General features: G+C 36.0%; 9 protein-coding genes and 1 long non-coding RNA gene across 14 annotated transcripts; 5 read left to right on the plus strand and 5 right to left on the minus strand.

The window, feature by feature from the left end:
* Window positions 1-14,901: 14,901 nt before the first annotated feature.
* On the plus strand, window positions 14,902-68,091 carry LOC116182961 (beta-1,4-glucuronyltransferase 1-like). 3 transcript variants are annotated; one of them, XM_031503534.1, is made up of 4 exons: window positions 14,902-14,969; window positions 36,293-37,171; window positions 65,741-66,316; window positions 67,141-68,091. In XM_031503534.1, the coding sequence occupies exons 2-4, from the start codon at window positions 36,518-36,520 to the stop codon at window positions 67,336-67,338; spliced, it is 1,428 nt and encodes a 475-aa protein (XP_031359394.1). In that variant the 5' UTR covers window positions 14,902-14,969; window positions 36,293-36,517; the 3' UTR covers window positions 67,339-68,091. The 3 variants fall into 3 exon arrangements, with proteins under 3 accessions (XP_031359394.1, XP_031359395.1, XP_031359397.1); XM_031503535.1 differs by lacking the exon at window positions 14,902-14,969 and adding an exon at window positions 18,659-18,759; XM_031503537.1 differs by lacking the exon at window positions 14,902-14,969 and adding an exon at window positions 19,104-19,202.
* LOC116182963 lies at window positions 42,943-43,963 on the minus strand. Its single transcript, XM_031503539.1, has 3 exons — window positions 43,903-43,963; window positions 43,618-43,839; window positions 42,943-43,563 (listed from the first exon to the last, which is right to left on the minus strand). The coding sequence occupies exons 1-3, from the start codon at window positions 43,954-43,956 to the stop codon at window positions 43,108-43,110; spliced, it is 732 nt and encodes a 243-aa protein (XP_031359399.1). The 5' UTR covers window positions 43,957-43,963; the 3' UTR covers window positions 42,943-43,107.
* LOC116182962 (argininosuccinate synthase) lies at window positions 48,011-49,785 on the minus strand. The gene is made up of 5 exons (XM_031503538.1): window positions 49,346-49,785; window positions 49,048-49,293; window positions 48,588-48,995; window positions 48,300-48,540; window positions 48,011-48,251 (listed from the first exon to the last, which is right to left on the minus strand). Exons 1-5 carry the CDS (start codon window positions 49,514-49,516, stop codon window positions 48,052-48,054), a joined length of 1,266 nt encoding a protein of 421 aa, XP_031359398.1. The 5' UTR covers window positions 49,517-49,785; the 3' UTR covers window positions 48,011-48,051.
* A 9,050-nt stretch (window positions 68,092-77,141) lies between the features above and the next one.
* LOC116182970 lies at window positions 77,142-77,800 on the plus strand. 2 transcript variants are annotated; one of them, XR_004147662.1, is made up of 3 exons: window positions 77,142-77,295; window positions 77,348-77,436; window positions 77,533-77,800. It is a non-coding gene; the product is annotated as an uncharacterized LOC116182970 (long non-coding RNA). The 2 variants fall into 2 exon arrangements; XR_004147661.1 differs by having other exon boundaries at window positions 77,142-77,287.
* A 4,085-nt stretch (window positions 77,801-81,885) lies between these two features.
* LOC116182969 (zinc finger protein 271-like) lies at window positions 81,886-101,161 on the plus strand. Its single transcript, XM_031503546.1, has 2 exons — window positions 81,886-82,257; window positions 99,464-101,161. The coding sequence occupies exons 1-2, from the start codon at window positions 82,111-82,113 to the stop codon at window positions 101,051-101,053; spliced, it is 1,737 nt and encodes a 578-aa protein (XP_031359406.1). The 5' UTR covers window positions 81,886-82,110; the 3' UTR covers window positions 101,054-101,161.
* A 7,730-nt stretch (window positions 101,162-108,891) lies between these two features.
* Window positions 108,892-110,335, plus strand: LOC116182951. The gene is made up of 2 exons (XM_031503518.1): window positions 108,892-109,314; window positions 109,866-110,335. The coding sequence occupies exons 1-2, from the start codon at window positions 108,963-108,965 to the stop codon at window positions 110,201-110,203; spliced, it is 690 nt and encodes a 229-aa protein (XP_031359378.1). The 5' UTR covers window positions 108,892-108,962; the 3' UTR covers window positions 110,204-110,335.
* Window positions 110,336-129,492: 19,157 nt separating this feature from the next.
* On the minus strand, window positions 129,493-131,985 carry LOC116182965. Its single transcript, XM_031503541.1, has 3 exons — window positions 131,572-131,985; window positions 131,269-131,421; window positions 129,493-130,233 (listed from the first exon to the last, which is right to left on the minus strand). Exons 1-3 carry the CDS (start codon window positions 131,752-131,754, stop codon window positions 129,493-129,495), a joined length of 1,077 nt encoding a protein of 358 aa, XP_031359401.1. The 5' UTR covers window positions 131,755-131,985.
* Window positions 131,986-165,206: 33,221 nt separating this feature from the next.
* On the plus strand, window positions 165,207-166,408 carry LOC116182949 (protein ALP1-like). Of its 2 annotated transcripts, XM_031503516.1 has the most exons (4): window positions 165,207-165,325; window positions 165,387-165,592; window positions 165,643-166,133; window positions 166,186-166,408. In XM_031503516.1, the coding sequence occupies exons 1-4, from the start codon at window positions 165,216-165,218 to the stop codon at window positions 166,201-166,203; spliced, it is 825 nt and encodes a 274-aa protein (XP_031359376.1). In that variant the 5' UTR covers window positions 165,207-165,215; the 3' UTR covers window positions 166,204-166,408. The 2 variants fall into 2 exon arrangements, with proteins under 2 accessions (XP_031359376.1, XP_031359375.1); XM_031503515.1 differs by having other exon boundaries at window positions 165,643-166,377.
* LOC116182950 (transcription factor Adf-1-like) lies at window positions 166,367-168,302 on the minus strand. Its single transcript, XM_031503517.1, has 3 exons — window positions 167,126-168,302; window positions 166,910-167,069; window positions 166,367-166,857 (listed from the first exon to the last, which is right to left on the minus strand). Exons 1-3 carry the CDS (start codon window positions 167,265-167,267, stop codon window positions 166,731-166,733), a joined length of 429 nt encoding a protein of 142 aa, XP_031359377.1. The 5' UTR covers window positions 167,268-168,302; the 3' UTR covers window positions 166,367-166,730.
* A 19,630-nt stretch (window positions 168,303-187,932) lies between these two features.
* Window positions 187,933-190,198, minus strand: LOC116182974 (AT-rich interactive domain-containing protein 5B-like). The gene is made up of 3 exons (XM_031503552.1): window positions 190,087-190,198; window positions 189,261-189,526; window positions 187,933-187,966 (listed from the first exon to the last, which is right to left on the minus strand). Exons 1-3 carry the CDS (start codon window positions 190,105-190,107, stop codon window positions 187,933-187,935), a joined length of 321 nt encoding a protein of 106 aa, XP_031359412.1. The 5' UTR covers window positions 190,108-190,198.
* Window positions 190,199-202,949: the final 12,751 nt, after the last annotated feature.

The following is a 202,949-nucleotide window of genomic DNA, read 5'->3' on the forward strand; positions in this document are numbered from 1 at the left end:
TGTATCTAATGACAAAAGTAACGTAAATACCATCGTAGGTATCGATGTCGGAGTAAGTCTCGTAGGGTGTATCGCAGGAACGCACAATAGCATGTCCTCCAAAAGATAATCGATAGGTAATACCTACTTACAGTTACAATTAATGGAACAATATTCAGGTCTTCAGTAAATTTCGATGTAGGCCGCTGGAGCACATATCACGTGATAGCTTGTAACTCGAACCACGAAAGAGCGCACGCTTCGGCGTACCCCGTACGGCGTACTTGGGGGTGGGAAAAAAATTCTGATTTCGACGAAATTTGGTATCTGGGAATTTTTGAACATAACAATGACGAATCTGGAATTAGTTTTTGAAAATTCGAAAAAAAATGTTTCACTGCAATTCTTGGCCGGACAACGAAAATGGAGAGAATTCCACGAAATTTGTTGTGTGCATACTTGATGAGTTAAGGAACAAAATTGTCGAACAGTTTTTTAATAGTATATTAAGATACAAGTGTAGAATCAAGTCTTTAAAGCACGCGCAACGAGTTTAAGGGCACGACGCAAAGCGGAGTGCCTTTAACGTTGCAAGTGCTTTAAAGACCAATTATACACTGTATCTTATAGTATTTTTTATTATACCTGCAGTATAATTTAAAAATAGGAAATACAATGAAGTCATATTGACGTTATACTCGAATACATGTCTAATTAAGTGGGCTGGGTGTTCGTATTTCACGATTGCCATGGAAATGTCACTTGACGTTTGCTTATAAAAATCATCGTCTTTGTGAATTAAACGATTTCCGTTGAAAAAGATTATACATCGATTGTTGTAAAATCTAAACAAACGTTGGTAGGTGTAAAATCCAACTCCAGTAAAGCCTATTATAAAAATATGAAAAGTTGTTTCCATGGATGAATAGGAAGTTACTTACGAATACAGTCTTAAATGCGTCCATAATGCTGGCATATATGAAGGAAATGTCAAAGGTATTTAAATCTTCTATCTTTTGGTACATTCATTCAAAACTTTAAAGCAATGCTGCGATTAAAAAGTGGAACAGATTTGGAAGCATACCCTAAATTACGCGCGTTTGTGAAAGCTTCAACCAAAGGATAGGTACAAAAACCAAAGAAATGTTCTGCATTTACAGAAAGCGACCTAAGAGGATTTTTTATTTCATCCAGATGACAGTTTCAAAAGTCATACTTGAAGTATCGTTGCTTAGCAACTTTAAAGCACGTGTGTTTTAAAGGCCCTTTTTCGCACGCATTTGAGTGTTTAAAACGGAGATTGTGATTCAGGTATAATAAAAAATAACTTTTCAAACAAAAGTTATACTCATTTGAAGATTGGGCCTTCGGGTTACAAAGCGTCCGCCGCCTACTAGTGAGTGATCTAATTTCGTAGTGTAGTTAACTGAAAATGTCGCAAATAACAAAAAACGTCGATTGAAGTCGATATTTTTTCGAATTTTCAAAAACTAATTCCAGATGCATCATTTTCATGTTCAAAAATCCCCAGATACCAAATTTCGTCGAATCAGATTTTTTTTCAAGAAGGGGGGTGCGCCCTTTGGTGGTAGGAATTTTGGAAAATCTTTTTCAAAATCGGATAGGGCATATCCGAAAACCTAAGACGTGTCATCCATCTTTGTAACACTTATGGTTGCTAAGAAAAAAATTAAAGAAGAAATCAAAATTTTACCACTTCTTTGGGGATGGCTACCAAACGAAACACGTTGGAACCTCTGTTTATTTGGAAAAAGTGCTTGTCTTGATCCCCTCTATCACCCAATTTTTTTTGCATGCGGTCATGTAACACCCTGTATTGAAAAAAAACGTTGGCCAAGTAGAATAAAACAATTGATTTTGTTTTTTTAATTTGTCGTTTGTATCGTGACTTGTTTCTGTTTATTATTTCATCTTTATTTAACTTTGTATTCATTAAAATAAATAGGATTATTTTCATATTTAGTGATAGAAACTATCATGAACAGGGAATGATAACAATTATAACCATGTCTGACAGATCTGTTAACGTGTTTATTTCAAGACCTCCTAAGAAGATAATGCATATCTGCCATAATTTAAAAAAATCTTAAATAAAACGAAAAGCATAACAGATAGGTATAGGGAATATAATAATGGATCGATGTAGAATTCTGTCGACAAAAATACAGCAGGTTTCATTTGAAAAAATCAACTTTTGAAGGTTTGATGTTATCAAAATTGACCATTAGTTTTAAAACACCCTGTAGAAGGACGATCAAAAGGTACTTACATCATTTTCATGTAACATCAAGTCAGTATTGTTGATTTTGGAAGATTTTTTATAATTCAAGTGAACGGAGTCATAGATACAGGGCCCTAAAGAAAAGCGGACAAACGTCAAATATTTTGAAAAATCTTGAATAACTCGAAAACCTTTGATGCTGGCTATAGGGAAATGTGATACCAAACGACGTAGATTTTCATTTAAATTTCGAAAATGCAATAAAATATAGTGTATTCTATTTAAAATAAGAAAAACAGGTGAAACACTCCCTAACATTAAAGTTATTAGAATCTGGTAACATCCGCCATTTTTGCGCAAAAATCATGCGTTCTCTTGCTAACACACAGGCCGAATGGATTGCGGTACTTCCTATATCTATAGTGACTTTAACATGAAGGTACATTCGAGTGACCTCTAGCGGTAGAATAAGAAAATAAGAAGTGAACATTTTGCGAACAAACCTAACACAGAACTTGCACGAGAAATATGCGATGGTGTAAGTGCATACTTGCATATTGTTTTAACATTTTTCAATATAGGTAGTTTCATAGAAAGTTTGAGGTAGAGTTGTAAGCCAGCTAGCCATACACGAGCGTTCATTCCTGCGGGAAAGGATAATACCGACGGAAAGAATGCGAGTTAGTGGGAAATGAGATTATAATAATCCTTGCATTTATTCCTTTCGGATAAATCTCAGCGTTACAAATCAGCAAATCAGCGCGTTCGTTAGTGGGCTCGACTATTTCCCGTAATTTTCAACGTCTCGTCGTTCTTTCCGCTGATGGGATTTATTCATTTCGTGTTCGAAGTCATACGGCGCAAGGGTGGAAGTGCGTGAGAAGCGAGTTGACATGGTTTGAAGTATGAGGCTGAGGTATGGCAGACGAAAACGAAACACAGGAAACTGAATTTCATGAAGACAGAAATTAAACAAGTAAAAACGCCCAAAGGCGAGTAACTCAGCGCATTTTCCATGCTTTGATCAGTACTTTCCAAAAGACAATAGTTATGTGCGCTATGTTTTTCTGTACTAGATGCATCTATGGTTAACATTTCAAAGAAATATCTCCATAAATAAGAAAGTTGGCATTGCGCCGTCTGCGCATACGCACATCTGATTTTTACTATATGCGGACGGGCAGACGGACAGAGAAAGTGCCTGCAATAGCGAACCAAACTTCGTTGGAGAATGCGCTAACAAAAATCGCTCAAAAAGGCATTTTAAAACAGTTCAATGAAGTGTACAGGTCCCATCCAACTTTATGGGGGATGAAAGATAAAGAGGTCTAGATAATTCTTAGTCATGTGCTTCACGTGTTCCCTACTGTTCTTTCGAGGTCTCGGCCCCCGGGCCACCTAGAGACTTCGGGTTTTCGCTAATTAATAGCTGCTATAGTCTACATTTGCCCGTTACTTATCATTTACAGTTGCGGTACGCGGCAACACCTACGAGTGGTTTTTGAAACCTTTTTTATTCTTTTGAACAAAACATAACAAACTACTATGGCAAAGGCATCACTACCTTCTTTCTTCTATCTTCCATCTTCCATGACAACCCTGCAAACATCAGTAGATAAGGTTACGGCGCGAAGCTAACTACAACTAGACTTTTCAAGACAGAATAATAATCCGTTGGTATAAATGAAGATGACGAGCCTACATGGAAAGTGTGGTGAAAAATGATTATTTAGCCCACTAACCAACGCGCATTCTTGTAAGACATACTTTTACTGGAAAAGACGCGATTAAACACATTTTGCGTTAGTGGGCAACGAACATCTTATTTTCCTCACGAAAAATGTAGAGGACAGTCTCACAGGAAAAACCGATAGGGAAGATGACAGTAAAAATTTTGTGTTAGTGGTTGAGAACAGTTTTATAATCCTTTAAGATTTCGAAAAGAAAGAATGTACGAGGAAAGAATGACAAAAATGAACGCTCGTGTGTGGCTAATAATTGCGCGCGTGGTCCTCGCCGTTTTCATTGCTCACAAACAGTTTTCCTCCCAGGGATTCCTACACAAGCGCGAACAAAAATTGTCACACAGGGACAAGTCAGTGGTATAACGAGGGTTTCAAGGGCCTCCCACAGGGCCGTGGCATCCAGTAGGGCAACCGGGCAAGTGCCCTAGGCGCCAAATTTTGCTAGGCGCCAAAAAGTCCTAAAATTTTTTAAAATAAAAATTATACAAAAGTATTTTACAAAGTTTTTATTTTGCAATTTTAAGTGCACTTGAGTCAGGATTGATCGTAAATAAGTAATATAATAATTGTAAAATAAGTATAGTGAATTTGCTAAAGTTAAAGCTAGAAAAGTAAATTTTAAATAAATATTTAGTCAAACATTTTTTTAAATAAAAAGTATGCAAAATCTGTATTTATATATTTAAGAAGTACATTATTATTTATAATAAAAAATATGCAAAGACCACATTATTATTATTGTTATTATTATTATTAAAAAAGGCGCGTCGGACAAACTTTGCACTAGGCGTAATTTTACCTTGCCACGCTCCTGGGCCCTCCCAGCCCATTTTCCCCAGTGTATATTTCATATATATGCAGCTTTTGCCGGTCGTAACAACTGGTAGCAGTAAGCCGCATTCACCATACGTTGATTATGTAGAAAATCGATTAATAAAATTCCTTTAGAGAAAAAAAATCGTTTCCAGCAGAGCGACAAGTCTTAGTCTTGGCTGGGCAACTTTCATCCTTTCCCCGCCACTCTTTGCTTGCCAGTTTTGACTCGTGGTGGGTTTAGTGATATGTATACAATGGACAGGTTCGACATTTTTTTATTTTAACTGAAATCGAGAAATGTTGTTATTAAAAAACGATCATAAAAAAATTGGGTGCAAAATATTGATATTTACGTCCGTCGTAAGCACTTTAAAATCAAGGGTCGGCGCGAAGAAAGAAAACGTACCTGTGCGTGAGACTACCCCGCGTGACGTCAGTAGCCAGAAACATTTGCCGCCGCGCTGGCAAAGTATACGAATGTTTCTGGCTACAGTTAGTTAAAAATAAAAAAATATCCAATTGATCCAAGTTTCACATTTTTATGGAATTTGGCGAAAGAAATTCTCCTTATGTGATCGTTTTATCCGTCCGTCTGTTCGTCGTCTAACGTTCTAACTCGAGAACGAAAAGAGGCAGCGATGTCAAACATTCGCCAATCGATTTCTACTAGTTCAAGGATCAGTGTTATGGAATATGAGCCAGATTAAAAGTCGTGTTTCCGAATGCGAGCTGAGTGCCAAAAACTTCCCCTATTGAAAATCGAATGCCATTGCTCGTATTTTGGTCGATTTCGGTCCCCGCGTTGTAATGAATCGTCAAATATTACATTATCAATCAACTCTAATTGAGTTATTTTACATTAACGCACCTTCGTTGACCGTAGCTGACGTATTAATAGCGACTTGCACTTTATTACAGGCGCAAAAGATCTGAAGGAATGCACTTAGGTACCTATTATAAACTCAATTTTTCTTTTGCGTTGGAATTTTTTATTACCGACATTCAGATAATTAAACCGTAATCTGAAGTTATAAAGTTTTTATGTATAAATGTAATGACTTGTATAATAGCTACCGGTGCTCTTCTTTTTTGAGATAGTTCTTAGAATTCAATTTAGATATCTTCAACGGTAACCATTATTATCGTTCTCAGCTTCTTCGACTGGCCATAATTTGCAGAAAAAAAGTAAAAGTAAAGTACAATGGCTTCATATTGCAATTTTCGTAACTACAAATGTGTATCATTACACTTTCACAAAAAGTCAATTACTTTAATTTAACCGCACGAAAATGTTTATTTTTTGTTACACTGAGTGAGTTACCAAAGATAGCAAAAAATAAATAATTGCTATTTTTGGAGATGTTTCTTTGAGGAAGTGTAGGTATACGCAGTGGCGGATTTAAATTTTTTGCGCCCCCAGGCACACCAAAAGATATGCGCCCCTCCAAAAATAATCTTTAAATTGCAATAAATTTTAAGATGCTAATAAAACATTATAACTTGAAATTTTTAAAACTAATATGAAAAGAAATACAGTATACCTAAGATTAAGATTTTACACACGTCAAAACTTGAATTGTCGATTATAGTTCTTACAGTTACAGTTTGTTTAAACCAAAATTTAAAATATTAGGTACCTAAAATAAATATAGTGAAAAAAAATGCCGCCCTTTAAAGCTGCCGCCCCTAGGCACGTGCCTAGTGTGCCTATATGTAAATCCGCCACTGGGTATACGTTGTTAATTGCCGGGATGGCGGCGCATTTTTCAAACCATCCTTAATTATGTAAGAAACTGTTTATTTACTTCCTATAGAGTTCGGGGAGAATTTTAAACATTCCTTTGACCAAAAATTCGAAGTAATTATTTATTCAGCAATTTCATTAGAAAAATGTTAAAACGCATTATGATAATCTTTAAGACGTCATTTTGAATTTCAAAGATGTCACTCATGTGCTTACATGCCTAGAACTAAAAGGTATTATGAACATATAAATGAATAATGTCGATAAGTGCAAAGGTACAGGATTAAATGTCTCAATTTGCGCTACAGAACTCTTTTGTCATGGAATGAATCGCATGACCATTCGTCTAAGCTAGTAGGTATATTAAAATTGAGATCCTGCAAACGAAAAAAAAATAAACTAAACAAATATAGAAAACGAACTCCTGGGTATGGCTATAGCATGTGCAAAACCAAATTTTGAAACTGGCGTTAAATTTGCTTTTATTCCAAGTGGCTATGTATCAAATTTCATTTAAATACCTTCATAAATAAGAAAGTTTGCAATTCGGTCTGAAAATGGTCGAGATGCGCAAAGGGCATTGTGAATGCTGATCGATTAGGCTCAACTTTTGGAATTGTGTTTTATATGGCTAAAGCTATGCGCATATTGAATTTCATGCAATTCGGTTCATAACTAACGGAGATGTCAAAAGGGCCTACTTTATTTTTTGGTCTACATTGCAAATTCACGAACTCCGATCTGCAAAATTTCATCGTAATCGGTCCATTCGTTTGGGTATCGTGCTAAAGGACAGACGGACGGACAGACACCGCAAAATTATAAACTCGCTAGGAGCTCGTTAATAATACCGATGATGAAATGTGAACTAAGGATGAAAGCTCCTTCAATGAGTAAAATTCCTGTGATTTTAACCATAATTTCAGGCTGCGTTTAAATTTGGTTGATTGCTTAGATTTGCTTAGACTTCTACCGTTTTGAACTACTTCTAGGGGAATGGTCGTAGAGTCTTGGAATTTTTTGCAGTAGGTAGCCTATATCTTGAAGGTGTGCGAGACGGCCATCAAATTTCGCTGTCTAAAAGGGGGGCCCTCCACGAATTATTTCCTGAGATGCATGCCTTTAGTGGTGCCAAGTTAAACTTTGGAAAATGGGGGAGGGGGGGGGGCAGGGTAAACACATGTTCTACCACCATTCATGGTATTGTAATGAAAGAGTGAAAGGTCTCATCGAAATAAATTAGTTTGTACAAACTATTAACTTTCCCGTGCGACTCTTTTTCGTGATCAGTGAGCGACGGCGCCTGAGGGGGGGGGGGGGGGTAAAAATTAATTTTATCTCTCATTGTATTCTAATTAAAGGTCTCAACGAAAGGAACTGTTTTCTACCAATTACTGCCCTTCTTTCTGTCCTCTTATCAAAGTACGGGGTGGAGGGGAGGGGGAGTGGTACTAGGTTTTCAAGAACGGATTGTCGGAAGAGGGTACTCAAAAAGGGCGTTGAGACGTCTGCAAGAAATATATCCATTGGTGATGTCAAAACAAAAGCTATTTCGGTTTCAAAAAATGCGCTCTATCTGCACAAGAGTTGTGCACAATTTATACTTGTTGTATTGTGATTACTTCTGCCCGCGTACTCTTTCTATGTGTCAACGAATGAAATAATAGGTTTTAAATTAATTATACTGTAATGTGTGTAATGGATAACGATTGTATATACGAAATTTGGTCTCACTGTGGAGATGATAAGCTTGCGATTTTCTCACAGTTATTGAAAATTCGAATCAAAATATAGGTGAAGTATCTGTATTCAACCTTGAAAGCATTACTGAATTACAGTTGTTAATGTAATTATAGAGGTGATGCTTCTTTCGTGCTGCTATATTGATTTTCGATAACTAACTGGTGAGTGGAATTTCGTAATTAGATTAGCGAATTAATTATTTTTACATCTGCCTGTTGGGAGCCATTACAGGTCACCTTAATTTAATGCTCTTTCACAAGTGCCAATTAGTGATCACCTCCAATGTTCGAAAATTGAAATACAACTTGTTTTATTTTTCCATCCCTAATGTTATAAAAACATTTTCAGGTAAAAAAAGCAGTTTAGTTTAGAAATTCGTCCACCCATTTTTCAAATTAATTGCTTTCCACGTTTTGGGTTTGTGTGAGGTGTAGCGTAATAATGATCGTTTGTCGTGTTTTCGCACTCTTTGCTCTTTCACAATTACAGTCGGCTAAAGGTAACATTCGCTGCGTATTTTAATATCAATCTTTACATTGTTCCAAACCTCTGACATAAAATCTTGAACAAACGACCAATTTGTTAAATAAACAACTTTCCATTTGTGCTCGGGAAAATTGGGTTATACGTTTAATACAATACTTGGAGGTTTAACAATTCCCCCTTGCACCACTACACTAATGAAACACATCGTTTGTAATACTGGCATATGTTACTTTAAATATTTAATAACATATTGATACAACGTTCCAATTACAACTGATTTCCAAAAAAAAGTAAGAGTGACCATGGTCACTACACAACCACGTGAACGACAACCTAAATACGGGGGGGTTCGTCCACAGCATTAGAACGATAATAGAACCTCGGAATCCTAGAGTTACAACGTCGGTTAAATGCCCAAAAATGTGTTTCAGGTCCGAATTGAGTAGGGCTCAGCTTGTTTCCTTGGGATAGTCTATTGTATTCTATTCATAAGAGGAGCCCGACCAGGCGGCACTTAGGCACACCAAAGGCCCATTGTGCATTTGTGCCTACCCTCTTTCTTTCGCAACTAGGTTCAGGGCCCTCTCTCAATAAAGGACTAAAAACGAATTTTATTTGAAATAAATCAGGTAAGCCATGAAAACAACTGATTATGCAAAAAAACAGTATTACACACAACCTTTGTTATTTCTCAAAAACTGTAGGTCTGAAAATTATTTCTACGTTACTGATTTGTACGTAATATTGTACAAAATTCCTCCTTTACCATTTTTATTCTTTATAATATCGTAGCTGTCAGCTTTGCAAAACCTTTTCTTAGTTCCTTCAGCACACAGTTCAATCTTACAAAAGCACTGTAGTCAATAAAGTCGTGGATATATGGATAGAGTGGTTCGTGGAGATGACGGCAAACACATTGATCGACTGAAAACAGTAGATACTCTGAACATGATGAGATTTGCGGCAGATTGGGTCAATTAGGTATGCCACAAAGGTCACAACAATAATCAGGTAAAAATGAAATAATTACTCATGGAATTTATTCGATAACATCAGTAGGTACCTAATCTAAAGCGACGGTCCAATTAAACTGAGCAAGCCATCCCTGCAGTCACCTGAGGTAGATTTGATGACATCAACAATACACGGCATTGCCAAATATTTCTAAGGTATGCTGATATATTAATCTTTTATTAAGGAAACACTTTTAGGTTATGTTTCTACCATCCAGATTCCAGAGGAACTAGAAAATTCAGAGATCATTTTTTGGGCTCCCTGTGTGAAACCAACCTACTGTCAGTACCGCATTTCCCATTAGGCCAACTAGGCCCAGGCCTAGGGCGCAAATTTTTAGGGGGCGCTAAATTGGAAGGGGTACAAAAGAAAGAATGCGCTTTAGGTAAAGTTCAATTTGCTAGCGTCGCTTATCGTGTCCGTAATCGTTGACTTATTCGTAAGCGTAATAGGGCGCAACGCAATCCTCGTGGTCATGCAGACCATCTTCCTGCTACGTTGCGGGCACCGGCGGCCAAGGGTCATATGCAAACATACTCCCCTTTTAGCGAATAATTGAACTTGTCCAGCGGGGCGCTTTGTTCCGAGGCAATAGCTTGCACCAGTTGTACTTGTTACTTTGTTTTTTCTACATGATGAACCAGGATGTAATTATTTCTGGTTTTTAATAAATGGTCAGAATTTGTGAATATTATCTATCATAAATGTATTGTGTTTGTGTACTATTTTGGAGTTCATATTTTCGTTATTCTTATACACCATCCAAATCAAATACAATTTTGACAATATCAAGAATAATTTATTTACAACTGGACGTGTATGGGGTGCGATAAGAGTGCGGAGGTAGGGGGCGCTCTTTAGTTTGTAGGCCTAGGGGCGCTGAATGACTAAATGCGGCCCTGCCTACTGTGCATCAATAAAACCCATTCCTACTCTGCTGTGACGGGTTCAAGGAAAGTGCAGTCCACTAAGTGTAGTACTATTAGCATTTTGTTTATAACGTATCGCTGCCGTTGTGAGCAGAAAGATGAGGAATGTCGGCATTGCGGCATTATGTAAATGTTTCGGAAGTTATAAACCATTGCATAGGCCATCAGCAAATAAATATCAAGTTAATGTTTGCTTGAAATCTTGACTGATTTTACATTATTTGACCAACTCTTGCTGTAGTGGAATTTGAGACTAGTAAGTTCAACCGAGACAAAAACACAAGAAATTTTATTGAACTAAGTACATAAAATGATAATTAACATAAACTGATATGATCGTAAAAAGGTGAAAGATACTTTTCAGACTACGTAACATTCCATTTTGTTAACATAAAACAAAATAAATTTTAATACACAGTTCTCGTGATTTAGGTAATTGTAGTTTTTTTATTGTCCAGTTAATCGTCATCACTCAACTATCATTTTCACCCAGTTTATAATTGGGGCCATTTCTGCAATATCCAATTGTTTTTCGCGTTCATACCATTCCTCTATTAACTTTTCGGTGTGATTAATTGAATTTTTCCACATTTCTGAGGTTACAATCGCAAGTGCCAGTTTATTGTGTAACGAATCTTGAAAATCTGCTTTTCTCCACGAGTTGTTCGGATTTTGTGTCAATAAGGTACAACTGTGGTAAGAAGCATTGTCCAATACGATAACACTTGGTTCTTCTAAATTTACTAATAATTGTTTTTCAAACCAATGTACAAAGTTTTCCCGATTCATTTCTCCGTGGTAATCGCCAGTACTTTTAGATGCAAATACAAGATCTGCGATATCAAAGCTTCGTTTTGTTTAAAAGCTTGGGAAATTCTGCTGACCGTAGAAATGTTTAAATGTAATGCTGCCGCAATGAGCTGAAGGTAATCACAATTAGTAGAAGTAGTCCATTCTTACCTCTCGAACTGAACCTAATGGTAATAAGGAACCCCCATTATCTCGTTCCTGTTCAAAATATTGAATTAAAGTCAAGGAGTTCCTTCACTTTACTGGTCAAATGTTTCGGCATTGTGGCGAGTACAAATGCAAATAACGGTAGAATGTACACAAACAGCAATTTTGTTCTGAACAGAACACATTTTTTTGCACTAAGAGTGAAGATGAATAATAACAACAACCACAAGAATAACCGAAAACTTACACGCAAAAACCGAACAAAAGTGTCAAATGTCAACAAACATTACAAATAACGTTTGGCAACATTATTAAAATTAATTGGGCGATTTTAATTTACGATGAAAGTAGGTACTTCAGATTAAGATTAGTGATCCCTATGAAAGTTTAATCAAACTGAACGTATTTTTAATGCATTAAATCCATAAAGAGGGCAATAAATTCGTTCGAGCTAATTCAAGGGGCAATTTCATTTTTCACTAAGTAAAAGAATATAAAATAAAGGAATAACCTTAATGTATCTTAATGCCTATTTTAATCGGAAGCTTTCATGTCAGTTTACTAATTAGAGGTGATAATTCAATGTCATTTCTCGCAGAAGTGATGATTAAATAAACAAATAATTAAATAGTAAAGAGACACAACAAGTTAAAATAATGAGCCTTTTTAAGTTTAATACTCACTAAACTATTAATTTTCCAGACCAGACCAACAATATTCAAATTAATTAATATGGCAGCCAAATCTTTATTTGTTTTAATTTTAATAAGTTATTCTGGATGCATAAAAGTAGACGCTATTCAGAAGATAGGTATGCTGTCATTTAAAAGTAGACATAGGGAAAACCAATACACTTTAATCCCTCTGCCTACTTCTTAACGAATATCACAGTATAATAAATTGCTTGCAAACATGTAAATGACATGTCGGTCCAAGAAATCAACGGCTCCAGAGGGTGTCGTTTACGACATGATTTTCTCCCCATACATCTTTACATGTAATTCCCTTGCTCTACCAATCCCAAACGCCTGTTAATGACTCACTAATCTCAAAAACAAAGCAATAGCATTTTCTACGACAGCTTTACTTCATGGTCAAATCAGCAAGTAATACTATCTCCCTAAGAAAATGCGGCAATCCTATCTCTACGCCGTTCAGTTGAAGAGTCTCTGGTTGGAATCCGGGTTCCGGCATGGATATTTGTAAATGTATAGTGAGGGGGTTTGGTTGGTAGAGCAGCAGACTTGCCGAAACCCCGCCCACTCAAAAATAAAGGCAAATAAATAAATAAATCAAGACGCCAAACCCAATTAAAGAACAAAAGTTCATTGCAACCCCCTGCGTAAAAATGATACATATTTCGTTGAGTCCAATCTTCCAGATCAATTTTCTTTACATTATAACGACCAAAATTTGTTTGGGAAAACTTCTTAAATCCTAAACAAAAATCAATGTAGAAAAACTCCTAAAAGCTATCCAATCTAAAAATAATAATAATAAGTGACATTTATTAGATTACTGGAAGTACAGAAGGAAAAAAAATATAAACATTCAAATAGATAATAAACTAAATAATTAAAATTAAATGAAATTAATGTTCCGTAATCTAACGGGGCGAAGTTCAGTTCTGTGGTGAGACACCCTAGAACTGCTCTACCACTTAACCCTACCCTAAACTAAGAAAATAAAATAAATAGTGGAATGAACTTAAAAAAATGTATATTGAAAGGGAGAGAGAGATAAATAAATCGGTCGTGGTTCTAAATAAAGAAGAAGAAAAGGAAAAGGGGAAGAAAAATAATCAATTGTTTTGTTCGCGTAGACCTAAACCTAAACCTATTCAATAAAATCAAATTACATACAATTCACTTGACTTTATTTATCTTCATTAATAATCTTCAATAAAGTTGACAAAAAATAAACTTTACAGACTTCATTTAACTTAATTATACTAAACTTCACTACACTAATATACTATATTACAAACTATTTACACTTCTCACTTCACTTTTTCACTTCAATGTTCACTTGATACTGCCATATTTCTACTTTTTTCTTCATTTTCTTCGGAATCATAATATTTCTTCTTGTCACTTCAATTTGTTTTTCTGTAATTATTTCCCTTTTCTTGAAATTCTACCAAATTTCCTTCAATTTGTCTGCATAGCAAAATTTTAATTCTTCTTATCATTTTCGCTGGGTTATTCTTCGCTCTGATTATTGCTTCAAAAATGATGTAGTATAAATCATCATTTCTGGAGTACTTCTTATATGTCTTCTCGATTTTTACAAATTTTCACTTCTTCAGCTCGCTCTCCTACAGTCCTACCCCCTCCAGTTTTTTTAATTAGTGGTTAACTCTTCATGCGTTCTCTTTCTTCATCTTCTTCAATTTCTTCCGTAACTTGTTTCAATTCTTCAATTAAATTGTTTCTTGAATTTTAATTTATTTTACTACTACATATTTCTTTTTTATCTTTTTCTATTTATTTTGCATTATTTAAATTTCTTGATAATAATTTTGAGTGAAACTAATTAAATGTATTTGCTTCTGGCTTTTTGAATCTTTTGAGGGACTAGTGGAGCTCCTTGTCCTCTCCTTCATAGTTTTCCAAATTTCTACATTAATGTTTGTATTCCACCCCTTCCAACCCTCCTCATTTCTATTCAGTTCATATCTTCCACTCTCTGTATTATTCTCGTATGATCTTCTAATATAATTCACCTATTTGTATTTTCCTGTCTCCTATTATCAGGATTTATTGTCTATGAGATGACTTAACATTTTAAAATGGATCCCATATGAAAAACAAAAGTTGGTATCGATATAAACTAAAGTATCAATGATCATGCATTTCCATCGTCTAAAAGAACAGAAAAAGTTCTCTAAAGAAAGTGTTTTTAATTTTTAAATACCTTCCCAAATAACGATTTTAAAGCAAAAAAAACAAAAACGTCAATTATGTTATTTTTCGCCATATTTAGGAAACTTTAGAGGGGGGGGGGGGTTAATTTTGTTAGAGCATTTTCGTTTGGAAACCGAACAGTACAACAGAATGTGGTATTACTGTGTTGTGGAAATAAACCTTACTTTCAAATGGCTATATTGACATAACAAATAAACCCTACTATAGCAGAATATTTAATTTCTGTTGATAACTAACATAACAACCTTCGTGATAATGACCTAAAGAATATGATGATGATTTATGCAACAAACTTATTGATGACCTAAGTAAAAATCTGTATTTGTTTCAGATAAAGAGAAAGTCGCCGATGATTGTGAGAGATATGGCACTGCAAAGTTAATATCTGTAAGTATGTACATATCGCCGGATTTTATTAATCACTTCAGTTTTAAATTAACAATTCATGTTAATGAGCGGAAGGCAAAGTGATGCAAGCTTTTTACGGCGATCGATAGTGTCTGTCTGTCTGTCTGTGAACACGATAACCGGCAAACGCTTGGACAGTAACCCTGATTGAAACTGGACAAAGCTACAAAACAATTATTATTCTAATAGTAATAAATAATAATAATATGTTTTCGTAATGTTTACTGGCTGATTTCCCATCGTCATCACTCTCCGACATTTGAATCATCGCACTCTTTTCAAGATTCTGCTGTTTTTCGTTTTATCGGGGGTGTATTGGTAAATTAGGCGTCGGTCGGTTGAATCGGGGGGGGGGGGGATTACTTTATGCGCTTGATTGAATAAATTATACAATTACAGACAATTCCAAAATGGAAACACAACTACGGAAATAGAAATTCAAATACAATAAACCAATTCTGTGCGTATTTATAAATAACCCCCCCCCCTCGCAATCTTGGCGCCAAAATAAATTAAAGAATAAAAATCTCATTGATAACCACTGCGCATAAATCACACATATTTCAGTGACTCCAATCATTCATTTATTATCATGTTTGGGAAGACAATTCCGAACCTTGACATTTGTCACAGCTAAAAAATTCTACTTTACTTATTTGTTCGTCCAGAGAATAAAAGCTTCTCTCTGATCTCTGATCTGATTTTTTGATTTTACGAACTATTTTTTTTTGGCGTTTATATTTAACCTAGGTAGATTAAAACCAATGACACTCCTTCACAGCAACTTTTAATGTTCTTTAAGTGGCGGTGTTAATTCTTTAAGCCGACGTTTCGTCTTTACAAAATCACCATCAATTTCATTTTTTGTAATACGACCTTGATATTTCGATATCATACTCTTAAATACATTTCTGGATTCAATTCAACACTTTAATAAAAATTGCGATTGCTATTAAAATATATATGCCCCCCTTGACTCTACACATGGACGCCACTGCCCTCAATTTTAAATAATGCAGATTGGTGGCACACTTTCTATAAATTTGGGTGCCATAAAAAGCTTCTTTAAACCAGGTGTCAAATTCTTGACAGAATAGCTTCCTAGCTGAAACCAAAAATTGCCAACATATGTTCTTTTACGCATGCATTTTGTTAGCTTTTATTAACCATCTAAATTTCGTTAAAATTGTTCCATAAATAAGAAAGTTGCATTTCTGCGCATGCGCAACACGCATTTTGTTTGCTTTTATTAGAGGGACCTACCATCCAATTTTCGTTAAAATTGCTCCATAAATAAGAAAGTTGGATGTTGCACATGCGCAACACTATTTTTTGCGCATGCATTTTGTTTTCTTTTATTAAAAGGACCTACCATCTAAATTTCGTTAAAATTGTTCCATAAATAAGAAAGTTGCATTTCTGCGCATGCGCAACACGATTTTTGCGCATGCATTTTGTTTGCTTTTATTAGAGGGACCTACCATCCAATTTTCGTTAAAATTGCTCCATAAATAAGAAAGTTGGATGTTGCACATGCGCAACTCGATTTTTTGCGCATGCATTTTGTTTTCTTTTATTAGGAGGACCTACCATCCAAATTTCGTTTTAATTGTTCCATAAATAAGAAAATTGCATTTCTGCGCATGCGCAACACGATTTTTGCGCATGAATTTTGTTTGCTTTTATTAAAGGGACTTTGACAATTATTTTCTCCGTTTTTTGATAATATAACCCGGCCCAATTTTTTGTAGGTTGTACACAGGAAAATAAGGTCTTCCAAATAATAGAATAAAAATTTTAGGTTGCTATTTGAAAAAAAAAGTTCGATGCCGTTACAGCGCTCCAAAATTTTTTTTCAAAAATCCGGCCCGTTATTTTTCTGTTCGGTATGCCTAAAACATATATACAAAATTTCAACAAAATCCGTCGAGCCGTTTTCTCAGAAAATTGCCAACAAACACATAGACGGAAAAAATTTTATTCTTTAAAAGTTGCTTAAAATGGTCTAAAACGTCGACATTTGATGAAATTTTGAAATGTTCAAAAAACGGCTATCGCAATAGCTACCTAGCACATGCTAGGAAGCTAAAAAGCGCAGTGCCAACTTTTTTATTTATGGAAGAATTTAAACGAAATTTGATGCATAGGCACTTGGAATAAAGGAAAATCAAACGCCAGTTTCAAAATTTGGTTTTGCGCATGCGCAGTGCCAACTTTCATTTATGAAAGCATTGAAATGAAATTCTTCTTATAAACTGAAATTGAAGTAGCATGTCAAAAATGGATTGCACATTTGCAACGCTATCTTTCATATTTCTGGCCGGATTTTTACGATTTTAACAGAAGTCGCAAAATGAATGCAAGTGGAAATGCGCTTTTTGTAAATCGTTTACGATTACTTTGTAACTTTTTTCTTATTTGACTGTACTATTAGATTTTCATTTATTCCAAGTGCCTATGTATCAAATTAAATTTCAAATACTTTTATAAATAAAGAAGTTTGCAATTCGGTTTATAAATGGTTTTGAATCTATTCGACTCAACTTTTGTCATTGCGTATTATATGGCTAAAGATATGCCCATATTGAATTTCATGCAATTCAGTTCATAACTAACGGAGATGTCAAAGCGATCGGACATTTCTAAACAAAGTTATTGTTCACACGGACAGATAGAGGGACAGCCAGACAAAGGAACAGACGGACAGACCAATAGACAGACGACAGACAGCAATACAAAATTATAAACGATCTCTAGGATCGTTAATAAACCGCAAAAGTGTAAAATTATGGAACATGTAAAAAACGGTTTGTTGGTTTTCTTATAATAACTTTTTTAGCAATAAACGCAGAAAAAATTCCTTTCTTGGTGCAAGCCTCGACACCATAACAAACCAAATAGCGAAAAAAGTACAAACAATAGCTCTTAAGATAAAGAACTAGTAGCGTCTCAACGAACGAGCGGACGGACGGACGGACGGATAAAGTGGTGACAACAGCGCATTTTTTTTTGTGGAAATGCGCTAAAAAATAAATACAAAAACCTGTAAGCTATAATGGACAAATATAAAAAACGAACAATTCAAAAGATCCCAAAAAAAATAAGTAGGTACTCATAGATTAGTCAAATTAATATCCAAATTATCTGGCCCGGACAATGGGAATACGATGAACGACATATCAAATACTTTACACACAGCTAGCAGCTTAAAAAACACCTTTGATCCACACCTAACTTCGGCAATACAATAACTTGTTGCATGAGGTTAACCAATAATTACCACTGCTAACCAGATGATAAGATTTCGAATGCGTAAACCGCAAATTACGTTGACAACACGTACATTTTGAACTACAGGGTGGGTCGCTTCCATCTTCGGCGTTATTTCAACGTAGAGAAACGACACCCCCCCTATAGTTTACACAACAATACTTCCGTGTTCCAGACAAAATTTCCACCCTGTGTATAGATAATTATTTGAGAATTTTTTCATTAGTGTGTTCATATTGTGAAATCGATTCATACAACGCCACGCAATTGTACTTAAATCTTCCTATATTCCGATTGAATAGATTAATACTAATCTTATCGCTGCGTATACATTATTTGAGTATTATCAGAGATTTAATGGAATTATCCTGGATCAGGTAAGCAGTACTTATTTGGTGATTAAAGACCCCGACACCATTATCCCTCATTTATCTATGGTTAACGAATTAGTAGCCGAGCATATATTTACTGTTCCAAAAGAAATTGGTTAACACTCTCTGTGAGTATACTTTCATTTAAATTGCGGTAACAATTATTTTCGCGTTTTGTGAAACGAAAAAATGATAACACATTTCAGTACGAATTTAGATTCTTCTTCCTTATTTCTTCAATAAAAACGCGTATAGTCACTATCATTAATTTTAATGTCTACATTTTTACGTGTAAATAATTATGTGGCATAAAAAGAGAGCACATTTTCATTATACATTTATAATTGAGAAATATTAAGCTGGTAGTGATAAACCAAAAAAAAATTGCAGAAAGTGACAGTGTTATATATGCGTTATCTCCAGGATGCTTGCCCACTCCAAACCGGATGTGCTCCCCTGTACCAAAAAGCGGATTCTTCTGATCATTTACATGTGTATCTATCGTTTTATGAAGGTTCGATTCAGTGGCGTGTGTGAGATTGTCTCGTGCTGCCAGCACTTAAAAACTTGAGTGAGTAAAATCTACGGCAACTACGAACCTGTTATAATTTGTAGTGCATCCGTTGGATCTCATTTGCATACCATAAGTAGTTATTATCTTTAGGTCTTTTAGTTCGCTAATCTCTTTACTTTGAGAGAGCTGCGAGCGTAAGTAGCTAAATAACTTTGCCTGTCTGTTCAGCCAGGATATTAAAATTGATGTCAGTCTTGCCATCGCTACTGGAGATTTATGATATTTATATTTTACTACAACGTTTCGTAGTTCATAAACGTGTTTTCAACTGCAAAGTGAATTTTCTTAATCTCGGAAAAAAATTAGTTTGCCTCGTATAATTAACAGGATTAGGTGAGTGTCAAAAAATGACTTCTGTGACTTCATAACGTAAGTACCTACCATCCGTTAGTTTAGATACTACTTGCTTAATTTTGTTATACTCGCGAATGTGGTAGGAGTATTCAACAAAAGAAGTGGTAGCAATCAATTTATGATACACCCTTTACTCAGCTTTATACAAAAATTTTACAGGGTAGTAAAATTTAATAAAAGAACACTTGCTAATTTCATACAATTTAAATGGCTTATCAAATGAAATAAAACAATTAATCTTACGCGTTCATCATAAATCTGAAATATCATGTCAGTAATCTTTGTTTCCGAAATAAAAATCAAAAGAATCATCCGCTATTTTTGTTTATGGCGACGGAAGCTCCCATGAGACGATTTTGTTCATCTTTCTGCATCAAAATCTTTCGGTTTATATTGCTGTGTGTAATGGTACGCGGTCAAAATACCACCCAATAGACACCTACCTAACTAGGTCAAATTACCCTTATTTCCTCTCAGGGCATGACTGGGTTTCGACACAAACAAAAATCTTACCATTGACCTTAAAAGATCTATAAGTTTGAAAAATTACGAAATCCGTAAATATATGCAACCAAAATAACTTCTTGAAACAAATAAAGACCTGGCTGTCAAAGCAACAATATTCACATGTAATACCACTAGTGCTTGAATTATTTCCGGAAATTTGTTCGAGCTCATGAATATTTTGAAAATTAACCCGAGCCGAAGGTGAGGGTTAATTTTCGTAAAAATATTCGTGAGCAAGAACAAATTTGTAGAATAATTCAAGCACGTGTGGTATTCAGTAAGAAAATTTCACACCATGTTGAACCTCAACGACTTATTTGAAGATTTGTTCTCTTTTTGAAAGTAGATCAAGATAGCCTTTGGATGACATTTTACCGATTTGAATTGAAATTGCCGTTGACAGTAAGTTTATTGTGAGCGTGAACGAAATGATTAGCTTCGGTCAAGAAAATAAGGAAGCTATTCCTAGCGAAATTCAGCACCTAACGCCCCAGAATACTAAGGAATCTAAGTCAAGTGTTTGGAAGCAGTTTACTGACTTTTGCTCTAAAAAAAGTTATATATTCGATAGGGAAAACATATCTGTGGAGGAATTGGCAATGATTATGGAAGATTATGGATTTAATATCTACCCAATTGTGTTTATTTCTGCTGGAATACTTTTTTATAACACGGCTAACTGACGTTTTACGTCAAAACGTTCTCTTATGACGTCAAAAAATTTCCACTATAATTCGCTGTAGGTTACCCCTGCAGGCAAAAATTTCCGATAAATACCTCGGTTACCATGATAACGTGAGACGAAATCTGCATTTCATTGGTCGAAAATTGTTGGTGTGAAATTTTCAATTTAATTAATATGACAGGCAAATCTTCATTTGTTGTAGGTAGTTATTTTGGTTACATAAAATTAGGCGTCCCTCAGAACACTTTTTATCATTTAAAATTAGACATAGGAAATTCCTATAGGAACAATGGCGGTCCCAGGGGGAAGGGGTCGTGGGGGCCCGGCCCCCCATTGTCCATTTTTTTCATCAATTTTGTGTCGATCTCATTTCCATTATACGAGATTTCTTTAATTTTTTTCCGTGTTGGGACAAAGTTCGGGTTTGGGCCCCTCCCTTTACCAAATCTTGGAACCGTCACTGTATAGGAAATCCCTATGTCACTTCTACATGAATATCACTGTATACAGGGACAGGCAAAATGGTTATGTACATACATGGTATACTGGGATATTTTCTTTAAAGAAAACAAAAAGGATATTAATTCTAGTTGGGGGACGTAACAATATCTATCCTAAGTTTTCGGACTTTTGGCAGTTTTTCACATATGGTAAACTAAGACTATTTTTTGTATCATAGTGCATTACAAAGTTGTGGGGCATTAAATGACCCACTTTAATGGAAGAAATGCATTTTAAGGAACCCCTCTCACACCGAAAGCCTTTATAGAACAAGATCTCAGGACCCCCAGACCTTACTTATCTTCTGAAGGACAAAATATGTACAAATAGTATTAGTGTGTACAGTGAACGTATACATTAATACATAGGTACCCTCTATAGCTTGAGCAGACAGGTACCAGACACGTTACCTACAGTGTGAGGACTGATTCTTACGTCTGTTGTAGGGAATATTGTAAACAATTAGAAATTAAAGCTGCCAGGCACCTTCAGTTGCCAGATACTTTAAATACCGAAAGCAAAAAAACACAACCTTAGTTACAGTCTGAGACTTCATTTTAGCATTGGAAATGCTTATGTTTTGTATGGGTATGAACTTACCAGGTTTGCCAAGTAGAAAAAAAGACAGTGGTGTCGCGTTTAGTGTTGATTGTACCGTACTCGACTGCAATCGGTAGGTTCAGGAAAAGTCGCGGATACCGTCGATACGGTACTTACTTAACAGTGCGCAGGGGTTTTGTTGATTCGAATTTTAAATTCTTGCACATCGCCCGTGATAGTATTACAAGCATGTTACGCCGCTTATTATTCAGAAAGATTACGTTTGCGACACGAGCAAGCTCGCGAGCGAGTGGGTCAAGATTATTCCGTGTGAAGGGTTATTTATGACTTTATAAGGTTATACGGTTATCATTTCCAATGCCTCCGATGGTTGCAAGGATTGCGAAATCTGTGAATTTTTATCTATCATATTTAGGGGTCTCTTTTAATATATTTTGTAAGTTGCCAGACCAATCATCAGTGCCAAACATCCCATAAACGTACTTAAAGTGCCGCCGTGAGTCAGAGCGAAAGACCATTATACGTACATACGCGTGAGTGTGAGCGAGATAGCTAAACGTACTCGCTCAAAACTCACAAGAGATCTGGTACCCTATGTTAATTATGTGCTACACTTGAAATAACCGGAAGGATATTACTTCTGACCAAAACTAAAATGTGGAAGTACTTGTTTCTTAGTTCCTGCTCCCCTATTCGCTCCAGTTTCACCCCTGATGCTTTGTGTAACGTATCTATCTTGAACAAGATCTATGGTTGCGGTATTGTTACAATGTTTGTAAAATAATCAGCAAATATCTTAGAAGCTTGTGGCCTCAGTAAGTTAGTAAGAACTCAATACTTCGCAGATTTTGGGCTTTCTAAACTGCTCTTTCGCAGTGGGATATTTTTGCGGCGAAGTATTTTCAGTGCAATTGTGGGCTAATGAAAAAGTATTCAGTTCCATCAGAACAGCCATCAGAACGGCTCCATAAGAGGCAAGTTTACAGATGTACCGAGATGCCAGTCAGCGGGCGATTGTATCGCCGTGTAAATAAAGTTTTCATGTCCTTAAATGAATGCGGCTACACGAGACGACGCATTTAAATCCATGAAATTATTTTTTCAGCGGCACCGAGCCGAGTTGTGCGCAAGTGAGAATCAACCTTAAGGGTCAACTCAGGAGTGCTGAACTTTTTCAAAGGTTGAAGTACTGTTGAATCTCTGGTTCCTAGTCGTTTCTCAATGAAACTGTGGGATAACCCGTGTTTTGAGAAACATTTACATCATATAACTCATATCATGCTTTTACTCAAAATCGCCCTGTAACCTTCATTTTTATGTCTACTTTCTGTCAGGAAATTTTAGTTTACCTGAAACCGTCAAGAAAATCTAAATTTCAGGGCTATTTTGACATTAGAAAGTTGATCTTTACCTGACTAGTACTGTAATATTTTTGCCTGACTCCCATTACAGTCCTAGTACATGCAAAATAACAATTAGATCATTCATTGAATAAGTTATTCAATCAACGATTGGATAATTATAATGCAGACTATGTGGATATTTTTAAATATTAATATACCTACACAAAGGATAATGGTTTTTTAATTACTAACAATTAATGGAATATGTGTGGAAGTAATTATTCCTTTAGTTTTGCGCCAGTCATTAAAAGGTTTGTACCCCTTTTCGTACCTCTTTCTTGACTTTGTGGGGAGCGAATATTGCACTACGGCGGCCGCAGCTGCGGCTACATTATAACAACGTCTCGCGTAGGTACTCTTCTTCACTGATACCTGCTTTTGTACCTAGTTATAAAGACTGTATAGCTGAAAAGTACAAAGCATAAACTGCAAACTGCATTAAAAAATGGCACTGATTGTTTTAATTATTTTGAAATGTCTATGGAAACAATTAAATAAAGTGATTTTAGCATGCGTGATTAGGTATCCAAATTTCACACATATGAATAATTTAATTTGGAAAAGATATCTACATGTTGCGGTTTCAGGTAAAATTTTATACATAATACGTCATGAAAGTGAGTCCACCTGACTTGGAGGCATTAAAGAGATACTCGGCGCAACTCGGACGCTGCGAGTCCTCGTACTTTTCAATGAGCCTCCGCGTATGTAAACGACCACTTTCATGACTTATTATGTAAATAACTATTCCATGACAGAGGCAGAGCAGACTACGTTTCCTGCCGCTTGGCACCTTACTGCCCGCACCTGTCACTTAACCGGCCGCATCTGTGACATTGCTAAACGTCTATAGTGACTCTTGTCATCACTGACAGATTGACATTAATCAAAAGTTCTATATAAAAATTGAAATTTTATATTAAAATATTTCGGGTAAAATTTAATACAAAACTCGTCAGTAAAATGACCTTACCTGACTCGGACATTAAAGTACTCGGTCCCAAAGGGGCCTCGCACTTCAATATTTCCTCGCCAGTAATGTATCATTTTCCGGACTTTTATTTAAGTAACTATTATGTGATTTGTATGAAGAAAAGTGTATCAAATACAAAATACAGATAGCCATTTTGAACCATAGCCGTCATTATGGATTTTATTTTCATGACTAATGGAATGGGAAGACGAGGGACCTTACTACATCGATTAGGCACATGTGGTTAAATCAGTTGCGCGTACAAACTTCTACTCAGATAAAGACCGTGCGATGAACCGCCGATGCATAACTTATTTACTATTAGTGAACCACATCAACCGAAAACTGTCTACCCGCGATTGACATTTCGCCTGACAGAAAGTCATGAACAGAGGCGCATTTCGCGTTCTATCTTTATACTAGGAATAGCAACCTCCAGACTTGACAAAGAAATTGTTTTTCATAGCGTTTTCAGGAGTTTATCAATTTGTGTAATTTTACAGTCAACAGATTTTGTACGTCTCCAGGCCACAAAAGCAAACCCGAGCGCAAACCTAAATAATTAAAATTTTTTGGATGAGAAACTGAAACAATGAAATTCTGTCAAGCAGTGTAGGTAATAATAACAAATAAAATAATAAAGCTTGTGTGTTGGTAACACATCTATAATAATGAAAACATTGTAACTTGTAGCCTAAATGAGTGTTAAGTTGGGAGACCATACATTTTTTGTCATAGTGTTAAAAACAAGCACATTATTAATGTGCAAATTGTTTGTAATACACTAACACTATATCTATATCTAGTCAACTGCATTACTTAAAAACTCCATCTGCACGCCAAATGTGTTCCACCGCGGGTTGACGGACATATTATAATAATGGAAGTCATGAACTTTAATGATGAGCATCAATTAGCTTGCATATACACACAACAGAAGCGAAATATATCTACGTCAAAGGTTTACCGAACAACGGCATTTTATTCCATGTTACGGAAATACAAAACAAACATCTAAATTGAAATTTATTCGGTCTTGAGTTGTCATTGATATTTATTCCACAAAGAAATTTTCCTTGAGAATAGGCATAGGTGTAAATGTAAATAATACAGTTTCTAATATTGTATTATTACAAAAGGCGACCTATATACGCTCTACATACGTCGACGGTAGTCTTATAATTTAGCAAATTGTTTTATGGACTATTAAGGTGTTTTCATTATTACATAAGGAAGAATAATTATCACAAAACATATATCTGCACCATCACGGAAATATGCAATTAATGATATGTAATGGTTTCGGGCAAAAAATAATTTTATTTTAACATTCTTGAACTACATTTCTGGTTTGTTTAATTAAGTACCTACCTAAGCAGTAAATGTCGGTTTATTAGAAATACTCCGAAGCTTTTTCGTATATTGATTTTTGTAAAACTTTTCATTTCCCTCTGATCATCTTTAATTTAACGTAAAATATTCAACGAAGCGCCATTTAAGGAAGCGAATGGAAACTAGGTCGGAATTTCGTTAGATGTAAGAGACGCCTTCGGGCTCTAAAATAATTTTAAAGTTGTGAAGTAACCTGTCAATCCCATTTTCTGCATAGCGAAAAAGTTCAATCAACTTTTAATAAAAATTTCATTTTCTTTTATTGAAGTCTTCTTAGGACGCAGTCAATTATAGCCTGCACACTGTAATGTTTACTCCCTACAAAATGCAGTAATATTATTTCGTTTGATTCAACCGAGGATTAAACTTATATATTTATACGATTTACAATTTCAATAAAATAGAAACCTGCAGAGAAATGTTCAATTAACAAGTAATTACCTACTTAACGCGTTTAATGCATTCATTTGTTGTTTTTTTATTTCTTTGTTTCCATGAAGTTAGCTTCAGGAATGAATCCAGTTCACAAAGCAGCAATACTCAATATTTGAATGAAAAGGATTGAAAAAGGCACACGAGTGTAATTAATATGAATAGAAAGTGCTTTGGTCTTAGTTCACTATGAACCATTTCAATAAATCATCTCGGTAATCTTAAATATTGACAAGCCGCATTTCTCTCGTTCAAGGGAAGGAGAGAGAGAGGCAAGGGCGTGAGATTTGAATCTATTATCAACATTTCACTGTATACCTACTTCATATAATACATCATTCTTTTGAGTACAATGTTTGAACAGACAGGAAGATGGGCAGCAGAGATAGATATCTTGTTGAATGCTGCTTATTACCTACATGTTTCTAACATCTCACAACACAATAAGAAGTTTAGCTTAAAACCTGGATAGATGAAGGGACGGAAGGATGAATATGTTTCGTACTATTTAGTACTAAATGTAGGTACCACCGAGAAGCTAAAAAACTCAACGTTTGCATGAATGATAATATTTAAAGAAATTAAGTAATTAAAAACAAAGCTAAAGTGGACAAACAGATACTAAAATTACAAATTCCCATGAAATAAACCGATACAACGAAATATCGAAGGTCCTCAGTATTACAATCACATTTAACGAAAATTTATTTTAATCTTACAAAATACAAATTTATTTCAATCTTTACAAAATACATTTTATAGTTAACAAAAATGTACCAAATTCATGTCTTGGGCATTGAGACAATCCTATTAATTTTGTTCCCAACGATCTCACTGCAAGAATAACGATTTTGACATGTTTAGAACAAAATCCACGTGGTCGCCAAAAATAGATCAAATTCATGTTTTGGTCATTGAGATAATGCTCTCGGTCTTTTTCCCAACGATCTTGGTGTATAAATAACGATTTTGACATGTTTTGGTCATTGAAATAATGCTCTTGGCCTTTTTCCCAACGATCTTGGTGCATAAATATCGATTTTGACATGTTTTGATCAACATCCACTTGTCCTCAGAAAAATAATTTAACATCTTTGAATCACACACATGCAGTTATCAAATGTGCACGTGATGTACTCTTTCAGCATCAAGATAATGCGTTTGAAAAGCTTTTACAACTCCAAATTAATGTGTAAAGAATAATGTTGGGTAGGTACATTTTGTCCTAAAACTTTTGACCTATACCACAGAGAAGAGTTATGTTGAATTGTTACACATCTAAGAGTCATAGGGAATAATCTACGAACTCGATACATGACCTAGGGAATGAAATATCTTGATTTCTATTATATTGAGCCCGCAGTTTTTCCTGTTCCCGATTCACTCGAAGTCCTATAACATTAGTTCCTGTTGAACTAGCTTCCTGAAAATGAATAGCGTCCGTCCTTAATGTCCAAAGTACCCGTACATCAAATTTCAAAACAATCGGCAGACAGTTTGAATTTAGCGCTTAAAAATTTAGTGTTGTTACCTAAGGCGTTGGTGGTCTTGGTTTTCCCCCAATGCACAAATCACAGTAGCAACAATCTATTGGTTTTTAGCGTATTTTCCTCAAAGTGAAAAATCGCTATTTACTGCACTTTGTAGTCCGTCCGTCACACGTACTACTTCTACACGACTGAACCGATTTGGAACGGAACTATATATCGCATGCGGCGAATAGCGATATCGGATGAAGCAAAATTATATTTAATACACGCAAAGCTTGCACACTAATACGATGCGATAAAATATCGCTGCAACTCGCTTTCAGCACAATTCACTCCCAGGACAATTCTCATTGCATTGTAAGCTATAGCTTTATTAAGCGGCAGAGCAAAGCGGTGCAAACTTTATAAGGGAGTCGATGGTGTCCGTCTGTCCGTCCGCGAACACGCTAACTGCAAACGCTTGGACCGATTCGGTTCAAACTTTGCATAGTTGACTTATGTGCCACATGTAAAAAGACTATTGAAAATGGGTCAAATCCAATGACCCCGTAGGATCAGCCCGAGGTGCTATGTCGCTTAGATCCGCTTTGGAGGTTTATTGTATTTGCATACGAGCAAAATTCGTGGTGATTTGGCGGAATATTCGGAAACATGCTGCTGTATTAGGTACATTGTAGGTATGTATATTATATTAACAACTTTTCGGTATCAATAATCACTGTATACAAGAACGAATTCTTTGTATTGTTAAAAGGCAGCTTCTACTTAATGTTAATTACTGTCCGAGATTTAATGTAAACAAATTTACACGCTCTTTAACCGTCACGGAACTCTCAGGAGCAACAGTCTTGTTTTCTTGTTGTCTCCAGTATTTAACGAAACACCACTTCCACCGTCAAAAACACCTTTCTCAAGAATTTACCAATCAATCCATAACCACAATTAGACTTGACTAGCGCCTGCTTCACAGGAACGTGTCCCCACTTACGCCGAAATAACGCACACATCGTAAAACACCTGTATCTTCTAATATCGATAAGAAATTTCGTCTAATAAAAACTCCTTATCGAAAATGACCAGATGTGTCTATCTTAAATCATCTTATCTAAATTGAATAAATTACAAAAGCGATACAATTTAAACAAAAAAATATTACGCAATTACAAACAATATTTGATGTCACAAATGGTGGTTTAATGCAATGATCTCAAAATATCACAAATAGGACACTGTGATATATAGACCTGGTACCTATGTCAACATTGGAAAATAATCTTTAGTAAAAAGGGAATCAACACGTAGTCGGGGAAAGTATTTATCAAAATAGGCTTCCGCAGAAACAACGAAGCTATAATCATTAAGTAATCACAATTCGCTAGTATCGAAAACCAAAATTTAATCAAATGTTAAAAGGGGCAAACAACAAAAATAACTAAACTTACCTTTGAACTTCCGGTCGCAACCTGTTGAGCTCAAGAGGACGCGAAACTGCAAATCTCTAAACAGACAGACACGCAAACAAAAAAATAAAAGGGGTAATGATTCGCGTTGCACAATATACCGCATAAGCAATGGTTAACATCCGACACGAGGGGTTATTCTTATACGTAGAATTGCAATCAATACTCAAAAGAATCAAAAATTCAAATGACTTTACGGCAAAATAAAATTTTGTTCGACTAAGGGTTGGTCCTTACAGTCGGTGTAAGATATCAAACAGTGACATAAAGTTTTAAGAAAAATACTATCAAATGTACAAATAACTAAATCTCTATTCAATAGCAAAGTAATCTATCAATTCAAATGCAAACAAATTTACACGAGCAAGTTCTTCGGCACAAAATACATAACATTAATTAACAAGTATAAATTTTGCACAACTCTTGTGCAGATAAAGCGAATTTTTTAACCGAAATACCTTTTGTTTTGACAACACCAATGGATATATTCCTTGCAGATGTCTCAATCGCCCTTTGTGAGTACCCTCTTCCGACAATCCGTTCTTGAGGTATAAGGGAATATACCCGATCACGATAAGAGGTCGAGGAGGAGGGCTATGGTTGGTAGAAATTAATTCCTTTCGTTGAGACCTTTCATTAGAGTACCGTGAAGGATAAAACTAGTTCCACTCCCCCCTCTCCACCCCGTACTTTGATAAGAGGACAGAAAGAAGAGCAGTAAGATGGTAAAAAACGGTTCCTTTCGGTTGAGGACCCCCCCCCTCAGGAATGGTTTCGAAAAAGAGTCGCACAGGAAAGTTATAGTTTGTACAAATTTATTTCGATGAGACCTTTTATTTAAATACCATGAAGGGCAGAAATGTTTTACCCCCCCCCCCCCCATTTTCTAAAGTATAACTTGGCACTTGGGGGTTAAAAATTAATTTTATCTCTCATTATATTCTAATTAAAGGTCTCAACGAAAGGAACCTTTTTCTACCAACTACTGCCCTTCTTTCTGTCCTCTTGTCAAAGTACGAGGCGGAGGGGGAGAGAGCCAGTCGAACTAGTTTTATCCTTCATGGTACTGTAATGAAAGGTTTCAACGAAAGGAATTAATTTCTACCAACCATACCCCTCCTCCTCGACCTCTTATCGTGATCGGGTATATTCCCTTATACCTCAAGAACGGATTGTCGGAAGAGGGTACTCACAAAGGGCGATTGAGACGTCTGCAAGAAATATACCCATTGGTGATGTCAAAAGAAAAGCTATTTCGGTTAAAAAAATGCGCTTTCTCTGCACAAGAGTTGTGCACAATTTATACTTATTTTTGTTCCTTTACGTTCAAATGGGGAGCAGGATTTGCCGAAGATGTATTTTCCCATGTCCCACCGTCAACTTCCCACGCTGAATAGGTACCTTCTTTGACACCGTTTCGTTCTTATCAAGATTTGTTTGAGTTGATGCAAATATCTCAAGAAGTCTCAATTTTAAATATTATGAGAAACTATGTATAGGGATTTAAAGAAAATACAATGAAATATCTAAAGCGTATAAAACACTACCATTACACTTTCCTTAAAAAACTAACCCCTCCCTAACATACTCCAGGATATGTGATATATAATAGTTATATACAATAAAATCAGGTTAAGATTCTTATATGTATAAGAACATCAGCATGAGTTGAGTAATAAGCGATCCACGTGCCTAACCTTGCATGTTTTAAACACTTCGTATCGCTAGTATTAAATTCCAGGGGACAGGTTGATGTGATTTACACCGACATATCTAAAGCCTTCGTTGGATACCGTATAATCTTTTGATTGCCAAATTACAAGGCTCTGGGTTTTATGACGCTCTATTAAGGTCGTTCCAATCATACACTTCAAATGGTATCCAGCGTGTTCCATTTGATAACGTTGTGTCGTCCCCAATAGATGCTTTGGGAGTGCCTCAAGGGTTCAATTTAGGACCCCTCTTATTTAGTTTATTAAATTATGATATACCTAACTCAAAATTTAGGGGACTTCGATGCGATTAATTGAAGCGCGAAGTCATGTTGCTTAAATTAGGTCGAGACACCTTCACCATGAACGTACTGTTCCGATCAAAAGGTTTCAGTGGTACATTTACATAAAGAAAGATGTTGTAGTTGTTATAATACGAAACCTTAATATACTAGAGGCAGATGTTAAAAACAACGCCAATTCGGTCAGGTAAATACACCCCCGCACCGAAAATATAAAAAAGAATAGTATATGTAAATGTAATATTAGCACTTCTATCAATTTTCAATTCGTTGGTATTACTTACCGAAGATAGTTCACCACTGTGCCTTACTAATTGGTATTCATCCAAAATTACCTAAGGTAATTACAGAATACAGTTTTTTACTTCACGAAAAACCTCATGATTTAGCCGCAGGAATTTCTAATCTGCCATATGCTCTGTTTCAGAAACGATGATTAACGTTAACTAATTATTTAAAATATTAGAATATTTTGCTATTAACCTCAATCACCGTTTAAGACCCCGGACAATACTGAATTCATCGCTGCAGCTTTGAATGATTTAAATCTATATCTAGTGTAATAATCTTTACACTAAGCTATTGCTAACTGTCTTAGCGTAGGTAGAGTTAGAGAGATGGTTAATTCCCAAAATTGTATATTTTTTTTACCGAGTCCAAATCTGCAATTAAAAATTTAAAATTAAAACAACATCGCGTTTTTCACTAATTTTTTTATATTTTATTATATCATATGACGGCTTATTAAATTCTCTATAAAAGTTCTTTATGCACCATAGCGAAAATACTTCAAATATCAAAGATTTTTCAATTGTTTTCATTTCGATCTACTTATCCATAAAAATGATAAAATGACCTAATTGTTTGTTCACATTAGTTCATTGTTTCCAAATGTATCCTTCAGTATTCATAGATGCGTCCATTACATCGTGGAAAACACAAACTTAGAACTTACTTTACGGAACAATAATTTCAAAATTCTCTTTATTTTTACCGAGTTTGTAACAGCAAGAAGTTCGTCTCAAAATAAACTAAACTATAGTTTGTGTTTTCCACGATTAAAGGGGCGCGTATATCAATATAGATGATAAATTAAGGAGAAATGAACAAGTGTGAACAAGCGACGCCATTCTATCATTTTATGGACAACTAGATCGAAATGAAAATAATTCAAAAATGTTAGTTATTTCAAGTATTTTGGCTATGGTGCATTAAGAACTTTTATAATAATATACAGTGTGTTCCATTTATTAAGGTCAAATTTTGATTATTGTTTGAAAAGTGCAATGTTCTTTTGTTTTTTAAATTACAGATTTGGATTCAGTAGAAAAACACACACAATTTTTGTAATGTAACCGTCTTCCTCTACTCTACAACAAAGAACGTTAGCAATAGTGCCGATTTAATTTGAAACCGGCTGTATATTGCTATGTAATAATATAATATGCTAATCTTCTATATTGGTGGATGGTAGATACATACGTACAGACGGAAAAAATTATTCTTTAAAAATTGCTTAAAATGATGTAAAATGTCGACCTTTGATGAAATTTTGAAATGTCCAAAAAATGGCGATAGCGATAGCCACCTAGTTCAAGCTATGAAACTAAAAGTATAGAAGCCCACCAGAAAAAACACTGTCAGTGTTAAGTCAAGTCAACAATAATCAATGCCAATGGTGCACAGACTTATCTGCGTCAAAATTTTAAAGAATCGACAGGCAGGAAAATAACGAAAAAGTTTATAGCAATAGAATTAGTAATGTAAAAATAACACTATGGACCGTTTTTTTCATGTGTAAGTTCAACTTTTAAACCTGTAGGTGTCAGATACAGGTAACGGTAACATGAAAAATCGATCCTCAATGTGTTCTTTACTTTACTTACCTTTTTACCTGGATTTAACTAAATATGTTGCTAGTAATTGCACGGTTAACAAAGCACTCGTTGTCACGCTCTCTGAAAAGAGAGTGCAAAATATTTATTATTATTATTTATTATTATTTATTATTATCCCTCTCTTGTTTTGGGCCCTCAACAGGCATGCGCCAAATTACAGAGTGACCCGCATAATGCTATTTAGAGGTGCCTCTGCAGAAGGTCTTAAGTTGGTCTATACTACTCCGGCATTTACCTTACGAATTAGGAAAACTGCAGGAAAACCTAATTCGGAGTAGCCGGCAGAATGCTCGGAACTGGTCTAAGGTAATTTCCATCTCCGCCACAGATGAAAAATTCACCTCAACCCAGGTTCGAACACCCGACCTCCGGATTTATATCCCAATGCTCTACCACTGAGCCATAAATCCGGGAAATATACCTAACAAAAGTGCAGAATTCAAATAAAGTAGGTTCCTAGAGAAAATGCGGTCAGAAAGGTAAAAGAAACGCATCTTTTGATACTGATGAGATGTCAGAACCGTCTTATCATTCCTTTCTTCAGGAGAAACTTAGCATTGCGCAGTCTATGCATGCGCACACTTTAAAATATTCGATATGTTTTCCTTTACTAGAAAAATCTTTGTTTACAATTTCAAAAAATATCTCTATAAATAAGGAAGGTGACCTGACGTAGTTTGCGCATGCGCAAATTAATCGTCAACATTTTTCTTGGCTTAGGTACCAAAGCTATAAGCTACCGAACGCAAAAATAATGAACTAAATATCTTGAAATCCGTACAAATAGTTAAGGCCTCGGCGGACGGACAAAGGGCCCATAACAGCGCCTTCCAATATGAGTTGGAAAATGCGCAAAAAATATACAGAAAGTTCGATTTAGTAGGTGCAAATTCAGGTTAAAATGGAAGTGATAAACAATGGCATTATCGTCAAGATATTGTTTGGTTTTTAGCGCATTTTCCAACGAAGTTGGGTCCGCTATGGCAGCGACTTTCTCTGTGCGTCCGTCTGTCGGTCCGTCCAAGACCTTAATTACTCCTACACTTTTCAATATTGTAGTTCGATCTTTTTGAATTCAGTAGTTTATAGCACTGGCATCTGGTCCAAGAAAAATCTTAAATAATTAATTTCTTATATTAAATTTTAACCAAAGACGCTTCTAATAAAATCAAACATAGCATATAGCATAAATTAGATGTGCGCATGCGCGAACTGTGCGACGTCAACTTTCTTCATAAATGCCTTTAGTAAAGAAAATCATAGCGCACATAGAGCTATGGCCTTTTGGGAAGTACTGATCAATGAATGGAAAATTCGCTGAAATTACTCGCCTTAGGGCGGAAACTTTTTTACTTGTTTTACAGTATACACATACCAAAGTTGAAAAAAGTTGATTTGCAGGTAACGGACATAGTTGATCATTCCGGCTAAATAGAATAAAATCCGTTTCAGTTATCCGCGTATCAATTGTTAATAAGCGGGGGCAATTCGAATAACGCAGCCTGAGAAGTCTCTAAAGCACCAAGACTAAACGTAGGTACTTTTATTTATTTACATCGCTTAAGATAATCTTAATGCGGTCGATAGACAGAATCGGGTTGGGTAAGTAATTTGTATACAATGCTGTAGATGCAGTATACAGATCAGGCTCCTTCCAACTTTTCCACCGGATTACAAATATTCGTTTGAGGTACTCCCGAATATTGCTTTCGTAATGGGGTGGTGCTGCACTTTGATGAAACTATAGCAAATTCGCGAAACTTGTAGGTCTGTGGGATATGCTCTAATGCAGTGAGGATCTTCCCTAGCCCAATAGCGGCAATTTTGACCATAGCATAACCGTGCACTCTCAATTGGATCACATTATTATCTAACATTACCACCACTTGTTCACAAAAATTGTTCATGGGCGCCTGAGTGGGCATCATTTTATAGGGATGCATTTTATTTATTGTTAATGCTCGACTAATTGAATATTGAGGATACTTTTTCACGGGTTTTTCTTCAAACCGAGCAAGTAGAATATTCAATTTGGTATCATCACATATGCAGTTTTCTTCGATAAAATGCAGGTACTTACTTTTTAAGTTATTAGCGATGAACCGTCCAAAGAGGTGATGACACTTTCACTCAGGAATAGGTTGAAAAGTACCGATTTTTGCTGTATTGCTGTCTGTCGTCTGTCTGTTGGTCTGCCCGTCTGTTCCTTTGTCTGTCTGTCCCTCTATCTGTCCTTGTGAACGATAACTTTGTTTAGAAATGTCCGATCGCTTTTAGATCTCCGTTAGTTATGAACTGAATTGCATGAAATTCAATATGGGCATAGCTTTAGCCATATAATACGCAATGCCAAAAGTTGAGTCGAATCGATGCAAAATTCAGTGTCCTTTTAGCATCTCGATCATTTATAAACCAAATTGCAAACTTTTTTATTTATAAAAGTATTTGAATGAAATTTGATACATAGGCACTTGGAATAAATGAAAATCTAACGCCAATTTCAAAATTTGGTTTTGCGCATGCGCAGTGCCAACTTTCTTATTTATGAAAGCATTGAAATGAAATTCTTCTTATAAACAGAAATTGAAGTAGCACGTCAAAAATGGATTGCACATGTGCAACGCTATCTTTCATATTTGTGTCCGGATTGTTAAGATTTTAACAGAAGTTGCATCTTACAAATGGGAAATGAATGCAAGTGGAAATGCGCTTTTTGTAAATCGTTTACGATTACTTTTTAACTTGTTGGCATTGCATCGTCTTATTACCAGAAAAATTTGAACTTAGATCTATGGTAATTTTGTAAATTATCTATATACTTTATTTGGCAATTTACCTAAGTACAGCATTAAAAACTTATTTAGTGATGAGATAATGCGTAATTTCGCAACCTTAATATACCTACTTTCACTTCGCTGTTTTCTGTTTTTATGAAAGAAAATTTTTGTTAAGGAAGTTATTGATACATTCGCATTAATAAAATTTATGAGTTCAAAAGCACAAATTACAAATTAAACGATTCAGACCAAACATTGTAGGTATAGATCGCCTTTGTGTGCTCTCTTTGACCAGTCATTATTGATTCCCTCATTAAAATAACAATTACAATTTTATCGATTTATTATTTACAAAATTCTTGTCGTTATTAGCAACACCAAACAACGCGTCGTTATCGTGTAGGTAGGTACTTGACTTCTTGCTGGCATGGCGTGCTAAAATTACTGCAGTATTAGAAAATCCGCTTTTGAGTCTTGTACACGTTAGTTTTAAAAAAGTTAATGATGCAATCCATTAAGAATAGGATATTATCGGAGGTCGAATATAAAATATTAAGTAAATACAAAAAATTAATTAATATTAGTAAGAATAACGTGATTGGATAACAATAAATTACTTAATTTATGTTTCTTTTTTCAGACTTCTCTTCCAACGAAGATGACTACAACGTAGACCTTCGCAAACTCGCAATTGTAATCTTCATGATCATCGGTGATGTTGAACGTCACGAATAGTTACACTGAATCGGCTTCCCCAGGACGCAAGCGAAATCTCGAACGTCGCGTTGTGCATATAATAATACATGATATGATAGAAAAGTGAGTGTTAATAATAACAGTAGTTTAATAGAAATCGTAGAAAAAAATGTTAACGAGCCGCCGAATACTTTTCCTGAAGTTTTTAATTGTAATTGGCGTCGTGTGTCTGATCATTACACAGTATCACAATACATCCGATATCATAAGGGAAATGCAGCAGTCTGGAAGAAACTTGGCAGCATTAGAGCGGCAGCAAAGTTCCGTCGATCAATTAGATCCCGCTGCGGGAAATGTTCAGGTGGCGCAAGAATTGGTCATACCCACCGAGAAAGCGGAAAGAGTATCGGAAGCGCTAAATTTAGTTTCGTTCAATGAAAGTTCTAGCAATAAAGACGATCCCGAGTTAACAATTATAAATAAAGTACGAGAAGTGACCAAGTGTTTGGACAAACCCTTACTTCCCAAGATACAGCAAAGGGGAGATTATTGGGTATTGTACAACTACGTTATGGCCGAGAAAAGACACAAATGCCACGAAAGTATTACTTACACCACCCATGGGGATTATTCCTTTTTGGATAATGTAGTGCCCTTGTTAGAGAGATGGAGGGGTCCAATAAGTATTGCGTTACATGCGCCTGGCAATGATTTTCAACCCACTTTGGATTCCATTGCTTATCTTCGTGATTGCACGTCACCTTTAGTCAGGGAATTCGTCACATTTCACGTTTACTTTAGTACAAAACACGTTCCGAAACAGGTAAGCAAAATTAAATATATTGATTTGTTATATTGTTTCCAAACTATTAGGATTGTGTCTTTGAGTTATCCTTAATGGTCACGGTTTCGGTTTTGACCAGCGAGTTGAATAAAACCTTGCACCTTAATGGGATAGGAATGTTAATGACAGGACGCTGAAGTTAAGTTTAATTAATTGTTTAAATTCATTTCCTTATATTCGTATATTACGGTCGATGTTAAGGATGTAGTAATGATCTTTAAACGCATTTTTTTTATTCCGAAAGATCGATTAGGTACCTAATACGGCGGATTGTCTGGCTTTTTTAAACATTAACTTTTGTTTTCGATGTGTGCATCTCTCATTAATGCATCTGATTGTAGTAAATGATGTATCTTTCTAAGCTTATCGAGTATATTTTATTCAGCAAAACTGCAAAAGTTACAAGAAGTGCATAATTATTACTAACAAATACTTTTTCTAAAAGAAGCACTCCTTTTTCAGGAAGTTACTGGTGATATTTCAAAATGTTTATATTTATACCAAGATTTAACCAACCTACTTATGTTTATTAGAATTAACAAAGACTTATAAAGTAATTATCTACCGATTAGTATTAATGTATTTAAGTCGCGTACGAGTGATTTGTCCTAGAATGCATCTTTACATTACATCAACGAAGTAGGTAAGCTAGCAACATTTCAAATTCGGCTCGTGTTTTTCCATAAAGAGACGCCCCCATCTTCGAAACAAGACGCTGGGGCGAAACAGTACCTGCCGTTTGCTTTCTTTCGCATTGGGTAGGCTAACTTTGAGGCTTACTTTTCTCGAAAACGCATGTCTGGCTAAGTTGATATGAAAAATATTGATTAGCAAGACACCACTAGAAAAAAAATCCGATACAACTGAATACCGAACGATCCTCGAGATTTTCAGACATACCTACATCATTTTTCATGGCGTTGATTCTATTCCACCAGATCAGCATAGCTTGTAAAACAAATTTTTTGGCATTAGTTTTACTTTTGAGGTGCTTACATACAAAATTTCATTTAAATATCTTAAAAATTAAAAAACCGACTGCGCATGCGCAAATAGTTATTTGTACAACTAGTTTTGAAAGTGATACTTTTTTTCATGAATTTGCAGTTTGATTAATGAGGGCGAAGCCCGAAATAATCAAGCAAATTCATGGAAAAAAGATAATTTCACACGTGTTGTACACGAAATTTTTTTGCATAGTAATCCATAATAACCCACAATTGAATAATTTGATTGACATTCGCGATTTACTGTCACTCAAAAGTGGATGCTATTGTTCATAGACAGGACTAAACTCCATGGAAACGCATAGTAAAAATCACTATGTAAAAAACAAATTTTTTGATTCGGCATTTGTTTTACTTTTATTCGAGGTATGTACCTAGGTACGTACAAAATTTCATATAAATATCTTAACAAAAATCCCGACTGCGCATGCGCAAAACAATTTTTTGATTCGGCATTTGTTTTACTATTATTTCTTCTTCTTCTTCTTCTTTCTTTAATTCCATTTCGATTACATTAAGTAATATTGGATTGTCAATTATAGTGATCATACAAATAAGTGTAAAAAGACAGGGAGACATATCAGTACATTAACAGTAACAAACAAACATTAAAAATAAGTATATCACAGTTTTTGAACCAAATACTCTCCAATACTGTAGTAGGGGTGATCGACGAACAGGTTATGGGCCATTTTCTTGAACTCCCTCGAGGAGGTGCAGTTGCGAATATGTGGTGGAAGATGGTTGAAAAGTTTTGTAGCCATATATCTTGATGAATGTTCGTAAAGTGAAGTGGCATGGTGAGGGACACAGGGATTCGAATAGTGGCGTGTTAGCATTCTACGATTGTCGTCTTTGTTGGCAGTGAATTGTGATTTATTTTCATAAACATATACAACGCACTTGTATATGTATAATGAATAAATCGTTAATATCTTCAGTTGCTTGAAGAGAATTCGGCAGTGGTCATAGGCTCCAGCGCGGCACATTCTGCGGATAATGCTTTTTTGCAGCACAAGAATGCGTCTTGAAGCGCACGAGTTTCCCCAGATAATAACTGCATAGGTGAGGTGGCTCTGTACATGGGCGTAATAATATTTCAATAGCGTCGATTGAGATATTTGGTCACGAATGCAGAGTACCGCGTAACTTGCCGTCCGAAGTTTTCTGCAGATTGTGTCGATGTGTGGTGTCCAGTTAAGGTTTTCGTGTAACAGGACCCCTAGGAATTTTTCGCACGAGCGCTGTATTAGCGCTTGGTCGTTCATGAATATTGTGGGGGTGTTGTATCTTGGTGTGCGGGCATTACGATAGAAAACAATAGCTGTTTTATTGTCGTTAACTTTTAGTCGATTCGTAGAGCACCAGTTGGACATTCTGTCCACCGCGTGATGTGCAGTATCTACTAGGGCGTTGAGGTTCTCATGGGAGATGATGAGCGAAATGTCATCTGCGTATTTACAGATGGTAACATTGCGGTTATTGAACGTAAGGTCGACGTCATTTACAAAAATTATGAAAAGTAGCGGAGCCAGCGTAGAACCTTGTGGTGTACCATATGATTGCCTGTAGGTTTTAGATTTGGACTGCACGCTTGAGCCGGGTATATCTACATATTGAGACCTTCCGCTCAGGAAGGAGTAAATCCAACTGTGAGCATTGCCTACGACTCCATATAACTCCAATTTGTCCAGAAGTAGCTGGTGGTTAACAACATCAAACGCCTTGGACATATCAAAATATATGCCCAAGGTATACAGTTTCTCATCAAGGGATTTATATATGCAGTTGGTCGAGTCAACCATGCCGCTAGTGGTAGATTTGCCGCTTCTAAAGCCGTGCTGAGTTGGAGAGAGTAAACAGTAGTCATCAAAGTAGTGGGACAGACGTGTGACGAAGCATTTTTCAAAAACTTTAGAAAATGCTGACACAATAGATATTGGTCGATAATTGGCTACGTCGTGACGGTCACCTTTCATTTGAGGTGCCTACATACAAAATTTCATTTAAATATCTTAACAAATAAAACAAGTATAAATTGTGCACTTCTGCAGATAAAGCGCATTTTTTTAAACCGAAATAGCTTAGTAAATGGTTGGGTTATAAGGGGAGGAGGCTCTACACACAAACATTTAAAGACCACCTTGCATACATTCTTAAAAAATGCGCTAAAATACCCTCAGATAGATAATTAAAATCGGCATTAGATATCACCAAAAAAGCGTGTCTAAGCCCTTTTTTAAAAGTATAAAAGTTGTAGTTAATCTGTGGTTGAATTGAATTAGAATGGCGTTATTTTATTTTGCAAATAGAGGGCGCGTTTAAGGATACCGAAGGTATTTAAATTAAGGATATTTTATCCTTAATTTTGTTAAGCGAGAAAGAAAAGTCGTGGTGGAACCATATAAGTGTAAAAGACTGTGAAACGCGGAGAAATAAAGGCAGCGAGAAAGCGGACGAAGAGGGCGTAAGGCGTGTATGAAGATTATTGGAAGAATGCTCAACCAAGTTTGACCCATATAAGTAATAAAAATAATGTGAAAGGAAAGGAAGAGAAGTTGATGAAGGGAGTGTAAAGAAGAACACATTAAAAGAAACACGTTAATAAAAAAAATAAAGGCGATGTGGAAAAGCGTGGGAAGGGGATGCAACGAGGTACGGTACAGGGCAATAACCCCGAACCAAATTCCCCCCGAACTGCTTGCTTTTTCAACTTGACAAAACTTTTTCCGTAATCGGACAACACGCCGTTAAACTCCGATGTGGTTAACTGGGTTCTGCACAAGGTTATTATAAAAAATGACGAAGTCCGTGTTCAACGAAACAAACAGGGCTGACTGCCCGAGAATTTAGCGTAAACAAATAAACTCCTTTAAGAATTTTTAAATAAATCTCTAATCACGATGGAACGCGCCAAACGTCCACACTTCTTCAACGTGAAACGCACGAAACACCTCCATCTTCGTCATCAGCACCAGAACACCTGCGCTAATTAGTTTTGTCTAACAATAAAACTTCTTATCGCAAACGACCAGATGTAACCATTTATAAACACGCAAATTTGACCAGATGTCTCTTACTTCTAGCACCGTATCTAAATTGAATAATTACAAAGCGGTACTATTTAAACAAGAATTACGCATTTCCAAACAAATCTTAAAGGAAAAACACTGAATATAAATTCAAATGAAACAAACTAACTCTGTTATTATTTCGTAAATAATCCCCAGATTTACTTCCGTCAGTATTTTTGGTATTGCACTACACAGACTTATTGAAAAAGAAATGGAAAAAGAAGGCCTGATGGCGACCTTGCACTTCCGGCACATTGTAGAGCCGCTCATAGCCTTAATGGACTTGAGCGTCTCTTCTTTGCCGAGCTTTGCAATCATCTCCTGAATCATAACCCATAATTTGTGAAGTTATAGTGTGTTTGAATACTTAGTCACTAGCCGTTGAGTCTTATCAATCCGTCTCTAACTCTCGCTTGGATCTACCATTGCATTCATTCCACCACAGGCCAACTTCGCCGACCATTGGGGATTTACCCCCGTCGCTACTCACACCGGCCGTTTTAAGTTCAGCGATATCTCCATTCTCTTATTTGAAGAAGGGTTATTCACGCCGGCCATATTTTAACATTCAATGATCGCATTCGCAGGGATCCGAATAATCCACCATTGGTTCACCACAATAGGCGAGTTTGTAGGTGAGGGTGTTCTCAGATGCTACTCCGCGATCAGAAAGTCTATTGTCCAACTACCTCTTTGGTTCTATGGCCCTATCTGTCGTTATCAATACGAACAGTCGTTTACGTTTGTAGCAAAATAGGGGCGCGTTTCAAATGGAGCCCAACCCTTGAATGTCTATACACGCGGAATTTAAAACCAAATCGCACTGTGCTTTTGATTCCCTTATCGCACTTTAAATACCGCCGCAGCGACTCTATCAACACCGAAACTGATTAGGTCCCCACCGGTCTAGTCTTACCAAGAACTTTTTAATTATACTAATTCCTACGTTGTAACTGGTCGCCTTCCGGTAGTCGGTTTCCGCGTGCTTCACTGTTCGTACTTTAATTTGTCCAAAAATTTGGTCACAGCTCCCTTCTTTCTCGTCTCACTAGCGCCCACCCCCTTCCACTCTCGAAAAAAATAACTTTCACGGGTGGTCGATTCCTTTAGGAACATTAAAATTATGTCAAACAATATTCCTTAAGCACATTTCTAAAAATAACCGACCACTACTTTATACAAATCAAAAAATGTAATAGTCATTTACTATACAAGACGATAAAGGGATATTTTAACCATTGAGTGATGGACACAAGTGAATTAACTTTCACGAGATGATTAGTTTTCCTTTATCGTCGTCTATAATACAAAACTTTATTTTTATTTTATAGCAGAAGCCATACAAATCATTGTAAAGCTTCTGACAGTTCTGAATTTAATTTACCTAGAGGCGTCAAAAATAGCAAGCTTAGGTTCTGCCGTCGCGATCGTTTACATAGAAACAGAATTTTTATAAGTTCTAAACTTCATTTTATCGCCGACTAGCATTAGAATGCTATGATTATGAATGTCAAAATCATTAATAATCCGTCACTTTATGGCACCTGCCATAAAGTTGTGCCATAAAGTCGCCTTGACAACAAATTTAGGCTGATTGTTGATATATTATTTATTAATGTTAATAGTAATAGTACAATTTGAATTTCCGGAAATTGAAATGTCTGAACTAGATTGAAGAACACATTCATTTGTAGTCGATGATGCACTAGTAATTCCAGATACTGAGATAGTTGATGAAGATGCCAAATCCCTGATTCTCTGGCAGCTAACAGTGTTAACAGATCCTAAGGTTCTAGCAATTTTGTTCTTGTTTTCTCGTGAATCCGCCACATACCTACCCTTCCGCAACAGCATCGCTTTTCCAGTCACCATGTCTTTTCAATGTTCGAATGTCTGCGCCACTATCTGCAAGGATTGTAGCAGACGTTCTGCGAAATGAATGACCAGTGAACTGATCTGCATTAGGAAGGTTCAGATATTTGGCAATTTTACGAGGAATTTGACCAAAGGTATTGATGCCAATGGGATTACACGTACACTTTCCCGCACCATAGAATAGAAAGAACTTCTCTATTTTAACATGCTTTGGTCTTAAATTTATGTACTTTTTAATGAGCTCAGTGTAATTCATGCTATCATCATTTAAAATTGTGAATGTTCTGGGTCGATGTGTTTTCGTATCTTTGAGATTCACCACAAAAACTGCACCCTCTTCTTGGACATCGCTTACACATAAATTGTAAAACTCTATCCTTCTGCAAGCACCAAATAATCCAAATATTGCAACAACCTAAAATCATACTTTTATAGTAACCTTTTGTAGCAATAAGAGAAACCCACCCACCTTCATAAGGAGATATTGTTCGTCACAAGCCGAGGTCAAAAAATTTATTAACTGATTCTTTGAGAACACCAAAGATTTTTCTGCTGAATACCCAACTGAACACTTTTTTAAAAAAGCAGAAAGTTTAGAAAACTGGCTAATGTCAATGTCATTTTTTATTCGTAACATACATTTCAGCTTGGAGTACATGCACCACAATGACGAGGACTTGTAATTTTTTGACTAAAACGGAAGAAACAATAATTACAATTAGGTATATAATTATTTACAGTCTAATTGATCTACCTGATCCAGAAAATACGCCAGCAAAACCTTCTCATGCGTTAAACATTCACTCATGCCATAATCCCTTGCATTATAAACTAGTTTCATAATATACTATTATATCGTGCAGTTGAAATAAGTATGACATATATCATTAGAATGCACAATCATTTGTTTCACTTTATGTACTATTACGGTTAAAGTGATCACCTTACGGTTAAAGAACGGCGTAGCCTACTCACTCAAACGTATTAAAATGTCAATTTATTTTATAGCATATGATAAAATGACATTTTAATAGGTTTGAATGAGTAGGACAAGTCTCTCTTTAGCAGTAACAGTGGTTAAAGTGATCACTTTAACCATAAAGTGAAATATGTGAGTGTGCATTCTAATGACATGTGTCATTCCTATTGCAAATGCACGATATACGTCCAGAACATCCAGAATATATGACAATTCGGTTTCTATAGCAACAATCGCGACGCGACGGTAGAACCTAAGCTTGCTATTTTTGACGTCTCTAAATTAAAATCAGAATTAGCAGAAGCTTTACAATGATTTATATGACTTCTGCTATAAAATAAAGTTTGGTATTATACACGACGATAAAGTTGATATCAACTTAGCGAGACATCCGTTTTCGAGAAAAGTATAAGAGCGGCAAAATTTTTATTTCCACAACTAAAATCAACGGAAAATGCTAGTATAGTCTAGTCACCACCTATTTGTTTGAAGTTGCCTCGCTAAGTTGATGAACATTTATTATCATGCTTTTCGGACTTTCGGAGATCTACAAGACAGAGAGTTGAGAGATTTTCAATACAAGTAGAATACAACGTTTCGTTTCGGAGCAGTCATCGTCAAATTATACACTACAGTACCCACCGTGCGAACGTTTACTGCATCTCTCTTCGCTACCACTCACTCCAATTCCGTGAGCCTCACTGATACGAGGCAAACGCACGAACACTTGTCTTTATTATACACCATGCCATACAGTAAGAAGTTGGTATCGATATAAAATAAAGTATTAAAGATAACGAAAATTCATTTCATCATCTAAAAGAACATGAAAAGTTCTCTAAAGAAAGTCTGTTTGGTTTTTAAATCCCTCCCTAAATAACGATTTTAAAGCGAAAAATAATAAAAAACGCCAATTATGTTATTTTTCGCCATATTTAGGACACTTTAGAGGGGGTAAATTTTGTTTTTTGATTTTATTTAGTCGCAACTTTAGGATCATTTTTGTCTATTTAACCAACTCTCTATCTATGCTAATAAGCGAGATTTCTGTACTTAACACAAAATTTGATACAACCTGTATATGCATGCAAATATAATAATGTTTAATCACTTTTTATATATAAGAGAAAAGTGCCAACAATAAGGATGATTTTAAGTGGAGGGATTAATCAAGAATTAGACAATAAAGAAAGTAAGATTGTCTTAAAACTATAAACACTAATGGCTACTAATCATGCAATTGATGCCGTAGAACACAATATAAAAAAAATAAATGAACCCTTGAATTTGGCTGATTGATTATTGAAATTAAATGCGCACGTTTATCGCTAATAAACTGGCTCACGTCTACTTTCCGTACGAAGCGGTACATATGCAATTTTAAATTTACCTGAAATGCGAAAAGTGTAGAGAGCCTAGTGGGTGTTTCGTTACACTACGTAATTAATGACGGTACGGGGCGAGATATTTGGGGGACAAACTTAAAGTTTAAAATCGGAGTCATAATGGCCGGTTATACCATCTGCGAAAACGAGGTGTAAACGCAATAGCTGTTAATTACATTACGTAAATAAACCGGACGAATACTGACAGAGCTCGAAGCAGGCGAGTCGGTTAGCCCAAATGGAAGCGCTCGTAGTTGAAGGGCCGTCATTTTTTGTTTTGCGTGTTACATAAATCGGATCGACACCTGTCGTTTGAAGGTATTAATCACAGAGGCATATTCGAGTGCATATTGTAACGGGCGATCAAAAATGAGTTGCTGTCGAGTCGCCTTTGGAAGTTCAAGTTAAATACGATTTCCCATGTAAACAAAAGTTCCAAGGGTGACTCGACAGCAACTCATTTTTGATCGCACAGTAGGTACTCTCTAGATTTACTTTCAATCCCTTAGGATGTGGATCAATATTTTTGAAGAAATCTAGAATCCTCCTGGTAGCAGCATCTTGTGGCATAGCCGAGTGCAGTTTCATCCCCCAAGGAACCGGTGCCTATCCCTCACAGTGACACAGTGTATGCAGAGAAGAGTCTTCTTTCTCATGGCACCCTCTGTAAAGTGAATTTCCTTCGAGACTCATTGTGGAGGTGTCTCTTCATTCGAATTTCTCGAGTAAAAATGCGTTTTTCGGGGGTAAAACTGTTTTTGTTCGGGGGAAAATAGGAAACGGTTTTTCGGTAAGGTGGAGGGGGCGAAACGGACGGAAGGCATCGTGCCGCTTCGAACCCGCCTCAAACCGGAGGGGGGCGTATCGAGTTAGCGGTTTTGTAGTTTGACGGCTCTTCCGAAGCACCGTGTCATGGTGCGCTCCCGAGGTGGAGGAGGACGTCAGGAAGATGAGGAGGCGCGGGAGAAGTTTCGGAAGCACTTTTTCGCGAATTGCACGAACGAATTGCGTGGTGGGACTTTTTTAATTTGTTTCGCTTCATACGGCAATTACCCCGGTGGTCATCGGAGGAATTCCTTCAACCCCGGCGAAACTTGCCGCAACTATCCCAACCCCCATTAGTCGACGGCACGATGCTCTACGTCCAACCGTGTGGTAGAGCACGGCCACGCTCCCTAGCCGCTCAGGGAAATTTCCTAGTACCTAGCCATTTTCTGAGAATCGATCCGAACGTCTCATCAACATTTAATCAAAATCGAATCATTTTTAAAGAAATTAAAATGACAATCGGGAACTTGCAAAGATTTATTATTTGATATATACAGGGTGGCAATTTGAAAACTTACCGCCCCCCAGGCCCCATGTCTTAGTAAATAAACGAGATATAAAAAAAATCAAAATCCGTTGCGGTAATTCGGAGGGGGAATCACAATGACATAGTTGGTGATGCACTCCCTCCAACTCCCTGCGCCCCCGCCACACCAACTTTTAAATCTGAAATAGTGACCCCCCCCCCATGTGTGATACGTCGTTGGAAAGCTCTGAAAAAATGCTCTCCAACCATACCAAATAGCATTACATTTAGGTTAGTAATTATCGTGCAAATCAAAAAATAAACTAATATGATATATTTGAAATCTGTCGTATTTCAAACGCAACCGGCGAACATAGACGAACTAAGACAGAGAATAATTCAAGAATGTCGAAATTTTGCAAAACCAACATTTGAAAAGGTTCAACAAGAGTTTGAGAATAGATTATACTACTGTCTTACCAATAACGGAAACTATTTTGAAGATTTATTGAAATAAAAGCCAACTTTAGAAAATGTATCATATTAGTTTATTTTTTCATTTGCACGATAATTACTAACCTAAATGTAATGCTATTTGGTATGGTTGGAGAGCATTTTTTCAGAGCTTTCCAACGACGTATCACACATGGGGGGTCACTATTTAAGATTTAAAAGTTGGGATGGGATTTTGATTTTTTTAAATATCTCGTTTATTTACTAAGACATGGGGGTGGTAAGTTTTCAAATTGCCACCCTGTATATCATTCCTACTAAACTTTATCAAGTGTGTAGCTATTTTAAGGTAGGGCATCTTTAGTAGAGCCTTGGCCTGTCTCTTGCCAGAGGTGTTCCCTATTGGAGCATCTTGGGCAAAATTTGAACATGAATGAGGAATGTAACACAAAATAGCTTTTTGGAAAAAAAATGTCGAGGTTAGGAATGGGTACACTATATGCTTGACTATATGATAGCCATGTGACAAATTTACGGCAATGGAAGTCATGATTTCTGTCGCGATTTACTTTTTGGAATAAAAGAGAGGAAAAAGTACCGAACTGAAGCGTCAGGTTACAACACCACAATAGCTAACTGGAAATATTATAAGGTTTAGTTTTTCGGCCACGAGTACGAGGTGTGCTTTACCGTTTCCCTAAGAAAATTGATAGGTTAAATTTTTCGAGAGCCGTTTTTTATGCATCTGGAGTTTCTTTAATTAATTGTTATTTCGTTTATAGAATCAATCAATCAATTCAATATTTCACAATTTACAGATACATTTTCTTTAATACTTCTTTGTTTCTTGTAACGAAAGTATTCTTTCAAGCGTATAGCGTGAATGTTGATAAATCCGGTTGCATCTGAGGGAGTAAAATCAGAATGTCTATCCATAGATACCAAATCTTCGTTGTACAAAGAAACTTCGGAATAACGTCCCAAAACGAACACTAAAAATTTACAACATAAAACATTAAAAGTACACCAGACCAATTTACCATTTCCTTTATACACTTTTAATTTGACTGTGCCCGATACCATTTCTTGAGAAATTGAAATACATTTTCTTAAGTAATCCGCTTCGGGCGAAAACCAAAATCCATTGTACACAGATTCCGATAATTTATCGGATAAGCTTTGTTTAATCCTATAAATTTCTTTATCTAAACAGAATATTTCTAAATCTTGATGGGCCACATGCATAATATGGGCTGCGGGACTTTCATAGATTCCTCTCGACTGTAAAAAGAGGGTAACTTATCTGCCATTACACTTTAATAGAGTACCTTTAGACCAATAAACCTGTTTTCCACAATATCAATCCTTCCCACGCCATGTATTCCTCCTATACCATTGAGTTTCATATACATCTCCAAAGAATTTTCTATGCGTTGATTGTTTTTGAAAGTTACACTAGTCGGTAAGCCGTTCTTGAAACTAATTTGAAGAATACAGGGCTCATCTGGAGTTTCCTCAACGTTTGACGTGATCGTGTATAAATCGGCGGGAGCTTCGTTTGAAGGATTCTCCAAAATTCCCGATTCGTAGCTGATGTGCATTAAATTTGCGTCAGTACTCCAAGGAGCGCTAGGCGTTGCAGAAACTGGAATTTTATTTCTAGCCGCAAATTCCAATAAATCCTTCCTTCCTTGAAACTTTGAGGTAAACTCCGGATCACGCCAAGGCGCAATCACCTACGAATTAGCTTAACTGAAGATGTGCACTTACATATACCGGGGTCGTTACCTTTAGTGAAGGGCACATTGAGTAGCACGACAACTCAAATCGAACTTGATCGTTCCCTTTTCCAGTGGCACCATGGGATATGTATTGGGCATTGTGTTGGGAATAACATTTCATTAAACCAGTCGAAATACACGGTCGGGCTAATGATGTGCCTAAAAGGTACCTAGCCTCGTATAGCAAACCAGCTTGAATTGCTGGAAAAATATAGTCTTCGACGAACGTAACTTTTAAGTCGTCGATTATGACCTAATGATCATATACTTATTAACATAAAAATTGAACAATAAATGATACATACATCGCTCGCGCCAATGTTTAGCGCTTTTGTTTTGGCTGCGCCGAAATCTTCATCTTGCCCAACATCAGCAATGTAGCATATAACCTCGTAATCTTTTTCTAGTAGCCATTTCAATATACAACTTGTATCTAAACCACCTGAATAGGCCAAAATCACACGTTCTCTTTTCATTGCTAAGTCACGTACTGATTTTGAGGTTTGTTAATGTAACTTTTGATTAGTGACTACGCGTTTAAAGTTCAAATGATAACTGTTGACAGTTTGTAAAATCCCTAAGATTTCGCAAACACCGGCACTGTGTATCTATAATTATGTGAGTAGTCGATTATTTGATACAGCCTTTCGGGGGAAAATCGTAGGTACATGGCTTCACTAAATAATTACCAACATAGTGATACCTCAATTTTCATCGAGGCCTTAGCTTGACAAAGCCATAAGAAAATGTGTGTGCTGGTATGTACATTCACATACACAGTACAGCTTTAATTTTTTTGGTAATGGCCATAGGTAGATACCTTAGTTTGGCATTTTTCCACGCAACCAAATTTGCGAATTTGTGGTGATCTTTGACATTATCAGATCCTAAATTAATGATTAACAACAATGCAACATATTTGTAGCGTTTGTGTCATTGTTTTTAATTAAGCCACGAACCAAGAAAAAGAAGATGTGGGAGTGTTTAGACATGAAAAGAGTGGTTTCAAAATAAATTTTTGAACACAAGAAGGACATACAGGGATAATATGATGAAAGTGCACTTGAACTATGTAACATAACAGTAATGTAGACCTTTAAAAAGGTAAGTTTCATAGGGATTATGCTCCTTTCCTCCCTTCTCGTCTCCACCATTCAAATAAGTGCGTTTGAAATTTGCCCTGACCATTCAAATTATTACTTATAAAGATACAAGCGATTTTTTCGTCCCTAAAAAAATGGTCAAATTTGCATTCCTTCGTCAATTCTTTTCAACCATAAGAATCTAGATAAGAATTACAGTCCCAGTCTTTGTAACTCTTACTTCTCACGTTTTTGAATAGGTTTGGGGTATGCCCTTTCCGATATTGCACAATTTTCTAAATTCTTATCACGAAAGAGAAAATAGATGGGGGTCCAAGTGGGGGTCCGAAGAAAATTCTAATTTCGACGAAATCTAGCATCTGGGGTTTTTGAACATGAAAATCACGAATCTGAAATTAGTTTTTGAAAATTCGAAAAAAAGAGGGGTGCCTGTTTCCACGTAAACATTTAAAGTCCGTTTGGCCTACATTCAAAATTTACGCTATACAGGGGCGGGTGTGTGGGTGGAGGATTGTACATTACATATTTTTACTGGACATCTACTTTTTCAAAAAATGACGAATTACGGCTAAACGACTCATTTTAGATATCATGTGTAATATACAGTGTGTCCCAGATCGGGTGGGATTGCATGGGTAACTTTCTTATTATTAAAGATAGAAAATTGGTTAAATGGGCAATGTTTTGCAGTTTTAGATGCTTGTTTCAAATTTCCTTGTGGAAATTCAAAATGTCGAATAGGTTCGACGTAAATTAAAAAAAACTAAAATTGGTCATTTCCTTTAATGTCTTATATCATCGAAAGTATAAGAGATCTAAAAAAAGTTACTGTCTTTGATACGCCTAATTTAGAATTGATGTAAAAAAATTCAAGATGGCTACCTTTGAGGAACATTTACCAACTTCCTAAAGTTAAATAGGCGCCATATTGGATTTTTAGATTATTTGATGGATTTTTTAATTCTCTTTTCAACAAACTATCATAGCATAAGATTGAAAATAAGATACCAGTTATATCTACGGTTTTTATATTTTAATCAAGTAGGCTATGATGAATTAAAAAAAAAACAAAACAAAATCTATAATATACATTAATAATATAAGGGCGGTTCCATTTAAAAAAATCAACTGTGATATAAATCACCCTATATAACAATTGCAGTTTCGTTGAAAATATTGATAGATCCTTCAACATATCCCGACAATGAATTTTAAATTGTGCGTTAATAAACCCACAATCTGCCACCTACACACTACTGCCCCACCCTGTATAGTGTATAATACAAGAAGAATCAAGCCCTTAGAGAAATTCTCCGAAATATTGCATTTTTCCTTTATACCTTCCTCCAACATCTTCGAAATATCCACATTTAAGTTTTTACCTCGGTTTTTACATTGCCAGTGTCTCGTCCTGACGTTCCACTTGCCCTTTATGAGTATCCTCTTCCGACCGTTTTCAATATATTCGCTTCGGTTTCACCGATAGATTATGTACATAATATCGTTCCACCTCCAATTTTCTGTACATTGGTTTCAATAACGTAACACGTGTAGGATAAATTGATTTTATTTCAAGCTTTGTGGTTATGCCTAATGCCACTGCCTTGCAATTAATGGTGAACATTTTAACAGTCATTGCGATGAAAACCATTTTACGGCTAATTTCGTTTTATCTTCAAAGTTTAATATGAAAAGTGCATGTTCATTTGTTTTATTTTGACGTAGAATATCTGGATTAATCTCGGGATTAATGTTATTGATCAAATTATAACACTTTTTTTTTTAATCTTCTTGATTGAAGGTACTAACATGTTATATTATCGAAAAGAGAAAAACAATCTCTATCAAATGAGCCTAATGAAAAGGTGCACTCTGCACTGCCATTAAAAAAGTTCAATTGTTTTTCGTTACTCATTTGTTGTTTGAAATAAAAACAACTGAATGCTGCCTTAATATATGAGAAATAAATTGTTAAACAACTTTCATATTGAAAATCTTTGTATTCAGTCGACATTTACCGAGCTACTATATATTCCATACATAATGGACACTCTATATGTGTACAACATAACACACGATTCCGTGAAATTCTGATCAAGTGATCACTTTAATTGTCCCGCCAAAAATTGCAGTTGGATTTTTTTTCAATTTTCAAAAACCATGTGGGTAAATTGTAAATTCTCCTGTTTAAAAACCACCAAATTTCGTTGAAATCAGAATTGTTTTCTTGTTCACTGAAATTTTGGAATTTTTCTTTACAAATTAAAGAACAAAAGCGATTTTAGCGACCTTCTTACGGATAGAATCTAAACGAAACATTTGCGCCCCTTTGTTTATTTAAAAAAATGTTCGATTTGGTCTGTGCATGCATTTATTTCTTAAAAGAGTATTATAATGTTCGAAAAAGAGGCATTGTTGGTAAATTATACATACAGGCAGTTTTTTTGGGAGTTTTAGTTAAACGTTTTTGGGAAATTAAAATAGGTAGGTTTTTGAAAATTTGTACTTAGGAGTTACTCTGAAGGCCGAATCGATGTAAAATATTTTCAAAATGGCCGCACTCCCGGAAACACATACCTGCCATTTATGGTTTTTAAGTTATTTTGACTTTAACAAAAAAAATGGCGGATGCAGATGGCATCTTGATAATTGATTACTTGAAAACGGCTCTAGTCATGGCAACCCATTTTTATCAGTGCATAGAGAATGAATAGGGCTTTCTTTTAGTGTACTTAAAAAAAGTTAAGTTGCGGACGACCGCACCTATGGAGATCCAAATTTAAGAAACTTCAAAGTCTAAAAACTCAGTTTTTTTAAATTGAATGACCATGTTCTTACTATTGCATGAGATAGAGAATCGAAATTCGCATATTTTTATATTACATGTTCCTATAGCTATTTTTAACAGTTTCTGATTTATTTCCATTTCATTGAATTGATACCATTTTTGTCGCATTTTCTTTTTAGTAGTTGGCCATGATTTTATAACAATCGAATTTTAAACAAATCAAGGAAAGGATTCTTTAGTATTATTGATTCTACTCTAAACAATTCATTAATAAAAAAGAAACAATGTGATCAGCTTCAATTGGAAAACAAAAATTTTTATGAAAATAGGATCAAATTATTTTAAACTCTTTCTCCTTCAACACATGCTCAAAATGAGAGCCTTCGTGTTGCAAACACAATTCAATTCATTTTCTTAAATATTCTCTTGTAGAGCTTTGATCACTTGTGCTTCAACGATTTGTAGTGCATTTGGGGGTACACCATTTCCTAAATTCATAGAATTTCGTTCCAGGGTTTGAATGAATGTACGGCAAACACTTGCCGCGATTTTGTCCATTTTACCATAAATAACAATTAAATTCCAAAATAGGTGCAACCAGTGCGAGTCATTTTTCGATTTTTGAAAAGCTTATGTTAACCTATAACAGTAGGTGACGGATTAGTGTCACTAGATTTGTTTAAAATTCGATTGTTATAAAATCATGGCCAACTACTAAGAAGAAAATGCGGCAAAAATGGTATCAATTCAATGAAATGGGAATAAATCAGAAACTGTTAAAGATAGCTATAGGAATATATAATATCAAAATATGCGAATTTCGATTCTCCATCTCATGCAATAGTGAGAAAATGGTCATTTCGTTTAAAAAAACCGAGTTTTTAGACTTTGAAGTTTCTTAAATTAGGATCTCCATAGGTGCGGTCGTACGCAACTTAACTTTTTTTTAAGTACACTAAAAGAAAGCCCTATTCATTCTCTATATACTGATAAAAATGGGTTGCCATGACTACAACCGTTTTCAAGTAATCAATTATCAAGGTACCATCTGCACCCGCCATTTTTTTTTCTTAACGTCAAAATAACTTAAAAACCATAAATGGCAGATATCGACATGTGGGTATCAAAAGAACCGAAATTTCACGTAGAATCCAAAAATGAATAAGAAATAGGAGTTGCTATTTAAAATAACGAAGTTACTATCTACTTCCGGTGTTTCCGGAAGTGCGGCCATTTAAAAAATATTTTACATCGATTCGGTCTTCAGAGTAACTCCTAAGTACAACTTTTCAAAAACCTACCTAGTTTACTTTCCCAGAAACGTTTAACTAAAAAAACACCCTGTATAATCGGTGCCTAAAGACGATGTGTTGTAGAAGCATTCAGAGTATAGAAGAAATTCGCAGTGTTACATGGCACGCGAATGTCAAATATTGAATTTATTTTACATAATTGCCTAAATCGTTGATAGTTTGAATTGCGGAAATCAACAGACAACAACACATTCTGATGCTTTATAGTAAAGGTTATTAGTTCATTGTAAACTTTCCTATGAAATTATTTCTTCATCACATCATTATTAACGAAATGCCACTGTAGGCAGGTACATATAAGCGCAATATTAATAACCAGTTGTTCACTTTTGGTCTTTTGCTTTATGTGTTGAACGATGATCGCTTTGTATCACAATGACTTTTAATAAAACGGCAATTTGGTAATCTTTTAATTACACGGCGGCATTTGAGTTTCAGATTCATTGAATGGTAATAGAGCGATGGTTTCTAGTCACGTAATTTTGTAGATTGCCGGTTTACAGGCTGGTGAATGAAATTTGAAATTGGTACCGTGTTGGAATTTTTTAACGGCCATGACTACAGAATTGGCCCTTTAAAATATATTGCTGTGTTTGTTAATCTTATTTCAGTGTTTTTATTTGTTTGTTTTGATAGTATTAATAACACCATATGGTTGAGTCAGTTTTATACACATCAATTCCATACCTATAGACTGAAAACTACTTATATAGAAATAGCAGGACATCCTACATCAACGACCAGCATTAGTCTGACGAAATGTAGAAATGGTAAACAATATATGTATAAAATTAAAAAAATCTGCATCGGCCGGGATTCGAACCCGGACCGCCCATTTGCTACAAATATTGCTCTAATGAAATTTGGCATCGTTGTCGGCCATAAGAGCCTGTACTTACAAGTCAAGGTGAGACGGACTATAGCATTATACATTTATCACTTTGTGAGTCAAAACAAGATCGTATAGGCATAACATATAAACAATGGTATAGGATTGCCACTTGCTAGTCGTGAATAAAATTCAAAGATTGTACATGGTACACTATGTACTATGGTCTATGAGTACTATGCAGGCCCGTAGCCAGAGGGGGGGCAGGGGTGGCTGAGCCCCCCCTAGAGACTTTAAGCGCCCCCCTTCAATTATGACGTAACTTATAGCACAATCACATTATCACAATACCAGTTGAAATTGAAAAACAATAAGGAGAGATCTACTTTAAAAATATTTGGTTGCTTAAGTAAAGAGGGACAAACGTGACTACAATAATAGAGAATTGTCATAAAATTAAGTAGTTAAAGGCAAGCAGGATAATAGATAATTCCTACATTTTCTTCAAATGTAATATACCTGCAGCGTTGGGTACAAGTATTAGCGACAAATGAGGATTAAATTAAGAGAACCGGTCGTAAATTTGATGTCCAAACACAAACGGCAAGATATGATGATATTTTTACGGAAGTTTAATCAGAAGAAAAACAGAAAAATTCAATTATTTTAAAAACTTATGTTTTATGTGCCACTGTGCCAGTCTTATGTATGTATGTGATTTGTGAAAGGCACTTTTTTAAATTGTTTCCATCATAATATTCAGTTGCGTTTTCGTTTACATTTACTTTATTTTATATAATGTATATCATTATAAATTAGGATATTCGGATCAGAGTGGATTAGTTTCAATTATATGTTTATTACACAAATTATAGAGAATTTTCTTAATTTCGAATTTTTTGGTATACCTTAATGTACGCCCCCCTTAAGAACATCATTGCCCCCCTTAAAGCCCAACTCTAGCTACGGGCCTGGTACTATGAGCGCTTGTAACCGGCGAAACGTGCATAGAATATTCTTGTCAGACAGTCAAATTGATAAAATACAAAAACGAATTGCCGGGGAGTGAATAATCCGAGCGCGAATTGTCCGCACAGAAAATTTAGAGAAAATCACCATTAGTGCTTTTGTTTCGGAATCCATACAAATTGCCTGCGCGTTATACGTATTTGAGTTTTATTTTAAAGAGTACATACCAGGGTCATCGAAAAAGAATACCATTTATTTGATAAATTGACTACCTACTTCGGATACAATTTTCGCTCTGCAATGGCTTTCACGAAAAGATGTAAAAATTAGTTACGCTGCAACGAGGAGATGTAAATTTGTCTACAACAATGTCTGTAAATATACTCATTCTTTAATAATATTTCACGAAAAATAGTGCTCTCCATTTAAAAAAGTGATCTGCTTAGTTCTGTAGCCGCCTCAGTAGACGTTCACATACATACATATATCCAATTAAGCCAATATACGTAAGTATAATACTAGTGATATTAGAATTGTTCTAAAATTGAATGGAATGTTCATAATTTTGGGATACACTCTAATATGATAGGAGGATATAATAGGAGTTTCTAAAAAATATATTATACAAATCATCCAAAAATATTCGAAGAACGTGTGATTTTTTTAATGTTCAAAACCGTATTTTGTGTTACATTCAAAGATGCCCAGATACAACAAGATTTGTATTTTTTTCTTCGACTCGTATAAGGGTGCACCATGTTGGTGTAGGAAATTTAGGAACATTTTTGCAAATACGTTAATTGCATCCTCCTATGTAGTATAGATGAAAAACACATTTTACAATCTTTCAGGGCATCGGTACCAAACGAAATATTGTGGGCATTTTATTTGAAAATCGTGTTTTGGTTCCCTCGACCACCCAAATTTTTTGACATACTTAATTGTTACATCCTGCAAAAGGTAATATTTTTAATCAGTTTTGCTAAGGTAAGTCGGAAATATTTTTAAAACATGTACTACTACTTATACCTGTTCTATTATCCCTCTCTTTCATTTTTCTCAATTCGTAGATACTCTCTAAAGCCGGCCATACACGGTCCAACGCCGTCGTACGATCTTGTCGAATTCGACTAAGTTGTACGATTTTTGATTGTGTATGGGCACATCCGACTAAGTTGGTTGGATGAGAATGAATATCAAACTTGTCTGAGTGCTGCAGTACAATCGAGTTGTATGCGACGCAGTTGGACGAAATTGGATCGTGTATGCGCGCTTACAATCAAGTCGGTCCGACAGAATCCGTGTACACAGCGAAATTAAAAACCTTTATTATTATCATATTGTGTTAATCTTAATATTCTTAATGCAGTCAGTTAGAGTATAAATAGAAGGTTAGTGCTGTTATTTTGCGAAATGTAAGTATCCACCTACAATTGTTTATATATTTGATTTACTTACTATAATTCTTATTTAATGGGATACATTTGTTTCAGAAAAATGAGTGGAAATTATTCAGATAATTTCCTTACGGAGGTGTTTGAATTATACAAAGCGCAGGAATGTTTATGGAAAGTTCCTAATACAACAAGATCATCCGACATAGTCGCAAGCACTGTTGAGTACAGTGTGAACGATCTTTTAAAAAAAATCACATCCAACTCTATCGTACGACGTTGTTGGATCGTGTATGGTTGTATTCAATTTTCACGATTTTCGTACGACAATTCCATCCGACATTGTTGTACAACGGCGTTGGACCGTGTATGGCCGGCTTAAGATTTACTCTTTCTAATTACCCATATTTGTTGAGGATGTCACGCGTTAAATGCCAGTGGTTCCGTTCACTTTACCTTTCAACACCCTTTTGTATCGCTAACATCTATTAATGTAATTTACTCGACCCCAACCAACAACACCGTATATTTTAGGTGTTGTTGCCCCAACCATGAGTTACTATATGTATTATTTTTTATACAGAGTGAGCAACAAAGATTGAAGCGTGCCGCTTCAGCTAAATTGGCAATGTGCCGCTCATAGCATATGCTGATTTGATACAAGATACGAAATACGAATAGACGCACGTCACCGTGACAGCGCAGAACGTCATTTTCGTATACAACTCCATACAAAGAAGGTAGTTTTGATATTAATAGGAACAAGCGGTGATGACGCACGCTTCAATCATTGTTGCTCACACTGTATATTTGTATACGGCTGGTCCTCATGCATAAGAACCCTTCCCCCACAACTATCGCGGAATGCGAACTGAGATTAATCACTATTAAATGTATGCCATATTTGTCAAGTGGTAAGGATACTCGGTTTGCAACCAAGTGGCTCAGGTTCGATTCTTCGGGTAAAGTTTTTTTTAAAATTTTGCTTACAAAAATGCGTATCCAAATTAGGTTATTTGTAGGTTTAAAATTTTAAAATTTCTTTTCAAATTTTTTTTTAAAGACAAGTGGTACAAAAAGGATGCGGACTTTTCCGAAGGGACTACGCGTCTACTATTTACGAATATGCATCCCGCTTTTCTGTTTTAGAATGCATGCTCCTTCCCCTTGAGGAGATTGTCTCAAACCAAATCAATTTTCAGCATATTCTGTTTGGCATCTTTATGCAAACAAAATTTACTCAATTTTCATATTTTTTTAGATACACACGAAACACAATGTATATTTCAACATATTTGGGATATTCCAAAATTCTTATTGATTTTTTAAATCAAAGAATCTTAGACTAGGTCTTCCGTAGATAAGTGAACGTTAATTTGCCATTTTGCATAGCAGCAATAAATAAGACTAGGTACACTACACAGTTTAATCGTTTAGCATTCATACCTTATACTATTTATAACGTGAATGCTGAATTAAAAGAAGGAATTTCTAAAGAAAAAATAACAAACCTGATGGTATTTATTTTGTAATTGGTCGTTACTGTGCTATGTGTGTACATTAGCTAAATGGCTATGTTAGATATGCAAACAGAATCCGAATAAGCATCTCGCTGCTAGTAATACCTATGAATCTAATGCAATTCGCGGACCCTCTTAAGTACATAAATACGCGAACAATTTGCTAAATAAAATCAAAGACCAGTAGCCATAGAATTAAAGGTCAAAGGTCAATAGTCTGCTAAGGCGTATCCTGCCAACTGAAATTGCAGATTTAGATAAATTTTTGTTTTTAACATATCCACCTTATTGCAATTCGCAACCCCAAGTCAGGATTGACAAGTTACAGCCAATCAAAATTGGGCCACCATTTTGTACCTTTGTGATACGTTTAAACTGTAGAAGGGGCGCTAAATATCTTTTCTTATAGTTAAAAGCACAATTAGTTTATTTCGTATAAGTAAGTGATTGTGTCTATAATAATTCCAACAAAAAAATGATTACCTATCGAGTTTTGTTCTAAACTTAATTTAAGCCGCCCGTAGGTACATAATTGGCACTGCCTAATTACGCATGCAAATCGAAAATAAGACTGAACTTCCCACGCTCGGTCGTTTGAAAGTAGTTTTCCCATCCAATTCTAAAGACCTATTTTTGCTTGTGTGCAGATTCCCAGTCTTTCCAAAATGGACATAAGTATGTAAGTTGCTTCGAAATGTGGAGTATGTCAATTTTTAGATTTAATCCTAGCGTGCTCATAACGGCAGATCGCCTTATACAACTAAAAATCACATCCTCTATTAGTTTTCATTATTGAGTTTGTCCGTTTTTGCGTACAATGGAATTCAAAGGGGCAACGATTTTGTACCAAAAGAATTCGATCTCTTATTTTAGAACGGGTAATGTGATATGAAATTGCATTCATTAAATACCGCATTGCTGGATGACGCAGCGATTCCCCTATTAAAATCTAATTTAACCATGGCAAATTTCTTGCCGTTTTATGACTTGATAAACCGCGAAATTGGTTGCAAAAAATAATGATAAAATTTCGGCATCCTTAAAACTTACTTCACACAGCTTTAGAATTTCTGATTAAACACTTTGATATATAGATGTGTTCCTGTGTGCATTTTTAGCGCATTTTTGATTATATTCGTTATGGCTGGCCGGCTGTCCGGGTGAGATCTCAGCAACTACAATAGCTAGAGACTTTTTCACTAAAAGCTTTCTGCTATAGTGTAGATGTGCAGGCTCTAGTCTATTTTGAGTTAGATTACTTGTGAGATCGATAATTGAAGAAAATAATTTCGATATGGTGTTCGGAGGTGATATAATTTTACCGTTAGATAGCGCTACCAGTATAAAAACATAATTATTAACGAGCTCTTAGCGAGTTTATAATTTTGTTGTGTCTGTCCGTCCGTCCGTTCGTTAGCACGATAACTCATAAACGAATGGACCGATTACGATGAAATTTTGCAGGCGGACTCTTTATCAAATTTGTAGATCGGAGTTCGTGAATTGGCAATGTAGCCCAAAAAATAAAGTAGGCCCTTTTGACATCTCCGTTAGTTATGAACCGAATTGCATGAAATTCAATATGCGCATAGCTTTAGCCATATAAAACACAATTCCAAAAGTTGAACCTAATCAATCAGCATTCACAGTGCCCTTTGCGCATCTCGACCATTTACAGACCGAATTGCAAACTTTCTTATTTATGAAGGTATTTAAATGAAATTTGATACATAGCCACTTGGAATAAAAGCAAATTTAACGCCAGTTTCAAAATTTGGTTTTGCGCATGCGCAGTGCCAACTTTATTATTTATGGAGGGATTTAAATAAAATTTGATACATTGGCACTTGGAATAAAACCAAATTTTACACCAGTTTCAAAATTTGGTTTTGCGCATGCGCAGTGACAACTTTCTGATTTATAGGGGGATTTAAATGAAATTTGGTACATAACCACTTGGAATAAAAGAAAATTTAACATCAGTTTCAAAATTTAGTTTTGCGCATGCGCAGCTTATTTATGGAGGCATTCAAATGAAATTTCATACATATACACTTTAAATAAAAGCAAAACTAACATCAGGTTTAAAATTTGGTTTTGCACATGCTATAGCCATACCCAGGAGCTCGTTTGCTATATTTGTTTAATTTATTTACTTTGTAATTTGTTTTACAAAATAAAGACGTACCTTTAATTGAAATTAAATAAAATTAATTATTTAACGCAGCCAAAATTACTCGTGAGATCGATCATTTTAAACTTCGCTAATAAAATACTGACCTGTATTACCAAACATGCGCTTTAAGCGTGCATATGCTGATTTACAACTTCCATTATTCATTGTACTTGTTAATTAATCAATATCAATCAATTAATGGGCTATTGCAGGTGTTTGCATGTGTACATACATCTGTTTATCATTATCGTAACTGAATTGAAACATCGCGAGGGTATGACGTTTGTTTCATGAATGCCAATATGATCTGGTACCTATCTAACTTTCTTCTCTTGCATTAATTATTATTTTTTAAGCAAAACCAAATTTTGAAACTGATGTTAAATTTTCTTTTATTCCAAGTGGTTATGTACCAAATTTCATTTAAATCCCCCTATAAATCAGAAAGTTGTCACTGCGCACTGGCGTTAAATTTACTTTTATTCCAAGTGGCTATGTATCAAATTTCATTCAAATACCTTCATAAATAAGAAAGTTTGCAATTCGGTCTGTAAATGGTCGAGATGCGCCAAGGGCACTGTGAATGCTGATCGATTAGGTTCAACTTTTGCAATTGTGTTTTATATGGCTAAAGCTATGCGCATATTGAATTTCATGCAATTTGGTTCATAACTAACGGAGATGTCAAAAGGGCCTACTTTATTTTTTGGGCTACATTGCCAATTCACGAACTCCGATCTACAAATTTGATAAAGAATCCACCTGCAAAATTTCATCGTAATCGGTCCATTCGTTTATGAGTTATCGTGCTAACGGACGGACGGACGGACAGACACAACAAAATTATAAACTCGCTAAGAGCTCGTTAATAATTAAAATGAGAGAAAGACGCGCCTTTAATTCGAATTAAAGTGCATTGTAATTGATGGCACACAACGTATTCTGAATTGAACTATGTAAAAGTATATAAAAAGTTCGACATAGAAACCGCACTTTTCGAATTCTAGTTTTGGTTACTACTTTAAATTCCGACCATAGGTTGTAATGCGTAACTTAACAAGAATTTTACCTTTTGGTTTTATTGCAATATGCTGTATGAATGTTACTTTTGAATTTTTTATAAACCTCTTTACGACTTCCTATTTTCTAAAACGCGACATTTACATTCCATTCATAGGTATACGAGCACTTTTAGTTGTGATTTTACTTAGGATATAGAATAGGAATAGAGGGAAGAAAAAATATATTTTTTCTGAAACTACTTTCGTGTCTAAAAAGGGTGAAGAAAATGCGATTTCCCTCTCTAGTGAGGAAATGTAAAAAACAATTGCAGCGTTAATCTTAATAATGACATTTAAAATTGACACATATCGTATATAGATTTTTTAGATAATTTTTCAGTTCTGATTTTAGTTTCAGAAAAAAATATGTGTAAAACTTGAGAAGAAAGTGTTTTTCGATTCTCGTTCAATTAACACACTCGCGACGCCCATGTGTCAATCTTTGAATTCGAGGTAATTGTAAAGGAAACTATTAACGTTACATGAGCTTTTAGAATTGCAAAAAATAAATTACTTTCCGTATTTTCTGTTTCACAAGATTTGCTCAGTAATTGTGTTATCTACTTGTACTCAGATGAACACATATTTTTAGCGCATTTCCACAAAAAAAAATGCGCTATTGTATGGCCACTTTGTCCGTCCGTCCGTCCGTCCGCTCGTTTTGCGACGCTACTAGTTCTTTATCTTAAGAGCTATTGTTCTACTTTTTTCGCTATTTGGTTCGTTATGGTGTCGAGTCTTGTACCAAGGAAGGAATTTTTTCTGTACCGCTTACAAAAAAAGTTATTGTAAAAAAAACAAAAAACCGTTTTTTACATGTTCCATAATTTTACACTTTTGCCGTTTATTAACGATCCTAGAGATCGTTTATAATTTTGCATTGCTATCTGTCGCCTGCCGGTTGGTCTCTCCGTCTGTTCCTTTATCTGTCTGTCCAAAGTTAAAAAGTAATCGTTAAAAAGTAATCGTTAAAAAGTAATCGTAAACGATTTACATAAAGCGCATTCCCACTTGCATTCATTTCCCATTTGTAAGATGCAACTTCTGTTAAAATCGTAAAAATCCGGCCACAAATATGAAAGATAGCGTTGCACATGAGCAATCCATTTTTGACGTGGTATTTCAATTTCAGTTTATAAAGAAGAATTTCATTTCAATGCTTTTCTAAATAAGAAAGTTGGAACTGCGCATGCGCAAACCTAATTTTTGAAATTAATGTTAGATTTTTCTTTGTTCTAAGCGCCAAGGTATCAAATTTCACTTAAATGCTTCCATAGATAAAAAAAGTTGGCACTGCGCATGCGCAAAACCAAATTTTCAAATTGGCGTTTGATTTTCCTTTATTCGAAGTGCTTATGTGTCAAATTTCGTTTAAATTCTTCCATAAATAAAAAAGTTGGCACTGCGCATGCGCAAAACCAAATTTTGAAATTGGCGTTTGATTTTCCTTTATCCCAAGTGCTTATGTATCAAATTTCGTTTAAATTCTTCCATAAATAAAAAAGTTGGCACTGCGCATGCGCAAAACCAAATTTTGAAATTGGCGTTTGATTTTCCTTTATTCCAAGTGCCTATGTATCAAATTTCATTCAAATACTTTTATAAGTAAAAAAGTTTGCAATTCGGTTTATAAATGGTCGAGATGCGAAAAGGGCACTGTGAATTTTGAATCGATTCGATTCAACTTTTGGCATTGCGTATTATTATGGCTAAATCTATGCCCATATTGAATTTCATGCAATTCAGTTCATAACTAACGGAAATGTAAAAGCGATCGAACATTTCTAAACAAAGTTATCGTTCACACGGACAGATAGATGGACAGACAGACAAAGGAACAGACGGAGAGACCAACCGGCAGGCGACAGATAGCAATGCAAAATTATAAACGATCTCTAGGATCGTTAATAAACGGCAAAAGTGTAAAATTATGGAACATGTAAAAAACGGTTTTTTGTTTTTTTTACAATAACTTTTTTTGTAAGCGGTAGAGAAAAAATTCCTTCCTTGGTACAATACTCGACACCATAACGAACCAAATAGCGAAAAAAGTAGAACAATAGCTCTTAAAATAAAGAACTAGTAGCGTCGCAAAGTTAGCGGACGGACGGACGGACGGACAAAGTGGTCACAATAGCGCATTTTTTTTTATTTTTGTGGAAATGCGCTAAAAATTAAATGTAAAAAAACGTCCAATATTATTATTGTATTAAGTACGAAGACAGGAAGTTGCTACAAATTTGGTTACCTACTTTTTTTAATAATGAACTTGTACCGCAAGTTTGCCAATTATCCCAAATTCCAATTATTCCGAATAGTAAGCAATCCATCGATGTTAAAGAAGTTTTATAATCACACCATTCTCACATTATTAAGAAAGACAAAAATGAGAAAATCTCCCTTGCATTTGCATACCAAAATACCAATATAGGTTACGGTTGTTCACCTGAATTCGTGTAAAGCTATTAATAGTTATCTCTTACGAAACGGTGTACAGAAGTAGCTGCAGGTTTACATTCGGAAACTAATTGATTATTTAGTTAGATTCTAATTAGAGGTTTCAAAAATAACCTCAATAATAATTAAGGATGTAAGCAAAAAATATAAACATAGCGAAAGTGGCTGACCGTGACTTCTAAATTTGATTTAAGGTATCGAATAAAGTTTAGAAAACGGTAAAGATTTACTGCTATAATCATATCTGTGCCTCGAAGACGTGTTTATTCATTTTTTCTTAAAATGATTATATGGGAAGAATTCATAATATTACAGATTTAATAGTATATTTAAATCTGTGATAATATCGTTATAATCTGCAAGTGTTGCCTAATAATAATTACCACCGGCCATAAAATTCCCTCCGCGTCGCCAAGATCGTTGAGTGAAGGATTATCAAGATTGTGCAACGTATATTGTAATGATTCCAAACTCCTCTTCAATTTTGATCCGTTTTTTAACGCATTTCCACAAAAATGCCCTATTGTGGCTACTAGATCTTTACCTTGCGAGTTATGGATCCTCGAGAGCGCTTATAATTTTGTATTGATGACCGTCTGTCTGTCGGCCCATGTGCACGATAACGATATAAGAAATGTCGCTATTGTTTTTCACGTACACTATCGGGCCAAAAAGTGATACCTCATTCCTAATATACACACGTTAAGCAGTATTTATGAATTCTATTTACATGTGAAATACATTTGCATTTCTAACCGGGATTATTACTTTACTGTTACATTACTATAATTCCCTTTTAGCATGGTCACTTAAATAATATTCCAATTCGGGTTATAATAACAGAAATTTGTTTTAAATACAGGGTGTCCAACGACGACCTGAGTCTATTATTGTATGAGAAACTAACGCAAATAGATTCCTGAAAAGTTATACGTAAAGAATTATGCAATGAGTCCGTGCTATTATAGAATTTTCAATTTACATTTTGCACTGAAAATAAATTTACACCTCGACAATTAAACGTTATACCATAGTTTTTACTTATTTTTTTACCTGCACTAAATTTGAACTAACAAAACGTTCATTTCAGGTTCCCCAACATGATAAGGTTCTTCAAGACTTATACAATTGTTCGATGACTCCACCGTATTTCAATATAAGCAATGACCAAATGTACAAAGCACAGAAAAAGCTTTTATACCCAGTCAATGTAGGAAGAAATGTGGCAAGAGAAATGGCTCAAACTCATTTCGTGCTCGCTTCAGATATCGAGTTATATCCTAGTCCAAATATAATAACGCAATTTTTAAAAATGATATCCGTAAACGATGGACCTCTATTAGGAAAAAATCCAAAAGTCTTTCCACTGCATTTGTTTGAGGTGGCCGCTAATCAGCAAATTCCCGAGAACAAGACGCTGTTAAAGGAGATGTTAGATAACGGTACTGCTGTGCCTTTTCATAAGCGGCTTTGTCCGGGATGCCATAATGTACCCAAATCGAAGGAATGGCGAGCTGAAAAAGAAACTCAAGATCTGCACGTGTTTCACGTCGGGAAACGAAACGGATATTACATTCACTGGGAACCAATTTTTATTGGAACACATGGTGATCCTTTATATGATGAGAGGCTTAGTTGGGAAGGAAAAAGTGACAAAATGACGCAGGTAAGTGCTTGAGTTGTCATGGTAGGTATATTGTACTAAAGCGGGTCTCAGACTACCTCCTCATATCTCTGCTAATAAAACATAGCACACAAATTAAAAAGTGACCATTTGAAGTTAACCCTGAAACCATTGACAGAAGATCTCCATTTGTATTTCTCACTTCATATATGTATATTTTTTGGAGGATCTGCAGTTCTCGAAAATGACATTTTTCCTAGCATTTTTCGGTTTTTTAGCCATAACTTCGCTATTTGTAAAGCTACAAGAAACTTTGAATGGGAAAATTAACAGCACAAAATTCTACATATCTTTGCCTATTTAAGCGACTTTGTATCGCTTACTGTTTACGAGATCCCTATAGTGCAAGTGAAACAACTTCGCCCTGCATATATTATATGACGATCCTTCTGACTATGGAATGGTTATACCCTTATTGGTCCTGTCATTGTTTTCGAATGGATGTAGATAGTAACTGCATATCCTGTCTACCTTATTTATTTGTTATATGAATGATATGCTCCCTTCTAGTCAGTATAAGATGCTTGGTTATAGCATTGAATAATAATTCAGAATCAGATTTATTATTCAATGGTTATAGTATCAGACTCATCAGACTAGATCTGTACTGCACCGGCCTCTGTGCATAAGTTTGCTTGATTATAATTTTTAATTGTTTTCAATAATAAGCACTATGGCAACTAACCCATAAGATACGATTTGCAAATGGAACCCCACCATATTATTATACTATCTCCAGTTGTAGTAACATTACAAAAAGTAGCAAATGTATGTAGAAATTTCTAACTGTTATATTTTTATTTCAGGGCTACGCGTTATGTGTACTGGATTACGATTTCCTCATATTGGATAATGTATTTCTCGTTCATAAGCCAGGAATCAAAGTGTATAAAAGAGATGCTAAAAGAGACATTTTGTCAGCAAAAACCAACCATTTAATTAAAAAAATAATCTTTCCCGAACTTAAAGCATTGTATGGCGTTAGAAAGGGCTGTGCTGTATAGTTAAATTAATTTTTGTGTACTTATCCAAAAGTGTACTGATTATTGTTAAGTATATAATTAATTACTGTATTTCTTCTCCTTTATTTTACATTATTTATTCATTAGAATTTTTACCTATGTACATAATTTTTTATGACTGATGATTGAGAATGTGAATATTTTAATTGTAGATAGGTATATGAAAATGTTATTTTTTCTCTTAAATTTATAAGTTCTTATACCCATGTGTGAACTTGATAATTACTTTGTTTTATATTTTAATGTGCCTTATAAATGTGGTGATTATATATCTATATGATATTAAGTGTACATATATAATGTAAAAAGTCGCATTCTGTTTATTATTATTACTATTATTTTAAAACCTATGAAGTATTTCTCAGGAGTTACTAGTATAGTTTGTAGATTTGTTTGAGATGCTTTGAAATTTTGTTTATTGTGTATACGTTTAGCTTCTTTTGATTATATTTAGTCACCACAATACTTCTTTGTAGGTATTGAAAAAGATTTTTCGTTTAAACAAACAATACCTATTAGTCTATATAATTAATTGATCAATATTTTAGTGGAGATTTGTGTAAAGTTTGATTATTCTATAAATCGGATCTTTATATGGGTGCTGACTTTTCGGTTAAAGTAGCGTGCCAAGATCTAAAATATTGAGCATTCCTAAAATTGTTTTCCATTAGTTGTTGGTAATAGCTAGACATTTTTATACCTAAACAAAATGAAGTAAATGAATCTGAAACAGTAGATATTTATTATTAGTATAGAACCTTTAAAAATATAGCCACTTATACTATACCTACCATAAATTAACCCATTAACGATAGCAAGATATAAGCATGAGAAAGGACGATGCCGATTCACAACTTGTGTAATATGTTGCCTTACAGAATCCAAATAATTCTTCCCTGGAGTTACACACGAGGCATTTGATAAACATTTATTTTGAGGGCGATATTACCCATTTGTGCTACTCTTATACATAAAGCTTCTGTCCTGTTACAAGTCCATTTTTAGTTTAGTTTTGCTTTAGTTATTTTGATTTTTAGGTTAGGAATTTGTTTATTTTGTTTTTATTTTCATCACATAGGCGTGTCTATTTTCTTAAATTTCTTCTTTCGATTTCTTCGCTTCTTTGGATTCTTGCTCTCTTCTTACAATTGTATTTACCTTTTCACGCTTTAAACGCTTTTTTCTTTCCTTACTGTTTTCACTATTCTAATTTTCGAAGCTTATGTGTACTATTCCATGTTACGCCTCTGGTCCGCTTTCAGTGTCATCTATTGTCAGTTCTTGTAAACTACGCTATTCTTTCCCGCTCTTTTCAAAAATCTATTCTTCTTTTCCCGCTAACTTTTTATGTTCCTTAATTATTGGTATTACCTACTGTTCGTTTTTTTCAAAATCTTCTACGTTTTCGTTTCCGTTTTGGTCAATTGTCAATTGTATGGTGTGCTTGTGAGGTGCGGAATTTTTGCAGCCGCTTTTATCCGACAATTTTGGGATTTCTACCCTCATCATATACCTAGTCTCCACTCATTACAAGGAATTGGTATTTCTTCCTTGGAAACCCTATTTTGGGGATTAAGAGTGGAAGAGGAAGCGCATTTGTATTTGTGAATTTACCTACAACCAATATATATATATGTCACCCTTGCTCGCCGGATTTCAACCCTTGTGTAAGTATTTTTGTTGTCTGTATCCTTTTCTATTTCTTCGTTGTCTCTTAGGATCCGAGCGTTATTTCACCGTCCACCAATTTAATTGAGCATACATATCTATATATTGTCTCTACGTTAAGGCCCACACCATCTCGTAAGTAGCCTTTTTGTGATAGTTTTAGCTTGTATAATGTGGGGTTTTTGTTCTAGGGCCTTGTAGTTTTAGTTATTTCTTGTCTATACTTGTTATACGTACCTATCTACTACTAAGAAATCTTCGTCTTCGTCCATCTCCAGTCTTCAGTCGTCCGTCTTCAATCTACAGTCGTCCGTCTTCAGTCGTCAGTCGTCCGTCTTCAATCTACAGTCGTCCGTCTTCAGTTTTCAATCTTCTTTCGATACCCTGAAATTTCTTTTCCCTTGTTCCCTTCTACCCGAATCCCTATCCTTAATCTGCCGCGTATTTAGCCACTGGTCTACCACCGCCAAGTCCGCCGAACAACTGCTGGACAATTTCAGGAGCCAGAACAGCTAAGTTCAAGTTACCTATTTACCTTAAATAAAACCGTTAAGTTAATTTTTAAAAAAAACACATTAATTCAGCTACCCCACATCATAATAAGTAATTTAGTCAAATTTTATTGTTTTACTGTGAGACGAGATCTCGTACCGTTTTTCTTTTTTTTTGCCGTTATTTCCCTGTTATCATTCCGTGCCATTATCAATCATCATCATTCGCCCTACAATATATCTGTGTTAAATTCTTGATTTCCTTGAAGAATAAATACCTTTTCTTTCCCGCTATCTTTCTCTATTTCTTTTTTTTATAGTTTTACCCCTGCATTTCCAGACCAACAGGAGCAGGTTTCTAATTTTTTTCCTGTACGGCTTGGAACTATCGAAAAATTAGTGGCGCCTAAATTTTCGGAGCATTTATAGCTATTTCTTTCAGGATCGTCGAACCACCCCTACCACCGAGAGCAGCTGGAGCCGTAGTGCTGGGTTTCTTATTTCCTTCCAGTTTTCTTCGTCACAGCCCATACGCATAATACTAATTGTAAATGGGAACTGCTGTGGCTCTAACACGGATAGGTACCATCCGCACACCTACGCATGCTCGTTCAGCTTTGTTTTATGTCTAAGAATATGTGTACCGAATTTATTCCAGTCAGTTCAGCCGTTTAGTCGAAAATGAGAGTTTCACACACTGCGTGACTCTACCCAAAAACTTTTCAGCTATGTTTCAGAATATATTTAAGATCACCGAAAAAAATAAAAAATTAAACAAATATAGCAAACGAGCTCCTGGGTATGGCTATAGCATGTGCAAAACCAAATTTTAAACCTGATGTTAGTTTTGCTTTTATTTAAAGTGTAATATGTACGAAATTTCATTTGAATGCCTCCATAAATAAGCTGCGCATGCGCAAAACCAAATTTTGAAACTGATGTTAAATTTTCTTTTATTCCAAGTGGTTATGTACCAAATTTCATTTAAATCCCCCTATAAATCAGAAAGTTGGCACTGCGCATGCGCAAAACGAAATTTTGAAACTGGCGTAAAATTTGGTTTTATTCCAAGTGCCTATGTATCAAATTTTATTTAATTGCCTCCATAAATAAGGAAGTTGGCACTGCGCATGCGCAAGACCAAATTTTGAAACTGGCGTTAAATTTACTTTTATTCCAAGTGGCTATGTATCAAATTTTATTTAAATCCCTCCATAAATAAGAAAGTTGGCACTGCGCGTGCGCAAAACGAAATTTTGAAACTGGCGTTAAATTTACTTTTATTCCAAGTGGCTATGTATCAAATTTCATTTAAATACCTTCATAAATAAGAAAGTTTGCAATTCGGTCTGTAAATGGTCGAGATGCGCAAAGGGCACTGTGAATGCTGATCGATTAGGTTCAACTTTTGGAATTGTGTTTTATATGGCTAAAGCTATGCGCATATTGAATTTCATGCAATTCGGTTCATAACTAACAAAGATGTCAATAGGGCCTACTTTATTTTTTGGGCTACATTGCCAATTCAAGAACTCCGATCTACAAATTTGATAAAGAATCCACCTGCAAAATTTCATCGTAATCGGTCCATTCGTTTATGAGTTATCGTGCTAACGGACGGACGGACACAACAAAATTATAAACTCGCTAGGAGCTCGTTAAAATGAAGCTTACTGCCACTTAGGCAACCAACCATACACTATCTACGTTGAAGTGTAAAGGCCGATTCAGAGTTCCGTAACGGTAAGCGGTAACAGATAACGATAAGAAATAAGATAAATAAACATTTAAGGCCGATTCAGAGTTCCGTAACGGTAAGCGGTAAGAGATAACGATAAGAAATAAGAAAAATAAACATTTAAGGCCGATTCAGAGTTCCGTAACGGTAAGCGGTAAGAGGTAACGATAAGAAATAAGAAAAATAAACATTTAAATTAAATTTGGTGACATTCAGAGTTTTTCCGTAAGATGCAAGACGTAAGTAGTAAGACGTAAGAAATGGATTATATCATTTCATACATTATCTCTTACGGAATCATGTTTTGTTTATTAAGATGAGAAGGTATTCGACGGTTAAACATTTGTGTTGAAGGTGTATTAACACTAGAAGCGCTATGATTATGATGTCACTATCCATATTCGTTTACCTACGTCTATGAAAAGCAAAATAACCTTTGGCACTACAATCTCAAACGTCAGTTTGACAACATATGAATGACGCAAACGGTCTTCCCCTTACCTCTTACGGATTTACGTTACCGCTTATTTCTTATTTCGTACCTCATACCGTTACAGAACTCTGAATCGGCCTTAAGTTGTTGGTGTAGTATGGGCCGCACGGCATCGCGCATTGTCGTCTTTGCTTCTTTATTTCTTCGTCGCTACCGCTACCTTGAGACACACGCTACAGTAGGTAAAATTACAAAAATTGGTAAAACCTAGATTTACGAATTATGTATATTTTGTGATATCTTCAATCTTGTTTTTCTTTGAAATAAAAACTGGTTTTTCAGGATAATTTTCTTTTTTTTAATAAATACATACATACATAGTTTAAATGATCCAGTTTTGTTGTACAGTGACAAAATATAGGCTCACGTAAACGATCGTAAACGAAGTAAAAAAATAAAACTCAAAGATTTAAATAGTACCTACTTGTGTTTTTTTATTTGCGTGTTCAATAATAAAAAACACTATGTTCTGTTTTTAAAAAAATTTTGTTGTTTCCAGCCAAACCGCAAGTGAAAATTATTGTCAATGAATCCTTTTCTTTTTACTCTAAACTGAAAAAATAGAAGCAACCACTTCAGTGAACTTAATTCATAACAAGTAACTGATGAAATGGAAATGTATACGCCCTCGGCTTTTAAGATCACATTACGTTTCAATGGAAGATTCATAATATGAACCTACGAGTATTGAATTTATAGGATAGTTATAAATTCAATGCTACGAGTAAAAAATATTACTCGTAGATATTAACACACTACTTATCTAATAAGTCATTAACAAGATATTTATTGGGGCCGTTCAAAAATACTAGCACTACAATATCAAGAGAAAAACTAAGTTGAAGATACCAATACGTAATGCATTAATGTCTCTTAAATTCGTCCAGAATATAATGCATAAAATTCTGTTTTTCCATTTCTTGTAATTATAGACCTGCTGTAGTGTGTATATCATGTGTATACTGTATATCAAGATTCCAGGCAACAGGCAGTGACAAAGAAACGCCGAAACAAAGACAACAATGCGCGACGCCGTGCTGCCCATCCCACACGATTCCACGCGAGCATTGTATAAATAATAATTTAAACGATGCCGCCAGAAAACTTACCTTTCAATGTTGCCATTGTAGATAGTGTATGGTTGGTTGTCTAAGCGGCAGTAAGCTTCATTTTATCATTATTTTTGTCGATGATCGTACCTCTAAATTTGGTTCCAATTGGTTCGGACATTTAGTCGGAGATGGGAGTAGATACAGACTGACATAATCGAGATTTTGTATGATTCTGATTCCTGATGCTTCAAAACGTGTATTACGGAAAAAAGTGGGGGGTCATTTTTTACCCCAATGCAGTACATCCCTTTACTAACGTGCAGGTGGTAAAAACTTGATACAAGTGTTAGCAACCTAAGTATATACTTATTTTTTTTTATTTTTTTATTTTTTTTTTTAAAGGTGCAGCTCATCAAGTACTGGGTTATTAGTGCTACACCCTCCTTTGATCGTTGTCACTAATCGCAAAACGAGTGTACTACTTCGAAATTATGGTAAGAAGAAATAAGGTAAGAACAAGTTGCACATATATTCACGTCTTCGGGTCTGTGAAGACGGCTTACTTGAACACACACAAGATAAGACCTCGGATAGGAGGAAACAGGTAGTAACAAAAGGTAAGAAACAGAGGAAAAACCTAGGAAAGAAATACATGTACTAGTTCAGTTTTGAAAACCACAAATAAACGACGTTCATCAGAATTCTTTGTCCAATCTAGTAATCCTAGCGAACAGGAGGATAGTCTTCTGGTTATTTCGCGCTCTGGTAAGAAAAATCTCCTCTCGTCTTGTTCCGATAGCAGGCCATGCATCGACTTTTGCTTTTACGCGTCGGAGTTTGTTGTTATCTTGTTGATCCCATACTCTTTGGAACCTCTCCCACATGGAACTTCGAATTTTTATTTTGATATCCTCGGCTAGGATCATGTTGTGGGACTCTCCAGAAGTTGCCGCGTCCCTAGCGACAGAGTCAGCGCTTTCATTTCCCTCTATACCTATATGGGAAGGGACCCATATAAATGTGACTTTGCGGTGAATCTTAGATAATTCTTGTTGGATTTTCGAGCTAAGTAGATTTCTTGGGTTAAACTGTTTTATACTCATAATTCCACTAATGGAATCTGTGTGAATGAGACTATCTTTATTGTTATTACCCTCATTAATATGCTTAAGAGCATGCCATATAGCGAACTGTTCGGCTGTATGAATACTACACATCCTTGGTAGGGAAAAACCGAGGTGAATTCCATTGGCGACAACTGCAGCCCCCACCTTTCCGTCGTCCGTTTTTGATGCATCCGTGTAGATATGACTTCTCAGCTGACGGTCCTGTATTTCCTTCAAGGTGTTTTTGAAAATGTTGGGATGTGTGTCATCTTTGTTGGAGGTGTTAGAGAGTTGCAGATTTATTCTTGGTTGTGATAGAGTCCATGGAGGTATCATCTTATTTATTTTTAGTGTAGATACAGGTAACTGTTCAAGGTTAAAGTCGTATGCTTTTCTCAGCCGTTGGTGGACAACTTGAGGCAGATTTCTTAGTCTGGATGTCATTTGAATAGCTGGGAATAGATATTTTTGTCGGGTGATTATCAGAATTTTTCACGTTCGCGCTGTAATTTAAAATAAGTTGCTGCCGCCTTATAGACAGTGGTGGTTCTCCCGCTTCACATAGGATGCTTATTATAGGACTTGTTCTGAAGGCGCCTGTTGATAATCGGATTGCATTTTGGATCGGGTCCAGGATTTTTAAGACTTTTTCCTTGGCTGATGAATATACATATAATACTGCCATAGTCGATCTTTGATCTTATAAGTGTCCTGTATGTTCGCATCATAGTTTCTTTATCCGCTCCCCAATCGAAATTTGAGAGTGTTTTTAGGATTCTCACCTTGGTGGTACAATCATTCTTGAGTAGTTTAATGTGTGGGACCCAACTTAGTCTTTGAACCAGGGTCATACCTAGAAATCGCACTTGGTTCACGCATTCAATTTCTATATTATAAAGTTTAAGAATCGGCGGATGAGAATTTTTTTTGTGACGTCGACTGAACATAATTGTCTTGGTTTTATGGGGTGAAAATTTATACCCTGTATTCTCGGACCAGTTCTCAAGTTTTCCTATTGCACTCTGTAGCAATTGTTTGGCATTGTCTGGGTTTTTTCCGCGGTAATATATGGCGAGATCATCTACATAGAGAGATGTTTTTATTAGGGGTGATATCGAGGTGGTTATTTTATTTATCGAAATCATAAATAATATAACACTGAGAGTGGATCCCTGCGGTACTCCGTTTTCCTGCCTGTATTGAGATGATAAGAAACTGTTGTGTTTGACTCGAAAGGTTCTATTTTTCAGGAAATTTTGTACAAAGTGTAGAATGTTTCCATCAAGTCCAAATTCCTTTAAAAGTCTTAATATGTTAAATTTCCAGGTTGTGTCGTAAACCTTCTCCAAGTCAAAGAACACTGCTGTTACTTGCTCATTGCAGTTAAAGGCTTGTAGAATTTCTGATTCAATGGCAATCAGTTGGTCCACTGTTGATCGTCCTTTTCTAAAATCACTCTGATCTTGATTTATTAGCTCATTACTTTCAAGAAACCACATCAATCGCCTACAAATCATCCTTTCTAAAAATTTACACAAACAGCATGTCAAAGAGATGGGCCTATAGTTTGTTGGGCTTGTTGGGTTTCAAAATAGGAATTATATGGGCTTCCCTCCATTTATGAGGGAAAACATTACCCGACCAAATATAATTTAACAACTTGAGTAAGTAATTGAGGGTATCATCAGGTAATTGCTTGATCATTTCGTAGGAAATATTATCTGGGCCAGGTGCTTTATTTTTGGATTCACCTAGAGCAGAATCGAACTCCCATTTGGAGAAAGGGATATTAATGGGGTGTGGAAAATTCTTTTTAATATCCATACCGGTTGCTTCAATTTTCGCTCTGTCGTCAATGAATTCTTGCGTGTAGTGTAGATTACTAAAGTTTTGCTGGAAGTTTTCTGCCAAGATATTCACTATGTCTTGTGGATCAGTTATCATATTATTGTCGTGCTCCAGTGCAGTGATTTTATTGTGGGAGTATTTGCCCTGAATTCTTTTAATTTTTTTCCACATATCAGTTGCGCTCGTATCCGTATTAATTTCAGATACATACTGCTGCCAGGATTTTCTTTTGCTGCTTTTTATTGTTCTTTGTGCAATTGCGTTGCATTTTTTATAATTTATGAAGTTGTCTTGATTGGGATTGTTTTTATATCGATTGTAGACTTTTTTGTGTTCTTTTATTGCAGTTTTACACTGGGGGGTCCACCATGGGACTGTTTGCGCCTTTTTGTTTATCATCCGTTCAGGAACACTTTTACTAACTGCTATAGGTAGGTATACTTATGTAGGTACTTGAAAGTATTTCATTAAATTAAATTATACAAAGAGTATAATACTGTTAGATTATAATCACCTTGTGAATTGATATAAATTTGGTAGTTATCTGGAATTGCAAGTTCTTCCAAAGTTAGTGGATTTGAAGGTACTGCGGTTAATTTCTCTCCTTTTCGGTCAAAGTGTTGCATGTTGGCGTATTTAGGAAATATGTTCCTTGTGCTGCTTGCGAACTGAACTCACAACATAAACCATAAATACTTGCTAAATTACAACGGTAATCCTAATCAGTAGTATTAGATTTTGTAAGTAGGAAAGTAGGTATGTATAATACAAGCGATTTGCGCCAAAACAATTCTGCACCAAAACGATTCGGTGCCCAAAAGTTTGTGTCAAACCGCTCTGCCAAAACAATTGCGTCAAACGCTCGCGTTAATTTAAAACTACCCCATTAGGGATGGTTTCTTAGTGATACTTTACTGACGTTTATTTCCAGCAAGATCCAGTAGCAGAGTGTTGCCGACAGTCATGACCACGTTTAAAAAAATGAGTTGACTCAACCAAATTTGTCAATACCAACTGAACGATGTTTAAGAGAGGTATGGGTACAACTGAGTCAACTCCAATTTTACCATTGTGGAAAAAGAGTCATGTGTCCTGGGTCGTAAATTAACAAAAGTTGAACGTTTCATCATAAGTGATTTAAGTGAATTAAAAAAAATTAGCCTTTGAAGCCGATATAAACAAACTGTAGCCACATTGCTATTAAAAGTCAAAAAAGCGCTACATCGAAGGACATAATCCTGGTTTTCACAAAAAATGGTTGGTTTCCATCACAGAATCGAAGCTCGCTAGTTTGTTCTTGTGTAATTACTCAACTCTTTTTTTTGCCATTTGTGTCTTAATCTCACCATAACCTACACACCACGCGCTCACAAAAATCGACAGCCAGCGCCCTATCAGAAATCTTTGAAAACAACAAACAACAAATCTAAATTTATCGCACATCGCCCGTGATGGTCTTACACGCATGTTACGATGCTTATTATTTAGAAAGTTCACGATTTCGACACGAACGAGCTTGCAAGCGAGTGGAGCAGGTGATACCGTATGAATAAGGGTTATTTGTGTTTTACCAATGACTATCCTCTCCTCCACAGACGCCTTAGATAAGATTTTTCAAGGAATACATGGAATAACACCAGAAATGATAAATAATGTTATTCAGCATGTTCAAGCACGGGCAGAAGTATGTTTAGCAGCAAATTGTGGATATTTTTAACAGCTATTATTTATTAATTTAAATACAAAATAATTGTTTATGTGGTTCTCATTTTTGTTGCAGCCTCGTATCTTGAAAAGTATTTCTCTGATCGCAAAAGTGGTAATATGGTTTTCTAGTGAGTTCTGTCTCAGTGTTCATTTAGAACAGGATTTATACGCCAGCCCAAATTTAGGAACGTTAGCATAAGGTAACAAGGAAGAATTCAAGTCAAGGATACAATTAATTAAAAACAAAAATAAGGAAAACGCTGCCAAACGCGGAACAATAATCACATTAGGAAACAAACCAGCAAACGATGCAAAACAATCGTAAGCATTCTTGACTAGGTCGACGCATCAGCACTTCCTATTTTATTAGAATAGTTAAGGTAGGTTAAGAAACAATTGCTGTGATATAAATAGCGTATAAGCATAGTAAATAAACATTATCAAATCGTTCTTGATCTGTAGTGCATTCGCAGTTCGGAACTAAGCGGTAATCCCCAGACGAATTTACATTGTGTAAGTTTGCTGGGTGTGCAGTTACTTACCCTAACTGTACACTCAGAATTAAGCCTCCATTGTCCGTGAGCGCGAATTTTGGAACACCCTGTGTCATTTAATTTGCCTGTATAATCAATGTCTAAATTGATTTTTTTAATTTCATTTTACGATGCTCTGTTATTACTTATTATGGATGTATCAAAATTCAAAACTTTAGACATGATAACAGAATTCTAAAATTCTAGAATTATAGTGTAAACAGGAACAGATAGATTGTCAGGCTGAAATTTAAAGTGCCATTCTGTATAAAAATTATTAAAATCCTCGTGTGAGATCGAAGAGACATCAGCGCATTTTTGGGTGGCAGATCAGTATTCTATTAGTTTTGACTCCACCAAAGTAACATCTTGTCGGGGGCTACCACATTCCCTGAATTTTTGGGTACTTCACATAGCTCGAGCTTCTATTGGCGACACGAGAAAAAGAGACCGCGATTTGAGCTCTAAGGAACTTTTGCGCGCCCACAAAGTCGAATACCCCTCAAAAACGCGCATCTTGCAAAAGGTGGTTAATTTTGCCCCTGGAAAAAAACCAAAATTCCCCCACGCAGGAGTTCTGCGTGTTTACAAGATCTTTCCGACGATACCAATTTGGAAACAATTGGACCAAAACTGTAGAAGAAGATAGGAAAAAACTGAAAAACCTCCAGGTTAGTATAACACGCTCGGGGATGGCGCCCAGATGTCACCGACCTCACATCATGTAGCCCCGTGCCTAAAGTTGTTAATTACACGGCCCCGGTATGTTCATGTACATTCCTCGTCTTTCTACAAGCATTCTTCTACGGGCCCGCATTTGCTGCAGCCAGTGAGCCAGCCAGCCGGTCAAAGTGAGGTTAAAAGCTACCTTTTTACAAATCAATTTGCAAAATTGCGCTAAAAATGTGACAGTTTAACCGTTTTTCTGTAAGACTGTAACTGTCCTTGGAATTTTTAATTTAAATTAGAGAGGAGAAAAGGAACAGTTGGAGAATGCGATATACCTACACAAGGGCGTGCTTGACAAATCAAACACACAATACCCACTGTTGGACTTAAGTCGACATGAGATATTCTGCAGATAAAATTGAGGGTTCAAAATTTATACAGGCGGTGTCTATCTACTAGTGAAGTATTATTTTTGACTCAATGGATGCAATGTTTGTTACTAAAACCAAAGACTATCATCTCCTCTAAGTCTTTGGTTTTACATATGGAGTTGTACGGTTATTATTTCCAATGCCTCCAATGGTTGCAACTTGCAAGGATTGCGAAATTTTTTCTTTAAACGATAAGTATCACAATACATGCAGGACATACAACATTTTGCAAGCGTTAATTGTCAGTGGGCTCCAAAATGGCGGACGAGCTTACGGCCGAGTCAACTGTTGTATATACAGGGTGTACATTTGAAAACTTCCCACCATGGATTTATCGAAAATCACCGATTAAAGAAAAAAAACGCCGAGAGACGTCAAAAGATTTGTCAAGGGGGACAACTTTTTAACAAAAAACTACTTCACCTCTTTTCATCCTCTGCCTCCTCAGGGTCATTCCCTTAAAAATTTTAAATTGCAATTGTGTTGAATAATAGCTTGTTTGAATGGTCTTTTGAAGCCCTTTATTTTGACGTTTGATTTTTTAAAATCGGTCGATTCGTTTTCGAGCAAAATCTTCATTTAATTTATTAATTTGTTCAGATAGAAAACAAAAACAAACGAAAATTTAAGTACTTTTTATTTCAATAAGTGTTCAAAATGTTGCCCGTTATTGGCCAAACAATGATATAGGCGATGTTCAAAATCGTAACGGACATTTTCAAAAACATGTTGTGTATCATGGCGGCTTTGAATTATTTAAATTAAATTAAATTAACTGACAGCAAATTAAATTCTTTCTTTTCAGTTGCAATAAATAAGTGATATTATCGTTTGTTTTTGTTTTCTATCTGAACAAATTAAGTAGGTCAATTAAATAAATTAAACGAAGATTTTTCTATTTTCTCGAAAACGAATCGACCAATTTTAAAAATCAAACGTCAAAATAAAGGGTGTCGAAAGACCTTTTACACAAGTTATTACTCGATACCACAGTTGTCCCCCTTGACTAATCTTTTGACGTGTCTCGGCGTTTTTTCCTTTTATCAGTGGTTTTCGATAAATCCGTGGTGGGAAGTTTTCAAATGAATAAATAGTACTTAGCTATTTTCTATACTTTTACATAAATTCGCAAAAAAAATTTCAAAATTAAAAGTTTCTTCATTCTCAACAAAGCATCCACGGGTGATGGCGATGCATACCAGAAACTGCAATAACAAGTCTCTCATGCATACAAATGAATTTTTTTGTCCTCTATCTCATTCCGTAAAAATCCAATGTGGCGACCATATAAGAACTATGAAAGTAAAGTCTCATAGCTTCCACATTGACATCTAGCGTGTTACGGAAATTCTGATAAGCGATTCAGATTCTTAAAAAAAAAGTGCCCATAGAAAGTACTAATGGGAACCCTCCATTTCTGTCCGTTTAAGCTAGGGAAAATGAAAGCTTAACTAGCCATTTCAGTATTTCGGTGATATCTCATTAATTTTCAAAATTTTTTCAAAAATTTTAAAAGCGGTTTTTTAGTCACATTTAACCTGCACTGTATATCTCACTGTTACGGAGATCCCAATCACGAATTTGAACAACCCTGTACTGTTGAAAAATTCATTCAACCACAAACAATGGGAGCCTGGAACGTCTTCCTGGTAAGATGTTGCCTTTTTTTCTACTCTGTGGGCCCTTTCCTCTATGCTACGTACGCTCTCTACCTCCAGGACATTAGAATACTGTTAACACAGCGAAATGGATCCCAAACGGTTACGCTGTCAAGAGCTGTTTAGTGTTTTGCCTGATGGACGGACAAATACATAGTAATAGTAAAGTATTTAAACAATGGTAATATCCTAGCATGGTGCAATTACACTATGGTAGTAGTAGTTGATCATTTTTTGTTTTTTTAAGATAAGAGAAATTTCGAGATTTCTCGAGTTTCTGAAGTTAGGGAATTCACATATCTCGAAGCTGCAAAAATGGTTTTGGATTATTGGTTGACAACATACAAAAATAAAATCTTGTGTGCGAATTGTTGCAATATTTGTTGCCTACCGTTTGTCCAACTATATAATCGTGTAGGTACGTAACGATCAAGAATGCTACATCCTTATTATATTACCGAACGATATAATATTCGCAAATACGAAAATGTATCTAATGTTATGTATATGTATAGCACAAATACGGAATAAGTCTAGGTTTTTAGTAACAAGCCTGGATCGTATTACCAATATCACAGATATACGTACATAAATCAATGTTTTGACTGATCGTCATACTTTACAGAGAATATGACGTGTAGTGTAATGCCTGCAATTTCAAAAGTCCACCATACAAACATGAAGAATCTATTTACCTAATCTATTTAGTTAATTAGAACGAAGAACTTTTTATAAAAATTCGTATTATTTTACTATAAGTATAATAGTATAGGTATACAAAAATTCACCTTGTAGCTTTCTATTCTTTACACTATGCTTGTAGGTATGCGGGAGTTGTTACAACTTTCTAGTAAGGTAGGTAAATAAATTTGCGACGCGTGAAAACTTTACCTCGGGTGCACTGTGGGAATGTATGCAGCTGCACGTATACCTATAGGAGCCCTTTTTGGCAAGTTGAAATTCAATAAAGTCGAAATTCGTTTATAGAAATGAAATATTTCCGTTACATTGACACAGTAGGTATACATACCCCAATAAATCGTCGTTTTATACCATAAGGTACTTAGGGAGGGAATAGGCAGGATAAATCATTTTAAATTTAAAGAACGCGCCAATGTGGTGAACGAACCCAACTTTTATCACGAGTCACGGGAGCACCGACCAAAGGGGGCCACGCGCGCAAGTCTACGAGAGACGACCCCCGCTTGTCCCGCAATTCGTTATGAGACAAAGTCGAGGCGTCGCCCCACATTATTTCCGTTAAAATATTTATGCTGTTGCCAGGTGCAGTTAAGTGAACAAAACACCGTTTCCAAGTTGTATAATTCTGCCGAAGTGTCTGCGATATTTACGTTTTACGATGGAAGCCACGGAAGACTGGAGAAGTTATGCAACAATTTGTAGATTGTGTATGCAAAGAGATGGCTTTATGCTGGGGATATTCAATCATATACGTGGTAAAGAGAAAAGCATTTATAGGAAAATTATGGATTGCACTGACCTTCAGGTAATTTGACAATTAAACTGTTTGCTTTATCATGGCCTTGCTAGATTTTTAAAGAGCTATTTTTGCGCGAAGTGATTCGATTTCGTATAGGTAGTGTCGATGAAAACTTGCATGCCTCAGAATTTCGTTGCTCCTAATCAAAATTATTGGGTTAGTTGGAGTGATGTTATAATGACGATGATATTTATTAAAATGAAGGTACGCATGTTCCTATCGATCTCCTCGGCTTTCGTCGATTGTGTTCGTTTGGAGGGAATCAAACCGTTTGCATTTTAATTGCGTCATATTTATATACAGGGTAACCCGAATGTTTTATCAACCGTAACATCTACCTGTTCACCCAACAGATGCAGTTAAGCCACTCCCCACAAATTTTGTGACAACAGACCCGCATAAGGGAGCAAAACGTTGTGTTTAATGATGATTCCCATCCTTCGATGTCGAGTGGTAATCCAATCCACGTTGATACTGATCAGTGATCTGATACTACAATGTCTATTAAAATATCAATTTGCCACATTTTGATTTCTTCTTAAGCCGGCTACAGACATATGTACATTCCTAGAGATATGCAAAAATTCAAGCATTGACTGAGTACATCTTTATAATTTTGCGGTGTCTGTCCGTCCGTTAGCACGATATCTCGATAACGAATTGACCGATTACGATAAAATTTAGTAGATGGATTCTTTATCAAATTTGTAGATCGGAGTTCGTGAATTGGCAATGTAGCCCAAAAAATAAGGAAGGCCCTTTTGACATCTCCGTGAGTTATGAACCGAATTGCATGAAATTCAATATGCGTATATCTTTAGCCATATAAAACGCAATTCCAAAAATTGAGCCTAATAGATCAACAATCACAGTCCCCTTTTCACATCTCGACCATTTATAAACCGAATCGCAAACTTTTTTATTTATGAAAGTATTTAAATGAAATGTTATACATAGCCATTTGGAATAAAAGCAAATGTAGCGCAATTTTCCAAATTTGGTTTTGTGTAGGATGTGCAGTGCCAACTTTCTTATTTATGGAACCAATTAAATGAAATTTCATACATATACAATTTCAATAAAAGAAAACTAACATCAGGTTTAAAATTTGGTTTTGCACCTGCTATAGCCATATCCAGGAGCTCGTTTTCTATATTTGTTTAGGTTATTCAACCTTGTTGCTGTTAAGGTTTGGATTTAGAGAATATAGGCAACTGGTGATGCACATGTAATTCAATGGGGCGTGCATTGCCTCTGAACTTCATTCACCATTTCATAAGCAAGGGGTGTATATGATCGCAAAAATATGTATTAGGTAGATAGATGTACAGAGCATAGTTTCCATACAATATAAACTGATATTTCGTCCATTAATATATGTTTAAAAAATCTAGAAAATATGCGTCAAAAGAGTTCATACTTTAGGAATTAATTGCAAAAATTAGGGAGCATTTTAAGCAATACGAGTGTATGGGATCGGTAGCCTGAATACTTATCTATATTTTGGCAATTCATGTGAAGCTCAAAAGTTTTCATAAAAAAAGTGGTGAATGAAGTTCTGAAAAATGGGCATGTAAACTGGAGAAATGGAAATAAACTACGCAGCTGTGACTAATATCGCGGTCAACAGTGCAGCTTCTTTCTCACAGAGGGTGCCACCAAGAGTTTTATGAATCAGTAAAAAATACGATAAAGATATGAAATAGGTAAGCGCCTTTATTTTGCGGTGGAGTTGTTCTTACTTTTTAACTGGGCTAGTACTGTGTAATGGGGATAATAAAAGACAAAAATATACGAGCAAAAAAAAAACTAGCAGGCTATGTAAGTTGCCTATGCTAAATCATTTAGCGATTCTCTTTCAAGGTTGAACAGAGCGTGCGTGTAATAGTAGAATTTGCTGACAGCAAGAAAAAGATCGTTCACTGGTATATTTTTATTTTGTCAACTACTTGCTTCGAAATGTATTTGGTTTCTCTTTCCTATTCATTGCAAAAGGTACCTCCTCTACCTATCGTTTTATGAAATAAATAATAGAAATGGGGATAGGTAACATTCCTTTACAACAAATATCAAAATTTTACGTTATTTTTAGAACAAAGGGCTGTTGTATATTGTTGTTGATGTCTGGCAAGCTGCGACCTTGTGTGGGTGTTTATTTGTAATACGATTTTTTGACCGTCTTCCTTATTCTTTATCTTTGCTTATTGCAGATTAAAATACCGTAAAAAATCCATACCTTGTTGCAAATTAAATTTTTTGAACTGCAATAGTACCATTGAATAAAGCTCTTAATTCAATGATAGTACCTATTACATATTAGTAGTTTAGTGTAATGTGTAATAATTGACCTATACAGGGTGATTCAAATTCGAAGGCCACCATGGGGATCTCGTAAACTGTAAGGGATAGGTAGAGGTAGTTTACATTTGACAAAGTTACCCTTGATGGTAACATCGTTGAGTGAACTCAATGGTAACATCATCTATTTTTAATAAGAAATAACGTTAATTCGTAAAAACGCAAGAAACTACTTACGTACGTTATTTAAGACAAAGGCAAAAAAAGATATTTTACAAACATTAAAAATTGATGTGTACATTTTTTAAATCAGAAAAAAATTCTCTATCAAATGACACAAAAAGTTACTTCCATAAGAAACAAAGTTGATGATAGTTAATCGGAGACGAAACGTCAAACTTCAAATTTAAAAGTAGCATCTTGTAGAGGGAAAAAAGTGGCCATAATAATGTGTCATTTATTATTAAATATCTTTGTAAATAACTTCAGTAAAAAACAAAAACGATTTTCAAAATTTCGTTTTTTCCGGATATCTCCGAAAGTAGTCAGAATTTTCAGTTTCAAAACTTTTTGTTAAGCATCAACATACACAACTTTGCCAAATTTACTACCTACCTATCTCTTACAGTTCCCGAGATACCCATGGTGGCCCTCGAATTTGAATCAGCCTGTATATTACTAATTTACAAAACACCATCCCTCGAATGTAAGACATGGGGAACAAATGTATATTTAGGTATAAACGGCTAAAAAATTTTAAAAAAAATCGGTATACCGTATGTGGATTGACTTTACAAGAAGAAAAACTTTTACTATACTTTTTGACAAAAATGCATTCTCCATAAAAGCTTTTGCTTGTTCTAATTCGAAATTTCCCTACCGTTTCAGAGAAAAATACAAAAAAAAAACGAAAATATGGTTGAACTTTTTCGAAGTCCTAAAAGTCAAAACGCGTCTCTACTGTAATAACATTTCGTTAGTTACAAAGTCTTCGTTACCTGTTATTAGCGCATTTCCACAAAAATAAAAAAAAAATGCGCTATTGTGGCCACTTTGTCCGTCCGTCCGTCCGCTCGTTTTGCGACGCTACTAGTTCTTTATCTTAAGAGCTATTGTTCTACTTTTTTCGCTATTTGGTTCGTTATGGTGTCGAGTCTTGCACCAAGGAAGGAATTTTTTCTGTACCGCTTACAAAAAAAGTTATTGTAAAAAAAACAAAAAACCGTTTTTTACTCACAATCGGTTAGTATTATCTGAATTCCTAACCTTCATAGCGGTTGCGAAGCGACTCATTACTCACCTTAGCCGGGACTTTCCCGGCTAGCTGTCACTTTCCCGGCTAGCATCTGTCACTTTCCTTACCTGCAATTGCTATTCATATTGTCCTTATATGAAACTTATACTAATAGTGACACCACCAATGTAACCGTTAATGTTTACAGCAATAGCAAATTACGAAGAAGAACGAAACTATTTGCTATTGTTGTAAACATTAATGGTTACATTGGCGGTGTCACTATTATTGACAGTTAAAGTAACACCTTGTTGAATTATATACTTTACCTTAAATGATCGATTGTGAGTAAAATAGTATACAAACCTCGCTGGTCAGTGGTTCATAACCAACGCCTCGCGCTTACCTTAAGCCCTCGGGGTAGGTAATGAACCACCTCCCAGCTCGGTATGTAATCTACTATTACATGTTCCGTAATTTTACACTTTTGCCGTTTATTAACGATCCTAGAGATCGTTTATAATTTTGCATTGCTATCTGTCGTCTGCCTGTTGGTCTGTCCGTTTGTTCCTTTGTCTGTCTGTCCATCTATCTGTCCGTGTGAACGATAACTTTGTTTAGAAATGTTCGATCACTTTTACATCTCCGTTAGTTATGAACTGAATTGCATGAAATTTAATATGGGCATAGCTTTAGCCATATAATACGCAATGCCAAAAGTTGAATCGAATCGATTCAAAATTCACAGTGCCCTTTTCGCATCTCGATCATTTATAAACCGAATTGCAAAATTTTTTACTTATAAAAGCATTTGAATGAAATTTGATACATAGGCACTTGGAATAAAGGAAAGTCTAGCGCCAGTTGCCAATTTAAAAATTTAGTTTTGCGCATGCGCAGTGCCAACTTTTTTATTTATGGAAGCATTTAAGTGAAATTTGATATTTAGGCGCTTGGAACAAAGGAAAATCTAACATTAGTTTCCAACTTTCTTATTTAGAAAAGCAGTGAAATGAAATTCTTCTCATAAACTGACATTGAAGTAGCACGACAAAAATGGATTGCCCATGTGCAACGCTATCTTTCATATTTGTGACCGGATTTTTACGATTTTAACAGAAGTTGCATCTTACAAATGGGAAATGAATGCAAGTGGAAATGCGCTTTATGTAAATCGTTTACGATTACTTTTTAACTTGTTTGAATAGGCACTAGGATCGTTATAACTTATAAGTATAACAAACACACTTCGTAATGACATTGAATAAAAACCTCTTTATTCAATGGTAACAATGAAAAAGAATTGAATTTCCAAAGGTGTTTTCTTAGAAATGTCGGAGTTTTACCGTTAAGTGAAGGAATCAAGAGTTTTACTGAGGGCCCTTCCAAACAAAAAGCCCCTGTCGCCACTTGTGAACCAATTTTACGACCTTAATTTTGAAAGTCCCCGTGCCTAGCGTTGGGCAAAAAATCTATTAATCGATTATAATCAAACGATAATCGATAATCGGGTTTGATTATTCTATTAAATTAATCTATTAATCGATTATTTGATTAATCGATTATTTGATTAATCGGTTATTTGATTAATCGATTGTTTGATTAATCGATTGTTTGATTAATCAATTATTAAGTAAATTTTAATTGATTATTATTAGCTGGATCATCAGTTTACGCAAAAAGGAGCACTCACAGCTCACAAGTACATTTCAAGTGTTATATTTTTAAGGTCTCGTTTCTGCTTAATTTTAATTTTTTTAATATGAATGCGGACATTAACCTAATAAAAGGCGCGTATGCAAAGATCAGCGGTAATGCAACAGATAGTGATTTTCATTTCATAATGTCGTTGGCCGTCTTGGCCTTAGCGATAAAACCAAAAACCATAAATCAATAATTATAAACAGAGGCAGATATACTGTTTGATCATAATGAATAAAAAATTATTTTATTTTATAGCGGATGTTAAAACGTCACTTTAAGCAGCTAAAATGAATTAAGATTGTATCATCAAAACTAAAGCACACCTCATCGGAGAGTAAGCTGCCTAATCATTTATTTTTATTTATTTATTTTTATTTTTGACCTTCATTTTCAAATGGGCAGGGTTTCAGCCAAGGCTGTTCTACCAACCAACCCACTATGCATTTGCAAATATCCATGCCCGAACCCGGATTCGAACCAGGGACACTTTTTTGATTATTGATTAATCGATCTGCCTAGTAATGAACGATTTGATGAAAAGAGTAATGGAATTATTTTTTATTTTTATTATTGAATAATTAACGTATTAATGCATACAAACAGATATTTATCACTCCTTGTATGTGACAATCGACTTTTGATTAAACGATTAGGTGATTAATCGATTATTTGATTAATCGATTATTTGATTAAACGATTATTTGATTAAACGATTATTTGATTAATCGATTATTTGATTAATAGATTATTTGATTAATCGATTATTTGATTAATCGATTAATGTAATCGTGTAATCGATTATTTTTCATTATCGATTATTCAAACCCGTAATCGCCCAGCCCTACGGCCGTGCCAATAATTATGCGATTTTTACTTCATACGTTACGTTACAAGCGGTTCATTATTCTCCTCAAGTTATGTGCGGTGGAGAGCTAATTATAATTTTGTTAACCTTGCAGTCTGTAAGGAGCCGTGAACGACCTTGCGTTTGTGTTTTGTATCTTCTTGTCGTGTGGTTATGCAAATCAAATTGCATTTTTTTTAAAGCTCCCTCTGTGTTGTTTGGGGCCCACTTAAAGAGAGTATAATGATATAAATATTTGTATAGAAAACTGCTGTAGTTACGCTATTCATTATTAGGTACCAGCACAGTCTAACGAAAAAAACTTTGTCCTTTACTATGGGTACTTCTCTTTTCACGCAATCCCAGCCTTAATGTTAAAAATGTAGTTGAAACACGCGTTACTTAAAATCATGAATTGTGGGTTCATATAATTGTATATTGAAGTATAAGAGATTTCTGTATGGCTTTCATTTGAATTGACGTTGTTGTCCATAACTTTTTAAAAACGCGCGTTTTTTAATATTGAAATTAAACACGCTGCAGGATGTTTTAAAGCAGACTTCATCGTTCAATAATACAATAGTTATTAATGATACAAGTTCGTTTATGAACGTCATAATGAAACGCGTGTAACATTAAATTCACGAGGCGTAGCCGAGTGATTTTAGTTACACAAGTTTCATTAATAAAATAATAACGTTCACATAGAACGTGTATCATTCAAAATTTAATCTACGACGGTCCAAATAGATTTTATTCGCATTTTTGAGTTATCTAAACGTTTTCGTAAATTAAGATTCAAAATTATCAAGTGCCCATACTAGTGGATGTGGTGGTAATCGCGTTTGTCAATCTTGATGTCTGCTATAGAAAATAGTAATAATTATCATTTGCGTGCGTTTATGAATTCAGGCGCTGGTCTCTCTGAATACACGCCGCCCGCGACTGACGACGGGCGCGCACACGCCGCGGGCGACGGTCAAATTGTTTATAGGGAAACGCATGCATGTGGGCTCTCTAAACCGTAGCGGGAAGCGTTAGGCCAAAACCCATTGGCAACACGCCACGCCACGCTACGCCACGCCACGCCATGTGACGAAAATGTATGCGTATATTCATCCATTTATTTACATGTACCGCGTACACACTTGACACACGCTATGCCACGCCACGCCACCTCACGTGTGACGATTCAAAACCCTCATATGTGACCGACGCGTGTTGGTACGTGTGAATGTTCCCCGGTCGCCTCTTCACTCCTGCGGCAATCTGTTTCCGTATTTATTTTAAGAGGGGCATTCCGCGGGAATGTTGCCGATAGATGGCGAACAAATAGAAAATCACCTAAAATTTTATAAAGCATGCAATGTCTTTCACGAATGAGTAGAACGTTTTTAAATATCGTAATAAAAAAAAATTTTTCCCGGTTTTGGTTTATTTTGTGCACCCAGAATCTTCTTTTATTCTGATTCAAAACGATGGCAGCAGCAGCACATTCTTCTAAAGAACTCTCACTAGACGAACTGCTTGCGCTAGTGTAGTCCATCGCACTCAAAGTTACTACTGCCAATTTTTTAAATAAAATGACAAGTGTGTCATCACGTGGCGTGTTACAAATATGTACACAAACTGTCCCACGTGAACCTATGCCACATGGCGTGGCGTGGCGTGTTGCCAATGGGTTTCGGCCTTTATTCGAATCGCCGGATGTCACCCGCCGTCCGCGTCAGTCAGTATTATTATATTGACATGCGCGATGCGCTAGTGTGAGAGAGACCATGCAGCCGCCGTCGGCCGCGTGTCTTGACGTCACCGCCCGTCGCGTTTAGCGGGCCAGAGAGACCATGCAGCCGCCGGCGGCCGCGGGTCTTGACGTCACCACCCGTCGCGTTTAGCGGGCCAGAGACCAGCGCCTAAGAACACTAGTGCTTTTATGTTAGCCGTAATGACATCCAAATGGCCATGCTAAATCTGTCATAATGACACCATCGTAGATTAAAGCCATAATCGAATTATTTACGTTTTTCTGAGAAATCTTTTTGTGCAGTGGAACTGACCACCATGTCTCGTAATGTGCTCTGAAGTCGTAATATATAGTATGCGATACAGATATCTCAAAACTGTTATTTTTCAGATAACAACATGTAAGGCATGTTTGTGAAGGAATATACATTTCATCTGGTTCTACGCCATTGTCGGTCATCTCGCGAAATAAGCGAGCTAGCGAGTGGATTTCGCTCCACTAAGAAGCGCACGCGCGCGTTCTTTATCGGACGATTCAAATCCCACCGATCTTGATCGTTCCGATGCGGTCCAGCCTTAAGTTATACTCCGTTCAATACATGATACAAAGAATTCTTTGTATCATGCGTTAAATAGTTATTGTCCCAGTAGTAGGCCATGTAAGAGTACGTTTATGATGGAGCTGCGAGCAGCGAGCAGAGCTGCGATGAAAGCGGAGCGACGTTTTGCAAGGTATTGTAGTAAACGGATGTGCTGATGTTGGAGCGGTGCGAACGCATAGCTGCATCTATAAGGCCGACACAGACGTGCTGACTTACCTCCGGACTTGCCTGAACAAAGAAAGAGATTCATTTGCAACTCGTTGCTAGTGTCGCTGTTTTTAGGATGGATGTAGACAAACTAATTAGCGAGATTTTTATCAGACCTGCTCTCTGGGATCAGAAAAACAGCAATCACCATAATAAATATATTTTGGATAAGTTGTGGGATGAAATATTGCGGTTAGATTAAACACAAAACGTAATTCTAACCTCATTTCTTTATTTTTTTGTGATCTTGACCACAACTACATTAATTTACGTTATAATTAGACTTCTTCTTCATCTAAATTCATACTTTAAACATTTATAAACGTTCACGTTTGCCTCTCAATTAGCACCGGTCTAGCGTAATCGATGCTCCAATATAAACACAATAAAGCAAGGAAAGAAATAGCGTTGCGTTCATCGCCGCTCTTAGCGCTGCTCATTTCGCAGCTCGCAGCTCCAACATAAACGTGCCCTTAGGGCCCTTGTACACGTTCGCCCAACTAGTTGGTCCAAATAAGTTGGGCCAATGCCAACAGTGTTTACACGTTGGGCCAACTAGTTGGGCCAATGAGTTGGTCACCAGGTGACCAACGTTCAGTTGTCAGTTTTCATTGGCCATTTACTAGTGTAGATTTCATTTTGAGTGTCCTGTAGATTATGGACGTGGATGATGTGGAGATTTTAGCAGCCGCGGCGATTTATTTGTACACCGCTTTTAATATATATAAAAAGGTGCACCAAACAAATGTGATTTAAAAAAATTGCTCAAAAGAAGGTGCTGGATGCTAAGTAATACCTAATTGATAATACTTATCACCTCACAAGTTAAAAACGATATAAAAACACTGAAACCGCCGCATAACATAACCTTTAAAAAAGACTGTTGATAGCCAACGCTGTTTGTGAGCCTTCTAAACGGGCCAAGATCCTTTGATGTGCGAATGAAAAACCGACAACGTTCGGTTTGTAGGCCAACACTGGCCGACAATCACCAACATAGGCCAAGTGGTCCTGTACACGTTGGCCCAACTAGTTGGCCGAACGTGTACAACAAGGGCCTTAAGGCTTGTCTCACAGTGGAAGCGTTTACGCGCGAACTGGGATTCGTACGAATACGTACGTTTATGGACGAACTATTCAAACGGACCTTCGCACATTAGCGATTAATAAATCGTCCGTATACGTGCGTGTAATTGCAACGTGCGAACCGATCCCATTTTGTTCGGATTTTTATGCGAATTCGCAGGTTGTAGACGATTGTGCTTGTGAACAGTTGCTCAGCTCATGATGGATACGCAGCTAATGTGCGAATGCGATTTGTGCGTATACGGACGTACAATTTCTGACGTTAAGGCTTGTCTCACAGTGGAAGCGTTTACGCGCGAACTGAAATACGCATGTTAACGTCAGAAATTGTACGTCCGTGTACGCACAAATCGCATTCGCACATTAGCTGCGTATCCATCATGAGTTGAGCAACTGTTCACAAACACAATCGTCTACAACCTGCGAATACGCATAAAAATCCGAACAAAATGGGATCGGTTCGCACGTCGTACGTTTGAATAGTTCGTCCGTAAACGTACGTATTCGTACGAATCCCAGTTTGCGCGTAAACGCTTCCACTGTGAGACATGCTTGGATGACTGTTAATGTGTAAAACCTAGTTGCCAGATTTAGTTTTGGATTTTGTGGAAATTTTATTATAGCTTAATACGTATAAATTTCATGGAAAACAACTTGCCCAATACGTTTCATACGTTATTGAGTAGGCAAATGGCTCTAATCAACATTATTAATTTCAAAAGGCTGTTATATATGAACTTATTTACAATTATATGCTGCAGGTTGCTGGTGGTGGTCTTTATGAACTAAACACTTCCACATTTAAATGCCGATATGCTGGTCTAAACTTCGAGTCGAGCAGCTTTAGTTTGGGGCTGGATCAGCTTTGGGAGATGTGTGGTGTCGATTTTCAGTACCATCATACCCGAGATGCCCGAGACCGTACAATCTTAGGAAGAAGAAGAGACTCACTAATAATATATTATTTCTGTGTTTGAGTACTTATCTTATAATACTACCTGCAGCAAAAGTTTTAGTCTTGAGAATGCACTCCTTTTTTTCTATAGATTTTCAAAAATGGCCGAAAGTATGGTAATGTCAATTTTCTTCGGTAAATATCTGAGAAGGGACTAAATGAAAACAAGTGAAAATTTTACACAATGTTCTTTACACTAATGAGAATATCTCACAAGATCAGAGTAATATAGCTATAAAATTCAATAAAAACGCAACCTTTCTATACAGGGTGTTACATCAGCGTATGTAAACAAAAATTGGGTCGTAGAGGAGATCAAAACAAGCACTTTTTCCAAATAAACCGAGGGTCCAACGTGTTTCGTTTGGGAGCCACCCCCACAAAAGTAGTGAAATTTGCATTTCTTTTTTAATTTTTTTCTCAGCAACCATGAGAGTTAAAAAGACTGGTGGCACGTCTTTGAATAGCTTTTCGGGTATGCCCTTTCCGATTCTGTAAAAATTTTTTTTACCACGAAACGCCGCACCCTTAAATGGGGGTGCGAAAAAAAATTTTTGATTTCGGCGAAATTTGGTATCTGGGGATTTTTGATCATGAACACCACGAATATGAAATTAGTTTTTGAAAATTCGAAAAACAAATTCCACTACAATTCTTGGTGGGACAACGAAAATGGAGAGAATTCTACGAAATTTGTTGTGTACATACTTGATGAGTTAAGGAACAAAATTGTCGACGAATTTTTTGAAATCACTTTTCAAACAAAAGTTATAGGTCCTTATTTGAAGATTGGGTTCGGGTTATAAAGTGTCCCCCGCCTACTAGTGAGAGATCTAATTTCGCATGTAGTTAATTGAAAATGTCGCATATAACGATATAAGTCGATATTGTGATTAAATGATCATAAAAAATTCGATTCCAAAAAGATGTAGACTGTGCGTGGCTGCGAGTGGTGGGAAAATGCTATTTAAGTAGAGTTGCATTAATTACAATCAATAAGCATTTTTCTAAGTATCATAATATCGACTTAAATCGTTATTTTTTTGTTATTTGCGACATTTTCAATTAACTAAATACGAAATTAGATCTCTCACTAGTAGACGGGGGACACTTTCTGACCCGAAGAACCAATCTTCAATAAGTATAACTTTTATTTAAAAAGTTATTTTAAAAAACTGTTCGACAATTTTGTTCCTTAACTCATCAAGTATGTACACAACAAATTTCGTGGAATTCTTGTTTTTAGCGTTTTTATTGAACTATATTACTCTGAATGTAGTTGAGTCTCAGTCATAATTTTGTGAGATATTCTCATTAGTGTAAAGAACATTCTGTAAAATTTTCACTTGTTTTCATTCAGTCCTTTTTCAGATATTCGTCGAAGAAAATTGACATTAGCATGCTTTCGGCCATTTTTGAAAAGCCATAGAAAAAAAAGGAGTGCATTTTCAACACTAACATTTTGCTGCAGGTACTCAACACAGTAATAATATATTATTAGTGAGTCTCTTCTTCTTCCTAAGAATATATGGTCTTAAAGTATAACGATTCACTAATTTTTTTAAATTTTTTTGAGAATAGTTCTGACTGATTTTCTTGCATGATAGGGAAATTAAAATAATGTAAGTTTGATATCATTTCATGCTCAACATACACGCTTTTGAATTATTTTGATATCTTAAAAAATAACTTGGCAATTAAACTTTCCGCAGACCACGGTCTTCCGTCAAATTCGCCAAACCACCATTTTAGAAATGGCTACCTCAAAAAACCATGGCTCATAAAATTTTTTCAAATGGCGATTTGGGAACCTATGAAATAAAAACCAGAAAAATAAAAAATACCGAGCAACAAATTATATTTATACACGGTGGTGCCTAGCGCAACGCAGCATAGGGATTTCAATGGTAATTTCTTTATAGTCAATTACTAGCTCCCCAAATTATTTTAGAGCAAAAGTCTAAATACGTCTTTTTTAGAGAAAAAAATACTGCATCTGTTCATACTATTAGTTATAATTTTCCATTTTTCAAAACCGTAGAAATCGACAAAATAAAAAATTACATTTTTATAAATCAGTGATGCTTTGGAATCTTTTAACAAACTACAAGCGCATCGCATCTAAGTTATCGTTGTTTGACGTCGAACGATTTTCATATTTAATTCTGTTTCAACTAACCGACGCAATAAAAGGCATCTTAGGGTAATGTTTTTTTAGAAAATGTATGCTGCATCTGCATCAGATACTATTTGTTTATCATTTTCCGGAATCAGGGTACCTATACATAATCGAAGAAAAAACACTGATTTGAAGAAGATTTGTTCCTAAACTTATATTCGGATTTTCCGCTACTGCAGCCAAAACGTTGAATGTATTGTCGTTTTCCTGATGGTTTTGACGGACATTTTGAACTTATTGCACTTGCAGTTCTTTAAACTAATTTATAAACAAGTATAAATTTAATATACGTCAAAGGCAAACAATGAAACGTGATCGCTGTTTTTTTTAGGTAATTCCAAGGCATATTTGATTTATTGTAAAATGAACCTTTTTATTTTGTAGATTTTTACGGTTTTGAAAAACGGAAAATTATAACTAAAAGTATGAACAGATGCATAATTTTTTTCTCTAAAAAAAAAGGTTGTAGACTTTTGCTGTAAAATAATTAGGGGAGCTAGTAATTGACTATAAAGAAATTACCATTGAAATCCCTATGCTGCGTCGCGCTAGGCACCACCCGGTATATTGGGTGATTTCAAATGGATTGACCCTCAGCAAAACGGGATAATTTCTGGGCTCTAGGAAATTTACTGGAACTGTCGCTGCACAAATTTTCATTTCGTTCCTCTTCTACAAAATTCGTTCATTTTAGATATATGGATATAATTCGAAACTAACAAACTACTCTTATTTTTCAGTATAGAATCTATTAATGAACAGAAAAAGGGGGGGGGGGGTTGCATTTCAAAATAAATTATTTGCATTTTCAGAACTGCGAAATTTGGTATGAATTTCTGAACCTTTTATACAAATTTTTTTTACTAGTTTTAAATATGGGTTTACCTCGATTACCTTATAACAGAGAATTTAGATTTTCTTTAGATTTCGAAAAAAACTCAAATAATGCTTACCTACTCCAAATTTTACTTTTCAAAAATGAGTAAATATTAGAGGGTAGGTATCACATTTAAAATAACGACCTCGATAACGACGTATATGCTCGCGTATATGCCGGTGATGTGGATTACCGTTTATGATCGTTGTCGAGGGTTAAGGTAGATTAAATGAAGGATTCATTTTTGGTTTTTGTCTAAATTTTGTCATCATGTCAAAAATGGTTTACCTAAAGACAATATGTGAAGCAAAAATTGAAATACTTTACAATAAAAGCTGGTAAATTAGGGATTGGATTGCGGTGGATTACGTTTGAAGATCGTTTTACCAGAGTTAAGGTAGGTTAGATTCCGGGATTATATTTGGTTTTTGCTTAAATTGTGTCTCTCAATATTTTATTACCTTTTTCATTTATAGCTGAATAGTTATTTTATTACTATCGTCACACTAAATATGCAAATTTATTGCGGGAAAGTTATTTCTAAATTCACGCGGGAGCAAAACTTGCCTTTCTTCTTTTTCTTGAATCCCCATATACTTCATTTCGTCGGGCTCATTTTGAAAATTTCTTGTGAAATTGGAATGAGCATAGGTACCCAAAAACCTAGGCAAAGGCGTTAATACTCGTCTTATATGAAAAGTGTTATGGTCGTCGATAAAAAATTAAAGAAGAAACACATATTTTGATTTTATTTCAATTGTGCTTTTATTTTATAGTGGGCGGCAGGCGCGGATCTAGGGGGGGTCACAGGGGGCCGGTGGCCCCCCCCCCCCGTCCAGCCCCCGTCCATATAAAAAATTTACATCATTTTCCCCGATTGGGGGTTTGGCATGGACAACCTTTTACCCTAACGCGGCGTACAATTTTCGCGCATGAACGTTCGTGCGCGGAAATTTGTTTAAGTGAGTAGCGGCTAATACTTATCTTCTGAATTATAATTCGTCAGACTGGCTCTGGCAACATTGTAAGCGTAACAATCGAGAGTTCGACTGACATGACAACAGCATATTTCACGTCTTCCTTTGAGTGTGTAGTGCGCAACTCCCCATCCACTTAGGTACTTGACTGGCTTACTGAAGAGTACAGTTACTTTTCGCCTTGCGATTTTCGAAAGCCGGCCATGATAGTGTTATACAGCTATTTGGACTGATTCCAGTCAATTTACAAAATGTTGACAATCAAACTATAGTTGAAGCCGCTAAGTTTTATGAAGATGACCTGCCTGGTTCCCTATTAGAGCTGTCTGGAGAATTAGAACTGTGGAAAATGAAATGGGCGAATGAAAATGAATCAAGAAAACCTTCTTCTGTTCTGGAAGCGTACACAAACGCATCCAGTTCTTTTTTCCCCAATATTCAAACCTTATTCCACATACTTGCTGTTTTACCAGTGACAACTTGTACGGCTGAAAGGTCTTTTTCTTCATTACGACTGATTAAAACTTACTTGCGATCGACCATGCAGGAAAATCGCTTAAATGGGTTAGCATTATTATATATTCATAAAGATATTGCTATAAATGCTGAAGAAATATTGGCTGACTTTGCAAAACGTCGACTTCAGTTACAATATTTGTAAATAGAACGTTTGTTGTATTGTGTTTATAAAATAATCTTATTCGCTATTTTTTGTTCTTCTACTCTCTATAAATAAAAAAATTAACTTAGCGTTTATTTTTTAATTTTGAAAATCCACAAAAGCACCGGGCCCCCCCCGTAAAATATGTCTAGATCCGCCACTGTTGGGCGGAGTATTACTCCATAGCTTTTTTTTGGGAAGTTAGCCCCTTGGAGTAGATGAATGTGAGAGCTTGACAATCAAATGTCGCAGACATGCATTAAAATTGCATCTGTAATTTCGCTTATTCCATATTCATATTCTTCTTTTATTTTAAGAAAGGAGACAAGGACAAGGGAGAATTAATTATCTGGTTCATAATTGTTCGTTTGCTTTCTCCACCCGTTCAAAAGTACCTACCTTCTAGCCTTTCCTTGAAAATGGAAAACATGTCCGATATAGGTATTCTCGCACGATTAGGGCGTTGTGCGCTGGTCCACCATCCAGTTGAAACCAACAGTTTCCAACTTCATTTTTTGGTGTCGTACATCATTGTATTGGTAATAAAATAGTTATTTACATTATTAGTGCGGGAACAGTTATTTTGCAGATGAGCACGAAGTTTGGCGGCGCGAGTGCGCAACGCGCACGAGCGACGCATCTCCCGCGAATCAAGCAAATCCTGTTCACGCACGTAACATGTATTCTATTTTTTGCACGGATTAGTTAAATCGAATTTATATAAATTCAAATCCTTTTCGCGAGATTTTTGCGACATTATAATTCTTTTGAAAAAATCAAGTCCTCTATGCCGATAAAGTAGAAATCTAGAAATTTAAAATGTCAATTTATTGTTCAAAACTTCTGGTTTAAGCTTATTTTTGCCCCTGTACTACAGGGAATGATGTAAAGTGTATTTATATTTTCTTTTTTACTCTTCCATCATACTACTTATTAGTTTATGATCCGCACTAAATAGATAATTTCGTTGAATTTTTAGGCACTAGTGCGCGAAAGTAGATAGTCAATTGTAAAATTGACGTTCCCGACTTTCGTGTTTTATTGGGAAAACGCTATTTAGAACGAAGGAGTGCAAAAAATTCTACTCAATACAGTATGTACTTTTTTATGTGCCATATATAAGAAAATGAAGTGATCGCATTTTCTGGTTTTCTTTGCCGCATATGATAATAACTGTTTAATTGCGCAACTTGCCCGTAATTTTGCCATCTTAGTATCTTCTATGGTTTCCAAGATCCCTATCATAGGCACCCTTATCTTGAACATCCAGTAAATTTAAAGTATTTTAACTTCCACTGTGCCGTATTACCTATTTGTTCATTTGTCTGCGATACGATTTAACATTATTAAAACACTGCATACAGAGTATTTCATTATATTACATTCTTTTTCGTTTCCCCCACCCTGCCCATTAAAATCTATTAAATAAAAAATGCGCTTTCTACGAGGTCCGAGTGCTGAGGTATTAAAATCCCTCAAACGGACGGGCGAACGCAATTCACACAAGTATAAATTGTATTCTTTTATAAAAAAATACACTAAAAATAGCTTTAATTCAGGCATGACAATACAACAGGCGAGTGACTGAATTCCTCGAAACTTAAAAAGATTTTTTAGGAAGGTACAAGGTGTTCCCACGATCTAAAGCTGACAAAGTGGATTCAAAATCGAATTATTCAAAAAACAAATGCAACTTTATGTACCTACCTATCTGCCTATTTTGATTTATGATGCGACGTTGCATACAATCTGACCAATAGTTTGCTTTTTACAATATTACTAAAATAATACAATCAATTAGTTAATGTGTAAAGTAAATAATTTTATATCATTTCTATGTTGCAGATTTCATCAGGTGATGGCTTGCCAACTTGCATCTGTCATAGATGTTTATACAAGATAGAGCTGTGCATAGAATTCAAGCAACAATGCTCCATGTCGGATGCAACGCTAAGACAAATCAACGGTATGCCCGCGAAACAAACTACTGAAAATTCTTCAATTGTAATGTCAAAAAACTATACCCAAGATGACGAAGCTATAGTGGTTGTTGATCCTTTAGTTTTAGACTACGATTCTGAATATGATTCCGAAAATGAACAGCAAAGCGACATAGACAATCCAGAATTGAACGATCTGTATGAGTTTCGAAATGTTTTCATGTGCAAATTTTGTGATCAAGCATTTACCGGCAAAACGGAGTGTGCGTCGCACGAAAGTTCTGCACATAATCATAACGTTCCCTATAACTGTACCGAATGTGACATGGGTTTCGGTGATCGAGCCCAATACTCGGCACATCTAAAAAGTGTCCACCAAAACGATAAACCCTACAATTGTCCACAATGTGAACGTACTTTTGCTCGGAGATCCGATTTAAGGAAACACACCATCGTTCACACGGGAATAAAGCCGTTCACTTGCAATATTTGTTTTAAATCGTTTTCTCGCAATACAAACTTATCAAAGCACATGCGCATTCACTCGGGTCAGAAACCATTTGTATGTCCGAAGTGTCCAAAAACTTTCATTTCAAAAGGAGATTTGACAAGACACGCCATTATACACTCGGGTCAAAAACCGTTTAGATGCAATTATTGTCATCTAAGTTTTGGAAGAAGGGATAAGTTAATGAGACACGAAAAACGTCACTTCCCGCAGACTAATTCGGAAGACAAATCTCAAGAGTTGGAATTAATGAGACAAAACTTGTCAATTAATGATTACGGGTACAAAAATGAAACGGAAAACACTATGGAGGCGACTACCGATCCAGAAAAACAAGAGGAGTGGGCAAGTTCAGAAAATATGATAATCAATCTAGATCCCTTTAATCACAACAGTTACGGTAATCCGGATAATACTCCTCGAAGTGATCTTCATTCAGAAGCAGAGCCAGTTGACACAGAGCAACAGGATGGCGTTTCTGCGCCATCAGATATCAACACGGACAACATAGAAAATACTGCACCAGCAGATGCAGAACTTGCACCACCTCTTGATCATATTACAGGAGACAGTGTTTCAGCCAAAAATGAAGTTAAACCAAAAATAAATATGAATAATGTTAAGCGATACCCTTGCTTAAGGTGTAATAAACGTTTCTCAAACCCAGAAGATTTAAAATTACATATGACTTCACATACTAGCGAGAGGCCTTATAATTGTAACATGTGCAGCAAGACATTTTTGAGAAAAAGAGAGCTCGACAGGCACTTGGCTACTCATACAGGCATGAAACCCTTTAAGTGTCCTAGTTGTGATAAGAGATTTGGGCGTAAAGACAAATTAGTAAGACACATTCGTATTCACGACATTAATAAAGAACATATATGCGTGATCTGTGGGGCTTCTTTTAATCGAAAAGATGGACTCGCTCACCATATGAAAACACATGCTCGAGACAACACCGATATCGCTCTCAACATTCTCTAATGATAGTAGAATTAGTCCAATTTGATCAATTTTGTTATTTATATTTTACAGTTTGAATTTTTGTCACATGCTATTTCAATTTATGTCAATAAATGATATGGTTTTGTAGATTTTGTTTTCAGAAATAACTATATTATATCGTTTTGAAATTAATGATAGTTTGATTACACATGCATTCTTAGAAATATCAAAATTGTCTAATTAAAAACACAAATCAGTGAATTTTTTTTCCAAACTTCAATACTGGAGCTTATTTTTATAATACACAGGGTGGTTTATGTTTGTGTACAGCATTGAATCTTGGAACTCTTTTAGCTCGCTTTTATACGCGCATTTTTTGTCGCCGACAAAAAACGCCGCGTTCTCTAAACGAATTGTCTTGTATGTACACTTTTACGCACTAACGTTGGTGAGGCACTCGATGCGTGTGTTACAGCGTTCTCAAATTTTCACCTTTTTTATCACTTTTTTGTTTTTTTTTATAATTATTGCAGTTGATAAAAGTATTAGATATTGTTCATGAATCGACAAAACTACATAGTATCAAATAAGCGTAATCATGTTCGTTAAATTTATAATCTTTATACATGGTGCCTATTATGTATGGAATATCGTATATATCTTGGTAAATATCGAATGTATACAAAATTTTTCTATATGAAAGTTGTTTAAAATTTTATTTTCCATAATAAGGCAGCATTCAGTTGTTTTTATTTCAGAAAACAAATGAGTAACGAAAAACAATTGAGTTTTTTAAATGGCAGTAGGTACACCTTTTCACTAGGCTCATTTGATAGAGATTTTTCTTCTCTTTGATGATATATAACACCGTTATTCAAGAAAATTTTTCAAAAAAATTTATTATAATGAGATCAATAACATTAATACAGATATCCTACATAAAAATAAAACAAATGAACATGTACGTTTCGTCTTAAACCTTGAAGACAAAATGAAATTAGCAGTAAAATGGCTTTCATCGAAATGAATGTTCCAAATGATCATTAACTGCAAGGCAGTGGTATCACTTATCACAAAAAGCTAGAAATAAAAATTTTTCCTACACGGATCCTAATAACGTGGTACGTCATTGAAAAGAGAAAAAAATCTCTTATCAAATGAGCCTAATGAAAGTGTGCATTGCTATTTAAAAAAATTCAATTGTTTTTCGATATTCATTTGTTTTCTGAAATAAAAACAATGGAATGCTGCCTTATGCTAAACTTTCATATAGACAAATTTTGTATACAGTCAATATTTACAGAGATAATATATAGGTACTATATTACATACATAATGGGTACCCTGTACATAAAACTTCTTTTTTCGTTGATGTCGCACTGTGCTATTTCGTCGATGTATTTAGATTTTTACATTCTGTAAGTTATCATGAATTCGTCAATATCGAGCATATGAAGACGCGGAGGGAGTTGTATAATAAATTCTAATTCAGAAAATGGTGTTGCATATTTGCTTTGGTCCAATCTACGAGTAAAACTTATTTTTTACTCGTAGGTTCCAATACATATCTGACTGGGCTCATAGTCATATGCTATACGTCTATGCAACTTATCTGTTCAATAACAAATTTTATTTGAAAGCGACACGCGACAAAAAAGGCTAAATAAAAGTTGCTTTTGTTTCATCTACATACGCTGCGTTTTTTATCGCCACGCGACAGGCGACAATAAACGCGTGCATAAAAGCGACCGTGCGTAACTAGAGGGGCGTTTTTTCCGCTACGGAATCAACGCAGCGTTTTACACGCTCTCACGCTGAAGAGTAGGCGGTGACCCATATCTGACGCCACACAGTGTCTGAGACACAAATTGTTTAGTAATTTCAACAGTACACAAAGGGTGCGTAGCCGTGGGTTGTTACTTGTGTTCACGGTGAATAATAACAGCTTGTGTTGCATGCGCCGCGTGCGTCTCAATGTGCGCCACACCTAAAGTGTAAATATGGAATATGGTAGACATATTTTTAATTTTGAATTACGAGTATAACACAATTAATTGATTTTATTTAACTATTATTGGTATGTTTTAAAGTTAAGTAATCAGTGTTTCAATATAAGAGGGTCGATTATGCTTATTACATACAGCCTAACTTACCGTTTACCTTGAATGAACTAAATACTTGTTTAAAGAAAACGTCCCTTACAGCTGCACCAGGTAACGACCAAATAACAAATAAAATGATCACCCAGACGACTAACCTCTTTAAGCGACGCCTTCTTAACTTTTACAATTACTGTTGGCAACAAGGGATATATCCGCAAGAGTGGAAAGAGGCAATTATAGTGCCTATATTAAAAGAAGGCAAAAATCGACTGGACTGTAAGAGTTATCGGCCTATAAGTTTAACCAGTTGCTTGGGAAAGCTGGGGATACAAAAATCGACATCACACTGTGGGGGTATTCTTTGATATCGAAAAAGCTTTCGACATGACATGGCGTGGTGGTATTTTACTACAACTAGAAAAAAAAAACAAAAACAAAGCAAAACAAGAAGCGTATTCTGTAACAAAATTGGTACCTACTGAAGATTAATATGATTTAAATTTATTACGAATGATTTTGAGAATTGATTAAGAAACTGTGTAACTGAATTTTAAAGGACCTAACAGATAACTTTTTTAGATTACTCGGCAAATCATTATAATTACAGCTTCGCAATATTATAGGTAAAGGACCTTTCAAATAGTGCTGTTTTGTGGAAGGGAGGTGTAATCAAGAGATTGAATCTAGGGTTCGAGCTAAAATGGATCTTACTATACAAATACCTTGGTGTTTTGCTCCAGATTAGATTATTTTGTGAAATAAAACTAGAGAATGGTATTTCCTTCTGTTCGCCATATTTAACCATTTCAGATCAGATAATCTATGGGAAATGCGATCATATTTTCTTATTCCGAATATCAGACGCATTCAAGAATTTTGCATTCGTTGTATACGTCTAACATCGGTACTGTCGAGGCATGCACCATACACCGAATCACAGTAGTTAAAATGAGACAGCACTATTGAGTCACATAATATACTTTTTACTTTTTTATTGAGTATGTTATTATATATCAATTTTAGGTTGGTAAACACGTTAGATGTAATAGTGGATATGTGGCGTTTAAATCGTAATCCGGAATCAATATATAAACCCAGACTTTTAACACAATCTACGTTTGACAATTGATTGTCTTTGACTTTCACACAAATCTCCTGTTTTGCATTATTTCTGGCATTTATCTTGCCAAATAGAATCGTAGAAGATTTTATAGGATTGATTTGCAGCCCATGTTCTTCAGATAAATTCACAAGAGTTTGAATGTCCTCATTTATATATTTATTTGCAAGTTTTGTTTCATAGTCAAAGAAATCAAATTGTATTTGTGTGTCATCAGCATATTGATGAAATTTAGTGTATTTCAGTGATTTTCCAAAATTAAAAGTGTAAATAATAAATAACAGCGGTCCGAGTACGGATCCCTGGGGTACCCCTGAAAGAAGATTAGCTGGCGCCGATTCCTGATCATTTAAAACCACTTGTTGGGTTCTTTGACTTAAAAAATGTTTTATTAATAAACAAGCATTTTCGCTGAACCCGATGTAATGTAAGAGGCTAATTAAAATCTCATGATTGATAGAGTCAAAGGCCTTGGAGAAATCGAGTTGAACTAGAGATGATAGTTTTCCTGAGTCTAGGGCAGTCAGTATGTTGTCTGTAATATTAAGTAGCGACGTGGCACAGCTGTAACCCTGTCGAAATCCAGATTGAGTAGGTGGTAAGATATCAAAGCAAGTTAAATATTGCTTAATCTGGTCAGTCATAATTTTCTCCAAGACCTTTGACAGCACCGGCAATATACTTATTGGACGCAAGTCTTTATAGCTTTTCGGAACAGTTGTCTTTAGTAATGGGATCATCTTGGCCTTCTTCCAAATTTTTGGAAATTCGTTATGTCTTAAACAGTAATTTATCAGATACGTTAAATAAGGTGTAATACAGGGAATACACATAATTAACATTTTGACACTGATGCCATCAAGCCCTACAGATTTAGTAGAAATTTTGTTGACATACTTGACCACATCAAAATCTGTTACTTCCTGGAATTCGAATTGTGAGCTTAGGTCTTTTATAAGATTATTATTGTAATATTGAGTTAGCTCCCCTCCATTTACTTGCGTTGTAGGTGTAGCAAAGAAATCACTAATCTTAGGTATGGACATCACTCAAAAATACTGGGATTTCGGTACGCGAAGATTTGCTATATATATTCATTGTTTTTAAATCATGCCAAATATTATTACTGGACTTTAGTCGATGCTCGATATAAGCCTTTTTTTCTCTTTTTATAGCAAGTGTCGTGAAATTACGCAATGTTTCATAGTAATCCCAGTGAGCGACATTTTTAGATATTTTGAACCTAGTATATGCCTTGTCGCGAAGACTAATCATAAATTTTATATTTTCTGTTAGCCACGGAGCAAATGGTTTGGTTATCTTTGCGGTTTTAAATGGTGCATGGCAATCAAAAAGGTGAATTATCTTTTCGTTCAAAAATGACACCATGCCATCAGCGTCTTTTAGCGAATAGATATAGGTAATTCCAATTAATGTTGTGCAAGTGTCTATTGAAGGATACTACCCCAGAACAAAAAACTTAGAAGGGAAACGTAAACGGGAACAACTGAGTGCAAATATAGTTAGTTTGGAGAACATTCAATAGATGGCGAATAGTTAGCGTGCGTGTTAAAGTTACTAAATCTAGTGACTTTCGTGCGTGTTCGCCATTATGACAGTTGAATTTTGAATTATGATTGACGGCTTATTGTGCTTTAAGTATAATTACTATTCATTATTACAATGAATTATGCATATACAAGTCGAGAACGTAAATGTTGTGTGACAAATTGTGAAGACGTTTCCCAAAAATGGAGCCCGAAGTTTTTAAGAATTGGTTTAGAATATAATTTTTCTGACTGCGCTTTAGAACCTGGAACACGAAGAGATTTAAAGCGTGTGGCAGTTCGCACATTATATTTAGCAGGTAGCACTAATTGAATTGTAATAAATTGCTACATATTTTGTTTTTAGAACGATCTCGAGAGCATCATACAGTAGAGTTCCATGAAGTTGATCTTGTATCTTGTATAATCATATTAAATTAAATATAACTCCTTGATTGGATTAATTGGAGTTGTTACTTATAAAACAAGTGCTCTGTACTCTTTGAAGGTCCTGACTGGTGAGGTGCATCCGCATTAAACTGAATTTATTTGGATCCCTAACAAACAAAATTGGACTTCACTGGCTGGATTCATTTACCTTTTAGGTTTCAGTTATAGTCAAATCCAATGTTATTGTTACAGATCCGGAGAAATTCAGTATCATGCGGACGTAGCTTACATTTTAATATTTAAATTTGGCGCCATTCACTCAAAAAGCTGCTGAGAACATACACGAGATGGCGCGTCATTTTTACATTACATTACAGTTTCCATTCTAAGTTTGTTGTTCTATGGATACTACATCAAAATTTCTAAAGTTTCTATAGGTACCGTCAAACGGGGTGGAGTCGATCAAAAAAATGCGTTTTTTTGAGATAACTGAAAAACTAATGATTATATTTTGACGCAATTAAAAATGTAACATCCTTGATGCTTAGGTTGTCGATTGGTTACTAAAAAAGGTCGTAGATGGAGCAGTTTTTTTTTTATTTTTAATCAAAGGGTGATCGACTTCACCCCATGGTTCGGGGTGAAGTCGATCACCCCTTTTAAAATGCATATTTCTCACTTCAGGCCCGTTTGGAGGTGTAGTCGATCATTGAAAAATAAAAAATATATATATTAAACGACATTTTCAGAAAAATTTTGCAATAAAACGCATATATTGAGAAAAAATAAACGTTTATTCTATGAACAGGATTAACACAGCCGTTGATTTCGTGATGAAACAAACCGTTCATAGACAAATTAAACTTAAAAATAAAAAACAAAAAATTAAACTAAAAAACAATATTCAAAAAAAAACAATAGAACGCAAAAAATTCTACTGGAGCGTTTCCAGTTCTTCTCCAAGCGAGAAATAATATTTGCCGCGCTTCAGAGACTTCAAAATAACACGTCGGACAATCTGTTGTCTGTTTATTACAGACTCATCCAGAATATTCGGAAAACTGAAGAACACAGATTTGTTGGATGCATGCTTTCTCAGTGTACTTACAACTAATTCAGTCTCTGTCATTTCAATAATTTTAGCGATATAAAATCGATCTCTTTTATTAGTTTCATATTTGGTGATTATAAAGTCTCCTATATCACAGCCGCCGGATGAGTCAGGAATGTCTACGATACGCCACTGCCCTAGCACACGATGATGAGAAAATCAAACAAAAACAAATTGCTTTGAACGTAACCTCAAAACCTCACAAAATACTGCGAAAATCAAGTGATTCACTTCACCCCGTTGTTTTGATTCGACACACAAAAATTCTAATTGAAACCACGCAAAAAATAAATTAGCATATCTGATTGAGCCCATCTTTTCTTAATGATATTCCTTATCACCTAGAGGGACTAGGACGGGCCTAGTTTTTACAGGTTCGGCTGTGCAGATGTTTGATTTCGCATATTTTACTGATTGATAAATTTTGCTTCCTACTATTTAATTTTTTTTGGAAAACTCACCTTTCAAGATCAACCTGCTTCACTAGTATAATGTTTGTTTGCTTGTTGGACACACGATCGTGAATAAAAATCAGCTGATTTGTGATGCGTTGTTGCCATATGCTTAAAAACAAGTGGAAATCCCGGTTTGATCAACTTCACCCCTGCCGATCAACTTCACCCCGTTTGACGGTAATGAATTTAGATTTTACATTCTTTATCAAAATTGTATAATCACAATACGTCAGAGAATGATCTGACACACCATGCAACGTAATAATTTTATAATTAGCATGTGACTTGTGGATTGGAACAATTATTAAATCTAATAAGGAACAACTCGTCTTGGATATCCTTGTGGGTTCATTAATTATTTGTTGGAGACCCATTGTTTCCAAAAGAGTTTGAAATTGAATGGTACCAGCATCTTCAACTTTAAGCAGGTTTAAATTAAAATCACCTAAACACACCAACTCATCAGCTGTAAGTAAAATTGGAACAATACGTTCCTCAAAAGATTCAATAAATTCTGAAATCGAAAAATCGGGGCGTCTATAAATAACACCAATTGTAACTGATTCGTTATTAAAAGTTAGCAAAGTCCAAATATGTTCGAAACACTTAATGTCACAGGTACGTACTAATTTATATTGCAAACTGACTTTGATGTATAATCCAACTCCACCTCCCCACGTAAGAGTACGTCTGTCTTTTCTTACAAAAACATATCCATTAATTGCTACCACCGAATCTAAAATAGTTGGCGAAAGCCAGGTTTCAGTAACTGCCACAATGTCGTAATCATTTTCCAAAACATGTTTCTTGAAGTCTATAAATGGATTGGTTAGTGATCGTACATTCAAATGTGCTAATTTAATTAGGTTAGTACCGTTGAGTGAAAAGTAATAAGAGACGCAACTTGATCAATTTATATGAGGCTTGTGCGGGCACCGACAAATAGATGCGCCAGTTGTCAAAAGGCACCGAGATCACAGAGTACTTGACTTTTATTCGATGCCGAGGCCCCGAGATGTTTAAGTGACGTGATTGATTCGAAAGTGTTTGTAATGACGTCACGTACTATTTTTCACTCAACGGTTAGTACCTACCCATCATTACACGAAAATAAGTGTAGTCATTGTCATTATATTTCGGTCTCGTTCCGGTAAATAAAATGTAGTATCCCCATCCCCGCGCCGAATGTTCACGAGGTTGAAAGCGAAAGAGTGGTCGACGTTATGCGTGTAGGTGTATACTCAACTCAAGCTCATTCTTCGTTTTCGTGCCGATTGTGCAGTACTTACACGCGTGTTTTAGGTTGTTTCACATTTCTGTACAGCATGCCTAAGGGTAATAAAAAGAGGAAAAGGAGGGACAGTTCTTCCGAAGACGAACGCATCTTAAGAAAAATACACAAGTTGCAGAAGCAATTGAGAAATCACAAAGAAAATTTTTTAAGTGACAACGACGTTGCATCCGGTGCATCACCTTTCAGTTCGCATTCGTCAGTAGAAGGGGCTGCAGATTTGTCGTTTAACGAGCCGACGCCAGCCCTTTCCGACGTAGTACAAAACATTATCACTCCTGAAGGTATTTGTTTTGAAGGATTGTTATTTTGCTATGGACGGACTTCCTTTGGGCGCCCGTAGTGTTTTAATGTATTTTCGGCAATAGATTCAATACCTATTTATGGTAATAGGCAAAATGCTATTTATGGCAATAGCATTTTTTGTAACTGCAAGGGGAAACTCACCACACGGCACCATTTGCCCAGTTTAATCTATTTATGGTAATAGATTCAATAGGCCTATTTTTGGCAATAGGCAATTTGCTATTTTGGCAACTTTAATTTAACCACGGTACTTTTCATTAGCAATTAGTTTTTTTTTTTTTTTTGCTATGACGTCTTTCTTACACAATGCACAAACGGAACGTTCCCGCGCACCGCTGTTTTCCAGTTGCATAATCATTTTATGAGGTCATCGCCCGGCAGTTGGAATGCGATGCGTTTCCCCTTGCTATTTTATATCGGTTTTAAACACGCCTTCCTGATCTGAATTTTTCAACCAGAAAATTTACTTATTTTGTTAATGTTTTTTTTCTCTCTGGTGGCGTAAGCTGAAAGCTTTTCTATACTGCAGGTCCATCACAGGAAGAACCACCAGCCCTAGACGAAAACATTTTGTCACTGCTAGGCAAATTACCTTCAAAGTCGATCACTTCGGGACCTCCTTTACATAAAGATGTAGCCACTAGATGGATTACCTTAATTAATGAGGGATTAGTGGAAGAGGAAAAGCTCTCGATCTTGCGCGATTACCCACCTGCGGATAATTGCCTATTGTTAAACAGTCCGAAGCTGAATCCCGAAATTGCAAAGGCATTAAACATACAAATTGTAAAAAGGGACGAAAATTTAGCGGAGCTGCAAAATCAAATTGGAGGCGCATTGTCAGCTCTAGGTAAACTGCTCACCTAGCTTTTGTCCAATGAAGGAGGAGAAAATTTTGACTATATTAAGTTAGCAAGCGATGCGAGTAAATTGCTACTTGACTTTCACCACAAGCAAGCTATAACACGACGTAATTTAATCGCAATAAATCTTAGGAAAGATCTCAAAGACACCCTAACCTCAAGCGCTTCAGATGGTTGGCTGTTTGGAGAGAAACTATCTGAACGTGTTAAAGCCGCACGAGAACTAGAAAGATCAAGCTGGGAACTCAAACAGAAAGAATATAAAAAGCAAGACCTTCGCAGGAAGACATCTTCCACCACTTTAAACTACCAGCGTCCTCCTCGGAAAGTTTTCAGGGAAGGCAACCAAGGAGGACGGCAACGACCAGTTTCAGGGAATGCCTTCAATCGGAACAGGGAATATTACAAGAAATCGACCACCAACCGAGAACCTCGGAAACACAACTATCAACGCCAGGAAGCTCGTCCCAAGAACCGACACCACCACAACCTGTAATTAAAGAGGTCAGTAGTTTAGTAGGACGACTTGGACATTTCTCGCATGCTTGGCGAGCGATAACCGGAGATAAGAAAATTTTATCTTGGATTGAAGGGATAAAATTGCCTTTCATTTGCAAACCGGCACAAAAAGTTGCACCTGCAGAACCAATTTGGTCACCGAAAGAAAGTGCAATTCTTTCTGTTCACATCCAAGAACTCTTAGAAACAGGTGCAATTAGTGTAACAAAACCCTGTGTGGGTCAGCATATTTCAAATATTTTCATGAGACCCAAACCTGATGGTTCGCATAGAGTAATCTTAAATTTAAAATCACTAAATATTTTTATCGGAACCCAGCACTTTAAAATGGAAGATCGAAAAACAGTTGCCAATCTGCTGCAAGAAAAAGCATATATGGCCACCATAGATTTGAAGGATGCGTACTACCTTTTGCCAATTCGCAGAAAAGACAGAAAATTCTTACGTTTTAAATTTAAGGGGACCCTTTTCCAATATAATTGCATGCCTTTTGGGCTTAGTTGCGCTCCTTTAATATTTACAAAATTAATGAAACCAGTAGCTGCTTTCTTAAGGAAAAATAATTTTACTTCTGTCATCTATTTAGATGACTTCCTCTTGCTAGGAAATTCATTTGAAAAGTGTAATGATAACGTTGTTTTCACTATACAGTTTTTAGAAAAACTAGGGTTTGTTATAAATTACAAAAAGAGTGTACTAACCCCTAGTCAATCGTGTCGATACCTGGGATTCATTTACAACTCCATGGATTTGTCAATTTCAATACCAGACGATAAGAAATCTGGAATTATTAAATTACTTCAAACTTTCTCAAAGACAAGGAGGTGCAAAATCAGAGAGTTCGCACATTTAGTGGGGAAACTTGTCTCTCTCTGCCCAGCAGTGCGCTATGGTTGGTTATATACAAAATTATTGGAGCAACACAAATTTAGAGAATTATTAAAGTCCTCTGGTAACTTCCAAAATTTAATGACTATACCAAGCACCTTGTTAGGCGATTTATGTTGGTGGAAACGCGCTGTTCCAAGCGGATCTAATAATATTCGGCTGGACCATTTTGATCTGGAAATTTACTCGGACGCTTGCTTGACAGGCTGGGGCGCTTATTGTAAAAACAAAAAATCACATAGTCTCTGGTCATTAGCTGAAAGGGATACCCACATAAATTTCCTAGAATTACAAGCGGCCTTTTTTGGTTTAAAATGCTTCGCCAACAAACTGAAACATTGTAGCATCTTACTGCGAATAGACAATACAACAGCCATTGCCTATATTAATCGAATGGGGGGTATTCGATATGAAAAACTGAATACTTTGTGTCGCGAAATATATGGCAATGGTGCGAACAGAGAGATGTCTTTATTTTTGCATCTTACATTAGTTCTGCAGAAAACAAGGAAGCTGACACTGAATCTCGGAAGTTGCACCAAGACACAGAATGGGAATTAAATTTTAACGAGTTCAAAGAAGTGGTAACTAAGCTAGGAAAACCAGAAATAGACTTGTTTGCAAGCAGGTTAAACAAAAAATGTGAACACTTCGTGTCCTGGCACAATAACCCAGAGGCAAAAGACACTGACGCTTTCACCTTAGACTGGTACTCATGGAAGTTTTATGCTTTTCCCCCATTCTCTTTAGTCTCACGGGTGTTACGAAAGCTGGTAAATGATAAGGCAGAAGGAATAGTTGTGGTCCCATACTGGCCCACACAACCTTGGTACCCTTTATTTACTTCACTGTTGGTCAAACAGCCAATAATTTTAAAACCAAAATATAACTTGCTTCTCTCCATTGATAGGTCTCCACACCCATTATGGCGCCAGCTTACCCTGGTGGCAGGATACTTATCGAACAAGCCCTAAAGTTAGAAAAAATTCCGGAATCAGCACTGGACATATGCTTGTCCTCAATTACACCAGTAACACTCAAACAATATGATTCAGGATTGAGAAAATGGTGGTCATTTTTTAAACCAACGAATGTCAACATTTCCACTGCAACAGTTGTCGACATTTTGGATTTCCTAGGCAGTTCCTTTAAAAAGGGTGTATCTTATGGAACATTAAACTCTTACAGATCAGCGATTGGACAATTGAGGAGTCCCATCATAACGACCGACTTTCGAATTCAAAGGTTTGTTAAAGGAGTATATCACCTGAGGCCAAACTTACCGAAATATGAAAACACATGGGATCCCTCCATCCTTTTAACATATTTGGACACCCTTAAGAACACGGAAATCACGCTTCAACAACTATCCTACAAGGTAGTTACGCTTCTGGCGCTTGCTACAGGACAGCGAGTTCAAACGTTATCCTTAATTGAAATGGCAAATATAAGATCAACTTCGGAAGGCCTAGACATAAAAATACCCCGAAGAATAAAAACATCTAGAAAAAATGCATTCCAGCCATCACTATCGCTCCCATTTTATGAAGAAAACACAAACACCTGTGTAGCTACAGCTAGCACCATTCTGCTTTACATAGAGAAGACGAGCAGAGTTCGAAACTCAGATGCCTGCGGAAACCTTATTATTACATTTAAATATCCACACAAAAATGCATCAGCACAAACCATCAGCCGCTGGATCAGACAAACGATGTTGGATGCGGGTATCGACACGGAACAGTTCTCAGCACACAGCACAAGACATGCAGCTACTTCATTGGCCAAACGGAAAGGTGTCCCGCTAGACATAATACATTCTGCAGCGGGCTGGTCAAAGAACTCAAAAACGTTTGCCAAGTTTTACAAAAGACCATTACGAGATCCACATGCATTTGCAAAGGCAATATTGGCCAATAAATCCTAATCGTAAGAAGCGTATTTTGATCCACTTATATCTTTTGGATATTTCACTGTTCTAGTTTACCATAGATACCATATATAAGTTTTAGTATTATGTTCAAAAAAATTTAAAATAAATTGGCTCACCCACATAAATAATTTTTATGGAATCCTTTGTTATAATGGAAGTTGCCTCAACTCTCTAAACATCTACATTTTATTTACCTTCACGAGACCTCATATAATTACGATCGAACTTCACACAGGTAAGTTCGTTTGATCTAGTAATTATACTCATACAAATTACAATTGAAGTGAGCTTTGATATAGAAAAAGCATACCCACACAAACAATGCATGTGTTATATGTATATATAACATTCACAATAAATAACTAAGAATTTACAAATTTTATAGTTCAATGTACATCATTTAAACAGTCTGTATTAAATATGTGAAATACCTTGGAGTTATCATTCATACGCATAAAAATTTTCCCATTACGCACCCAAAGATATTTAATGTTATGCGTCTTTTTGTACTCTCTACACTTTGAAAATAACTGTCTGTTGACGACTTGTGTATATTTGGTAGTGGCAAAACTATTGGTCAAATATCAAGAAAAATGCAACCTATTGTTAATCAAGTTTTGGAAAATGCTGAGGAAACAGGATTTACTTTTTCTGTCACCAAAACAAGATGTGTCCACTTCTGTAGGCTACGTACACCACATTACGACCCCCTACTGTTCATTAATCAAACCCCAATTCCATGCGTGGATTACGTTAGGTTTCTGGGTATGACATTGGATAGTAAGCTAACTTGGGAGAAGCACATTAGCGACTTGATATTGAAATGTGATAGAGCTTTAAACCTCGTCAAATGTTTGTGCTCTACAAAATGGGGCGTCGATGTGGCTACTTTAATCAACATATACAAGTCCCTCGTATTATCGAAAATTGATTATGGATGTTTTGTCTACGGTTCAGCTAGATCCTCTCGATTGTTACAACTTCACAAAATTCAAAATCGTGCTTTGAGACTATGCTTAGGTGCATTCCCTACATCGCCGAGCACCAGCCTCCACATAGAGGCCAACGTCATGCCTCTGCAATATAGAAGAGAGAAATTATTAAGCAACTATGTTTGTAACAGAGCATCACATGATAGTCACCGTAATTATAAGATCCTCTTTAAAAATGTTACTGCATACACCGACAGACCCACTATTACTCGTCCACTAACTGTAAGAGCGCAGGAAATTCATCCAGATTTGTTAACTGAAATATGTAATATAATACCTCACAATAAACCGGAAATTCCCCCTTGGAGAAATTTTCTAATAAATGTTGACACTAGTCTGTTGCAGTATGATAAATATGGCACTAACCCTAAATTAATACGTGCACATTTTCATAATATTGTAACGTGATTTATAAATTCGGGTTCGATTTATATCAATATTTATTAAACAGAACTAAAACACTATATAATCCGTACAATTTATATCGGTTATTTATATCACTCACAAACTCACACTTCGCAATTTATATTTCCGCGCTCGATGTTTCGTCCGTACTCGTTCGGTAGTAGACTCCCGCGATGTTCGGTCCGCAACCATTTATACACGCAAGCAATGTAAGTCCCGAACATTCTCGAATACGCGTAGAAAATTCCAGAGCGCCAAAGGCGACGTCATGTCTGGAGCATTTCCGTTACACTGCCCCCTTCTTAATTCTGGACGTCTCGTTCAGAAACTGCGTTAGTATTACTTTTTAATGCCTCGTGTCGGAATCTGCAGTCAGAGCCTGCTCGACAAACACCTTTCTTGAAAAAGTAACAGTCCACAGTTTTGCGGAGGGTCGTCCCCTGTGGGTTGAAGCAGCATACTGTAATTCGAACGCTAGTGTTTCTAAAAATCACTTCGATCATGGTTCGCACTATTTTCCAGTCCAACCCATCTAAACCACATCCAATCTTCGGGATCGCCAAGCTATTTATGTCATAGTATGCCATGAGTTTCTTTAAGCTTTTTAAAGCAGACCAGAGGTTTTCATAGGTGGGTTTGCCTTCTAACGTTTTCTTTGAAACCAAGTAGAACAAAGAGCGTTGACTATCTTCCAAGCGCAGTACTTTACCCACTCGTGGTCTTTGCTTTAACAACTCGTCGATTCTTCCAAATCTTTTTCGGAATACGGAAGCTATACCTCTACTCATGCGAAGGTCTTCGGCGACACAATGGGCGATGGAAACGTTAACCGGAAGCTCAAAAATATTTTGATAAATTTCCTGAGTAACGCCAAATCGAGCTTTCTTCCGCTGGGCGTAATTTGACATAAAATCGTTAAAGTCTGGCTCGATCCCAAAGCTGCGTTCCTCTTCTCGAATACCTCTAACTTCTTCGTTGTTGTTGGATCCGGCATATCGTGCGAGTCGATTAATGTGGACAACTTTCGGTTTCCGGTGGTTCATTCTGATACGATATATCACGTCATTTATTTTCTTGATCACCTCATACGGACCTTCCCATTGTCTTTGTAGCTTGGGAGAAAGACCTCTTCGTCTCTGTGGATTGTGCAGCCATACCAGATCTCCAGCTTCAAAAGTTTCATTGGCCGAGCGGAGGTTGTATTGATTTCTCATGCGATCGCTGGCAATCTGAATATGACTTCTAGCCAAGTCGTGAATATCGTTCATCTTCGCCTTTAGTTGGTCAACATAATTTTCACCTGCGACATATTCTTCATGGGGTTTACGCCCAAACTCGAGATCACATGGAAGGCGTAGTTCACGACCCAACATAAGGCAGGCAGGAGTCTGACCCGTGGTCTCGTTGACGGCTGATCGATATGCCATAAGGAACAGGTGGAGGTACTGGTCCCAATTTTTCTGATGTTCTGCCACGACTTTTGAAAGATATTTACCCATCGTTCGATTCATTCTCTCCACCATTCCATCTGACTGAGGATGCAAAGGTGTTGTTCTGGTTTTATTGGCTCCTACCAATCGACAAACATCTTGGAACAAAGCCGATTCAAAGTTCCTTCCTTGGTCCGAATGGATTTCTATAGGAACACCAAAACGTGTAAAGAACTCCTTTACCAACACTTCTGCAACTGTTGCTGCCTCTTGGTTTGGAATAGCGTAAGCTTCAGTCCACTTTGTGAAATAATCCATAGCCACTAGGATATATTTATTTCCGCCATCTGTCTCGGGAAACGGTCCTGCGATATCGATAGCAACTCGTTCCATCGGACTACCAACGTTATACTGCCTCATGGGTGCCTTTTTCTTGGAGACTGGTCCGTTTCCAGTAGCACATAACTCACATTTTTGACACCATCGCCGGACATCTTCTTTACGGTTGACCCAATAGAATCGCTCACGTACCCTTTGCAACGTTTTCGTAATACCAAAGTGTCCTCCGGAAGCGCCGTCATGCAATTTTCGCAATACTTCCGACACTTTGCTCCTAGGTACTACTAATTGCAGCGTCGATTCGGTGCCATCTTCACTTTCAAGGGTCCTATACAACAGGTTGTCTTTCAGAGTCAGGCTATTCCATTGGCCCCAATAACTCTTTACTTCAGGACTTGTGGCACTAATGTCTTGCCAGTCTGGTTTTTGTCCGTGGCGCATCCAATTCAGAACAGATTTTATACTTGGGTCGTTTTCTTGGGCCGTTTTGATTTCGCTTGGCTTCCATTCCTCACTCTCTACAGTTGTTCGTCGCAGATGGCCAATCTTGTCTTCTATTTTAGAACAATGTGTGCAAGTTGTCCTTGCACGGTCTTCTTGACAAAGCGTCTGCATTATTGTGGACTTTTCCAGCCCTGTGTTCAATGTCGTAGTCATATTCCTGAAGACGTTCTAACCATCTTGCCACCTGTCCTTCTGGGTTTCGGAACTGCAAGAGCCACTTTAGCGCTGCATGATCTGTCCTTATCAGGAACTTGCGGCCGTAAAGGTACTTATGGAAATGTTCGCATGCCTTTACCACACCCAGGAGCTCTCGCCTAGTCACACAATAATTCCTCTCGGGTTTCGACAGTACTTTGCTGAAATAGGCAATGACTCTTTCCTGTCCGTCTTGCAATTGAGAGAGAACAGCTCCAATGGCGGTGTTACTGGCATCGGTATCTAGCACAAACTTTCCTTCATTTCTGGGGTAGCCAAGGATAGGTGCGCTAGTAAGAGCTTGCCGGAGATGTTCGAAAGCTCTTTGACAGTCGTCACTCCATTCGTACTCATTGCCTTCTTCTGTCAACTTTATTAATGGTTTGGCAATGTTGGCAAATCCTTTCACGAATCGTCTATAATAGGTGCACAAACCGAGGAAACTTCGAATCTCGTGCTTGTTCTCAGGAATCGGCCACTCTTGAATCGCTATAATCTTCTCTGGGTCAGCTGTAACACCATCACGAGATACGATGTGCCCCAAATATTTAACTTCTTTTTGGAACATAAAGCATTTCTTGGGACTTAGTTTTAAATTGGCCTCTCGTAATCGTCCAAACACCTCTCTCAGGTTCTTTAGGTGTTCTTCAAAAGTTTTTCCTACGACAATTACATCATCCAAATATACCAGACATGTCTGCCACGTTAGTCCCCTTAGAACTGCTTCCATAAGTCTCTCAAACGTCGCGGGGGCATTACACAATCCGAAAGGCATTACTGTGAATTGCCAAAGTCCAGAGCCTATAGAAAACGCGGTCTTCTCTCGGTCTGTCGATTCCATCCCCACTTGCCAATAACCACTCTTTAGGTCGAGTGTGGAAAACCATTGGGCTCCGGATAGAGTGTCCAAGGTGTCGTCTATTCTTGGCAGTGGATAGCTATCTTTCTTGGTGACCGAATTTAATAGACGGTAGTCAACGCAAAATCTTGTGGAGCCATCCTTCTTCTTTACAAGCACTATCGGTGATGACCAAGGACTATTCGATGGCTCGATGACACCTTGTTTTCTCATGTCTCTAATAATCTCAGCTTCGTCTCGTTTAGCCAAGGGGAGTCGCCTTGGCTGTTGCCTAATCGGTTGGGAATTGCCAGTATTTATTTTATGGGTGACTATGCTCGTCTTGCCCTTGTCCTGGTCGTTTATCGCGAACACATCTCGGAATTCCACAAGCATATTTTTCACCTTTTGTCGTTGTCTATTGTCCAAATCTGGAGTGTTTTTAATGACCATATCTATCAGCTCTCTTGGATACTTTCCTTTAGATAGATTTTACAGAGCGAATAGCCGAGATGGGCACACACTGTCCAACTACAGTTCGTTTGCTTAGCTTAACAGGACTATCTTTCAAATTCATAATTCGAATCGGAACGCCATTTTGAACTTTTACCAGAGCCCTAGCCACTAGAAATTCCTTTTCGTTTAGTGCTTCAACTATCCGTAGGCTTCCCTGGCGACAATATCCATCTAAAGTGGTCATTATAATTTTTTCACTAAGTCCGGGTATAATGACGTCATGAGTGGTTAACAGGCGGATGACATCTTCTTTGTCTTCATGGAAAGGGAGTTCTTCATCGCCAACCTTTAACACGCCCTTTTTCACGTCCAACACAGCTCCGAGTTTCTTAAGAAGATCCATCCTAATAAGTACTCTTTATTTGGAGATTTATATTGACAGAGATGATTTATAAATGAAACGTGCTTACAACGACATGCGACCTAGCCCACCGTTGCAGGCGTACCAACCTTGACCTCCCCAGGCTTGCATACATCACACATCCCCAAGATGAATTGATCAGAAATATCAGCAATTAGCACCTGGTGATTGATGGTGGTCTTTCCGATGGTGACAGACATTTGTATTTCTCCGTGCGTTTTTATTCTTTCACCAGTTGCTGTTTTTAACTGCACGGTCGAAGATGAGATCCGAGAATGATTCTTCAATAACTCTGGTCTTGCAATAGTTCTTGTTGCACCTGTGTCTAGTAGCAAGGATCTGTCTTCTCCATTAACTCGGCCGTCGATGTACAAACTCAGAACTTTTCCAGACGACGAAATGTTTACAGTGAAGATCGGGGCTTTGTTTCTGCAGGTCGACGATAGCCCCTTCCTGTCGACCTTTCTTAGCTTTCCGACTGCTGCAATGGTTTTTGGCAGTTGCGGCAAACGTGTCCAATCTCGCCGTGGTTCACGTTTCTTTGCCAGTGACTGTATTGCTTTATTGATCTTTTCTTCCACTACTTTACTGACCTTTTCTTCAAAACTTCCAGAGCCACCTTCCTCTTCGATTGTTCTTACCCGGCTGTCACTGCGAGGTTCCACCATACGTACTCGCGCACTTCCATGACTAGCTTTCTTGGCGGCTTCGAATTCTAACGCATGGGCCAAAGCTTTCTCAATTTTGTCGTGCCTAGCCAGTCTCAAAGCCTGCTGGGCATCTCCATCACGAACGGCATCGATAAATGTTTGTACAGCCAGTTGATCAAGAAAGCTCTCCGGTGCCGTAGGGTATGCCAATCGAATCAGTCTAGCGATGTCCGCTTCAAGTTCCTGCAAACTTTCTCCAGGTTTCTGCATTCGGTTCTTGACTTGGGAATAGTAAACTTGCTGAAGGTGTTTATCGCCATATCGCATTTCGAGTCGCGCTACTATTTGTTGGAAGTTCTGTTGATCCTCGGGGATGGTCCGCAACACATCCAGAGCATCTCCTCTCAGAGCAAGAATCAGGGCTGTAGTTTTGTCTTGAAGAGTCCATTTATTTGCCGCAGCTGCTGCTTCAAACTGTCGAACGTACGTGGTCCAAGGAATCTTACCATCAAAAGTAGGTGGCTTTACTCGGGCTTGCTGAACGTCGCCTTCTACTCTAGTATTTGTTTCTGGAGCACTACTAGTACGCTCTTTCGTAGTCAGTCGCAAGAATTGCTCGCGCAGCTCTTCATACTTGTGCTCAATCTCGACGAATGTTGCTTTAAATGTTTTGGAAACTTCCGTAATTCTATCTTCAACTTTTTCTTCAATTGATTTAGAGACTTCTTCGATAATCTTTCTAGAATTTTCCTCCATCTTTTCGAACTTCTCGTCCATTTTCTCGAACTTCTGTTCAAAATTTCTAGAATTTTCTTCCAACTTCTCTTGAATATTTCTAGAATTTTCTTCATTAATCTTTCTAGAATTTTCTTCCATTTTCTCGAACTTCTCTTCAAAATTTCTAGAATTTTCTTCCAACTTCTCTTGAATATTTCTAGAATTCTTCATTAATCTTTCTAGAATTTTCTTCCATTTTCTCGAACTTCTCTTCAAAATTTCTAGAATTTTCTTCCAACTTCTCTTGAATATTTCTAGAATTTTCTTGGGTGCTTTTCATTTCTTGTTGCAACACCTGTTGGCCATTTTGGATTTGCTGGAGCAAATTGAGCATCGTTTCTTCCATTTTAGCGGCAGCAGATCTTGTTACAGGCATACACAAGCACAAGCACTTAATTTAATTTTATTTACTTTTAATTAATTTAATTAACCCCACACCTGACACCAATGTAACGTGATTTATAAATTCGGGTTCGATTTATATCAATATTTATTAAACAGAACTAAAACACTATATAATCCGTACAATTTATATCGGTTATTTATATCACTCACAAACTCACACTTCGCAATTTATATTTCCGCGCTCGATGTTTCGTCCGTACTCGTTCGGTAGTAGACTCCCGCGATGTTCGGTCCGCAACCATTTATACACGCAAGCAATGTAAGTCCCGAACATTCTCGAATACGCGTAGAAAATTCCAGAGCGCCAAAGGCGACGTCATATCTGGAGCATTTCCGTTACAATATCATCTCTGGAATGAGACATCACAACATCATATAGTACACGGATGGTTCTAAAACTGAAGATGGCGTGGGATGTGCAATTGTCGTTCAGGGTGAACACTATAACTGGCGTCTTCCTGATTTATCATCAGTCTTCTATGCGGAACAATATGCCGTATGGCAAGCGCTGAAGTACTGTGATATGGCACTGGGTTATCGACACTTCTGCATTGTAACAGACTCCTTGTCCGTTATAAAATCGATAGTAAACTGTGACAATGATACGATAACACAATGGTGTCATTCATCTATCGTATACTTAGAAGTACCTTATTATGGGTTCCCAGTCATGTGGGCATACAGGGTAATGAGGAAGCTGACAAGGTAACCCTGGAAGCAACCAAACAGGATGCGATCGATTGTACCTAAAATAAAACACAAAGATCTGAAAAATAAATATAATCGTGTAACTGTTTCCAAATGGCAAGATGATTGGGATATGTGTAATACTCACCTTAAAAACATCAAACCTACCATAGCTAAATGGGATAATCCTGCACTCACTAGAACATCAGACATATCAAAATTAATTAGAGTGAGAATAGGCCATACTGCAGTAACGCATACTTACCTACTGAAGGGAGAACCAGTTCCTATATGTGCCAGATGTGGACACGAATTAACGGTAGTACACTTCATTTTAGAATGTGGCCATTTAAACTTATAAGAAGCAATTACAACATTAGTGATAATTATCGAGATAATCTTATTAGTATGTCGCGTATAAATAACCTACTGTCGTACTTGAAGGTAATAGACATGTACATTGTACAATAACATTTAAATTAGCAACAAGAGCTAATGACCATAGCTGTCGAAGCTCAATACAAAAAAAAGGGAGCATATGCTTATACTTGCAAAATTCAAAGTAAATACTCGTAAGTGCCCCTTCATACTGGTCTGTTTAGCAGCGCTGCACTGCGTCCTACTCCTATCCTGCTGCTCAGCAGCGCTGCTAAGTCGCCCAGTGTGAAGGAGCACTTACGAGTATTTACTTTGAATTTTGCAAGTATAAGCATGTGTTCCCTTTTATTCATATGGGCCATTGTCTCGCATAGTAACAATCAACATGGCCATGGAACTATTACCAGAAGAAATACATTTGAAACTTCAAGGCATAAATTGAAGATTACTTGCCAAATGAAATACCAAGTGTTTAGGTTATTGGTTTTGTAATTTTTTTTCTCTAGGCATCGAATCACAGAAAAATCAACATGACGCCCATAAGAAAGTTGATGTTATTTACTCATTATCCAGAATGTCGTCGAGGGGGTTTTAGGATATTCGTACCGAGCAGGATATTTGAATCATCCTTGAAAATTAAATTTTAGTGCTTCTGGGAATTTGCTTGATTTGTAAGTATACCTACTCTTACGATTTCAGCTTCTAAACTAATCTGGAAGGAGGAATATGCATAGGATCTCAGTTTAGAATGAAAGGATATCTCCAGTTTGTGAATGAATGTTAAACAAACGATTATTTTCATAAGTATTATCAAAGAATTTATTTTGAATATAATAAGTATAAATATAATATCAAACTCAAACAAACCATATTTTCGATTCATATTAGATATGAAGTAATAAATGTATAAAGAACTAAATATGAAGTTAGACAGACGGAGTGGAAGTTTCCTTTTTTTGAGAGCAAGTTCATCTAACACTTCCTCGATGATTACAGCAATATGCCTCTGAATATTCAACAAAGCTAAACCATTGAGGCGATTTTCGCTGATGGTATTTCGTTCGTTCGTCAGAAAGGTTGAAAGAACGAAATCAACGAAAAACAACAAAATCCAAAACTCAAAATTCAACGCTCCTAATCCGAACATATAAAAAGAATTAACAATTTTTAACAAATTAGAAAAATCTAACACTGCGTAAAAATCCAAAACAAAACTGGGTAAACCCGCTAAAATCCCATAAGCATTTATTAAACACCACAGAACAGCATTTTTTGATGATTAATAGGTACACTCCATTAATTTACGACCAATCAGTTTGGTGATTGTTTCAAATTCTAACAAATCAGATGATTTTTTATCTGATTAAAAACTAGGTTGCTAGTTTTTTCCGTTGCAACAAAACTTTCGTGTAATTGTAAAAATAAAATCATCCGATTAAAAATCAAGCCCTTGTTTATTTACCCCAGATAAGCATAAGGTAAAATAGCGGGCGTTTGTATAATTAAACAAATTGAATTGTGAAGGTCAAGGTCAGGGCAGGACCGGACACGACAGCAAATTTTGCAAATAAGCACTGTAACGAGTGGTTTGATTTCGCGCCAAATTTCATTAAAAATTTCGAATTTCTTGTCATGATAGTGCAGGTCACCCTGTATATTTCATTATTTGTTCCGGTTAGAAATTTTGTGTTTGGGCATTTCGGTTTGCTCAAGACTATGGTCCGATAGATTTAATTTCGCTCAGATTTAATTTCGTCGTGGGAAGAGTGCAAAGCTGATTGACGTCATCATGAGTAATGCGAGTTTTTTGTCGTTTGTTTATCAACTTTGGCGCCGTCTAGACCGAGAAAAGGAGCGGATGTAGCACCGAGCCGTCAACAGATAAGGCCTTTTAACGTCATCATCAGAAAACCGTGAGATCAGTTTGAGTCAGCAGTTCTTTGAGGTTAATGACGAAGTTAGAGTGGGTTAAGTCTTATTTATCTGAACCAATGGGAGAATTTCTAGCGGGAGCCATTTTTGGTTTATGGTACTTTGAGTGATTGCGCTTTTAAGACTCGCGGCTGGTACGTCGAGGGGTCGACACGTACTTTGAGTGATCGCGTTTTAGGAAAGACTCGCGGCTAGTACGTCGAGGGGTCAACACGTACTTTGAGTGATCGCGTTTTTAAAAGACTCGCGGTTAGTACGTCGAGGGGTCAACACGTACTTTGAGTGATTGCGCTTTTAGGACTCGCGGTTAGTACTTCAAGCGGTCAACACGTACCTTGAGCGATAGTTTTGGTACACTTGGCGGTTTGAGCCACCGGCTTATTTCGGTTGCTCCCAGTTGCGTGCTTTTTGCACCCGTTTCGAAGTGTTATTTTCTTTGCGCGTTGATTTTTTGGCGAAGAAGACCCAAGTTTCAATCAGGTGATATTTTGGCGAACCCTTGAGCTTCACCCCAGTTTACTTTGGATGCAGTGAATCGTGTTAGGATACGTTGTGTTTTCTCGAGGATATATAATTCCAAGTGCTGCCCTAGTCCTCAAGGCGCAGAATTTCGGGATCCGCCCCAGTGGAAATTTCCTACTAGTGCCGTACGGTCATTTGTCGAAGGAGCGCTGCGTTTCGGAGAGATATTTGCCCCAAGAAGAGCTGGTGAAATAATACTTTGAATCATCGCGGTTTACCGTCGGATAGTGATCATAAAAGTTTGTGTTCTGCCGTACTGCTAACTCAAAAAATCTGTATTCCGCAGGCGGTCAAAGCTAATAAACTAATAAAATAAAATTAAATACACTGTGCTGTGTAGAAACTTTGGCAACTAGCCGTCTCCCACTCGCCACGCGAAGGATTTCCGGGACTAAGTTTCCGTTTTAAACGCTAAACTTTGCTTTCGTTCCGAGGAAGGATAGGCAACGTGGATTTTTGTTTCCGTGTGTTAAATTCAAGCCACCCCTAGGAAGTCACAGAGACCTAAGTGTCAGGTTTCATCACATCCACCCTGTACCAGAGGAAAGAGCAGTTCACAAGATCGGCTGTACAAATGTTGTAAAGGTTAGTCTAATTAAATTTGTAACATTCTGTAAAATTCCACTTTTTAGTAATTAAGCTATAATAGTGGAAAAAATTTTTGATTTGATTGTTTATTAAAGTCCAATGAACGATTACCAAAGAGTAGGATAAATTTTTGTGTTTATTTAAATAAGTCCCAGCCCATGCTGGATTAAAAACGATTACCTGTTGTTGCAATTTTCAAACTGTAGAGGATGGCCACCCCTTGAGTAAATTAGTTTCACCTGTTAGGATTTTTTAGTTAGTAGTTGTCATTGTTAAGCTAGTGTTTTTACAAGGAGAAGAGAAGAACTGCTAGATCCCTGTAAATTGTTTGTATCGCTAATCTCATTTCAATATATTATCTATTTGGTGTCAATGTGCCTATGTCTTTAACGAAGAACGAGGGGAAGGAAAGGAGGAGTAGGAGTTAAGGCAGGAGACTGGTAGGCGGCAGGTTAAGGTTTGTTACACAGTTTCAAAAGAGTTAAAAGCCCACCGATTTGAGTTAGCCGGAGCATTTATTTTTATCGATTGAGCAGCCTAAGAAGAAGACGGTTTGCCTTGCCGGGCGGAACCGATGGTAATTTTCAAGTCCAGAAGGAACCCCCCGTAGCAGCACGTGTCGATTTACAGAGTGAATCTGCTGAGTCTCTAAATGCCGGAACACTGAGTACTGGGTGTGCATCCGGACTGTCGAGCGCCGGATTACCGAGCGTCTACTGTGTTTAAACAAAATTACTTAACATTGTTAAATCATTAAATAAATCTGATGCAACATTGTAATCGAATTCAATCAATATGATCGGATTTGTGTTTACTCTACAAACTACCAACCACATTTACACTTTTGGCGTAGTTTACACAACAATATTCATACCAAAAGTTACGTCAGACAGGTCTTATAAGGAGAGCCTATCCGTCTTGCTTACAGATATTAGTTCAGGCAAAGAATACTTAATAATAAGTACAACGGAATAGGTTTCGTTGAAATAGTTATCTGTTAAATGTGTTGCCTAACCACATGAAATATTATTAATTAATTAACCTCGATGACGATGCCTTGTAGGTTCCCATTTGCAATGTTGCCATATGCCATAACATCATGCATATTTATTTAATATTATTTTGCAAAGCGACCTTTGAACTCCTCGTTATTTTCACTCATACATAATTTAATTTTATACCTAGCGGATGACATCCCGAAAGGGGTGGAAATTGGTGTTTTGCAAATTGTGGCAAAACTATTAATTTTAGACGAAAACGTTAAATGTAAAAGTTATAGAGATTAAAAATGAGCAACTTGTGTATCTACACTATTTTCACATAACCTCCAATTTTCCTAGAAAAATCGGAAACTGTTTTTTTTCGTTTTTTATTCCTATTTTTGCGAAAAAATGTTGTAGGTTGTAGGGGTTTGAAATTTGGAGGAAACATAGCTTGTTTTATGATAAAAAAGAAGATAATTTGTGGGCCCATAAAGTTGAACCGTTTCCAAGATCTCAGGATTTCTGAAAAAAAAAACACCTCTTTTCAAGGGGTGCCGCGTATTATAAGCACACCGGGTTCCAACCGACCGTTAGTAGGTAAACTAGCCCGATCTTAACCATCTTTGATCTTGAGATCTGCGCATGTGCCAAATTCAAGGTCATGGATGCCTGTGAGAAAATCCGCCACTGTCAAGAATTGAAATTAAGTGAAGTAAATAGTAATATTGTTAATTCGTGCATTGTGAATGAAGCTTTAGACTTCGGGCCGGTTTTTGATGTTTGGGTAAACCTGGTTAAACTAATCTGATGATAGATAACCTCTTGTGTGAAATGTGAATACACATTGGTTTCCATGCAAATTAACTGGATTTAACCTTAACGGTAACATCAAAAGAACAATTCTTAGGGCACTACCATTAACATTGAATAAAGAATCGGAATGTACCTATTATTCAATGGTAGTACCTACCATTATGATCATTTAAAGATGTGCACTGTGCAGCTGTGCCCCTAAAATTTTCATTTACTGATTTTGTATACTTTTGGAACGTATAATAGCCTAGCGACTATACTTCATTTTCCTTATGGGCTTTGTTTAGCTATAGAGTACCTACCTATTGGATTTGGATAACGCTAGTAATATTAATTATCACTCCGACTCCGAATGCGTGCCAGGGTCATAAATACAGGATAACATGAACAACACAAGCTACAAAGAAAACTCGTCAGGTCAGACCTTAGACACAAAGTAAAGCATATAAACAAATGTGATTTATTGATTTGTAATCATATTACCTACGTAGACCATGCAAGCCCACGTAGGTATGGCCTGAAACGGCGCAAAATAAGTTTGTCTTTGCCCGATAGCATAATGCATGAGGAGGAGCGTGTCACACTAGCTGATACAGATCAAGTAGGTAGATAAAGTTAATTAAAAGTCAATATTTCTAATTATCCTAATTAAAAAGGACTAGTTAAGACAAAAGGTTGACTAGTCAGTCGATTTAGAGTAGAGATGATCATGCAATGGCATAGCAGTGTAGCACGTACCATCTCGATTCGCAATCCAGTCGAGCACGCCCCTTCGTTACACATCAGTGTGAAATTCTACGATGATCTCATTCCTTCAACTATCGCCGTCCTTTTCTTTTCCATATCGTACTTGTGAAACGCGCTCAAAATCGTAACTGAAAACGGACTAAAAGCTTATAAGGCATGTTATGGTTATGATAGCGATAGGTTTAGTATTGCGTGCTACTTGTTGTAAGAACGAGCAATTTTTACAACTGCAATGCGTACCTCGTGGTAATCTGCTGCACTTAGAATGGAAATGCTTATTTTTTGCTTAACATAAAACCCAAACGTCCTTTTTATTGTGTTGTGATTATATTGATCGTGATATTGTTTACAAGCAAGTAAGTACAATAAATTATTTCGATTAAGATCAAGTTGTAATTTTAAGAGTATTTATTAAGGTGTTGTTTAAGTTTGGTATTAGATTTTAATTAGGTAGGTACGTAATTGTCTTCAATTTTACTTATTTTGTCAGATGATCAATTCAAGGTTTGGGTTGCGTAAATTTGAATATGAGCTAACGTTTATTTTATCAAGTTCTTGTCGATTTCGCTAAATAAAACTGGTTAGATGATAATGTGTTGCAGTATTATGAATGATTTTATTTCGTTCCACCAATTAAACATTGTTAGGTACATTGCGTTTGATTTATATCTTTCTTCTGTCTTAAAAGGCTATTTGTAATATAACACGCGGTTGATTGGATGTGATTACCGATTATTGAAATAGTATATTGAAAGACAAGTGTTACAATGCGACCTATTGTAATACGACTATCTTGTGGCACGAGTGGCGACGCTAAGCGTAGCCACGACTTCCGGTTGTCCGGACTTTCTTATTTTAAATGGAATGCATTATACAGGGTGACAATTTGAAAACTTACCACCCCCCATATCTTAGTAAATAAACGAGATATTTAAAAAAATCAAAATCCGTTTCGGTAATTCGGAGGGGGAATCACAATGACATAGTTGGCGACGCACCCCCTCCAACCCCCTGCGCCCCAGCCACCACAACTTTTAAATCTTAAATAGTGACCCCCCATGTGTGATACGTCGTTGGAAAGCTCTGAAAAAATGCTTTCCAACCATACCAAATAGTATTACATTTAGGTTAGTAATTATCGTGCAAATCAAAAAATAAACTAATATGATACATTTGAAATCTGTCGTATTAAGGCGCGTCCAGACATGGCGAACGAGCGCGAACAAGCGTTGGCGAACGCAAACAAGCATCGACGAGCGGAAAGCAGAGAGATTTTCTTTAAAACGAGCGCGAACGAACAATTCGCGGCCATTTTACCATTCGTTTGTGTTCCACAGTTTTCTGTTTTCGAGCATGGATTCGACTCGAAAGAAAAAAATAATAGTAGCAAGTGCTGCGTTTTTGTTTCTGAAATTAAACGAGAAAAAACGCAGAAGGCGCCGTCGATGGTGGATGACATCAATATTTAGAGACAGAGAAAACCGTAATGCTTCAGAATTATTGCTTACCCTTACACAAGAAGATTCCGGGCATTTTACAAACTTTTCCAGAATGACTGCCACTGATTTTGAAGAATTGTTGCAATTAATAGGACCAAAAATAGAAAAAAAAGGACACTTATTACAGAGAAGCTATTCCAGCAAAAGAAAGACTAAGTGTGACTTTAAGATTTCTTGCAACAGGGGATTCCTACGCCAGCCTTAGTTATCTATTTAAATTTTCAAAACAAGTTATTGCAACGATTATTCCTGAAGTTTGTGCTGCGATAATAGACGCTCTACGACATGAAATTAAGGTAGGTAAGATACTTTTTTATATTTATTTCACCAATTGCTATATGCATAGGTTAGGGATAATGTTACAAAAAATATTACATTAAAACTACCGATGCCTATTGAAAATTTGTGAAAAACGTAAGTAACGAGGGTGCTGCAGATTCTTCTGTATGTCTGTCATTAGACTCGTGAACTGTAGATCCCATGCTCATTGCTGAAACTTGTTCTGCATGTTGCAACGGAGCTGTCTGCATAGGAGTTGGAGTTATCTGATGGTTACTCGCCGGTAGGCTTTGATTAGTTGAAAACTGTTGCTGAGAATTTTGATTAGGATTCCCAAGGCTTAGTGAAGGTGAAGGGAATGGTGTCACCGTTGTTGAAGAATGCGCAGAAGCCGAGCTGGAATACTGAGGCTGGAACTGTGATTGCATATGTAATAATGGCTGCCTAAATCTTCCCATTTCAGCGTCAAACAGATTTTGATTTATATAATGCTTGGCTACAATTCTCGAGTGACTATCTAATGTTCTCAACGTTTTCGCAACGTATTCTCCAAATACATCATTATCATCACGAGTAACTGGACGCTCTGATGCAGTCGATTTCAAAATACTATAAACTTCATCTATTCTAGGATCTTCTTTAGGCCTCTTGGCACACGATGATTTTGAAAACAAAGGTCGTTTTAGAGTGCTTTTTGTAGTCGTGGTAGATAAGGGCATCTCACTTTTTTCTTCGTCACATTTGCTTCCAGTTTCCTTTGAGGTTGCTTCCTTTAAGGTTTTATCATTCCTTTCTTCATCTTCACCATCGCCCAGGATTTCATCGTCACCTTCACCGAGGAGCTGCTGGGAATCCTAAAAACCAAGGAAAAACATACAAAAGGTTAAGTTACAAAAATTAATGGTTTTATTAGTTTTGTTCGTGGTCTTGGTGATTAATTTTGGTTAGTTTGTTTATCGCCGCTCTTACAATTATTTTTGAGTATTACAGAAAATAAATATCTATCAGGTAATTCTCTTTGTTCCAGACACCAACTTCCAGGGAAGAATGGCTCAAAATTTCGGAAGATTACTACAATTTATGGAATTTCCCCCATTGTTTAGGCGCGATAGACGGGAAGCACATAGCTTTACAAGCACCTATCAACAGCGGTTCCGACTACTTTAACTATAAATCGCACTTCAGTATTGTGTTAATGGCAGTTGTTGATGCAAATTACAAATTTATTTATGCAGACGTCGGTTGTCAAGGACGTATTTCCGATGGTGGTGTGTTTAAAAATACTAGTTTCTATCTTGACATGGAATCAAATTCTTTAAACTTGCCAGAAGAAGCGCCCCTCCCAACAACCAATTCTGTCGCACCTTACGTGTTTGTAGCAGATGACGCGTTTCCGCTTGTGAAAAATATTATGAAACCCTATACAGGATCCTGGGAAAAAGGTACAAAAGAAAGAGCTTTCAATTATCGACTGAGTAGAGCGCGACGAATTGTTGAAAATGCATTCGGCATATTATCGTCTGTATTCAGAGTGTTCAGGAAACCAATGCTGTTAAATCCTGATAAAGCAACTCTTGTTGTGCTTGCATGTTTATATCTACACAACTTTTTAAGAAATCGCAAAAACTATAATAATTTTACCGAGAAGTCAGGTGTAGAAAAAAAAGTACGCAAGGGAACGATTACCAAGAAAGATCGGCGTTTAGCTCTTTTCGATGTATTCCTCGAAAAACAGCCGAAAATGTAAAAAAAATCAGGGATACGTTTGCGGAATTTTGCAAAACAGAACGCGTTTCATGGCAAGACGATTATGAGTAGGTTATCTATATATTGTTATTAACTATTATTGTTCGTTACGGTAAAATATGTATCTGAATAAAAATTCTTACTTCTGAAGTATTTTGTGTTTTCCGTGGAGTATAACGATCTGACATAAATGCCAAAGCATCATAAGCAAACCAGGTGGGAGTATATTTGTCAGCTGTCGCCATGCCTGAATGAGTAACATCTTTGACTTTTTGTCTCTCCCTTCTATACGACGCCTAAAAAAAATAATAAATATTACATTACCTACAGACCATATACCTAAAAATAGGTACCCACCTATGCAAAAATCTGGAACTTTTAAGTTCAATTAAAATTTTAATAACAAAGAAAATTAAGGAACAATGTTTAATAAATCATTAACTTACCTGTAAACTCTTCCATTTCTTTTTTACTTCTTCTGGTGTACTATTGTAAGTACGAGCTAATTCGGACCACGCATCATTCTTTTTCCTTGTAATTTTGTAAAAGGGATTTTGGCTATCCCATAGCATTGCCAACTTTTCCACATCTTTTATAAAAGAAATAACTATGTCGTTGGACCATTCCATGAGGCTTAACACGCAAAATCAATCAACACTGCTAGTTTAACTCAACCTGTTGACTCAACTGCCACTTTTCGTTTGCAAATGCAACAGCGACCGTTCGTTCCCCGTCCAGACCTGACGATCGCGATCAAACACGAACGAGCATTTTCCTTTGATGTACCGACCGACGGCGGATCGCGTTCGCCGACGTTTGTCGTTGCTTCTTCATGTTCGTTTGCGCTTGCCGCTACGTCCACACTTGACGAAATTCTCGTGCTCGCGAGTGCTTCTTCGCGCTCGTTCGCCATGTCTGGACGCGCCTTTAAACGCAACCGGCGAACATAGACGAACTAAGACAGAGAATAATTCAAGAATGTCGAAATATTGCAAAACCAACATTTGAAAAGGTCCGACAAGAGTTTGAGAATAGATTATAACTGGCGATCAAAAATGAGTTGCTGTCGAGTCGGCTTTGGAAGTTCAAGTTAAATACGATTTTCCATGTTTTTTTTTTGATTTGCACGATAATTACTAACCTAAATGTAATGCTATTTGGTATGGTTGGAAAGCATTTTTTCAGAGCTTTCCAACGACGTATCACACATGGGGGGTCACTATTTAAGATTTAAAAGTTGGGGTGGCTTGGGCGCAGGGGGTTGAGGAGGGTGCGTCGCCAACTATGTCATTGTGATTGATTCCCCCTCCGAATTACCGAAACGGATTTTGATTTTTTTAAATATCTCGTTTATTTACTAAGATATGGGGGGTGGTAAGTTTTCAAATTGTCACCCTGTATGTATTTTATTGCATTTTCGAAATCTACATGAAAATATACGTCGTTTGATACCACATTTCGCTATACCTATAGCATCAAAGGTTTTCAAATTATTCAAGATTTTTCAAAATTGTTGACGTTTGACTGCTTTTCTTTTGCGCCCTGTATACTTATGGCTCCATGGACTTGAATTTCAAAAAGTCGTCTAAAATCAATAATACTGACGTCTCAACTGACGTGATGCTGCAAGCGAATTCTCATCGTCCTTCTACAGAGTGTTTTAAAATTAATGGTCAAGTTTAATAACTTCGAACCTTAAAGTTGACTTTTTCAAATGAAACCTGGGGTACGTTACGCTAGTAAGCCCCCCAGGTATGATCATGAAATTGATAGAAATGGATAAAGGACACCTTAATAACACGTTTAGATTAAAAAAATTTGCGGAAGAGGGCCTAAATTTTCCACAATCTTAATTAAAAGTTCACCTCCTTTTCTGGTGAAATCTGGTGTTATTTTACGTATATTTTGTAATTCTTAAGTTGGCGAAACTGAAAAATTTTATGTAATGTAATAAACAAAGGTTACAGTAAATTTTGTAGGAGGTTATGTTAACTTCTTCGTCTACTAAAATGAAATATGCTGGATTTAAAGTGTATATTAACAAAATGTAATAAAAGTAGTACAACAGGTATAATATACAATTCAATTTTAGGTTTTGTTCGACTTAAACACCAAATAAGCGACACTTCCATGTGACTGACATTTTAATGATACCACTTTTTGAAGCTTATACAGTCTAAACTTGAATGCATTAGGGAAGAAGGATGTCGTAGAGAAGGTTGCATGTGGCAAAAATTTCTTGGTATCGATCACCGAGAGGGGAAACCCGGGCACTTCCTGCATGTTTCATATGAATCGACGCTTAGCATCCACCGCCTAATACGGTCGAGAGGGGAAGGAACATCTCTCGCATTTTCCATGGATCGCAGCTTAACCGCTTAACTTGGAACGCTTATGAATCGCTGCTTAGCAATGTAGGATGTAGAGAACTACTTACTGCTATTATGGTATAATTAAAAACATGTATAAAGTTGTATATCATTGTTTAAAGTTAATTAAATCGTGGAAAAATAACATAACCTCTTAAGAAACTAACTAAAGTTGGCACTCAGGAATGTTAAGAACATCAGTACCAACTGAAAAACAATCATGAAATTTGGAGTAATATAACCTCACTTACGACGAAATGAAGTGAAGTTTGAATGAAGATTGTGGAAAATGTAAGGCTTCTTCCGCAAATTTTTTAACTGATAACATGTAATTAAGGTGTCCTCTATCCATTTCTATCAATTTCATGATCATACCTGGGGGCTTATTAGCGCAACGTAACCGAAACCTGCTTTATTTCTTTGCACTTTCAAATGTGGAAAAAAATTCTACATCGATCAATTATTACATTCCCTATGACCTATACCATACAGTGTTGTTTACTCTATGCCTATACCTATATGTAATGGGTTTCGATTTATTTAAGATTTTCTAAAAAGTGTGACCGTCATATGCATAATTATTGTCTTAGGAGGCCAAATTAACCTTAAAAACCAGTTTTTATTTCAATGGAGAGAAAAACGAAATTGAAGATACCAATAGTTTGGAAGAATATAATGCATAAAATCCAGTTCTACTCAATTTTTGTAATTATACCTGTTGTAGCGTTTATATCAAGGCAGTGACGAAGAAACGCCTAAGCAAAGACGACAATGCGCGACGACATGTTGCCCTACCCACACGAATCCCCGCCGTAAAACTTACACTTCAACTTTGCCATTTTAGATTTTTACAACTCACGAGCCGCCATTGTACCACACAGGTTATTTATGCACTGACTTCGTTGAGAAAACGGGATCCCCATTTGCTAAGAGGTGGCCAAATCGTTGTTTATGTACTGCCTTCGTTGAGGATTTCGTTCAGAAATCGTGAAAACATCTTAGCTTGACATCGGGAAAACATGTACCGGGTGATCGAAAAAAACTGCAGACAATTTAAATTTGGCGCTTTAAATTATATAGTATATTAACACGCTGTAGCTTGGTGTTCCAAAAGTGACTTTTTGAAACCTATATTTACGTATATTTATAATTATTTTATGATACTAATTGATGCGTTTTATGCAACGTTAACGATTAGACCTCGGATTAGACTATTTCCTTTCTCTTCTATCGCAAGAGTAGATCAAATTTAGATAATAAAAACGCATAATTCTGAGTCATAAATCAATTCAAAATTCTTCTGTTTTAACCGCTTCCATGTTTGTATTACTAGCGCACGACACGGATAGCTGCGGTAAATGGATGTTTATTTTCATTGATTCTATTTACAATTCTACATAACATTCAATAAATACCCATTTCACAATTAATATCTTGCTACCTTAATGTAAATAACATTCTTTACCTTAACTACATTTCCATGTATTTCTTAATGGTTATCAGGTTATGGAAACGTACATGGTACGCATTCTATTTAAGCTTTAATTGGAATGTACTTCCATTGTCATAAATCGCTTGAGGCCATGTAAGTATTAAGTTATTATTGTTTGCTATTATTTTATTTTACATTTCTAGGCAAATAAAATGAATGACTAAAATATTCAAAAGTAACCAAAGGGACCGTCTTTTTTACTAACCACAGAGTAAGTGTGGTGTCACACTATGCGTTTTTACCGCTTCTGCTAAAACGGATGCGGTTTGACATGACGAAACCACGTGTTGTACTATGGCGGTCTAACGGTATACCCTATTTTTGCTATTTAAAGTTTAAACTGAGGTGATATTATATCATCCCGTTAAACAGGAACGTTTTAGCAGAAGCGGTAAAAACGCATAGTGTGACACCACACTAACAAAAAGTTACCGATGGGATATAAATCTGCTGTCGTATACTCGTATACATTTTTAGCGCATTTCCACAAAAATTTAAAAAAAAATTATCAAAGTCCTCGTGTGAGATCGAAGGGACTTCAGCGCATTTTTGTGTGGCAGATCAGTATTCTCTTAGCCACTTTCGACTCAACCATCAATAACAGATCTTGTCGAAGGCTACTACATTCACTAACCGTTTCCCACTTTCCGCGTGCACCCGCAATTCGCTTTTAAAGTTAAAATCGTGTCGGGGGCTACCACATTCCCTTTGACGGTAGCCACTTCCGACGTCCCGTTCACCCACCCGCAATTCGCTTCTATTGGCGACACGAGAAAGAGAGACAGCGATTCGAGATTTACGAAACGTTAAACCGCGTGAGTTCGCAACGGAAGGTAAAAGGCGCCCGAAGTTGACTACTTCTCAAAGACGCGCGCGCAAAAGGTCGTTAATTTCGCCCCTAGGACAAAAAACAAAATTTCGCCACGCAGGACTTGTGCGCGTTTACAACATCTTTCCGACGACACCAATTTGAAAAGAATCGGACCAAAACTGTCGTAGAAGATAGGAAAAAACTGAAAAACCTTCACGTTAGTATACTACGCTCGAGGATGACGCCCAGATGTCGCCAACCCCACATCATGTAGCCATGTCCCTAAGGTTGACAAATTTCACGGCCTTGTAGATACACGTACACCCGTTGCCTTTCTACAAGAGTTCTTCTACGCGCCCACATTTGCAGCCAGCCAGCCAGCCAAAGTGAGATTAAAAGCTACTTTTCACAAATAAATTTGCAAAAATGCGCTAAAAAGTGCTACTTTATCCGTCCGTCTCTACAGCCGTTCGGTCGCTACCGGTGCTTATCTTAAGAGCTATTGCTCTACTTTTTAGCGCATTTTTTAAGAATTAAAAAAAATGTGCTATTGTTTGCGTCTTGTCCGTCCGGACCCACTTCTGCCGTTTCAAACTACTTCTAGGGGAATGGTCCTATAGAGTCCTGGAAGTTTAGTTGCAGTAGGTAGCCTATACCTTGAAGGTGTGCCAGACGGCCATCAAATTACGCTGTCTAAAAGGGGAGCCCCCCCCCCCCACGAATTATTTCCTAAGATGCTGTTTTTGAAAGTAAAACGTGCATAACTTTTACATACGACAACCAATTGTTTTCAGATTTTGCATACGCATGCCTTTAATGGTGCCAGGTTAAACTGTAGAAAATGGCGGGGGGGAACACATGTTCTACCATCCATGGTATTCTAATGAAAGGTCTGATCGAAATAGATTGGTTTGTACAAACTATAACTTTCCCGTGCGACTCTTTTTCGAGATCAGCGAGCGACGGGGCCTGAGAGGGGGGGGGGGGTTAAAAATAAATTTTACCTCATTGTATTTTAATTAAAGGTCTCAACGAAAGGAACCGTTTTCTACCAACTACTGCCCTTCTTTCTGTCCTCTTATCAAAGTACGGGGGGAGGGGAAGGGGGCGAGGAGTGGAACTAGCCGAGGAACTAGCTTTATCCTTCATGGTACTCTAATGAAAGGTCTCAACGAAAGGAACCGTTTTCTACCAACTACTGCCCTTCTTTCTGCCTTCTTATCAAAGTAGGGTTTAGAGCGCGGGGGGGGGGCAACTAGTTTTATCCTTCATGGTACTCTAATGAAAGGTCTCAACGAAAGGAATTAATTTCTACCAACCATAGCCCTCCTCCTGGACCTTTTATCGTGATCGGGACGTATATTCCCTTATACCTCCAGAACGGATTGTCGGAAGAGGGGACTCACAAAGGGCGATTGAGACGTCTGCAAGAAATATATCTATTGGTGATGTCAAAACAAAAGCTATTTCGGTTAAAAAAATGCGCTTTATCTGCACAAGACCTTTGCACAATTTATACTTGTTTTAAATTTTAATCAAGAAAATCCATTGAGGTAGCACGAATTCCAATTGTTTACATAAACCGTTCCTTATACAACTGTAATTCTTCTTAAATCGAGGAAGCCTTCGACAGCTTTATTTTATTTTATTGGCGAACAATTGATTCAATAAACCTGTATCGTTATCAATAGCGAAATTGTGTGGCACTGCTTAATAGTGGAGCGAAATCGGGCAAAAAAGTCGTCTAGAAATGGGAAAACAATTTTTGAAGGTATAACAAGATCAGACCTAGTAGAGTATGTAGATATTGTAATTCTGCATCCGAAATGGTGTTTTACGACATTTTCCGTTGGTCATGACATTTTTTATAGTCAAAAAACCACTCAAAAGTGTCTTAATAAAAATTTATGTTTTTAAAGATTCACCCCGGAATATCTCGGCTCCCGCACGAGATATTGTTATAATTGTTTCAGTTCTATAATGCCAAATAGTAAGCGCTTCTAACTATGCCTATTATGTCGAATATTTCCCTCATATGTCATAAATGCCATATGAGGTGTGTAATTATCGCTCAATTACAGCGAATATTTCCCGAACAAGCATTACTTGTCAAACTGACGTTACCTACTTATAACTTGTCGGTGTATCGTGAAATTGTCCAAAGGAGTTGCCAGTTGCCATGGATATGGACAGTGCAATTATCGCAGGGCTCTTTCGCTTTCTACAGTGCAATTATCCCCTAAATTACACTCGTGCATCAAAATAAACCTGATAATTTTTTATTCAAGCATGTTGTCAGTAAAAAACTGCATTCGGTCATTTTCATATTTTGTTAAAAGAGCCCTCCACCTTCGGTGTCGGGCTCTTTCGCCAAAATATGAAAATAAACTCATGCAGTTTTTAGACAACATGCTTTCAAAAAAATTATCGGTAATTTTGATGCACTTGTGCAATTACCTACGAAAACATGATATAACTACATTATCATAATTGCCATCAAAGTCGATAAATCGATTTTTGAGAAGCGTAAACTTCACTCTGCGAGAAACTTTTTTATTATTTGAGGAAACTCTATACATGTATCGTGCGAATTGTAGCTGATAGTCACCAAAAGTTTTTGGTGAAAGAATTTTAGTGATAGGTCTTACCGTTTTCGAGTAAATGATATTTCTATATGCAGCTCGTGCGCGTCCGCGGTGCGCCTAGCAGCGCACTTGCTTGGCTGCTATCGGCGCCGGCTTGTCACCTGTACTGGATCGAATTCATTCCAAAAACTATAATGCCAAATGGTAAGCGCAGCTGTTCTGCATATTATATTGAAAACATAATGTAACTACATTATCAGAAAAAAATATGAAAGTCGATAAATCAATTGTGCAACATAAACTTCACTCTGTGGGAAATTTTTTTGAATCATTGGTAGTTCGTTTTTTTGCTTCGGAACTGCTTCCACAGTAAAATGAAAAATTCTTTTCCATGGACCCAAAACTTCCGATTTTATCTAGTGTTGGTTTGCATCTGTGATACCACACATTTAATTGCTATATGCATCTAGAATTTTACTGAGTGTATTGTTGACATAACACATTTGGTCTAAATCGAAAGTTTACAAGTACACACCTTAAAAAAAATACTGTAAGAAAGCACCATTACGGAAGTTCCGACGATTGTTTATCAGTTGTTTTTGCTAAATGCAATCTTAGGTGATTCAATGTTGTAATATTTTTATTTTTATTTATTTACTGATGCTCGCCCAAGGTTCATTGTAAGTGTTTCTAAAAATTTGATAACTGACCGTTTGGAATTTAAGGATTTTGATTTTGCCCATTGTCTGCCGGGAATCAGAAATTTAAACGTCAGAATTGAATCATTTTTTCCGTATCGGGGTGCGGATCTACACCGGGAAAGAATTTATTATAATTGAAGAGCAAGCTCGGTTAAAAAATGTTGTCTTTGGCTCGAAGTTCAAGGGTCACAGCAACATTTTGGTTGTCTAAATATACACATGGATCTTGTGTATCCAGCAATGGAGTTTGGTGCATAAGAAACAATTTTGACGTCTTTAGGGTAAAAATATTTGGTCGCCTAAAAATACACATGGATTACTTTTTGGGTATCGAGTAATCGAGTTTAGACTTTTTCCTAAGAAACTGGTGCATAAATAACGATTTTGACATCTTTTGGGTACCATTATATTTTGCTAACCAAAAATATACAATATACATGGATCACTTTTTTGACATTGAGCAATCAGATCTATTTTCGAAGAAAATTGATGCATAAATAGCATTTTTGACATCTTCTGGCTAAAAATTCACAGATTTCGCAATCCATGCAACCATTGGAGAGATTGGAAATGATAACCACATAACGTCATATGTAAAACACAAATAACCCTTATTCACCCGTAAACCTTCTAAATAATAAACCTCATAATATGCAGATGTGCGAGAATTTTAGATTGGAATTAAGAAGACAATTGCGCACTATCCGTGCCGTATCGAGAGTATCCGCGTCTTTTCCTCAACCTACCGATTGCGGCCGAGTATGGTACGATCATCACTTGACACCTTGTCTTTTCTGCTTCAACGAAACTGGTAACTTCACATCTATATACAAATCATAAGCATTTCCAATGGTAAAAATATTTTGGGCATATGGATCACTTCTTGGGCATCAAGGAATAAAGTTTAATCTTTTCCCAACAAAATTGATACATAAATAACTATTTTGACCGATTTTTGGTAACAGCGTGATGGATGTCAAAGTTAATTTTTGATAATTGCACATCTGGAACGCATAAGTTTTCATTAGCGAAAGCTGAAGTCGATACGACGTCTAGGCACTGAGCTATAGCGCAGAACGGCGGGCAGCCAGTTAGATGGACGGACGGAAAAGTGAAAACAATTTGTTATGATCGTAACAGTCTTACTTTGCGTCAAAATGTAGATCGTAATCTATAATAATTAATTTTATCGTGAGTAAAAAAGTTCAACGTTTGAGATATAAACATACGATAATGCTGTACAATGTTCGTTTCCTGAATCGTTAGATAATGTCATTGTAATTAACTGCGCATTTGGCATATTTATAGCTATTAACATACCAAAGTATGTTAAGGCTAGCATAACAGCCGTTAGTAGATGTCAGCACAGACAAGTATTTTAATCTGTGATGTCAGGTTAAAATCCGAGCGTAGCGAGGATTGTAAGACATCTAAAGGCGCGTACTGACCTGAATGTGCATGCGCTGAGTCACGACGCACGCACATGCACGTTCAGATCTGGACGTGGCATTCGCAACGACTCAGCACATGTTTATCTTCTCGCGAGCGGTGGCGAATGCACATAACCCGAGCCATCGGCTGTCGGTTTTTGTCACCGCTCAAAGGAAATATATCATGCGTGCGTGCTCAATTTGGACGTCATTTTAGTCAGTTCTTGCCCGTACGAACGCGTGCATGGTTTAAGTAGTAATTGACAAAATGGAGTGGAGTAATGACGAATGCCTTCAGCTAATCGATCTCTACGAAGATAATCCGGTGTTATGGAATGCAAAGCACCCCTCCCATTATTCAAAAAATTTAAAAATTGATGCGTGGGACTGAAGATCTGCTGCATCCAAAATCGTTTAGGCCGCTTGTCTCGTTTATTTTTTTTTAAGTAAAGTGTGAATTACTACATAAGCAGCTCCCGCGATAATTACTTCCGCCATATTTAGAAATGAACCGCACGAATGGTCGGAACAGACTGAAACACAAAACATGCATTCGCTGAAATTAGTTTTAAAAAACGATATCTTTTTCCATTCGCACGCATACCAGTTCGTTCGTCGCGACTCAGCGCATGCACATTCAAGTCAGTACGCGCCTTAAGGCTGTTATGATCGCCTTAACATCAGCGGTTTGTTCAATAGTTTATCGGTTGCAGGCGCACAATCCCTTACTTTTGGGCAATTTCCTAAATCAAATAACATTTTTATCGTAATCATCAAAGTTGCCGTAGATGTCGGTTGCTATGTTAAAATTTGGTTGTTATAGTTGCGAGTGTTGCTAATCAACAAAACCTAATTTTTCATCTAATTAATTAGAAAATGAGTACTGTACATTTGCCTGAAAACGTACGAGAAAGTGCTAACGAAGCTTTTAAGTCTCTATAATTCCAACTAAATCGAAAGTTCGATATGAAAAATATTATGCCGATTTTCAGGACTGGAGAAAAGACGATCAATTTCTCATGTGCAAGGTATACAAACATGTCAGAAACGCATAATATGCTTGACTTGTAATGCTTTTTTCTAGGTAGCAGCCGTTTTTGGTTTATGTGGGGCTACACTATGCGATGAAATTTACAATTTGGGCGCAAATGATGTTAAAAGTGAAGATGTCCTTATTGTTACAATTAACAAATCAAAAACCTATACCTAAACCCACAGGACTCCATTAATTATGTGGAAATCGTCAAAAAATATATGGGTTTGAGACCACAACATACGAAACAGAACCATTTCTTGGTTTCTACAATTGCGGTAAATGTAGTACTCGGAGGATTTTTCCTAATAAAGATATAACTATAGTTTTGTTTAATGGTATGGTAAAATATTACACTACTCATTTGTCATATTAACATACTCACTTGTCATTTTATATATCAATGTGGTTACGATGTTGTTTACAAGCGAACTTTTTGACAATTTAAGGACGATTATACCGCCTGCAACCGATAAACACTTTTACCTCCGTTTATAGGCAGATCAAAAACACAAAAGCATAAGGTTATTAATTGTTTCCTCGATTGTTTCTATTTGGTGTATCCTTTGTTGGTACCGTTCGGCGGCACAGCCACTATTTTTATTACGAACAATAAAACATTCGACCATATTAAGTTTTTTGTGATTAGAAAACATCTTTAATTTAAATTGTATTTACGAAACTGTCATCTTTCAACTAAAACAATGTACAGCAGTATTTTGTTTGTTTATTGTTTTCCATGGCATAATGCTGTGTACGTTTAATAGTGTATTCAATATGATTATTAATTTAACTTTCATATAACTCTCGCCAGGAAAGATTGCCGGTCACAGCACACCTTGTGTCGATCTACAATCTATGTTTTTCTTAAGATGCGAGCGACTTCCAGAATAGGATCGTGGTAATGTTGAACGAAATAGTTATTTGTTTCATTAGTACAAAAAATGTCAGTTTTCGGGACGAGGAAGATAGTTGCTGGACGACGCGTTAGCGGAGTCCAGCACCCTTCCGAGTCCCGAAAACGCATTTTTTGTACGAATAAAACATAAAATTTTTTCTCCAACCCCCTTTACTTCAAATTATATTCGAATTTAGATTCAGTCACAGTTCCACTACTAGTGTAAGAACTTCTGCTTTCTTGTCCTCAAGTGTCATGCCACTCTAGTTTTTAGGTTAACTTATAACCTATTCGTTCTTACTTCTCACCTCTCGCGACTTTGTAGGGAGCAAATCTTGAGGTAGCATGTTCTGCCGTTTCCATAATCTCTGGCGGAGTGCAATCCATGTCGCTATCAGTTTCAGTCATTTTATTGTATACACAATTAATATTGTTATATTTTGTATTGAAATAAAAAACTTACCGTACAATTTTTTAATTAAAATTAATTGCAATTAACTTTTTCAAATTTTGAATTCAAAATGACAGATAATAGTGCAAGGGGTCTGAAATAGATGGCGTTACGCGCGACGGCGGGTTGTATAGGTACGTATTAAAATTACGTTCATCGAATATGTAAATTACGTTACACATGGTTTAAATAAAAATAGCGAGCGTAAATCATTTTCAATACATGTACATACGTATAGGTAACATCATTATTTCCATTGAATATGCAAAAATATTTGATTTGTATGTATAGAAATATCTTACAACCTGCAATGTAAAACGATGTCAATGTGACATATCTCCGTGATTGTAATTTTTTAATTGGTCAACTTTCAAGGTCAATTTCTTTTTTGGTACTAGGACCAAAAGTATCCACTTTTTGTACAGTTGCCATGGTGAAAGCGATTAATCCGCAAAACGTCAATTTTACGTACCGAACACTGTCACAAAATAGCGTCTTATTCAGGTGGTTGGAGAAAAAGTCTTTTTGTTCAACATTGACACCAGTGGCGGCTCGTAAGCTGCGTAGAAGGTAGTTCCAAATTGTGTCCCCCTCCCCATTATTTTAATAGTTACAAATTTTTGTTTTCATATTATTCCAGTTATTTAGATTTTCAGTATAATTCGAATATTTATAATGCAAGTGACGGAAACAAATCTAGCCCCTTTAATCTCTTTGGAGACTTGTTTCATAAGTATACTTCAAGTATGCATTTCAGTAATTCATTTTGTGTTGTTTTAGATGAGAATTCGTATGGAAAGTGTTACTTTCTTCACGATTTGTACTATCCGTTTCCATGGCGTTTAGTCCGATCTATAAACAACAGCAACATTTTATTTGCAGTTTTATTAATGAGGCCGAAGTGTCATTTTTAACAATAGTTGTACAAATAACTATTCAAATCTTTATCTAAACAAGTACTGAAATTTATTAATTCTCTGAATACCTACTCCTTTATTTTCGGATTTATCGCTATTGTTGTGTCCTCTTAAAGAAGATTCAGACACATTTCGTTTTCTAACAATATTTAAGTCTGGTAACGGCCTGCTTAATTGCTTTATTTAAAGTCTATCTTCCAGAGAATGCATGGAAAAAGGTTTATTTAAATGATTTTTTAATTTGTGTATTTTATGTACCTAACAGTTAATCTGGGAAGTGTAATCTTAGGGTCCGTGAAGTTAGCAGCACATTGAAGGCACAAATGTCGAGACTAGGTGGGTTGGTTAGTGCTTCGTTTGTGCTGTAAAAAGTTAGCCAGCAAAACATACCGTTTGGAAATTATTTCGATTTTTAGATGTGCTGCTAACTTCGCACACCTTTGTCGGCACAAATCTCGGGACTGGGTGGATTGGTTAGTGCTTCGTTTGTGCCGGTTTGTGCCGTAAAAAGTTTGCCAGCAAAACATACGGTTTGGAAATTATTTCGACTTTTAGAGGTTCTGCTAATAGGCCAGTCATTGAGGATTTTTACCTGGAAGTAGCTCGGGAAGTACAAAAATTTTGTATGCTTGAGTGCGTAGAACTAAAATTCATAAAATGCGCAATTCTAAACTTGCCGCCGGGGCCGCCATCTTACCAAGATGGCCGTCAAAAGCGGTTTTCCGCCGATATCTCCAAAACTGTGCATTTTACGAGAAAATATGTGGTGAGCAAAATTAAAGAGAAAAAAATTTCCTACAAAAAATGTGGTTAGCATATTTCCACTAAAGTTAGCCCTTGCGCAGAAAAGCAGAAATTTTTAATAACCAATGGCGTGTATCAAAATAATTGATTAATCATTTAATTAAGTAATCACATTGATTAATCATTAGTCTATGATCAATTAATTTTAAGTAACATTACATTCTCTATTTACGCAGGCCTGACGGACCTGGCGGTTCGTTAATGTCACTGTTTTCATTGCCGAATACGTTTATCCCTATTTCGGGATCAACGTTGGCTTCTTTGAATTCGCCGGATTCTCCTTCTTCAATCGATAAAAGAATATCGATACATATTCCACAAATTACGTTTGTGCCGGTTTGTGCTGTATCGCCATGAAAATATTTTCCCGGAAGAAGTTATTTCGATTTTTTAGATGTCTGTAGATGTTTGCTATAACTTCGCACACTTTTGTCGGCATAAATTTCGAGGCTAGATGGATTGGTTAGTGCTACGTTTGTGCCGGTTTGTGGGGTAAAAAGTTTGCCAGCAAAGCATTGCCTTTGAAGGTTATCTCAATTTTTAGATGTTCTGGAAACCTTGTACACTTTTGTCGCTATACTGTTGAAACTAAGTATAATGTTAATGTCACGCATGGGTTAATGCTATCTTTGTGCCGGAATGTATAGTAAAAAGTTTGACCAAAAAAGGGAATGTGTGAAAACTCCCAGCACGTTTTTAATAAGTATTATAGCTTTCACACAAGTGTAGTGTGCTTTTGATGACACTTTATTGTCTAATTTGTTGACAATTGCATGCCATACATTTGCAGATGGTTTGTTTATATAAGATCATCCTTGTGTTGGAGCAGAACGTGTCTGTTAGCTTCGTTTTTTCAATTACAGCCTTTCGCGGCGTGTTGTACCAAATGTAAAATAATTGAAGTTACAATTAGCATCACTGTCTGTGGTGTACTTAGTCATTCGTGAGATTGGGTCTCCAAATGGTAAAGAACTCAAGGGATAACTGTTATATAAGTCCAAATCTGCTAAATCCGATTGCACTACATGAAATAGGTAGATAAGATTCCCTAAGTTCTGCCGTTGTATATACAACATAAGTGTATGGAGTCGGGTAAATCATATCGGACCTAATCTCGTGTGTTTTGTGGAACATCTTGTATATTTTAATCTAAAAAGGTAGCATATTAAATATTTTATTTTATTTTTGCTTTTATTTTGGAGTGGGCGGGGTTTCATCCAAGGTCGCTCTACCAACCCAACCCACTATACATTTACAAATATCTATGACCGAACGCCGATTCTAACCAGGGACCCGTAGTACCGCACTCCAGCCTAAACTGAATTGCGCCACACGGCCTGATAAAAATATAACACACCATGAATGATACTGGTTTTCTATACGATTTTTTAAAACTTTATTACTTTAAGTCACAGTAGGCTATGAAAAATAATCTTTTATTTCGTTCTCAAGTTTCTATAATTTTTTTATTTACTTTCTTGTGCCAGACTCGGTCTGTTAAAATGTTTCCAGTTACAATGTCAACACAGTTTAGTTTTTAGATCAGCTTTGGTTTCACATCGCCTACTGTGGTTTAAAGTAGTATATAAAGTGTATATAAATCGCATATATCATCTATGATATTACTTTTCCGCACCCATATATGGGTAAGTAAAGTATTGTTTTCATCACAGAAAAAAGTCTGTTGTCGTTGTCCGGGTTGTTTTTAGCACGATAACTCAAAATTGAATGGGACAAATTGCGTATATTTTTTCAGTCCTTGCCGCATGGAGAAGGCACCCATTAATTTCCAAACTGGTAGGCCGTAATCTTCTGCGCATGCGCAAAAGTAACTTTGTTACTTATGGAGCGATCTTACTGTAATGTTAACATTAGCATCCTTTACTAAAGGCAAATCGATCGATTATTTCAAACATATCAAAAGCTTCTTTCGCGCATGTGCAAAAGTAAATTTCTTATTTGTTGACCAATTTTTGTGAAATTTTAACGGTAAATCAAATTGAACAGCCATGTAGTTAATTGCCAAATCGATTAGATAATTCGCCCAATAAAAGGCGAAGCGATGTATGAGAAGTAAATCCAATCCAATTAAAAACGTGCTGGGAGTTTTCACACATTCCCTTTTTTGGTCAAACTTTTTACTATACATTCCGGCACAAAGATAGCATTAACCCATGCGTGACATTAACATTATACTTAGTTTCAACAGTATAGCGACAAAAATGTACAAGGTTTCCAGAACATCTAAAAATTGAGATAACCTTCAAAGGCAATGCTTTGCTGGCAAACTTTTTACCCCACAAACCGGCACAAACGTAGCACTAACCAATCCATCTAGTCTCGAAATTTATGCCGACAAAAGTGTGCGAAGTTATAGCAAACATCTACAGACATCTAAAAATCGAAATAACTTCTTCCAGGAAAATATTTTCCTGGCGATACAGCACAAACCGGCACAAACGTAATTTGTGGAATATGTATCGATATTCCTTTATCGACTGAAGAAGGAGAATCCGACGAATTCAAAGAAGCCAACGTTGATCCCGAAATAGGGATAAACGTATTCGGCAATGAAAACAGTGACAGAGACATTAACGAACCGCCAGGTCCGTCAGGCCTGCGTAAATAGAGAATCTAATGTTACTTAAAATTAATTGAGCATAGACTAATGATTAATCAATTTGATTAATTAATTAAATGATTAATGAATTATTTTAATAAAATACACGCCATTGGTTATTAAAAATTTCTGCTTTTCTGCGCAAGGGCTAACTTTAGTGGAAATATGCTAACCACATTTTTTGTAGGAAATTTTCGTCTCTTTAATTTTGCTCACCACATATTTTCTCGTAAAATGCACAGTTTTGGAGATATCGGCGGAAAACCGCTTTTGACGGCCATCTTGGCAAGATGGCGGCCCGGGCGGCAAGTTTAGAATTGTGCATTTTATGAATTTTAGTTCTACGCACTCAAGCATATAAAATTTCTGTACTTCCCGAGTTATTTCCAGGTAAAAATCCTCAATGACTAGCCTATTAGCAGAACCTCTAAAAGTCGAAATAATTTGCAAACCGTATGTTTTGCTGGCAAACTTTTTACGGCACAAACCGGCACAAACGAAGCACTAACCAATCCACCCAGTCCCGAGATTTGTGCCGACAAAAGTGTGCGAAGTTAGCAGCACATCTAAAAATCGAAATAATTTCCAAACGGTATGTTTTGCTGGAAAACTTTTTACGGCACAAACCGGCACAAACGAAGCACTAACCAATCCACCCAGTCCCGGGATTTGTGCCGACAAAAGTGTGCGAAGTTAGCACATCTAAAAATCGAAATAATTTCCAAACGGTATGTTTTGCTGGAAAACTTTTTACGGCACAAACCGGCACAAACGAAGCACGAACCAACCCACCTAGTCTCGACATTATTTGTGCCTTCAATGTGCTGCTAACTTCACGGACCCCACTTCAAGATCACTGTGGAAATAGTACATTGCTGGAGTCAAAGTTTAGTTTATTCTAAATTTTAAAGTGATTGTATCTTGCAAACCTGCTCGTAACTATAAGCGATGTGTATAAAAAGCTCAAAAGAATGAAATGGCAATTTTGAAGTGAAAGTAAACAAGGCAGGAACTACATTAAATATTAAAATTAAAACTAGAACGTGAACGAACAATCATTCTAAATTGAGTTAGGCAAATATATATAATAGAATGATGTACTTATCAAATTAAAAATAAACGATGGCAATATTCAACATGACACTTTTACTAAATTGCAGTAGATAATCATGAAAAAGAAATTACTTTTCCATTTATAGTCGCAGCTGTGTTGCGCACAAAACTGGCCCTGATGATTTAAGTATTGCCGTGGGTTATGTGCTAGACAAGTTAAATTTAAGGCTAATTAAGATACGGTTTTTTAAGATGAGGACTGTAGTGATAAGATAATGAACCGAAGGGGTGCGGAATTGTAGAATCTACAATATTAACTCATTATTTTTTCAACTTTTCTGGAGATCTGAATACTCGTAAATGTTTTGCAGTAATTTTGAATTGTTTAAAAACCGAAAAAAAGTCGAGCAGAATTTTGTTCACTCCCTCATTCAAGGCTTTACAGTCGTAGGGTAGGAATTTTAGAATTATTTATACAAAACCTTGGGGAAATTCTATCCCTCTACCTATCTGTTCCTCACAACAAAATTAAAAAGAAACGCAAATTTTGGGATTTGAAGGCGCAACTCACAAACGACGATTTTAGACGTTCAAAGTATTTTGCATTTAAGATTCTCGTTTTGATCTCCTCTAAATTACAGTTTTTTTGACATGTATAAATTGTCAATATAAAAGTATATCAAGCAGAGGTGATTTTGCACATTGTGTAATATCCCAGTAAAACACCACTATTTGAAATACGCTTTTATTTCAAATCTCACAAATACATCTCACTCATAACAGTCTCATAGACAGTTCAGCTAAATTCGATTGTTATTAATGCATTGTATTAAGCCACAATAAAAGGTTGAGTTTTGTAGCACTTCTTTCAGCCCCCCCCCCCTCCCCGCCCCGGAAAAATGGAAGTTACTAATACAACTCGTAATTCTAGCACCTCCCAAAGCAAATTTCTGATTGCGCCACTGCCTACTCTTCTTCGTCGGCCCATCCGCATCTTGGCATCCACTGCGGGTCTCCACACATTGTGATTTAACATATGGGATATTGCCAAAAATCGAATTTCGAAGGAGACAATGGATACCAATTTGACAGTAATAAATATTGTACTCTCAATTCCTAATTCATTCTCACGACATTGTTCTCAATTCTCATATGAATTACAAATGCCGTCTCTTTCAATCATACGAACATGCCTAATACGTAAAGATCAAACGGACGTCAAACAATCCCATATGCGTTCGATTTCAATTTTAATTTCACGGTTGTTTGTGATATTTGAAGCTATTCATTCAACGAAGGTGCTGCAAACGCAGTGTAAATTTTCAACTTGAATCGTAATTGCGAGGATGTAAGACTAAAAGAAAGTTAAACGCCGTGGGAGTGAAATCTATTTAAAGAAACTGTCGTCCATATTTTATTAACCTGATTGATTATATTGTAGATCACTTTGTGGAGTGATGCGAGATAAAACTATTTTCACACTAACCTCTCGAATATGCCGCCCCCCCCCCCCCCATACCAATTTTCTGCATCCCCATCCGGTTACTTTTCTTTTGACTTATACATTGATAACATTTTAATATTGAAATGCGACCTTTTTTTAAGAAAATATTCCTAATCACATATTATATGCAAGTAAACAAATCATCTATGAATTCTAACAACCCATCAACCTGACAACCTATACACGATGCCCATTTTTCGTGGGCCACTATAGGGATGGGGATAAGCGAGAGCTTATCTTAAAAGATAGAAATTTGGTTAAATGAGGGCAAAGTTGCGAATTTTCGTGCTGAATAATAATCTCAAAAGAAATTTAAAATATTTTTTTTTCACTACTAGCGTCTGATGACATGATTATTAACCTTTTTTCCACTTGTAAAGTAGGCTTTCTCGGCATTTGTTCAAAGTGGTTAATAATGTGGACATTATTAACTAGTAGTCAATAATGAGAACTGTCACGCTGTCACTTTTAAAAAACAGAACCCGAAATTTCGCTCAATAAACGTTTAGACAAGTTCTCTAAAATGAATAATTGCCACCATCCGCCATTTCCAGAGAAATTACATACCAAAAATTATCACATTTTCAAAAAATTCGAACGAAATTACTCTTTCAAAATATCGCAATGACAGAACAAAATACGGCCTGTTTGACTTGTACTTCAACGTACTTGATTGACATGTTAAATTAATAAACAAAAAATTCTGTCCAACCGTTCACTTTCTTATCAATATAATATGTTAATTTAGAGAACTTCAAGTGCTAGTAGTAAAAAAAATAGTATATATACCACGGTAGAGAAGTCTATTATTGCCTTCGCACCTTACACCCCTCGGCGCAAGCGCCTCGAGATTTAATCTTGGTGCTCAGGCAATAATACTGTACTTCTCTACCTTGATATATAATGTACTATTTTTTAATTGCCTTTATTTTATAGTGGGCGGAGTGTTAGCTAATTAGCTATTCTCCCCACTCAACCCACTATACAATCACAAACAGCCATTCCTTACCTGGGATTCGAACCCAGGACCCTTGTAGCCAGAGCTAGAGCTACTAACGTAAACTCATCTGAGCTACGCAAATATCTTAATAGTTTTAAAAATATCGTAAATTTTCGTTTTTAATTTTTTCATGGTAAACTAATCGTACTAGATTTGTAATTAACACATTATTCAGACACTTTTTAACGGGGATTTCGAATATGGCTTCCCGTTTTTAATAACTTTTAAGATGACGGACAAACACGTGGCATCTTTCGTTTTTCTTATGGGCACCGGTGCCGTTTTGGATTTTGACTTTTTGAGATTACGTCTTTTTTTCTCTTTACAGCGATATATCACACATGGTGGACACCGTGTATAATGTTCACCAGGAGAGAATGCCGGTCACAGAATTACCTGATGCCGGTCTATATAATCGCATGGTTTACTATGAAAAATATACGACCGGCATTAAGTGTTCTGTCACCGGCATTCTCTCCTGGCGAGCAACTTAATGCCTTGATGATAATATTTTCGATAGTGTTTTTGTATTATGATTGGTGCGTTCACAAAGTAGGGAGCTAAAGGGTAAAATTTTTTAATCGAACCTCCTTTTTACTGCATTCTTTAATTGTACGACTTTTTTCACTATGGTTAATATATGAAGAACTTCTACTTTTAAAGTTAATTTGATTTATAAGAAAAATTTGGCATTTGCAAGCGGCAGTTTATTGTCAAAAATTCCAGGGTGTATCCTGGGAAGTCAAATAAATACATCTACTATGAAACCATAGAAAATAAATTTACAGGATGTTTTCTATGTAGGTCCAAAGTTACAAAACTTCATATTAAAAAATTTCACTTTTTTTAATGAAACACCCTGTACCTATACAGGCTGTTTCACGCAAACCGTTACCTAAAAGTATTTAGACTTCTATTAATAATTAAAATCTGAAAATTACATACCAACATAATTTTTAATGATCTATCGAAAGAAAATATTATCATGATCCTTTCACTTCCGGTTTTACCGGATGTAGATAGCAACATTCTTATTTTAAATAGAGCACCATATATTTGATTGCATTTTCGAAATAAAAATGAAAATTTACGTCGTTTAATACCACATTTCCCTATACCCATAGCATCATAGGTTAACAAGTTATTGAACATTTTTTTAAATGTTTCACTGAACACTCGATCAAAATCGACACTTTACTCCTCTTAGAACGAAAATCTTTTTAATTTTACTTAAATCATACTAGACTTTCACCCCACGACTTCGTACGCTCGATATTGACGTACATACGATAACGGAAACCCAGCGTAAGGATGTAAAAATGTAAACACATCGGCACGGTACGACGCAAGTGACATGGTGCATGTATAAATCGGTGTGCGAAATCCCAGAGTGCGATATCAACGAAAAAAATCCTATAATCCGATCGTGCCGAATTACGAACCCGGGGACACACAGGGACACATAAAAAGTTTCATCAAAATCCGTCCAGCTGTTTAGGAGGAGTTTAGTCACAAACACACAAGAATTTGATATATAAAGAAGATGTTCAACCAAGAGGAAGTTCACAAATTTCCCTGCCATTCTTAAACTTCACCCACTTACAAGTAATGCGGGTATCTAAACACTGGCAGTAAATTCTGAATATTAACGGATATCGAGGTCACTCCAAACCTGAAGTTGAAGTTCTTCAACATACGCATACCATCATTCTCTTGCGGCTGTGGAGATCCTGATTTGGTCTACAAAATTGTAAGAAAACAAGTTCATCAAATGGTGACGAAAATGGACATCTTGTTATTGTAATTCACCACACGTACGTATTACATAACATTCGCTTTCTATGAACGTAAAGTTCCGAAGCAAATTTATTTTTTCATGAGACTATTGCTTTATAATAAATTGGGAGGCAAAACGGTTTTTGTTCATACCACAAGTGCAAAGGAATCAAATGCTCCCTCTTGAATGTGATACGCTGCTTTTTGAAATAAGATTTATTCATAGGTATAGGGTGATCTTCTCGATCGTGAATATGAATACTAATTGCCATTTTTTTTTCCATTTGAATTGAGTGGTCGGGGCCAAATATTTTCGTCGTTTGACCAGCGATGCTTTTAAAACTTGAGTTTGTTAACCGGCCCCTTTTTTGTGCTTAAACTTACCTATTCCACATTACTTTATTCTACTAATCAAGGACTCATTATGAAAATATTTATTTTAGTGAAATTGTTAATGCTTTACACTGAGAAAAATCAGGTTGTTATACCAAGCATTATATGACTGGTTGTTATACCAAGCATTATATGACTGTTAAGAAGAAATACTTCAATCAAACGACAAAGAGTTCACGCAATAAATAATCCGATGTTTAATCAATAACTTTTATTACTTGAGGAGAGTTCCTTGATTCAATGTTAAAAACTTGTTCAATTAGAGGTAAATGAAAAATGGTTATTAAATTAATCTTTTGTCCTGTTTAAAAAAACTCTGTTTAATACTAAACATAACAGTCTTAAAAGAGTTACATAGATATTTTGTGCATATTTAAACAATGTTTTATTTTGTTGACATTACGCATTTAGGTACTTCATTGAATACTGCACAACTAGTGACCCAAGAAATTTTAAGTTTACCATACTAATCTACGACTTTTCTCTGAATATACTTTATCATTAAATTAAGAATGTGGTATTTATTTCAACGGTTTTTGCATATCAAATGAAACGCAAAGCATATTGACGATGCGGTTTTGGATTTCTGCTGAATACCGTCATTTAAGTAGTGCGTCTCCATTGAATTGGAACGGTTCATTACCATTTATCTCTCAGTGCAGTGCGTGTGCTGTAAGGGTGTCTACATATTTTTGTTCAGTTTGAAATGGAAGAATTTTTTGGGCATATTGAATCAATTAAATTCAAAGGATCTGAGAATAAAGTTTATTTTGTCTTAAAGAAAGTGGACACCGTTAGGTATGATGAACATTACAATGCATTTGAAGTAAAGAAATGTAAAAGTTTATTTTGTAAAGAATTAAATAGTTTGAGCAGTGAATTTCCCACTTTAATATATGCATTACAGCATAAAGATTATGTAATTATTTAGTTTAGTTAAATTCTACATACCATGTGAATTTTATTTTTTTTTTAATAAAACGATTGACAAGAAACTAATGAGTTTCATTACAGACTCAGTATATTAAAAATTTGGGTATGGATATACCCCAAAAAATTGATGTAAATGTAAAAGTTGTTTGCAGGTATATATCCCGACGTCATTTCAGTGAAACTGCTGCTATAGTTGCCTTCTTTGTCACAAAGGATGCAAATCAACGTTTTCTGAGATATTTTGATTTTCAGAATTTGGTCCGAAACTTAAGCAGTCCGCGGGACCTCGATCTGTTTGCAACTTAATTACCACTCTTCTGAAACTCTCAGTGCGGTTTCATTTTAATTAGTCTACCAAGTTTTTTTTTTTGAAAATTTTTGTAAACGCGGTGTTTGTTACCACGCACTCACAAAAGAGTTGATTGGACCAAGAATATAGCCCACAGACAATGCATTATCTGACTAAACATATACTTATTTAACAATTTTCAAAATGCTGACAATTGGTAGTAAAAGTGTATTAGCGGCCATTGGCATTTTTAAAACCAACTGTTTTTTTTCAAATCTAAATGTCTTTAAAATCAGATGGTTCATTGTCCGACTAATTTTGTGCGCCATATTCTTGGTCCAATACTCCTAACTCTTTTGTAAACGCGTAGTATCAAACGCCGCATTTGCAAGAATTTTCGTGCATAAAAAAAACTTGGTAGAGTAGTAAAAATGAAGCTGCACAGAAAGTTTTAGAAGAATGGTAATCAAGTTGCAAAAAGGTCGAAGTCTCGTGAACTAAATTCAATCCACTAAACTATTGCTGTAACAAATTTTTGGATGTAGAATCAACAGTGCTAGTAAGTATGTGCAACATGCACAATATTTCCCTGAACACTGTATAAATGTACTTACAAATAACAAGAAATGTTGAATCAATAAGATAATTTCATTACATCAAATCATTTAAACGTAATTTTTCAAGAAACAAAGTACTTATCATAACATTTCAAGATTGTTCAATTGACATCTTAAAAATCTGTTCCCAATCTCGTAGACTGTTAGATGAGTCACCGCAACTCGATTCTTCCAATGTACAAGATTCTTGGTTGTTAACTCCTTAATCACCCTTAAAGCAATGTTTTAGATTTATTGAAATAACTTACCAGAGTTAGCATTTAAATGTTGTTGATTGAACACGCTCAGTGCATTGCTCATATATAACTCTCACAAAATGTTGTTTTAATTATTTATACGTTCCTGTAACCTTTTTTTTCGCTCAGTGTATGGATGTAAAAATTTTATTCCCAAAAAACCATGCAATGGGCCCCTTTTCAAAATCCGGGCCCAGGGGAATCCCCCGTTTACCCCCCTTCTCGTCAGGCTGCATTTACCACTTATTTAACTTAATCCTATAATCCAATTTTATACTTATTTAGCAAAATTTGATGAAATTTCAGATTTACTCACCATTCTTAGCCAAAGACGTCAAAAATGTGAGCTATATTCGCCCATTTAAAATGTATATATAAAATGCTTCAAAAATCAAACGCGAAACGTACAAAATGCCTGGAAAAAATCGACTACTCCGCTGTTAATTTTGTAAGACGTGGCAACTACTAAATTGATTGTGTTGTAATACTTCAGTTGACATCCTTTGCCGATATAGAGACCTGGTTAATGTACATTTTTTCGTTTCCTTGCAAACAAAAGTGATTTGTAACTTCGTTACAACAAAGAGGTATAATAAAGTAATTATAAAAAACGCAAATTGAACGCTTTCAGGTTGAAACGATTACATTATAACTGTACGCTCTTACTTTCCCATCCAAATTTTCTATCGTACCTATTTTAAGCACACAAAATTAGTCTTTGTAGTTAGATTACGTGTGTCATGGCAAGTTATGTCTCAAACTATAATTTAATAATAAGTTTTCTATTTGACCTCGTTAATGTGATTGTGATTATCAATGTTAGCTTTCGTTTAATGAATCTCTACAGGTAACATTATACTGGCCCATTTGTGCAATTATATTTTCTACACTTGCAAATTGATTTACATCATATTAAAATTTTACGTTTCAAGTTAAATTCATAAACAAAGTGAATTAAAATGAAATGGATGGAAGTGATTTCAAACTGCAAAATTTACATTAAAAATTATCTGCGGAGTTTAAAATTGATGAGAAAATCCTTCAGTTTTAATTAAATTACGGAACTCAGATGAAGATTTCAGTTAAAGAAGAGAACATAAAAAAAAACAAGTTCTTCATTGTTGACGTACAAGTCGGGCTTAAGGCTCCTCTGTAGTCAATCCGCCATATTGGAAAAAATAGTTAAACGTTCTTATGAAATGCTGCTTTTGTAGTTGCAGTCTAACAAATTGTCGATAGTGGATATTCTTTGCAATGGTGAAAAGAACGTGGGTACTTAAAAAACGTCTTAGTTTTTTAGGAAGATCGATGAAGAGAAAAATTGGTTTTTCGTAAATAACAGCCGTTGTAATGAGGCAATGAGGGTAGAAAAACGTACAGTACCAATTTGGAAATGCGATAGTATTAAGTATTTCTTACGTCGGTACTTAAAGATATTACTTCCATCTATTATAATAATGCATATGTTACCGGTAATTGCGAAATCCGACATTTTGCAAAATCCCTAGGCATTTTGTTAAATGACCAATGCCGCAGGCGAAGTGAGAAATGGAGCTCGACTCGGAGCTCGAGTTCGCACCTTGCCTGCTACTCTTTAAGGATTTCTCATTCCCCCCCCCCTAGAAAACCCCCCGCGGACCTTCGCCGAGGGCTTAAGGTACAGGTGAGGTATAAGCGCGAGGCGTTGGTTTGAACCACTGACCAGCGAGGTTTGTATACTATTTTATTTACACTGTCTTAAATAGGTAATATAACAGATTCCGCCAGTGTCAGTATGACATTGAAATCAAGTTGGCATTGGCCTGCAAGTCAGGAAACAAGGTTCGAAAAAGATGCCCAACAATTGCTCACTTCCAAACTTCAAAACAGTTGGCAATTAACATATTACATATACGATTGTGAATAAACGCGATATTTCATGATCATAGTGTTGTTGTGGTTATCAATCACAATTATAATAAACAAATGTTACTGAATAAAATCTTCTTTACTTCCGCAGAGTAGAAATTCGACAGATCATTCTGTATTCTCCTAGAATTAGGTTCTCTTAAATGAGGTTCTGGTCTGGATAATTAAAAATAAAATCAAACAGAACGGTTGTTATTCACAGAATTATTTGACAATTCTTAACATCTGCGGCTTGAAATAAAAATGAAATGACAAACCTGCAAAACAGATGAATTTGTGTAGCGCCGAGTTGGCTGTGAATTATGTTGATTTTAGCAGATAACCTTATTATTAATTCTCTCCTGTGCAAAATATTGTTTATAAACAATCGGTAGAAAAAAACTGCCAAATTTGAAAACTGGGAAGACAATATGGAATTTTGCATTGGGAATAATTATTTTCGTATAAGTAAGTATATGACAATATTGTGGGGGTTTCCACTATTTATTATCAAAAGGGGCCTGGATACTGGTCGGTCGAGTGGTCGGTTTTAGTAGAGTTTTTCCCTAGGGTTTTCCCTGATCAAATTATTAAAATAAGATAATGCTAAGGCCTTTCTTATGCATTGTAACGTAACGTAAATTTAATTACGTGATTTACTTATGTACATAGGTACTAATAATTATTACTGAATTTATAATGGTCCTTAAATAGATTAATGTATAACAGTTAATTATTAGTTATCACTTTCTTGTACTGAAATTTATAACATGTAAAGCGAACACGAGCGAGAATTTCACTATTTATCACTTCTGCATCGATATTAGAATTGAACTTTAAACACAATTCAATTTATTTATATAGCAAACAAAAAGTTTCTAGGGAATTCTGCTGGAATGAGCTTATCATATTTCACGGAAAGGATGCCTCACATCCTTTATCGAGTTGATATCGTTCTAGATAACTCTGTTCAGATTTTTTAAGGAAATAAAAGAAAGAAGATTCCCCTTTTGTGAATCTATATTAACCGGTACGTTTTTAAATGATCTTTTTGAGCACTGAAATATATTGGAATAGTCCTTTGGTACTTCAAATAATGATTAATTGATTAAACTTCTAATTTATAACAATTTAATAACTTCCTTCGCTAGTTTTAAGGCGAGTGGTAATTTCGAATTTTTCACACAACGAGAGGAGGAGGGGGCAAAGAAGTAGGTATTGTAATGAATATTCTATAAATCCCGATAGCCATCGAGGCACCATGAAAGATTAGTCGGCGATAAAGAACGAAGGCAAATATGACGTGTTTTGTTTGAGAACATTCTAGAACACTCGGGAGCGTTCGGAATAATAATAATAACCACACAAATACAACCTCAAGAACAAAGAAACACAATAAATACAAGTAACGCAACATGCACTACAAAAACAGGTCCACCCAATAAAGTTACACGGTCTAGCACAGTTAAAAAACACAAAACTTCTTCGCAGGAACACACCACGTTATCACAACCCACTCGTATTCAACCCAAACGCAAAGCCAAAGAAACACTTACACAATAAACTCCATTTAACAAAATTGCTAAACAGGAATTATTATAATTATTTTTTTCTTTTGTTTTCCTGTTTCCCGATAGCGTTGGCTAGTGTGCCCATCAATAGCTATGGTGGTAAGTATGAATTACATACTATTCCTAGATTTCCAATGTGCGTGTGTGAATTTTTATTTATTTAATTTTTTTTTTTTAGGACCCGACATAACTTCACCAGACGAGCGACATATAGACACAGACACTAATCGTTGCTTGATTTTAATCCGTGCGATTAGTTAACCAGGCTAAACCTGAGTTCTCACAAGAAACACCGACCATAATAATACTTTATTAGACATTTGAGAACTTTCGAGAAAGAGGGGCGTTTGCTACATAAGTATATAAGCAAATCAAATTGCGTTTCAGTCAGTTTCAATTTCAATTCCGAAGTAATAAATAGTTCGCGCTGTTATAAATTGGGTATATGTGAGTGTTAATTATTTTATATTGTTATAAATAAGAAACATTCTTATAAATTCCTCAACGACCGTGATCAAGCTGTTTAGAACGGCACATATGATGCTACCTGAACGTATCCAATTTAAATTGCATAGCTGTAATTGCTTAAACTATAACAATAATCGTACATGTAAAATAGTCAAACAAGTAGAAGAGACAATTTATTTAGCTTTAAAAATTGATAGTTACTTGAAATACAACCGTCATATAGATTATATTTTCTCAAAACTAAAAAGAATTGTACGTAGTCTTTATTTCCTAAGCAAAAACTGCAGACATGACGTAGTTAATTGTAACTGTGTATAAAGCTCTTTTTGAATCCATTTTAAGATAAGGAGTTCAAAATTGGGGATGCGTAGAAAATGTTTATTTAGGTAAAATAAATAGGTTACAATATAAAATGTTAAAAATGATATTTCCAAATATGATCAACAAAGAATTGTTTGAAAATAATAATTCATTATGAAAATGAACAGTATAGCTTAATAATATAATAAGCTTAATTTTATAGTTCCTTAAACTTACAATAAGCATGGTGAAAGAACCATTAAGTATATTGTACCAAAATTATATAATCAAATCACATTTAACTAGAACAGACTTGACAAAATAATTGAAAATTATGTTAAGAAACCAAATTAGTTATAAGGTAAATTTTGATATGTTTTATGTAAGCCCAATAACTTAACAACAATAATTAAGTACTGATTGCACCAAACCTATCGAGAGTCACATTACTATTGTAAATTTTTATTATGATCAGTAAGTATGCAAAAAAAAAATGATCGGCACCTACTGTTAAGTCTTCCGATTTAGTAGGACCGCATTGCGTTTGCATTTTGTGGAAAAATAAATAAAATCAATTAAACTATTATACATTTATTGATTATTATGTATATTTATGTGACAGTACCCTTTTAAATGTTTTGTATTTTTATATTTTTGAGCTTTTAAATCGAACGTTTTGGATTTGTTGATGAAATTTTTTTTGTTGCATTTCAAAAAATTATTGAAATCAATCAATTGCATTATTTTCTCTGACCGCAGAAGTGGATCCGGACGGACGGACCAGACGGACCGACAAAACGCAAACAATGACACATTTTTTTAATTCTTAAAAAATGCGCTCAAAAAATATATCTATGTCAACTCAAACATTTAGTGGTTTCTGCCATTTTTAATTCCCTTTTTTTATATTTTAGATGGAAACGGACCCGACAAACGTACCCTTTTCATGAATTTTTTTTGTCTTAAGGCATTTCGACCAAGAGACCAACAATAAACTAATATTTTTTGTTTGTTATGAACAGTATAGGTATATCGATGTATAAGCGTACGACATTTTTCTTTCAATCAATCAGTTCAGCCGTTTAGCCGTAAATGAGAGTAGGTACAGACGGACCCCAATGCAAACTATTGCATATCAGTTTATTATATGAAAAACGCCATTTTGGAATTTTTCCAGATTGTGGAGATGCCTTTGGAAAGCGATATACGATATTAAGGCAGTATAGGGGAACCACGACTTGTCATGTCGCTATATAAATTAAGTCAGTTCAATTTGTACAATTTTATTTTGCACGTATATGTTTGAACACGAAAACCATCGTATCGCTTTCGATATTTTTTTCTGAAACGTTTTACCAAAACAAAAGAAAATAAATTGAACAGAAAAGGTTACTTCTGATCTGATAAGCGTACAAGCACCAATATTGAAAATATGAACCTATCTTATAAATGGGTTGTCGTTGATGTTGACGGCTGTTTTAAATTTGTCAAGCAAATGGGATTTAGGTTTCGTACGTCACAATAGCGGTAGCATCTACAAAATAGCGGCACGCGATCTACTTCCAAATTGAGTAAGGTAAATAAATGTGGTCAAAATTCGAGCGACAAATAAGTTATTGTTCAATTCCACTAAATATGCTGTATACAGCTCTAGTCTAGTAGTCGTCCAATTTCTTTAAAAGTATTTGTTTAATTAAAAATTCTCTATTTGTTTGGCTAATAAAACGTTCAACTTCTCGGTGAAATAAGCACTCTGTTAAATTAATAATTCTGAAAAGCAGCGATTTTGTATTGATTTTCACTTCATAGTCTGTACATACATATGACAAGAAATTGTTCCAGGTGTAATCACTACCTCTTTTACGTCGGTTAGTTACAGCGGAGGTAGAGCAAGATTAACCAGATAGAACATATGTATGGCTGAACATCTAAAAATCCCCACACGAATGTCGGTAATATCCTACGGTCCAATTATACGAGATGGCCCAACCTTATTCGTACCGTACCTTGTGGATCTTTTATATACAGATGACCGGATCCTTGAATAATTTCGTTATAAATATTTAAACAGAATTTACCATTTTTAAGATACTCAAATTGGTGTCGTATTGTTTTGTTTTTGACCTATTGTCACACAATTGATTGTCCCAGAATATGTAAACTGCATAATCATTAATGTATATGCTTCCTAAACTCGATGCAGGGAAAGGTTGCGCGTGGTTTATACAGAAAGTTTCAATATCAACAAAACAACCGGAAGCGAATAATATAATTGGAGTGTTGCCAAACCATTTAAATACATATTTTAAAGGAATTTATGTACTTTGGGTGTACTAAAATAAATTTGCATGCATTTCAGGAAGATGGGAACGTTCTGTTTGTATATTTGTAGGAAAAAGTAACGTTATTTAAGAATCATTTTTTCGCTAGCATAAAAATTCTACGTTTATCGTAGTTTGGCAACTAGGAGTACTTGTAGCTAGTCAGAGACGGATACGATTACTCAGATTGATTGGTTTACAATTACTGTGGGGCCAATTCATTGTAAACTTCCGATAACATCTCATTTTCTTACAAAACATTCCGAAGCTGGAACGATGCCCAATTTTTCGTGTACTTTACGTGAAAAATACTGCTAGTTTAGTCGGAAATATATTTGTGTTCTGAAATTCCAGATTTATGTGAAAAAAATTCAATGCGTAGACTACTAACGAAAGTAAAATTGTTTTAAAATTGATCAGACATTCATAATATACGTAATAAAGTATCTAAATAAATAGAACAGGCCACATTAAAACTGGTATTATATAGATCAGACATTTGAAAAATGCTCTTTGGCCACTCGCGTGAGTGCGACGGCTGTACCATTCGTTTGAATGTTTGTAATTGTACCTACTAAATAAGACGTTCTACTTTAGCTCAAGTCATTTGTAGATTACATACGCGTAAACGGAGAATTATGATTACAGTTCAAATTCAACCAAAATGATCCTATATGTACAAAAGTCACGAATCTGGTGGTTTGGAAAAGTTTTACGTGACATGCCATAATATGCGAACTGATGAATTACTTTATGTTTCCAAACTGGAGTTATGGGCGACAGACGACGATCCGTGTAATTCTTTAAAAATCCAAACTAAGCTATATTTACAATAGCACACAGGACGGTCCCCACTTCTCTAAGTAGTTAAAAAATCATTAAATAGCCAATTAAAATATCCAAAATAAAAGAAATTGGACAAATCTAAAGCCCGCGCTCACCCCTACAGTTAAACTAACTTTAAATGAAAATCTAACCTTTATCTGTAATTCAAACCCCAAGCTTCCCTTTTGATTAACTCGTTGTACCTAACTCAAAGTTTATCGTAAATTGTTCTTAAACTACTCGACATAAATGACACTGTCTTGAGTAAACTTACGTTATTGAATTGACCGAATACTGCCCATCAAGTGGCTTCCGTTTAAATTATTGTGGAATAATAAATCCAACATTTTAAGAAAGCTTACTTTTACAATACAAGCATGGGAGATTAAAAATTCTAATCATTTAAATCTTCAAGAGTAGAGGACATTTTCCCAGCTCTCTAACAGCAACCGAACTGCAGTCCTCAATTTTGTACACACTCTTTGGATGCAGCGCTGCTCTGGAGTATGTACTTCTAGCAGAGAAGTAAAAGTGATAGTTCTACAAAAGCCTGGACTCTAAGTCATACGACCGTGATACGTTTAGGACGACAAGCCTTACTTAACGTAACAAAAAGGTTCATCGAAAGACATATTAAAGCGTGCCCTGACTTGAATATTTTACTCTAAACCAACCAAACGCGCAGCGCGCACTCATGAACGACTTTCTTTATCTTTCAGCTTCGTGTCCCTTGCACACTTGTCGACGATGTGGGCACCGTCGGCGTGGTGTCCCTAGTCGCCGATATGGACCATCAAAATATCATGTCGGCGTTGTGGGCATTCGTAGAAGTGTCCTAGATCCGTCATTCTAACCTTTATTTTTTTAAGTTGGTATTAGCAAAATTTCACATGAAAGTGAAATAGCAGCATGTAAAGTGCATCTGTCCGTTCAAAATGCCCGGAAAGCTATTTCACTTTCGACTTTTTTGAAATAACTTTCAGCATGCAAAATGAACTTGGCTCATAATACCAGTCTTTCACTGCTCGATCGAGTTTTATTTATGGACCTCGTCCGCAATCCAGTTCACACAACATTTATATTGGCTCACTTGACATTTTAGTATTTTATTACTACCACAACATTTCTAACTTCTTTGAGGTTAGAACTGCACGCTAGCGATTACGTTTATTAGAAAGTTTTTTGAAACAAACTGCATCCTTGATTCCACTATTTTCGTACGTTACCTGCACTTCTACACGTTATAAAAACTGACAGGCGTCTCTCTCTTATTTTAACTTCACTTTTTATGTTGCCGAGTAGAGAAATTATAAGGGACCCAACGCAAATCTCGCGCCCAGCGTCCCTTCTTAATCAATCCGCGACTTCGATTCTGATCTACTGTACGTTGCCGGCTCTGCAAAAGGAACCAAGATGGTTCACGGCTCTCCGTAAAAGCCCACGCATTCTAAACAAGTCTACTTAAGGCTGGTTTATAAAACCCGCAGTCGTTGTTGCTATCGTTGTCGTTGTAACGCTGTAAACGGCAATTTCGCAAGTGGGTTTATAAACAACGGATAACGTCGGATCCGCATCGTATTGTGGTGTTGTTATAGGTTATGTTACTGTTCTGTGTATGTTATACATATTCCTTGTTTTGAACATGGAATGTGAACTTGCTGCTTTACTACTTTATTACTTTTAAAGAGAATTAAAATTACAAACAAAAAGAAGAGAAGGCAAAGGCGGTGGAAAGTGAGGTACATAAATCGAGATAGACAGACAAAAGGATTCTACATTAGCACCTTCCTCCCAATCAAGATACGTGATCCTAGTCAATTTTTAGCGCATTTTTGCAAATTTATTTGTAAAAAGTAGCTTTTAATCTCACTTTGGCTGGCTGGTTGGCTGGCAGCAAATGTGGGCGCGTAGAAGAACTCTTGTAGAAAGGCAACGGGTGTACGTATATCTACAGGGCCGTGAAATTTGTCAACCTTAGGGACATGGCTACATGATGTGGGGTTGGCGACATCTGGGCGTCATCCTCGAGCGTAGTATACTAACGTGAAGGTTTTTCAGTTTTTTCCTATCTTCTACTACAGTTTTGGTCCGATTCTTTTGAAATTGGTGTCGTCGGAAAGATGTTGTAAACGCGCACAACTCCTGCGTGGCGGAATTTTGTTTTTTGTCATAGGGGCGAAATTAACGACCTTTTGCGAGGCGCGCGCGCGCGTCTTCGAGAAGTAGTCAACTTCGGGCGCCTTTTACCTTCCGTTGCGAACTCACGCGGTTTAACGTTTCGTAAATCTCGAATCGCTGTCTCTCTTTCTCGTGTCGCCAATAGAAGTGAATTGCGAGTGAACGGGACGTCGGAAGTGGGTACCGTAAAAGGAAATGTGGTAGCCCCCGACACGATCTTCCTGATGGTGGAGTCAAATCTTCAAACCCGAATTGCGGGTAAACGGGACGTCGGAAGGGCGTACCGTCAAAGGGAATGTGGTAGCCCCCGACACGATCTTCCTGATGGTGGAGTCAAATCTTCAAACGCGAATTGCGGATGAACGGAACGTCGGAAGTGGGTACCGTCAAAGGGAATGTGGTAGCCCCCGACACGATCTTACTGATGGTGGAGTCAAATCTTTAAAAGCGAATTGCGGGTGCACGCGGAAAGTGGGAAGCGGTTAGTGAATGTAGTAGCCTTCGACAAGATCTGTTATTGATGGTTGAGTCGAAAGTGGCTAATAGAATACGGATCTGCCACACAAAAATGCGCTGAAGTCCCTTCGATCTCAAACGAGGACTTTGATAATTTTTTAAGTATACACGAATGTATGTATCAACATTTACACTACTTTTGAACCGATTACGCCGTATCGTACAAGTAAGAAAAATGAACAAACCAATATCAGTGGAAGAAAGACTAGTGGTCACCTTACAGTAAGTATCATTATGTATTTGCTATCAATCAATTTTGATTAATTTGTTTTTGAACTTTCAGCTATTTAAGTCAAGGGTCATCAATGCAGACTGTAGCTTGGAAGTTTAAAATGGGAAAAAGTACAGTGCATTGTATAATAAAGGAAATGTGCCAAGCAATATTTGATGTTCTTCATAATGATTATTTACAACCACCTAGAAACGAAGAAGAATGGTTGTCAATCGCTACTAGTTTTGAAAATACTTGGAATTTTCCACATTGCCTAGGTAAAATCAAAAAGTTTATTGTTTTCCAAATTTTAAAATTGTTGTTTCAGGTGCTTTGGACGGCAAACATATTAACATGAGAGCACCTAATAATTCTGGCTCATTATATTTTAATTATAAAAAGAATTTTAGTTTGGTGTTGCTTGCCCTTTGCGATAGTCAATACCTGTTTAAAATTGTGGAAATTGGAGCATTTGGATCTAGTAGTGATGGTGGGGTTTTTCAAGAATCAGAATTCTGTGAGAAATTACAAACCGATCAATTAAGAATACCAAGAGATGCTCCAATACAAGGTTATAGTAATCAACAAGGTTTTCCATATTTCCTTGTAGCAGACGCTGAATGTCCTTTAGGACAACATATTATGAGACCATATCCAGGTCATTTATTGACAGAAGAAAAGGAAAATTTTAATAAACGCTTATCCAGGGCCAGAAGAGTTGTGGAAAATGGTTTTGGGATTCTCGCTGCTAGATGGCGGATTTTGCTACAAACAATAAATGCTGACCCTAATTTGGTTGAAGCTATTACGAAAGCCTGCGTATGTCTACATAATTTTTTAAGAGTTAGTTCTCCAGCCTATTGTCCTCCAGATTATGTTGATAGAGTAGGTGATGATAATGGTGCCTGGAGAAGAGAATTGTCCCAACCATTATCATCAATCGGAACTTCAACACACAGAAATTCTACCCACAGGGCTCTGCAATTACGAGATCAACTGGCATTTTATTTAAATGGAGAAGGTGTTATGCATTAGTTTGTACCTCGGTTTGTACCTACATCAGATTTAAAGATATGTAAATTTGTATTTTCAATATAAGTGCATTTTATTCACTATCGCTAACTAAATCGCTAATATAGTTCACAATAAGTTTTTTAAGGTTATTTTTACGTTGCCGATGCATTTTACGCATTTCGGATGCGACGTATTCGCAAAAAGCGCTATCCGAGTCGTTGGATGATTTCTTCGCAAAGAACTGCCCTATTGATTTTATAGAATCATCTATTTGCGAAACTTCATCTGAAGTTCGATTTGTATTTCGATTACGACTTCCTACAGTTGGTGTTGGACCGACAACTCTGGATCCTGATGTGCTCGGAGTATACAATTCATTGTTTTCAGTCTCATCTCCTGACATTAATTTGGGCTTTCGCTGCGAGACCGTGAAATAGTGCTCCGACTGCGATAATCCACGTCTTGGCTTACATTTTGGCTTTGGCTCTCTTCATGTCCATTTTGACTAACAGAAAGATTGCTGTATTGCCTAGAATACTATCATAACATCAATGCAATAAAAAATATGTTTACTGATGTACTTTCTTTGCTGGACAAAATCGTCTAAAAACTCTAAATATGGATACAGACTCCATGTTTCAACTTCCGATCCTGCTCCTGAAGGTACATTTTTCATCTTTCTCCTTTCTTTGACAAACTTATCTCTCAAAGCTCTCCACTTCTTGATAGCTTCGTCATCGGCTAAATGAAAAAAAGTTAATCTAAAATAAAAGTTTACGGATAAAGAGTAAACTTACTTTTAAAGTTCATTTCGACAGCAATTTTATGCCAAACCTTATTTTTTATATCGGTTCTTTTATAACTACCCGATCGTTTGTCATATAACACTTTATTTTCTCGCACGAGATTTATAAATTTTACATCAATTTCCATGTTCATAGTAAATTTAACAACACTTCCGCGTTTCACGATGTAAACACAAATACGAGGTTAGAATTCATTCATGTGGTCAAACCATAGAATACAGGCTGTTGTCAAACAATCGAAGTAGTTCAAAAAGAATAACAACAAGCGCATGCGCCAGTTTGTCGGAACGTCGACTTTTAATTTACATGAATTCTCCGCCAAGTTGCGACGATTATCCGGTTCTTATAAACGCGGCTGCGTATAGCCTATATGAAAACTTAAGCGAACTACGACTGCAGCTTTTATAAACCAGCCTTTATAGCCGTTAAACCGACTCACGCCTAGTAATCGTATAAAGCGATACATATGATATTTTACCCATATATAGAATTCGAATTGAATCTACCTAGAGGGCTCTCGTCATCTGGGTTTCACATTTAAATCATATTTGGATCTGTTTAGGCAAAACAGGGGAGAAGCTACAGTGCAAACAGCAGCTGTGGAGACGCTTGTACAGATTATAATCAGGAGGGGAGCTATGAAAACGGCTCAAAGATGAAAGATAAACTGTGAGGAGGGACAAGAACACGTCATGATAATAACTCCTAACAGAATTTAAAAAAAAACGTGCTCTCGTCTCGTCCTTTATCCAATAATACTCCAGACAGAGGTTTAACGTCTGTATTCAGATTCTATTGGAGGGAAACTTTATAACAAAAGAAACTCGTAAGTACACAGCTAGGCAGCAATATAAGAGTTTGAGGAGCAAGAGATGAACTGTGGATTGATGCTGAGATAGAATCGGAACCTCAGCCGTATCTAATAGCTTCGGAGTAAATAAGATGAATTTACGATTACTTTATTAACAAATGACTGTATTAGTTTGTAGTATTATCAGTAAATATTATATTCACTTTCTGACACCCATGTCAATCAAATAAGTTCTTCATACATACTTTGCAGTTCTGTTAGGTAATGCTTTGTGAGCATGCATACCCTCAAATGGCTGCACTTCTTATGTCCACGTCCCGTATATTTTTATAGTATATTCGGTGTAGTGATTAGGAAGTCCCCTCGCAAAATGAACGCACAATGAATAAAAATTGACATTTTCTGTAATAGCGCTTTAAGCTAGGGGGAAACACCTTTTTGGTGTAAATCCCTTTGAATTAATTTGAATTAACGTGAATTAATTTGAATTAACGTAAATTAATTTGAATTAACGTGAATTAATTCGAATTAACGTGAATTAATTTGAATTAAGGTGAATTAATTTGAATTAACGTGAATTAATTTGAATTAACGTGATTTAATTTGAATTAATTTGAATTAACGTGAATTAATTTGAATTAACGTGATTTAATTTGAATTTTTGGTGTACCAAAAATGGTACTTGTTTCCCCTTAGGCTAATTTAAGCAACTAGTCCGAGTCCCATGGCTTTAACATTTCTTCGTCATTGTTCAACTCTCTTAACCACATTTTCGTTTGCAGCACTTAAATTAATATGAAAAATGCTTTGATTTTTGCGCCCTCCCCTCTGTTCGGCTGGTTACAACTGTAACAGCCCAGAATACACACTCCAAACCTCGCTCCAAACCTACATAACAAATTTAACGATCGATTAAAAAAAATTACATTACCATTGGGTAATATCCCGAGAACTCCTCCCTGGGCATCTGGATTAGGTAGTGTATCCTGTATAATCGAGTGAATTCAGGTTAATTCCACTTTATTTCGTTTATTTTCTCATTAGTTAGCTGTTTATTATAGCTTTACTTATTTTATTGGCGTTTTGCCACCTATTTTCGAGGCGGAAAACTCGATCCTGTTTGTACTGCTTTTAATAAACGAAATTTTACTATCGAACGATATATCAAGTTTCTGCATAAAAAATGTAAACAAATAAAGAATGCATTGCAATCCCAGATTCAAATTGATCAGTTACGTATTGCCGGTGATTTGTAAATAGTAAACCTTTGTCCAAATTTAGATGAATTTGTATATAGTAAGTAGGTAGGAGGTATATGCTAACAATGGCGTGGAGAAAAATTAGATGAGAAAGTATATCGCAACAAAATTTCAGAAATAAATCCAAAACATTTCAGTAATGTAATCGTGGTCGGTAATCGTAACTTGAAAATAAAAGTATCATTATAATTAATTGCTACGTCACGCAATCAATTTTGCATAGAAGACCGTGATGGGAACAGTTACTGTTTCGTATACTTCCGTAATAGCAGCGTAATAATGAAAAGAAATTACACATTTCTTGACAAATGAACAGCTTGTTTTTAACCACGTCGTACTTGAAACAATATTGACATTATAAATGACTATTTTTAATCGTTAACATAGCAGAACAATTAACAAAATTACTGGATGTAGATTGACATAATGCAAAGTGGAATTTCGTAATTTTATTATACCGACTTCAAGCACGGTTTTATGTTATGCTAAAACGAATAAAGATTAGAAAGAGATAATAAGGTCAATATTTGTATACATTTACATATAATGGTAACCATATAAGAGTATGGTTGTGAACGTACCTACAACTTTTACGAAATGAGCGTTTCGAGAAATTATTAAAGAAAAACGTTCCCTATCAAGGTCATAGAGCAAAATAATTCATTATTTACTAAATAAATGTCCTTTCAAGAGGAAGTGTTTGAAGTTAGAAAAGGAAAGTGCGTAACGCAAGCGGCCTGTACATATGAGGATAATTTATTTTTATTTAGTTTTCTCTAAAGTAAATTTGGTTCACTCAATTGCGAAACTTTCCGTTAGGTAACTTTCAATTTCGCATTACTATCGTAGTAATATAGTTTACGTTATCAGCACTAATAATTTATTTACTCGATAAAACTAGGAATATAAAAAAGAAATTTAGAATAATTTTCGCCAAAATTGTATCATAAACAATACACGAAAAACCAACAATAAAAACTTCAGTTTTTCCATATTTTAACCGATTCAATATTTGATTTTCTTATCGCGGTTGTGATTGCCAGTTATCAATGACGGTCACACGCAGTTAATTAAAATAGAACAACTTTGATAAAAATAAATGGTTTCATTTTTTAAAATTGTATCGGAGTTCACTTTTCTTATAACTTTTAGATTTATTCGAAAATATATAGCAATAAATAATTGCAATATTTATTACATTTCTAATTATCAAATTTTGATGGGACACAAAGTTCAAGATGGTCGTTATCATAAATTGTGATAGAAGCCAATCGCGTTACCGATAATAGGCAAAACAATAATGTTGCTACTGCAGTTTTATTTAATGAAATCCTACAATTTCGAATTTGATGTTTCTACTGCTTCAGAATTACATCAAAGAAACGTAAACCAAACAATAGCGTTTAGAAAAATTGCTCGTTCATTCAATATTATGTCAGTGTTGTGGCAATAAATGCTATCATTGTAATATCAAGGTTTGTAACCACTACCTATTTATGTCGTGCTACATGTAAAGCCACGAACACACAAAGCGCTAATTGGATAGTGATTAACAAAAGAGATCTGTCCGGCGATTCATAATCGTAGTGGAATAAATTGAGGTAGTTTGGACGTTCATGCTTCTGAAAAATTGCATACTGACGTTACGAAGTGCTCAATTTTTCAAACTGTTATCCATCTAAAAATAACGTACAGAAGGTAATACATACAGCTGAAGAAATCGTCTTGCCTTACTGTATGAATTCCTTTAATCCCACAATGTTGTACGAATATTATTGGATAGGCAATTAAGTACCCACTTTCTGCTTTAACGTATAGGTAAACGCAGTTTAAACAAAATAGCTCCAAGAATGTTATCACTTAGTTTTGTACCAAACAAAAATAGCAAGGAGCAGAGTTCTGGTACATTTGCACCAAAGCAATGTATTATTCCGTTTTCTCAATGAAATCGGAACAAAATAAATTGATTCTCATTTCAAAATCGTCATGAAACAGTTCGTCCTAATCATGCGAGGCTATCTATCGGACAAATTTCCTGGAAAATGAAAAATAGGTCCGATAGGTAGGATTTTCGCACGATTAGTGCGTTGTGTGCCGGTGCACCACCTGTTGAAATTAACAGTTTCCAACTTTTGTTTTTTCTTGAGTGCCATATTTATATGCGCATTAAAAAATGCTACAATATAGTATTTTTTACGGGCTATATAAAGAAATCGTCGAGATAATTTCTCCGAAACGAAACGTTTTGAAAATCCCTCAACGCTGTCTTGTAGAGCTTAAAAAGTGGCAATGAAAGAGTGTTTTTTTTCTATTCGGATAACATCAGAAAAAATAAAATCCAAATCGGCAAATTTCGGTTTTTCTGCCGCAACTTTTCCTTAATTCGACCATCGTCGTATCTTCTATGGTTTTAGAGATCCCCATGATGACATCCTTATCTTGGACCACAGTATAGTCACTATATACAGACTGTTCTGACAAGCTAGTATACAGTGAGTTTTTTTTTAAATGCGAACATAGGAGTTTGCATGCAATGTAATTTCCCTAAGTTCGATTTTTAAAAAAAAACATCAATCTATGAGATGTGCGCGGTTCACATCCCAAATCGCGCAATTTGTGTGACTATGAACAGCAACTCTAATAGTCTTTATGATGAAGAGCACTCGGTAAGATTTTTTTAAAGAAGCCATGTGAGGCCATAACAACTTTAGGATACATTTTTCTTAAACTTACGATAACTTGACCTCACAGGCCACGCACTGACACCACAACTCATTGTGAACCAACCTTCAATTATTTGTAGGTCATGTGCACCTGGTATTCTACTAATTTGATCTATTCAATACATAAATGAGGAAAATAAGAAAATAAATACCGAAAACAATTACAATAAATGTTCGAAGTGTCCTCCTTGACATTCTAAGCAATAACCTAACCGATTTCGTAATTAACTTGGACGGCGGTATTTTTAAAAATGTGACAGTTGTCAATTGTATCTACTTACTACTCATTTGAACTACTCAATAGATTGATTTGTTTTTTTTTAAATCGAACATAGGGAAATTACATTGCATGCAAACTCCTATGTTCGCATTTTAAAAAAATTCACTGTATATGGAAAAGTAATGCACAAATATGTTTATAATTCTGTACGTATGCCCGTTTAGGGGAAACCATGTTCAGCTTTATACCACGTCCGGATTTATCGGAAATTCATCGACATTATAGTATATGGGTTTTTTTAAGTTTTAATTTTCATTTAATGTGTTTTGGAATAAATTTTTGTCATTGTCCATATTCGAACCCATTGTGCGCACCGGATAATCTTTATGTCAAATTTACTTTTTCGAATCCAAGATTTATTTCAGGTGTTGATCAAAATTTTGTGTAACAAATTATTTGGAATTTGTCTTGGAATTGAGTCTTATAATTTTTTTTTTAATTTTAAGTTGATGTGGGATTTTCCTTTGTACCAGATGTCGAAAGTGTACGAGAAATAAAATTCTAAGTTTCAATTTTGATTTGTTTTGAGCTAATTGGACAGTGCTAGACAGAGAAAAAAATCTAAATAAAGTCGCAAACGCCATTCGGCAGCATTAAAGAAGAAGAAGTAGTTTGACCGCATATCATTGAACACAGTATTATTATTTGGCGCCCAACGCGGGGCGCAACATATTTATTTGGCGCCCAACATGGGGCCACCGTGTTATTTATTTGGTAAACAACGTGGAGCCATAGCATTATTTATTTGGGGCCCAACGTGGGGCCACAGCAATATATACGAAATTACTTGCTCCAATAGACAAACGCAATAAGTAAATTTAAAGAATTTTTGTGGATCACGCTCATTTCGGACAAAATGTATCAAAACAATTATTTATTCGGTAATTTGGTAATAAGAACTTTTAGTGGGGGTTACCTCTATACCCAAGAATTGTATTTAATGCATGTGACCATGTATATTTGGATTTAGAAATGTCAAAATAGTTATTTATACACCGAAAACGGTCAAATGAATTAGCTCGATTTCAAAACAGTGAATTTGATTTGATCTTCTGCAAGCGCAACGTATTTATATCAGTAGAAACCAGGCTGGGCTGGGCAGTACATGATTTTTATTTCAGAATGGAGTATGCAAAGTTGCCTATTGTTAAATCGACTGTTCAAACAAAAATTGTGATATTCTGACGGAAACAGTCACTCATTGTGAACACACAAGAAGTACTACTTTTCCTATCTATCCAGACGAAACTTGTAAACCGTGTAATTATTATAGAAATAGTGCTGGGAGACTTGATGTATTGTGGGCTGCCTATCATCAACACTTAATTTTCGCGCTCTCGAGATTTTAAGTCGTTTTTCCAAGATAACTTATCTATAAATGAAGTTGGAACAATTTCCAAAATTGTCATAAGTTTGTAATGTTAATATCTAGACAATAACGGCAGGAAAATTTGTTTCCTTTTTTCTATTTCAACATACGGGACACTAACAGCCCTCAATGTTTCCGCTAAAAAAAAAAGATTAACAGGTGTACTCTCCAATGTCTAGCCTATTTAATACAGCGCGATCTTTTTGAGTTAAGCTACAAAACACTCATTTTTACTAATGTATAAACCATAGTCTGCTTACGATGTTCTCGATGATACATCCACATTTTCTGCATTCATCCATTGCCTACCACTTGTACGGTTCACAAACGAAACTAAATAAGGATTAATTTATTATGTACAACAAAACTAAGACCTCTATTCTTGATCCGCTCCAGAAAAATCGGTGAGTGTGCGACTCTCTCGCTCACCAAATTTCGTATTCTTGAAACTAAATTAAAACCGCCTGTTTGGATTTGTCAAAGTGTGATTCAATGTGCTTGCGTTTGCCATTTACTGCAATCAATGTAAATGTAAATTTAAAAGTGTCGCGCTTCAGAAGATCAAAAACTCCAGCTACTATCCGCATTAAAACAAAATAAAAACCTAGTGACAAGGAAAACATCCACTAATTTTACGAATAAACGTATACAGGAGAAGTGGAAGGCAGGTATGGTTACTTTGAATAGCACTGAAGATTGGAAAAATTGGCGTAAAGTGTCAAGAATATACGAAATTATGCAAAACCGCTCGACGTGACGTCATACTAACTCACTCACACGGACGTCACACGTTCAATAATAGGACCCTTGTGGGACATCTTTACAAATGTTCACTAGAAAAAATTATCAAAGTCCTCGTTTGAGATCGAAGGGACTTCAGCGCATTTTTGTGTGGCAGATCAGTATTCTATTAGCCACATTCGACTCAACCATCAATAACAGATCTTGTCGAAGGCTACTACATTCACTAACCGCTTCCCACTTTCCGCGTGCACCCGCAATTCGCTTTTAAAGATTTGACTCCACCATCAGTAGGATCGTGTCGGGAGCTACCACATTCCCTTTGACGGTACCCACTTCCGACGTTCCGTTCATCCGCAATTCGCGTTTGAAGATTTGACTCCACCATCAGGAAGATCGTGTCGGGGGCTACCACATTCCCTTTGACGGTACCCCTTTTCGACGTCCCGTTTACCCGCAATTCGTGTTTGAAGATTTGACTCCGCCATCAGGAAGATCGTGTCGGGGGCTACCACATTCTCTTTTACGGTACCCACTTCCGACGTCCCGTTCACTCGCAATTCACTTCTATTGGCGACACGAGAAAGAGAGACAGCGATTCGAGATTTACGAAACGTTAAACCGCGTGAGTTCGCAACGGAAGGTAAAAGGCGCCCGAAGTTGACTACTTCTCGAAGACGCGCGCGCGCGCCTCGCAAAAGGTCGTTAATTTCGCCCCTATGACAAAAAACAAAATTCCGCCACGCAGGAGTTGTGCGCGTTTACAACATCTTTCCGACGACACCAATTTCAAAAGAATCGGACCAAAACTGTAGTAGAAGATAGGAAAAAACTGAAAAACCTTCAGGTTAGTATACTACGCTCGAGGATGACGCCCAGATGTCGCCAACCCCACATCATGTAGCCATGTCCCTAAGGTTGACAAATTTCACGGCCCTGTAGATACACGTACACCCGTTGCCTTTCTACAAGAGTTCTTCTACGCGCCCACATTTGCTGCCAGCCAGCCAGCCAAAGTGAGATTAAAAGCTACTTTTTACAAATAAATTTGCAAAAATGCGCTAAAAACCGCAGTTTGTATGATATTTTAAAAACTATAGTCTATAACTGACATCAAAAATGTATATGCACTATTTTATTAAACACACCTTAGGTACCTATACAGGGTGTTTTTTTGGGAGCTTTAGTTAAACGTTTCTGGGAAAGTAAAATACGTAGGTTTTTGAAAATTTGTACTTAGGAGTTACTCTGAAGGCCGAATCTATGTAAAATATTTTCAAAATCTCCGCACTTCCGGAAACACCGGAAGTAGATAGTAATTCCGTTATTTTAAATGGTAACCCCTATTTTTTATTGCATTTTTGGATTCTACGTGAAATTTCAGTTCTTTTGATACCCATATGTCGATATCTGCCATTTATGGTTTTTAAGTTATTTTGACTTTAAGAAAAAAATGGCGGATGCAGATGGTACCTTGATAATTGATTACTTGAAAAAGGTTATAGTCATGGCAACCCATTTTTATCAGTGCATAGAGAATGAATAGGGCTTTCTTTTAGTGTACTTAAAAAAAGTTAAGTTGCGTACAACCGCACGTATGGAGATCCAAATTTAAGAAACTTCAAAGTCCAAAAACTCAGTTTTTTTTAATGGAATGAAATGGAATCTTGATTAATATCATTGATTCTAGTCTAAATAATTCATTAATAAATATGTCATTTATTAAGGATACAGGACGGCAAAATTTTTGAGAAATCTAGACAGAGTCGTTCAACTGAATTTCTTAAACAATGTATAAGTCTGAAAATTCAGAGAGGTATTGCGATACCTGTTCTAGCAACAATTCCATACAAAAAATGTTTCAACGAAGGTTTTTATATTTTACATTGAATTTATTTTGTTAATCTTGCATTTGCAATTCAATTCGTTTTCTTAAATATTCTCTTGTAGAGCTTTGTATCACTTGTGCTTCAACGGTTTGTAGTGCATTTGGGGGTAGGTACAACATTTCCAAAATTCATACAATTTCGTTCCAGTGTTCGAATGAATGTACGGAAAGCACGCGCCGCGATTCTGCCCATTTCACCATAAATAACAATTAAATTCCAAAATAGGTGAAACCACTGCGAGTCATTTTTCGAATTTTGAAAAACTTATGTTAACCTATAACAGTGGGTGATGGATTAGTGTCACTAGATTTGTTTAAAATTCAATTGTTATAGAATCATGGCCGACTACTAAAAAGAAAATCCGAAAAAAATAGTGTCAAATCAATAAAATGGGAATAAGTCAGAAACTGTTAAAGATAGCTATAGGAACATGTATTGTCAAAATATGCCCATTTCGATTCTCTATCTCATGGAATAGTAAGAACATGGTCATTGCATTTAAAAAAACCGAGTTTTTAGTCTTTGAAGTTTCATAAATTTGGATATCCATAGGGGCGGTCGTACGCAACTTAACTTTTTTTTAAGGGCACTAAAAGAAAGCCCTATTCATTCTCTATCCACTGATAAAAATAGGTTGCCATGACTACAACCGTTTTCAAGTAATCAATTATCAAGGTACCATCTGCATCCGCCATTTTTTTTCTTAAAGTCAAAATAACTTAAAAATCATAAATGGTAGATCGACATATGGCTATTAAAAGAAGTGAAATTTCACGTAGAATCCAAAAATGCAATAAAAAATAGGGGTTGCTATTTAAAATAACGACTGTACTATCTACTTCCGGTGTTTCCGGAAGTGCGGCAATTTTGAAAATATTTTACATCGATTCGGCCTTCAGAGTAACTCCTAAGTACAAATTTTCAAAAACCTACCTATTTTACTTTCCCAGAAACTTTTAACTAAAGCTCCCAAAAAAACACCCTGTATATTTTTTCTAAATCTCATAACAAAGCTACAGGTCGTGCAAGAAATATTTCTAAATCGTTTTGGAAGACATCTAATTACCTTGTATTTTTTATGAAAAAAGAGCACATTAAACTCGCCTTATAAGCAATTCTCTCCATTTAATTTGAAAGTGTTGTTTAATCTATGTATGTTACAACTATAATTCCTTTCTACAATTTACTGTTACCGTACTACGCAAAATTGCAATTTAACTGTGACAAATGTCATCAATCGTAAATTTTTCAAGGTCATCCAAAACTTGACTCAACTATATAGGCACCTAATCAATATACATAATATTCTTTTGCCTTAAATACATTCTACTGACAACTATTGGAATAAAAGACAACCTACAAAAAAGGCATTAATACGTTTGTGTGATTATTGGCTTTTCATTAAATCAGTTTTTTTCCAGTAAAGGAACAAAAATCGTTTGATTCGTAATGAATTTAATGATAAAATCTCAATTTTCAAATATTAGCGACGACTACGTATATCTTAGGCATGAAATATGGAAAATCCGTATTCTCTGTATACCGGAACCATATACTTTCCAAACACGGTTTCTGTTAGTAAATATAATAAAAAATAGTAAAAATCTTAATTCGTGAAAGGTACTTTCTAACAAAAACAAAAAAAAGACACCATAAAAGTGCAGTTTTGTTCGAACCTTGAAGTTCATATTTTACCTCTAGTGGTTTCTGTTTGGTTGGTGGTACGCCACTGTGTGCGTGCAGATGAGATTCACATACCTATAAATTAATATAACGTGTGTGCGTGTCTACATTGTAATTAATCAAAAGAATTTATTATTAATTTTTTGATCCACGCTTTCGGTGAAATACTGCCTCCGATAATCCTTTCGACGTGCAACATCTATAAACACGATTATTTTTAATCAATACAAGTTTACTATTATTAGAAATACTCCGGAAACCCATTAAAACATAACTTTCCTTATCTCGTAGCAATAAAGCCTTTAAATATTAATGCGACTTTCGTTTCATAACTGTAATTACCATATTCTATTATGTAAATGTAATGTTTTCGGTAACTTCCCATTGTCAATAGGGGACTACTACGAACATAACAGAACTAAAGAAATTTTAGCTCTTCTGTTGATCGATTACATAATCTACAAGAAAATCGACGGCACGAATTTAATTAGTCTTTTGCAACTACGGCAAATATAGAGTGAGACGACAATAACTCTACGGATTGTTTTTATTTAAAAATTGGGTTCGCATTCTTTGTTTTGCGATTTGCTCGCTTTATTGAACGTTATCTTCTTGGGATCAAGCTAATAATTAATTTAATTGTATTGGTCCATAAATCGGTGCCCTAATTTAAGTACCTAGCAATCAAAACTTTCATTCGTTCTTTAAAGTCAACCTTTGAGACTTACAACCAGGAATTCCTTTAATTATTGAACAGTAAAATAATCACTGTTAATTATTTATTTCGTAAGGAGATTTACACACTGCATTCTTAATGGCATAGTTTTATTACCCGTAACGATGAGATGCAAGTGGATGTTTACAAGTTCGTATTCAATTCATAAAATTTCAACGAAACCCTATTTGAGGGTTATTTTAGAATTTTTATTCTGGACTTGTTCAATTGAGAACTTTTTTTCTGATTAAAATGATAATCTACACATTAGCCATGGTAAACTTTGTTTTATTAAAGCACATCATTATGCAATTTTCAAAAGAGGGCCTTGGAAACAAAAATGGTTGTGAATTATTTATAACCTATGAGCAAACATCTCATAAAATGTGAAAAACCAGGACGCATATAACAAGTTAAAAAGTAATCGTAAACGATTTACATAAAGCGCATTTCCACTTGCATTCATTTCCCATTTGTAAGATGCAACTTCTGTTAAAATCGTAAAAATCCGGCCACAAATATGAAAGATAGCGTTGCACATGGGCAATCCATTGTTGACGTGCTACTTCAATTTCAGTTTATGAGAAGAATTTCATTTCAATGCTTTTCTAAATAAGAAAGTTGCAACTGCGCATGCGCAAACCTAAATTTTAAAACTAATGTTAGATTTTCCTTTGTTCCAAGCACCTAAGTATCAAATTTCACTTAAATGGTTCCATAGATAAAAAAGTTGGCACTGCGCATGCGCAAAGCCAAATTGTTAGTTGAAAATGTAATTAACGATTTAAATCAATATTATGATACTTCCAATAATGCTTTTTTCGCACCCCCATGGAGTGCGCCATTTCGTGATACAAATTTTGAATTTTTTTTTGCAAAATAGGTAAGGGCTTAACCTAAAACCTACTCAAAGAAGTGCAACCAATCATTGTAGCTCTTATGGTTGCTGATGAGACATAAATTACAGAACAAACGCAAATTTCACCATTTTGAGGGTGGCTTCCAAAGAAAACACGTTGGACCTTCGATTTATTTGGAAAAAGTGCTTGTTTTGTTACCCCCTTCTACCCAATTTTTTTTTACATACTATCCTAACTGCAACACCCTGTATGGTTGAAACATCTTAACAAATCAGAAAGTTATGGGGTCCTTCTTTTACCGCTTCATGTGTTAAAATTCTGAAATGCCGCTGTTGAGTTTCCATGACCGTGTAAAGAAAAGAAATGCATAGTGTTGATAGTTAAAAAATTTATCTGGATTTCCTCGTGTAATTCCCACAGGGTGTTTGAAACTACCTCGTAATAATCTCTCTGAACCTGGTGCACCTAATGTCGTCTTGTTCTTCTTAAAATAATTAATTTAAAAATTAAATACTCCGTTTCTTGCGATACACGTCCATACTAGAAATCAACAAAAAACACAGACTTCGTTATTTAACCGAATCGTCTGAATCAAATTCTGGGGGCTGCCGTAACGCACGTCAAGAAAATTGATGTGTGCACCGAGCATTAAATTTATTTGATGAAATGAAATTGTTTTGTTTTGTAACAATACTTCACTTACGCTATATTTGAGATACACTCTGTATTTGATTTTCGTCCTTAATTGCATGCCAATTGAGAGAAATACGTGTTTGATCCTTAACATCTTAAGTTCAATTCTACACTACAATGGGCCACCGAGGGCCTGTTGCCCGATAAGTGTTACACCACTGGGCACTGAGCAGTTAACAGGTACATAAAGCCAATAGAATAATTGGTTCCCCAGACGCTAAGACACCAACAGAGCGGCAGCCATCGTTTATCCTTTTCTGACAGAAATTGATCTATGAATAAAACGTTTCCAAATTTCGCGAACACGGAACAAAACAAAATAATTGGGAGGTAGAGAGTAAATACTGTCGAGATCACAATTTGTTACACTGCCGTTTAGGATTTTTTTAGGACATAGCTCTCAGTATATTTTAGCCCGTTTATTTGGGAAAAAATATTTTGATCCCCAATACCACCCAATTTTTTTTGAGTACTTATACAGGATGTTCCAGGAGGAACAAACCATATTTTGGGAAATTAAAGTAGAGGCTATTTGAAGACAAAAACGCTAATAATCTATATTTTTATTCGCAACCGTTTCGACGATATAGCCAACAATGGTCAGTTTTAATAAGACTGCTATAAATCAATTGTCTCGAGTCAATTATTATAGTCAGCTTGGAGTAACAATTGAGTTGCTTTGAATTAGTGTAACTGCATCAAATGCTCAAAAACTCCATGCACTTTGCCAACCATTTCTATTTAACATGTGACAATTGATTTATAGTCGACGTATTAAAACTAGGTAGTTAATAAAATGACAATTTTTGACTATATCTTAGAAACGAGAATAAAAATATTAGCGTTTTTGTCCACAACTTTTCTATTTAAAGTATACTGAACGCTCTATTACAGAATTTTTTGGTATGATTCATTTGTAGTTATAAAAATTAAAACTTGAGTTTATGACAAGTGATACAAACCCATACAGGTAATTTCCATGATTTAAATAAACTTTCCAGTAAACATAACCTCTTCAAATTGCATTAAAAAATTATAAGAGGCAAAGAGAAAAACAGTTCACTTAATTGTGCTACCCTTGTCTGTAGAGTTTTCATAATATGTAATTGAAATTCAATTTTCCCAGTTTTATAAGTTTTCATTTCACGAGAAAACCGATAGAAGTGGGCGTTTATGACATTATCCGAATAGAAGAGGAATTTAAATTTGTTTTTTCCACTGTACTACACACTATGATTTTCATTCAAATGCAGTAAACCGTGATATGCTCGAAATTGAAATAACAACATGCCCAAACATTTTGTTTACTTTTGTCTGTTTTAATTAGTAACACTCATAATCTCCCACCGATTTTCAACATTTTATTAAATAAAATCGTTTCCACCGAAGACCACCCTTACGCCACTTGTTTGTGAACCAAATTCTAATTATTTCAAAATGTGACGATTTCTTCCCCGCTCATGTACTATGAGTCAATAACTCGTTTGGAATTGGTTCACAAACTAGAGACGTAAAGGTCATCTTTGCTGGCAAAAGACTATGTAAAATTTATAGGTTATAATTTTATAAATAATTGAATGATTAGGTATTTTCGAGGGTATTTTTAATCAAAACGTAAACGTTACATTCCTCTTAACAAAGTGTTCGAATAACCTTATAGTCCAGACCTCCGATGTATGTATGGTGTATACTACTAATTTAATTTTCCTATAAAAAATACCTTATGACGCAACTAAGACTAAACTTCCCGAATTTAACCAACTGAGATTCACACAATGATGCGCGAAAATCGAGCACCCTGTATAGCAACTGTACTGCCAAACGTAATGTAGATAATTCACGATATCAAAATTTTAAACGTTCTTTTCATTTCAACTGCCTACTGCAGATAATAATTTATTATCAGATTAAAAGATTCTGCACTTTTAATTTTGACTATCACATTGTAATATTACTCGGATTAAGTAATTAGATTAAATGTCACTACAAACTTGAACCGGTACACTCTCACGACCCCTATTATTATCAAAATTTCTCGTTTATTGGTGATACATCAGTCGCGAGTGACAAAGTAAATAAAAATGTGCCAAAATTAGCTTTAAATCATATTTCAATAACACTATTTACTGCAACTCCGGGAGTCTTCAGGTAGACGGCCTTTCGTCCGTCCAGAATGTTTGTTTAGACACGTCGCATGGAATCATCGCCATAACTTGGCTGGTTGACTGCGGAGCACGTTGATAGACCTGTAGGCACATATGCGTTTTACAATGTCGATTTCGGTGGCGATAATGTGCCGTTTCGTAGGCTAATTTAAAAATACTAATTTTTACGAAAGGTCGTTGAAATTGCAGAAAAATTTGCATTAAAAAAAAGTGTTTTTCATTTGCCGCCGACAAGTTCAGCAACCCTCGTCTTTTTGTTTTGTGACCGTTAGGGGTAGTAGTAATCTTTTCCGTCATCCTAAAGTCACGTTGTTGAGAGAGAAATGAAAATGAACTTTTAAATATGGACCTACGTGCATGTTGTGTTAGAGGAGCTTTTCCAAGTTGGGACACTGGACAATATTTCGTTTCGAGGTAGTTCGTCCACCTGTTTAGGTACTATGAATATGTGGCTTTATAGTCATAATGAATCACTTAACTATCTTTTACGAAATCGATCCTTCTTCAATCTTCCTACTGACAATGAGGCGTGTAATATATCACTTATGCCATACATTGTAATGAACTATTTAAGAAGCAGAACCGGCTGAAATCGCAAGAGAGTATTCTAATATTCGGTTTCTTTGGATTTTTCCAAATACTGGAGTTGTATTCAAACTTTCACACACAGACGCAAAGTTTGATTTTTCGCTCAAAAGTAAAAACGTGGATGAATTAGAGAGTAAATTATAACAATTGGAACTATTAATACCCAAAGACTCCTACAGATTTGGTTTTGTTCGCTCTGACTCACATGCATACTCGCATGCATATTTTTTCATCTTCACTGCATCGTCATTGCTAACGTCAGACGATCTTGCACCCCAGATGCAGCTTCGAATCAAACATTAAACTTTAGACCCTTTTAGCATTGGAAAGGCATATGTTTTGTATGGGTATGAATTTACCGGTTTGCCGAGTAGTAAAAAAGACAGTGGTGTCGCGTCTAATGTTGATTGTACCGTACTCGACTGCAATCGGTAGATTCAGGAAAAGTCGCCGATACTGTCGATACGGTACTTACTACAGTGCGCAGGGGTTTTGTTAATTCGAATTTAAAATTGTCGCACATCGCCCGCGATAGTATTACAAGCATGTTACGACTTAATGCCGCTTACTATTCAGAAAGTTTACGTTTGCGAAACGAGCGAGCTTGCGAGCGAGTGGAGCAAGATTATTCCGTGTGAATAATGGTTATTTATGGCTTTATGTTTATAGGTTATACGGTTATCATTTCTAATGTCTCCGATGGTTGCAAGGATTGCGAAATCTGTGAATTTTTCTACAGATTTGTAGGATTTGTGCAATTGACAATAATTACAGTTTAAGATTTGATGTACAGGATGCGTCAACGATTGTGCGGAGTAACTTAATGCCTTGAAGATAAGATTTTTTGGATAGTGTTTTTGTATTTTGATATGTTTGAATATTGCCCACATTAAACCATCAGAGATAGGATATAGGACATTATTACCGAAAGTTAAAAAGTTTTTTGAGGAGCTAAAAAATGACAAAAATATACAGGGTGTTTCATTTAAAAAAGCAAGATTTTTTAATATGAAGTTTCGTAACTTTGGCCCTACATAGAAACCTTCCTGTAGATTTATTTTTAATTATTTCATAGTCGATGTATTTATTTGACTTTTACTTTACGCAGAATAAAAGATATTGAGCCTGGAATCAAAATTCCGTATAACTTCCGTTGCACGTCATCATATTCTATGACGTAATTACTATGCAATAATGCCAAATCTAGTTTTGAGCGATTTAGGTTATGTCCTTGTCAACAAGACAGTGCATTCTTTGTGTGAACAATCCACACCTTAAATAAAATAAAAATAATTTTTATTATTCATTTCGTTAATTGGAACCACAATATACATACAATATACTTTAATAACTTATGAACTGTACAAATGTACCATCTCTTTTACAGAGAAAGTACTAAATATAAAATTTTACAGGTTATGTGATGTGATGGATGATATTCAAATTAATCGGAATCATCGGAACTGCTTTCGTGTTCAAAGTTTATAATAATAGTAGCAACGTTTTCAAGATCTAATTGCTTTTCTCTTTCGTACCACTCGTGTATTACAGTTTCCGTATCCTTAACTGAATTGCGCCACGTTTCGGAAGTTATCGATTGTAGTGATTCTTGTCACATGTTTATGCAATTTTCAATGCTTCGTCCATCTCTACCAATGTGTCGATTGTAATAATTTTTCGCTATGCCCCAAATATGTTCGATAGGATTAAAAACACGATGATAGGGTGGTAATCGTAAAACGAAGTAACCGTATTGCTCGGCTGTGGTCAATGCCTTATGCGGTACATTTTAGCTGATTTATTCCTAAAAGTATCAACAAGATTTATATAACATCAAATAATTTGCGAACGTACTTACTGTGCAACCTTTTCAACAGTTCGGCTGTAAAATCATTTTCGGAGAACTGCACATTATGATCACCTAACCACACTTTAATGTTGTTTGTTTTCCCGTTATCGAACACAATTACTAACGGGTTATCTAAATTCTTCAGTAATTTCTCTTCAAACCAATGCACAGCGAAAGACGTAGAAAATAATCAAAATCAAATCAAACGAAAAGTAAACCAAAAGCAACCTGTCAAATTTACAAATTTAAACGCGACAACATAGCGAAATGCTACCAATTGTTGCGGCTAAAATAAACTACATGCTTAATGTGTTGCCTAATAAACGAAAGTAAGTTTACGTTGGTACGTCGTTTTCTTCAGGGAATGACGTGCAACGGAAGATATACTGAATAGACCGTAGTTACAGATTATCGCTCATTATCAATAATCAATAAACATCAATAACCCAGGATAGACTTCAATTATCGATAATTGAGCCCTAATATAAATCCGGAGGTCGGGTGTTCGAACCTGGGTTGGGGTAAATTTTTCATCTGTGGCAGAGATGCAAATTAGCTTAGTTAGACTCATTTCGAGCATTCTGCCGGCTACTCCGAATTCGGTTTTCCTGCAGTTTTCCTAATTCGTAAGGTAAATAGCGGATTGTAGTATAGAACAACTTAAGACCTTCTGCAGAGGGACCTCTAAAAAGCATTATGCGAGTCACTCTGTAATTGGGCGCAAGTCTGTTGAGGGCCCAGAACAAGAGAGGGATAATAAATAAATTAAAAAAAATAAATAATTAAAAATAATGACGGGGCATCCGTTTAGAGAGCGATGAGACAATAGTTATTTGTTTCATTAGTACAAAAAATGTCAGTTTTCGGGACGAGGAAGATTTCCGAGTCCCGAAAACGCATTTTTTGTACGAATAAAACATAAAATTTTTTCTCCAACCCCCTTTACTTCAAATTATATGCAAATTTAGATTCAGTCATAGTTTCACTACTAGTATAAGAACTTCTGCTTTCTTGTCCTCACGTGTCATGCCACTCTAGTTTTTAGGTTAACTTATAACCTATTCGTTCTTACTTCTTACTTCTCACCTCTCGTGACTTTGTAGGGAGCAAATCTTGAGGTAGCATGTTCTGCCGTTTCTATAATCTCTGGCGGAGTGCAATCCATGTCGCTATCAGTTTCAGTCATTTCTATTGTATACACAATTAATATTGTTATATTTTGTATTGAAATAAAAAAACTTACCATACAGTTTTTTAATTAAAATTAATTGCAATTAACTTTTTCAAATTTTGAATTCAAAATGACAGATAATAGTGCAATGGGTCTGAAGTAGATGGCGTTACGCGAATATGTAAATTACGTTACACATGGTTTAAATAAAAATAGCGAGCGTAAATCATTTTCAATAAATGTACATACGTATAGGTAACAGCGAGGGTAACAGCATTTGCATTGAATATGCTAAAATATTTGATATGTATGTATAAAAATATCTTATAACCTGCATTGTAAAACGATGTCAATGTGACATATCTTCGTGATTGTAATTTTTTAATTGGCCAACTTTCAAGGTCAATTTCTTTTTGGTACTAGGACCAAAAAGTATCCACTTTTTGTACAGTTGCCATGGTGAAAGCGATTAATCCGCAAAACGTCAATTTTACGTAACGAACACTGTCACAAAATAGCGTCTTATTCAGGTGGTTGGAGAAAAAAAATGTTGTTGATTGCTGATTGTTACGGGCATCAATGTAATGAAATATTAGGTATAATATAAAAAGCGAGAGAATGTCGTACGTGTGTTAAATTTCGAAATTTAGTCACTTCCGGTTATGTGAAAAGAAAATACTATTTTGCGTTTTAACCAATATCAGCCACAAAAATTTTATATCCATTTCGAGATCCATTTGCACAAAACACACGCGCACAATTTTTCAGGTTATGTGATTAGGACAATAAAATCGTATCTACACACAATCATAAACCAAGATACAATTATTATTGGCGGTAGTTAGGTTAGGTTTTAGCGTTGATTAATATCAACGGTTTTGGTTTAAATTAGTGTGAGATATATACGACCACTAACATAACAAATAGCAATGACTTATGACACCAGATTTCAACATACGATAAACTTCCATATTGAAACTTGTTAAGAAAATAGGTTTTTTGAGCTTAACAAATTGCAGTAAGGGTAAGTCGTTATCGTTACTCCCAACTCAACATTGACCTTTGTGCAGATACAATGTTTTATCAGAAGGGCAGAATAGACTAAGTACGACGTGTCCAAACAAAACAATATCATAATTCAATTCTGTCTCAGACTTGGCAAATTTTTCTGAACTCGTCATTATGTCAAGTTGATTTAGTCATTGATGACAATTCACCGCAGTAGTATTATTACTAGAATTATTTTTTTGTCATTAACAATTTTTAAAAACCAACCCTAATGAAACTTTTAACTGTATACTTAAATGATTGTGATTATTAATTTTTTCAAATAAATTATATTTACCTTTGATAATTAATTGCTCGTTTGGATTTACAAATGCGTAGCGTTGGGCCAACCAGCACTACTATACTATTGGAAACGTAAAGGGCGAGAAAACATGTTTTTTCTTTTTTTGGAAAAGAAAGAGAAATGAGATGCACACATATACCTAGCTAGCTTTTCTTTTTCATATTCCGCACCAAAATCAGATGATTTAGGTATTAAACTGGATTCACATGCATACCAAATCCGACGATACTGTAATCCGAAAGGCGTATGATTGGTCAACAAGTTCAAATGTGCTTGACATTTGAAATTGTTGACCAATCATACGTCTTTCGGATTACAGTATCGTCGGATTTCGTATGCATGTGAATCCAGCTTTATGAAGAAAATACCAAATAGCATTTTACAATTTGTTCAATGCGCTTTAAAGCCTGCATACCTGCATGTGACAAACTCCCAATTGATTAGGTTTTAAAAATAGATCAGTGAGATCCTCGTGACCAGAAGTAAACGTGCTTTATTAGCTACCTAGAACTTAAAAAAAAAACGGTCGTACCTATTTCAGTTGGGCTGTTCGCGGTTTCAAATCTTTTGGAAAAGATCTCTAAAAGACCTTCACGCCCACTTCAACCGGTATATTTAGGAAATGATAAATTAATAAGGTAAAAAGCCTACTTACATAACATTTCCATTCAATTTAATCCAGTATCTACAAGCAAATAAGTGATTTATGCAGTTGCATTTCAATGAAACGCGATAATGTAAACTGGTGCAACGTGAAAATGCACCTGAATAACTAGAGGCATTATGCTATTTGAAAAACAGAGGGAGACTTTTTTTAATTTGATATTCCTTTGGACGTTATCTACAAAACGTGCTTAATAGGTAGTGGAACAATGTACTACTATTGATAAAATAAATGCGTCAGCGAAACCACCCGATACCTAAAAAAATATCAAGTTGAAAAGAAAAAAGAAGTTATTTTTGGCCTTCAATAAGGTCACTGGCCAATGATGTGTCGCTTATTTAGATGATTAAATTCATTTTCGGAATTGGGGGAAATAAAAGTAAATGAGCAGATTACGGTCCTGCTAATGATCTCGTTCTACACTGTCTATATTCAAATCACAAGTTGGATTACAAAATTTGTCGGTTATGTTTTAAAAACAAGCCCGTTTAAAAATACACCTACCTACCAATTCGTTGATAATTTGGCACGCCTAATTAATAAATGAAATTAAAATGAGCAAAATAAAGCAAATGATTCATAACGTTCGAAAAAGAACAAAAGAAACAAATGTTTTATTATGTGCATATTTGAATTCCTTTTAATAATTACACACGATTCTAGAGAGTCGGAAATAAGTTTTGATAATAATAGATGTGTTTTGAGATAAATTCAAATTAAATTTAACTGCCTTATTATATCTGTCATGTGAAATTTTTATTGAATGCGACTTGTATTAGGCAGTCGATTTTCGTGTCAAATTTGGTTTTTATCGTAACTCCATTCTCGGAATTGGATCAATTAGAATAAATGTAGAAAGTGTTAAAAATAAGAATGTTTAAAAGCCCGTAACATTAAAGGGATAAATTGGCTTTTTAACTACAATAAGTTTGGTACGTACAGAAATAATAACGTCAAATATAAAGTAGAAAGAGAAACATAAACTAGAGTGGGATAATCTTTGTAAACCGGCTCAAGTGTACTGCTCGAATGGGTGTAATTCATACATCAATTGTTAATAAGCGGCACAACCTGTTTTTATTTCAGTACATGAAATCATTACGCCAAGAAAAATGCACATCGGCGTCTCTTTCTACTAGTGTTACGAACAATGATTTCCAAGGCTTCATTTACATTAAAAATAGTTAAAAGAAAAACTTATTTATAATTAAATGAGGCTCGTAATTGCATATCCTTATAAATTTGATCCTATACATTTTCTTTTAACCGACATAATTTTTACATTTCAAATTAATAATATCTAATTAAAGAAAACAATCGACTCACCTCTCCGTGATCCATCCGGCCTTCCGGTGTATTTTCGGGCAAAAAATAAAGTCGCAAACTCGATAACACTTGCTCACTGTTTTTATCAATCCATAACAGTTGTAATTCACCAATGCACACTAAATCCGAATCTGTCCACAATTTTACAAAGAAAAACTCACTTAACTTCACTAATCGGTTTAATCCATTTTTTACGTATTTAAACGCTTTGTAAAACGTGTACGGTCCATGCTGACCGCAAGGAGATCCCACCAGCTGAAAATAAAATTAAATGAGAATAAGTAAATGCGAAATTAATAAATTAAGCACCTTGTACGTTTCCATTCGAAATTTTATTTGCTATTCAATTTGGCGAATTATTTAAATGCGTGCGCGTATAAACTGTTTCAAAGATGAAAGGAATTCTTATCATTAAAACAAGTTCCTTCCCTTCATACCTTAATGGGAATGCGCCTAAATTTATCGCTAGAATGTAATTGGCATCAATCAAAACTAGGTAAGACATTAATACTGCGGAATACACAGTTTCTTTGTGTGCGCGAAATCGGGTTTCCTATTATTTTCAAATTACACCAACGATTAATACTTCTAAATTTACAAAGTGATTAAAAGAATGCAGAGATGATAAATTTAATCTGACCTTGCGTCTTTGATAATAATGAGACTTCATAATTATAATGTGGCTAGTTGCGAAATAAAAATTACCAATAATTAATATGCAATAAGCTTTAAAATGATTTGTAAAATTGAAAATTGACTACAAAGCGTGTCGTTTTATGCGAAATAACGAATTTTAACTGAAAGTCATTTTTTACCTGAACTGCACTATTATCCATTTTTAAAATCACAATTATCACACCGTATTACAAACAGCACGCCTCTGGCACCATCGTCTACTTTGTATTTACTCTAATTATATGACGTCACGATACAGAGCTACATTCGTAAAAAGCCGTATTATTCCGGTGTTATTCGGATATTCAGCTTTGTTATGATGATGGGGGAAAAATAACAGAAGAAAATTACGTTGATGACATCCACATTCCACAATGTTTATCTGTGTATTGAAAAGTGAAATTGTAACTGTACCTATTTGTTGGTAAATGGAGTATGAAAAAATTGTCGTTCGCGTTTTCTTTGCAATTACGATTTTATTATGAAAAGCGACTCGGCTTTCCTGTGTTTTCGCGATGAGGTTATTGGCTTTCATTCTTACTTCATTACGAGATTTCTGATTTTTAAAAATCTATCCCCATACCTACTTGTATAAGTCAATTTGTAATGAAACATTAATTCAAGGTTTCTTTATTATCCTAGATACGATATTTTTATTTCAAACGTAGTAACGGCTGCCTACATTTAATAGAAAAGAATATTCTTATCGAGAGTCGTACTTTTGCAACTTGCGGATAAACACTGCCTTTATCTGTTTTTTTTCGATTGTAGGTACCTACTTGATTATTTTCTAGTTTTCAGGTTTTTATATTTACCAGCCGCACTAGCGTGCACCACAGCTGTTCGTTCGTCTTGCGAGATTATTATACGTTCTAATTACAGGGTGTAATTGTAAATGCCAATGGATGAGTACATGAGATGACGAATAGTACGTAACATTGATTTTTATTTTTTGTTGAGCAATTTTAAGATTTTTTTCATAAAATCTAGTTTCTCCCAAAGCATTTTGTCGTTTTCGAAATTTGTAAATAAATACATGAAAATTTTGATCTCCCTACTTCATTTGGATCTTATCCAAAGAGAGCTGGCATAAAATAATTCCTCCCCGTGGAATCAAGGAATCCATATGAAATAAAAGTGTTTCGTCGATTTTCCGACGAAATTTGTAAATATGTAAATAAATAATTTTGATCTAAAATTTATTTTCTCTCAATGATGATTTCAGCATTCCGCGCAAATACACTTACGTTTAAAAAAACGGTTGAAATATTTTACTGATAGGATAAATTCGGTATTGGTAGTATGGTATCCGTTTTTGTGTAGAAGAATTTTATACCTACGTTTAAAATACGATTAATAAATAATACGTATATAAATATCCGTTTTTAGCATTCGTTTGATAAACGTATATAACATCACTTTAATACACGCATATAATTCGTATATTAAGGAGAAATAATAAAAGCATAATATAAAGTATTCATACAAGAATTAGAAACATCCGCCGGACATTTATGTGTAAGTTAGGTTTTAGCCTACAATATACGCATTTTATACGGAACTGTGTTGCTAGGCCAAGGTATTTTGTCGTTTTTCCGTCTAAAAGGACTCGTTCACACATTGTGATCGGTTTTACAGGTCTGTTTTATCGGATAGGTACATTTTTTAGTTGATGTCATATACAGTGTTCAAGATAAGGACGTCTATCATGGGGATCTCGCTCGGAAACCATAGGAGATACGACTATGGTCAAATTGGAGAAAAGTTAAAAAGTTTTATTATTATCATCCTGTAAAGACAACCAGAAAATTCCTTCCGAAGATAAGCTAGGCAAACCGACATTTGCCGATTTCGTATATTTAGTTTCTTCTGATGTTATTTGAACAGATACAAAAAAATTAAAAACACTTTTTGGGCTTTACAAGACACCGTTGATACATTTTCAATGCACCGTTTCGGTTCGGAGAAGTCAACAACAACAATATTTTTTACATGGTCCGTAAAAAAAGTACATATTGTATTAGGTAACAGTTTTTATTACTACTACTGTGCGATCAAAAATGAGTTGCTGTCGAATCACCTTTGGAATTTTTGTTTACATGGGAAAGCTTACTTTAACTTGAACTTCCAAAGGCGACTCGACAGCAACTCATTTTTGATCACCCTTTACAAAGAGGTACGGCACAAGAAAAAACAAAAACCGGAAACTCTGTTAGTTTCAACAGGATGGTGCACCCGCTCACAACACGCGTGAGAATGCCTGTCGGGCAAATTTTTCAACTTTTGTTTTTTTTTGGTACCGAACATCGTTTCGTAATAAAAAATGTTACTTAATACAGTATGTACTTTTTTATGTCCATATAAAAAAATAAATTTACTGATAATTTCTCCGAAACGGAACGTTGTATTGAAAATCTGTCAACCGTGTATTGTACAGCCCAAAAAGAGAAAGTGTTTTTTTGTTTTTTGTATCTGTCAAATAATATCAGAAAAAAATAAAAATGAAATCGGCAAATTTCGGTTTGTCTGGCATATCTTCGGAAGTAATCGGAAATTTCCGGTTTTCTTTACAGCATGATAATAACTCTTTAATGGCGCAATAAACGCAGGATAAACATCCTTATCTTGGACACAGTGTATAAATTATTATGAGCGAGTTCACACAGACGACAGTATACCGGATCCAGTAAAAATATTGATCCGATAAAATTAGTCATGATTTTGCCGTCAAAAACCGGAAACAGACACAGTAAAAAAACGTACTTTAGCCTTAACACACGATTTTCAAGTTTTTCTTGATAATTTTTTTTTCCTATATGTTTCGGAATAAATTTCTTCATTGTCACTCAGTTAATTGTGTCATGTGTGTTTATTTAAATCCATTGTACGACCCAGATATAGAGTTCTATTGTTCAAAGTTTTCTGTTTTACAATATTGTAGATACGATTTTTTGGCTGGTGGAAACATTCACTTTCATGGACAACTTCAAGACCTTATAGAAAGGCTTCAGATAAACGATAATTGTTTGAACGACACGACAGCACACACATTTCTTCTTTGAGTACGTGATCCACCACTGAACTTAACTCGAAACAGACTCTTCACTTTTATCACGACGACTTAATAAATCTCTTTCTTCTATTGCAAAACAAACAAAGCGATTATTTAAACAAAATCTACAACTTAGAAACCTGAAACAAAATATCTTTGACTTCGAATTCAAATTAATTTAAATTAATCTAAAATAACAACCCCCTTAGACTTTTAAAAAATTGATATTTGCATTATACAGGGTGACCCATAATTACTGTAGGCGCTGTTTCCAAATAGAACGTCCGCATAAACCGTTCATCCGATTGCGTTGAAACTTTGAGAAACGGCTGGACGTATGCCTGCGAATGTTTCTGATATATATAGTAAACGTGGGTGAGGTAAGGCGGAGCAGCCACCGAAACCGAGATCATATCCCATTCATTCAACTGTGGTGAAGCTTTGGGGAATAGTTGGACGCGAGGTTGGACGTGTGCCCACGAAGGTTTCTGATTTACTAAAATTGCACGATGTCCCGAAAATGAGCTTATGTGCCATCCAGGATCGGAACATTTGGCCGACATGAGGCGAGCCATTATTTCCATCCGAGAGCTGGACATTGACTGATAGGTAGTACCAATGTTCGCCGCGTCTGCTAATCTGCAAATAAATAAAGATTTTGATCTACAAACCTAATTTTCACCTTCACCAAAGAGAGCTGGCATATAATTTAGTTTCTCCCCATGAAATTATAAGGTTATCGTGGTTTTTCCAACTAAATCTATAAATAAATGAAGAATTTGATTTACCAACCTCTACTTTAACCAAAGAGAGATGGATACAGTACAGTTCCTCCCCTTGCAACCTAAGTATTTTGTTGTTTTTCCGACGAAATTTGTGAAAAATGAATATTTTGCTATACCAAATTGATCTTGGTCAAAGAGAGTCGAGATAAACTTTAGTTCTTCCTTATGATGAAACCAAACTGTTTTGTGGATTTTCCGACGATATTTGTAAATAAATGAAAATTTTGATCTACAAACTAAATTTCGACCTTTCACCTTAACCAAAGAGAACTGGTAAATTTTTTAGCGCATTAAAAATGCGCTATTATATTCGTTATGGCTGGCTGGCCGGCTGTCCGAGTGAGATCTCAGCAACTACAATAGACTCTAGACTTCAAATTTTCACTAAAAGCTTTCTGATATAGTGTAGATGTGCAGGCTCCTAGCTTTAGTCTATTTTGAGATAGATTACTTATGAAATCGATAACTTAAGAAATAGTTATTTACATATGAGTATGGTAAATCAAGGTTTATGTTAACGAGTGAGATGTCGAAACGAGTAACGTAAACTGATTTGACATACAAATAATGTAAAACATTTTTTCTATTTCGATGTGGAAACAATACCGAAACCGTACTTGATTGGCCCAGTTTGCGTGCGTTTCTGGACAGAAATGATGCTGAAAGAAATAGAAACGTATTATTTTTTTTATTTTGTTGGATTGGTACCCCTCGCTTTTTTGCCGTCAACGGTATCCGTCAAATCAAAACTAAACATAACCTGTAAAGTATAAATAACGTACGAGGAACTTGACCGATTGTATTAATTCCGATTAATTTTGAATATATACTCCAAAGGGTAGAACTTTTTTTTATTTTTACTTAGCGTAGTAAAATATGCCAGCAGTACATTCTCGCTTACTTTTTGAACTCCCCTTCTCGGTGAGCCAGTTTTCAAAAATTGTGTACTCCTCATACTTTACTTTCGATTTTGCAGGCAGTAAATTTAACGTCGCTTCATTGGCAATCTCTTGGATCTCTGGTGGGGTACAAGAGACGTGTTTGTCATCAGTATTCATCATAACTGCCGCAAAATGGAATTATGACCAAATAATTAAAAGTTTGAAGTTTGAAAATACAGGAATCAGGTTAGTCAACGTGAAAATAAATGAACTGTGTCTATTACCAACATACACTGAATGATAGTTTAAAATTACCTAACAACGCCTAAAGGCAATATTTATAATTTCCATAATTTATTATTTAAAATAAAGTCGAAATAGAAAAAATAGTATAAAGCACACGTGTCATTTGTCTACTTGTCGCACGAGGTAGTTACTACCTCGTGCGACAATCTTCGTCAAATGACACTTGTATTTTAATATACTATTTTATTATACCTGAATCACAATCTCCGTTTTAAACACTCAAATGCGTGCGAAAAAAGGCCTTTAAAACACACGTGCTTTAAAGTTGCTAAGTAACGATACTTCAAGTAGGTATGACTTTTGAAACTGTGATTTGGGCGAAATAAAAAATCTTCCTAAGTCGCTTTCTGTAAATGCAGAACATTTCTTTGGCTTGTACCTATCCTTTATGGTTGAAGCTTTTACAAACGCGCGTAATTTACGGTATGCTTCCAAATCTGTTCCACTTTTTAATCGCAGCATTGTATGAAGTTTTGAGTTAATGCACCAAAAGATAGAAGATTTAAATACCTTTGACATTTCCTTCATATATGCCAGCATTATCGATGCATTTAAGACTTTATTCGTAAGTAACTTCCTATTCGTCCATGGAAACAACTTTTCATTATACTTGATAATAGGCTTTACTGGATTGAGATTTTACAGCTACCAACGTTTGTTTAGATTTTACAACAAGCGATTTAATGGACGGTGTATTACCTTTTTCAACGGAAATCGTTTTATTCACAAAGACCCAGCCCACTTAATTAGACATGTATTCGAGTATAACGTCAATATGATTTCATTGAATTTCCTATTTTTAAATTATACTGCAGGTATAATAAAAAATACTATAAGATACACGTGTATAATTGGTCTTTAAAGCACTTGCAACGTTAAAGGCACTCCGCTTTGCGTCGTGCCCTTAAAATCGTTGCGCGTGCTTTAAAGACTTAATTATACACTTGTATCTTAATATACTATTATTTCATACTGCTCTATTTCTATTAAAATACCATTTTGATTAAAATGTTGTAGGTACACATTAAAATAAAAGCAAAAGTCGATCACTTGATTTTTTTGATCTGACAGTAGTTTGACAAATGTCAATGCATATGTTAGATGGATGTCAGTTGCGGTTGCTAGGCAAAATTTCCAGTCTGGTAAAAATTTTCAGTCTGGTAAAATACGATTTACCGGACTCAAATCAGTCTGGAAAAGCGGCGATTACTAGATAGTATGAAATAAATAATTTCGACATGGTTTTCGGAGGTCCTATAATTTTACCGTTAGATAGCGCTACCAGTATAAAAACTTATTTATTTACTTTGCGATTTGTTTTACAAAATATAGACGTACCCGTACCCTCAATTGAAATTAAATAAAATTAATTGTTTAACGCAGACAAAATTACTCGTGAGATCGATAATATCACCAATAAAATACTGACCTGTATTACCAAAAATGCACTTTAATCATGCATATTATGCTGATTTACAACTTGTTTTTATATTTTCCGGACAACAAAATCATACATTTTAAAATAAACCGATCAGTATAACCATCACTTTTTTAACTATCATTTATTTTAACCTTGAAAAATACATCTAGTCAAAAAATGCATCAAATTCATGTCTTTAGCCCTTAGCCTTTTTCTTAATGATTTTGGTTCATGAATAAAGATTATGACATGCTTTGATAAGAATACATGTGGTCTCTAAAAACGCATTAAATTCATTAGTGGGAGCAGCTCGTGATAAATATTGGTATTATTCGGCATTTCGTATTAAAATTGTGCCACTTGGAACACATGTTCCCTAGACCTATTGGAGTGATTTGAGTCGCAGAGCCGGAAGTTTCGTCCCTTAGGATTGAAAATGGCGCCAATTTTTAAAATTTCAGGAAATATATGTTTTTTAGAGCGATTTTTACGTTTGGGGTGACGTTTACGAGGTTTCCGACGGTGAATATGACAAAAGTAATATCCAAAGCTAATTTCTGTGTGGGAAGCATGTTTCATTTATCATATATAGGCCAATTGTAAGATATCTTTAACGTCCGACAAGATTCAACTGTTTTGGCCGATTTTCGTAGTTGAGGTGGCGTTTCTGACATTCTTTTGGGTGAAGATTACCAAAAAAGACTCATTAAAGGCCTTTTTTATGAAATTTTTTGTATTTTGAATAAACAGATCGAGGTTAACTAAGTGCAAAACTGAAACTGATTCATTGAATCCTGTTTTTAACTAAAAATTGTTGATTATTGAAACGTATTTACAAGTAAAAAGTCATGAGTCATCAAAGGGAAATGCCTCATCATCGCTCAGATCTCCTGTTGCAGTCAAGTTATAAAAAATATTTAGTTAAAATCATTACAAATAAAACGCTGACAGTCATGTTTATAATAAGCATGTACACTCGGCTGCGATTTTTGCAGTGTTCTTGGCAGTTAGAACTCTGTAGGGTGCACGGAAGGCTGTTTCGTAAGCATGAGCACCTCATGGTCTCACAAGTTGACTTGCAGTTGCATTTTCCTACGATTGAGAACGCTTTCCCTTGGTGGGATACAAGTTACGCAAGAAGAGGCGGACGGGCGAATCATCCTCCATGCGAAAGATATGGTGAAGCATGGAACCCAGAACATCCTCGTCCAGTCTTGAGACACTGACGTTCTGATGGACATATATATTTTGTTTTTTTTTCTGAAAGAACTCGGACTGAAAGAAGGATATCTGTCAGGTGTTGGGGCCAAGCGTCGATATATAGCGACCCATTTGATTGTATTAGCACTTGGAGAAGAAAATTCACAAGCCCTACGGGGCTTTCATTGTTACACAGGTTGTGCCACAACGCCCTGCTTCAATTCTATTGGAGACAAGAAGGCGTTTATGACTTGGATGAAACGCCCGGACGTGACACCGGCTTTACTTGAACTCTCCAATTCCAAAGAGAAATAACAGAAAAAAACAATTAAAACTTTGGAAGAATTTACTACCGTTCTCTATGACCCCGAAGCACAGAAGAAGTGCACTACTAATGTGGGAAAATATTTATTTTGTACCAAAAATAAATTACTGAAGTTCCTGTCCCCAATCAAGTAGGTCATGTGTTATGTGGGCTCTGCTTCTATCCTACTGAATGCCCTCCACATCCGTCAACTTGGGGATGGACACGAGGCAAAGTGGGCTGGGAACCAAACTGGACCAAATATGTGTAAATATGAAAGGAGCTCACAGTCCTAGGGAAATGCGGCTGCACTTAAAAATTCATAAAAAATAGCTATTTGTGTATTAAGAGCGCAAAATGATATATTGTCGATTGAAAGAGACATTTGCCGCGCTAATCTCTTGAAATCAATCAATTTACGCTCGAATTACAGACAAGGTTTTTTCTACAATCGAGCAGTTCACATATTTCCAAAAATTTAAATTTTTCACTCATATATAGATTATTATTTTAATCTTATGCCCAAATGAAAGATGTGATTTACTCGTTGTCATTTGGATACTCTGAGCAATGCATATTTGATTTATAGTTTATAATTTGGAGAGCAAGCGTTATAAGCGACAAATTGACATTCCTCGAAAAATATGACGTTTGCGTTGTCAAATAGGAGCGCAAATGCCTACTTTGGATATCGATTGTAGAAAAAGGTCTTTAATGGGCCCCATACACTAGACCGGGAGGCAGCGTACATAGTAACTAAACCATAAGCGACAAAAAATTCGACAATACAGGCTGAAAGTACGTTGAAAACTAGTAATAAAATCACTCGTCTGCCAGTCGTAAGTGGCAGCATTAACTTGGGGCGGCGCTGAATAGGTGACTTCTTTAGGTGATCAACTAAATTACCAAACTATAAGGGTCACGGAAAAGATTTGTATCAAGAAATCTCATTTTTTCCATAGTTTTCAAATAAGCTATGGCAGACGATTTCAAGTGCAGCGTTGGTAGCGAAAGACGCCCTCCAATGTAGGGAAAAACACCCCTGAACTAAACCATGAGGACCGTATAAAAATCATACATAAAAAATTCCTCTTTTTGTCACTACTTTAAAATATCTCCTGCCAGACGACATTAAGTGTAGCTTTAATAGTGGCAGACGTCTTAGAAGTTAAAAAATTTAGGTATAGTAAATCCCTGCGAGTGCGAGCGTGTGAGAGATAAGCGCGCGAGAGCATAACCAACAGAGATAGCGATAGTATACTGACTACTGAGATCTTTCAAACCATTTGATTCTAAACTTCTGATTCACATATAGTTCCATCCACTTCAATCAAACGGATTGTAGAAACTCAGACATTTTTCGGTGGCATTCGCCCAAATTGCGATGAACTAAACCATGAGGACCATACACAAGTTATACATCCGGTAAATGCGTGGGAACCCGGTAACGCGTTACCCTGCTCGTTACACACATCAACACCCAAATTCACGAACATCTCTCGAAGATTTATGAATTTCTACGTGTTATTGGAAAAGAGACCTACTTCCATCTATACCTTGATGGTAGCATCAATTTTACATTTACCAAAGCAATAACAGCAATATCCATATCGGAAGCGCTAATAATGACTTTGCTACTTGTTGGTAGTTTACCAAGATGGTAAATTATTCGAGAATCTGCCTCTTAGTGACTGCAGCACAATTCAGTTTTTACCACATCATCTTCCCTTGACACAAATTTATAGCACTTATCTTATCTTCATATGTGGCAAACACAACTTTCCTTCCAAGTAAAGCACAACAGGTCTTTTTTGCCTATGAACGGTATAAGTAATCTATACTCAGTGACATGGAAATTGCAACACCAAGAAGGAGTTGGAATTTTTTGACCAAACTTTGCAGAAACGTTTAGCTACTAAAAGGTAACAATTGATTAAAATTTCATTCATATGGATCAAGTGGTAATGGCTTATTTGACAGTTCTTTCATTTTTTTCTAGTATTCTTATATCGTGTACGTTTTGCGAGATTTTGTTCAGTTCTTATTGTTTTCGCTTTTAATCGTTTCTTTTGAGGCTGTGATCGTGCCTAGATACGCCAAAGTGGAAATTACCGCGAATTAAGAGTAGTTGACAGGTGTCGTATTGTTGGTTTGGGCGGAGGTGGTTTTTCGTTCACAAAAATTGCAAGTCACCTTAACCGAAGTCAATCCACCATGATTCATTGCAATCGGGCATGGATTTGGGGAGGGGCAGGATCGTCGTAGAGAGGAAAGGGAGGGGGCAGGAAAGGGTGGGGGGCGAAAAAGAACAATTGAAGTGCGGGATCGCCATCTTTGACTTATGGCAACAAGAAACCGATTCTCTAGTACCAGGTCAATTGCCGATCAATTGTTAGCTAAAGAAGGTCGTCCTGTAACACTTCGAACGGTTTACCGCAGAATCAGAGCTTACGACTATCGCCCACATCTTTTGTTACCATTAACAGCTCAACATCGCCAGCGGCGTTTGGAGTGGTGTAGGTTGCGGCTGCACTGGAACCTAGAGTAGCATTGGGTGGTGTTCAGTGATGAATCCGGATTTTGTTTGGGTATGCATGATGGCCGTATGAAGGGCAGCCGAAGACGTGAGGAACGTCGCAATGTTGAATTTTCTGTCATGAGGCATGTGCACTAAGCTGTGGGGACTATGGTATGGAGTACTATAACTTATGGGAGTAGGGCTCGTTTGTTATTCATTCGAGGTAATATGACCCCCCCAGCGATATGTGGATGACGTGATAGAACCCGATATTCTTCCATCTCTTCAGCAGTTGGAAGACCCACTTTTCCAGCAGGATAATGCCCCTCCCCACATTGAAAGACGTTCTATGGACTTATTTGCACATGATAACGTCAATTTCTTGCCATAGCCACCCAGATCTCCCAGTATATCGCCTATCGAGCAAGTTTGCGACATTATGAAGAGAAGACTGATGAACTTACCGCATCCTCCGCAGACACTGCAAGCTCTACACAATGAAATAGAGGTTACTCACAGTTGCTTGGGACACAATACCTCAAGAGGAAATCGGCCGTCTGCTAAAATGCGATGCTACGAAGCGTGAGGGAGTGCGTAACCAATAGGGAGGGACTACTATTATTATTAATAAAAATATGTTTATATTTCATCCTTTTTCTTTTAAATTTTAATCAATTGTTACCTTTTAGTAGCTAAACGTTTCTGCAAAGTTTGGTCAAAAAATTCCAACTCCTTCTTGGTGTTGCAATTTCCATGTCACTGAGTATATATAAGAGAGGCTTTGAGCCATCATTGCGAAGTGGTTTTATGAAATTTGCAGGCTGCTTCTGAGTGGAAACAGAAATTGAGTAGGATTGTAATCTTTCCTTATTTTGATCCTAACGATCATGTTCTGCGTCCTTCATGGAAGGGGTAACTGTCTGTCAAAAGTAAGATGTACTTCTCTCGCTGACACAGCACAAATCTTGCTGAGGATGTGTTCAGAAAATCGCTCAAAGGTTTACCGGAGATCTTTTAAAAGATGCAAAAAAAATAATCCATCGATTAAAACAACATCTACAACTGGCGATGAACTAGGAGCATTTGAAGAAATCATACTTCCGAAAAAGTTTCAGCAAAACAAACCTGTCGATTTTAATCATCGATCCATCAATATTGCATAGAGACAACGGAACTGGAGTCAGACGATAGTTTAGCTGAAGATTCTCTTCAGGTTTTCTGTTTCTTAGTGTGAAAAGAATTCAAGAAATACCGATAATCTTATCGCGAAATAAACAATTTATTATTTTCGCTAATCTAATTCGTTTGGTAACTCCAAGCGGTGCGTAAATCTATAGCTATCTCTGTTCGTTGTGCTCTCGCGCGCTTATCTCTCACACGCTCGCACTCGCTGGGATTTACTATACCTAAATTTTTTAACTTCTAAAACGTCTGCTACTATTAAAGCTAGACTTACTATCGTCTGCCAGGATATATTTTAAAGTAGTGACAAAAAGAGGAATTTTTTATGTATAATTTTTATACGGTCCTCATGGTTTCGTTCAGGTTCAGGGGTGTTTTTCCCTACATTGGAGGGCGTCTTTCGCTACCAACGCTGCACTTGAAATCGTCTGCCATAGCATATTTGAAAACTATGGAAAAAATGGGATTTCTTGATACAAATCTTTTCCGTGACCCTTACAGTTTGGTAATTTAGTTGATCACCTAAAGAAGTCACCTATTCAGCGCCGCCCCAAGTTAATGCTGCCACTTACGACTGGCAGACGAGTGATTTTATTACTAGTTTTCAACATACTTTCAGCCTGTATTGTCGAATTTTTTGTCGCTTATGGTTTAGTTACTATGTACGCTGCCTCCCGGTCTACACGGAACGATCCGTCGTCACGATCGATCTGAAGCGATATTGTGACAATAGATCGCCCAAAGCTTACCCACTCACACACGAAACGATTGGTTGTTACGATCGATCGCTTACAACCGAACCATCGTGATTAAATAATTTAAGAAGTCATACGTGCCCTGTCGAACCGTTGATCGCAATGAGCCATACACTGTCGATCATCGTTACGATATTCACGATTGCATGCGTTTTTGTTGCGATGTCCGATATCCCATTCGATGAAGTAAATCGTTAACGATCTTCACATACACTATCGATCCGTCGTTTCGATCGGTCTGAAACGACGGATCGGACAGATCGATCATACCGTGTATGGGGCCTTTAATGGGTCTTTTTTGGTCGTCTTCACCCAAAAGAATCTCAAAAACGCCACCTCGACCACGATAATCGGTCAAACTTTCCAAGAAACTTTCGAATCCAGTCGGACGTTAAAGATATCATACAATCATGCTTCCCACACAGAAATTAGTTTCGGATATTGTTTTTGTCGTTTTCACCCTCGTAAACGTCACCCTAAACGTAAAAATTGCTCTAAAAACAGATATTTCCTGAAATTCGCCTCAATTTTGAAAATTGGCGCCATTTTCAATCCTAAGGGACGGAACTTCCGGCTCTGCGACTCAAACCACTCCAATAG

Source organism: Photinus pyralis, unplaced genomic scaffold (genome assembly GCF_008802855.1).
Source record: "Photinus pyralis isolate 1611_PpyrPB1 unplaced genomic scaffold, Ppyr1.3 Ppyr1.4_unclustered_Scaffold8227, whole genome shotgun sequence".
In the NCBI taxonomy this organism is placed as follows: domain Eukaryota; kingdom Metazoa; phylum Arthropoda; class Insecta; order Coleoptera; family Lampyridae; genus Photinus; species Photinus pyralis.

Bases quoted from the DNA above. Each gene is read 5' to 3' on its own strand.
- LOC116182951 (XM_031503518.1), top strand. From the start codon at position 108,963: ATGCGTGTAGGTGTATACTCAACTCAAGCTCATTCTTCGTTTTCGTGC. The intron at 109,315-109,865 runs GTATTTGTTTTG...TCTATACTGCAG, and splicing joins AAACATTATCACTCCTGAAG to GTCCATCACAGGAAGAACCA.
- LOC116182963 (XM_031503539.1), bottom strand. From the start codon at position 43,956: ATGAGTGAATGTTTAACGCATGAGAAGGTTTTGCTGGCGTATTTTCTG. The intron at 43,840-43,902 runs GTAGATCAATTA...CTTCCGTTTTAG, and splicing joins TGGCGTATTTTCTGGATCAG to TCAAAAAATTACAAGTCCTC. The intron at 43,564-43,617 runs GTGGGTGGGTTT...GTATGATTTTAG, and splicing joins AACAATATCTCCTTATGAAG to GTTGTTGCAATATTTGGATT.
- LOC116182969 (XM_031503546.1), top strand. From the start codon at position 82,111: ATGGAAGCCACGGAAGACTGGAGAAGTTATGCAACAATTTGTAGATTG. The intron at 82,258-99,463 runs GTAATTTGACAA...TCTATGTTGCAG, and splicing joins TGGATTGCACTGACCTTCAG to ATTTCATCAGGTGATGGCTT.
- LOC116182950 (XM_031503517.1), bottom strand. From the start codon at position 167,267: ATGAACATGGAAATTGATGTAAAATTTATAAATCTCGTGCGAGAAAAT. The intron at 167,070-167,125 runs GTAAGTTTACTC...TTTTTCATTTAG, and splicing joins TGTCGAAATGAACTTTAAAA to CCGATGACGAAGCTATCAAG. The intron at 166,858-166,909 runs GTACATCAGTAA...ATAGTATTCTAG, and splicing joins GATTTTGTCCAGCAAAGAAA to GCAATACAGCAATCTTTCTG.
- LOC116182962 (XM_031503538.1), bottom strand. From the start codon at position 49,516: ATGAAAAGAGAACGTGTGATTTTGGCCTATTCAGGTGGTTTAGATACA. The intron at 48,996-49,047 runs GTAACGACCCCG...GCTAATTCGTAG, and splicing joins CAATGTGCCCTTCACTAAAG to GTGATTGCGCCTTGGCGTGA. The intron at 48,252-48,299 runs GTAAATTGGTCT...GTAAATTTTTAG, and splicing joins AAAAGTGTATAAAGGAAATG to TGTTCGTTTTGGGACGTTAT.
- LOC116182949 (XM_031503515.1), top strand. From the start codon at position 165,216: ATGTATGTATCAACATTTACACTACTTTTGAACCGATTACGCCGTATC. The intron at 165,326-165,386 runs GTAAGTATCATT...TTGAACTTTCAG, and splicing joins AGACTAGTGGTCACCTTACA to CTATTTAAGTCAAGGGTCAT. The intron at 165,593-165,642 runs GTAAAATCAAAA...TTGTTGTTTCAG, and splicing joins GAATTTTCCACATTGCCTAG to GTGCTTTGGACGGCAAACAT.
- LOC116182974 (XM_031503552.1), bottom strand. From the start codon at position 190,107: ATGGATAATAGTGCAGTTCAG. The intron at 189,527-190,086 runs GTAAAAAATGAC...TTTTATTTTCAG, and splicing joins TGGATAATAGTGCAGTTCAG to CTGGTGGGATCTCCTTGCGG. The intron at 187,967-189,260 runs GTTTTCTTTAAT...ATTTGCTTGTAG, and splicing joins CACGGAGAGGTGAGTCGATT to ATACTGGATTAAATTGAATG.
- LOC116182965 (XM_031503541.1), bottom strand. From the start codon at position 131,754: ATGGAATGGTCCAACGACATAGTTATTTCTTTTATAAAAGATGTGGAA. The intron at 131,422-131,571 runs GTAAGTTAATGA...TATTTTTTTTAG, and splicing joins AGAAATGGAAGAGTTTACAG to GCGTCGTATAGAAGGGAGAG. The intron at 130,234-131,268 runs GTAAGAATTTTT...CTTGGTTTTTAG, and splicing joins AAACACAAAATACTTCAGAA to GATTCCCAGCAGCTCCTCGG.
- LOC116182961 (XM_031503534.1), top strand. From the start codon at position 36,518: ATGTTAACGAGCCGCCGAATACTTTTCCTGAAGTTTTTAATTGTAATT. The intron at 37,172-65,740 runs GTAAGCAAAATT...CGTTCATTTCAG, and splicing joins CAAAACACGTTCCGAAACAG to GTTCCCCAACATGATAAGGT. The intron at 66,317-67,140 runs GTAAGTGCTTGA...TTTTTATTTCAG, and splicing joins AAAGTGACAAAATGACGCAG to GGCTACGCGTTATGTGTACT.